A 252,372-nucleotide genomic window follows, 5' to 3' on the forward strand; every position below is an offset into this window, starting at 1 on the left:
CCTAAAATTGTGACATATGGTCTTTAAATGAGTTTTTGTGGCTTTTACTATGGCTGGGGTTACATTCCGTTTTGAAAGCTTTTCCCGTGGTTCCATCTGAATACAATCTTTGAATCTCATGGGAGAGGTAACACTGATACAGTGTGAAGCCAGAAAGACTAAGATTTCGATCTCAGCTCAACTGATGGGGGGACCACTTCCGCACCAATACCTTACCTCCCTGAGCCTCAGTTTCCTTGTATGGAAAATGGGAATCATAACACCTGCCCCTTGATGTGAAGATTAAACATGTGTGCCACGCCTGCCACAGAGGTGATCAGTAAACATTCGCTAAACCGATGAAAGGGAAAGAAAGTAAAGTACTATCAGGAAAACACCCTCATAATTGTGTCTGTCCCAAAGGGCAGTGAGAGTCCTCGGTAAAGGATGCACAACTCCTTTTAGAGTCAAATTACTCGGGCAAAGGTCAGCCCCTCCTTCAGTTGAAAAGCTGGGGGCAGGGCTTAACAAGGAAGTGATTCCCTTCCCTAAGCCTCCTTCCAGCCTTAGTCCCAACCTGAAGAGGCTACACCCGGGTGGAGTCTTACATCACAAGAGCCTTCCAAAATGAGAAGCCAAGAAGACTTGGCCAAAGTTTCCTCTTAAGTTTCGTGGAGAGAGACTCAGGTATAGAAATATCTTTCCTGCCGCCTGACCCGAAGCAGGAGAAACTGCTGACAGCTTGGAGACCAGGTAATACTAGGAGACACCAGTCTTCACGTTCAGCCTTCCCAGCAGGACACAGGGGACTTCAGTCCTGGTTTTGCTAATGAGGCAATCTAACGGGGGGTTAGTAAACCTAACGTTTACGGCATTTATTTAAAAGTTCTGATCATGTAAGTCTCAGGAAGCAAAACTAAGAATCTAAAACTGAAAGCTAACATCTACTTTATTAGGGGTTTCCAGAAAAGGGAGAAGTATTTAGGTTTCCCTTTCATTTCTCCTTTGCTCCAGAAGGTTTGGGAGGGTTAAGAATACATAACTGGCCGAATCATTGTTAACATTATGCATGTCTGTCTCATTGAGTATGTAGCAAGGTATGTGATAGTGTGACAGAAGCCCATTGAAATGCCAGCTACCTCCCCCAGAGCAGAAATGGGCTGAGGACAAGAGTCCCTGGCTTTGAGCCCTGAGTACCTGTGGGCACTTGATCTAGTCCCGGCAGACCCCCTAGAGACTTCCTTGAGTACAGGGCGCAGGTGAAATGGGGAATACCCGCCCCCCAGGAGGCTCCCTCCTGAGTTCCCTGCCTGCTCTGTTCTATAATCATCAGAGCCTGAGTCTTTGTGTTTCATTAATAAGACCTGAGGCTCTCTCTGTTTAGCTTCTATTGTAGGAATTTAACACGTTTTACCTCATTCCTCATTTTCACCCTTAGGATTAAAAACCACAGGGGAGGAGGGATGAAGACACCATAAGGTGAAGTTCAGGGAAGGAAGGGGAAGGGTGGACCGCCTCTGAAGGGCGTAAGGGGGCAGAGGGTGCAGAAGGAGAGGCCCAAGGCAACCGGACAAAACTCAGCTCAAAATCTGGCCTGGGAACATCCCTCTGGGATGAGTGTCCTCACCCATGTCTTACACTCAGGCCTTGTCTGTGTGTCCAGAGTGATGGAAGTCAGCTCTCTGGCAGAGCCTGTTGCTAAGGGGTCCTCCACGCCTCTCCCCCCTGGGACAGGCCGGAGCAGAGTTCCGTCCAGGGCAGAGTTCCGTCCAGCTTCCTGGGGCCCTGGTGGCCACAGCCTCTGTGCATGCATGAGGGCTGTTTGCTCCGTGACCTGCCACAGGAAGGGAAGGAAAATCTAACCTCGACCAATGAATCCAGAACTAGAAAAATCCCTAAAGTGTGTCCTGTGATCTTGGAAGTCAGATGCTGCTCTGCAGGCCAAGCAGTGCTGCTCTGCGGTGCTCCCAGGAGACTAGCCACCAGGGACTCCGAGGACTTTGGCCATTTAGGGGGCTGGGGGGAAGAAACCCTTCGAGAGGGAAGAGAGGCCAACAAAAGACACTGTGAAACCTTGCTTTCGGGGAGTAGGTCTGTGAGAGTTTGCTGTAGATACGCTAGAGGGTAAGTAAATACTGGATCCAAAGGGTAGGGCTGTGTGCACTGAGTCACTGAATTACAATGAGCCTCACAGGGCTTATTCCGGGGCTAATTTTCCACTCCAGGCTCTGAACCTACATTCTGGGGCCTCACCTAGGGCTTCATTTCCATCAACATAAGCATAAAACTTACCTGTACGTTTCCATTAACCCAGAAGTTGGGCTGCTTCTACTTTGAACCCGAACAGCTGAGAGCAGAAGGGCTGCAGTGGTAATAAAGTAACTCACTACTGCTTCAAAATAAGACTTCATTATCAATTTAACAGCTCTCCCGTCATTCCCAGTGAGGATGAGTAGGAAAAACACCCTACGCTTGTCAAGTGCCTTGAAAGTGTCTGAACTCATCCTTTGACGCAGCTGCAAGCGCTCGCCGGGGCTGGTCAAGGTCCCCTTGGTCCCGGGGAATGCCTGAGCACTGCCCTGCCCTCTGCTTCTCTCTCGCCCTTGGCCTTGCCTCCTGGTTGGGCCCTCAGCTCCTTTCTAGCCTGGAAGACGGCAAAAATCTCTTCTTTCACGAAATGGAAGCGCTGTGTGTTCCATCTTGACCTCTGCTTTCCCCCCTTTTCGGATGTTGCTCCTGAATCAGCAATTAGCAAACTCGTTTCTTTTTTCTCTGTTTTTTTGCTGTAAGCGGGCCTTTCACTGTTGCGGCCTCTCCCGGTGCGGAGCACAGGCTCCGGACGCGCAGGCTCAGCGGCCATGGCCCACGGGCCTAGCCGCTCCGCGGCATGTGGGATCTTCCCGGACCGGGGCACGAACCCGCGTCCCCCGCATCGGCAGGCGGACTCTCAACCACTGTGCCACCAAGGAAGTCCAGCAAACTCGTTTCTTAAAGAAGTCGGACCCTTCCTCCCTCTCCAAGAGCAGCGCCCCCGCCCCCCCCACACACACAATTTTAAAGTCTTCACACTGCATTAGAAAGGTTTGGTTGGTTGGGTTGCCTTAAACTGACACGGTTTCTTCGGAGCGTAGTCCTATGGCTGGGAGAGGGCTCCCCCGCTACCAATGCAACGGCTCCTCGAGGACCCGTGGGTACCTCCTGCCTACGGGGCGCCCTGAGCTGCCCAACTCAAGAGGATGCTCAGAATTAAAACCCACCTTAAACGCCCTCCTGGCGCTGCTCTCGGACTAGGTTCAGCCACTTCCGCGCCGCCTCGGCGACGCCCGAGTCCCGACCGCGTGTCCCGCTCTTTCTCTCGCGTGACTTAGGTCGCTCAGGCTCCACCCTCGGTCCTCTTTCCTCGCTTCCAAGAACCTGAGGTCTCAGTTTTTCTAAGCAGCACCTTTTATTCACCGAGTTGCCAGGTTTGCATAAAAATACAAGAGGCCCTGGCCCTGTTCGGTATGAATTTCAGATAAACAACAGATACTGTGTTTTAGTGTAAGCATGTCCCATACAATACTTGGGACACACTTACACTAAAAAATTATTTGTTATTTACCTGACATTCAAATTGACTAGCTCTCCCATATTTCATCTGGCAGCTCTATATCATGTTTCTTTCATTCATCAAATATTTCCCGAGAGCTTATCAGGTGTCAGGCATTATATGAGGTGCTGGGAAAGCCAGCCAAGTCCCAGGCTGCATATCTTACAAGTACGTATACTTTATGCACACACACCCATGCACACATACTCTCTCTCTGTCTCACCCTCTCTCTCTCTCTTTCTCTCTCTCTCTCTCTCTATATATATATCAAGTGTGAATGTTGTGCTAAACCAAATATTTGCATGTCATTAGTTTTCTTAATTGCTGCTTTTGATGAATTTTCTTTTATAAACATATTAAACCTTACAAGAAAGGCTACCTATTAAGATAGTTGTGTTTTTTTTGGGCTGTGCTGCAGGATAGCATGCGGGATCTTAGTTCCCCAACCAGGGATCAACCCGCGCCCCCTGCAGTGGAGGCGCGCAGTACCACTGGAATACCAGATTAAGTCCCCCATTTTTTTTTTTTTTTTTTTTTTTTTTTTTGCAGTACGCGGGCCTCTCACTGTTGTGGCCTCTCCAGTTGCGGAGCACAGGCTCCGGACGCGCAGGCCCAGTGGCCATGGCTCACAGGACCAGCCGCTCCGCGGCATGTGGGATCCTCCCGGACCAGGGCACTAACCCCTGTCCCCTGCATCGGCAGGCGGACTCTCAACCACTGCGCCACCAGGGAAGCCCAGAAGTCCCCTATTTTAATGAATAAAGACGCTAATATTTACTGAGCATTTAACATCTACCATGCACTACTTTAAGTGATTTACACGTGCTAATTTTTTTTGCCCACATACCTATGTGATGGGGGAGGGGTTGTTTTATGGGTTTTTAAAAAAATTTTTATTGAGGTATAGTTGATGTATAATATTACATAAGCTTCAGATGTATAACATAGTTATTCACAATTTTTAAAGGTTATACTCCAGTTATAGTTATTATAAAATACTGGCTATATTCCTTGTGCTGTACAATATATCCTTGTAGCTTATTTATTTTATACCTAATAGTTTGCACCTCTTAATCCCCTACCCCAATCTTGCCCCTTCCCCTTTTCCCCTCCCCACTGGTAGCCACTAGTTTCTTCTCTATATTTGTGAGTCTGTTCCTTTTTTGTTATATTCATTAGTTTGTTGCATTTTTAAGATTCCACATATAAGTGGTATCATACACTATTTGTCTTTCTCTGTCTGACTTATTTCACTTAGTATAATATCCTCCATGCTGTTGCAAATGGCCAAATTTCATCCTTTTTTATGACTGAGTAGTATTCCAGTGTGTGTGTGTGTGTGTGTGTGTGTGTGTGTGTGTGTGGTATGTGTAGTACACATACATTTACGTAGTACACATACATTTATCCATTCATCTGTTGATGGACAGTTTGCTTCCATATCTTGGCAATTGTAAATAATGCTGCTATGAACATTGTGGTGCATGTATCTTTTTGAATTAGTGTTTTCGGTTTTTTCAGATATATACCCAGCAAGGCAATTGCTGGGTCATATGGTAGATCTATTTTTAGTTTTTTGAGAAACCTCCATACTGTTTTCCACAGTGGCTGCACCAATTTACATTCACACCAACAGTGTATGAGAGTTCCCTTTTCTTTTCTCACCAACTTATGTTATTTGTAGACTTTTTGAAGATAGCCACTCTGACAGGTAAGAGGTCATATCTCATTGTGGTTTTGATTTGCATTTCTCTGATGATAACGATGTTGAGCATATTTTCCTGTGCCCGTTGGCCATCTGTATTTCTTCTTTGGAAAAATGTCTATTCAGGTCTTCTGTCCACTTTTTAATTGGGTTGTTTGTTTTTTTGATATTGAGTTGAAATGAGCTGTTAATTCTGTATGGGACTCTCTGCACTTCCTGGACTAGGATGTCTGTTTCCTTTCCCAGAGTAGGGAAGTTTTCAGCTATTATACCTTCAAATACTTTCTCAGCCCCTTTCTCTCTCTCTTCTCCATCTGGGACCCCTATAATGAAAATACTTGTGTGCTTGATGCTATCCCAGAGGTCTCCTGAACGGTCCTCATTTCTTTTCATTCTGTTTTCTTTTCTTCTGTTCAGCATCAGTGATTTCCACTACTCTGTCTTCCAGCTCGCTGATCCATTCCTCTGTATCATCTAGTCTACTGTTGGGTCCTTCTAGTGTATTTTTCATTTCAATTATTGTCTTCTTCATCTCTGTTTGGGTCTTTATATTTTCTCTTTGTTAAAAACTTCTAACTTTTCACTCTCCATTCATTCTTCTCCCAAGTTCTTTAATCATCTTTATGATCACTACCCTGAACTCTTTCTTGGGTAGATTGCCTGTCTCCACGTCACTTGGTTCTTCTGGGACCTTATCATTCCTTTGTTTGGAAAATGTTCCTCTGTTGCCTCAGTTTGCCTAACTTGCTGTTTTTATTTCTCTGTATCTGGTAGGTTGGTTACATTTCCTGGTCTTGGAGAAGTGGCCTTGTGAAGGAGACGTCCTCCACATCCCATCAGTGCACTCCCTTTTCATTACTAGAGCTATATGCTCCAGGGGTGCCCCCTGTGTGGGTTGCATGGGCCCTTCTGTTGTGTGGGATGACTACTGTGGGTGGTCTTGTAGGCTTGGTTGGCCCCTGGTCCAGTTGGATGCCAGGCCCTACCTTGTGTGGAGGCTGCCAGCTGCTGGTTGGCGGGGCCAGGTCACAATTGCCTTCCCATTGGTGGGTGAAACAATGTCCTGGGGCTAGTGCCGGCCTACTGGTAGGCAGAGTCAAGTCCTGGGGTCTGGTTGTAGGGCCCAGGGGTCCTAGACCTGGTGGATGGGCCCAGTTCCTGACACAGTTGGCTGCAGGGTCCGGGGTGTCCCAAAGCTTGCATTGGCCTGTTAGTGGGTAGGGCCAGGGCCCTGCTAGTTCCAGGGCTGGTGCTGGCCTGCTAGTGACACAGTTGGCTGCAGGGTCTGGGGTGTCCCAAAGCTTGCATTGGCCTGTTAGTGGGTAGGGCCAGGGCCCTGCTAGTTCCAGGGCTGGTGCTGGCCTGCTAGTGGGTGGGCTGTGTCCACAGGTTGCAAGGCTGTGGTTGTGTTGTGGCTGGTGTCTGCCCACTGGCGGGTGAGGCTGGTCCTGAGGTTAGAGCAGGCTCGCTGGAGGATAGGGTCAGGGCCCAGGGGGTTGTGGGGTCTCTGGCTGGAGAGCCCTGGGGGTCCTGGGTCTAGTGCCTGCGCACTGGTGTATGGGGCGGGGTCCTGGGCCCTCTGGTGGGCAGGGCTGTGTCCAGGGGCAGCTGTGGACTCAGGGGGTCTTAAGGCAGCCTGTCTGCCGATGGATGGCACTGTGTGTATGCCCACTTAGTTGCTCTGCCTGAGGTGTCCCAGCCCTGGCACCTACAGGGTGCTGGGCCGCTGCGAGGCTAATCCCCAAGGCTAATAAGCTAGAGGGAGGATCCCAGAATGGGGCGGGCCAGCACCAACATCCAGATGGTAGAAGGAACTCTAAGAACGGCTGCCACCAGTGTCCATGTCCCCAGGGTGAGCGGCAGACGCCTCCTGCCTCTCCAGGAGACTCTCCAAAGTCCGTAGGTACGTCTGACCCAGGCTCCTTTCCAATGACAGCTTCTGCTCTGGGTCCCAGAGCGTGTGAGGTTTTGTGCGTGCCCTTTAAGAGCAAAGTCTCTGTGTGCCCCAGCCGCCTGGCTCTCCCGAAAGTAAGCCCCTCTGGCCTTCAAAGCCAAACGCTCTGGGGACTCATCTTCTCAGCACAGCGCCCCCAGGCGGGAAGGCCCCAGACCTCTCACTCCTTTGGAGAGCCTCTGCAGCTGTAATTATTCTCCCATCTGTGGGCCACCCACCCAGGGCTACGGCACTTGACTCTATCGCAACTTTGCCCCTCCGGCTCGTTTTGCTGCGGTTCCTTCCTCGTTTTGCTGCAGTTCCTTCTTTCTGTCTTTAGTTGTTGAAGATCTTTCCTGGTAGGTTCATCTTGGCTGATCTCCTGCCAGGGTTGTTGTTTTGTTTTGTTTTGTTTTACCCCATTTTACAGATGAAAAAAATGAAGGCAGAAATAAATGAAGGTATGTAGCCTGTCACACAGCTAGTAAGCCGATGACCCAGGATGTGAACCAGGTTATCCGTCTCAAGTTAGACGATATGAATCACATCTTGTAAATGGAAAAACTACACCTCGTTGGAGGCTACATGACTTGCCTCAGCCCCCTCGCCAATAAGTATGAAAAGCAGCTCTTCAACCGCCTTTTCACCCCACATGCTACACTCTCCCCATTACACCACCCGAAAACCCCTTGCAACTTCTCTAGAACAGCGTGGCCGGCCGTAAGTGGGTTTCATAAATATTTTTTTAAATCAAATACTTGTTCAAACACTTAAATGCTATTCTAAATGCTTTACAAATATTAACTCATTTAATCTTTGTAACAGAAGGAAACGTACTATTCTCATCCCCATTTTATTATTTATTTTTTAAAGATTTTTTTTTAATGTAGACCATTTTCAAAGTCTTTATTGAATTTGCTACAATATTGCTTCTGTTGTTTCTATGTTTTGGTTTTTTTGCCCACGAGGCATGTGGGATCTTAGCTCCCTGACCAGGGATCAAACCTGTACCCCCTACATTGGAAGGCGAAATCTTAACCACTGGACTGCCAGGAAAGTCCCTTCGTCCCCATTTTAAACATGAGGAAACTGAAGCCTGGAGAGTATGTCACATAACTGCTAACGGCAGAGCCAGGATTGGAACCCAGACAGTCTGTCTCAGAATAGGAAAAAGTCCACAGTTCATTGCCAAGTGCCTTTCTGCCCCAGGCATTACTGTAGGAGCTGGGCACCCAGCAGAGAAAAAATAGCACATCAACACGCCTGTCCTCCCAGCACTTACATTCCCTTGTGGAAAAGAGAATGAAGTCTAGATAAATTGGAAGACCTGGGAAGGATCCTCATGGGTGTGACTGAAACTGGGCACCAAGAGGGGAAGAATGGTTGACCTGTGAGAATGGGGCGAGGAGGGGGGCGCAGGCAGAGCGAGGTGAGGGCGCAGATGCTGAAGTGATTCCAGACAGCAGAAAGTTCCCTGCAGTGCACAATGGGCACGTGAAATCGGGAGTAGGTGAGGGAAGGAAGATAGTCCAAGCCCCAGAATAGGACAGGCGTGTGACGAAAGGGAGGGAGGAGGACCCAGTGGCGGTGTCGCCCCTCAAGCACTGCTCAGGCTCAGTTGCCCGAGGCAGGCCTGGGGGGGCTTTGGAGTCGTGCAGATACATCTGTGTGTGCAGTAGGTGTCTCAGGTTTTGCAGCCCTGCCCTTGGCCACCCTGGCAGATCACTTCTGCCCCCTCCGTCTGTACCTGATGTTCTGGCACAGCCCCTGCATCTCCCGCCTGGCATCACTTCCATCAGAACTGCTTTCTCGAGGCTTGGCCACAGAGCACTTCCTGGATGAGCAGCTTCCTATCATCCAGTGTGAGGCTCTTCCAAAAAAAGATAGGAAACAACGATAGAAACAGGAAGCATCATCGGCAGGCCTGCAGGGGATATGTCTCAGCCCTCACACCTCCTTCAAATAGTAATAGAATCAGAGGGGAAAGTTAGAGAACATTTGCTGTGAAATCAGAGGACCAAAAGGATTGAGAGACTTGCCCAAGCACTTTGCAAGTTATAAACTGAGCCAACCCTGGACCATCGGCCTCCAGGCACACAGTCAAATTGATCTGAACCACGTCACAATGCCTCAAACCCCGTCTGCGGTCACTGTCCCAATTCTTTTATTTTTTTTTGAATTTTGCCTTTTTTTTTTTTTAACATTTAATTAATTATTTATTTTTGGCCGTGCTGGGTCTTCGTTTCTGTGCGTGGGCTTTCTCTAGTGTGGCGAGCGGGGGCCACTCCTCATCGCGGTGCGCGGGCCTCTCACTATCACGGCCTCTCTTGTTGCGGAGCACAGGCTCCAGACACACAGGCTCAGTAATTGTGGCTCACGGGCCTAGTTGCTCCGCGGCATGTGGGATCTTCCCAGACCAGGGCTCTAACCCGTGTCCCCTGCATTGGCAGGCAGATTCTCAACCACTGCGCCACCAGGGAAGCCCCCAATTCTTTATCAGTTGGTCATGGTGTGAGAGGGGACAGTGGAAAGAAAAGGAGAGACATGCCAGCCGATCCCATTAATATCACTACAGCTATTTATTATCACACCAGCTCACATGCCAAAAAACACTCTTAAAGTTGGACCATTAAGGGAAGGGTCCATGATTAAGAGCCACATCAAGGACAGAGTCAGAGGGCCTGGGATGACAGTTGTACTAAAAAAAAAAAAATAGCTACCGTTTTTGAGCCAGGTTCTGTGTTGAGGTTTCTCATGCATTACATTGTACCCTCACAATACCCCTGCAAGATGACTATTATTATTTTCAATTTACCTGAAGGAAGCTCAGGTTCAGAGAGGTGAAGTAACTTGCCCCAGGTCACACAGCTAGTCGGTGGTATGGCCAGAATTTGAACTCAGGACTGTTAGACTGAGAAGCCCAAGCTGGTTTCCAGCACACACACTGTGAAATTTTAATCCAATGACGGTTGGTAGATCTGGGCTCTCTGGCATCTGGGACAAAAAGGAAATCATAGTCCTTAAGATACAACCAAAGAAAGCAAAGTAGATCAGAAAGAAATGATTTCCTAGCAGACAACCATTTAAGGAATTATTTCATGAGAGCTTAAATTGAACACAATCAGTTAATTACATCTATCTGGTTATTCATATGGAAATAAAGATGAAACTTCCATCCCCATCATTTTAGTGCTTGTATTGATCTTTCTAAAACATGTCTGTGGTCACATCATTCTCCCGCTCCAGACTTTGAAAAGCTCTCCATTGCTTCCATCAGTGTGCTTCAAACTTGTAAAAAAAAAAAAAAAAAAAAAAGCAGGATTTTTTTCTTCAGATAAAATCTTACATGGAATGCTAAATACGGCAAGGAATAGAAGCAAACCTTTCCAAGCTAAATCAGCGAGTAAAGGAAGAATGGAGAGAGGCCAGGGAGGGCCAGGGACCCCAGACAGCTCCCTCCCCTGAGCTGGCCTCTCCCCTTGCCCAGCTACCCTCTCCCAAGAAGACTTTTTTTTTTTTTTTTGCGGTACGCGGGCCTCTCACTGTTGTGGCCTCTCACATTGCCGAGCACAGGCTCTGGACACGCAGGCTCACGGGCCCAGCCGCTCCGCGGCATGTGGGATCTTCCCGGACCAGGGCACGTACCCGTGTCCCCTGCGTCAGCAAGCGGACTTTCAACCACTGCGCCACCAGGGAAGCCCCCAAGAAGACTTTTAACCGGCCTCCACAGTCTAGGGCCCCTTCTGAAATGTACTGATCTACCGACATGAGAAAATGCAAAGCTTTCAGCCTGACCTTCCAAGGCCCTGATCGCCTGGCCCTGACTGCCACTTCCCCGTGGTCCTTCCACATCCCTATAGCCCCAGCTCTCCACAAAGCACAGGCTTATGCGCCACCAGATCTCTTTCCACTCTTCAAACACATCCTAAATTCACCCAGAGCCTGCCCTCTGCCCAGCCTGTTCTAAGGCCCAGTAGCCAGCCACCCATCCAAACACTTTCTTTCCTTCAAGGAGCCTGCACTCGCCCCCCGTTCACAGCTGTCTTTCCTCCCCACCTCCCGCGCTGGCTCCTGCATCTCTGTTCGAGCTCCTAGCTCGCCCTCTTTGTCTGGAGTTATCTATGTACAAGTCTCATCTCTGTAAGACTGAACTTTCAGAACAAACCTTGGCTTTTCCAACTCTGATGACCCCCTGCCCCCAGCACAAAGAGAATAGGTACTGAATAAATGCTTACTGAGTTTCACCCCATCTCTCCCGACCTACAAAGAGTAGGTGGCTCCCAGGTAGATGGACGCGTGTGGACTTTGTCGTTGCAGCCCTGCCATGTGCACCAGTAGCGCCTGCGACCTGGAGGAGATCCCCCTGGATGATGATGACCCAGACAGCATGGAATTCAAAATCCTGGAGTTCTATGTCAAACACCACGTCTTCAAGAACACCTCTGCTGTCTTCTCACGAAAGCTCCCGAGAACAAGAAGTTTGTCCCAGAAAGGACCAGAGAGTTGGCAGGCAAAGAAAGCATGGACACGGGGACCGTGGACTTGCAGAAATTCCCAATCCACGGAGAAGGCCATAAACGTTGGCAAGAAAAAGTCGTCTTGGAGAACACTCTTTGGAGTAGCAGAGAAGGAGGAGGACTCTCAGAGCTCACCTCTGGATATCCGTGTTGAGCTGCAAAGTCCGGTGGGACCTCAGAGTGGTCCTCACGGTCGGCAGTGGCCGAGGTCCCTCTCCAATGTGGAACAGCGCTTAGAGCGTGAAGGTAGGCTTTCGGGGATTCTTTCTCTCCCGCAGCCATGTGTTTCCCTTCTTTGTGCGCCTGGGGGTTCACCTCCTCCCAGCTGGTAATGGGGCCTTAGGCAAGGCACTCTTTGAACCTCAGCTTCATAACCTATTAATACTCAATTCTAATTTCCCTGCTTTTCTCAAGACTGAAAAGAAAGGAAGAGGATAGCCGTGAAGGGTGACGGGACTGGTTTTCTGGCTCCACCGTCTATAAACTTGCTGCCCAAATCCCTAATCCTCAGTGCCAGAGACCCATATAAGAGAAATAGCCCCAGCCGGGCTCAGGCTGCTCTTCCTCCTGAGGGAAGTCAACTCCCATCCCTGGGCCTCTGTGTTTCCATCTGTACAATGGCCTCTGAAGTGGATGGAAAGATCAGATAGCTGTACACAAAAATACTTTTCAAAGTACAAGCCACTCAAAAAACCACCAAGAAGAATTTTGACAAAATCTTCCTTCAGTGGTACAAAACACGTTGTATCGAACAAAACATTTTCATGAAAGGCTTTATCAGAATCGCCCTTCATCCACAAACCCTGGCATAACCATCTTCCTCCCCTCCAACAATACCTTGTGCCCAATGCCCAGATTTTAAAAGAAACCCCCCTCCTGCTGGGCTGATTGGCCCGTGTAACTTGTCAATAATTAGTCAACAGGTGGCAGCAATGTCTCAATTTTTAAACATTGTGATGGCTGGCTTACTTGGAGAATCACCCCCGCACAATGACAGCTTTAGATCATTCACTGTGATCAAGGAAACTTCCACTTCCTATCAGACTTATAGAATCTTAGGAGAGGGGAAGTTAGGGTCGCGATTACCTGGGGGAACTCCTCCTTCCCCCAGGGGTACAGCAGGCTTCTTCTACTGCGGGTGGTATCTGAGCTCTGGAGCAAACACAACAGTTTGGAGGGACCTCAATAGGCTTTTCTGCTTGTCCTGTTCTTTGGAGTTTGCCAGGAAACGGAAGATTTTACAGACTTTAACCTTCTGGCTTTCCTGAGAAAAATGACGTTCTGTATTTCAATATTACTGAAGTGTCATGTCACCTTTCTTATTTTCTAAAATTTCCATATCTCTGTGTAGATATATAGATATCCCTACAAATGTGGAAACGGTTACCTCCTAAAGAGGCGTAGCTTTAAGGATTTAAGCACAGTTGTTCCTCCCTTCTCACCTTCCTCTCTCCTTGCTTTCTTGTTTAGTTAATTATGTGGGTAGTTAGTTGGTTTTATGTTGGGTGTGACCCCAGAGGGACTCACGTTCTATTTCTATTCTGCCACATGTAAATCAGAGCTCAGCAGTTGGTGTCCTGTTTTGTTTTGTTTTTTTTAACATCTTTATGGGGGTATAATTGCTTTACAATGGTGTGTTAGTTTCTGCTTTATAACAAAGTGAATCAGTTAGACATATACATATGTTCCCATATGTCTTCCCTCTTGCGTCTCCCTCCCTCCCACCCTCCCTATCCCACCCCTCCAGGCGGTCACAAAGCACCGAGCCAATATCCCTGTGCCATGCGGCTGCTTCCCACTAGCTATCTACCTCACTACGTTTGTTAGTGTGTATATGTCCATGACTCTCTCTCACCCTGTCACAGCTCACCCTTCCCCCCCCCCCCGGGTTCTTTTAACTGAAGGTCGCAATTTAGCCTGTGCTGCCATTTCCAGGACTCAGACACCAGGTTGGAGTGAGAACGATGAGGTTATGTCCCAAGACCAAAGTCTCATAGTAAGAGACCTTGGAATGTAGAAAAATGAATGTCAATACCAATTTTAGTGACACCAACCCGAGTTTTTGTGTGAATCTTTTTTTCTCCACAGCTATGACTCGCTACAACTTCAATAACATAGAGATTATTTTTCTCTCCCATAGAAGAAAACCACAGTTTGGCAGCCCAGGCTTGATCTACCAGTTCCACAATCTTTAAGCATTCCTATTCTGCCATCCCTCAGCTAGTTGCTTCCAACCTCAGTCACCTTAAAACCCAAGGTGGCTGTTGGGATTCCAGCCATCATGTCTACATTCCAAGCAGGAAGAAAGAGGAAGCAAGGGAAGGACAAAAGGGTATCTCCTTCCTAGATAATGCAGCTCCCTTTCAGAGAGCTTTCTTAAAACTGTACCCAGCTTCTTACATCTCAGTGGCTACTCCTTACTGCAGACGAGGCTGGGAAATGTAGTGCTGTCAGCTTCCCCTGGCATCTCAGGGATCTGTTACTAAGGAAGAAAAAGAAAGTGGATACTGGGTAGGAAATAGCAGTCTCAACCATAAGGAATTCTCTCACAAACGCCCTGCCTCTTCTAAAACAAATGCCTCAAGCCAAATGCCTCCCCCATCCCGCTCTCCTGCTCTCCTTAATCCCACAGTGAGCCCCCAGAATAAACTCAGAAGGATGGGCAGCCTTTCTGTTCTCTCTCCACACCCACCCAATGTTCCCTTGCCTATCAGATGGGACCAACTCTGATGAGAAGGGAATTTTTTTTTCCAGTTTTTTAAATTAAGGTATTAGAATGGGAATCTTAACTAGAGCTAATTCATCTGAGTCAAAATGAGGTTGCTTATAGTTTTTCCTGCACGTATTTCACCTGCATCCCTCCAGTCCGCAGAGACAGATACACATACACAGGTTAGTCAGCTTGGGTACCTCCACGTCTGCTGGGGGCCTTGTGATTGCCCTGCCACGTGGCGGGGGCTGGGGGCTGGGGAGCGACAACCTTGGGGGCCCTCACCTGCCTCCTTTGAGGGCAAGGTGGGCGCAGTGTGACTTCCGTGGAAGAGAGCGTGTTAATCACCCTGCAGGCCGCACAAGGTTGCAGAGAGGAAAGCACGTGGAAGCTTTCCTCTCCCGTCTCCTGCGGACACAAGGGAAGGCTCCCACCGGTTTTGGGATCCAGCCTCTTGCCACCTCCTTCCGTGGGTGGCCAGCATTCACGAGCAAGCCGGTTGGACTGCAGTAAGGTGATTTAAAAGTGGAAAGTACTTGTGGTTGGGTTATTAAAATGGGAAGGAAAAGCGTTGATCCTTCTCCTTGACCTCTCCAATTTTTCTCTCTCTCTAACCCACTCCTGATCTGTTTCTGAACCCTATGGATGGAGCATCATGAAAAATGTAGCTTTTTAAGGAAGCCATTATGCCTTTTTTTAAAGGAAGGCATTGTGGACAAAGTGTCAGTTGCCATGGCCTTTCAGTGAATGCCCTGGGGGGGTGAAGGGAAAGCACCAGGGCGCCATGTGACAGGCGAGTCCAGGGAGAGAGGTTCAGGAACCACCTTGGCAGCTCCGTAGGAGGTCAAACCCTGCCTTGCATATGACACAATCCCTCCCCGGACCCAGGCCTTGCCTCTCTTATCTATCCTGATTGACAAGGTCCGGGTGTTCCCCTGGGCACACCAACCTTCTGGCCAAAACCCCACTCTGTCACTTTCGTCAAGTCTTATGAATTAAATACTGTTGTTCTTAAACATTGCATGATACGACCGCTCCGTGTCAAAGGCAGAACTTGTACGAGCTTCTGAAAGTTAAGAACTTAGTGATGGGTTAACAAAGTCAATTTTACTCCCAAGTAACTCAGCAGTACCGCCTGCCCTCCCAATCCGGCCCCATCCCCTACCAGGGGCAAAGTCGACCTGTCCTTCACAGGCTATGACATTCAGGGGGCCAGTGCCATTTAAACCTTCATGTCCCCAAATGCTTTACCCTCTAGTTGCCTGTGCAAATTCATGGCATAAGGCTTTTCCTGGATTATAAACTCTTGAAGGTCGTGGCTTAGACTTTATGCATCCTTGTTTACCTATCAGCACTTTTCGCATGTTTCCCACTATACGTGGAGGAGAGAGAAGACAAGTGACCATGCAAGCAAGGGCAGTTCAGTGTTCACTTGATAATGAGTCATGAATATGGCCTGAGAGCAGGGATATTTCTCTTTCCTCCGTGACAACCCCGAAAGGCTTGTCACACTGCTGAATGCCCTCCTATGTGCATAGGGGCCAGCTCTCCAAGATATAAAGGATGTCCAAAAAAAAAAGAATAAAAATAAAAGCATAATGAGCATTCCCTCAAGCAAAGAACTAAGCACTCCCTTTTGTGTTTCCTCCCTTGCAAAGGGGCAAGGGGACCCTAATTTTGCAAGGCTTCAGAAAGAGGGTGCAGAGGGGCAATTGTTTCGAGGTGGCAATCACTCCTCTGTGAACTCCTCCTCCGTCCCAGCCTCTGCCAGGCAACTGCCAGTGATTTCTGAAGAATGGACTCCCCTCCACGCACACTCCCGGCCGCTTCCTTTCGCTCCAGGCTGGTGTTTTCATTTCGGGCAACTGTGCATACCAATCAGCTAGACGAAGTTCTGGGAAGGGCCTGTCAGCACCATTTTGTCTTGTTTCAGCCGTGGACCCCAAGGTTGTTTCCATTGCCAACCGAGTCGCTGAAATCGTTTATTCCTGGCCGCCACCAGAAGCGCTCCACAGCCAGGGAGGAAGCTTCAAGTCCAGAACGATTGTGACACACCAGGGTCTCCAGCACCAGGGCTTCCAGCCTACAGCTGCAGGTGGGAAGAGTGTGTGCGGTGGGTTGCCTGTCTGCCATGCAGAGGTCTACAGCATTTATGTACTTACACAGCTCAGGGCTCTGCAACTTAGGAATCTCTGCTAAGCTGGCCTCAGGGCACGACAGCAACACGCTGGAGGCACTGACCTTCTTTAGCTTGAGAGACCAGCCCAAGCCAAGGCGAGTATGCCAGCAGCTGGAAGCAACAGGCCAAACTCACTGCTAAGTCCAAAGGAAAGTCTCCTACTGAGGGGCAGGAGGAAGCCTGCACTCAACCTTGTCCACAGGGGGAAATGCAAGTTAGATTTCATCACGTTAGCCATGGCCAGGGACCAGTGTACTCGAGCAAGTGCACAGGGTATAGTTGGAGCATCGCCCGGGGATTTATGATATTGCCTTGGGCTCCTGTGAAAAAGCAGGGGGTTGTCAGGTACCAGGTCTGGGGCAAAACGTGAAGCAGAACTGAGAAGTAGTGATCAGACTGGGTCAGTTGTCACCAAACTATACCAATAGGTAGGACTGTGGATCGCATCCGACTTGCAGGAATTCTAGAGTTGAGGGAAGCAGGACCAAGTGCCACAGGAAGAGAAGTTCAGTCTGGCCATTCCCTCATTAATGACTATCCTGCCCGTGGTTCTCGTTCCCAAACTCCAGTGATGATGAGGGTCCTAGCTGGCCCCTGAGTTTGCAGTACGCCAAAACAGAAGGCAAAAGATTGATCTGCAAAGGTGGTGGTGTCTCCCAAGCTCAGAAGCAAAGTGCTGAGTTTGTCCACCCTGTGCTGTGCTGCTGGGACCACAAACTACCTAAGGGGCTTAGAGAGTGAGGCGCTGGGAAAGGAGGACCCTTCTGACAGCAAAAAACAGTGTTCCAACTTTATTGCTATCTCATGTGTGCCTGGGCCTCGTAAAGCAATACCCCTAAACCAAGCAAAAGCTCAGGCTCTCATCCTTTGCGCGCATGAGAAATTCAGGCTGCTGTTCTAGCAACTTCCCTGGAGAGAGGCGGCAGCGTCAGATTAAAAACTACACGTGGGCGGTGGAAGCATGCAGTCCTTCTTTTCCCAGGTGACTTGGGTCTCAGACTTCCTACCACCTTGCCCTTCACGCGACCCTGTGGGATGTATTTCCTGGCCTCTCCTCCCCTCTCCCTCTGGGACAAACATGAGGACTCCATGACATCAGAGACTGCGCCATAAGGAAAAAGGGCCGTCTCTGTTTGGATTCCGCTCTATAGCAACGACCGTTTTCCTAATGTTGCATGTTAGCACATTTTGAGACGAGAAAAATCAGACTCCACCTTCCCTGTTCCAACACACACACCAACTGGGGCCACCTCTCTCTCTGTCTGCCATGTTAGCCTTTGGGGTGGGAGACCTTATTCATTTTATTTACTTATACTCCACCTTGTTGTAAAGACACAGCACACAAAGTACACATTTTAGTAAGATAAATCAAATTTGAAAGATACTGTAAAAAGAAAACAGTAGGAAAATAGGTGGGTTTAGGAATGAGTTTAATTCCCCAAATGCAGGAAGACTATACCCCCCCCCCCCCCCCCCCCGCCTTAGGAGGCCACAGTTCGGCTCTACAGTTCCTAGCAGCTAACACAAAGGGGTGAGATGATCCAGTAGGGGTTTATGGTGTCTATATGGAAAAAGCACCATATGCTCAGGACAAACCCAAAGACCGAGAGAAACTGCTCCTAAATATCTTTAGAGATAAGCTCATGTATCTTCAACAACATTTTTACAGTAAATAAAGTGATCAGTTTCACGGTGAGAACTGTGGGAGTGCTGGGGGAAGAAAGAGAGGAAAGGAGGGGACTGTGGGAAAGGGTGTCTGGAATGGTTTGGGCCTGATCAGAAGAGGCAAGGTAAGATTTACTTTGCTGAGAATTATGAAGGGCATGTCTTCCTCAATCCCTAACCAGGCTACAAGCATTGTCCCTGGAAACATTTAAGATTGTTTTTTCTTAAAAGAAATAACTAGAATTTTCCCCTGGCAGACGGAAAAGACCAGATAATAGCCAGAATCGTTGAGCTGCTGAAATATTCGGGGGATCAGTTGGAAAGAGAGGTAGGGAGCTTCTCGAACTAATGAGTTTTCTTTCTGCGTCCGCGCGCTGGTACCCAAGGATGGAACTGTACTGCTGCTTGTGCTCCTTTGCAAAGTTCTGGTTTCCACTTAGTCCTGAATTTTATTTCCCTTGGACTCAAAACTCTTCGTGCTGGCAGCATCTCAAAAATGAATCACTTTGGAAAACATAAGTAAACCTTCTGGAGCCTCCTTGGAATTTTTGGAAATGAAAAAAGTAACTTTGTTTTTGCAGGAAAAAGACACCAATAAATTAAAATTTGCTGAATAGAATTATGAATCTAGTTCCCCATGTAACTGATCCTCAGGGAAGTTTAGACTCTTGCATTTGCCCTGCAGCCTGGATATCTGTGTCCCACAGCTGCTCCAAGTCTGGAGTCTTGTCTGAAATCTCCCCCTAGAAAGGCCTGACTGTTCTCTCTCAGCAATTCGGCCAGGGGGCAGGTTAGTGTTAACTCGGAGAACTTGGAGTTTCCTGCCATTTAGAAGTTGAGACCAGTTCTTCCCATCAGGAACGTGTAGGAGTTACCTTCAGGTAAAGAGGTAGTGAGCAGGCCCCCCCTGTAGTCAGGGCTTCTCAAGGGATCTTGTCCGTGTCTGCCGCCCACTGACGGCTGCATGGTCGCCAGCATCTGTGCATCAGGGGCTGGCCTGTGGACCCATTCCTTCGTTTGGCCAGGATCCATGGGGAGGAGTCAGGTCTGTGGGGACTCTGCAGGAGGGGGAAACAGCACTCACTGGCTAGCCAGCCAGCCCAGTCTCAGCATGCTCTGTGGCTCCTCGACACCTTTGTCACAGGTGTGCCCAGAGGATGGTGACCAGGACAGGGAAGGGCAGGTGAGGTGGTGCAGAATGAGAAACACTGAGGAAACACGGAGGACCAAAGAAAAGAGAAGGGGGTCTGGGAGCTTCAGGGCCACAGTACGGGGTGGACAGGGGTGCAGAGGAAGCAGAAAACAGAAGAGGGCACATGGTTTTAAGGACACCCCTGTGTTTCTCCAGAACTAACATTGATAGGAGTTACAGGGCAATTGATTTCTCCCCACTTTAAGAATGAACTTTCTAGCACTCAGTGCTGTCCATCGAAGCCAAGGGCTGCCTTGTGAAGAAATGATCTTCCTGTCTCTAGAAGAATTCCAAGTAGATGCCACTAACCAGCCCACAGTTCAGTACTTGAACGAGGAAGGATCTGACAGGTGTGCTCAAGGATTCCTTACAGCTCGAAGTTGCTGTGGCTCTCCTTCCTGGCCTCCCCCTGGGGCCGGGACTTGGCAGTAGGTCTGGGAGGCCAGGGACGGGGGCGTGGTATGAAGGTTGACCCTTCTGGTTATGAAGAGAGATGCTTTCCTTTTCACCCCACAAATTACCACTTTAAAAACCTCACTTTGCCTGATGCACTCTCTTGATGATTTGGGGGCAATCATTTACGTTATTTATGTAGAAAACATGGTGGTGGTTCTCTTTATGTGGTTCTCCAGTAGAGGACTCTGGTGGGAACACACAGAAGCTCTACTCGTGCTCTGTGGGTGTTAAGTTCCCCACAGAATGGGACAGTGACGAGGAGGAGGGGACCTGCCATGTCTGCAGAGTGTCTGCAAAGCCACTCATCCCCGAGGGCACTTGTGGGCTCCTCCCACACCTCCCTGAGATGCCAGAAAGCCAGGTGCAACCCCAAGGGGCAGGGGGGCAGAGTGGGTACCTGTGGAAGGGGTTTCCTTCTGGCGTTTCATTCTTTTACTGTGCTGGCATGGTCCTGGATTCCAGCCACCTGCTGGAGGTTTCGAGTCTACCTTCTTCCACTGGGTCATGACTCAGAGGAGTCCATTCTTGGTGTCGAGGATGTTCCTGCTTCAGATTTATAATTCAAATAGGCCCCTGTGTCTCCTGGAAGTTGGGAGGAGGTGGGCTGGGCTCAGATAAAGGACACGGCTCCACTAAAAATCTTTATGTCGCATCTGACTCATCCCCAGAATACCCCTTTTAGAAACCATCTTGGTTGAAAACCTGCTCAGCTTATCATTCCTCAAGGACAGAACTAGTTGATTTTCAAATAAACATATAGTCCCTGATCATTGAGAAATTTCTGTTTTCACATGACAACCATCACTTTACAGACATTGCAAGGAAGGCCTTAGATGAGGATGATGTATGCTTGATGACACAAGCCCTGATTTTTCCCAAGCAGAGGCAGGGACTTCCCTGGTGGTCCAGTGGTTAGGACTCTACATTTCCACTGCAGGGGGCACGGGTTCGATCCCTGGTCGGGGAACCAAGATCCTGCATGCCTTGCGGCACGGCCAAAGAAAAGCATCTCGCATCTTGAAGCATCCTGGACAAATGCTAACACTGAGAGCACTTTCCACCATGTTGAGCACAACATGTTTTACTCAATTACCCTGTAGTACAGGTACTGTCATCCCAGTATAGAGATGACAAAACTGAAACCGAGAGGTTAAGTTCTCCAAGACTGCACAGCTAGTAAGAGGTGTAGCAGGAGGAGTTGAGCCCGAAGACAGTGATTTCCAGGCTTCAGATTCTGCCCATTACACAACCTCTAACAGAGCACTTTGCACTGGGTCACAACCGTCAGTAGACTGTGAGCCCTTTGAGTGAGGGGCTGAGTCTTAATGGTCCACAGTACCACCTGCTGGGTACTCAGCACTCAGGAAACATCTGCTGAATGTCGAATGAATGGGCTGTTCAGTTTGTATTTGTCCCCATGAAAGAAATTCACAGAGAAGGTCCATGCCCAATCCGGTCCTGCAGGACATGGCACCACGATTGAGACCAGAATTGAGGGTTTTCCATTGGGTGTTTCAGTTGCCCAGTGTCGAGTGGGAGAGTTTGCCTGCCCGGGCCAGGCTGCTGTACTGACTGCTTCTCCTCTTGCACACAGTTGAAGAGAGACAAGGCTTTGATGAACAGCTTCCAGGGCGGGCTGTCCTACTCTGTTTTCAAGACCATCACAAACCAGTTCCTAAGGGGTGTGGACACCAGGGGAGAATCAGAGGTCAAAGCTCAGGGCTTTAAGGCTGCTCTTGCAATAGACGTCACGGCCAAGCTCACAAGCATCGACAGCCATCCCATGAACAGGGTGCTGGGCTTTGGAACCAAGTACCTGAAGGAGAACTTCTCGCCCTGGGTCCAGCAGCACGGTGGCTGGGTAAGTGCATCCTATTTAAAAATAAATCTTCCCAGAACTCAGAGGAGATGGGATGGAAAGGGGTTTTTTGGGTTTGTTTTTTTTAAGTGAAGGGAACACATCTTTGAAGTGGTTCTCATGGGTTTTGGACACTTGAGTGGCAAGAGATTTATTCCATTGATGGGAACATATTTTTTAGTGATTATCTTATCAATAAATATTTACTGAGCTCCCAAAGGGTATGTGGGGTATGTGTGGGGGGGGAGAGGGACTGGTCGGATATAACAGGAAATGAAGAGATGTTGATATAAAATGTTTAGATAGACATAATTTCTGTTTTCACAAATTTTGCAGGCAGCGGAAGTCTAGCAGTGAGAAAAGGACAGGCACATAGTTCCTTATTCTCTCAGATGCTGATGGGGTGTGGGTGTAATTCTCACGCAGAGGTTCAGGACTTATGACATTTTGCCATTGTTGCTTGGACCCAGCCATTTTGACACGGACATTTTGATAACTGAAGCAGTTAAATTTTCATCTATTTTTAATTACCTGCTAAAAGGCAAAACAGACCTCTCTACCCTGATTCCTCACCTCAACCCCTCTCCCATCCTTTTCCCTTGAGATTTCCTTAAAACTGCCACGTTCAAATGGCCTCGTAACAGTAACCTTTTCAAAATGCTTTACCCCATCCAGAGCTCTAAATCTCAATACAGTTAAGTGCCCTACGTACGAACGAGTTCTGCTCTGAGAGTGTGTTCGTAAGTCCAACAAAGTTAGCCTAGGTACCCAGCTAACACAATCGGCTATATAGTACTGTACTGTAATAGGTTTATAATACTTTTCACACAAATAATACATGACACAAGAAATCAAGAAAGCATTTTGAATCTTACAGTACAGTACCTTGAAAAGTACAGTAACACAGTATAACAGCTGGCATACAGGGGCTGGCGTCCAGTGAACAGGCAAGAAGAGTTACTGACTGGAGGAGGGAGAGGAGGTGGAGCTGAAGGATCCTCAGCGATAGGAGACGGAGGGCAGCTGCACTTTCACTCATGCCCAACATTGACGGCACAGGTTCTGGTTCCTTGCTGGAACCAGATGCCCGTTTGCATCTTTGAAAGTTCGCAACCTGAAGGTTCGTGTGTAGGGGACTTACTGTAGGCCTAGGGCATTTTTGTCTGTTCAAGCCCTTCTTAGGAGGACATACATTATCATTAGTCCTCTTTCCACGAGAGTGGCCCAGGGGCCAGGAGGCTTGAGTCTGCTCTGGACATGGCCCTGGGGCCTCCAAACAGGCTTAGTGTCTTGGCTGCCAGACGGAAAGTACAGCTGATCATGCCTAAGGGGCTGAAGTGTCCGCCATGGTCTCCAGTGGCTACCCATTAAGCAACCCAGACTTCTGTTCTTTCCTATTTTCCACTTTTGCACCAGATATGATAGCCCTTAAGTGGCTAATCTGAACAAGGCTCTTAGGCATTCTAAATTCAAGCTGCCTTAACTCACGCTAAGAAGAGGACAGAATCCTCAACATCGCTTCAGCTTTAACTGCCCTTCCTTCCAGGACCCCCTCAAGTCCCTCTTCTGCCCCAGAGCCCTTCCGGACTACTCCGGCTCAAGACTCTTACCAGCCTCTGACCTTTTACAACACTTCACGTTTGCATTATGATTATATACAGGAAATTACCATCATTGTTGGTCTAGTTAATATATTTTTCCAGCGAGGTTATAAGTATCAATTGGGCTTACAGGCCCATTCTCAAAAGTCTATTTAGTTAATTAATGTAGCTGAAACGCCAAAAGTGTTCTATGAAAAACGGCGTTTCTACACCAAAAGCAGAAGCGACAAAAGAAAAAATAAATTGGACTACATTAAAATTAAAAATATTTCTGCTTCAAAGGATACCATCAAGAAAGTAAAGAGAAAACCCAGAGAATGGGAAAAAATATTTGCAAATTATATATCTGATAAGGGACTTGTATTCAAAATATGTAATAAATTCTTACAACTCAACAATAAAAGACAAAAAACCCCGCAATTTTTTTAAATGGGCAAAATCGATTTGAATAGACATTTCTTCAAAGAAGATATACAAATGGCCAATGAGCACATGAAAAGATCCTTGCTTGCCATCTTCATTTCTACATTAGGGAAACGCAAATCAAAACCACAATGAGATACCCACTAGCATGGCTAAAATAAAAAAGACAAGTGTCAGTGAGGATGTGGAGAAATCTGAATCCTTATACATTGCTGGTTGCACTCTAAAATGGTCAAGCCCCTTCGGAAAACAACTTGGCAGTTCCCCAAAAGGTCTATACCCAAGAAAACTGAAAACAAGTGTTCACATAAAAACTTGTACATGAATGTTCATAGCAGCATCATTAGTCATAATGGCCCAAAACTGGAAACAACGAAGAAGTTTATCCATGATGAATAATGAATGGAAAAACCAAATATGGAATATCCATACAGTAGAATAATATTTAGCCATAAAAAGGAATGAAGTATGGAAAGGTGGATGAACCTTGAAAACATCATGCACAGTGAAAGAAGTCAGACAGAAGGGCCATATATTGTATGATTCCATTTATATGAAATGTCCAGAATAGACAAATTCATAGAGACAGTGGTTTCCTAGGGCTTTGGGGAGAGAGAACGGGGTGTGACTGCTGACGGACACAGAGGTTCTTTTTGTGGTGATGAAAATGTTCTAAAATCAGATAGAAGTGATGGCTGCACAACTTCGTGAACATACTAAAAGCCACTGAATTATATACTTTAAGAGGTGAGTTTTAGGTATGTTCAAAAAAATCTGTTATGAAAAACAGTGGTTCTGGGCTTCCCTGGTGGCGCAGTGGTTGAGAGTCCGCCTGCCGATGCAGGGGACGCAGTTCGTGCCCCGGTCCGGGAGGATCCCACATGCCGCGAAGCGGCTGGGCCTGTGAGCCATGGCCACTGAGCCTGCGCGTCCGGAGCGTGCGCTCCGCAGCGGGAGAGGCCACAACAGTGAGAGGCCCGCGTACCGCAAAATACAAAACAAAACAATGGTTCTAATTCTAGTAAGCAAATAAAAAGAGGAAAGAAAAAAGAATATAAAAAGTTTTATTAGTTCTTAATTTGGTTGCTAGTGCTAGAGAGAAAAACAGTTCCAATCAGAGAAAACAGATGATTTTTAGGGGGTAGAAATAATAAAGGGAATTTTCAAAGGCTTTAGAATTTTGTGGCACTAGTTCTTTAGCACTTGTATTTTCAATTCAAAATGTATTAGTTTACTTTTCCAGGTCATCATAAATCTTAATCTTAAGTCTTGGCCACAGTTAGGTTTAATTTGGAGCACGTAGCTAGAAATTAGGAGAGGGAAGAAAAAGAATAAGAGGGAAAGGACTAATTTTTTCCAAAGTTGCAGAGACAGAGTTGCAAAAAATAAAGGATGCTGCTGAAAGAATATTTACGAGTTGATACGAACTATGAAAGTGTGGAGGCGGGTGGCTCAGTCTCCCTGAACAGGAAAGAGATGAATCTGGGTGGCAAGCCTTCCATTGCCCCAGGGATGTTAGTGGCTCTCTGGAGTGTCCTTGTAGTGTGGTGCGGAAGGAGAAAAACTATTCCTAGGCACACGTTTTCCAGGAGCTCAGGGTTCCTAATTATCTTAGTCATCCACATTTCACAGAAGTGCATCTTATCTTCCCAACGGAACTGCAAATCTGTGAGGGCAGAATTATGTATTTCATGCCCCTTTTTCTCTCTCATAGTTTCCATTACTTTTACATAAGTCATAGATGTTCAGCCAATACTTGTAGAATAATGAGTCGATCAAATGAATGAATAGCGACTCTATCCACAAAGCATGCCAAACAAGCCACCATTTGATTTTAATTTATTCCTTGGCCTTTTTGCTTCGCTTGAAGCACCATTCACATCGTTACCCTGTGGTCCTGGCAACCTCACCCCTTCTACAGCACTTTGGAAGAAGAGGTTTGCCACCTCCATAGTCATCAACCTTTCAGTATCTACTCTTTCGAATTTAACCATACAATCAAAGACTTTTCCCATCTAGCCAGTTAGCCCTGGGTGTGTAACATAAGTCCTTAGCTGATAAAGTTTTCCTTTCAGGCATACCAAGGATGCCAGTCACCTTTCCAAACCCTCCCCCAACCTTAACATGGTCTCCAAGCCTTGGGTCATGCCTGGGATAAGAAAGCATATGTTTTCACTTCAACAGTGAATCAAACTTGGAATTTTAAGAATCTATTTCTCTTTTTCCCCCCCTCTAGGAAAAAGTACTTGGGATATCACATGAAGAAGTAGACTGAAACATCAGAGGATTTGTAATCTGGAATACTCATGGTCCAACTCTGGTCTTGCATACATCCGTCTTAGCAGACTATGGGAGAAAACAAAAATGGACAAGGCAGATGGACCATCAAAATCTGCAAAACCATTATTCCTGCAAATCAAGAGGCATCAGGAGAGGCCTTGAAATCTCCGGCTCATAGAATCTAGTAGCATGGCCCTCGGCATCCATGTTTTCAGGTCTCCATTGAGTGTGTAAGGAAGTCTCGAAAGGCAAGTGGTAATTTTCCATTCAAATGCTTAGAACAGAAGCCATCACCCTGCCTCTGCCGGCCACTTTAGTGAAAGTGTGTGACAGATGTTTGTTGACCTCATGAAGGTGAAATGATAAACGGTGCATTTGCTTACTCTTTGGTTTCCAGTACTATTTATTTTTCAAACTTCACTGGAGATGGCCCGATAATGACATTGTTTCAAGCCTACCTTTAGGCCCATGTGGCTGTTTGTGTTGGTAGACAGAGCTCAGAGACTCCTGGGTTTACTGCTGTAGCCTGGGGAGAGAGACTGCCGTATCTGCTTTTTTTTTTTTTTTTTTGCGGTACGTGGGCCTCTCACTGTTGTGGCCTCTCCCGTTGCGGAGCACAGGCTCTGGATGCACAGGCTCAGCGGCCATGGCTCACGGGCCCAGCTGCTCCGAGGCATGTGGGATCCTCCCAGACTGGGGCACGAACCCGTGTCCCCTGCATCGGCAGGTGGACTCTCAACCACTGTGCCACCAGGGAAGCCCCGTATCTGCTTTTTGACTCACTTCTCTTGGAGAATTCTTTGGCAGTTTGAAAAACTTCCATTTGGCAGAAAACGACTATTCCTATCACCCTCAACTATCTCAGTGACCCCACCTCTACTTCTCGAGGTTTCTAGGCCTTTGTTATTTTTTGCGGTAATGATTAGTGGTTGGTAAAATAAATATGCAGAAAGATAACTGTCAAAAGGGTATGTTTATGGTTAAAATAGACAGTAAGTAAGAGTATACGATTTCTGTGAGGATCATATAAGTTAATTTATATCAAGCGCTTAGAACAGTGCTTGGTATTTAGTGCTGTATTCACTTATGTCCACTATTATGTGCTGCCCTCAGCTAAGCTGAAAACTTCCTTTGCTTTCAAAGCAGTCACTGATAGTTTTTCTGAAATTGATACTGTTCAGAATGAGGCTTTTTAGTAAGTGAAGTATGTTCCATAGTGGGTGTTTAAGACACAAAACAATTTTTAAAAATACTATCAAATTAGAGTCTTACAAATTTCTGGCTCCCTAGCGCCCAGCACGTAGCCTGATGTAAAGTAGGAGTTTAACAGACCTTTGATGAACAAATAAATGAATGAGTTTATCAGACATATTTTCAGCTTCAAGGGAAAGTTGGAGCTATCTATGATCACATGCTTCACTACTCTACTCTGGACTAAAATGAGCTATTCTCTTCTACCTTCTTCCCCCTACATTGAAACTCACAAATTTTAGGGCTAAAGGAGTTTCCTTTTACAGATGGAGACACTAGAGACCACCTCCTCTCCATTCCAAACTATTTGCAGTTCCCCAAATGTATTATGTAACCTTGTACCTCTGAGCCTCATAACATTTTCCCCGCTTGGACTATTCTTATCTGTCGGTCCTCTTTCCCCCGTTTTCCCTAATCCAACTAATTCTAGCCCATTTTTGCAAATCCATTCCTTCATTTTCTCCAGGAAGCATTTGCTAACCCTCCCTGGGCCACCATGAGACTATATTTGGATGCCTTTCCTCATAAGGATGTTCCATATCACCCTGTATAGAGACATTATACCTAATCCATTGTATCATAAAAATGAGTCTTTTGCACTGGATTATAAATTATTTTGTAAACAACTGTTATGTCTAATTTAACTTTGTATACCTAATGCCTGGCGTATTTTTAGTGCACATTTGCAGAATCACACCCTAGCCTCACTGCTATAACCTGTAAATCAGTAAGGTTGGAGCATGGCCCAAGGTATGTGTAGTTTTAACAAGCTCTCCAAGTGTTCCAATATCATCTGCAGCTTCTAGCCAAGATGAAGTACTAGTAACCGAATTTAATCTCCTGCTAAAAACAACTGAAAAACAGATGAAATATATATATAAAAAACCCAGTTATCAACACATTGTGCATCAGGTAATGAAGGACTTGGTCCCTGAGAGATGAGAAAAGAAGTGAGCCCAGTGATTGCCGTAGATTACTGCAGGCAGAGTTCCCAGGTCACGCTGCAAGGAAGGGAGCCCACACAGGGCTCAGCACTCTCCCTGAAGAGAGGAGATACAGCCTGGGAGTCCAGGAAGGCCAAGGCAGCTGAAGTTTATAGGGCAAATGGAGAGAAGATGGCACACCAAGCTCCAGAGATCTGCAGACAGCTCCCCTCAAGTTTTCAGACGAACGCTCATCAACGTGGGCCTATCAAGAAGTAACCCAAGGCTTGGGAAAGAAACGCCTGAAAACATGAAGTGGCATAGACTCTTCCAGGCTCATACAGGGCTGGGAGCAGTGCCTATTTCCACTGAGCAGAATGGAGAAACCTCAAAATCCACATGGCAATAGGCGGAAGAATTCTGCCTCCGTAGTGGGAAAAAATTAGCCCTAGACTAAACATACTTCTGGTTCTCTCCAACAAAAGCAAACAGCAAGTACCAAAAGGACTAAGCTGTTCTCAAGTAATTTAGCTGTGTTCCAGAACAAAGCTCAAGAATATTTAAAGGATCACAAGACTACCCAACACCCAACAGGTAACATTCACAGTCAGCATCCAATAAAAAAAAATTACAAGGCGTGTAAAGAAGCAGGAAAATTAGACCCATCATGAGAAAATTAAAAAAAAAACAAAAGAGATGATACAGCTGATATACTTATTCTACAATTAAGATGGAACCATCTTTATTGTATTGCATATGTTCAATGAGCCAGAGGAAAGACTGAACATGTGAAGTACACAGAACCTCGCATAGAAATTATAAATATGACTCAAATCAAACTCCTAGAGAAGAAATCTATAACTCTGAGATGAAAAATATACTGGATCGGATTAACAGCAGACTAGACATTGTAGAAGAACAGATAAGTAAACCTGAAGACATACCAATAGATTCAAACTAAAACACAGAGAAATAAGACTGGGGGAAAAAACCACAGAGCAACAGTGACTTGGGAAATGACTTCTACCAGCCTAATATATGTGTAATTGGAGTGAAAATTTTCCAAATTTGATGAAAACTATAAATCCACAGAACCAGGAAACTCAATGAATGCCAAACACGAAAACACGGAGAAAACTAAGGCACATGATAAACTGCTCAAGAGCAGTGATGACGAAAAAAATCTTAAAAGTAGCCAGAGGAAAAGGCTCATTACATACAGAGAAACAAAAAGAACAATGACAGCAAACTTGTCTTGGGAAACAACACAAGACAGAAGAAGAGTATTAACTCTAAAGTATGAAAAGAAAAAAACCCTGTCAGCACAGAATTCTATACTCAACAAAAAGATGATTTTAAAAAGGAAGGTGAAATAAAGGTTTTTTTGAGAAGTACAAAAAAAAAGAATTCCTCACTAGCAGAACTGAACTATAAAAAATGTTAAAGGAAGTCCTTTAGGCAGAAGGAAAACTCTATCAAATAGACATTTATATCTACAGAAAAGAGCACTGGAAATGATAAGTACAATAAAATACTCTTATTCTTATTTGAATCTCTTTTAAAGATAATGGACCATTCAAAGGAAAAATGATTGTAGGGTTTATAATATGTAGAATAAAATGTGTGACAATAAGTACAGGGCTGGGAAGAGAGAGATGGAAGTATAATTGTAAGATTCCATACTATATGTGAAGTGTATAATTTCACTTGAAAGTAGACTGTGGTAATTTTAAAATACACACTATACAACTAAAAAAAAATCACTAAAACATATACACACATATACACTTACACAAGACTCACAGCTAATAAGCTGACAAAGGTGATAATATGTAATCATAAAAAATAATCCAAAAATAAAGCAGAAAAGGAGGAAAAAGGGAACGAAGGACAAATAAGACAAAAAGAAAACAAATAGCAGGTGCTGGAATATTAAACCAAACCATATCAATAATCACAATAAATGAAAATGGCCTAAACATCCCAATAAAAGGCAGAGATTACTAGATTAGAAAAAAAATCCAGACCTAGCTATATGCAGCCTACATAAAACAGCTTTAAATACAAAGATATGATTATGTTAAAAGAAGGTAAAAAGAAATACCGTGATAACCCTAATCAAAAGAAAGATGGAATGACTATATTAGTATCAGTCAAAGTAGATTTCAGAGCAAAGAATGTTAATATTAGTGTTAATTAGTATTAATGCAATTTAATAATAATAAAGGGGTCAATTCATCAAGAGGACCTAACAATTGTAATGTTTATGTATCTTCTAGTGTGTGTGTTTTTTCCCCACACCACCAAGAATTCTCCAACACCACCTGGGTATCCTACAATTCAACTCAATTCTGACACTATCTACCCATGTCAGATCCCACAGGTTAAGGGCTCAGCTCCAGGAGACTGACTCCCCAACAACACATACTTCAGATGCCAATTGTAAGTCCAGACTGTCACCTGGGCTTCTGACCAACAGGCTATAATCAGAAGTTTCTATGACCCCCTCCTTGGGTTCAATTAATTTGCTAGAACAGCTCACAGAGCTCTGAGAAACATTCTGCTTACTAGATTACTAGTTTATTATAAAAGGATATAACACAGGATATAAGCCAGATGAAAAGATGCATAGGGCTAGGTACGGCTGCAGAGCTTCCATGCCCTCTCCAGGAGCACCACTCTCCCAGCACTTTCATATGTTCATCAACCAGAAGCTCTCTCAACCCCGTCCTTTTGGGTTTTTATGGAGGCTTCATTACAGAGTCACGATTGATTGAATCACTGGTCATTAGCAACTGATTCAACCTCCAGCCCCCTCCTCTTCCTGGAGGTCAAGGGTTGGAACTTTCAGTCCCACCCCTCTAAGCAGATAGATGGTTCCCCTGAAAACCAGCCCCCATCCAAGGTTACCTAGGGGCTTTCCAAAGTTAACCATATTATTAACAAAAAGATACCTTTATAGCTCTCACCACTAAGAAAATTCCAAAGATTTTAGAAGCTCTGTGCCAGGAACAGGGACAAAGATCAAATATATATTTATTATTATAAATCACAATATCACAGCTTCAAATACACAACAAATCACAGTATTAAACAACTTCAAAATACACAAAGCAAAAACTGATAGAATTCCAAGGAGCTATAGACAAATTCACAATTATAGTTGGGGATGTCAATCTCTCTCAGTAGTTAATAGAACAAGTAAACAGACAATCAGTAAGGATATGGTAGACTTCAATACTACCAACCCACTTGATCTAATAGACATCACAGGGCTTCCCTGGTGGCACAGTGGTTAAGAATCCGCCTGCCAATGAAAGGGACACAGGTTCGAGCCCTGGTCCGGGAAGATCCCACATGCCACGGAGCAACTAAGCCCATGCGCCACAACTACTGAGCCTGAGCTCTACAGCCTGTGAGCCACAACTACTGAAGCCCATGAGCCTAGAGCCCGTGCTCCTCAAGAAAAGAAGCCATTGCAATGAGAAGCCCTCGCACCACAACTAAGAGTAGCCCCTGATAGCTGCAACTAGAGAAAGCCTGAGCGCAGCAAGGAAGACCCAGTACAGCCATAAATAAATAAATAGATAGATAAATAGATAGATAAATAAATAGATAAATAAATAAAATTTAACTGACATCACAGCCATCACATCCAGCAACAGTAGAAAGCACATTCTTTTCAGCTGCACATGGAACATTTTCAAAGTAAAACTATATTCTGGGTCATAAAACAAATCTTAATACATTTAAAAGGATTCAGATCATACAAAATATGTTTGCTGATCACAATGAAATTAACTTATAAATCAGTAACAGAAAGATATCTAGAAAACCCCTCAGATGTTTGGAAACTAAATAAGTGATGTCTAAATCACCCATGGGTCAAAGAAGAAATCTAAACTTAAGAAAATAAAAGCACAACATACCAGAATTTATGAGAGCCACTAATGTACTACTTAGGGGGAAATTTATAGCACTAAACACCTACATTCAAAGGAATGGTCATTAACTGATGACTTCAGCCTGTACCTTAAATTACAAAAAGCAAATGCAGAGTAGGCATAAGTGGGGAGGGGAATCAAATAGAAAACAGAAAAATAGTGGAAAATTTATGAAACCAAAAAGTGGTTTGTTGAGCAGTACAATAAAACCTCTAATCTGACTGATCAGGAGAAGAGGCACAAATTACCAATATCAGGAACAAGAGAGGTGACATCAATATAGGTTCTACAAATATTAAAAGGAAAATAAGAATATGATACAAAACTTTATGCCAAGAATCTGACAACTTACATGAAATGGACAACTTTCTTGAAAGACAGAAACTACCAAAGTTCACTCAAGAAAAACAGAATGTAAAATTTTACATTGCCAAAATGGAAACCATGTTGGCAGTTCCTTAAAAAACTAAACAAACATCTATGAGATGACCCAACCATTTCAGTCTTAGGAATTTACTCAAAGCAAATGAATTTGGTCCAAAACTTGTACCAAATGAAGTAACTATTTGTGAAAGCTCTAAAGAGAAAACAACCCAAATGTTCATCAACAGATGAATGGATAAACAAATTGTGGTGTATCCATACAATGGAATACTATTCAATTAAAAACATAATGAACTATTGGTATATCCTGTAACATGGATGAGTCTCTAAGTGAAAGACGTTAGACCAAAGCCAGGGGGTGGGGAGCCCACCACATAGTGTATATAGGCTTATTCATAAAAAATTCTACAAAATGCAAACTAATCTATTGTGACAGAAAGCAGATCACTGGTTGCTTGGAAACAGGGAGGGATGGAAAAAGGAATTACAAAGAGACGTGAGTGTTTGGGGGTGATGGAACTATTCATTACCTTGTCACTGTATACTTTAAATACATGCAGTTTATTGTATGCCAATTATACCTCAATAAAGCTGTTATAATTTTTTTAAATGAAGGCAAAATGAAAACATTTTCAATCAAAAGTAGGATTTGTTATGAGCAGACAAACAGTATAAGATATACCAAAGGAAATTCTTCAGCTTGCAGGAAAATTACACCAAACAGAAACTCAGACATATACAAAGGAATAAAGAGCACCAGAAAACAATAAGTATGTGGGTAAGTTAAAATATTTTTCTCATCTTTAAATTTTTTAAAAAGGTAACTGTTTAAAGCAAACAAACAAAGAAACAAGACAAAAAAACCTCAATGTATCATGACATAACATTCAGAAGCAAAATACGTGATAATAAAAACACAAAGGACTGGAAGGGGAGAAGGAAATAGACTGTTGTAAGGTTCTTATATGCAAAGTGGTGTATAATTTCAAGCTAGACTTAAGGTAAAGAGGCATACTGTAAATCATACAGCAATGACCATATATGAGCAAAGCTAACAAGTCAATAGTGGAAATAAAATGGAATACTAAAAGGTACTCAAGAGGAGAGAATAAAGAACAGTTGCAACAAAAAGAAAATAGGAAGACGGTAGATGAACCAAATCACAGCAATGATTACATTTATGGAAATAACTAAACACTCCAAATCAAAGGCAAAAATAGAATCAATAAAAATGAAGACCCAACTGTACTGTTTTATGTCTAAACATGAAAGAGAAGTTAAAAGTAAAAGAACAGAAAAATATATGCAAAACTAATACGAAAGCTGGAATGGGTATATTATTATCAGTCAATGTAGACTTCAGATCAAGGAATATAAGGACAAAGAGGGACATTATGTAATAATAAAATTATTTTTAATTTTTAAATTAAGATTAAGAAGATATAATAATCCTAAATTATACAGAACTCATAATAAAGTAAAAACTGACAAAACAATTATAGTTGTAGATTTCAACACTCTTCTCTTGGTAACTGAAATAGATAGAAAATCAGTAAAGACACAGAAGACTTGAACAACAATATAAACCAAACTGACCTAATTGACCTTTATAGAAAACTGCATCCAACAACTGAAGACTACTACTTAAGCATCCATAAAACATTCAATATTATAGATAATCTGGCCTACTGACTATGTCTCAATAAATTTAGAAGGATTAAAATCATACAGAGTATCTATGACCATTATGGAATTAAATCTAAAAATAAAAAATCTGGAAAATCCCCAAATATTTACAAATTAAACACACTTTTACGTAATCCGTGGTTCAAAGAAGAAATCACAAGCAAAACTGGAAAATGTTTTGAAGTGAATGATAATGAATGTATCAAAATTTGTGGGGTGCAGTTAATGCATGCTTAGAGGGAAATATATAGCTTTAAATACTTGTATCAGAAAAGAAAGGTCTAAAATCAGTGATTTAGGTTTCCATCTTAAGCAGCTAGCAAGCTTCACCCAAGTAAGTAAAAGGAAGGAAATAATGAGTAAAAAACAGTAAAATAGAAAATGGACATACAATAGAGAAAAATAAATTAGAACAAGAGCTGATTTTTTGAAATCTTCACTTTGACCAAGATAGGATCCAAATATCAATGTCAGAAGTGAAAACAAACATTAAAAGGATAAGGGATGCACTTTATGCCTATAAATTGAAAACAATTAAAAAAGACAAATTCCTTTGAAAGACATAGTTTTATCACTGAACTATTGTTTACGCTATCATTACTTTCCTGTTTGACTGCTTTTCCTTTGTTTCTGCATTCCTTCACTTCCTTAATTAGTTAACTAGTTGAGTCTGCTCTTTGGAACTCAGGGAAGCCCTTGGTGACCACAGCCTTTTTCTACAAACAAGAAACAGGGAACACAGAGGGGTTTTTGTAAATACCTGGGAAGGCCCCGCAGGGTCCTGCTTGGTTTCAACCCTGCCTTTTCTTTGATACTCCTTAATCCTGAGGAGAACAGGGGCAGGACAAGAATGGGGATAAAGTTTTGGATAAAGAGGTTAATCATAAACTCAGCAGGGGAACTCGGTTTTAGGGGAACTTGGTTTTAATCCCCACTCTTGTTCTAACTTTCCCCAAAGCTTTGAGGGAATGGTGTGACGACTCCTCTGGCTACTTCCTGATGAAACAGGGTTTGGTCCTGCCTCAATGTGGGGAGTGGACAGCAAACTGGAAATATTCCCAAGTCCCAGGTTTTGGATTTAAATCTTGCATGATTAACGTCTTAGTCCCTTGGTCCACCATTTTGGTGCAACAGACACAAGTAGAAGTAGGAGGAGGAGTAACAATTCAAATTTTAATAAACCTTGGAAAATAGACTGCATTCCCTGAAGAATTCAGAATAACTCCAAAAACCAGTCTGGACCTGGCACTTCTGGGGAGACTTACAGCCAGGTAGCCAGTTGCCTAGTTTTATCTAAGTAAGTTTTAACTTCTGATTGGCATTTATACATCCACTTTTTCTGCTAAAATCCAATCTAAAGCAATTTTATTGTCCAGTACTATTCTGGCTAAAGAATCTAGTGCTTTCTGCTGGGAGGCTACAGCTTGAGCTGTCTCATTTGTTACTATTCCCAAAGTAAGAAAAATTTTATTATAAGAGGAGAACTTTTGAGACCATAAAGTTGCAAGTGGAAGCTTCCAGCAGACACTGTTTTGAGAATGGTTAGTGGCATCCCCAAGTCCGACACAGTTCAGAAAATTCAAGTTCTCATCAATACAGGAACCTGTCTGCAACCACAACCAAAAGGGCCACCCAGCTCTACCTTGGATGCCTGAACCACAACCACACCATTTTGACTTTCAAATGAATTCCCCTTCTCAATGGCCAAAGCAGATGTACAATGCATGCTTGACAGGCCATAAAACAGGCCACTCTGGTCAGCATAAAGTTCAAGTTGAATCATGCCAGAATGACTTTCCCATACCTCAATATGTGAAGATTTCTTCCATTGTTTCCCCTTTTGTTTGCAAGTCTTTTGATAGATCAAAACATTTGTCCCTTAGTGCCAGGGTGGTTGCTGCCTGCCCTGGGTTCATAATGTCCCTCAGGGCTAGGCCTCCTCTATAAATATATATACATACACACATACATACATACACACACACACACGCCTAGTTATTCATGTTGGGGGAAAATTAACCCCACATAGTGAAACAGCAAAACATGGAAAAACACTCTATAGGCTATACTTTTTTTCAATTATAATGAATTATAACACAAACACTGTACATGTGCTTTTAGCAGACTTGCAGTGAAACAAGTCTTGAGTAGTTATACTCTGTGACAACTTCACTAGATAATTTTTTTACCATTCTAAACATTGAGGGCAACAGTATGGTTAGAAGTAAAACAGTAACTTTCAATGTTGATAGAGAGACACACACCTGGTAAACAGTTCAATTAAATTAGTGGAATTGGTCTCACAGGCCTGGTCCAGATTGTTGGGTCAGCTGCCTACCATTGCCATTGTCTTCTTCTCATCCTGGTGTGGGTCTGGGTTTTGGGGTCAGCAGTCCTTTCTACAGGTGAGTCCAATGCAGAGGCCCTTCTTAAATGGGAAAAACATGAATTCAAGAGACATTCTCTTTAGTTTTGCTGTGCATGAGCTAGTTAAGAGTACCTGGTAATGAATGGTACCAGGTACTTTTATCTAGGAGACAGTCCTTTAAATGATGCCTTTTTCAGTATTTATAATCTCCTTGTTGCAGGTCATGGGGCATCTGATCTTCATTCAAAGATAGAATGTTGTGATAAGCTTCAGAAACAAAGTGTCCTTTAAATAATTCAGTCAAACTTTACAATTATGTAACATAACAACAAGAAACTATCTGGGAGGTGAGTCTTAGACAGTGAATACAGACCTCAATGAACAAAACCAGAATTTAATATCTACAGAAACATAATCTTTTTCTCACTAAAAAAAAAAAAATGTGTCTGCAAAATAAGTCTGGTTTCTATAAACTTGGTCTGATTATTTATATAGCTATAATTGATCACATTGGTTTTTTTTAATTGGCTGTGCTGGAACTATAAAAGGTCTCTCAAGGCCAGAAAACCTGTGCCAAGGGCTTGCCAGATTCCACCTATGATATCTATAGATTTGGGTGAATCCCTCTCTTCTTGAAGTTCCCAAAATATCTTGAGATTCCTGCATCAGTCAGGAGGTGGCCTTCCTTATTCATCTGATAAGGCTGCCTGGTAACTACAAGTTGCCAATTTCTGAAGGATTCAGGTAGAGAGAAAAGATAAAATCAGGTAGAAAAGAAAAGAAAAATGATAAATGTTTCCATCCTACTTACAAAGGTATAATTTACCAAGTTATTACAAGCCATAATTAGTTTGAGGGGAAAGGTTTCCTTATATCTGGAAAACACAGATTAAAAGCCAGTAATAGTTCAGACAAAACCCATAAAAATTATAACCACGTTCACCAGATCATTCAGTCCTATGTAACTAATCCTTGTGTTAACAGTTTTATGAAGCCATCACATTTTCCATTGGAATTCTTTAATTTCTTACCCAGTTCAGCAGTATGACCTGAACATTATCAAAAACCTGTACTTGTCAAAAAGTCCTCTCTATGGATCTTCTTGAAGATGAAGCATTTTTTTTTGGTAAAAGCATCAGAGTACAATGATAATTGTCTATAAATGACAAAAGACTTGAAAAGGCACAGTTAAACACATGATTACATTGCAATGGACAAAGAAATTCGGTTACTGCTGTGACAGACAACATTTTAAGATAACTAGAATTATGACTGACAACATTATACCAGAGCATACCAGATTTTTAAAAATTTCGTATAACTTCTAAAACCTTTATATTAAGGGCATTTACCCATACACTATAAACTAAGAAAATTTATTACCAACACTTGACAATGTTTCCCAAGTAATTTAACATACCAAATAATCCTCATTATTTTAATATTGCTCTCTGAGATGCCTTAGGGTTTCTCTGAAGCATTCCAAAATTACCTGGAGATCAAAAGTACTTTAATTAGAATTTGATATTAGAAAAGTTTGTCAAAAATATAAAAAAGTTTCAAAACACCTGGTCAAATAGGATCATAGGTCACTGTGAAACAATATTTACTTAACCAAAGTGACAATAAGAGATTTTAAGAGCAAATACAGATAGTATAAATTACTTAAAAAGTTAAGAAACTTTACAATCTATTATCAAAAGCTGATCAATATTCCAATAAAACTTTGTTCTCTTAACAGAAAGAGAAAACCCAATTCAAGTTTTACACCGCTTTACCTTCAATCTTAAACTTTACTCAGTTAAATTCATTCTAATCTTAGTCCTGACCACACAAAGAATTCCTTTTAAAGATTTTTTGTTTTCATAAATCTACAACTTTCTATATCAATATTAGTTTATCCCTTATTTTCTTTCCCATTGGGAAATAATCAGCTTCAGGACAAAATTACTTTCTTTTCCCTTAAAAAAAAGCATTTCAATTTCTCATACATTCTTTTACTGAAAACACACCTCCTACTTTCCTTGCACACTGAAATGTTTCCCTTATTATTTCAGTACCTTTATATACATATATATTACAAATTTTAACCATCAAAAACCTTAATCTCTAGGGAAAACCAAGAAGTAAGCAATTGTGAACATACCAGAATTTCCTGACTGGCCAACTTATGAATATATTCTATAACCTCTAGAAATATACATCTCCTCATATTATAATTTCTTTCCTCATTGTGGTACAAGACATGTGTCTAATAAACCCAAACATCTTTAGTTTTTCTCTCACAAGAAGACAAAAGTAGGTAAACTTAGACTTGTTTAACAATTAACGTTCCAGTATTTTATCTTATTTGAAATGACCTAGATATTCCATAAATTTCCATCATTTAACTTAATTTAGCAAAACTCTATAAAGAGTTTTAAGTTACCAACACCTGGAGAGATGATTTTTAAGTAGACATTCGCAAAACATAATTATTCCCAAAGAGTTGATCCAAAAACACTACTACCTCATTTACATTTAGTTTACTTAAAAAGTTTCATCATATCAAGTTATTTTCTTTCCTGACAAATTTTGTAACAGGAATAACAAAATCTTATTGACTCTCAGTAAACCTAGGTATAATAAAAGTATTCTACTTAATGCTGATGACTCAAAAGACTTGCCTATATTAAACCAATAAACTTTAACTTTAATACCAAAAATTAATTTAATACTAAATATTTCCCAGATCATGTGAACCTAAAATTCATCAGGTTAGTTTCTAAGTCTGAAAATTTATGTAAGTGCTTACTTTCCTTTAAGCCAATTAAATAGAGATCATTTACAAATTAATTTTGGTAATATCATCCAGAGGTAAAAACATATCATCTCTATAATGTACACAGACATCCATCCATCCATCCATATAAACACAGACCTCATTGTTTCCTCGAGTTAAAAATCCCTCTTTTTCCTTTTTTTTTTTCTTTAGTCTCAGGAATTGGAGACGGTCAGATAAAAGTTTGAGAGCCCAATTAGAACATTTATATCTCAAAGGCACAGGGAGAGAAATGCAAGTTCCTCCTAGAAAGACTGCTTCCTCTCACAGGATATGAAAAAAAAAAAAAAAATTAGAATGTCAAAAGAGCTCCATCCTCATCATTTTTCTCTGGAGTCTCAAGAACACCATGGCCACCGGAACTGAGGGTGGTCTAATTTTGTAGGATGCATCCTAAAGGGCTATTTTTAGGAAATGAACTTTTGTTTCTCATGTCCACCAGTCAAAACACTGCACCTTCTTTAACACAAATATACACTCACACACACCCCCTCAAAATATAAGCCAAACGAGTTCCAAAAGGCTCAAAGCCAAACCAATTCCAAAAGGCTTACTTTGATACAACAGTATAAAAAGGCTTTGCATAAGGAATTTCATACCATTTTCCTTTCCTTTTACAAAACAGTTCTACTTGAAAGATCATGTTATAAATTAGAGAGCCATTAGGGCCCATTGTTCTCCAGATCCTAAGAAGCAATGAGGCCAAGCAGTATTAAAATGAAACACTTTTTTCTTTCATGGATGCATAACTGAAGATCTCCCAGTTTTGCAAAACAGACCCTAAGGATCTACAAGATATAATAGAGTTCTGGTCACCCATCATAAATTACCCATGGCTGGTACTGTCAGACATTCCCCAGGCTGTGTGCCAAAACAAACAAACCAATGCAATGGGGTCCCTTGAGGTCACAGTTCCCTAACTTGAGAATGAGAAGCCTCCTCTTACTGTCCCAGATGGTGGTGTATGAGTCCTGGTCCGAACGGGAGATTCCCAGGTACAGCCCCAGGTGGTGCTAAATGGCCAGAGAGACTCCTCAGTCCAAAAGGGAAAATCCAATTAAAGCAGTGCTCTGCTCAGACACTGGAGTCAAATGACCAAGTCCCAAACCCAAATGGAAACTTCCAGTCAAGGTAACACAATAATGAAGAATACCCTGGTATCATCACACACAAGACTCCTCTACTTACCAGGTACCTCAACCTTCAAATGCCTTGTTTCCTTTACCACAAATATCAAAAGCGCTGTGCGTCAATGACACAGAGTCAGTGGCAAGCCTCAGGGCTGTCCTTGAGACAAATGTGCTTAGGCAGCTGCTGGACAGAATGAGAGCTGCCACAAGCCAGGGTTTGATGTGCCACAGGTGAGACACCCACATGGGATGATGAGTCCCTTTGTGGCCACCAAATCCAACTAGGATCTGCTGGTAAAGCCAATCTACTGACACGGGGTTGTGGTGAAGGAAAGTACAGCATTTATTTGAAGGGTATCGAGCAAGGAGAACAGGCAGTTCATGCTCAAAAGATCTAAACTCCCTGATGGCTTTCAGGGAAGGGTTACTAAAGGCAACATTTGGGATGAAAGATGCAAGGTGCATAATTTCTTCTAATTAGTTGATGGTGAGGTAAGAGTGGTGTTTCAGAAATCTTAATCATCAACCTTCTGATTCCAATCTTCTCAGGTCTACATACTTGTGGTCTGCATGTTGTCACCATCCTCCAGGCAGGGAAGGGTATCTTAGTTTTGCTGAACAACTCAAAGATATGTATCAGTTATCTGTATCCTTTGAGGAGGAAATAGGACTGTTTTTTATCACTGAACTACTGTTTAAACTATCATTACTTTTCTTGTTTGCTTTACCTTTGTTTCTGTATGCCCTCACTTCCCTAGTTAACTACTTGTGCCCACTTTTTGGAACTCAGGGAAGACATAGGAGACTAAAGCTTTTTGCTACAAACAAGAAACAGAGAACACGGAGGGGCCTTGGTACCTGGGAAGGCCCTGCAGGGCTCTGCTCAGTTTCAATCACACCTTTTCTTTGACACTCCTCAATCCTGAGGAGAACAGGGGCAAGACAAGAAAGGGAATAACATTTTAGATAGAGAGGTTAATCGAACTCAGCAGGCGAACTTGGTTTTATAATTACTGGACAAAACGCAAGCATCTCCAGGACCATACAATTAGGTAATCGCAGAGCGGAAGCTTTTGGTAGAATAATCAAATCAAAAAGCTCCCTTTGATTATCAAAAGATAATCACTTTTGTCTGCCATACAGCTTTTACGGTATGATAGGCCTTGTGTTGTCTCTCTTTTGAGAGCTATAAATTCCTTTGGAATGCAACGCAAGACCAGAGAAGGGGCCAGGAGGAAGGAGGCATTAAACAGGGATCTACACAGAACAGGATGCTACATAGCTGTTTGGCCTCCCTATAATACTATTCATTGCCTAGAATGCTTGATGTACAAGTAGCTCTCTGGAACAGGTGGTAGAACTGGCTGATTGAAGAGTCAAGGTTCAGAAAACCATTAGAGACGAATACCAACAAATACAGAGAATTAATGACTTCAAACATGTCTTGGCAATTAATTAAAATGGAACAGAGATTACAGTCTAAATCTCAATTCAGTGTCCTTTTCCCTGCACCCACTGCCAACTGTCTCTGATCAAAATTTTACACTAGAATTTTCATACTTCAATTGGGCACTTCCTGTCAAGGTTGGTCATTAATCAGTGATTATTTTGTGTAAAAAAAATGGGATACTTCCCACAGCACCTGGTGCACAGTAAATGCCGGTTAAATGTTAACAAACGTTACCCTTTATTTTTAGCCTCTTTATTGGGGAAGACTGGCTTTATATGGTAATTAAATCTGAATTTACAAATGCAAATCTCAGGCAGAAAAATTTCTGGGGTGGAAAGATGGACTGTGCAGACTGCACGATGGTACAAATGAATAGATCCAGAGGTCTGAAACCAGTACAGGGGAGGAAAGGTATCTTCTAAGTTCTCTACTGGGACCGCTGTAACAAAAGAGATTAAGAATAGAAAAGCATACAAATGTGTTTGTTTTACGTGACATGGAGCCCTCATAAGGAAATGAAGATCCAAAAGATGGTTAAACCTGTTCTTTCACTGGGTTTGATGAAGAGTGGAAAGTCATGGAAAGATACGATAGGGCAGAGTATGAGCTAAGCGTAGTAAACTGGGAGAACTCAGCAATGCCTGTTCAGATTCCTCAGTGTGTCTTTCTTCCGGATAAAGGGAGGGCACCTTTCACATGATGGTTTATACCTGCTTCACAGGCAGGTCAGAGAGTCCTTCCTGAACATCCCATTTCTCAAATTCCTTCAGCTTAAAATATTCAACATGCCAAGGTGCCATACTTTGGGGTAGTGTGTCCTGAACACTGAGAATACTAATTCATCCTTTGATTTAAATTTACAGAAATAATGCAATCACATACAAGGCAAAGAATTAAAATTAAAAAGATTGTGGGCTTCCCTGGTGGCGCAGTGGATGAGAGTCCGCCTGCCGATGCAGGGGACACGGCTTCGTGTCCCGGTCCGGGAGGATCCCATGTGCTGCAGACTGGCTGGGCCCGTGAGCCATGGCTGCTGGGCCGGCGCGTCTGGAGCCTGTGCTCCGCGGTGGGAGGGGCTGTAAGAGTGAAAGGCCCACGTACCGCAAAAAAAAAAAAAAAAAAAAAAAAAAAAAGATTGCAAAACCTTAGCTGAAAACCTATCTGGGGAAAGAACCCAAAACAACTCACTGTATTCCCTATTCATTTTTTAATGGAAGTATAGTTGATTTACAATATTATATTAGTTTCAGGTGTACAACATAGTGATGAAATATTTTTAAAATTATAACCCATTTAAAGTTATTATAGAATATTGGCTATATTCCCTGTGCTATACAATATATCCTTGCAGCTTATTTATTTTATACATAGTGATTTGTATCCCTTAATCCCCTCTCCCTACCTTGCCCCTCCCCCTTTCCCTCTCCCTACTGGTAACCACTAGTTTGTTCTCTATATCTGTTAAGTCTGTTTCTTTTTTTTGTTATATTCATTTGTTTCATATTTTAGATTCCCACATACAAGTTATAGGATACATTATTTGTCACTATCTAAGCATAATACCTTCCCTCCAGGTCCATCCATATTGTTGCAAATTTCACTGTTTTTCATGGCTGAGTAATATTCCCTTGTGTGTGTCTGTCTGTGTGTGTATACACACACTACATCTTCTTTATCCACTCACTTGTTGGAAACTTATGCTGCTTCCATATCTTGGCTACTGTAAATAATGCTGCTATGAACACTGGGCTGTGTCTTTTTGAATTCGTCTTTTCACTGTTTTCCTTATTCTACAGCACACCTTTAAAATCAGGCAAACCAACCATAGTTCTGCCTTTCCTTTCTTTGACTCAACTGGCAACAGCACAACTTAAATGATTCTTGTTTCCCCTCCAGAGAAAGAATGCAAGGGGTCAGCAAAGAAGCCAAGGTAAGCTTATTTTTTCAAAAGCATCTACTAAGGAAAGACTTTTACATTAAAACTAGGTTTCCACTAAAAGCAGAATTACCATATGATCCAGCAATCCCACTCCTGGGCATATATCCAGACAAAACTATAATTCAAAAAGATACATGCACTTCTATGTTCATAGTGGCACTATTCACAATAGCCAAGACATGGAAACAACCTAAATGTCCATCGACAGATGAATGGATAAAGAAGATGTGGTACATATATACAGTGGAATACTACTCAGCAATAAAAAAGAACAAAATAATGCCATTTGCAGCAACATGGATGCAACTAAAGATTATCATAGTAAGTAATGTAAGTCAGAGAGAGAAAGACGAATGCCATATGATATCACTTATATATGGAATCTAAAATATGACGCAAATGAACCTATCTGTGAAACAGAAACAGAATCATGGTCATAGAGAACAGACTGGTGGTTGCCAGGGGGAGGGGGTTGGGGGAAGGATCGAGTGGGAGGTTGGGGTGAGCAGATGTAGGCTTTTATATACAGAATGGATAAACAAGGTCCTGGGCTTCCCTGGTGGCGCAGTGGTTAAGAATCCGCCTGCCAACGTGGGGGACATGGGTTTGATCCCTGGTCTGGGAAGATCCCATGTGCCGCGGAGCAACTAAGCCCATGCGCCACAACTACTGAGCCTGCACTCTAGAGCCAGCAAGCCACAACTACTGAGCCTGCGCTCTAGAGCCAGTGACCCACAACTACTGAAGTCCACGTGCCTACAGCCCATGCTCCTCAGCAACAGAAGCCACCGCAATGAGAAGCCCGCGCACTGCCAACGAAGAGTAGCCCCCGCTCGCCGAAACTAGAGAAAGCCTGTGCAAAGCAACGAAGACCCAACACAGCCAAAAATAAAAAATAAATAAAATAAATGAAAACAAACAAACAGAAAAAACAACAAGGTCCTACTGTATAGCACATAGAACTATATTCAATATCCTATGATAAACCATAATGGAAAAGAATACTAAAAAAAAAGAATATAATCACTTTGCTGTACAGCAGACATTAACACAACACTGTAAATCAACCATACTTCAATTTTAAAATATACTGATTAAGGAAAAAAAAAAACCACTTGGTTTCCATTTAACCACCTGATGTTTGAACTCAACTACTGCCTAATAAAAAAGCAGCTTCCTCTCTTCCTATCAAACAGTAAACTCAGACTAAAGCAGGGATCCGGTAGTTTTGAGCTCTCAATGGTTTTTCCATCCACCCTTCTGAGTTCTTAGATGAGACTCTTACAGTAAAAGACAGATTTATAAGGGGGGGAAAAAAAAGACCAGAAGTTTATTAACATGTATACCTTAGGTATACATAGGAGATACCCAGAGAAAAATGAGTAACTCCTTAAGGTGGTTTAGAATTCAGGCTTAAATACCATTTTAACAGGGAAAGGGGAGAGAGGACGTAGGTCTCTTAAGGGATTATTAGGAAAGATGAATAGACCTTTAAGAAATACATAGGAGATATGATAGTTTGTGACAAAGTTTGTTTGGCCAACGTGTCCACTTCTAGTCTCCTATCCCATGACGTCAATCTTCCCTGGTTGATAAAACTCTCGGGGAAGGGATTTATGATTCATGACAATTGTGTTGCTTTCAGATGATCTGTCTTTAGGCAGATAAGGGGAATTCAGAGACAGCTTTTCTCTGCATATGCTGGTTTTTAAGTGCCTACAGATCAAAATAATCAAGATGCCAAAGCGGCATATTTTGCAGTGGTATATTCTGCTACCCTTCAATATCATATCATATTGGGCTCTGCACCAGGAAAAGCAAGTTCATTTTTAAAGATAATTTGGAGGAGGAGAAGGGGGTGGCTCAGAGGCCACATCAGGACTCCTTCTAGGAGTTTATAAAAACAAGAGCAGGGCTTCCTTGGTGGTGCAGTGGCTGAGAATCCGCCTGCCGATGCAGGGGACACGGGTTTGTGCCCCGGTCCGGGAAGATCCCACATGCTGCGGATTGGCTGGGCCCGTGAGCCATGGCCACTGAGCCTGCGCGTCCGGAGCCTGTGCTCCGCAACGGGAGAGGCCACAACAGTGAGAGGCCCGCGTACCGCAAAAACAACAACAACAAAAAAAGAGCAATCAGAAGCACAAATTGTGAAACTGAGCAGGACCTTGTGGGGCCCTCCTGAGCACAAAAGCCCTCCTATCTCCTGTTTCTTGTTTGTAGAAAAAGGCTTTAGTCTCCTAAGCCTTCCCAGAGTTCCTACTAATTAGGGAAGAGAGGGAATTCAGAAACAAAAGAAAAGCAGTTAAGCAAGAAAAGCAATGATAATAGTTCAGTGGTAAAACAGAATCCTAGTTCCTTCTCAAGGGATATACCTAACAACCTGATGCATACCTTTGAGCTGTTCTGTAGAAACTAAGATTCCCAGCCCCCCAACCCAAGTAGAGAATGGTGACTGCATGCTACCCACAAGCATGTAGAACCCAGACTGGCTAGAACCACAAGGTTAATGATAAAGACTCCTGAAACACCACTCTGTTACCTTACCACCAACCAATCAGAAGAAAGTCAAGCACCTTGCAGCTCTTACCCCAAATGCTGCCTTTAAAAAAACTTTCTCCTGAAAGCTATCAGGGAGTTTGGGTCTTTTGAGCACAACTGCCCATTCTTCTTGCTTGGCACCCTGCAAATAAATGCTGTACTTTCCTTCACCACAACCCGGTATCAGTAGATTGGCTTTGCTGTGCAGTGGGTAAGCAGACCCAACTTTTCCTTATTCTGTTCCCAATCACAGGTATTGTCAGCATTGCACTAAGCAACAGCCGTTCTCAAACCTCTCTTCCAAAGTTGTATTTTATTTGAAATGCAAACAATACAGGTGGGTTTCGTTGTGTCTGAAACACGACATTCATATATCATAGCAAAGCACAATCAACTGTTTTAATTTCTTGCTGAAGAAATGACACTTGTATTTTCCACTGTTTTATTATAAAAATCAACATTTCATTTGTTACAACTCAACTTATTGTAATAATCAAAAAGGGGATTTATACAAGGTATTTTTATACAGTTTAAAATTAAAGCACTTATTTTACAAAAAGGGGGAAGTGAATAGTGGACAAGGGCTGACCAAATGTTGGTCATTAAAATATAAATACATCCTTGCAAAGCACCATCGTACCAAAGTCCATGAACAAGAAACACCAGCTGACTTTAAGACAATGACGAAGATTAAAGCTTAAGAAAAAATTTAAAAACACAGAGGATAAAACATCTGAAAGCAGCACCAGATCCTTCACTTGCAAATAAGGCTAGTCCAGCTTAAGCATCTCAGTATCCTCTTTACTCTTATTATAATAAAATGTCCTCAACGAAGCCCAGATACTTAATTTCATGTAATGTTAGGTTTAATCAGACTTTCTTTGCTTTATTTTCTTTTTAATATTCAATATTTAGGCATTGATATTTAGAGAGACATATACATAGGGATCTATCTATATATATTTATCTATATCCCTGCCCTTATATTTGATTTAAAATTTTTTTTTAATAATTAAAAAAACTTCTTTCTTTTAAAAAAAGAATGGACAGTTAAGCAAAAGCACATTGTATAATTCTTTGGTGTTAACTACTGGGCAAACCCTAAGTAATGGGAAATCTAAAAGTTAGTTAGGGCTATATTCCACTTCTGAGTACAAGATATCATTTAGTTTATAATTCTACCTGTAAAGTCATGATGATTTTTTTCAGCAATAACTTAAGAATGGTTTAAGAATGCCTTATGAAAAAAAACACCAAAACCAAAAAACCAGTAAAGTTTACCTTGACTGAAGAAGGGTGAAGTCAGTAATTTCATTCTAAATCATCTAGATTAACCGAAGAATCTACCTCCCTCTCCACTCAGGTATAGGCTTAGTTTAACAAAAGGCAGAATCCAATCAAACAAATATCCTGAGTATATGGTTCACAATTTAAAAAATCTTTTAAAATTATAACAGTAAAATGCTATGCTTTAGGGTCCAAAGTCCTTTAAAAGTTTGAGAATTTGAAAAGCTAAATTTTGAGCCTATTGTGAAATGATGCAATCCCAGAAGTCAGAAACCAACCATATGCTACTAGTACTTTGTAAAATCATGTTATTTCTCTTGGTTCATTTTAGGTTTGGGATAAGGAAAAGGGTACCAAATAAAATTAAATTTCTTGAGTTTAAGAATTCTGAGCACATGTTTTAAACAATGCTTGATTATGAACTTCTTTAAGACTCAGTCCATGTCTACACTCAGTGTACAGTCTCATTTACTGATGCTCAAACATTTGTCAGCCATCTGATAATCACATACTCATACCCACACTCCAGACATACTATTCATGTCATTATTCAGAATGAAGTACTGCGCTTATTAAAAGTTTGACGTACTTGGGGGGCGTGAAAAGGCCAAGATTTTTGCTCCTGAATCTTGTTAGATGTGTAATGGCAATAACCAGCACGCTGCTTTTATGGCACGCAAATCAATGAAGTGGCCAGCTTCCCCCTGCAAGAGATACAGCAATTTTAAAAACTGCACTTTTGGGCTTCCCTGGTGGCGCAGGAGTTGAGAGTCCGCCTGCTGAAGTCGTGCCCCGGTCCGGGAGGATCCCACATGCCGCGGAGCGGCTAGGCCCGTGAGCCACGGCCGCTGAGCCTGCGCATCTGGAGCCTGTGCTCCGCAACGGGAGAGGCCACAACAGTGAGAGGCCCGCGTACCACAAAAACAAAAACTACACTTTTAAGAATCTAGTCGAGGCACAGGACTTGACAGAGAAACAATAGCAGCAGACCTCTCACAGAGCCAGGCTTGCTTAAGGCAAGCCTTTCTTTTGTACCAAAAGTAAACAGGCTCTGTACTATGATTACTGCTATCAGGTCACATAAATATACACAGTTCATTAACGGATTAAGTCACAGTTACTAACCCTACATGAAGTGTTCTTCATTAATGAGCTTTTACAGCAAAACAAAAAAATTTTCCCTCCAAACTAACTGCTACCTAATAAGGATGGTGGCGATTTTTATACCTTAACAATGTCTTAACATCAAATGAGTTGGTTGTATACAAATGATTGACTTTGGAGTATTTTTAAATGATGAAAACATACAATCCTCAATCATCTTAAAATTTTACTGCTCAAAAGCCCCCACCCCCAATTACTGGCCTATATTAGATGAAAATGTACTGTAAAGACTTCATTTCTAAATACATATCAACCCTTTAGAATAGTTGTTCTCAAACTTATTGAAGGGTCAGATAAGCTCTTGGTGGTATATCACAAAGTATTTTTATATTAAAATTAAAATAATGATAATTTTCTGCTAAACATATAATATCTCATGATATGCTAGTTAGAAAAGTTATAGCAAGTGTCAGAGGCATAACAAAATTTCCTGAAAGAAAAATTAATATTGAGAAATTCTATGCCTTAACTGTTTTTTGCATTGTGAATATGCCATTATCTGATATAAGCAACAAAATCCTTTGGGCCACTGTTCAGAAAACCAGGGTTCTGCAGAAGCCAAGTTCAAGATTATAAAAGCTCAGAATTATAAAAGACCACTTCAGTGAAGAATAGCTTACTACAGGGCACAGAAAGCATGCTATGCTGAAGTTCAATTCTCAGATAATTTTAATGACATCAGTAAGTGGGCGTACTTCACGTCATACAATCACAATGAATACTTTTGCATTTAAGGAATATAAAGAAATTTTATTCATTGCCCCCCAGCATGGATGATTCTAGCAATACTCCAAATTCAAAACACTTTTTCCCTTTTTCCCCTGATTTGTGCTCTCATATATTAATTTTTTATTTTCCAATTAAAGACCTTGTGTTTAATAATCAAGATAGTCTACTTTTAAGCTTAACTGTCCATATAATCTGAGGGTCAATAAATCTTTCCTGAATTTTGACAATCCTCTCGTTTGAAAGGTACTCCCCAAAATGTTAAGCATCCATCTCAAATACCAAGAAAGAGGATTCTGAGATTAAGCTGAACTGCCTTCAAATAATTTCAAACAAATTGGCACACAAATTAGTATTTTGCAAGAAGAGGCCATTGCCATCGCAGTACAAGCACTTGAACTGAGATATAACAAGGCAATATTCTTCTTAGTTCATTATAGTGCAAGTTTCCACATGGGAAGCCCACCAGATAAAGATGCACATTAAAAAATGTAAACATATAGAATTCTCAAATTCTAAGTGATACCCAGTTATTGCTAACCTTTCCATCTTCATTTGAGCATCAAGCGCCCTTGTGTGTCACAGAACGCAACTTCAATGTCCATTTTGTTAGAACTTGAGCACTCTGTTCCATCAACAGGAAGAGTTAACACTCGTCTGACTGAAATGCAAGATACTAATGGATTACCATTTATTTATACGCAAAATCAAGTGCACCTGATTCATATAAGGTACTCCCAATAACCTAAGCATTACTCTGAAACTGTTTTTTCTCTTTAAAAAGATTACTTAGGTATATTTTTAAATTGCTTAAACAGTTAGTTCACCTCTATCAAAATTCTGAATCCCTTCTTCCACTGTTTTCTCTTCAGTCCTGAAATCCAGAGAGGCCTCAACAGAATTAAAAAAAAAAAAAAAATCATTCGATAACAACTGACCAACATCTGTTAAGGTAAAAATACATTAGTTTAAAAACACATTCAACTTTAGCAGAGAAATTCTGGAAACATGTAAAAAGCAGGAAACCAACTTCTGGCAAGGTGGCAGAGCAGTGCTAGAATCATTCCACAGGTCAGCCCTGATAGCTGAAGATGAAGCAGCCCCAGTACCACACAGGTCAGGCAGATTACATAAGAGCCTTCCAATATTCCCCTCCACCCAAGTTCTGACAGCTGAGAAGTTAATAGTTTGCCTTCTCATGTAATCCATATTGTTAAATTTGTTAAATCGTCTTAATCCATCATGGAATAAGAGAGAAGACACATAAAAAATATATGAGGTGATTATAAGAATAATTCATGGATAATTTGAAAACAATCTAACATTCACATTAGGTAACAGAAAGATATTAAACTCATGTCACACGTTAGAAGAGGTATGTATGTAGAGATCATTCTGAGAAAAATTGGCCTAAAGAACATGAAAATGTCACCAACAGTTAATAAAGGGAAAACCCAACGATAACAAAAAAATTCTCTTTTTAAATAGACTGTCTCTAACCGGAACATATTTAAATGGTTTACTAGGAAAGATACATATAAAAATGATTTCATATTGTGATATTATATGCTGAAAGTACTGCAAGGATATATGATTAATTTACAACAAAAACTTAATGGTTAAATTTGTAACTCTTAAACATTTTCTATATGTGTTGTACAAAGACATTTTAATGAGCATTAAAACAATCTTGGAAGTAAAGAGGAGCAATAACATGTCTAACCTTTGATCATTATGCGAACACAGCAGTCCAAATGAAGAGCTAAGCTGACTGGGGTATGGAGCTAGTAGAAATATTAAAATGAAACCTTAATTAGAAAATTCCATTTTATCAATCCTCAGATAAAAAACTGTGAATAAATTATGGTATTTTGGCAAAATACCCTACAATACTGCTAGGGGAGGAAGCAAGGTGAAAACAGCCAGGGAAAAAAATTAATATATGACAGAGGGGTGAGTTTTAAGGTAGGGATAGAAGACTTGCACAACAAACGGCCCCATAGCATCTTACCAGACAGCTGATCTCTCCCACAACAGCAGCACCCCAAATGGATTTTTATAAATATCTATTTTCCTCGATAAAACTGTTGGATTCCTAGAGAAAACAAAGCCCTTTATCCAAAGTTAGTATTAATTCTTTTTTTTTCCTTTCATTTCTTAAATCTGCTGGCCTTCAAATGTTAGTTAACATGAAGGCCATTTGGCTACTTCCAAGTATCTATAGTTTGCTGCTCTGAGATGGACTTTAATTTTTTTTCTTCTTTTTTTTTTTTTGGTATCAATAAAGCCCAGACATTCCTGGTCAGTGATGCCTTTATTATTCCTGTTTCCTTTGTACTCAGTCACTTCACTGGGTTTAAGGCATGCTTTGTGTATTTAGTTTGCAAAAATAAAACTTTTAGTACAAATTTATTTTTTATACAAATTTTTATGGCACAAGCAGCAAATGTGCTGTTTTAAGAAAATATATAAATATCTTTTCCTTCTGTACAAATATCTCCAGTATGCCCTAACCCATTTATAATTTTTATCTGTACATGGTCTGCCTCACCCTTCTCGAAGAGCTCCCTCCCCCCCTCCAGATCTCAACCGATTTCGTGTTTACACTTTCGTGTGGGAGGCAGTCAGAGGAGGAGGGCCCCTCCTCAGGAGGAGTCTGTACAGGGAGAGGGCGGCGGTGGGTAGAGGTGATGAGAGTAGCTCCTCTCTGTGTATGGAGAAGGTGGGCAGCTTTCATAGTTCTCTTCTGCGGACAAGTACTGGCTTCGGGGCGTGGGAGGCGGAGGCACAGGCTCTGAGTCATAGTTCAAGTCACTAGTGTAGCCCTTGGCTGTGGCCACTGAGGTCATTATTCTCCGGCTGGGAGCGTAGTCACTGTCACAAACATCTGTGCTGCAGGGTGTGGTGGGCGGTGCAAAGTGCCGGTAACTGTGCGGCCTGTAGCTGGCATAGGGAGAAAATCAGGAGAGGCTGAGTCAGGCTTCTGGAGAGGTGGTTTTCTCTATCAGAATACAGAGGTATTAAACGCAAACCTCACCTGCAAGACGATAAGCTACTACAATTTAATGCTGAACCAACCAAGAGGCAGTTTTCCATGGCAGATTGGAGGAGGAAGATAGCATGTGTTTCATATTTGTAGATAAAATGTGATTAGAGGCAATTAAAATTGGATAGAATGGGAATGCAGAGGTGAACCCATTCTAGCCTCTGGGTGTGCGCTTGTATCTTTAAGTTACCCTGTATCATAGAATAAAAAAGAACTATTCAAAGTTGTATTTAATGGTCATCTTTGGAAAATCAGTTATACATTTTGGATTTAGTCTATAGAGTGGACCTCACCAACTTCTGCCTCTCCATGATCTGTGAGAAGAATGGGTCTTTATTATCTTACATTACTCAAACATGTTAGCATTCTCTCAATACTCCTTAAACGATCTATGATTTACCTGATGAATAATTTAATGATATCTGAAGACTTCACTCTCTCTTTGCAACTCAAATACTGTACAAGCCAGGCTGAATTTTGGTAGACAGCCTAAGGAGCTTATCTATCCCATTATTATTACTATCAGCAAAGGAAAATTGCTGTGGTTTGGGGGAAGGAGTGTTGATTCCCTGTATGTAGACAAGCATATTGTCATAAGAGTGGCTCTAACTGAACATCAAAATGATAAATTCTAGGTATCCATACAGGACCAGTGAATTTTCTAATACGTATTTCAGAGTCCTAATTTATTTTTTACACCTTTTAAGCTACCTTTTCAAGTAATCTATAGCTGTTAAGTCAAGTCTGTAGCGTGGCTAACTAAAGAAAAAGGCACTGGAAAGAGAGAAATATACTAGTGAAAATAAGAGCTGACAAATTGCTGGCTTTTCTATCATTTCTACTTCTATCTATGATTTCTTATACCATTCATAGTCTAAGTATAGTAAAGCTGATCTTATTTCATATTTATCTCAATCAAGATTTATTTATATGCTTTCCCATCAGACAAAATGACTGCAAGAGTAGGGCAAGAGCAAGTGTAAAACTGAAGGAACGATTTATAAAATACCTAGCGATACAGAGTGCCAGATAACACCTCAGGATAAAAGCCATGTGAGGCAAGCCCTCAGTGGTATGAAAAGAAATGGCTGCAAAAGACCACAAGTTACATGACCTGCCAAGCAGGTTCTCAAGCATTTTTACTACCAGTACTGACATGATGTCATAGTATTTTTTAGGTCTTATCTTTCTGTCCAATCAGGTGGCGAGCCTTGGAGAAATTTCTTGGCTCTACATTTAAAAGGCCCAAATTCCATTTTCATGGGAGAAAAAAAAAAAAAAGAGGAGAGAACGAAAGGAAACAGAATTAACAAAATTCTTTTAAGTTCCACAAACTTTAAGTTAGACAAAAATTTCAACAAATGATAAAAAGTTTCACTCTGAAGAAATAAATTGGGCTTGAGATGTGGGAAATGGTTAAATAAGAATTGTTTTTGATGCAATTATGTTTACTTGAACCAAACAGTGTTTTATTCAACTTAAGGAAATTAATTTTTTTAAAGTAAAATTTTAGGTCTTTCCTTTTGTTTTTTCAATTTTCAGGTTTCTGCCTTTCTATTTGGCTTTTTAGAACAAACCTGTGGTAGGGAAAGCAACATTTACAATAAAACATAAAAACAATCAGTTCAGAGCCAAGCCTATCTTATCCATAAACTGAATGAGAATTGTGAATGAGATACTATAAACAATTTCCACTTGCTTTCTACACATCTATGAAGTTATATATCAGGGCAATCTGACTGGAATGCTAGAAAACACCTGATCTCGAAGATAATAGGCACTTGAGGGATGCCAATAAACACTGGGCACTAAGTGAAGAGAGAGTATAAGTTTTTGACTTTCTGCTGGCCTCTCGAATAAGACGAAAGATGACACACGAGGACTTAACTTGCTCATCCCTATGCTCTACGGCCTCACGAATCAGCACAAAGGCATAATCCTCCCATTTCTGGCTTACAAATACATTTCAGCTATTTTAGTGAGTCATGATTTATTCCATGCAACTATATGAGAAACTTTTCATTCCAGATTGTAATAACATATGTAAGCAAGAGGTGAACTTAAGCTTCTCTCAACTCTTCTCAAATTCTGTTCCCTTAATACTCCTGCTGTTTTAGAGTTCTCGTAACGCTCCCAACCTTAGTTTTATCCCAATATTCCACTGAAGACTATCAATCAAACCTAACCTCAGCAGTAACCTTTTTGCAATCAAGTCACTTTGTGGGGTAACTTCCTTAGAATACTGCCAAAGCCTGGGGGCTCTACCTTAATACTTTAAAAGACAGCATTTTTGACTCTCTTTAAAAAATGTATAGTGCCCTGAAGACCCGAACAGACATTTTTCCAAAGAGGAAATGCAGATGGCCAACAGGCACATGAAAAGATGCTTGACACTGCTATCATCAGCAAAATGCAAATCAAAACCACAATGAGGTATCACTTCACACCTGTCAGAAGGGCTATCATCAGAAAGAACACTAATAACAAATGTTGGCAGGACGTAGAGAAAAGGGAACCCTTGTATACTGTTAGTGGGAATGCAAATTGATGCAGCCACTGCGGAAAACAGTATGGAGGTTTCTCAAAAAACTAAAATAGAACTATCATATGATCCAGCAATTCCACTCCTGGGTATGTATCTGAAAAAACCAAAAACACTAATTTGAAAAGATATGTGCACCCCAATGTTCCCAGCAGCATTATTACAATTGCCAAGATATGGAAGCAACCTAAGTGTCCATCAACACATGAATGGATAAAGATGTGGTACACACACACACACACACACACACACACACACACACACACACACAAAATGGAATACTATTCAGCCATAAAAAAGACATTTTGCCATTTGCAGTAACATGGATGGACTTGGAGGGTATTGAGTTAAGTGAAATAAGTCAGACAGAGAAAGACAAATACTGTACGATATCAATTATATGTGGAATTTAAAAAATACAACAAACTAGTGAATATAACAAAAAAGAAGCAGGCCCACAGATACAGAGGACAAACTAGTGGTTACTACTGGGGAGACAGAAGTGGGGAGGGGCAATTTAGGGGCAGGGGAATAAGAGGTATAATATTTTAGGTATAAAATAAGCTACAAGGATATATTGTACAATACAGGGAACAGCCAATATTTTATAATAACTATAAATGGAGTATAACCCCTAAAAATTGTGAGTCACTATACTGTACACCTGTAACTTATATAGTATTGTACATCAACTATACTTCAATTTTAAAACTATATAATGCCCCAAAAGAAAAGGATTTGTGGTAGGGGCAATATCAGCATTCCAAGATAAGATGCCTGTTCTCTCTTGGTGACCATCATCTATTCATTCAGGGCTACAGCAAACTCACAACTAGAATACTTGCTTCTAATAAATACTTCGATTTATGCTGGAGGAGGATGTGTATTACCTGTAGGACCTATGAGTGGAAGGACTGTTTGAAGAATAACCAAATTCCATAGTGTAATGTGATCGCTCTGTGGCCGGGGATGGCGGAGGGTTCAAAATCTAAAAGGAAAAATAATCAAATTATTGAAATAAGAATAGTCTATTCCAGACAAGAGACTATTAGCCTTTTTTCAACTTCTTTTTCTTCATCTCTGTTCCTATTACTTTCCATTACACTAGTAGCACAATCCTGTTTCAAAGAACTGACCTAAAATAGTACTTCAGGACTGTGGCTCTCCACCCCCCAAGACACAATTTCATTATGGCTGGATAGCACAAGGTGATGAGAAGGAAATCTGTAATCTACAAGTCACTGGTTTAAGTGCAGCACAACTGGGTTCTGAGTTTTTAAAATTATAAATGTTTAGAGAAAAATTACTGACTTAGGAGAAATACCAGGTGTGCTTCTCCTCTTGGGAGGTCATGGAATGAAGGTCCTTAGCCTCTCAGGAGGTACTATTCAATAGTTCTACTTTTACCCAGTATATGAAATTAATGTCAGTGTTTTCAAATATGCTGGTTGCTACACAGTAAACTTAAGGAAAGATTTCTAAGTGCTCACGTGGTGGTAAATCCTTTGAGCCTTATATACCTAAATTCTATACTAAAAAACTTTTTATATTACCATCACTGAGTACCCACATTTAAATAAGTTAAAAGTCTAAGATCCTGTTTATCTTAGTATTCAAAGTGAACAAAGGAAAACAGACTGCTTACTGCAGGGAAGTAAGTGCCTTTGGTGCTTGAAGAACTACTTGACGATGCTCCTGTGACATGAGCTCGGTCATAAGGGGGTCCGCTGCTTCCCCCCATGATACTGAGGGAGCTTATCATTGATTTACCTCGAGACATTCCTAAAATGAAAGAGGATAATACTGAAGTTGAACAAGATCTATAAAAATGCATGAAATAATTTTATTCAGTACTAAAATTACAGATACCAATAGTCAAATAGTTTGGCTTTAAAACAATTTACGCCCTCTTTTCCCAATAACAATTGAAAACACTTAATGGAAAAGAGAAACAAATGTTCCCTAGAAGTGGACACTTCCACTGAGAGCTGGCCTAGAACAAGGCCAAGAATAGCTCCCAGCCCTTCCTCTTCCCCAGAATGGAAGCAGAGCTCTTCAAACTGAGAGGTTTTCAACCTCTTAGAGGATCTGAGAAAGAAAGAACTGTGGAGAGTGGAGGCTGCAAAGCAGGGCAGACTAAGTAACAGATCTGCTCAAAAGAAAACTAAACCCATTTTTAAGGGCATAAATTCACTGTATGGAAGATTATTGCTTTATCTACTGGATGCAAATGTTGTTGGAATCACAACTACAATGCTAAAGAAAAAATTCCATTTTTTCAAAGTGACTTCCCAAATTCCACTAACAAAGTTGGGTATGGTAACAAGGAATCATTAACAGTTTTTAAAATCACATGTTTCCTTAGAGTTAACATCCAGAATAAGTTCTTATTTTCACAGGGCTCTTGGCCTGGTATTATCTTTCTCCATATTCATCACAAGAAAGGCTTCCTTTCACTGAGGGTACCAAAATGCATTGAAAAGAAAGCTGGGGCTTCCCTGGTGGTGCAGTGGTTGAGAATCTGCCTGCCAATGCAGAGGACACGGGTTCGAGCCCTGGTCCGGGAGGATCCCACATGCCGCGGAGCAGATAGGCCTGTGCGTCACAGGTACTGAGCCTGTGCTCTGAAGCCCGCGCGCCTAAAGCCCGTGCTCCACAGCGGGAGAGGCCACCGCAATGAGAAGCCCGCGCACAGGAACGAAGAGCGGCCCCCGCTCGCCACAACTAGAGAAAGCCCACTCGCAGCAACAAAGACCCAACGAAGCCAAAAATAAATAAATAAATTTATTTTAAAAAAAAGAAAAGAAAAGAAAGCTGTACGTCCCTAGAGCAATATGGTCTCTCTCAAGTATAGAACATCTGGTAACTTGGCTATGTTTGAACAAAACCTACTCCCACTGTCATCACCTAAGTTAGGAGAAAACGTAAGATGATATATACCTCCCTGCTATCACTCAGGTATTTCTAAATCTCTGTTTGCTGAAAAGGAATCTTTATCCATTTTTTGGCCTCCTTTAATTCCTGGGCTCAGTAGTACTGAGGTCTCTTGGTAGTGAACCTAAAGAATTGTGGTTCATGACTCTTTTCACCAAATGACCAGCTGATTCATTTTCAGTAGAGCACATCCGGAAACGCAGTATATGCAGTAAATGTATTACATATAAATGCTTGTATGTACATATATTTGCTTTATATCCTTTGGCAATTTCTACCAAACCATACCTAAGGACTTCTGTGTAAAGAGAAGGTGCTAAAAGTAAAAGAGAACATTTGTTCTTATAATTGTTTAAACCCAAAGCGGTCTACGTTGACACAGACTGTAGGCAGTATTCTGTTTCCATAATGGAAACGTGGCAATCTTGCCAGGACCCAAGACTTGATTCTCAATGGATCAGTCTCAGCTCACCTGGAAGGGATCCTGACAAAGAGCTTGGGTGTGGCACATAACCAAGGGGCACAGAAGCTGGTCCATGAACTACATAGTCATTAGTCATGGTTTCCCCATCGCCCTTCATACGTGGACACAACATCCTCTGGCAAATAAAGTATATGGTTCCAGACACAAAAATGGTAACAATTACTCCAATAACTGAACCAACTGTATTGGTGGCCTGTGGTGCTGGCTCCTCAGTTGGATCTAAAATGGGAATACAGTACAATTATATAATGGAAAAACAACTGTAGGTCCAAAATAGTAATTAAAAAGAGGCTTGCAAGCAGAATGTGAGGCTAATGAAGACAACTCATAAACACTTTTCTCTTTTATGAATACATATACATCATGCCCCATGGATATATACATAAATGTCACTGTTAGGAATCAAAACGAATTATCCTTAAGTGAAAACAGACATAGAATACATTGGGAAGTATAATTGTAAATCAATAACAAAAATGTTAATTATAGATTTAAACACCATTAAGAAGCTTAAAACCACATATATAGATAAAATCTATCCTAGTTCATTCTGTATATCATAAAAATCAATAAGGTTACTTTGGAATTTCAGAGAAAATTTTAGGGTCAGAAGGGATGGACCTGGAAAAGTCATCAAATGTTTTACCTGGAATGGTAAGGAAGCCAAAATCAGCTCTGAGCTTGATTTTAGGTCTGAAAAGTGACATTTAGGCCTGGTGAAGAGAAAGTAGAAGCTACAGATGAGCATTAGCTCTCAGGCCCAACATACTGCTGCCTTACGGGGGGGTCTAGTTGCCTGAGGGCAAGGAATATAAGGTCTCTGATACGTGAGTACCCGAGGACTCAGAAAGGAAAGCCAGAGCATGAGATGCCCATGGCATCTATATTCATGGAATCCCTGATCTATCTGATCTGAGAAGCAGAGGGCATCAATATTAGAGGTAGAGGGAAATAGCAAAAGGGCTCATCAGATTCAGAGCATTACTCTTCTATTCAGAAGGAAAATCCTTCCATTTTGAAGTCAGACTATATTTCGCAATTGCAGATCCTTTAAACACCTTCCTTCTGCTTCATCTTGCCTCAAAAGCACCCATCCACATAGCTAACTCACCCTATGATTAAATCCAAGAAATGAGAGAAAACATCACTACGTTACATAATATGTAGGGGCTGCCAGTCCCATATTATCACCTATGGACTCTGAGGCAGACTCCTTAGTCCTTGTGAGCAACAGCCCATCTTTCTCATTCTTTTTCAGCGCACTGGCATTCCTTTCTAATGCCAACCTTCAAGAAAGAACAGTTTACACTCACCATCTCCAATTCTTAGTCTCTGGGTCACATCTTAACTCACTGAAATTAGACTTCTGTCCTCACTACCACAATGAAACTCGTCTGAGAAGGTCAAAGTTCTCCTATTTGCCATAGTCAATAAACTCTTCTTCTCACTAACATTTCTACACATTCGATATTGCTGACTCCTGTTTTCTTCTCAAAAATTCCTGATCCTTCCAGGATACCGCGCTCTCAGTTTTACCATCTGATTATTTGTTCTGTTTCCTCTTGCTGGCTTCATTCTCTTCTGTCTGCCTCAAGTGCAGGTGCTTCCCCAGAGTTCTGTCTACCACCTGCTATTTCCCTCCGCTGCTTACTCTCCCTAGGAGATTTCGTCTACTGCCTCAGCTGTAATTAACGTTAATAAACTAAAAAGCCCATCTCTCTCTCTTGAGCTACAGACCCATATAGTTAACTTTCTGAATAGCTACAATAGGATACCCAACGGGCAACTTCAATGCAACATAATCCCAACTGAACTCATAGTCACCATCATTTGTCAATGTTTCCTAGACTCCAGGGTAAGGTAGATCATAAATAAATGATGGCACCTGTAGCAAATTAAAGGAATTTAAATTAAATTTAAAACAAAAATAAACTAATTAAAAATCTACATCAGCTAAACAGGACATCCACAGTCAAGATACAAAATGATACTTGGGTTCTTAGTCTCTGACATATATTCTGGTTTATGACTCCAGTTACTCAATGAGGTAACCCGTTGAGTCAACCTAGACTTATCAACTCTAAGTGGTTACCAAACCCTTTTTATTCTATTTCTGGAATAACTTTGAAATCTATCCCCTCCCTCCTTTCCACCACCACCGCTCCCCTTGATTTAGACCTCCACCGTCTTCTGCTGGAACTACAATAGCCTCCAAAGCATTTTAAAATTATAGGCTGCAAGTCATTAGATGGTAAAAACTTAGTGGGTTGAAAGCAGCATTTTGAAACAGAAAACTTCAGAATGCATTCCACACAATATAGGTAAATACTGTTGTATGACACTTTCATTTGTGTGTACTCACATCTTTGTATTCCTCTTGATGTGGTCAAAAAATTTTCAAATCTAAAACCAATCTAAAAAATTTCCCTGCCATAATCTTATCACCTCCAATGCATCTGCTTTACAGCTTTCACAATTATGTAGCCATGCCAGTCCTTCACTTAAGTTTTTCAATGGCGTTCCGTTATTCTGGAATACTGTCTAGACTCTTTAGAGGAAAAGCAAAATCCTTCGTGATCTCAACTTTACATATGCTACCTCCAGCTGACACCCCTCAAGACAGGAGACTGTACTTTGGCAGTCCAATTTACATGTAACTTCTCAAAGGTGCTTGTTTCACTCTGGTTTTGAGCAGGACAGGACAGTCCCTCTGCCTGGAATGCAATCTCTCCACTTATCCGCATAAGTAACGCTATTCACTGACCAACACCCACCAACCTTATGCACCATTTTTCTAAGACGTTTTCCCTGAAACCCATCTTCATTCCTAAAGATCTGACTACTCTCTTCTTTGTGCTAATCCTTGTATAGATCTCTATTACAGCACATTTAATATCATTTATCACACTCCTTTATCAAGTACCTACTATGATCCAAGCTGTATGTTTTATATACATTAAATCATTTAATTTTCTCACAACAGCCATGCTAAACATTATCTTCATTTTAAAGATGGAGGGCTTCCCTGGTGGCGCAGTGGTTGAGAGTCCGCCTGCCGATGCAGGGGACACGGGTTCATGCCCTGGTCTGGGAGGATCCCACGTGCCGCGAAGCGGCTGGGCCCATGAGCCATGGCTGCTGAGCCTGCGCGTCCGGAGCCTGTGCTCCGCAACGGGAGAGGCCACAACAGTGAGAGGCCCGTGTACCGCAAAAAAAAAATAAATAAATAAAATAAAGATGGAAAAACTGAGGCCTAACAAGAGCAAATAACTGCTGGTAAGCGGTGAAGTTAGAATTCAAACCCATCTCTGCCTGGCTTTAAAATCCCTCTTCTTACTACTACCTCCAACCACAGAGGACTTTGAGAACCCTGGTACAGGTACCATGCATCCCGCATCCCCAGCACACAGTAGGTATTCAGCACATGTTTGCTGAATAAATGGATAGTTCCCAAAAATTTTAGTGAGTCTCCCATTTGAATTTTGTAAAAATACCAGCTTAAAGTCTTTGTTAAGATTAAAGAGCTTTAAAATGAGTTCTGTCTAAACTCCACAAACAGGGTAGGTAGACCTGGCTTGTGTTGAATTCCATTCAGAACTGTTTGTCAATTTGGGATATATTTTATGTTAGGACATTAGTCAATAGTTATGAACCCTGAAGAAACACAGGTTATTTAGCCTAAGGTCTCTAGACCTAGGGGTATAAGGTGGCTCACGTATCCTCAGGCTGCATTTTAAGGAAGCTCTTAAAGTCACTGGTAGAAAATTACCCAGAAAAAAAATGGGAGATTTTAAACATGGACCAATGTTCAGAAACTCTTAAGTTTAGACCACTGATTGATTTCTACATATCTAAACTGAGAATTTCCTAACTTTAGTTTTGGCAAAACAATATTCTTTTCTGATGCTTTACTAAATGTTTCTGTGAAGATTTTTGTACATAAGAAAACTACTGTCTTTAAGAAATTATTAAATACAAAATGTAAGAAATCCCTGGTACAAACAACTAACTTAATAACTTGTTTCTTAATAAGGAAATACTGGTTGTAAGTGAACCTCACACATAAGGAAAAGGCAAAGTACTATAAAACTTCTCCCTTAAGAGCAATAAACAAGGTTTTAGTCATACTTACAACAATCCAGTTCATCTGATTTGTCGCTGCAATCTAAATTATGATCACATTTCTTGTGTTTTCCAATGCACTGACCGTTGGCGCAGCGGAATTGATCAATTAAACAAAGCACTGAGGAAAAAAATGCAAATAGTTTTCTTATTTTTGCTACCATGTAAAGGTAAACTCTGGCAAAAGTCAAAAAGTGCTTTCTGGGGCTTCCCTGGTGGCGCAGTGGTTGAGAGCCCACCTGCCGATGCAGGGGACACGGGTTCGTGCCCCGGTCCGGGAAGATCCCACATGCCGCGGAGCGGCTGGGCCCGTGAGCCACGGCCGCTGGGCCTGCGCGTCCGGAGCCTGTGCTCCGCAACGGGAGAGGCCGCAACAGTGAGAGGCCGCGTACCGCAAAAAAAAAAAAAAAAAAGTGCTTTCTGGGCGCAAATGAAAAACAAATTAGACTTTTAGAGAAAACTTACAAATTATTCTCTAGGGATTTCAACTGGTTGAAAGAAAAGAGAAGACAAAGGAATCCAGCACAAAATTTCCTATTTTGTCCTTTATGCTAAATTTCATCTTTCACTAATAATTCTGTCAAGAATTAAAGAATTCTACATGCATTTCTGTACACTAAAAATTTACAGAGAATTTGTTTTTGTTGTGGTTGTTTTTTACTGTGTTAAAGGTTAGCAGATAAAAGAAGAAAATATGAAATTATTTTACGTTGTAATAAATAAATCCACTAACTGAGAGCTCATTGGAAATAAGGACTAGTTTTACATACTGAAGGTCTAATGTTTCGGCCTCATTTCTCAACTTGCAAAGCTTATTAACGTGTATAAACCTTATCATGTTAAGTGAATTAAAACAATTTAGAACATGCTACTATGCTTAGAAATAATAAAGTCAAATACACTTGAAAAACCCCAAATCTACCACTGAATGAGCCAAAGCAATACTCTGAATTTCAAACAACTTAATTGAAAAAGGACTCCATAACCAGGCCTAGGAATTTCGGATACCTTCACAGTTCTTCTCATCTGACTTATCCTGGCAGTTGGCATCTCCATTGCATCTCAGGGCACCATCAATACACTGCCCACTGGCACACTGGAACTGGGACTCTGAGCACACAGGACAATTGAGCTCATCACTGTGATCTTCACATTCAGTAAACCCATCGCACCTCCAAGCCACAGGGATACAGTCAATTTCTCCCGTGAAACAAGTAAACTGCTGAGGAGAACATGTCGGGGGTTCTTCAAATGAACAAAAGGGAGGGGAGTGACAAAAACATAATCACAGTCACACAGAGGTACAGACATTTACACCTGAGTGAAGCCCATTTAATAATTAGCATGTACAAAACACTTTATAATAGATAAAATTTGTAAAGTGTCTCACTGAATCAGAGAAATATAATCTTTACAGTACTTCATTTAGATTCACTAACTTGCAAAACTATAAGGCAGAAGTTTTCTCATATACTATAATTCAAGTAGGATTACTGTATTTGCAACCCGTTATAATCTCACACATAACCTGGGAATCATCACTATAATCATCGACCTCCAAATATTTTAAAGTTACCTTAGAATTCATAACTTTTCTAGCCCTGAGGTTCTCAAATAATGGTCCACAACCCCCTGGGGGTTCCTAACCTGCGACCTCTTTCAGGGAATTGACAGAAACTATTTTATAATAATATTAACATGTCACTTGCATTGGTGCCACAAAAGGAACGGTGGGTAAAACTCCTGGCACCTTAGCAGATTCGAGGCAATGGCACCAAACTGTACTAGTCGTCACTGCATTCTACACAGTCACATACACACGGGGTGGGGGGCAATGGGGAAGCCAGTTTCATTTAAGAATGTTCTTGATGAATCAGTAAAAATATTAATTACATTAAAATCAATTCTTTGAGTACATGTCTCCTCAATACTGTCTGACAAAATAGGAAGCATGTATAAAGCTCGTGTTGCATACCTCAGCATGATGGTTTCTTAAGGGAAAGCATTCTGAGCTATAAACGCAACCTAAAATGGGACACCCTTCTGATGTGAAAGAACAACTGACAGATAAACTATCAATGTTTGCACTTGGGTATTTGGCAGGAAGTTTTAAAAAAAATGAACCAGTGAGTCAATTATTTCAAGAGCAAATCATTATAACACTGTATTTCTGTGGCAAATTATAACACTGGAACTTTCAATCAGAAATTATAATTTTGGAAGACCTATATCCAAAACTAAACTTGACAGACTCCTAGTACTTAAATATTTTTATGATGAGATTGGTGGTAATGTTATTTTTTTCGATACTGTATAATGAAACGCATCAAAATCTGAAGATCTGGGAATTTCTGAGTGCAATTCTAGTATTTCCAAATGACCAAGGTGTAAGGTTACAAAACAGTGCATGGGTAAAATATCCATTCTGAGCACAAGATAAACTAACAGATTTCAACATGAGACTAGGAAAAGTGAGCTGATATGGTTTCAAATTCCACATCACAACTCAACCTATAGAAAATGACCCCTTGTCAAGATTTGGTGTAGAATTCAACATAAATATACATAATTATTTGAAAAGGCTATATTATAGTCCTCCATTTTCCTCATATCTGTATGAGGCCAAATTTCTTCATGTACTTCAACAAAACTACGTACTACAACAGACTGAATGCAGAAGTAGACATCAGAATCTAGCCCAACATTAGAGATTTACAAAAAAGTAAAAATAATGCCATATTTCTCACTAAAATTATTTTGCTTTAGAAAATGCAGTTAATTTTCTTAACAGTTTTAATTTGAGAACATGTAAAGGTTTATTATTGTTATTTTTTAAAGTCCTTGGTTTCAAATCCTACTACGGTAAATAGATAAATATAACCTATGCAAACAAAAGCTCTCCTCAGCAGTTCTTTAAAATGTAAAAATATGCTGACACCAGTTTGAGAACTGTCATTCAATCCGAATTTCTTTGTTTTGCAAATGAAGAAACTGAGGTTCAGAGAGGCTAAGTGATCACCAAGGTCAAAGAGCTTCCTATGAACAAGAGTGATTAAAAAAAAAGAGGACTAAAAGGGCAGTCTCCTTACTTTTAGCCCATTACCTTTACTACGGTATCACAGGCCCACTGACTCCTTTTAAAAACTTGTCTGTTAGTGAATCCTCTAGAGAACAGAACTTTATTATATGACTATGGATCAGAAAACCTTTTATCCTTAAAATAGAGAATATTAGATAGAGAATAGAGATTACAAGTGAACATTTTACATGGAGAATTTGAGGGACTTTCTAGAGGAAATCTGATCCTATTATGTATAGAGCATTGTAACAGGTCATATGGAGAATAAAAACAGATAAAATATGGTCCATGTCCTTAAAGAGCTTTTAATTTGGTTGGGGCTAGGAACACACTAATGAATATAAAACAAATGATTATGTAACTCTGAGCTGCATGCTGCTAACAAGTGCTACAATTCAGAAAAAGGGACAACAGTAACAGCTAGTGAAGGTTTCAAAGATCATGAGGAAGACTCATCAGCTGATTGAGATTGAGGATGTGCAGGTAAGAAGAAAAATACATCCCTGAAATACCACAAGAAAACCCACAGAAGCAAAACAAAACAGAACATGCCACAGTGATGTCGAACTCCAAACAGCCACACAAAAATAAAGTGAGCAGATTGGGCAGAAATACAAATGAGATGGGTTGGTAAAATAGGCTGAAATGAAAACACATCTCGAAGGTCAAGCAGAGGAATTAAGATTCTGTATTTCATTTACCTCCATTGTAAAATCAATGTTAAGTCACAAGAAAAATCTTGTATAAAAACATTCACTGCAGTTTCACTCTTAATAACAAAAACTGAAAACAATTAAAATGTCCCTCAACACAAGAATAATAAAACTGTGGCTTACTTATACAATGAAACATACTAGCAACAAACATACTAGCAACAAAAAGATAAAAATGACTGATGCTCTCCACTGTAAGGATGAATCTCAAAAATATTATATTAAGCAAGAGAATGCAGACATACAGTACATACGTCATGATTCCTTATATAAAGTTCAAGAACAGGCAAAGCTAAACTATGAGGATGAGAATAAAAAAAATCGTTACTTCTGGAAGAGAACTGGCTGCTAGGACACAGGGAACTTTTCTTAATGAAAACACCGTATGTCTAGATTTGGGTGTTGGTAACACCACTGTACACATTTGTTAAAAACAATGCATTTAATAAAAATATGCATTTAATATATACATTAAAAGCAATCACTAAATGTGAAGGAAAAAAACACTGGTCTTTTACAGGACATTTTCTAAATGAAAGGTGGTAACTTTGATTCAGTTTTACCTACGTTATCATTACATAAAGGCATATTTTTCTAGGATTTGCCTTATTAGAGCAATAATCTGGCACCCTGACATGGAAACAGTTTTTTTTTTTTTTTTAATTGTGGTAAAATATATGTAACAAGTTTACCACTTTAGCCATTTTAAAACATACAGTTCAGTGGCATTAAATAAATTCACATTGTTGTATAATGCCTGCTATTTTGGGGAGAGATACTTCAAGTACCAGAGCTTAACTTTTACTATGCACATATCTGATCTCCCTGACTAAACTGTATGCTCTGTGTCAAAGATCTGCAAATCTTCTGCAGTCCAAACAGAGTGCCTCATAGCTGCTACTCAATACATGTTATTTATTTTTTTAAAAAAACTTAAAGGAAAGTTAGAAGAATAAAATAGTCTTATAATACCATCTTATCAATAATTTTTATATTTTGAGTGTACCACCTTATCAATAATTTTTATATTTTGAGTGTAAGCCCTTTCAATCTTTGTTCACAGAAATACGTTTTTTACATAATTCTCATCACAGTAGAAAACGCAATTTTAATATTTTTTTTCCACTTGCACCAAATTTTGGCTACATTTTTACATCAGCTTATGCTCATAATGTTTAATAGCTATATAAACTCAGTTATTTTACTAGCTTTCCTATCATTAGAAATTATTTTTAAATTTATGTCACTGCAGAGAATAGACTTTTTCCTTCAGCTGAATTAACTTAGCATTATCCCCGAGAGGAGAATTTCTGAATTAAGGGAAAAAATATTATAATGGCATTTGAAGCTACCATACTTTGCTTTAACAAAGGAATATACCAATCTGTTATGGTCCCATGAGTGACTGAACCAATTTCACTACAACATTATTACTACTCAGTGATATCTTCAAAAAAAAAAAAATTTTTTTTTTTTTTTGGCTCCGTAAGTAAGAGAAACAACAGGGAACTGCTGATAGAACTGAACAAAAGAGTATTCTTTTCACTGGATACACTCCCAGCAATGACATATAAACTGATAGAATCTAGGATTCAGTGGATGAAGACTATAGGAGGTAGAATTAATTCACCTTGTTACCCTTTGGGGTGGGAAAAGCTACTTTTTTATTAGGAAGTAGATTCATTCACAGTTATGAGTTTCCCCTTTTGCCTTAGTCCCAGGGTTAGGTTACACCTATCACTTGTCATGATGAATTCACTCTTAGAAGAATCCAAAAGCCTAGTACAGTGCAGAAAATGAAATATAAGTGAGCAATCAAGTTAGGAGAAAGCAATTTCACTGTCAAATCAAAGAATGCTAGACTAAGTTTTGGAACATGACTGGCATTTAGACTTTCAGAAAAAAAAAAATAACATATTTACCTCCACATAGTAGCTCATCTTGAAGCAGAACCAAGTGCATGGGGCAGGAGCACCTTGTAGTACCATCTCCCTTTACAAGACAAATATGTGAACAGCCACCATTATCCTGAGTACAAGGGTGCTGTCCTGCAAAGAGAAGAGAGAAGAGAAGAGAAGAAGAGCACAGAAGAGAAGAGGAGAGAAGAGAAAAAAGAAAGGAAAGAAAAAGAAAGAACGGAAAAAGAAAAGGAAGGGAGGGAGGAAGAAGGAAGAGCCCAGACAAAATCAATTATTTTTGAGTTACCAACAAAACCAAATGTAAAATCCCTTTGAATTTTATTTCCACACAGTATAATTTCTCACCCCATCCCTAAACAATCTACAAGAAAAGGAGGACAACAATTTAAAACACAAAATACTTATATCTAACCACTGTCTTTACATACTTATACATAAAATATTTTACAGTATTTAAAGTAAGGTAACGGTACAGCTCATGTTAGTTTTTGTGAATAAGAAAAAGTGATTATTCGAACTAAAAAAAATGCTAGGGAGAACGCTGAAACTTGGATATTATTCTCTTTAAAATATAAAAACTCTTCTAAAGATTTTTAACTCCGAAATTCTACCTTTCTGAGAGGTAAGATGATTTCACTCAAAAAGTATACTCCAATGAGGAACCTGCTGAAAATTAGAGTTGTTAGAAGAAAAAACAAGTTCACATGAATCTAACCACCCAGAGACAATCAAAATTATTTGCTTGGTCAACTGCAAAAGAACTTGCAATGTTACAAATGTTTAATTTCCTCATATTTGGGTTAAATTAAATAAATACACTATCAGGCACATTTCAAAGTCTGTCTCATAAGTTGTATTTAATGAAATCATTGTTTTGACTTTTCTACTTAGCTCGTGTCAAAAGCAACTTGACAGCTGTCATCCCAGTAGCCACCCGTTTATTATGACTCTTTTCTCAGTAACACATCAGTCCTGCTTCAGTGTGTGTTGATGAGGTTGAGGGAGTCAACTCTGTACAAATGAGCAGATGTGTGATACTACACGTATGTGTAGTATCACACAAAGCAGACACCCCAGTCCTTGTATTAGGATGTACAACCTATAGAGCACTTTCTCAACCTTTTAATTCATGACACTTTTCATAAACAGCAATCCAATTTTCTTTAATGTTATTAGAAATTTGAAAAAAAAGTTTTTCTAAATATAAAACCATATTTAAGTGTTGAATTTTAAAGATATTCCCCCTGAAATTCTGAAAACCTTCGTTGAGATTCTTCTGCAATAAAATGTTCATATCAACTGAATAAATAACTTAGCCATTACATCATCTCTACCTTATTTCTGTTAAATATTCAGCATGAATTATATGTTATAACATAGAATGACAACAATTCTAACTTTCTAAATCTCAGATACCTCCTAACTTAACTTCTAAGTTCATGAACAGTGACAACACAATGAAGACTTGAACAAGCTACGGTGCTCTCACTCCTCTTCCCTCCTTTCATACTCCAATTCATTTCTGAAGCATTGTGCCAACAAGTTAAGGAGTTTCAATACTTCTCTCAGTCCTCCATTTAACATGTGCATTCCTGATATATTGTATAAGACCTACAGTAGTGATTGCTAGGAAGGCACATTTGATGACAGACACATATTAACAAGAGTTAACACTATTACATAAACACACGTTAACTAGGCCAAGATGACTAGTCATTTTCAAAAGTTTTCAGTAAGATAAAAAAAATAATTTATGGCCACTTTTCTAAGCTAGAATTGAAAAACTTATCCACGTGGGGAAAAAACAAGCTCTTATTAAACACAGTCTTCTCTAAGTTTACACACTAATTTTTAGTTTGTTTTGCTTTTGCTTAAGAATAGGTTTATTTCCATGATAACTATAGTCATCATTATATAAATGTAACTTTTGCTTTTGTTGAAACCATGGGTATGTACATGGAACAAAAGAAATATATGCTGTATACCAATATTCTTAAAAGGGCTGAAGGAGAGAGAAAAAACATGACAGAGTCCTTGCTATACCTGGGGAAATTTTTGAAAATGAGCAATACCATTCCTTTCCCCCACTCCTGTTTCATGAGGAAAAAGTATTTCACATGAAAAAGCTCCCAGGTGAATATAGGCTTTGAAAACATGAAGAGTTTAAAAAAAAAAAAAAAAAAAGGCAAAACTAAAAGTGTATGAAAATCTTAAAGAAATAAGAAGACACAAAACAACATCTTAGTTTTATATCATTTCTTACAACATGAATCGCGATTAGCAGTACACCACCAACACTTACTATATTCCTGAAGATTCAGCTCCTTTACTGCATGAATGTCACTAAGCTGGGCAATTCGAGCCTGGACTTTGGTTCTACCCTCTCGACCTGTCATGTCAATTTTTTCAATCATCTGCTGCTGCTTATCAATCCAATACAGCCAGTTTTCAAACACAGTTAGTCCCACAGGCTGCAGAATGTTGGAGTCCTCTAATACTATCCGGTTGGCACCTTGGAAAGGAGAACATTCAACAGAAATGATGCATGTGGGTCAAGTCATACATTCAACAGCTATTTACTGAAAACCAGTTAGATTTTTAAAGTACTGAAAAGGAAAATATGATAAGCTCTCTACCAGAAAACTTAAAAATCATTCTGAGAAGAAAAGATATATACATCCCAGGAAACAGGTAACAGACTAGACATCCAAGTGCAATCAAGAGCACATAAGTGTCCAGTACGTAGTAGATACTAAGTTCAGAGAAATGTAGAAAAGCACTTGAGTCGCTTTCAAAAATTTTTTAAAGCACAGTCCAGGGCTTCCCTGGTGGCGCAGTGGTTGAGAGTCCGCCTGCCGGTGCAGGGGACACGGGTTTGTGACCCGGTCCGGGAGGATCCCGCGTGCCGCGGAGCGGCTGGGCCCGTGAGCCATGGCCGCTGAGCCTGCGCGTCCGGAGCCTCTGCTCCGCCACGGGAGAGGCCACAGCGGTGAGAGGCCCGCGTACCGCAAAAAGAAAAAAAAAGCAAAGCACAGTCTACCTTTCAAATTAAGTCTTATGAAACTCTCTAACATGTATAACACACAAAAACAGTACTTCTCTGGATGAAGCAGTGGTGGTGGGCCGAGAGCTCTGTGTTCTCGGCTTCCCCCACCTGCCGAGCACAGCCAAGGCGTCTGTGAAGACCACCACCCTCACCCACCGGGCCACTCAGAACACAGGAAAAAGGACTCAAAGGTTACCTGGTTCAAGCTTCACCTCAAAATAAGATTTCTACAACACCCCAGACACAGAGCCATCCAGACTCTGAAGAGGCAGCCTATTCTACTGCTGAACTAGGAGAAAGGTCTTTCACATAGTGTGCTGAAACCTGTGCCCCCTGCCCACCCCCATAGCTTCTCCTTCATTCAAAAAGAATAAAATACATCAATTCCTTCTCTCTTCCTCCTAGTCATCCTTCAAATATCTATAGAACTTTTCCCTGGTCCTTAAGTGTTTGATCAAAGAAAGACATTAGCTTAATACTTTGGAAATATCAGGGAAAGTTCCAGGAAAGAGGCAAACATAAAGCTAAGCTTTAATAAATGGAGAAAAGTGGGGAGGTATTACGGATGAGAAGGCACCGCCTAAGTGAACGTTCAGATTCATGGTGGGTTAAACACAAGTCTACTTAAGCTCCCTCCTAAACATCTACTAAAACGATGGTAAAAAATGAAGGCATAAACCCATAAGGACAAATGGGACAGAAGAGTAGAAAAGCGATATAAAATTTACAAGTTGGAGAACAGACAGACAACAGATCAAGAATTTTAGCCTCCTATGAACCTCCTTTCAATAAGCTAATAGAGGATGTGATCTATCACGTAAAAGGAATTAACGAAAGAAACGGAATCTGGGAAACAGCAGGTTCAGAACCAAGGAGACTGGCAAGTACATTCCCAGGATAACGGTGAAAGAAAGTTGCCCTAGAAAGCAAGCAAATCCAGACTGGAGCAAGATGACAAAGAAATGCAGGAGGTACGTCTTCAGTTAAAAAGAAAAAAAGATGGAGTGCTTGATGCATCTGCACATACTGAAACAATATTTACATTAGATAAGATTCATTTCAGAGAGAACTAAAGCTACAGAAGGAAATGCAGCTCACAGTAATATTTTCATAGCCATAAATAACAAACAATTATGAACTTAAAAATTATGATATAACTAAGCTGGGAGGATGGGAGGAGAGTTCATATAGGTATGTTAGGGATATATGGCTTAAGACAGCAAAATCATTATCTTCCATTAAAAGAAGTCCAATTGTGGTATCTAAAAATTAAAAATCATGAAGCAGCAGTTTTAAACAAGTTATTTTAAACTATCGGAGATGCCTCTGAGAGTAGGAACTGAGAGGAGGAAGTAGAGCAGTAGACTTGGTTTTTGTAGGCCAATTAGAACCATTTGATTTCTATACCTACATGTATTACTTTGATGAAAATTAAAATTAAATTTAAACTGTAACACTAAGAGTGATTAAAAAAAGATTAGTTGGTGGTAGTGGAAGGATGGCCTCAATTGGACAACTGGGGAAAATAAGAGGTCAACAGTGTTGCTGGAGGATCCCAGATCTACTGATTGACTCTGACGGCGGTTATAAAACTCTGGAATCAGCAATGAAAAGACATTTATTCAACAATCTACGCATATACTAAACACAGTGCAGTATAAAAGCTCTGTAGGAGGCTAAAAATACTAAGCAGAAAGATATCCCATGAAAAAAGTATATGATTATCTGTGAACATATAAGGAAGGGGGGAAAAAAACCTACCAACATTATACTAATCTTATTCAGAAAACGTAAAAAAAGGAAACATTTCTTTTTATGAGGCCAATGTAACCTTGATGGCAAGACGCCAACAAGTACATTGTAACAAAGGAAAATTATGGGGTAATCTTTCTAATGAACACAGATGTAAACATCTTAAACAAAACATTAGCAAATCAAATTCAGCAATATATAAAAGGGATAATGTATCATATCAAGTTTGATTTATTCTAGCAAACTAAGAACAGAAGAGAATTTCCTTAATCTGCTTTTTAAAAGTTATCTACAGAAAAACCTTAGCAAACATAAAACCTAATCAAGAAGTATTGAATGCTTCCCCCAAATCATGAAAAACAAAAACAAAATGAAACAAAAAAATCTAAGGATTCTATTATTTTATTCAATATTGTACTGGGGGGTCCCAGTCAGTGTAATAAGGCAACAGAGAAAAAGGACTGGAAAAGAAAAAATAAAACTCTCCCCATCTGTAGACAAATGATTCTGTAACACAGAAAATTCTAATTTAGCAAGGTCCCTGGGAACAAGCACAATGTACCAGACTGGGGAAGAAGGGAAAAACTGTATTTCTATATTCCAGCCACAACCAGAAAATGAAATATTAAATATTTAGACTACTCTTTATTACCAGCATTCAAAAGCATTAAATACCAAGGAATAATTCCAATGAAACACAGGCAAGACCTCTACACAGAAAACTACAAAACACTGAGGGAAATTAAAGTTCTAAATAAATAAGGGATATACCATGTTCATGGTTTAGAATCTAGACTAATATTATAAAGATAACAATTCTCCCTAAATTGATCTATAAATTCAAAGCAAACCAGAAAGAATTCTAGTAGGTTTTTGCTTTTTGGTGGAAGAGGCTGATCCTAAAATGTATTTGGAAATGCAAAGTGTCAACACTAGCCACGGTAATCTTAAAGAAATACTAAGAAGAAATACTAAAGATGTACACTGCGAGATAAACTTGTTATAAAGTTTTATTAATTAAAACAATACTATGTAAGACAAAGTGACCAAGGGACGATTAGAGTCCAGACACAAAGTTACACTAATATAATCATTTCATTTATAACAAAGGTGACAGGAGAGCACAGCAGGGAAAGGATGGTCTTCTCAAAAGAAACAGTGTTGAATCAAACAGTAACGTGGAAAATAAAATAGAACTTAACCCCTGTCTCACACCATACACAAAAATAAATTCCAAATGGATTAGAGATCTAAAATAAGAAAAGTTAAACAAAAACATTTTAGGAAAAAACACAAGAAAGTATCTCTGTGACTATGCAGAAGTCAAAGATTTCTTAAATATAACATAAAAGGCACTAATCATAAAGGGAAAAATTAATAAACTTTACTACAATAAAAATAACTTTTTTCATCTAAAGACACCACTGGGAGAGTGAAAAGGTAAATCACAAACTGAAAGATTTATGTAATACGTATCTTTCTCTATAGAGGAAGTATGAAGGCATACCAAAAATTATTAAAGAAGACTTATAAATGGAAGGATACCCCACAGTCATGAATGAAAAGACTGAATTCCTTAAACATAACAATTCTCCACCAATATGTATGTAATTTGATAATGGATTAACATCCTGAATAAAGAATTTCTAGAAATCAGCAATAGGAAAATGGGCAGAAACTACGAATTGCAATTCACATATGAAATATGAATGACCAATAAATTAACCTCAAATTCAAATAGAGAAATGCATACTTTATTAACAATGAGATATACCTCTAAAACTATTGGATTGGTAAAAACTCAGAAGTCTAAAAGTACCAAGTACTGGAGGAGAAGCTCATATACTTCTATATATGCAAAACTGTGGGTATTCTAAACTGATATAATCACTTTGGAGAGCAATCTGAATAGATATAGTCAAGTTGAATATATACATACCACATTAGACAGCAATCCCACTACTAAGTTTAGGCCACAGAGAAATATTCAAATATGTACATAAGAATAAACACTGCAGCACTGCTTTTAATGGCAAAAAATTGGAAATAGCAGTTTTGATAGCAGAATAGAGAAACTGTAGAATGATCATCAATGAAATACTATTTAGCACTGAAAATAACTGACATAGATTTGTGGATCAACAGGGATCACCTCAAAACCATGATATATCTGAAAAAAGCAAGTGACAAAAGAATACATGAGACTACTTATACTAATTTTAAAAAGTGAAAAGAAGTTTAAATGTGTGCATGTACATGGTAAAAAATACAGAGAGAGAGCGAGAGAGAACGAGCAAGAGAGAGAAAGCAAAACATGCATGGCAAAGAAACACATCAAAAGTTACCTCTGAGGAAAGAGGGAGGAAAACAGAACAGGGGAGGGATACACAAGGGCTTCAAATTCTCCCTAATGTTTTTTTTTTTTTTTCACGAGAGAGGAGGAAGGAAGGTTCAAAAGAAAATATGGCCAAACACTAAGATTTTTTTTAACATCTTTATTGGAGTATAATTGCTTTACAATGGTGTCTTAGTTTCTGCTTTATAACAAAGTGAATCAGTTATACATATACATATGTCCCCATATCTCCTCCCTATTGCGTCTCCCTCCCTCCCACCCTCCCTATCTCAGCCCTCTAGGTGGTCACAAAGCACTGAGCTGATCTCCCTGAGCTATGCAGCTGCTTCCCACTAGCTATCTATTTTACGTTTGGTAGTGCATATATGTCCATGCCACTCTCTCACTTTGTCCCAGCTTACCCTTCCCCCTCCCCATGTCCTCAAGTCCATTCTCTAGTAGGTCAGCATCTTTATTCCTGTCCTGCCCCTAGGTTCTTCTGACCATTTTTTTTTTAGATTCCATATATATGTGTTAGCATACGGTATTTGTTTTTCTCTTTCTGACTTACTTCACTCTCTATGACAGTCTCTAGGTCCATCCACCTCACTACAAATAACTCAGTTTCGTTTCTTTTTATGGCTGAGTAATATTCCATGGTATATATGTGCCACATCTTCTTTATCCATTCATCTGTCGATGCACACTTAGGTTGCTTCCATGGCCTGGCTGTTGTAAACAGACCTGCAATGAACGCTGCGGCACATGACTCTTTTTGAATTATGGTTTTCTCAGGGTATGTGCCCAGTAGTGGGATTGCAGGGTCATATGGTAGTTCTATTTTTAGTTTCTTAAGGAACCTCCATACTGTTCTCCATAGTGGCTGTATCAATTTACATTCCCATCAACAGTGCAAGAGGGTTCCCTTTTCTCCACACCCTCTCCAGCATTATTGTTTGTAGATTTTTTGATGATGGCCATTCTGACTGGTGTGAGATGATATCTCATTTTGATTTTCATTTCTCTAATGATTAATGATGTTGAGCATTCTTTCATGTGTTTGTTGGCCATCTGTATATCTTCTTTGGAGAAATGTCTATTTAGGTCTTCTGTCCATTTTTGGATTGGGTTGTTTGTTCTTTTGTGATATTGAGCTGCATGAGGTGCTTGTATGTTTTGGAGATTAATCCTTTGTCAGCTGCTTGGCTTGCACATATTTTCTCCCATGCTGAGGGCTGTCTTTTTGTCTTGTTTATGGTTTCCTTTGCTGTGCAAAAGCTGTTAAGTTTCATTAGGTCCCATTTGTTTATTTTTGTTTTTATTTCCATTTGTCTACGAAGTGGGTCAAAACAGATCTTGCTGTGATTTATGTCATAGAGTGTTCTGCCTGTGTTTTCCTCTAAGAGTTTGATCGTGTCTGGTATACATATAGGTCTTTAATCCAGTTTGAGTTTATTTTTGTGTATGGTGTTAGGGAGTGTTCTAATTTCATTCTTTTACATGTAGCTGGTCCAGTTTTCCCAGCAGCACTTACCGAAGAGACTGTCTTTTTCTCCACTGTATATTCTTGCCTCCTTTATCAAACATAAGGTGACGATATGTGTGTGGGTTTATCAGTGAAATTGGCCTGTAGATTTCTTTGTGACATCTTTGTCTGGTTTTCGTATCAGGGTGATGGTCGCCTCGTAGAATGAGTTTCTGAGTGTTCCTCCCTCTGCTATATTTTAGAAGAGTTTGAGAAGGACAGGTGTTAGCTCTTCTCTAATGTTTGATAGAATTCACCTGTGAAGCCATCTGGTCCTGGGCTTTTGTTTGTTGGAAGATTTTTTAATCACAGTTTCAATTTCAGTGCTTGTGATTGGTCTGTTCATATTTTCTATTTCTTCCAGGTTCAGGCTCAGAAGGTTGTGCATTTCTAAGAATTTATCCATTTCTTCCAGGTTGTCCATTTTATTGGCATAGAGTTACTTTGTAGTAATCTCTCATGATCCTTTGTATTTCTGCAGTATCAGTTGTTACTTCTCCTTTTTCATTTCTAATTCTATTGATTTGAGCCTTCTCCCTTTTTTTCTTGGTAAGTCTGGCTAATGGTTTGTCAATTTTGTTTATCTTCTCAAAGAACCAGCTTTTAGTTTTATTGATCTTTGCTATCGTTTTCTTCATTTCTTTTCCATTTATTTCTGATCTGATCTTTATGATTTCTTTCCTTCTGCTAACTTTGGGGTTTTTTGTTCTTTCTCTAATTGCTTTAGGTGTAAGGTTACGTTGTTTATTTGAGATGTTTCTTGTTTCTTAAGGTAGGATTGTATTGCCATAAACTTCCCTCTTAGAACTGCTTTTGCCGCATCCCATAGGTTTTGGGTCATTGTGTTTTCATTGTCATTTGTTTCTAGGTATATTTTGATTTCCTCTTTGATTTCTTCAGTGATCTCTTGGTTATTAAGTAGTGTGTTGTTTAGCCTCCAGGTGTTTGTATTTCTTACAGATTTTTTCCTATAATTGATATCTAGCCTGAAAGCATTGTGGTTGGAAAAGATACTTGATACGATTTCAATTTTCTTAAATTTACCAAGGCTTGATTTGTGACCCAAGACATGATCTATCCTGGACAATGTTCCATGAGCACTTGAGAAGAATGTGTATTCTGTTGTTTTTGTATGGAATGTCCTATAAATATCAATAAAGTCTATCTTGTTTAATGTATCATTTAAAGCTTGTGTTTCCTTATTTATTTTCATTTTGGATGATCTGTCCATTGGTGAAAGTGGGGTGTTAAAGTCCCCTACTATGACTGTGTTATTGTCGAGTTCCCCTTTTATGGCTGTTAGTATTTGTTCTTATGTATTGAGGTGCTCCTATGTTGGGTACATAAATATTTACAATTGTTATATCTTGTTTTTGGATTGATCCCTTGATCATTATGTAGTGTCCTTCTTTGTCTCTTGTAATAGTCTTTGTTTTAAAGTCCATTTTGTCTGATATGAGAATTGCTACTCCAGCTTTCTTTTGATTTCCATTTGCATGGAATATCTTTTTCCATCCCCTCACTTTCAGTCTGTATTTGCCCCTCAGTCTCAAGTGGGTCTCTTGTAGACAGCATATATACGGGTCTTGTTTTTGTATCCATTCTGCCAGTCTGTGTCTTCTGGTTGGAGCATTTAATTCATTTACATTTAAGGTAATTATCTATATGTATGTTCCTCTTACCATTTTCTTAATTGTTTTGGGTTTATTATTGTAGGTCTTTTCCTTCTCTTGTGTTTCCTGCCTAGAGAAGTTCCTTTAGCATTTGTTGTAAAGCTCGTACGGTGGTGCTGAACTCTCAGCTTTTGCTTGTCTGTAAAGGTTTTAGTTTCTCCGTCAAATCTGAATGAGATCCTTGCTGGGTAGAGTCATCTTGGTTTTAGGTTTTTCCCTTTCATCACTTTAAATATGTCCTGCCACTCCCTTCTGGCTTGCAGAGTTTCTGCTGAAAGATCAGCTGTTAACTTTATGGGGATTCCCTTATGTGTTATTTGTTGAAACACTAAGATTTGACAAAGATGGATGGCAGAAATTCTACACTTTCTGTATGCTGGAACCATTTCATAATTAAGGGTGGAAAAACAAACAATAAAACATGAATAGACAAAAAAAGAAGCATTAATAACGATAGTCTTTTGTTTACAAGCAGCTCATGCAGCTCAGTATCAAAACAACAAACAACCCAATCCAAAACTGGGCAGAAGACCTAAATAGACATTTCCCTAAAGAAGATATACAAATTGCCAACAAACACATGAAAGAATGCTCAACATCACTAATCATTAGGGAAATGCAAATCAAAACTACAATGAGATATCATCTCACACCAGTCAGAATGGCCATCATCAAAAAATCTAGAAACAATACATGCTGCAGAGGGTGTGGAGAAAAGGGAACCCTCCTGCACTGCTGGTGGGAATGTAAATTGATACAGCCCACTATGGAGAACAGTATGGAGGTTCCTTAAGAAACTAAAAATAGAATTACCATATGACCCAGCAATCCCACTACTGGGCATATACCCTGAAAAGACTATAAATCAAAAAGAGTCATGTACCACAATGTTCATTGCATCTCTATTTACAATAGCCAGGACATGGAATCAACCTAAGTGTCCATAGACAGATGAATGGATAAAGAAGATGTGGCACATATATACAATGGAATATTACTCAGCCATAAGAAGAAACGAAATTGAGTTATTTGTAGTGAGGTGGATGGACCTAAAGTCTGTCATACAGAGTGAAGTAAATCAGAAAGAGAAAAACAAATACCATATGCTAACACATATACATGGAATCTAAGGGGAAAAAATGGTCATGAAGAATCTAGGGGCAAGACTGGAATAAAGACACAGACCTACTAGAGAATGGACTTGAGGATATGGGGAGGGGGAAGGGTAAGCTGTGACAAAGTGAGAGAGTGGCATGGACTAATACATACTACCAAGCGTAAAATAGATAGCTAGTGGGAAGCAGCTGCATAGCACAGGGAGATCAGTTCAGTGCTTTGTGACCACCTAGAGGGGTGGGATAGGGAGGGTGGGAGTGAGACACAAGAGGGAGGAGATATGGGGATATATGTATATGTATAGCTGATTCACTTTGTTATAAAGCAGAAACTAAGACACCATTGTAAAGCAATTATACTCCAATAAAGATGTTTTAAAAATAAATAATGATAGTGTTTTGGATTTTCTTTTTTTATTTGCTAAACTGTCTTTAATAAACATGTGCTGCTTTTATAACAAAAAATAAACATCATAAACGAAGAGAAAAAGAGAAAAGGAAAGAAGGGGGAAAACCCACATTAAATACTAGAAAAAGTTGTAACACTGTTATAATAAATAACTATCATACACACGAGAGGGGATATAAGAGATACATGTGATCAGGTAAGGGAAAGAACATACTATGCAAGGTGGGTGCATACACACGCAAAGTGAGTGCATGACTGTTTGGAATCAAAGAAGGCATAATGGAAGGGAGGCATTTGAACCTGAAAAGACAGAATTGCTTAAAATTTTAAACAAGTTACACATATATGCAAAAATATAAAACTTATATGATACAGAAATAAATACTCTTAACATATTAGTATGCTAACCTTACATACCTTTCTCAAGGTTTATGTGTTTGCATATTTCTCAAGGAATATACAAAAATACATACCTATATTTTTGTTAATAGTATACATATTGTCTGTGTGTGTGTGTGTCTGTGTGTGTGTGTGTGTGTGTGTGTGGTACACACATTTTTGGAGGCAATTTGCCAGTATATATAGTATATAGTTTGTGTGTGTATGTGTATTTATATGTGTGTGGGTGTAAAATAGAGTTTTAAATTTCAAATAAAACTAAATCTTAATAAACATTACTATACAACTTAATTTTAAAAATCATCCTTCTATGTCAGTACACACAGATCTACTGAATGACTGTAATAATTACTGAATGATTGTAATATTTCATACCCCTGATATACTAGAATGTATTTCTCTGTGATAGACTATTACAAATAATGCTCAGCAAACACCGTTGTACAACAGGGTCAGTGTTTCTGTAAGACAGCTATACGAAAGAGAAATTTACCAGCAAATGGCCCTCCAAAAAGGTTCTACCAATTTCCACTTCTACAAAAGTGTACGAGAGCATGCCATTTTCTACCATCTGGCCAATGTTGGGAATAATCAACACCATATTTTATGACTCTGATAGATATAAATAGTGTATTATTTTAATTTCATTTTCCTGATTGCTAGTGAGACCACACAGAGTATTTGGACTTCAGAAATTGGGGGTAGGGGAATAAACATGATTGTAAAGAGAGGACCACAGAGAAATGAGAAAGTAAAAAGTATATTTGAAGACAAATTATTTCATTAAAACACACCAGGAATCTTAAGATCATTTGAGCTTGAGGATGAGTTTGTGAAAGGAAAATACCAACTTAAGCATGCAACCAGACTTTTTTTCTTCAGGTTCTAAGAGTACCCTGAAGGGTTTTTTTAGTATAGTTAGTGACATGATTAGAAACCATGCTTCAGAAAATTAATTTAGGAACAGTGTGTAAACTTTCAGGGGGGAAAAAATCAGCAGGCAGGAGACTAATCATAGGCTAGAATTCAGGCCAGAGATAAGACAAAGTAGAGCAGAAGAATTAGAAAAGGAGAAGAGATGCATTAGAAACATATTATTTACGGAGCCCAAATCAAGAAAATTCGCAAGTTATTACATAAAAATGGAGTAATCATGTTGATGGTTAAAGAAAAAGTGCTTCCCAACCAACTTGATGCTGACTATTCTTAGTGAATAAAACTGTAAAGAAATGTGTACAAAAATAATACAATAGAAGGAAAATACAAATGCTACTGGTGAATCATCTCAATAACTCAAATCAAAATAAGGAAACACATTTCTTGGGTACCTGAGAGATCACTGCTTTCAATTCGCCGGAGATCTGAATCAGCCCAAAAGAGTTTGCCCAATCTGCTATCAAGAGCTAAAGCAATTGGTTTACTTAAGCCACTGAAAAAGAGGACCTCCCGTTCTGTTCCATCTAAAGCAGCTCGTTCAATTTTGGGAGACCTTTCCTGAAGATTGGTAAAATACATATACCTGAAGAGAAAGGAGGAAACTATAAGTTTACCAAAGTAAGAAATCACACAAAATGAGAATACTGCTGTTGATTAAGACAAAAGGAAGTAAAATAATATTTTTAAATCTTATTTTAAACGTTTTAAAACATATGTTTTGAAGGTCACGGGATATATTAATTTCAATAATAGTAACAAAGGGTGCACAGAAGTTCTTAGGGAGTTAACTTTAAGGAATTAATAAAACAAACTGTTAGATACTGGCAGCCTTATGCTTTTGGAATAATACAATATAATAAATAAAATAGCAGTAATCAGAGAGATCTGGACACAAAATTTTAACTTTCTTCTCTATTAGTCTATTTCATAACTGAAAGTAAGTCATATATGAATCATTTCTTATATTTAACTTCTATAGTTCATCTCTTTCCTGTAACTCCTTTGAAGTAAGCTACTTTCCCTGCTGAATTCCTTATCATTCATTCAGATTCAAGTAAGTATAATTTATTAAATGCAAAGCTCTATATTAAATGAAAGAAGGCATATTAGTTCTTATCATAAAAGAACCTAAAATCTAGTAGAAAACATAAGACTGAAAAACAAGTATAAGGTAAAGTGGAAAGGACTAAGTATAACTAGAGAGGTACAGACATAGAGCGGTGGGTAGTTGAGAGAGGAGAATGTCACATCTGGCTGGGGGTGGGGCAGATCAAGGGAAACTTCACGGAGGATGTTACAGTTCAAACAGTCCTGGAGGTATGGGTAGAAATTAGAATTAAAGCAGTAGTGACTAAGGAAGGAAATTCTAGACAGTAAAATCAGAGAAAGCAAGAATATACATGGGCTGAAAAGGAAGGCTGATGAGGGTTTCAGATGCCACCTTAGTAACATACCCTTTTTCTGGGTTTACCACAATGGCTCGAGGTCTGTCTTGCTCGCCTTTTAACACCACTCCAATCGATCTCCCATCTAATCTTGTTACATTAATGACATTGGTGGCCTCGCAAGTCCAATAGATGTAGCGGCTATAAATATCAATGCTGAGGTCATAGGGCTGTATTTCTAGGTTCTGATTCGGAACTGAGCTCACAACCACTGTAAAGCCCTAAGGGAAGAAAAAGAAACACACACAGAAAATTGGATTCCAAGCCAGACAGCTCCGAGGAGACCACTCACAATACTTATACTTACGTGGTCACACACCTGAGAAGGAACTCTCAAGTCTCAAGCGACATTTCTTAGTGAACATTTCAAATGTTCCCTTTGGTTATTACAACATAAAGCAGTAGAGCGAGCTGAGGCCATACTGGTTGCTCTAAGAAGCTGATAGTGCACTGATCAGAAATGAGAGTGAGAAGGTGGCAGCTGTCCCTGTAAACCAGAGACAACTGCGGCTAGAACCACACTCTAGAAATACCTCTAAAGCAGTGGTGCTCAACCAGTGGCGATTCTGCATTTGCAAACGCCTCCACCAGGGGCACTGGCCAATGTCTGGAGACTTTTTTTTTTTTTTTTTTTTTTGCGGTACGCAGGCCTCCCACTGCTGTGGCCTCTCCCGCTGGAGAGCACAGGCTCAGCGGCCATGGCTCACGGGCCCAGCCGCTCCATGCGGGATCCTCCCCGGACCGGGGCAGGAACCACGCCCCCTGCATCGTCAGGCGGACCCTCAACCACTGCGCCACCAGGGAGGCCCTAGAGCCATTTTTGATTGTCACGCCTATGAGACTGTAACTGGCTTCTAGTGGGGAGAGGCCAGGGATGCTGCTAAATATCCTATGACGTACACGTCAGACCTCCACACAGAGAATTATCCAGCCAAAAATGTCAACAGTGCGGAAGCTGAGAAACTGCTCTAGAGACAATAGCAATTAGTCAGGGCTACAAACCACATCTATCAGTCATGTCCTTCTCTAATCCTCAAATCTACCCCCCCCCCAAATTTTCTTTTAAACAAAGCCAAGCAAAAAGAGAGGCTTTGTTCATCTGTTTTATCTGAATAAATTATATTTTATTTACTCGGCATCTCTGAGGTAACACTCCTTAATAAGGCTATCTCATTTATTTGCTATGTCCGCAGCTGTATAACAACAGCTGTAATTTCTATCAACTAGTTATCAGCCTATTGGTCCTGGCCTACACCGTGTAAAGTGCATCTGTAGTACACCGCTACTACTATACCCCTCAATGATCCTCGGCGGCCCTAAATACACTATCTCCTTGCTCTTGTCAGACAAGACATGAAAAATAAGTAATCTAATCTCCCTAAATTTTAATGCATTAAAAATGCAACTTAACATTACTGTTAAAAGGAAAATGACAAATAATTATTTATAGTAATCCCGGTCTAATACTGCTTGGACACAGAAAGAAAGCAAAGAATTATGGACAGTGGTATGTAAATCATGACTAGAATGTAAGCACAGATAAGACATGTTGATAATATTTTCATTCCTATCCCATAGTCACCAAATAATAGTTACCAAAACAAAAACAAAAAAAGATTAGACTAATGATAACATATCCTAGATGTAATTTTACTGAGACTGTGTTTTATGTTTCCCATCCTCTGAACCTTTTAAATAATAGTTAACTAGTAATACAACTATTATTTATTGAGGGCCCACTGTGTGGTAATGGGCTTTTACATTCCTTTCAGCTAAAAAGTTCGTAAGAATCCTAGTGAGTGACAGAGCTGAGATCAGAACCAAGTGTGTATTTGATTTCAAAGTTTCCAACACTCCATGTAAATGGAATTAAAAAAAAAACTATATAAATGATACAGGTGGCACTGACAGTCATACTAATATATGAGCATAAGTTATTTTAATACAACACAATCTTCATTCTAATAGAATTATCAAACAATTGTTTACTCAAATATCATTAGGAGGGAAAAAAGCTGCTAGGTTCAGAATTTCAGTTTTACACACACACACACACACACACACACACACACACACACACACACACGGAGTCAAGACTTCAGTAAAATAGGACGGTTGGCTGGTCCAATTACTAGGCAGAAGAACTGGATTTTGAATGCAGCCCTGAATTACCTGGCTGCCATCTTCTTGTGCTTTTCGGATCATGTTTTGTCGTGAGTCAATCCAATAGAGTTGCTTGTCCAGTGGGTCATAGTCAATGGCCCGGACATTCCGAAGGCTGTGGATAGGAAGGATGATGTCAGGGCTCTGCTGTTCATCAATCACCATGCGGTTGATGGCACTCTTTTGACTGAAGAGCAGGAAAGTAGTTGGAGCTTAAAGAAAGAAAAAAGTAAATAGGAAACGTAGTTACCCTAAGTCTTGTATCACTCAAAGATTTGATCAGCCTGTTGTCTGTATCTCATACAAAACAGACATGTATGTTGAAAAGGTAAGGTTGAGATAAAACCCTTTGGAATGCCTCCAGAAACTCTCCTAGAGGTAACACTGATCGGCACTCTGGTTACCAAACCAGTTATGAATTTACCCCATGATAACAGCCAACTAGCCACTTTTTCTCTGTCTTGTCCACAGCGGTATCATAGGACACTTGATTTTAATGAAGCATTTAATAGAGATAGACAAAATTCTCCTGTCTGCCAAGTAAATAATCCTAACTCCTCCATAACCAATTCTTGTAGATGGAAGGAAGCCTGGGTCTCCACAGGTCAAAGAAGAAACTTCAAGATTGGTTTTAGTCTCACTTCTCACACTATTTAGTCACTTGATCTTAACTAAGGCCCTAAACCTCTCTGAGTCAAAATCTACTCAACTCTAAAATAAGGTCATAGCTATGTTGTCCTGCTCATTGACTTGCTATAAAAATTTTACAACATATGTGTAAATACTTTAAAAACTGTAAGGCATTATGGCAATTATACCTCAACAAAAAATTGTAAGGCATTATGTAAATGTCAAGTAAAAATAACTACTGTTTATTATTACCAGTAGTAGCAGTAATAAACTTGGTATTAGTAGGATTCAAACCAACCCTCACTGGTTGCAGATATACGCTTAATACTTTGCATAGTGGGTTGCAAGGAGAGGGAGCCAGTAAAAAAAAAAAAAAAAAAAAAAAAGCACACTTAAGTTGATGCCCTAAATTTATGAAATGGGAAAATGCAACGGAGACAACACTTCCCTTTCCCAGGGACTAGGCCTCTGCATCTCTAACCTAGAAAAGGATAGCATCTGGCAGTGCTACCAAAAACTTCAAAGTCTAATAGCATTTTTTAAATCTTCATTTAAAATATATGTAAAAATTCTGTAATTACACATTGCTCAGTCACCACCTAAATCCAGGAGAATTTTGTCCTTCTCAGGGATATGAACATAAATGGCCAAGACAGAACTCCCTGCTTTATTTCCCCTTAAACCCCATTCTTCACAGCTCCATTATTTGTGGTTCCCTGGTTGACTTTACGTTTACACCCAAATGTATACTGGCTTAAATCCCGAAGAAATTCACTGGTTCTCACAAAGAAACTTGGTATTCACAACACTGAAATTCGGCTTTGAGTTCCTCACTGGCTAAAAGTCCATACCTAGCTTGGAAGATTTAGAAAGTATTCCAATGATCCCACTGGAACTCTCCATTACCTGGAGTCCATAACATATTGATTTAACAATTTTCAGCAATTTTAGTAGAACCCATGCCTTAAGCAGTAAGAATACAGGTCACAACAGAGTAGTTAACAAGTTTCCCATCTTTTTTTTTTTTTAAAGAATTATTTTTTTGGCAGTACTACATTCTTGTAAATCAAGACAATAGGAAAAAAAAGTTCTGAATTCTAAATTTCCAACAAAATAAGCACCGCTTATACTAAGACATACAATGAAACTTAGAAGAAAGACCCCACAGTTTTAGGTGTCAACTTTTCCTGCCTGGGAAATAATCAAATATATATTTGGCTCCAAGTATGTTTCACTGGGTACTTTTTTTTTTTTTGAGTCAAGTTTTAACCTTTAATAAGATTCCACAATTAGGTGTTCTAGAAATGTAGATTAAGACAAAGCCAAATATGGCTCCAAAGAAATGCTTGTTTCAAAGTCTATGGATGACATTAATAATTACAGCTGGCTAAATATTTCTAAGAGGAAGCTAATGTTTTGACTTATTTACAAAAGTGACAAAGAATATGCAAGTTTGTAAACCTCAATCCATCCTAATTTATGTAACCTCTAGCCACCACTCCCTCATCTCCTGCAGAATGCTTTCAAAACTGTGCTATGAGGCTGTCTCTGTTTTGCATTCCCACAACGAAGACAGCCAGCCACACGCAGAAGCTGGAGGAGGATGTAGGAGGAAGCTCTTCAGCTCTCCTTTGAAGACACAAGTGTTCACCCAAAGCTGAAAGAAAGGTATTACTCTGGTGTAAGAACAGCATAAATGACAAGGGCAAGCCCACCATGTCTGACTGTGCCATCTGTGCATTGTGCCAAAGGCGCCAGGTAGGGACTGAAGTCCAGTCCACACTTCATTAGCCAAGTCAAGCACCTATGCAGCTGCATCTGCCCAGAGGAAACATCTTTTCCCAATTTGCACAAAGGTTCCATAGAGGCCAACCACTTCAGTACTGAACAAAGGATTACACAATTTGGCCTCCTCTCTGACTTAATTTCTATTCACTGTGTTCCAGAGACACTGGCCTCCTAGGTGTTCCTCTAATATGCCGAACATGCTTCCCCCTAGGGCCCCTGCATTTGCTATTCCCTTTTGCTTGACAGGTCTTCTCCCAGATATCCAGCATAGCTCATTTTCTCACCTCCCTCAGTTCCGGACATAGTGTCACTTTTACAGTCAGGACTTCTCTCATGACCCTATTTAACACTGTGATCCTCTTACCCACCCTTTCTTGCTCTTAATTTTCTCCATAACACTCATCTCCATCTAACTCCTGACAGAGTTTACTTATTTAGTTCATTATCTGTCCCACTGAAATGTAAGCTCCATGAGGGCAGGGATTAATGTCTATTTTATTCAGTGCTACATTCTTCACTGGCTCAAATGATGCCCAGTGTGGATTAGGTGTTCAGTAAATATTCACTGAAAGAATAAATGAGTAAACAAATGAAGAAACAAGCATGAGATGATGATAACTAAGGACAGCCCTGTAGCCATGATTTTGAAAGTAAGGAAATAAAATTATTTCAGAAAACTGGGAAAGAAAAGAAACAAGCATTTATTTAGGAACTCCAAGATGTCACACATCATACCAGATGTCATCCAATCCCCCAAATTACTCCATTTTATAGGTGAGCAAACTCAGAACAGTTAAGTAATTTCTAAAGGAAGGCTCAGAAAGGTTAAGTAATTTTTCCCAGGTCACAAAGCTGCTGCTGAATGGAAGAGCACATGTTTTTCCAAATCCTGTCCTGCTTCTTCATTCTTCTATTTAACAATGATTTCTTGAATGACTACTATTTACCGAACACTTTTTTAGGCACCTAAGATACATCAGTGGAAAAACAGGAAAAAAATGCTGCTTCATGGAGTTTATATCCCAGTAAACAGATAACAAGTAATAAGCATAATAAAGAGGTTATAGTATATAAATAATAGAGTGTATAAATTATACAGTATATCAGAGAGTGATTAAGTGTCACAGGAAAAAGAAAAATGGCAGGTAAGGGGCACTGGCAATGTTAGATAGGGTGGAAGGATGACTTGCAATTTTAAATCGGGCAGATCAGGTCTCACTGTGGAGGTCACAATTAAGCAATGACTTGGAGGTGAAGTATATCCATGCAAATATCTGCAGGAAGAACATTCCAAGTAGAGGAAATAAGCAGTATAACAGTCCTGAAGTAGGAGTAACTGGCATATTTGAAAACAGCAATGAGGCTGGTGTGGCTGCCATGGAGAGAGCAAGGGAGAGAATGGTAAAAGCTGAGGTTAGAGAAGCAAAGCGGGGGGGGGGGTGCGAAATGTGGGGTACAGATCATGCAGGAACTTGTAGGCCATTATAAGAACTAGGTTTTCACTCTGTGTGAAATGGGAGGTTTTGAGCAGAGTAACAACATGATCTGATTTAGCTTTTGAAACACAGGTCTAGGAGTAAATTACACAATGTTAGAAAACTTTTTGAGGGCAAGTACTTTGTGTTAAACTTCTCTTGTAATCTGCTTTGGAATCTAATACATCTGTGCACAAATATTAAATAGTACTCATTATAAAAAGAACACGCAACAGGAAGCCTCCTGAAACACTGCCAATCATCTCAGAAAGAGCCAAAGACAGACATTAGGGACACTCAGCACTGATTTCTCAAGACCTTCACTCACCAACTAGCACACACTGGTAAAATCAGACCAAACAATAATGACCTCAAAAGGTCTTTCCCTATTCTTCTGTCTCCAACACTTATTACCCCCATTTTCTCCTTCCAAAGTTAAACTTCTTAAAAAAGATGTCTACATAACACATACACTACCAGCCCTTCCTTTTCTCCATTCACTTGTTGATCTATTCCCATCTTTCACCATTACCTCCCTGAAATTACTTTTTTCAGCGTTACTAATAACCACCTCATCCAAATATCCAATGGATACTATTTTAGGCCTCACCTTACTCAACCTGTCAACAGCATTAACACAGTTCTATTTTCAAACAATCTTCTCTCTTGTCTTCTGTGTCACTATCTTCTCCTGGTTCTCCTCTGGCCCTTCTCGCTGCTGCTTTTCTGTGTCCACTGCGAGCTTTCTCTCCTCAACCAGAGTTCCTGAGGTTACCAGACCCCTTCTTTTCGCCACACTAGAGTTTGCAAACTATGGCCCACAAGGTAAATCTGGCCTGCTGCCTGTTTTTATAATAAAGTTTATCAGAATTGAGCCACATTTTAAAAATGTAACATCTATGGCTGCTATCACACTGAAATGTTCAGAGCTGAATAGATGTGAGAGAGACTATAGGATTCACAAAGCCTAAATATTTACTCTCTGGCTCTTTAAAGAAAAAGTTTGCTGACCCCAGGTCTATACCTTCTCCCTAAGTACCTATTTTAAATACATGCTGGCATTTCTAAAATTAATACCTCTAACATCTCCCTGAGCTATGGATTCTTCTATACAATTTCTTTCTTTCTTTCTTTTCCTTCCTTCCTTTCTTTCCTTTCCTTTCCTTTCTTTCTTCCTCCCTCCCTCCCTCCCTCCTTTCTTTCTTTCTTTCTTCCTATCTTCCTATCTATCAATCTAACTACGGCTGCATTGGGTCTCTGTTGATCGACTGATCTATCTATGGCTGCGTTGGGTATCTGTTGATCGATCTATCTATCTATCTATCTATCTATCTATCTATCTATCTAAGGCTGCGTTGGGTCTCCGTTGCTGCACACAGGCTTTCTCTAGTTGCAGTGAGTGAGGGCTACTGTTCATTGCAGTGCGCAGGCTTCTCATTGCGGTGGCCTATCTTGTTGCAGAGCACGGGCTTTAGGCACGCGGGCTCTAGAGCACAGGCTCAGTAGTTGTGGCACACGGGCTCTAGAGCGCAGGCTCAGTAGTTGTGGCTCACGGGCTTAGTTGCTCCGTGGCATGTGGGATCTTCCCGGACCAGGGCTCGAACCCATGTCCCCTGCGTTGGCAGGCGGATTCTTAACCACTGCACCACCAGGGAAGTCCCTACATTTACCTATTTAATAGTTCTATTTCCCATAGGAAAATCAATACAAACCTAAAATTATTTTTAAATTCTTTTTGAAAACGAATCCTCCCCATTTACTATCTACTTAACTGCTCACACCAAAAATCTACAAGTCATCCTTGCTTCCTCCCTCTTATTCTTCCTCATATACAACTCATTAACAAGTTCTGTTCATTCTAGTTTCAAAATATACCTTGAACCCATCAACGTCTCTCCATCACAACGGCCACCAGCCCCGTCTAAGTCGACCTGCATTATCACAAGAGTCTGACTGCCCTGCAACCACTTAATTTTCCTCCTCAAATCCATTCTCCACAGCAATCAAATCATGTAATTATATCTTATTCAATTTTCATAGCAACCCTACAAGTTAATTACTATTATTATTCCCATTGTACAAATGAGAAAAAATAAGGCTTAAAAAATGTATGTGACTTGCTTTGGTAAAACACAAAACTTACATGTGACAGAGATGCCAAATCATTAAACTATAAACTGATGTTCTTTCCTTTTCAGAACTGAAGTCTTGTGTCAGAACAGACTAGATCCTTTCCTATGTGACCTCCTATACTTTCAGGCACAGAATAAGGTAATTTCAATAGTTCACTATATCCAATATCCTACAGCAATTTTGTTACCTTCTAACTTAGTGAACCATACCCTACTTCTCTCCCACGAATCTACTTTTTCTGATCTATTTATCATATCTACCAATTTGTTCTTGTCTATCCACCAAGACATGGGCATTCACGCACACCTGAATCATAAATCAGGACTCCCCAAGCCAACAATCTTTTGTGGCACACTGTGTTTTGGTGTTCTCAGCACTGTATGTGTGTGTGTCTCTGTGTGCATGTGAATCTGAGAAGAGCTGGTAACATCAGCTAGAAGTAAGTGGCGACCACTCACTATGTTCAGAGCATGTGCTCTCCAGTTTTCCTTCCCCATCTATTTACTGTTTCATACTGAGCTAAATTTACTCATTGCATTTTCTGCCTGGCCTCTTACACACTTAAATTCTTCATCTTTAGCCTATTCTATGAACTTCAAAGGACAAGGAGATCGCATTTTGTAGATTCTCTTTGTTGTACTGTTTGTACTGTTCTTCCCTTCCTTTATCATGAATAAATATGTATAGCACACATATGTGCTGTCTGCTGTCTCTCAAAGAAGCTATGCACATTTTTCAATACATATTTAATCCCCAAGGATAAAAGACTTACCTTTTCTATAGTATCAATTCTTCCATAACATCAACTAGTTAGCACCAAACAAATAAAAGTAACAAAAACTTGCATTTTTCCACATTTAGTCCTTCCCTTTTATTAAACAAATGATCAACTCTGGACCTCTACAACTTTTTATTCTAGAAAGAACATGAACTACAGTGTTTTCTCCTCTAATTCTAGATTGCTTTGGGGGGGGGGGAAATGCAGCTTACCACGACAAGTCCTGTTGTCAGCATTAAGAGAGTAGTGGGCAGGGCATCCACAAACAAAACCTCCAACTGGCACCGCCAAGCAGAGGTGGGAGCAGTGCCCATTGCTGGAAGCACACTCATTCCACCCTGCCTGCCGAGAGGAGTGAAACACGAGGATGTCCATCACATAATCCAAATGGCCCTGGATGATGGTGCGGTTTTGGCCACTGGTTTTGTTGGCACGCTCGATGCTGCGTCGGCTCCAGTCCGTCCAGTAGATGTAATCTTGGTACTGAGTTAAGCCAAACGGATGAGGCAAGTCATCTGCTATAACCTCACGGTTGAGTCCTGTTTTCAGAAAGGCAGTAGAAAGGGGAGAAGCAGAGAGATGAAATATGTGAGAATGTAAGTCTTGTTGGCAAAAATAAAATAAAATGTTAACATATAAAACATTACTTTTGTAAGCAATTTAAAACAGAAGAATTCCCTTAAAAGCAATTCTTAAACCAGACTGGTCCTCTGAAATCAACCCACCTGCAGTCTGACCCCATGCCTCAAACTAATATTCTTGCTACAAATCACTGAGTTTTTTTAAACTCCTGTAAATGGTCTATTTTGATTGTGGTCTTATTTTCCCTCCATAAAGGTCTACAGTTCAACTATTTTTCCTTCCAAAAAAGGATGAAAATGCATATATTGTATTTTACCGGTACAAAAAGTCACTTCAGGAATGCCCAGGGTGTTATAAATTCCATTATAAGCCCAACAGTAATGAAATGTCCACATATTAAAGAGATATGAATCCAAGTACCTAGCCCACTATTAATAAATAGGATACAGTGTGAGACAGAGGAAAAACCTAGACATTCATATGAAGTTTTATTAATAGTATCTAACCTACGGTAAACAGCAGCCACTGACTTGTGCACAGAAAGGATTATATACTATCTGTCTGAACAAAAGGGAGTACAGCTTACCAAGCATATTTGAAGATTCTATTAAGTTGGTGTCCAGGTCTGTCCAATAAAGCCTCCTTTTAGCATAATCAATAGTTAGGCCATTTGCTCGCCCCACATTTGGAACTAATGTAGTACGTTCACTTCCATCCATGGCAGCTCTGTCTATCTTAGGCTTTCCACCCCATTCAGTCCAATACATAAATCTAAATTCAAAACAGTGGATACTTAACATTTCATTTTTGACTATTTGGGAGAAAGGATCATATTCATGCACAGTAACTAAATGAATTTAAAGAAAATATACATTAAGTCAAGGAAATTGGTAAAGCAAAATCATAGCTATAATTTTTTTCAAGAATACTGGCAGCCTCAACTAAATATTTTTTCTCATATCCTAAAAAGGAAGTGAGTCAGCTTTCCTTAGTCTTTCCAATGAATTTGTTCCATCCAAAACCTAGGAACTGGAAACAAACCAATGATTTCCTTATTGCAGCATTGCATTTATAAAACTAATATTCAAGAAGTTAGCAAAGAATTAAAGCTCTGGTCTCAGAACCTGATTCACTTCAGAACAAAATATATGTATTTCTGAATACAAGTAATTCGAATTTTTAAACTTCTTTTCAATTTGTGTCATCAACTCTCCCCCAAACTAAGTTGCAGCAGTATATCAAGGGTAAAAATTAATAGCCTTTAACTGAAATTTAAAAGCAAAGTTTGAAAATGTATTTGGTCACATGGTCGAAGGCAACATACCGCGACGTGTAAGAGCAACGAACCACCCCTTAATGTGTCAGCTGGTCAGTGAACACTATTACTACAACCCCTGTGAAATTTTAGAACACTCTTTTGCTTTTGTTGTACTCTTTTGAGTTCTTCACCTTAACCTTAGAGCAGCTCAACAGTATAGGTTTTTTACACATGAGGAGGCCAAGGCACTAAAAGTGTGACTGATTTGTCTGATGTCTTCAAGCCAGTCACATGGCAGCGCTAGAACTAGAAGCTAACCCTTAGCCAAATGCCCTTCCAGCTGAACTAGTAGTGCTAGTTTGAAGACACTCTGAATACTGGGAGTAGGAATGTTCTCCACGTGCCAGGTCTCATCAAATACCCATGGCAGACATTCACTCATCAGCCTGTTAGCTGATGGTTGATTTGGTAGCAATGTATGAACATGGTTTTCTGAAAACTGAAGTTGTCTCGGTCTTTGTTTGCATTTGTACTTGTCAGCTGACAGGCACGTGCACACCCCGAGAGCCCAAGAGAAAACAACTGTGGGAGAAATTTCACAGTTGCCAGCAGCCACATAAACTAGAGTACTTCGTCCCAACTACTAAATATCTGTCTGGTAACTAATGTTTAGAATAAAAATCACCATAACCCAATCACAACATGTCAGCACAGAGGGGGTGCTTTCAGTATGACCTTCTTAACTACATGGCTAACAAGCTAACCATGGAACTGACTGATTCAGGGAAACTATGTTTCATTACGGCTACAGTAAATATGTTTGTATGTTCACACTGTTAACTTCTGCTTTTTAAAATGGAGTTATTCTTCACATTTCAGATTTCTTAGATGCCGGCTTTTTAAAACTTGCTAAATCATGTAAGAAGGATCATCTACCATTGAAAAACATGTCACGTTGTAAAAAAAATAGTTTATCAGAAAGTTCACTGTTTAATATCAAAGTTTCCCCAAGTTTATAACAATAATCAAACTAATTGTCCATTTTTGAATTAACAAACATTCTAGAATGGAGCTTGTAAAATGCAGTTATTTCCTAGCACACATTATTTCAGTGGGTTCACTTTCATAGGTTTGGAATCTGGTGTAACTTGGGAGAGAGTGCAAGCAAATACAGACTTGATGACACCTTTAAAAAGGCTGTCTACTTAGTATATAAGTATGATCATTAATATTTAATTATTAATCCATTTCACGGTTTTTTTTTTCGCGGTACGCGGGCCTCTCACTGTTGTGGCCTCTCCCGTTGCGGAGCACAGGCTCCGGACGCGCAGGCTCAGCGGCCATGGCTCACGGGCCCAGCTGCTCCGCGGCATGTGGGATCTTCCCGGACCGGGGCACGAACCCGCGCCCCCTGCATCGGCAGGCGGACTCCCAACCACTGCGCCACCAGGGAAGCCCTCACTAATCTTTTTCACCCAATGTTAATGATGACAAAAGTCAAATTTAGCTAATAATTATTAATTCTAAATCAGTGAAATCTCAACTAATGGTTTTAAGATAAAGCCTGTCTATGGTTGACTTGTCAAATTCCTAATAAGCATTATTTAAGACATCAAGAATATAATCCATAACTTGGCCATGAACAATGCAGTTGCAAAGAATGCATACAAAAAGCTGTTTACCCTTCAGCGGGGTCCAATGCAAGAGCTCTGGGACTATCTAGGTCTTTCCACACCAAAACTTGTCGGTGCTGCCCGTCCAACTTTGATACCTCAATTCGATTTGTTCCTGTGTCTGCCCAGTACAAGTTCTTCCCAAGCCAGTCTACTGCCATGCCTTCTGGATAATCTAAGCCAAATTCTACCACATGTTCCAGTGCACTGCCATTCATAAAGGCTCTGCTGATGGTCTGCAAAAATAAGATTAACAAAAAAGTCACAGGACTTAAGTACAAAACACCATCCAGAAGGAATGTATGGTTTGTTTTTCGTTGGGTGGGAGGATCCAGAAGAGCCAGAGGCGTAGTTTCTCAATACAATTCACATATTTTATGAGCAAAGAAAAAAAATGATGTCAGTCTCTAATAAATGCAACTGTGACCTCAAGTTTTATTGCCAATTCAGGGAGAAAGTTTTGAAATTTTTAAGGACCAGAAATTTATTCTAGTAGAACAGTGGAATGACTATTCTTGTAAAATTTATTAGTAATCAAGTGAAAGAGACGTGACCAGAATGTTGCAGACTTTTAACTGGTAGTCAGCTTCCTGAGGGTACCTGAGAGTAGGCCATGTCACCGTGTCAACTGAAGATCTCAACAACCTTATATTGATACCTTATAGAGGTGCATGTGACTATTATCATACCATTACCACTGTAGCTTTGAATCCCCTAAAAATTAAAACCGTCATAATTCAAGCTATTAATAATAGCTGCTACTTCATGGCAAGTACTATCCTAGGTACTTTGTGTACATATATTTTCTGATTTAATCCTTACAACAGCCCTGCAAGATAGACATTATCGCTATTTTCAAGATGAGGAAACTTACAAGCCCACACAATAAAAGCCAAGATAAAGCATTTATTCACTCATTTAACAGATTTTACTGAACACCATTAGAATCTAACTCTGGCTCTAACATTCCATGATTTTTGCACATGAGACAAAATTTTACACAAGTTATCTAAAACAAGTCCAAAACAATCTGGAAGAAGGAAAGCTTATTCTCCAGATTTTCCGGTTAAGAGCTCCTCCTTATGGACTCAATGTGCTTTTCAATATTTATTCTAGGGGGGAAAAAAAAGGTATGCTATAACTCATAATTGCCATTTTCTATCTCAGTCAGGTGTCCCCAAATTTTTTTTAATACATTTAGAGTCAAGTCTCTATAAGCCATTTATATGAAGCATGCAATTGCTTACTCTCTAACTGAAGAAAACGTCACTCATTAAATTCAAACAGAACAAAGCAGAGGAAGATTATGTCTTGCAGATTTAGAACACTCAAGCAGAGTATCTTGCACTAAAACATACGTAATAAAAAATACTGAATGGGCCTTTCCCTCGACTTCCTTTAAAAAATTAAGTGTTTTTGTAGAACTCTGCCTATTAAGTAATGAGGAAAGTTGATAAGAGCACGAAGAGTCAGAAATCCTAGAGGCTCTCCCTTTTAGCCCCCAGTTTTAATATTCCAGTTCTTTTGCTAACCTTGAGTGATATGTCAGTCCAGTAAATTCGGTTGTCTGTCACATCAAAATCCAAAGCAGAAGCTTCTTTGACACCAGTGAGTGGGATGGCCACGTTATTATTGTTAGTTTCCAAAGAAATTCTCCTGATATCTGCTCTCCGTGAAAACAAAAGGAAAGCCTCTGGGACAATGCAGGTCTTCATGTCACTGATGAGTTCAAAGCCAATGGGGCAGGCACAGCGAAGGCCCTGAGGTCTATAGAGGCAGAGATGGCTACATCCCCCATTCTCCTCAGCGCAGGGGTTGGAACCTAAAATTATAAAAGGGCACAGAAGGACACACGCATTGATACAATCAACACATTTTCAATTTAAAATGACTAAGCATTTGTTTCACAAAGACCAAGGATGATATTTGCTCCCAAATCTAGAGTTTCAGTTGTAATCTCATAGACATGCACTGTGAGGGTTAATAGGGAATAAAAGGCCAGTTGTGCAGGCCTATAGTCCCAGCTACTCGGAAGCAAGATGGCTTGAGCCCAAGAGTTTTGATCGGTAATGCTCTATGCTGATTGGGTATCCGATTAAGTTGGCATCAGTATGGTGACCTCCCAGGAGTGGGGACTACCAGGTTGCCTAAGGAGTGCTGAACTGGCCCAGGTTGAAAACGGAGCAGGTCAAAACTCTTGTGCTGATCAACTGGGAATAGAGGTATGACAAAAATACTTTCCTTTGTACCCACAGTAAACTTTAACTAAACTGCATTATTCATACAGTAGAAATTCTTTTCATGAAGGGGTGTGTGTGTGTTAAGTTTAGCCCTTCGATTCAAACTATGTAGGCAGAGTACTAAGCCAACATTTAAAAGGTTATTCCTGCCAATCAATCTGATAACTTAAAGTTCTCATTTGTTTCCGGATAAACAACTTTAAAGAAAGTTCTTGATTCCAAAATTATTCATGGACCATCTACATGGTGCCCAGCACTAGGTCATCCCCAAATATCACTGAACTTGGTGATATGCTGAAAATATGTTTGGAGGTTTCAGGAACCAAAAGAAGAAAGTGATTTGGAGTATTTTCCCTGGGACATTTATTTAATTTCTCTGGTTCTTACATTTAGGGTTTGACAGTAGGGAGGTGGAAGGAAATGGAATGATAGTCCCTGAGAAAGAAGATAATTGTCTAAAAGCTGTTCACTGTCTTCCTTAGCCACTAGACACCATGGGATATGATGTAAAAGGTATCAGACTTTGAGAAAAACGTACTTGTACCACAAAGAATTTATGTATATCCCCTCAAAACATCAACAATTCACACTGCTGACTTTACAAGCTGCTGACTGTCTCTATCTTTTCTCATTCCTCGTTCAATCTCTAAGAGAACTGTGGAATTACTTACCAACGATTCGATGAACATTTGTGGCCTTCAGGCCCATGAGGTCAGGGAGCTGGTCTATGATGATTTCCCGCTCTGCACTTCGTTTGTGTACTCTTTCGATGCTCCGCCTCTGCCAGTCGGTCCAGTAAACATAGTCACCCAACAAAGTAAACCCAAATATGTGGGGAATTTTGTCTTCCACTAGCACTCGTCTCCCAGTCCCATCGGTATTCATAACCTTCAAGTTTAAGTTTAAAGAGAAGGAAGAGGAAAAGATGTGTACTTATTCTTCAAACGTATATAAAAATGACAAAACCAACTATGCCTACATCAAAATCCAAGTGTCATCTTAGCTACTCCTGTTACAATGCTTTCACAAAGTGACAACATGTTGGTTTAATGAGAAGGATTTCGAAGACTCAGTGTGGGCTCGTATTTTACCTCTACTTCCCCAGTCTTTTATTACCCTTCCTTCTAAAAATCCCGGCAACATTAGATTTAGTAGGCACCTCCTCTACTAAATGACTGTGTAAAAATTAAAAGTACAATATTATCGCCTTAAGTTTGCTTGTACATCTGTTTTCAAATTATAGTGTACCTTTGCACATATTATTTTATTACGTATTGTGTTTTATAACATATTTTATCATGAGAGTTTTGCCTGTTTGACATCTAAGGAAACTAAGATTCAAATAAGGTTGCACAGCTTGTATACAGAGTTGATGTCTTTTTTAGAACTCCTTCTATTTAGTATATTTTTTATTTCATTGTTTTTGTTTTAAAAAAAAAACACTCTAGATACTCTCTCTGCAACTAAGTTTCAAGTAACTAGGACGTATCAGCTCTTTCCAACTACCCTACAGCACAGCGGTCCCCAACCTTTCTGGCACCAGGGACCAGTTTCGTGGAAGACAATTTTTCCACGGACTGGGTGGAGGAGGATGGTTTCAGCATGATTCAAGCACATTACATTTATTGTGCTCTTTATTTCTATTACTATTATATTGTAATATAATATGAAATATATAATGAAATAATTATACGGCTCACCATAATGCAGAATCAGTGGGAGCCCTGAGCTTGTTTTCACTTGCCACTCACTGACAGGGTTTTGATATGAGTCTGCAAGCAACTGATTTATTATGGTCTCTGTGCAGTCAAACCTCTCTGCTAATGATAATCTGTATTTGCGACCTAGAGCCCTCACATGTGCAGTTCACAGTAGGGTTCGCGCTCCTATGAGAATCTAATGCCGCCGCTGATCTGACAGGAGGCGGAGCTGAGGCAGTAATGCGACCAATGGGGAGCAGCTGTAAATACAGATGGAGCTTCGCTCGGCTCACCTCCTACTGTGCAACCCGGTTCCTAACAGACCACGGACCACTCTTGGTCCGTGGCCCGGGGTTGGGGACTCCTGCTATAGCAACATTATTAAATTCATTCTGACATTTTCATTGTAAACATCAGCAATTTCCCTAGGCGTCTTATCTGTCTCTGACGTTGCAGAAACATGTACTAATCTTCTGCTCTAAAAGACAGAGGAAGTATTCTAAAGCACCAACTTCCAAGCCCTCATCTGAGAACATTTCTATCATTTAAAGTGGCCTGTGTACCAGGCAAATCAGCCTTCAGAAATGTTATTGTTACTAATAACATGTCCATGCAAACACCCACCTAAAAAGAAGTATCAGGCATAATCTTATACAAGTATTAATTTTTTATTCATAAATTATATTCCATGTAAGTCAATACTGTGATGCCTAGATGGAATGACAAGCAAATATCTTTATCTCTCCTCTCTAAAAATTTTAAAACACTTGCTGACCTTCCCCAAACATCCAAACCTTGGAAACAAAATACTTAAAAATTGAGCAAAATTGTGCCATATTCTTGTATCTTCACTTGCAAATATCAATAAATATTTGATTTATATCTGATGGAAGAGAGATTATATTAGTTGGATGTTTATCTGTTCATATTAGATACAAGAGGACTTCTATTAAGCCAACTGAATAAATCTATATTTAAATATAATGTTTTTTAAAAGTCAAAAACATAGTTAAAAAGAATTAAATACTACTCCAACTCCTAACATTACACACTTTTTAAAGTTAATAATTTCTGCTCGAGACATGAGTTTAGATTTTTTACATTCACATTTTCTTGCAAGAGACCATTCCTGGATATATTTTATGATGTCTACGGTTTATCTTAAAATTACTTTGGTGTTTAACAGTAAAATGACTAAGCAGAGAAAAAGGGTTGATAATCTGTTTTCATATATAACTAGGATATAATCTCTAGAATAGCAGGAACCTAATTCATCTATTTATGTCTTTCACAGCTACTATTAAAGAGCCTGGCAGAGAACTCAATAAATATTTGTTAAATAATTTTTAAAAGGAGGGACTTCCCTGGTGGCGCAGTGGCTAAGAATCCGCCTGCCAATGCAGGGGATATGGGTTCGAGCCCTGGTCCGGGAAGATCCCACATGCCGCGGAGCAACTAAGCCTGTGCGCCACAACTACTGAGCCTGCGCTCTAGAGACCGCAAGCCACAACTACTGAGCCCGTGTGCCTAGAGCCCGTGCTCTGCAAGAAGAGAAGCCACCGCAATGAGAAGCTCATGCACCGCAACGCAGCGTAGCCCCTGCTCGCCACAACTAGAGAAAGCCCGCGCGCAGCAACGAAGACCCAACGCAGCCAAAAATAAATAAATAAATAAATTTATTAAAAAAAAAAAAAACTTTAAAAGGAGACAGGTTTCCTAAGACCTACGACAGTCAAGAAACCTTAGTAAAAATGGAAATTAAAATTTATATAACAGTTCTTATCCTCAGATCCTAGCTTAGCCATGTGAATGAATGAAAGGTATTCTTGCCCAAATTTTAAATCCATGTGAAAATGCATACTACTGCCTACTTTTAGAGAATGGATACTTTCCTGATCCCTCCTAAAAGCAGAGCTCCAAGAAAGAATTTCTGGCCCCATTTTATTACTGCCTGGAAACTCTGATCAGGGTGAAAATTTTTCCTTTATTAGACATAATTTAGAATAGTCATTATTTTTAGGTGGGAGAAGCTTATTTTAAAACTCTGTCCTTTTGCCTCCACCCTAATATGGAGATTCTCTCTTGACTCTGGTATCTTCCTCTACCCTCCCTGCAAGAATTTCCTCCCAATACTATGTCCTTCCTTCCCAGGATCTCCAATTTCTCCCTCTCCATAAGGTCCTTCTTTTCTGCCTTTAACACAGTTTCTACCATTTTAGAGAGACACTGTTTAAAAGCTGAATGATTCTGTTTTTGCTGCCATGTTCTCTGAATGATCTGTAGCTGCTGCCTCCACCTCTTACCATTCATTCCCTTACCTCCCTACAACTGGCTGACAATCCGAGACTCGGCTCAAATGACTACTGAAAACGATCAGTGACTACTTTTCTGTTCTTCTCTGCTCTTGTGCTCTTCTGCACAATCTGCTTTCTATCTCTTCATCTCCCTGGTTCCTCTTTCCTTTTTTAAACCTGGCTGGATGTGTTCCAAGATTTCCTGAGTTGTTCTGTCTATAAAACACCTTTCAACAGGCCCATCAAGTCTTAAGGCTTTAATATTACCTTATGCAGAAAAATTACAAATATGTAAAGTTCTAGTCTAAAGTCTCATCAGTTTCTACTGCAATATTTCCCACTGCATCTACCAGAAAATGTACTGCTACCTCATCTAAAATGTCATATACTGAACGGGAAACCTATCTTCTCCATTAGGGGGAGGAGTTCATCATCCTATCAGAGAGCATCTAACACAGAGTGCTAAACATTCTGTATTACAGAACTCTAAAATAATACTTTCTTACAAGTGTATGGTATAGTAAAACGTGTCCGCTTTTACCTTATTCCTTGTTTCAGTATTATCTTAAATCAATTATTATCTTACATTTAATAAATTAATACCAATTTTGCTGATTACTATGCTCCAATATTGGCCTTTCTATTAAAATTTATTTGCTGATCTAAAAGCATACACTAGTTACCTAATACTGAACTTCTTTTTAAAAATAAAATCTAAATTTCTACTTCAAAAATATTACAGGATCAACCAACTCTCCTCTTTCAGTTATGTGTCCTGCAACATTCCTGTTTGTTCATTTTGAGAAATTAACAACTTAAACAAAGATAGCTGATTAGCTATGAATTTAGATAATGGGCAAAGAATGAAACTGAAAACCACAGTGAGAAAAATAACAAAAAGATAATTCCAAAAGATTCTTCTGGTTTACACAACTCTGCATTTTCTTATTTAGCATTTATTCTTCATTCTTCTGCTCTCTAAAAATCTCTTATGATTAGCAAACAATACTCTGGCAGAATTAGACAGATTTGGATTTTAAATATAAGATCACTCACTAGATACCGTTAAGGAAATTTCTCACATGTAAAATAGGCAGAGAGCACTTACATTACTGAATTATTTAAGAAAGAAAAGAATGTTTACTTATATAGCACAGTATCAGTTTAATAGATGCTCAGTAAACGCTGGTTCTTGCCCTTTATTGTTTTAGTAAAATGCTTTAGTCCCTAAAAGTAAACAGCTATACTTAGATGGCTATATTTAATTAATTTAGTAAAATATAGTGCTTCAAAATAAAAATTAATACATAAATATAAAAGGATATGTGGAAGTAAAAGACCAAACAACCACACAGTTTTAAGCTGAATAAAAACAGCACAGATTTTTCTGTATCCTGGCAACTAGTGGAAAACTGGAGGGCTGCAGCCTTATTCCCATTTCCAACCCCCATTTTTATTGTTTGCTTATGCTACTTAGATGCACAGTAACTAAAACAGTAAACAAAATGGAGAAGTTTGACAATTTGATTGGAATATACTTTCTGCTGCTCTACCAGACCCTCGACTCCACTCCCCACCCCAAATCAAACAACATTAATAAACATATCTACTAAATGCAAATCACATGAAAAGCATGATGAATGCTAATAGAAGTTTACAACAGGGCCTCTTCTAGCTAAGGGATTACAACCTGGTTGAGGAAATAAACTATATTTACATTAAAACCATAAACATACACCCTTCTCTGGCGTACAGTTAATCAGGAAAAACTTTAGGAAGGAGCAGGAGTTCAAATCCACCTTCAAGAATTAGAAGAATTTGGACAAAGAAAAAGAGAAAATGATTTTTCAAAATAAAAGAAGTAACACACGTTAAGACACAGTCATGGATGTCTTGTTTGACTGACTTTGAAAGAGATGCTTTGAGGTAGAAAGAATACAAAAGGGACTCAGAGAGACAGCACCCTATAAGAGGTATGAAATTCCAGGTAAGAAAAACTATAGAAAACAAGAAACTTCTGAAAGCACTTTAAGGAGAGTGACATAACAAAGCTGTATTTCAGGAAGACCTCATTTCCCTCTATTAATGCATCCAGATTGTGCTTAAGATAAATATCTTAAATATAGAATTACGGTTAATAAAATATTTTCAATTTCTATGGGATGATAATAGAGGTCCAAAAATCCCCTTTCTGAAAGTCTCTGGGGCTAGCTCTATTTTAGAATTTGGACTTCTCTGAAATACTGAAAGGCTAACACAATGCACATGGCGTATCACCTCTACCTGGGTCCAGGGCAGCACTTCATTGCCAAGCATGATAATATTTTTCCAGCAAGACATATACATATTCTCACAAAGGGGGATAAATAGGAACTACAATTAGTCTTACACTGCTTCAAGTCAGACTCCTTTTTTTTTCTTAAGTGTTTTTGATGTGGACCATTTTTAAAGTCTTTATTGAATTTGTTACAATATTGCTTCCATTTTGTGTTTTGGTTTTCTTGGGCTCCCCCACCAGGGATGGAACCCGCATCCACTGCCTGGATTGCCAGGGAAGTCCCTCAAGCCAGACTCTCTACCAACTGAATTAATAAAAATAACTTTCGGTTTGAAGAGCTTTTTGGATTTCAGAATTGCACATAAAGGATTGTAGGTTAGGAATGCTTTGGTGATCTTCACTCTGGTCCCCTGACAAAACTGGGGCTTGGATCAGTGTTAATGCTGCTCTAAGTGCAAGCAAGGGTCTCAGGAAGAAGAAAAACAAGCAAAGGACATGTTAAAAAGATAAGGTAATTTTTAGCAACATCTGGCAAATCAACAACAAATGATAATGAAGGTCTTAAAAAGATCTTTAGAATAGCACAGAGTCCAAGAACTCAAATATTAGTTCCCTAAAAGCCACAGCTAAGGATTTTGTAGCTTTGCACACTAGAGTATTAGTTCCTTCCAGCTAGCTATTCCTTGTTCTCTCACTTTAAAGGCAAAAACTAAAAGTGTTTTTTTGTGGGTTTTTTTTTTGGGGGGGGGGGTAGTAGAGTAAATAAAGTGCACACTAAAGCTAGATATATCACATCTATTTCAAATTAAACAATGTAATTAAGATATGCTAAGATACTTTAAATGTAAGTTTGTAACCACACTGCTTCCCTTAATTCCCTAGCTTCCCATTCTTGACTGTTGTAGTAGCTTTTTACAACAGGGTTGGGTCTAGAACAGTGCTGTCCAAAAGAAATACAAGTTACAAATGTGAGTCATGTGTGTAATTCAAAATTTTCTAGGAGCTAGATTTTTTTTAAGTTTTTTAAAAAACAGGTAAGGGTAATTTTAATAATATATTTAATCTATTCATATATATCCAAAATATTTTATTTCAACATGTAACCACTCTTTAAAAATTTATTAGCGAGATTTTATGTTTTTTCTTACTAGGTCTTCTTAGTATGCATTTCACACTTCAGGCATCTCAGTTCAGAGTAGCCACATTATAGGTGCTCCGTAGCCATATGTGGTTACTGGCTACCCTAGTGGACTGCGCAGTATTAGAAGTTCATGGTGGTGACTATACAGCCCACAACAAAATTAATTTACTCCTGTTTTAGATTAGACCCCTGTCCCCCCTCAAACCTGCCACCTTCAGGGTTGCCCTAGACTCATCAGGCTCCGTAAAGCCACAAACAAATGCCTTCCATTTCGTCCTTCCTCCCTCCCCAGCTATGCTATACTTAATTCTAATATGGGTTAAAATTACTTCAAAAATGATTTCTCATGAAAAGAATAAAACTCTACTTTTTTCATCTTTTATCACATTTGTAAGTTTACATTTCAAAGTCCTAGCTGAGATTTGCAAGAGTAAGGACAAAGGCCTGATTCTTTCATTTCTTTTAGGTTATATCAAAATAAAAGTATTAAAATCACATTTATATTAATAAGAGAATCCCTATCTGCCATCTCCTTGGCTTTCCCCTTAAGAGCATTCTAGATTGACAGATAATGGTTGAAGCCAGGTAGTTCCTGAGTATCTTTACTCTGCTTTACTACATGTCTGAAATTTTCCATAATTAAAAAAAAAAAAAATGAAGAGAGGAAAGATAAGGGAAAAAGTCCAAGGGCATCCGAAGAATAATAATAGTTGTTAGTAATAAATGCTGTTATCATTTTTGTTGTTCACATGATGTAGGAGGCAATTTATGAGAATCCTCTGAAGAAATTAAGGGATCAAAAACTTAAACAAAATCTGATTGTGAGACTTTACTTCTAAAGAACTACATATTTCCCTTTATACCGAGTCTGATTACTTTCTGAAATGTGTTTCCTTCCATTACTTTTGCAGAGTTGACACTTCTTAGAAAATTGGCTTCTGCCCTAAATGCTTCTCTTGTATCAGCCACACAATCTCTCTCTACTACTGGGCAGAAGCAACATAGAGAAACAAGAACATGTTGCTTTGTCTCAAAGAAAATTACTGTTACATTTCTCATACCCAAGGAGTAACAGTTTTGGACAGGTTACTAGGTTTATAAATACAGTTTTAAGCCCCTTTATGTTTAAAATAACAACCCAAATCCTGGTAAAAGCTTGCTTGTACATTCTGAACCCAGGACAAATGCACCATTTTAGGCCAATCCAAAAGATAACCCTTATGCTTTAAAAGCTGAGCCAACACTAATTAAATCTTCTTGAGGGTGTGTTTCACCATATTACCTCGGAGTGGTTTAATTAAACTGAAATTAGGCTTCTGTCACTTCTAAAATCTACCTCCAAATCTGAACCAGAGTCTCCAGTGGTTTCAGCTGCTTCAACCACACTGTGGTATGGATTTAACATTCTGAGGCATTTCCAAATATTGCAAACCACACTGAGCATACGGGCTACAACAGGAAACAGATGTGGGTTAACCAGAACATTATCTTCACAGAGAGGAGGTAATGGCAAACCTTCTGCAGACATCACATCCGGTTTTTTTGAGTAGTTTCATCAGCCCATTAAATGCCAAGACAGGATTACCCATGAAATCCTGGAATGCAGCCAGTCTACTACCAAAGTTGCTGTTATGCAAATTCACTTGACTGGACATGTTCAAGAAATAGATGACAACAGGACAACCAGGCACCCCTCATAAAATGAACTGGGAATGCTATCAAGTTCCAAAAAAGAAATGCAAATGAACCATTCCTCTTATACTGTTCCAGCCAATATCCAAAACAAGTAGTAAATTAAAAGTTTATATATATATATATATATATATATACACACACACACATATATGAGAGACAAATAGGTATCGTTGGGGGCTGATTCATCTAATTCATAGGTTATAAAGTATAATTTCATAGAAATGGCACTTTTGAAAACTATATCGATGGAAATAACATTTCAGTCATGCAGAATCTCACTGGGGTGAGAAGGAAAGAGAAATGCTTTGCATCCAGTAGGGGAAGCAAAGGGACGCCATGCACCTGTTTAAGAGAGCAGTAACGGCAAATTCAGTGCTGCATTTAAAGCCTTTAAACTACTTCAAGACATATTATGTCTGAGTAAATACAAGTGATTTTTAATATGGAAAGAAAAAGTATCAAACTTGCACTAGGTAGTTTCATAATATTTTTTCAAGGAGTTGTGCTTAGAATATTAAACATTTGCAGTTCCTATGCTCTTTTACAGATAGAGTTACGAATTGCTATCGTGACCAAAGCATTCTAAAACATGAATTACTCAAAACTATAAAATTGAGAACAGATTTTCAGCTGAAGGTATCACCATGATGAAAACCAACACCACCTTAGTCAATACTCAAATGCTTCATGAGATTCTTGTGAGAACCCCACTGTCCTGGAGCCTTTAATAAACCCTAAGGGAAACACATTAGCATATTAACAAGGGAAAAATGCTCCCTTTCCTCTCATTCTTTTCAAGCACAACTAACATATATTTTGAGTCTTAGTAGGAAAAAAAAAAAATCAACTCTAACATCTTAGTATTAAGACAAATTACTCAAGTACCAATGAGCACGCCTTATGCCCAGATACTGGTTTTTAAATACTATTCTTCATTAAAAAGAACCATGGCTCCTTGGCATGGGAAATAAGAGAAAGCTGGAATATGCTGTTGTTCCAAAAAGTATTTTAAAAATGACAGGGGCTCCTTACAAAATTAAAATTAAATTACCATTTGATTCAGCAATCCTACTTCTGGTACACACCCAAAAGAACTGAAAACAGGATCCCAAAGAGATATCTGCACACTCATGTTCACTGCAGCAGTGTTCACAATAGCCAAGAGGCAGAACCAACTTAAATGTCCATCAACAGATGAATCGATAGAGAAAATACGGTATATACTACAATGGAATATTATTCAGCCTTAAAAAAGACGGGAAACCTGTCACAGACCACAACTCGGATGAACCCTGAGGACATATGCTAAATGAAATAAAGCCAGTCACAAGAACATAATACTGCATGGTTCCACTTATAAGAGGTATCTAAAGTAATCAAACTCTTAGAAACAGAAAGTGAAATGGCAGTTGCCAGGGGCTGGTGGAGAAGCAGTTGTTCAAAAGGAATGGAGATTAAATTTTGCAAGATGAAAAAGTTCTACAGATCTTGCAGAACAATGTGCATATAATTAGCACCACTGTACACTTAAAAATGGTTAAGATGGTAGGTTTTATGTTACGTGTTTTTCACCACAGTTAAAAAAAAAAGATGGAGGCATGTCAAAAGGACACAGAATCACCTTGAAGGTGATCCTAATGCCAATTCTGGAACAATTTTTGCAACGATATAATGATGATAATGAAATATACCCTGTAGAATAAACTGAACATCCACTGGCTCATATATACACATATATATGTGCATACATATATATATGAATAATTGAATAAATAGGAAAGGGGACACCTCTTTCTTATGGGAGAATTCCAATTAATATAACAGGAATAATGGAAATGGTATCAGTGTTAATTTCCTGGTGTTGATCACTATTCTATGAGTATGTAAAATGAACCTGGGTGAAAGTTTTATTACTCTTGCAAATTTTTTGTTGAAGTCTGAAATTATCTCAAAATGAACAGTCTAAAAAAGAGGCAGCAGAACTCAACACAATAAGTACTGTATTAGGAATCAGGAAACTTGAATTCCATTGTTTTCTTCATAAACAGCAAGTTCTATGACCTTTGACAAATTAAAGAAGCTAACTAATCAAAAAGCAACAAACACTGCTGAATTCTGGGAAGAGAAACCTGGGATAGAAAGAACAAATGTTTGTGTAAGTATATGACACTATCTAGAAATCATCTGATAATGTCTAAACCGTCTGAACATGGCTTTTTTCCCAAAGACAACAACACTTTGAAAACCCATGAAACTCTGTTTGCTTACTATCTATAGACTAATGAAATCTATTGTCGCAGAGAAGGGTTTGGGATTTTTTTCCCCGTATTTTAAGAATAACACTGTAACTAAAACACAATAGTAGTGTTATAAATCTCAACCAGACATAAAGACCAAGTCATAAATCAATCTAAAATCAAAAATAAATGAACATTTAACGTTTTAAATGTCTAAAGCTAAGTGAAAGAAGCCATACTTACAAGGTAACATACTGTATGATTCCATTTATGCAAATCTAGGTGCAGAGGTTGCCGGAGAGTGGGTGTGGGGAGTTGAAAATAAAGGGGCAGCACAAGGCAGTTTTTGTGATTGATGGAAATGTTCTGTATCTTAATTGTGGTGGTGGCTACATGACTCTATGCACTTATTAAAATTTATGGAACTGTAAAAAAATCAATCAACAAAAACAAAAAACTGAACAGGGTCTATTTATTAATAGCATAAAGCCTCTAATTTCAGTCCTACTTACAAGCTCTACAAGCCTGGCAGATCTCAGAAGCTCAAAATTATAAATGAAATAACAAAATACTAATCTGTTGAAAATCTCAGCACTATAAAAGGGATTCTAACTCCTTCCCTCAGATTATTATTTCAGATCAAATCTACCAAAAAAACAAATCATAGTACAATGAAGACTTTAGGAAATCTATTAAGAGTTCAACAAAAAAATTACAGGGCCTGCATTATAACATTCTCAACATTTTAAAATTGTAAGCTACACTTAAAGTGGAAAAAAAATTGAAGGAGAATCCTTTGCTCGTTATGGATAACTTCAGCAATGACTATTACATAGAATCCTTAAATAGCTGGTGATAAATTAAGTTGAAACAAGAAGTTAAAATACTTGTTATTGTTAACATTGCTCTATGTTTTGCAAATTCCCTCCCAAGAAGCCCGAAAACTGTGGTCCTTGCCATTATATTACTTTTTACCCTTTCCAAACCTTCTAAAAACAGTAAAAATAAAATCTCTATGACCCCTTTAAAAGTATAATAGTTTCCCAGCTACAGGGAAATAACCTCCTGAAAAATAATGTTTTACATGAACTCCATTAACATTTACATGTTTGGCAAGCTTCAAACAACGGCTTTAAACATTTATTTAAACCCACCATGCATATTAATAATGGAGTAGCCTGCATACAGGTCAACGCAAAATCTAAATGAATAGCTTACTGGAAGTCACTAAAACTGAGTTACTAAAGATACTGAACCCCCAACAGGCAAGTTTTCTTTAGGTGATAGGAATTAAAGGCACAGTAAATAAGGAAAAATTTAAAGAAAAAAAGAAAACAGTCATGTCATCTTCAATATAGATTCCCTTTTAGCAACTCTCCCAAGCAAAGTGTTTAATTTGTTCTTAACCTATGACATGCAGTTAATATAAAAAACATCAGAAAATGTTATAACTGGAAAGAACCTAAAGATCACCTGGTTCAAATGACCTCACTGGCCAAAATACAAAGACCGGAGATTATGTGAATTATCTAAAGTCACCGAGTTAAATGGCAAAATCAAACAAGAACTAGATCAGGGTCCAATATTATAAAATGTTTCAACAAAACATCTAGAGATTACCTCGATAAAAACTAAACATTAGGGCTTCCCTGCTGGCACAGTGGTTGAGAGTCCGCCTGCCGATGCAGGGGACACGGGTTCGTGCCCTGGTATGGGAAGATCCCACATGCCGCGGAGCGGCTAGGCCCATGAGCCATGGCCACTGAGCCTGCGTGTTCGGAGCCTGTGCTCCGCAACAGGAGAGGCCACAACAGTGAGAGGCCCGCGTACCGCAAAAAAGAACAAAAACAAAAACAACAACAAAAAAAACCCACACTGTTATAAACTGTAAAGAGGATGACCTCTCTTCTCAAGAAAGTAGGACACTGAAATCAGGACTCTTACTTCAGGGGTACAAAAACCAAAGGAATAAAGAAGGTACTTCTAAAATAATGACTGTAACTAAAAACAGCTCCCCACATATTAAATGGTTTTATACTAAAACATGAGGCGAAAAAGTATAATAGCAGAACAGTTAAAAAATAATCCAAGTGCAAGTTCAAACTTGGTCACTAAAGTGCTTTCTAGGTACCAAATGAACAGATTATCCTAATTTACATAGATAAAATTATACTAACTCCAATGTGAGGCAACTGCATCTTGTTTGGTGAGGCCCCAGGGTTTGTTGTGCCAGTTCAGGAAAATATGATCACACCTATCATCAAGCAAGTTTTTCTCACTATAAATATGTGCAATAATTTTTCTAGAGCCAGACAAAGTAGAGGAGATAATGAGATGACAGAGCATACAACTGGACGATATACTACTCTGCTGCTATAGATGATAACAAGTTAAATAATGTTGTTAGAATTGTACATCAACAGGTAACCTTCAAATAGGAGTTCAAAGATAGATATAATCATAAGATACACCCCAATCAGAAACAAGATGATAGCCCATGCTTACAACTCAGTGAATACAGTCTCCAAATCCAGGTATTCTGTTGAGCTGAGGAATCTAATAATGGAATTTATCAAAATCATTCTTCCATTATTATATGTCAAGAAGATGTGGGGAAAAATATATATTCATATATATACATACGTATAGTGTGGTAAAGTAGTAGGAATGGGCAAAGATTCAGGTATTTAAGTTATCCTGAACATTTCTCTAAAACTAAAAGTAAAACCAATTTTAAGAAACACATAAACTGGCAAAGATTCAAAAGAAAGAACTTGTTGGTACTTGTCATACACTCAGGAGAGCTTTATCTCAACAACAGATGATTATATTATTATAATTTCTTAAGGAGGAATTAATCTTAGAAAAAACAATAAGAAAAACCATCATAAATGGGTCCTTGTGTGTTTTAACAGACTTTCACAATACACAGGCTAAAGACGCCAAAGAAATTACTTTAAAAAAAATCTGGGGCTTCCCTGGTGGTGCAGTGGTTGAGAGTCCGCCTGCCGATGCAGGGGACACGGGTTCGTGCCCCGGTCTGGGAAGATCCCACATGCCGCGGAGCGGCTGGGCCCGTGAGCCATGGCTACTGAGCCTGCGCGTCCGGAGCCTGTGCTCCACGATGGGAGAGGCCACAGCAGTGAGAGGCCCGCGTACCGCAAAAAAAAAAAAAAAAAAAAAAAAAATCTGAATACTTGGGAAACAAATTTCTTTATAAGAGTACTGATTAAACAGAGGAAGTTGTCATGAGAGGAAAATACAGCCCTACATAATAATCTCTGTTTCTGTTTCCCAACAAAATTGTGCCAGGTATAATTAGATTTGGACAAAACTACCTATGGACACTGTTCTCTAAAATAGGGAAATTTACAATAAAAGAGATATGAAATAATTCTACATGTCCTTGAAGTAAACAAGAAAAATCTCTCTCTTCACCTACAACCACTAGGTGTTGCTGCATTTGTCAGCATAAGCTCAGAAATGAAAAGGGGAAAAAAATGAATAAAAAGTATATAATGAGAAAGTAAACTGTGAGAAAATTTCAGCTATGACAATATTATTATTTTCAATAAAACCAGCGACTGAAAACGCATTAACTGAAAATGTTTTAAACTTATAAATTATCTATGATATGTCTTCACTACTGGTAAGCAGTACTGCAGGCCCTCAGTACAACCAATGTTTCTGGCAGTTGTAACGGACCGAGAAAAATGAGAATAGTGTTAAGACACAATGTGCTTCTGCCTACTGCAGGGTCTTATAAAGCTGAAATAAAGGCTTGTTTGATGTTCCCCAACCAGAAAAAAGAAAATGATCCTTTCTGCTAATGCTTTAGTATTTATTATCAGGAAGCCCCACTTGGGTGGGGAGTAGAGGGGACCCCGGTGCAGACAAGTAAACTAGAAGCTTGTATGTAAAAGGTGATGAAATGATTTCAGCATAATGAAGAAACGTAAACAAGTACCAGGAAGTACCTTTTAAATAACACCTACAGTTAAGTGGTCACTATCAGTTGAAAAGTAGGGAAATCAGACATATCCTCACAAACATATTCTTATATTAAAGCACCAGCCAATAGGATGACTGTCTTTTTTTTAAAAAATGTGACATCATCAGCAATTCCCTATGTACCATCCCTCTCTGCGGAATTGGTTATAGAACTCAGGTAAACCTATTTATTCTTTCTTGCAACTCTGTACAACAGAAGCCGAGTCTGAAACCCAGAGCTCCCCATTAATTTTCTCTGGTTTCCCCAATCCTCAGACCCAGCTCCCCAATATCCAGCATCTGGTTACATCACCACTTACAAAAAAAATGAGTGAGAACCTGATCTAAGGAATCTCCACTGAGGGAGCAGAGAGCATAAGCGAATGAACATTTTAAGCTCTTCCCATAAGATCCACTCAAAACACAAGAGTTTACTATGCCTTACACTGCTACATAATTTATCAAATACCTATCTTTTCTTCCCAAAAGTACTGGAAACATATATCCCAAGTAAACTCTAAGTGTTCCAGAAGTGAATAAGACCGCTACAACCATAATTTAATATTTTCTTATAGTCCCAGGAAAAAGTACCTTTCATTCTTGGGCATGACAAAAGCAGGGAAGCTTTCTTAAGAGAAGGGGAGGAGCAAGGAGCATGTGACCTAGACTAGGGTCAGATCAGCACCTAGGATCAGCTGATACATAACAAGAGGCTAGCAAGTAATCCTAGAAAAAGAAGCATTTTTAAAATTCTGTGTCTTCCCAAAAGTTTTAGTCAACCTACTACTGAGTAAAGCAAAATGAAAAAGCTGGTGGTTACAGTTGCTCCTATAATCACTACTAGTCTCAGAGAGGGAAACGAACAGTTTTTCTCCCTCAGTTATGCAATATGAAGAGCTGTGCTCTTTCCTTAGTTTGCCATATACCAGCAATTTTACATATCATTGTAAATTTGAGGGTAACAGATAACAATATCTGCTCTCTTTATTTCCCAGATGTGTCTGTAAAAAGAATTTTTTTTTACATTGTAATTGTAATTAAAATTACAAAAGCACTGAATGTTCAATTAGGGAAACTTCATCAGAACCTCTGGGGAAAGAATGAGGGGAGGTCATTGTGTGTATAATTTGGTGGAAGGAGATATATCACTAACCTCAAATAATCTGTCAAAAGGGGGACAAACAACAAATAGCAGCTGTGTTCCAGTAAACCTGGAAGAAGAGAAATAGATCTGAAAGGTAAGTTTAAGGATGCTGGTACAAGTCAGGAGGAAGGAAATAAGAAGTGAGGAAGCAAATGACACCACTTACATACATATACACAGCTCAAAAGGCCAGAACTAATACTCATTTTAAGACCTACTGCACTTCCTGCAAACTAAGAAAATAAATCCTGTAAAATGAATATTAGATATTGTTATATAATGTGTGTTCATTCTTATTCTTAAACACTGTCATTCAGAACCTCCATAAATTCCCATTTCTTTACCTGAATCCCTCCTGAACTATTTGTGATTTTGAATGAATTTCTATATCTAAAGTGCTAAAAGTGATCTGCAGTAGGGAAAATAAGACTTGAAAAATTCCTAGAAAGAAACAAATGTTTTATTTACAATCTAGTCAGTCAGTCATAGTAAGCTAAGAAAGATCAAATACAGAATTTTTAAAATCCCTATAGAATAATAAATCACGTGTTCTTCCGTGATGTAAATTATGTGCTCTTTCCTTATGTGCAGACATTCCTCTGGGACACATGGACTTAAACTATTTTTCTAAGAGTAGTATACCTATACACTCATGTATAGTCCACAGCTGATCAACAATACACATTTGTGAACTGGATGGGACTGTTGTGAGATTTGTACTCAAGCCTACCCAAGTGAAGCTAATAGCCTGTCTGAAAAGTGAACTCATAACCTTTGTCTCATTAGCACTGCACTCCAGCTGCTAGATTCAAACCTAACTTGGATTTAAAGGGGGTGGGGGCAGTGAAACACTAACAACAGGGAGAAAATTTATATAGTCAAGTCTATGCATAATTTTCTATTAATGGAAACCAGCTGCAAGAGTTGAAGATGGTTTTCAGTATTTAAGCCTGGTGGAATACTAATGGCTTTTTTCTATTCCAAGATTCCATTCTTAAAGGAAGGCCCTTTAACTCATTATTCCCTCAGAGTCCCTGACATTCCTAAGAATCACCTTTCTAAAGTAACTGCTCCAGAGCCCAAATTATCTATCTATTGCGAGATGTGTGCTGTGCCTTTGAAGAGCCATTCAAAGCTATTCCTTATATGAGAAGTCATGTGTTTTCCAAAGAAATATTGTGATCAAAACTCCGCTTTAAGTATGTGATTCACAAGACCTCTAGCAATTCAAAGCTGTAAAGTGAGACGTCACAATCAATTATCACGGATATATGCTCTTCACAAAACAATGTGATAAAATAGTCACATATTCACATATGGTGGTTGTTTCCACCGTAATTCTATTCTGATTGCCCTTAGTTCTATCATTTGGAAAATATTTCCCCCAAGCTTTGGCTAATTAATTTTTCTCCCACACAGCTCATAAATCAATTTAAAAACCATTTGCATGTAACCATCTTAATAGTTAATATATGCCACCACCTGCCCCAACACCATCACCAACAGAAAGTATATATGCATGTATGGGCTTTGTTTTCCTGACGACGACTATCAGCTCTTTCAGTCTAGAGCTTATGTAATATTTGGTTTGTGCAAACTGCCCCTAGGAAATTCAGGCAGTGGCTTTACCCATAATGAGAAAAATCATTCACATAAGCTTTTAAGACTAGAGATACGTGAATACCCATTTCTCATGCCAGTGTAACTCAGAAATTTTATGGTTAGATGGAAGAAAATACACAATCCCCAGAATCCTCAAGGTTGAATAAAATACCTCTGGCACCCCAGTGAAGATGCAAGAATATCTGCATCAAATTACCATTAATTCAAAAACGATTACAAAACTGGTTTCAAAATGAAAAAGCAAGAAACAAACCTCAATTTTGTCTGTTTTGGCATCTCCCCAGTATATTTTGCCTTCATCATAATCCAAGGCTAAACCATTTGGCCAACCAAGAGAAGTGTTAACCAACACTACTCGATCAGAACCATCCAGAGCTGCTCGCTCAATTTTCGGGATTTCTCCCCAGTCAGTCCAATACATGTACCTATAGAAGTACACAGAATATGAGCTAAAAACAGATAATAAACTGTAACTTTCAGATATCCTAAAGGTGAGATCCACCCCTCCTTTACACTGATCATCTGTTAACACCACAGAAGGAAAAAAACATAAGACAAACATACGAAGAGTAAGTTTAAGACATTTGTAACAGCAGTGTGTAAGCTTGTAGAAAATTTTCAGAATGAAACAGTGTTTTCTAGAACTGATAATGCCTCCCAATAATGATACTCTATTTTCAGCTGTGTTTTTCAAAATATTTTGTGCTCCTTCCCAGGAACAGTCCTCTCTTTCTTGCTGGCTTGTCATCTCTGACACAAAAAGGTTAAACCACTAGTAATATTCAGATGGCAAACTGATTTCCCCAAATAACTAACTCCTCCTGTAGCACTACGTGATTCTTGAGGCTCCTGAGAATTTAAGGGGCTCGAAGGCATTGGTATGCACTGAGGTGTAATAATTTGTCATTATGTTCACCCTCAGGATGAATCTCATAGTAACAAACAACACTGGTGAGTATGTAGAAAGCTGTGTTTCCCTGGACCATCGTCAGGGTATTATAGCCAAAAAAAAAAAAAAAGACTAGGCATAAAGCTACATGGCCTGACCAAGTTTTGGAAATCAAATCATTTATACGCTTGGGGACATACAAAAAGTAAGATATATTCTTTACCAAGTCGTTCTGGAAGTACTGAAAATGAGATGAAATTAAATTTTCTAGGGGGGAAGAGAAAGAGCTCTGAAAACAACTTCTTTCCACAATTTTCATGGTCATGATGCAACCTCGGCAAAATCTACAGCCAACACCCGAAGTCAGCAAGCATGGACTTAATTTAGAAAGAAAAAATATTCAAAACATTCAAGGAAATAAACTAGCAATCCTTTAACTTGAGATTTTATTCCAATCACTATATTCTAAAAATGGACAGTTGTTAAAGAGCTATTTATTGGAAACCAGCATATACTTCACATTGTTTTTCTCAATGTTTCTAGGAACCTGTAAAAAACCAGAAACACCTGGCAAAATTTTCTATCAGCAGAGCCTCTTACCCAACCATGGGATCTAAAACAATAGCCCGGGGTTCCTCTAAGTCCTCTGAAATCAAGATCTTCCTCATGGTCCCGTTGAGCCTTGTCACTTCTATCCGATCAGTGCCAGTGTCTGTCCAATAGAGATTTCGGGCAACCCAATCAACAGCAATACCATCAGGATGGGCGATCTGAGCAGTGACCACAAACTGACTGCCAGATCCGTCTAAGAATGAGCGGCGTATGGCCCTCACTTCATCATCAGTCCAGTAGATATAGCCTTCCACGGGATCATAATCTATGGCAATGGCATGACGGATGTCTTCCAACTGTAGAACAATGTCTGTGAAATCTGGTGTATCCAAAGAAATTCGTCTCAAATCTGTCCTTCGGGCTAAAAGCAGTAATTCAGTGGCACCTAGAACAACAAAGTGAAAAAAATGAAGAAAAGACTTGAAACCCACAGGCAAAATTTAGTTACTCTAAATAAAGAATGCAGAACTTCTTCAGTAATTGAAAAGTAATGAGTATAAAAGGATACTAAGGGGCTTCCCTGGTGGCGCAGTGGTTGAGAGTCCGCCTGCCGATGCAGGGGACACGGGTTCCTGCCCCGGTCCGGGAAGATCCCACATGCCGCGGAGCGGCTGGGCCCGTGAGCCATGGCCGCTGAGCCTGCGCGTCCGGAGCCTGTGCTCCGCAACGGGAGAGGCCACAACAGTGAGAGGCCCGCGTACCGCAAAAAAAAAAAAAAAAAAAAAAGGATACTAGGGTCTATTTAGGGTGGAAATGGAAAGTAATGCAGTAAAACAGGAGTGGCTTGACTATGAGGTCAAGCTCTATAATGGCTGAATTCTCCAAATCAAGTTTTGATTCTCTCTCTGGCTTCACCCATTATATAGCCCCTGGAATCAATAACATTTATTTAAAGGTATAATGAATAGCAACTAAGTAATGACTAAGAAGCTAAGTAGCTGAATATCAGAGGAAGGAAGTATAGGTCCTTTGTTCAAGAAGGATGTTTAAAAAGGTCTTTACCTTTTTAATCTAGGACAAGGATCTTTTGTGATTAACGAGAATGTTCTAAAATTGGATGTACTGTGATGGTTGTAACTCTGTAAATTTACTAAAAATCACCGAATTGTACATTTGAAATGGTTGAATTTTATAGGTAAACTACGTCTCGGTAAAGCTGTTGTAACAAAAAGAACTACAGGGCAATGCCTGACACAATTAAGGACAAAGGAACCTATGGAGGAGGAAACAGCAGCAGAAGAGAGAGGGAATCAGATAAATACGACACACTGGGTAAGGGTTAGAGTTGTTCATCTGACAGAACTGGATTCAGGCAGTTACACAACCTCGGGCAAAACACCTAATCTCTCTAAGCCTGGTTTCTATAGGGTTGCTGTGAGACTTTAAGGAGATAAATGTAAAACTCAGAAATGTACCAAACATGTAAGTATTCAATAAATACTAGCTAATATATTATTATTATTACCATTAGAAAGTAAACTTTCAAATTTTTATTTCATTGAGTTTTAAATCAGATTTATTTATGAAATGCTTTTAACCCAAAAGAGTATTCAATAAAAACACTGTTGTGAATGAGAATATTAATCTTTTTGTTCGCTTTGATTTTAAATATTCAAGTCAACCACTAGCAAAAAAACATTTAACTTTACATAAAAGCTAATAAAAGATAGTAAACAGGGCTTCCCTGGTGGCACAGTGGTTGAGGGTCTGCCTGCCGATGCAGGGGACATGGGTTCGTGCCCCAGTTCGGGAAGATGCCACATGCCGCGGAGTGGCTGTGCCCGTGAGCCATGGCCGCTGAGCCTGCGCTCCGCAACGGGAGAGGCCACAACAGTGAGAGGCCCGTGTACCGCAAAAAAAACCAAAAAAACAAAAAACCATAGTAAGCAGGTTGACATCTCAAAGAGCGAAAAAAGATTCCCAACCAAAGAAATGAGTCCGAAAGAAAATACTGATATTAAACTTCAAGCATTAATGTGGAATCATAGTAGAAAACACTGAGAAGAGGAGTGAAGAAGCTCTCAGCATCAGCTTTTTGACTCATGGATTAATTATAAATGAACTCTGTCTTGGAGAGAATACAGCCCTAAATGCCACAGCAGGCACCAACTAGGAGTAACTTTATCCAATTCACTGCCTCTGCTAACTACCAAAAGAAGCCAGCCCTAAACTCTGCAAACAAAGAAGTCATAGAGAGTGAAGCTGTCAATTTGGCAAGGTGATCAAAACACAAGAGTTAACTTAAGGCTACTACATGCCAAATGTATATCTGAAATTCAAAACAGGAGTTAAACTCGTACATCTGCACTGCTATAGGGTGTAAACAGACCACTACCGCTAAAATAAATCCTCTGTTTTAAAGTCAGGCTACATTTTTAAACAAAAAGGCAACATTACAAAAACCTTTTGTTTTAAACTGAAACCAAATTATTGTCTGCCATGAAAACCGTCTGACAAGAGTCAGCCAGCTTCACCTTTGACTAGGAGGATAATTTATCAATGCCAAGTCATGACAAATATCCTGTACACCAACTCAATTCCATCTCTCTGACTCCCTGACCCCCTTGCCAGGAACTCTAACCCACTCCTAAATAAAGGCTTCTACTTCTCAGAGTTAGATAAAGAAGCCACTGCTAAATATAACAATTTTCTTACCAGGTCTTGCTGGTGGCTAGAGAACCAGATGGTGATCCATAGGGGTAAGAATGAAGAATAACATTCTCATTAAGAAGAAAAAGAGAAGAACTGGTGTTCTCCCAAACCAGAAGTCCCTTGAAATGTCCTAAATCAGAATACTTCTCCAATATGCCCTCTCTCTATAGGGAATTGAGAGTAAGGAGAAGAGGCAGTGTGGTGGTTAAGTATAGAAAAAGTTGCTTTAAACAGTACAGTAAGGAATTCTTTTCTTCTTCTGAAGGCAATTCTCTGTTGTTAAAAGGCAATTAAAAACATCATTCAATCATTTTTTAGAAAATGTTTATCCCATGATAGTCTTTATAGTTAAAAGTTTAATAAACATCTTTTCCTTGCACTGAAGTTCTTTATTTACAAATGCTACCTACTGTTAAAAATGTATTCTTTATGAGAATACTCATTTCCACAAGAATCAATTGTGATCAATGACTATGAGATTTTTTAAATTTCATTTTATTTTTTTATTTATTTATGGCTGTGTTGGGTCTTCGTTGCTGTGCACGGGCTTTCTCTAGTTGCAGTGAGCAGGGGCTACTCTTCGTTGCAGTGCGCGGGCTTCTCATTGCAGTGGCTTCTCTTGTTTCAGAGCACGGGTTCTAGGCGCACGGGCTTCAGTAGTTGTGGCTCGTGGGCTTCAGTAGTTGTGGCTCATGGGCTCTAGAGCACAGGCTCAGTAGTGGTTGCGCACGGCCTTAGTTGCTCCGCATCATGTGGGATCTTCCCGGGCCAGGGCTCAAACCTGTGTCCCCTGCACTGGCAGGCAGATTCTTAACCACTGCACCACCAGGGAAGCCCTGACTATGAGATTTGACAGAGAAAAGAAATGGCACCTAATTTTTTTTTCCAAAATAGCATGTTAAAAATTCAGTTAAATACTGAAGTAATTTATAATATTCGAGAGTTGCCATAAAACACAAAACACTCCTAGTATATAACCAATTGTGAAGACTGAGAGATTAAGTGACTAGTCTCCCAAAGCACTGTAGAGCTTATTACAGAGAAATAAAATAAATCATAAAGAATCCCAATTGCTATCTAAAATTCTTCCTTCTTGGAGACCAACTTCTTACCATCTTTGCAGGTTTTTCCATTCTCCAGGAGTTTAACCCCAGTTGGGCAAGCACACTGATAAAAAGGCTTGACTGGAGACATCAAACACAAGTGGGAACAACCACCATTATCAATTCCACATGGATTTGTAGCTGTCAAATATAAATCACAGTAATTAATACCAATGATTATGGATGACCTCCCCCACTCTAGATACACAAAGGTTAACAACCATAACATGAGCAACTCTGATAAACCAAATTATTACCAAATGTCATCCAGGTGCTTGACTACCAGACCATCTGCAAGGAAGGGAATTAATCAGTGAGAATTTACTTAGCATTTTGTATCCAAAGAGGAATATACAAGAAATAAAGCAGGATGTCCCTGCCCTAAAGAGCTTGCAATCTGGCCAGTATGACAAAATTAATGAACAATAATACTGGAAAACAATACAAAACAATGAAACTGCTATCTTGCACATTTAGACTGTAAAGTCAGTATAGAGTCAAATGGGAAGTAAATCACTAAGGAAAGATACAGGACATGACTGAAGTCTTGAAAGGTAGGAAGAACACACAGGGGGACATTCAAGTGTGGTAAAACCACATGAATGAAGGCTTGGAGGCTGTACACTGGGTGAGATAATAAAGTGAACAGTGTAACGGAAGATTAAGGTTTGACTAATAGGAACTAAAGCTGAATGAGCACAGGGAGGGGAAAGTCTGTGGTGGAGGCACTGAGAGACAAGAAAAGCCACACTTTGGAAAGATTTACATGGAAAAGATAAACAAAATGGACTTAAAAGGGAAAACTGAGAAGCAGAGATTAATTAGAAAATGTGAAGAAACTATATATAGAAAGGGATGGATTTAAATAATACTCACAGAAAAAAAATCAACAAAAGATGGAGATCAACAAAATATGAAAGATAAAAGAAAGCAATATCACACATAACTGCAAATTCGCAAACTAGTAAAACATAAAGGATCAACAGTGTCATTAAAAAAACAAGAACAAAGAAATTCTTTCCTGAGGGCCAACACTGAAATAAAAAATTCACGCAAGTGACTAAACATTTTCTTTTCTACAAAAGAGTAACACAAACATTTTAAAACATTTTTATGGACTCATGATCACCAGATTCCAATATGACACATTCAGTATTTGACTATCTCCCCCTAAATGGAAGGAACTAATACAAAGCAATGCATAATCCAAACCCCCTGCATTTTTGGCTACAGAATACAATCTGAAATACACTCAGACACATGCCAGACATTTATTTACACACCAGTGCCAAACACTTAACATTCTCATATTCTTTAAACCTAATTCTAGTCCTCTCTTAACAAGAAATTGTTGTCAGCAGTCACAGCCCAAGTCATTATAAAGGATGGCCAGAAACAGAAACAAAACTAAGAAAAAAAGGTGGGGGGATGTGCACAGAAAAGGTATAAGCAAGTATTTTATTTAAGTAACCTGAGGTACTTAAATTAACCAGTTAGATTAATAGAGGTTTCCATTCAAGAAAAGTGCTCATTTTTAAACATACAATGAACAAAATCACTCATTAGAGAGAAATAATATGAATAAGAAATGCATTTGTGCACAATCTTAACATATGAGCTATCTCAATTTCTTATTTTATTTCTCTCTTCTTTACCTTCATACCCCCAGACTCAAACAAAGGGCTGAGGTGGTCTGTAGTGACAGATATCAAGTTACAAATGGTTTACGCTGTTGTCTACCCTGAATTATATTTTGACATTTTCCCTGTTTTTTATTTCTTCCCACTACCTTTGGATATATCCTCCCTCCACTTGCCCCTCACTAAAGCCAGGCATCAGAGTGCTACAAAGCTATTCCAACCTGCAATTTAAAAATCAAGATCACTTACCATTTGGCTGCCTCTGCTGGCTGAAGGCATGTATATCCATGGGAGAAAAGATGTTAGAATGGATTTCACGCAGACCCTCGCCAGTGTACTTGTTGCAAGCCAAAATGGAGTGTGTATTCCAGTCAGTCCAGTACAATGTGTCCTCAAATAACGTCAAGGCAAAAGGATGTGGAAGGGAACCTTTAACCACCGCCTGCCTATTAAACACAAAGAGAAAAACTCAAACGTTTCTAAATTTTCTTCTTTAATCAAAACGTCACCTCTCCCATTAAAATGGTCTTGCCGTCCACACTAACACATACAAATTCTGGATAACACATATGTTAAGGTCAAATACACCTATGAAAAATAAGACAAGGAGTAAATTCAAACGTATTTGAAATCATGGTGCCCGAAATCCTCAACCAAGCACGTCAGAATGGTTCCTAACTTGGCGGCAGGCTCCGGGTGCACTACAAGCTAGCAGACAAAGTGAAGGCCCAAGTATCAGCACTGCTGTCAGCTCCCATCTCCGCACTCACACCTTCCATCCTTCCACATAATTCATGCCATTGGAAAGAGAAAGGCTGGCAAAAAGAAAAATCCCAGGGTTTAGAGTTGGCCGTGGGAAGTAGTTTTAAATCAGCAATAGGTTTTTCCCTTCTTGATGTGGAAGAACAAAGAATCTGAGCCTATTTCTTCCATCACTTCTTATGGCTTTGGTAACTGAAAAGTAAAAACATACACATGAGGCTAAAAAGTCATTCTGGTAGAGCTCTCTCTCTGCAGACTCCAGTCTCGCTCCAGCAAATGATCACCTCAGTTGGCTTTCTGCTATATGGTTACTTAATCTCCACAAGCCAGGTAGCAAAAAGGAAGCCCAACCACCGCAGAATGTGTTCAAGAGACAAAGCAGATCCCCAAATTTCACAAGCAATCCTAACTATATGGAAGGAGAGGTAGAGAGCCTGATTAGTACTGAAGGCACAGAACTTTGCAGAATGTCATGGAGAGTTACGTAATTAGTAAATAATATAATTCTTGAATAATGAACAAACTGTGTTTGAGCCACAATAGCAGTCAAGAAAATAAATGCTTTGATATTTTCATAATATCAAATCTAATATTTTCATAAATCGCTCAGCTAGGAGAGAAAGAGGAAAATGTAAGCAACTAAAAAGAAATAAAGGATAACACATCGACAGAAAATCCAATTTTTAGGTCCCTGAGGTTATCTGATATCTAACACCTAACAGATCACAGGTATACTAAATTAAATTTAAGAGCAGTAAGATAATTTTCATCTAAGCAGAATTAGCATCTGTTATTGTACATGGAATGGTCTTAGCCTAAGATGTTTTAAATCTGAGCCAGATTTTTAAATAACTGTATACAAGATGAGCAGGACTAGTTTATCAAACTTTCTATTTTAAAACCTCACGCCTAGGCCAGCCTACATCACCACAACTTTCTCCTCTCTTTTTTAATTCTCGCTTCCCTAGCAGATTACTTTCCCTCTCATTTCCCAATTAGAACGGTCACGATGACTACTTCTGAAGTGGTTTCTTCCACTTTTTGAATGAACAGCTTTATTAAGTTTACTAAAATGACTATGCTATTACAGGAGTGATACCATAGTTTAAGTTCAAATTTAAATAGGCCTGCATATTTCACACTGACGTTTTCCAAAATTCATTATAGTAAGACATAGAGTTCTGAGAAGCTACCAAGAAAGTCAAGTAACATGACTGAGAAATAATAGTAAAGATGAAATTACTTAGGTTTTCATTAATCATCTTAAAGAATCACAAATTATATTACCAGATCTTTGAAAAACTCTAGGGAGAAAAAAGTCTTCTAAGTCCTTTGTATATTATTAAATAAAAAGTTAAAATTCACTCTAATGAATTTAACACAGCAGAATAAACAGATAGGAAAAACAGAACCCCTCCCTAAAAGATTTACTCATTTTACATATTGACTGAAAGCATTTATATACTGAAAAGAAATGAGACAGAGGCGAGTTCAAATGTCCCCCTGTACTTACACTACTTATTTCCACAAGCTTTGTTTTCCTCATCTGTTATTGGAAGATAATAACCTAACCACACTGAGTTACTGTGAAGACTAAATGATAACATATGCAAAAGCATTTAAGCGTTATGATTGGTACTTAATAAACATTTCATAAATGACTCCTCAATTTTAGGATGTATGTTTTCAATATTTTAATATTTCTGACATAGGGATAATATTTTACAGCTGAAGTGAACATTTCATGTGCTGGTTTGTAAGTCAAAATAAAAAGCTCTTAAAATCAATAGCTTATCAGAATCAAGTAAATACTAGACTCTGGCTTATTTATATTAACAGGATCTCACACAACACAATATGACAATATGTACAAAATTAGGTGGACTTATTAGACACTCAGTGAACGCCTGATAAAATTAAATATCTTAAATGAAATATGTAATTAACAGAACTGTACAAAAAGCAGAGCTAAGAAGGCTATCACCCATTCTTGTCATATTCTTTGGTGACTTACCGATTTGTCCAGCCAATGGTGACTTGCTCTGAAACTGCAGACAAGTGAACACAGTCTTCACCTTTCTTCCCTCTGGTTGGGATTACCCCCCCGGAAACTCGAGTTACTTCAAGGAGGAGTTGATCACGGATACTGAGAACAAATGTGGCTGGCAAGGTCAAAGCCCAGTCCTTCAGTAGTATGCCACAACCAAAACAGGACTTGAAAAATTGATCTCTTCTACAGAGACCAAAGGAGAGAAACCGAGACCCCTACTGATGCTTTGCTTTAGTGCTGGCAACCTCTGAGCATCATCTCCTCCCTCTGTCTGTCATTTCCTGAGGGCTCACTCTCACCAGTACCACCAAGTACAGGAGTGCACTCACCACCTCTCTCAGATTCCACGCCTGGCAGGTGCCTCTTTCAAATTCTGCACCAACCAGACTTATCCTTTATAAAACACCTGTACACTTGTATTCACTTTCTGTTTCTGAACCTCTTCCCAGAAAGTCGTCCTCTGCCCCCAACTGAGAACTCCCCACCTGTGTGGGTAATAAATCTACTTAGTCACACCAAAGCACTACTGTCATGAATTCTGACATCTGAACCTAACCTTGGAAGAGAGCTTCTCCACATCACAGTGAGGTTTTAATAACACCTAAAAAGATGACAACAGTGGTAGTGGTACAGTGTTTGAAAAATCTCTACAAGTCTTCCACATGAAAACAGAACTAGGTAGCAAAACCAAAAAACCCTTGGACAACATTTACAACAAATCTAGATGAAACAAAGCTAGATGAGAAGGTACTACCACAAAACCCAAGACACAAAAAGGAAAACTACCAACAGCCATGAGATCTCATTGGCATCAGCACTTCTGCAGGAGGAATAGGAAGGAAAAAATAGGGCATTCAGCAGATCCAGGAACAGGAGAACACACAAAATAGACAGCAATGGAAAGACAGGGAAACCAAACTGCCGAGGACTGGTTCTGTCCACTCAGAGAATGCAAAGAGTGGATGGTTGGTACTGAAGGGACTGGTGCACTTTAACCTCCAGTGAACTCTCCAACTGACCCAACAGAGCTCCCTTACAGACAAAGGCCCATACTGACCATACATTACTGGGAGCACAATGAAAGTGAGGATTATAGTACAAGAGAGGTAATGGAAAACTAAGGTACAGAAAAAAGTGGAAGAAGGAAACAGAGCCAGGAAATCTCAGAAAGCAAGCTGCCAATTTTTTAAACACACACATGCTCGAGTAACTTCTGTGAAGTTACAAAAGTTATGATAAAAAACTCTGCCTTCTTCAACAAGTTCCAGAAAAACAATTTCAGGTGAAAATTTAAAAGTAAATTAAGATCAAGTCCATTAAAAAAGTTAATATTAAAAACAAAAAAAAAGAATAAAGAAAATAACATCCCTAAAGATAATAAAATATGCGAGAAAAGTATGGCCCTAAAACAAATAGTTTACAGCCTATTGCAAAATAACCTGAAATGCTTTAAAATCATATATTAGCTGTAAAAGAATAACACAAATTACAATTTAAAACCTCAAAACTGAGGCGACAGAACTAACGAAAGAATTAGAAGTGTAAGAATAAGTCACTTAAGAAATGAATTATCAACTAGAAATAATACAAACACAGGAGTGAATAAACATAACAGATAAGGAAACAGAAACAGCCAGTGAAAAGAAGGAATTTTTTTTCTTTTTTCATGATTTTTTCCCGTTTTATTAAGAAATAATTGACATATATCACAGTACAATGTACAGAATGATGGTGTGAGTTAGACATATTGTGAAAAGATTACCACATAAATTCAGCTAACATCCATCATCTCATACAGATATAACAGAAAGAAAAGAAAAGACAATTTCTCCATGGGATGAGAACTCTTAGGATTAACTCTCCTATAACTTTTCTATGTATCATCCAGCAGCGTTAACTACAGTCATCATGTTGTACATTACATCCCTAAGGAGGAATTTCTGAAGATCAAAAAGAAACAGAAAAATAGATTTTTTAAAAATAAAGATTTGAAGCAGGAAGGACAGGGAAGAGAACAGAACTAATCTGGAGCAAAGAAATGACATCAAATAGTAACTCAAACCCTCAGGAAGAATTACAGGGTACCTGAAATGGCATATATGTAGGTTAATACAAAAGACCCTATGAATAATGTTTTCTCTTTTTCTCCTTTAACCTTTTAAAAACACCTAAGATTGTATAACGTGATAATTATAACATTCCATTGGTTATAATAGAAATGTAATATAAATGACACTAATAGTACAAAGGAGCGGAGAGGGAATGGAGATACACTAGACTAAGATTTCTATAATTTACAGGAATTAACTTAGTATTTTACCATAATACAGATTTTGACAAAAGGAATATTGCAATCCCTAGAATAATCACTAAGAATATTTTATTCTCCAAAACACTGTTTAAAAACATAAAAGGAATTAAAACGATACACTAAAAAATATCTACTTAATACAAAAGAAGGCAGAAGAACCAAAGGAACAAAAAAAGACAGACATGAAAAATAAAATAAAAATGTCAGATGTAAACTCAACCATATTATTAACAACATTAAATGTAAATAGATTAAGCACCCCAATTAAAAGACAAAAGGTTGAACACCTTAAATATATAGTTTTTCTTTGTAAAAAGAAACCATATATATATGGCAAAGGTTGTTAGACCGGGTAAAACAAAACAAGACTCAACTGTAGGCTGTCTACAAGAGACACCTTTTATATCCAAAGATCCAAATTCGTTGAAACTGAAAGGTTACAGCCAACAGTAACCATAAGAGAGATGCAGTGGTTCTATCAGACAAAATATATTTTAACACAAAAAAGTATTACTAAAGATAAAGCAGCACATTTTATAACGACAAAAAGTCAAATCATGAGGAAGATGTAACAGTTATAAACATACACAAATAAAAACAGAGCCCCAAACAAATGAAGCAAAACCTGACAGAACTGAAGGAAGAAACAGACAATTCAACAATAACAGTCTGAGATCTCAAAATCCTATTCTCATTAAAAGGTAGGACAACTAAACAGGAAATCATAAAGGATATGGAAATTTGAACATTAGGACAAGTATCAATTAATTTTAAAGACTGAAGTCATACAAGGTGTATTCTCTGAGCACACTGAATATCAAGAACAGAAAAATTCGGGAAATCCACAGTGAGAATTTTCTCATAGTTAAATTTTTCTAAATCCTCCCTCAATGTCTTCTAAGTAAGCAATGGGTCAAAGAAGAAATCCCACTAAATTAAAAAAATATATTTTGAGCTAAAAGAAAATGAAAATACAACATATAAAAATGTGTGAGATGTCACCAGCCAGAGCAGTGCTTAGGGTAAATTCTATAAATTTATCCCTAAATGCCTGCATTAGAAAAGAAGATAGGGACTTCCCTGGTGGTCCAGTGGTTAAGAATCTGTCTTGCAATGCAGGGACGCCGGTTCTATCCCTGGTCAGGGAACTAAGATCCCACATGCAGCGGGGAAACTAAGCCCGTGTACCACAACTAGAGTGAAGCCCACCGCAACGAAGTGAAGAGTCCACACACCACAATGAAAGACCTGCGTGCCGCAACTAAGACCTGACACAGCAAATAAATAAATAAATATTAAAGAAAAACAGAAGAAAAAGACAGACTTCAAATCTATAATCTAAGCTTCAACCTTAAGAAACGGGGGTGGGGGGGGTGCAAACTAAATCCAAAGCAAGAAAATTTTAAAATATTAGGGTGGAAATCAAATGAAATATAAAACAGAAAAAAACAATACAGAAAAAAATAAATAAAACCAAATGTGGGTTCTATTAAAAGATCGACAAAGTTGACAAGCCTTGCACTAGACTGAAAAAAAAAAGAAATTGGGAAATTTGTGAATAAAATTATGAATAAAAGAGGGACATCAATACTGACCTTAGAAATTAAAAGGATTATAAAGATACCATGATTATGCCAACAAAATGGAAAACTTAGATGAAATGGAAACATTCCTAGAAACAAATTACCAAAACTCACTCAAGGAGAAATTAAATGTAAAGACCTAGAACAATTAAAGAAATTGACTTAGGGCTTCCCTGGTGGCGCAGTGGTTGGGGGTCCACCTGCCGATGCAGGGGACACGGGTTCCTGCCCCGGTCCGGGAAGATCCCACATGCCGCGGAGCGGCTGGGCCCGTGAGCCATGGCCACTGAGCCTGTGCATCCAGAGCCTGTGCTCCGCAACGGGAGAGGCCGCAACAGTGAGAGGCCCGCGTACCACAAAAAAAAAAAAAAAAAAAAAAATTTGCAGAAGAAATAATATCAATCCATCACATACTCTTCCAGAAAACAGAGGAAGAGGGAACACTTCCCAACTCATTCTATGAGGCTCGTATTACACTGATACGAACCAGCCAGACAACACAAGGAAAATAAACTACAGACCAATTTCTCATGAATAAACACATAAAAATCCTCAACAGAATATTAGCAAACTGAATCTAGAGACATCTAAAAAGGATTCTACGGCTTCCCTGGTGGCACAGTGGTTAAGAATCCACCTGCCAATGCAGGGGACACAGGTTCAAGCCCCAGTCCAGGAAGATCCCACATGCTGTGGAGCAACTAAGCCTGTGAGCCACAACTACTGAGCCTGCGCTCTAGAGCCCGCAAGCCACAACTACTGAGCCCACATGCCACAACTACTGAAGCCCGCAGGCCTAGAGCCCATGCTCCGCAACAAGAGAAGCCACCGCAATGAGAAGCCTGCGCACGGCAGTGAAGAGCAGCCTCCGCTCGCCACAACTGGAGAAAGCCCACGTGCAGCAACAAAGACCCAATGCAGCCAAAAATAAATTTTTTAAATATTATTTTTAAAAAAAGAAATAAATAAAAAGGATTCTAAAACATGACCAAGTGAGATTTATTCCAAGAATGCAAGATTGGTTAAACAACTGAAAACCAATTAATGAAGTTCACCATGTGTATAAAAAACAAAACCCCATGATCATCTCAACAGATGCAGAAAAAGTACTGGACAAAATCCAATACGCAATCATGGTAAAAACTGAAGATACTAGGAATAGATGAGAACTTCCTAAACCTGATTAAAAGGTCTCTACAGAAAACCTATAGCTAAGATCCTGCTCAATGGCAAAAAAAGAAAAAAAAAATTTTAATGATTTCCCCCCACAGATCACAAACAAGGCAAGGATGTCTTCTATTCAGCCTAAGACCTAGTGAGTACTACCAAGTAAGAATAAAAGGCATCCAGATGGGAAAGGAAGAAGTAAAACTGTCATTATTCACAGATGACACAATTCTGTATGCAGAGAATACAAAAGAATTTAAAAGAAAAAAGCCTCACAGATGTAATTAATTCAACAAGGTTGCAGGATACAAGATCAATATACAGAAATAAATTGATTTCTATAGACTACCAATGAAAAATACAAAAAGTGATACAGTTAACTAATATTTAACAAGGGAACCAAGAATATCCAATGGATAAAAGACAATTTCTTTAATAAATGGTGCTGAGAAAACAGAAAAATTGAAATTAAATAATTCATTCACAACACCATAAAAAACCCCAAATACTTGGAAATAAATTAATAAAAAAGTGTAAGACATCATACACAAAATGGATCATAGATCTCAATCTTAGGAATTAAAACAATAAAACTCTTAGAAGAAAACACAAGTGTCAATCTTTGTGACTTTGGGTTAGGCAAAGATTTCTTACTACATCAAAAACACCTTTAACAAAAGAAAAAACTAATAGTTTGAACTTTATTTCTAAATAATATATCCAATGAAGAACTTGTATCTAGAATACATAAAATTCTTACAGTTCAATAATAAAATAACCCAATTTAAAAATGGGCAATTAACTTGAATAGTGCCTTAAACATCTGAGCCTCATGTGAAGGAAGACTGAGCTACACTGTATTCAAGAGGATTACAGGCAGGACAGACTGAAGTAAAGTTAATAATGTATCTGGAGTAGAGGCAAAGGAGAAGCATGAAGGGACCTAAACCATGTCGGCAAAATCTGGTATTTACTTTTTCCAAAGTAATTATTTTCTCCTGATAGTATAAAGAATACACATATGTTGACTATAAAAAATGTGGAAATAGAAAGTATATCTTTCTAGTCCTTTATTATGTGCATATGTACAATATGTACATGTATATACACAAATACAAGCAATTTCCAATGATCAAGGAATGGAAAACCTGGTTTCTTTTATAAATAGTTAAGGTACAGCATGAAACCAACTAAGACATAACAGGAAACCAACTAACCAATGGAATTTAGAATTAAGAATTTGGTAAAAATTCATTAGTTCTAAATAGTAGCCCCCAACAGGACGAAGGAAAACAGCTGAGCCAAACCAAGAAACAATTGAGGCGCCTGCACCAAACCAGGAATAAAGAGCATTTACCACCAATAATTACTGAGCTTCTTCACTGGGTATATATGCAGCAGGTCCCAAGGTCCTTGTTGCATCTTAATAACTGTTAATAGGCCCTGAGAAAAAATGGTTAATTTATGTATTTTGAAAGACTCCAACTCATCCTCTCATCTTGTTTAAACAATATCTGACTGTTTTTTTTTTTTTTTTTTTTGCGGTACGTGGGCCTCTCACTGTTGTGGCCTCTCCCGTTGCGCAGCACAGGCTCCGGGCGTGCAGGCTCAGCGGCCATGGCTCACGGGCCCAGCCGCTCCACTGCATGTGGGATCTTCCCGGACCGGGGCAGGAACCCGTGTCCCCTGCATCGGCAGGCGGACTCTCAACCACTGCACCACCAGGGAAGCCCCTGATTCTATTTTTTTTACAAAAGTGGATTTTTGTAAATGCACAGCATTTACTGCATCATAATGACCCATCTTCATTTCACAATGTAAAGATTTTCAACATATTATTAAATATTGCTTTCACGTTAATTTTAAAGGCTATATAACATTGCACTGAATGGCTGTGCTATAATTTAAAAACCCATATTGCCAACATTCAACATTATATATTAAATAAGGTGTCTTTAAACATAAACATATATTTTAGAAATTATGTAATGATCAGTTGACGAAAATTTTTTGACAACAGTCTAGCAGGAAACTAATTCTGTATTTCTCCTTAGAGCAACGGTTCAGGGCTCACTGTATTTCCATGTTCACAACAACTTTATAAAATTAACTACCATGAATCATGAGAATCCACTATAATTAATACTATGGAAAATATTCACTCTCACTAGTAAAGAAAAAACGCAAATACAAATAAAATATATTTTTAAATTTCAAAAAGGATGAAATTATCTTTTCTTAGCTAAACTTAACGTAAAAAAAAATGGTAGATTAGATATGCAGAAATATACTCTGTGTGACAGTGGAAATTAGTAAAATCATTCCATTATAAAAAAAAAAAAAAGACGGCCTTAAAACTCTGCACCTTGACATACAAATCCTACTTCTTGTAATGAATTCTAAAGATGTAATAAAAGATGCAGATTCATTTAGGTTCCTCTTTATTCCATCAGTATTTATACAAGTAAAAAAATTACAACTTAAATATTTCACAATAAGGAAGTGTATAAAAAATATTGTTTAACATTCAGATTATTTCTTCCATTTATATTTAATAGCATAACTGTTTGACCTTACTCTTTTCTTATAACTTCCATTTTTTACTTTTCCTTATACTCCACCTCTCCATTTTTTCATGGACTTTTCCTACTACACTGGATTTATATGCTTTTTAAAATGCCTCTAGGGATCTGGAGGCTATACAAACTGTTTTATTCAATTTTATTATCTTTATGTTTTAAAATCATATGTGATCCTACTTTAGACAATAAACTTCAAGAGTAAGACAGTATTTACTGACACTCCCATGTGTAAGGTAAGAAGTTAACATGCTCTTCTTCCTCATCAAACCATCCCACTACCATCTCTCTCTCTTTTTTTTAATACATTTATTTACTTATTTTTGGCGCATTCGGTCTTCGTTGCTGCGCGCAGGCTTTCTCTAGTTGCAGCGAGCAGGGCTACTCTTCATTGCAGTGCGCGGGCTTCTCACTGCAGTGGCTCCCCTTGTTGCAGAGCATGGGCTCTAGGCACACGGGCTTCAGTAGTTGTGGCTCTTGGGCTCTAGAGCGCAGGCTCAGTAGTTGTGGCACACAGGCTTAGTGGCTCCGTGGCATGTGTGATCTTCCCAGATCAGGGTTTGAACCCATGCCCCCTGCATTGGCAGGCGGATTCTTAACCACTGCGCCACCAGGGAAGTCCCTACCATGTCTCATTTTTTAATTGATGAAACCTGGAATTTTAGATCTCTATTACATGCTTTCATTTTATCATTTTTATTTGAGAGAACAAAATATCTCACGGTTACATTAAGTTTTAAAAGTACATTAACAGTAATTACTAGATTTAACTCCATGTTTAACTGGTTTCATTCTTCACAAATATTTAATTATCCGATATCCTCACTCTTGAGCTCTACATTGTACTTCATCTCTATCAGTCTTTTGAGTGTAGCAAGTAACTTTTTCAGAAAGAGTGATATAAATGGCATATTTTGACTCCTTGCATATCTAATAATAATGTCTTCCTGTTGCAGTAACAGAACTCCTAGATCAACCTCCATGTCTCAGATCTTTTTATTCCATTGTTTTCATCCCTGCTTCTACAATTTGTGGGAGAATGTCTCAAGGTTACCTTCCATTTCACTTATTTTTTTTTCAGTCATTTATTTGGTTGATGCTGCTCAAACTTTTTTTTTTTTTGCTTAAACTTTTAAATTGAACAATCATGCTCTTTATTATCATTCTGTCTTCACCAGTCTTGAATGCATTCTTTCATACTATTTACTCTGTTTTCATACACGCTGTGTCTTCTTGAACTTCTATAATTTTTTCTCCTACATTTTACAGGAAATTACAGGAAGACATTGTTCTGATTCTTTAACATGGATCGTTCATTTGAACTGTAGTATCTTCTCATGTGCCCTGTTGTTTTTTTCTAACAGGGAGGGAGGGCTTTCAGAGGGAAGACTGTACATTACTGGAAGTTGATATTAATTCTGTTGCAGCCTGAAAATTCTTGGTCCAAGCTTTCAGATCAAGAAGGGAGAAGGCAAATAAATTTCTGATTTATCACAACTTCATTTTAATTTGGAAATCTGTGCAGAGGACAGGGCGGTGGGATCTGAAGCTAGCAATAACAGCAGCATATTCCTGTTTCTTTTGCATGTTTCTGGTAGCACCAAGAAGTCTGCTGATACCATGACCCTGCTTATTCTCTGGCACCACTGTATTCATTCAGAGCCAGCTTTAACGACACCTCTGATGTCTGCGTAAGACGCTCAATCATGTCAAGTATGGTTGTCATAAGGTACGTGTCCTTTAGTGCCTGGTATATTTCCCAGAGGTGCTAACAGAATCCAGATGAGGCCTACCTTCCACCTTACCCTACCTCCCTCTCATCACCCTCACCTTCAGCCCTCCTTCTCTAGAGTTGTGGTTATTATTGTTTATGTGGGTAAATCTCTTCAATTTGCTTCTTTGGGAAGCAGATTCTTCACAAACTCTGTAGGTGGCCAACCATGCTGATTTGCCTGGGTCTGAGGGGGTTCCTGGAACCAGGCAAACAAGGATGGCTAATCATGCAACAGCTCAGTCAGACTGGGACATCCTTCAGTCTTGAAGAAATTCTTCAAGGTTTCTGGTATGTGGTTATCATCTTTGCCTAAGTCTCTAGCACGATGTAAAATTCCCCTATGTTTATAGCCCATGGCTTTAATAACCATTAACTTGATAATGGCTATAAATCTAAATCCCCCTCTGAGACCGCTCTGCTGAGCTGCGGGCTCATGTATCCAAAGCTCCCCGGACTTTATCACCATAGTTTTCCGTAAGCAACTCAAATGCAAACGCAAACATGTCCAAAGCTGAATTCAATCTCATTCTCTTTCTACATCAAAAAAAGAAAGAAAGGGCTTCCCTGGTGGCGCAGTGGTTGAGAGTCCGCCTGCCGATGCAGGGGACATGGGTTCGTGCCCCGGTCCGGGAAGATCCCACAGGCCGCGGAGCGGCTGGGCCCGTGAGCCATGGCCGCTGAGCCTGCGCGTCCGGAGCCTGTGCTCCGCAACGGGAGAGGCCACAACAGTGAGAGGCCCGCGTACCGCAAAAAAAAAAAAAAAAAAAGAAGAAGAAAGAAAGAAGTAAAGAAAGGAAAAAGAATATATCCTCCTTTCCTGAATTTTCTATCTCACCATCAAACCAGCCATTAAAAGCAGAAACCTAGGAGTCATCATAGACACCATCAGGGAGTCGCAAGTGGTTTGTTAGGATTGGGGCATAGTAGGCAAGGGAGAAAGCGGTGAGAATACTTGTCTAAAACAAGGTAAATGAATTAGATCATGTAAGTTATAGTGAAGAGTCTGTACGTTACTGGAGAACAATGACGATTAATTGGAAGACTTATGGGCGAAATAATTAGTCTTCAAACCATTTTCTACACAACTACCAAAGGTATTTCAAAGACAAATTCATCCGCGGCAATTTGCTACTTGAAAATTTCCAATGACTCTCAATAACTTCAGGCTAAAATTCAAATGCTGCATCTTAGACCCAGCGGGATCTGGCTCCTAGCCATCTCTGTACACTTGCCTCCAACCATTCTTCACATTTCCAGTTGCTGCTGAACAGGAACATTGACAAACCAAAGCTTTCTTTAATAACCTTAATAATAACTTTAATAAGCTTAACTTGAAAACCTGACTCTACTAATTAGGAATTAAAATGTTTTCACAGAAAGGGCTTTTATATTCCTCCCAGTTTTTAAAGTTTATTATTTTACTTCCGTGTCTGTCAAAGCAGTTAAAAGAGCATATTTACATCCTTGATACTTATGTTAAAGTCAACTAACCATATATACACTAGTACACTAGTTTCTGAACCCTATTTTGTTCCACTGATACCTATCTATGCTCAGATTTAGTACCTCATTGTTTTAACTACTCTGGCTTTATGGGAAGCCTTGAAATCAAGTGCAAAGTCATCATACCCAAAGTCCACAGTTTACCCTTAAAGATCACTCTTGGTGGTGTACATTCTATGGGTCTGGAGTAATGTACGTATCATTATAGTTTCATACAAAGTATTTTCACCGTTTTAAATGTAAATCCTCTGTGCCTATTCATCCCTCCACTCACACTGTCTTTTCAGTCTCTTTTTAAAATGAAATATAAATACAGTTGATTTACAGTGCTGTGTTAGTTTCAGGTGTACAGCAAAGTGATTCAGTTTTATATATATCTTAAGATTCTTTCCTATCATAGGTTATTACAAAATATTGGGTATAGTTCCCTGTGCTATACAGTAGGTCGTTGTTGGTTATCTATTATATATATATAATATGTATGTTTTAATCCCAAACTCCTAATTTATCCTTACTCCCGCCCTTTGCCTTTAGTAACCGTAAGTTTCTTTTCTAAGTCTGGTTTTTTCTTTGTTTTTTTTTTGGTATTTTGCAGTACGCGGGCCTCTCACCACCGTGGCCTCTCCCGTTGCGGAGCACAGGCTCTGGATGCGCAGGCTCAGTGGCCATGGCTCACGGGCCCAGCCGCTCCGCGGCATGTGGGATCCTCCCGGACCAGGGGACGAACCTGTATCCCCTGCATCTGCAGGCGGACTCTCAACCACTGCGCCACCAGGGAAGCCCTCTAAGTCTGTTTTAATCTACAGGTTCCCTCATCATTCTTTGCAGTTTATCTGCTCAAGGACCTGGGGTGTGTGACCTGTATGTCTGCATCTGCTGACGCATACTCATGGTGCAGTTCAATATGTTTCTCTGTCCTTTATTTCTCCCACAAATTTCCTGCAAATTCCAAGTTTCATCAGATTCCTGATGAACTGACCCTTTTGGCAAAATGAAAGAGGATGATCTTTTCTTCCTTCAGATGGCAGTGTCTGTTGTTTTCCTTGTGATGTCAGCAGCCATTGATGTTCAATGCCTAGATCTAATACTTCACTGGAAGTTATAAAATGCTGATGTTCTAATTATATTATTTCTATCATTTATTAGCTGGAATAGCTTTCTCATATCTACTACTTTGTAGCTACTGGTAGATTCATATACAAAAGGGAAGATAAATTGCTTGATTCTCTTTATTACCAACATTCAAAGTTATGAACTGGGGACTAGGAACCAAGATGGCGGAGTAGAAGGACGTGCTCTCACTCCCTCTTGCGAGAACACCAGAATCACAACTAGTTGCTGGACAATCATCGACAGGAAGACACTGGAACTCACCAAAAAAGATACCCCACATCCAAAGACAAAGGAGAAGCCACAATGAGACGGTAGGAGGGGCACAATCATAGTAAAATCAAATCCCGTAACTGCTGGGTGGATGACTCAGACTGGAGAACACCTATACCACAGAAGTCCACCCACTGGAGTGAAGGTTCTGAGCCCCACGTCAGGCTTCCCAACCTGGGGGTCCGGCAACGGGAGGAGGAATTCCTAGAGAATCAGACTTTGAAGGCTAGCGGGATTTGAAAAGGACTGGGGGAAAGAGAGACTCCACTCTTGGAGGGCACACACAAAGTAGCGTGTGCTTCGGGACCCAGAGGAAGGAGAAGTGACCCCAGGGGAGACTGAACCAGACCTACCTGCTAGTGTTGGAGGGTCTCCTGAAGAGGCGGGGGGGGGGGGGGGGGGGTGTGGTGGTGGTGGTTGTGTCTCACCGTGGGGACAAGGACACTGGCAGCAGACGTTCTGGGAAGTACTCCTTGGCCTGAGCCCTCCCAGAGGCTGCCATTAGCCCCACCAAAAGCCCAGGTAGGCTCCAGTGTTGGGTTGCCTCGGGCTAAACAACCAACAGGGAGAGAACCCTGCCCCACCCTCAGCAGTCAAGCAGATTAAACTTTTACTGAGCTCTGCCCACCAGAGCAACAGTCAGCTCACCCACCACCAGTCCCTCCCATCAGAAAACTTGCACAAGCCTCTTAGATAGCCTTATACAACAGAGGGTAGACAGCAGAAGCAGGAAGAACTACAGTCCTGCAGCTGTGGAACAAAAACCACATTCACAGAAAGATAGACAAGATGAAAAGGCAGAGGGTTATGTACCAGATGAAGGAACAAGATAAAACCCCAGAAAAACAAGAGAATGAAGTGGAGATAGGTAACTTTCCAAAAAAAGAATTCAGAATAATGATAGTAAAGATGATCCAGGACCTTGGAAAAAGAATGGAGGCAAAGATTGAGAAGATGCAAGAAATGTTTAACAAAGGCCTAGAAGAATTAAAGAACAAACAAACAGAGATGAACAATACAATAACTGAAATGAAAACTACACTAGAAGGAATCAATAGTAGAATAACTGAGGCAGAAGAACAGAAAAGTGACCTGGAAGAAACAATGGTGTAATTCACAGCTGCGGAACAGAATAAAGAAAAAAAATGAAAAGAAATGAAGACAGCCTAAGAGACCTCTGGGACAACATTAAACACAACAACATTCGTATCACAGGGGTCCCAGAAGGAGAAGAGAGAGAGGAAGGACCCGAGAAAATATTTGAAGAGATTATAGTCGAAAACTTCCCTAGGATGGGAAAGGAAATAGCCACCCAAGTCCAGGAAGGGCAGAGAGTCCCATACAGGATAAACCCAAGGAGAAAGACGCCGAGACACACAGTAATCAAACTGGCAAAAATTAGAGACAAAGAAAAATTATTGAAAGCAGCAAGGGAAAAACGACAAATGACATACAAGGGAACTGCCATAAGGTTAACAGCTCATTTCTCGCAGAAACTCTACAAGCCAGAAGGGAGTGGCATGATATACTTAAAGTGATGAAAGGGAAGAACCTACAACCAAGATTACTCTACCTGGCAAGGATCTCATTCAGATTCGATGGAGAAATCAAAAGCTTTACAAACAAGCAAAAGCTAAGAAAATTCAACACAATCGAACCAGCTCTACAACAAATGCTAAAGGAACTTCTGTAAGTGGGAAACACAAGAGACGAAAAGGACCTACAAAAACAAACCCAAAACAATTAAGAAAATGGCCGCATAAACATACATATCGATAATTACCTTAAACGTGAATGAATTAAATGCTCCAACCAAAAGACACAGGCTCGCTGAATGGATACAAAAACAAGACCCATATATATGCTGTCTACAAGAGACCCACTTCAGACCTAGGGACACATACAGACTGAAAGTGAGGGGATGGAAAAAGATATTCCATGCAAATGGAAATCAAAAGAAAGCTGGAGTAGCAATGCTCATATCAGATAAAATAGACTTTAAAATAAAGAATGTTACAAGAGATAAGGAAGGACACTACATAATGATCAAGGGATCAATCCAAGAAGAAGATATAACAATTGTCAATATGTATGCACCCAACATAGGAGCACCTCAATACAGAAAGCAAGTGCTAACAGCTCTAAAAGAGGAAATCGACAGTAACACAATAATAGTGGGGGACTTTAACACCTCACTTACACCAATGGATAGATCATCCAAAATGAAAATAAATAAACAGAAGCTTTAAATGACACAATAGACCAGGTAGATTTAACTGATATTCATAGGACATTCCATCCCAAAACAGCAGATTACACTTTCTTCTCAAGTGTGCATGGAACATTCTCCAGGATAGATCACATCTTGGGTCACAAATCAAGCCTCAGTAAATTTAAAAAAATTGAAATCATATCAAGCATCTTTTCTGACCACAACGCTACGAGATTAGAAATGAATTACAGGGAAAAAAACGTAAAAAACACAAACACATGGAGGCTAAACAGTAAGTTACTAAATAACCAAGAGATCACTGAAGAAATCAAAGCAGGAATCAAAAAATACCTGGAGACAAATTACAACAAAAACACGACAATCCAAAACCTATGGGATGCAGCAAAAGCAGTTCTAAGAGGGAAGTTTATAGCTATACAAGCCTACCTCAAGAAACAAGAAAAATCTCAAACAATCTAACCTTACACCTAAAGGAACTAGAGAAAGAAGAACAAACAAAACCCAAAGTTAGCAGAAGGAAAGAAATCATAAAGATCAGAGCAGAAATAAATGAAATAGAAACAAAGAAAACAGTAGCAAAGATCAATAAAACTAAAATCTGCTTCTTTGAGAAGATAAACAAAATTGATAAACCATTAGCCAGACTCATCAAGAAAGAAAGGGAGAGGACTCAAATCAATAAAATTAGAAATGAAAAAGGAGAAGTTACAACAGACACCACAGAAATTCAAAACATCCTAAGAGACTACTACAAGCAACTCTATGGCAATAAAACGGACAACCTGGAAGAAATGGAAAATTCTTAGAAAGGTATAACCTTCCAAGGCTGAACCAGGAAGAAATGGAAAATATGAAAAGAACAATCACAACTAATGAAATTGAAACTGTGATTAAATATCTTCCAACAAACCAAAGTCCAGGACCAGATGGCTTCACAGGTGAATTCTATCAAACATTTAGAGAAGAGCTAACACCCATTCTTCTCAAACTCTTCCACAAAATTGCAGAGAAAGGAACACTCCTGAACTCATTCTATAAGGCCACCATCACGCTGATACCAAAACCAGACAAAGATACTACAAAAAAAGAAAATTACAGACCAATATCACTGATGAATATAGATGCAAAAATCCTCAACAAAATACTAGCAAACAGAATCCAACAACACATTAAAAGGATCATGCACCATGATCAAGTGGGATTTATCCCAGGGATGCAAGGATTCTTCAATATACGCAAATCAATCAATGTGATACACCATATTACATTGAAGAATAAAAACCATATGATCATCTCAATAGATGCAGAAAAAGCTTTTGACAAATTTCAACACATATTTATGTTAAAAACTCTCCAGAAAGTGGGCATAGAGGGAACCTACCTCAACATAATGAAGGCCATATACGACAAACCCACAGCAAACATCATTCTCAATGGTGAAAAACTGAAAGCATTTCCTCTAAGATCAGGAACAAGGCAAGGATGCCCATTCTCACCACTATTATTCAACATAGTTTTGGAAGTCCTAGCCATGACAATCAGAGAAGAAAAAGAAATAAAAGGAATACAAATTGGAAAAGAAGAAGTAAAACTGTCACTGTTTGCAGATGACATGATACTATACACAGAGAATCCTAAAGATGCCACCAGAAAACTACTAGAGCTAATCAATCAATTTGGTAAAGTTGAAGGATACACAATTAATGCACAGAAATCTCCTGCATTCCTATACACTAATGATGAAAAATCTGAAAGAGAAATTTAGGAAACACTCCCATTTACCACTGCAACAAAAAGAATAAAATACCTAGGAATAAACCTACCTAGGGAGACAAAAGCCCTGTATGCAGAAAACTATAAAACAGTGATGAAAGAAATTAAAGTTGATACCAACAGATGGAGAGATATACCATGTTCTTGGATTGGAAGAATCAATATTGTGAAAATGACTATACTACTCAAAGCAATCTACAGATTCAATACAATCCCTATCAAATTACCAATGGCATTTTTTATGGAACTAGAAAAAAAATCTTAAAATTTGTATGGAGACACAAAAGACCCCGAATAGCCAAAGCAGTCTTGAGGGAAAAAAACAGAGCTGGAGGAAATCAGACTCCCTGACTTCAGACTATACTACAAAGCTACAGCAATCAAGACAATATGGTACTGGCACAAAAACAGAAACATAGATCAATGGAACAAGATAGAAAGCCCAGAGATAAACCCACGCACCTGTGGTCAACTGATCTATGACAAAGGAGGCAAGCATATACAATGGAGAAAAGACATCCTCTTCAATAAGTGGTGCTGGGAAAACTGGACAGCTACATGTAAAAGAATGAAATTAGGATGCTCCCTTACACCATACACAAAAATAAACTCAAAATGGATTAGAGACCTAAATGTAAGACTGGACACTATAAAACTCTTAGAGGAAAACATAGGAAGAACACTCTGACATAAATCACAGTAAGATCTTTTTTGATCCATCTCCTAGAGTAATGGAAATAAAAGCAAAAATAAACAAATGGGACCTAATGAAACTTAAAAGCTTTTGCACAGCAAAGGAAAGCATAAACAAGACGAAAAGACAACCCTCAGAATGGGAGAAAATATTTGCAAACGAATCAACAAAGAATTAATCTCCAAAATATATAAACAGCTCATGCAGCTCAATATTAAAGAAACGAACAACCCAATCCAAAAATGGGCAGAAGACCTAAGCAGACCTTTCTCCAAAGAAGACATACAGATGGCCAAGAGGCACATGAAAAGCTGCTCAACATCACTATAATTATTAGAGAAATGCAAATCAAAACTACAATGAGGTATCATCTCACACCAGTTAGAATGGGCATCATCAGAAAATCTACAAACAACAAATGCTGGAGAGGGTGTGGAGAAAAGGGAACCCTCTTGCACTGTTGGTAGAAATGTAAATTGATACAGCCACTATGGAAAACAGTATGGAGGTTCCTTAAAAAACTAAAAACAGAATTACCATATGATCCAGCAATCCCACTACTGGGCATATATCCAGAGAAAACCATAATTCAAAAAGACACATGCACCCCAATGTTCACTGCAGCACTATTTACAATAGCCAGGTCATGGAAGCAACCTAAATGCCCATCAACAGACAAATGGATAAAGAAGATATGGTACATATATACAATGGAATATTACTCATCCATAAAAAGGAACGAAATTGGGTCATTTGTTGAGACGTGGATGGATCTAGAGACTGTCATACAGACTGAAGTCAGAAAGAGAAAAACAAATATGATATATTAACGCATGTATGTGGAACCTAGAAAAATGGTACAGATGAGCCGGTCTGCAGCGCAGAAGTTGAGACACAGATGTAGAGAACAAAGGTATGGATGCCAAGGGGGGAAAGCTGCAGGGGGGTGGGGATGGTGGTGTGATTAATTGAGCGATTGGGATTGACATGTGTACACTGATGTGTATAAAATTGATGACTAATAAGAACCTGCTGTACAAAAAAATAAATTAAATTAAATTTTAAAATTAAAAAAAAACTAATACTAAACTATCTTTGGGTTATTTGTATGGAAATATGTTAATATAAATGTTTCAGACATTACATGAAATTTCTAATAATCTTATATGTTCTGGTATAATGTTATAAGTCATAATTCTAGTTATTATTTTTTGCATGTAATACCGCTTTCACTCTATTTTTAAACTTTTATTTTATTTCATTATTTATTTATTCTTTTTTGGCCGCTCTGCAAGGCATGTGGAATCTTAGTTCCCCGACCAGGGATTGAATCCATGCCCTCTGCAGTGGAAGCACAGCATCTTAACCACTGGACCGCCAGGGAAGTCCCTTCACTCTATTTCTTAGAGTGGTGCTCTACCTACATTACCTAGACCTTATATACCATACTCTCAATCTTAATCCTCGTTTAGTCTTAATACAAGTTAATTATATGTTTGATGCTCTTCACCAAGCCTTATTTTGTTATATCGCTCATCATTTTGATTATCTAAAGCTCAGCCACTAGTCCATTTTCAGAATGACTCAGGGAAACAGTATTTCTTGATTTCTTGCATGTTAATAAAATTTGTCTATGGCTTTGTATAAGGAAAATCACTTTTGCTGGGGAAAAAAATCACTGGCTCACATCTTCTTACTTTCAATATCTTAAAAATACTATTCCATTTAATCCTGACAGGGAGTGTTGCTGTGAGAAAGCCTAATGTGAATCTAATTTTCTTTCCTTTTAAAAAGTCATTTATTTTATTCTTAAAGGAATATTTTCCTTTTTCTATAGAGTGATTTTACTTACATCTTGTATAAGCTTTAGCTTATATTACCAGGTACATATGGTTCTCTATCTGTTATTTCAAATTTTCTTTTAAAAACCTTTTCCTTAATTATAGTTCCTCATATTTGTCCTATTCCTTTACAAAAGTTATCTTCCTAAGAGTCTTTTATCTATGTGTTTTTTCTTCTTTGCCTATCTTTAATATTTGTTACTTTCTCTCAAATCCTGTTCATTTTTTACATTTCTTTTTAGTCCTTAAACTTTTCCCCCTTTTCAACTTCTGTTTAAAGATCTTTTCTGTTTACTCACTCTTGTGTCCCTTCTAGTTTAGCTAGCTTTTCTGAAATCATTTTTTTCTTTTATTTATAATTCTTTCCTCAGTTCTGGCATCTCATCTCTGAACTTTCTAATTTTAATTTATGTTGGTCTTTGACATGTGATACTGGTGTCTCAATTAGTGATAGTGCATTTTAAAATGGAGGTTTAATGTGTTCTATGATCATATCTTTCTGGGGAGATTTTTATGTAAGACATTATTCTGTTCCTCACTTTTTTTGTTGTTCAGCTTTTTCCAGGTATAATTAACAAACAAATTTGAAAGATACATAAAGTGTACATAGTAATGATATGATACACATATAAATTGTGAAAGAATACCCCTCCCCTCATCTAGTTATTTATCACATCTCACACATTTGGGGGGGGGTTGTTTTACTTTTTAGGGTTTCATGTTTTGGGGGGGTTTTTTGGTTAGAACATTTAAGTTCTACTCTCTTAACAAATTTCAATTACACAGTACAGTGTTATCAACGACTGTCACAATATTATACAGCTGACCCCTGAATAACACAGGGATTAAAGTAAACCCCTGCATCTGTGTATAACTTTACAGCTGGAACTCCCATATCTGAGGTTCCACCAAGCATAAATCATATAGTACTGTAGTACATATTTATTTTTAAAAACCTGCACATAAATGGACCCACATAGTTCAAACTCATGTGGTTCAAGAGTCAACTGTAGGGCTTCCCTGGTAGCACAGTGGTTGAGAGTCCGCCTGCCGATGCAGGGGACACGGGTTTGTGCCCCAGTCCGGGAAGATCCCACATGCCGTGGAGCGGCTAGGCCCATGAGCCACAGCCGCTGAGCCTGTGCATCCAGAGCCTGTGCTCCGCAATGGGAGAGGCCACAACAGTGAGAGGTCCGTGTAATGCAAAAAAAAAAAAAAAAAAGATAGGGATCTAGTTTCATCCTTTTGCATGTGGATATCCAGTTTTCCCAAACCATTTATTGAAAACACTATCCTTTCCCCACCGGATATTCTGGTTCCTCTCTCATAAATTGATTGACCAATTATGCATGGGTTTGTTTCTGGGCTCTCTATTCTGTTCCACTGATCTATGTGTCTGTTTTTATGCCAATACCATACCGTTTGGATTACTACATCTTTGTAATACAGTTTGAAGTTAGAAAGTGTGATGCCTCCAGCTTTATTCTTTCTCAAGATTCCGTTGGCTATTTGTGGTCTTTTGTAATTCCACAGAAAGTTTAGAATTGTTTGTTCTACTTCTGTGAAAAATGTCACTGGAACTTGGAAAGGGATTGCACTGCATCTGTAGATGGCTTTGGGTAGTACAGACGTTTTAACAAATTAATTTTTCTAATCTGTGAGCATAAAATATCTTTCAATTTATTTGTATCTTCTTCAATTTCTTTCATCAGTGTCATAGTTTTCAGTGTACAGGTCTTTTACCTCCTTGGTTAAACTTAATATTAGGTATTTTATTCTTTTTGATGATATAGTAAATAAGGTATTCTTAATTTTGCTGACAGTTTATTATTAGCATACAGGAACATAGCTGATTTTGGTATACTGATTTTGTATCCTGCAATGTTACTGAATTTGTTTTTAGTTCTAACAGTTTTGTGGTGGTTTCTAGAATTTTCTATATATAACATCAGATCATCTGCAAATACAGCTTTATTTCTTCCTTTTTATTGAGATGCCTTTCTTCTTTTCCTTGCCTAACTGCTCTGGCTAGGACCTCCAGTACTATGCTGAATAAAAGTGGCAAGAGTGGACATCCTTGTCTTGTTTTGACCTTAGAGGAAAAACTTCCAGCTTTCCTCTTTTGAATATGATATTAGCTGTGGGTCTGTCATATATAGCTTTCACTGTGTTGAGGTATGTTCCCTCTATACCTACTTCGTTGAGAGTTAATCATGAACGGATGCTGAATTTTGTCACATGCTTTTTCTGCACCTATTGAGATGATCACATGATCATCACATCTCTTTTATCCTTCATTTTGTTAATGTGCTGAATCACATTGATTAATTTACATATATTGAACCATCCTTGTATCCCTGGAATAAACTCCACTTGATCATGGTATATGATCCTTTTAATGTGCTGCTGAATTCAGTTTGCTGGTATTTTGTTGAGGATCTTTGCATCTATACTCATTAGGAATATTGCCTGTAATTTTCTTTTCTTGTAGGCTTCTTGTTTGGTTTTGATATCAAGGTAATGCTAGCCACTTAAAATGAGTTTGTAAGAGTTCCCTCCTCTTCTATTTTTCGGGAGACTTTGAGAAGGACTGGTACTAATTCTTTTTCAAATGTCTGGTAGAATTCACCAGTGAAGGCTTCTGGTTCTCAACTTTTATTTTTTGGCAAGTTGTTTGTTTTTTTTCTTGCGGTACGTAGGCCTCTCACTGTGTGGCCTCTCCCTTTGTGGAGCACAGGCTCCAGACACGCAGGCTCAACGGCCATGGCTCATGGGCCCAGCTGCTCTGCAGCATGTGGGATCTTCCCGGACCGGGGCACGAACCCATGTCCCCTGCATCCGCAGGCGGACTCCCAACCACTGCGCCACCAGGGAAGCCCGATATTTACTCTTTTAGTAACTTTCAAATATGTAAAACAGTATTATTAACTATAGTCACAATGCTGTGTATTACATCCCCAGGACTTACTTATTTTATAACTGGAAGTTTGTATTTTTTGACTCCCTTCAACCATTTCACTAACCCCCATACCCTGTCTATGGCAACCACCAATCTGTTCTCTGTATCTATGAGCTTGGTTTTTTGTTCGTTTGTTGTTTAGATTCAACATGTAAGTGAGATCATATGGTATTTCTTTCTCTGTCTGACTTATTTCACTTAGCATGATGCCCTCAAGATACATTCATGTTGTCACAAATAGCAATACTTCATTCTTTTTTATGGCTGAATAATATTCCATTGTACATATATACTACATCTTCTTTATCCATCCAACACATCAATGGACAATGGGTTGTTTCCTTATCTTGGTGACTGTAAAAAACATTGCAATGAACATAGGGGTGTATGTATCTTTTCAAGTTAAGTGTTTTTGTTTTCTTCATATACCCAGAAGTGGAATGGCTGGATCATATGGTAGTTCTATTTTTCTTTCTTTGAGGAACTTCTACACTGTTTTCCCCAGTGGCTGCACCAATTTACATTCCCATCAACAGTGCACAAGGGTTCCCTTTTCTCCGCATCCTCACCAACACTTGTTATTTCTTGTCTTTTTGAAAAAAGCCACTCTAACAGGTATGACGTGATAATTTTCCAGTTTTCTTCTTGTAACTGATTTCTAGTTTCATACCACTGTGGTCAGAAAAGATACCTGTTATGATTTCAACCTTCTTAAATTTATTAAGACTTGTTTTGTGGCCTAACATATAATCTATTCTCCAGAGTGTTCCACGTGTGCTCTAGAAGAATGTGTATTCTGGTGCTGTTAGATGGAATGTTTCTAAACATCTCTTAAGTCCACCTAGTCTAATATGTACTTTAAGTCCAATATTTGCTTATTGATTTTTGCCTGGGTGATCTATCCACTACTGAAAGTGAGGTACTGAAGTCCCTACTATTGTTGTATTACTGTCTATTACTCTCTCCAGGCCTGTTAATATTTGCATCATATATGGAGGTGCTCCTATGCTGGGTGTATTAACAAAATTATATCTTCTTGGACTGACTCCATTATCATTAAATAATGACCTTTTTTGTCTCTTGTTACAGTCTGCAGCTTAGAATCTATTTTATTTCATATAAGTATAGCTTCCTTGCTTTCTTTCAGTTTCCATTCATATGGAATACATTTTTCCATCCCTTTACTTTCAAAGTGTGTGTTTCCTTATGGCTGAAGTGAGTCTCTTGCAGGCAACATACAGTGAGTCTTGTGTTTTATCCATTCAGCTACTCTACATGTTTTCATTGCAGAATATAGTCCATTTCCATATAAAATAATTATTGATAGGTATAGGCTTCCTATTGCCATTCTGTTGCTGTCTGGCTGTTGTGTATTTCAATTGTTCCCTTCTTCTCTTCCTCTCTTTATGATTTGATGATTTTTCTATTAATCTTTTGCATATCTATGACAGGTTTTTGTTTTCGATTCCCATTAGGCTTACATAAGATGTCGAGCCCAGCAGAGCTCAGCACAGAGGGAGCAGTCAGAATTGCTCATCTCCCAGTCTTTCCCTAAAAGAGGTCTATTTTCATACTTTAAAAGCTTCTGTCTAATGCTCAGGCTCCTAACTTGGCAGACATCCAGGGGCTAACTGCAATCCTCCTAGGAGACCAGGGAAGCCAGCAGATACCGCCTCTGCCTTCTCCCACTAGCCCACTCCAAATCTCCAGTATTTCCACACAGAATCAGCTTGTACACATATCTGGTACCCCAGATTTCATGGATGCCACTCAAAGAATGGGCCCCTGGCTCACCTGGCTTTGAAAGTCAACAGGGCTTGCCCTGACAAATCCCACAGGACTGTGGCAAACAACGAAGCAGTTTTTAATGGGTACAGGAGGAACCTCTTTCACAGCTATAAGCTGGGTCCAGAGCAGAAGGAGCAGGCAAAAAAAGCCTGTCTCCAAGATTCTCCATAGAAGGGCTCAAACTACATGTATATTCCCCGCTGCCTGGGGGTCTGACTTCCAAACAGCCTTCACCTAGGTACCAACTGCAATCCTCCTCTATGGAACACTTGACAAATCCTGGCACACACTCAACTACTGGGAGCAAGAAGAACAAAGAAGCCAGCTTGGACAATCACAAAGGTTTGAGAGACAACCAAGAGCTCAGGCCAAGCTGAATGCTAAGGTTCATATCCTACACAAGACTCCTCCTCTGTCAGGACTGGGAGAGGTGGCTGTTTTATCTAATGCACAGAAACCAACACAGAGAGTCAAGGAAAATGAAGAATCAAGGGAATATGTTTCAAACAAACAAACCAAAAAAACCCCTACAGAAACAGACTTCATGATGAAACAAAGATACATAATTTCCGTGATTAAGAGTTCAAAACAACCATCATAAATATGCTCACTGACGTCAGGAGAACAATGCATGAACAAAGTGAGAATTTCAACAACAACAACAAAAATTAAAAGAGAACGAAGTGCCAAACAGAAATCAGAGAGCCGAAGAATGCAGTAACTGAAATAAAGAATTCAATAGAGGGGTACAAGGGTACACTAGATCAAGCGGAAGAAAGGGTCAGCAGACTCAAAGACAGGGCAGTAGAATTCATCCAGCCAGAGAAGCAAAAAGAAAAAACAATAAAAGAAAGTGAAAATAGCTTAAGGGACTTATGGGACACCATCACGTGGACTACTATTTGCATGACAGTGGTCCCCTAAGGAGAGGATAGAGAGAAAGGGGAAGAAAGCTTATCCCAAAATAATGGCTGAAAACTTCCCCAACCTGGGGAAATAAACAGACATCCAGATCCAGGAAGCCCAGAAACTTCCAAAAAAGATGAATCCAAAAGGACCCACACCAAGACACTTTATAAATAAAATGTCAGAAGTTAAAGACAAAGAGAGAATCTTGAAAGTAGCAAGAGAAAAAACAAGCTGTCTTACACAAGGGAACCCCCATAAGACTATCAGTAGGTTTTTCAGCAGAAACCTTGCAGGCCGGAAGGGAGTGACATGATACAGTCAAAGTGCTGAAAGAAAAAACTCCCAACCAAGAATACTGTACCCAGCAAAGCTGTCCTTCAGAATGAAAAGAGAGATAAAGAGTTTTCCATACAAGCAAAAGCTGAAGGAGTTCATCACCACTGTATCGGCCTTAAAAGAAATGTTAAAGGTACTTCTTCAAGATGAAACAAGAGTACTAATTAGTAACAGGAAAACATATGAAAGTATAAATCTCACTGGTAAAGATAAATATAGGGTTAATTCAGAATATTCTAATGCTGTAATGGTGGTGAGCAAATCACTGAAAACCGAAAGTAGTAAAAACTAACTATAATAATGTGTTAATGGATACACAAGGTATAAAGATATGCATTGTGACATCACAAACACTAAATGTGGGAGAAACAATGTAGAGTTTAAGTACACGGTTTGTTTGTTTGTTTTCTGGTTTTTCTTTTTAGCCACACCACGCAGCATGAAGGATCTTAGTTCCCCAACCAGGGATTGAACCCGAGCCCCCTGCAGTGGAAGCGTGGAGTCTTAACCACTGGACGGCAAGGGAAGTCCCTAAGTACGCATTTAAAGTTTAGCTGTTATTAGCTTAAAATACTGTTATAAATATAAGATATTCTTCATAGTAACCTTAAATGGGATTTTATACCTTGATATTTTTATGTTTCTATTTATGTGAAATTAGTTTTCCTGAACTTTTAGAACATAGTGGTGTTCAGCGTAGTTTTTCTAACTTTACAGAATTCACTCTTCTGTTTTCACATGTTAAAAAATATGGTAGCTCCCTTTCTGAGATATCCCAGCTCTTCCTCTGCCCATCCTTATCTGAACCTTCTCTTTCCTTCTCCTTTCATTCCTTAATTTTCCCTACTGTGCTGAATTTTGATGCTATTCTATTCAACTTTGTCTCTACTCTGTAGTACCCTGTCCTGGTAGAGAACTCTAGCAGGTCTGTTTTGAGAATTCTCTGGAGCCAGACTGCTCTGTCCTCTTCTGTCTTTACCACGGACACACTGCACTTGCCTCATATTGGAGTGGGCAACCCCCCACTCTCATTTCAGCTACTGCTCTTAATATAGCCCACTACACTGTCTAGTAAATAGCTGGGGCTATTTTGGAGGTCCCCTGCTTTTAAGTTCAGTGAAATACTTCACTCACTCCCTCAGCTTACTCTTGCACAGACAGTAATACTATGGAGGTCTTGTGGCTGTTAGTGGTCTGCCCTTACCTGCTTTCATTTCTGGATGCCTGAGGTTAACTTCACGGTAAGTATTCAGATTTGCTATCTTGTTCCATTGGTTTTTTGGGGGGTATTCTGAGAGAGTCAAAAACCTACAGAGTGGCCATATTCACTTCCTAGTATCCCTCTCAAAGACAAATTTGAAGTTCAAACACAGCAATTATGTTGTTATATTCATCATATACTTATCACTTTTTTTGACACTTATTTCTAATTATTTTTTAAACCATCCTGTTGTGAGTCATTTCATTCTTTTTTGCAACAAGGCAAAAAATTCTCTCACTCCATGATTTTAAAAAGTTCACTTTAATATATTCTTTAAATCTTTCCTGGTTTTCAACACTTATAAATGATTCCTGACTCACAATTCAGATAAGTTACAAATGTGTACACTTTTAAAAATTCCTTCAACTACCTAAAGCTCCCTGCTTCTACTAAGGTTTTAGAATGAGACCACTAGAAACCTAAATAATCTTCCAAACACAAGAATATATAAAGTATTTTTAAAAATCTGAACAGGACTTCCCTGGTGGCACAGTGGTTAAGAATCCGCCTGCCAATGCTAGGGACACGGGTTTGAGCCCTGGTCCAGGAAGATCCCACATGCCATGGAGCAACTAAGCCTGTGTGCCACAACTACTGAGCCCACATGCCATGACTACTGAAGCCCACATGCCTAGACCCCATGCTCTGCAACAAGAGAAGCCACCACAATGATAAGCCTGCTCACCACAACTAGAGAAAGACCACACACAGCAACAAAGAGCCAACGCAGCCTAAATAAATAAATATTTTTAAAAAATCTGAACATACACAACATTGTAAATCAACTATACTTCAATAAAAAAAATTTTTTTTAATCTGAACATGATCTGAATAGAAATTCCATGTTTATGTATTATAACTTTGTCTTCTGTGAATACTGAGGTATAGCATACATGCAGTAGGTTTTCTCCTAGTCTAGGGGTCAGCAAACTAGAGTCCAATGGCTCAAAAAAAGTTTTACTGGAACACAATCATGCCCATTCCCTTAGCTATTATATATAGCTTCTTTCACACCACAACAGCAGAGGTAAATAGCTGCAACAGAGACATGGCCCACAAAGCCTAAAATATTTACGATCTGGCCCTTCGCAGAAAAAGTTGGCCAACCCTGTCCTGGTCTACAGATTTATCAAATGAGCTTCCACAAACAGCACCTGGGAGGTGGGTAAGTCTGAACAGGATGACTCTTTGTCACATTAGGTGCCCAGCACATTACAGGATGTTTAGCATCTCTGGCCCCCCAGGAACTAAAATGCTAGTAGTACTCCCAATCCCAGTGTTAACCAAAATTCTCCACACATTTCCAAACACTCTGGAAGAGAATGGAAGCACTATCCCTGGTTGAGAACTACTGCAGAACTAAATTAGCTCAGAGTAAAGAAGGAGAAAATACAACCCATAAATTCTAAGTGCCACCAAGATAGATGAGAAATGTCATTACCTTTTTAAAAAGCAAACTAAAAATCTATTCTTCTTCCCCTTTGACAGTTAAGCCAAAAATATGCTAACTTCTTAATAAAATTAAGCTTTATAATTTGATTACTACATCAAGATATCACAGGGTTGACTTAAAGTTTAAAAATAAATTTATAAGGTAATCTTACCGATTTGTTCCATCCAGATTTGATCTGTGGATGAAATTAAGTTTTGCATCTGCCCAATAAAGCTTCCGTTCCTTATAATCCAAAGTCAGTCCATTTGGCCAGTAAATTTCAGTGTTTATTATAATGAAGCGACTTGAACCATCCATTCCAGCACGTTCTATCTTTGGTACTTCTCCCCAGTCTGTCCAGTACATGAACCTAAAAATCATGAAAAATAAACCCATGACATAAGCAGGTTAACCACCAAGTATCTTATAATTATCACTATTGGATAAAGAAAGCTCTCTCAGGAACACTAAAACTGAAACTCCTAGAAACCGTTATCGAAATTTTAAGCATCTATCTTTTTGCCACCATGATGGTAATAACTGATTCAAGACAAGCATCATCAGGACGCAAAAACCATCTGATCAGTTTCTTTGGCAAAAAGGATACCTTACACTGTCTCAATGTATCTCCCCACAAATTATTTATTAATGACAAAGGGGAAAATGGTAACTTTAGAGAAAATAAACTTGGTGGACACCACCTTATCCACATCATCTAAATTAACATCATCAACACTGGCATCATATATGTGATATGCTGGGAAGAACATTCCATCTTCTTTTATATATAAATTTATTTATTTTATTTTATTTTTGGCTGTGTTGGGTCTTCATTGCTGCACGCGGGCTCTTCTCTGGTTGTGGTGAGCAGGGGCTACTCTGTTGTGGTGCGTGGGCTTCTCATTGTGGTGGGTTCTCTTGTTGGGAGCGCAGGCTCTAGGTGCGCGGGCTTCAGTAGTTGTGGCACACGGGCTCAGTAGTCGTGGCTCGCGGGCTCTAGAGTGCAGGCTCAGTAGTTGTGGCGCACGGGCTTAGATGCTGTGCAGAATGTGGGATCTTCCCGGACCAGGGCTCGAACCCATGTCTCTCGCATTGGCAGGCGGATTTTTAACCACTGCGCCACCAGGGAAGCCCCCATACCATCTCTTTTATGTATATTCTCTTACATATTATTTCTGTCCCAAAATGCATAACCTGAATAAAATTATTAAGGAAAGAGAGAGTACCAAATTAAAAAACATTCTACAAAACAACTGCCTTTGAAAATATCAATGTCATAAAAGTCAAAGAAAGGCAGATGAACTAAGCTAGGTAGGAGGAAAATAAAGAGACACAGTAAGGGACTTCCCTGGTGGTCCAGTGGTAAAGAATTCACCTTCCATGCAGGTGACGCGGGTTCGATCCCTGGTTGGGGAACTAAGATCCCACATGCCGCGGGGAAACTAAGCCCACGTGCCACAAACTACAAAGCCCACGTACCACTAGAGAAGAGAAAACCCCCAAGCCGCAACTAGAGAGAAGCTCCAACAGACCACGCAGTAACGAAAAAGATCCCGCATGCCTCCACAAAAAAATCCCGCGTGCTGCAACTAAGACCCAAAGCAGCCAAAAGAAAGAAAAATAAATAAACAAAGAGAGACACAGTAACTATATAAAGTGTATGATCCTGTACTGATCAGTTGGGGAATATGCTACAAAGACATTATTGGGAAACCTGGCAAAATTTGACAGCATGTCAAATTCTGTAATAGAAATGTACTGTTAATTTCCTAAATATGATCATTGTACTTTGGTTCCAATATTTCAAATAAATCATGACCAAAAACTTCCCTAATTTGATTTTTAAAATACTAGCCCATACATCCATGAGGTTTAATAAACTCCAAGTATGATAAACACAGAGATATACAACTATACACATCAGTTAAACTGCTGAAAGACAAAGGAATCGAGAGCACTAAGAAAATCAACTCATCACTTGCAAAGAAACCACAATATAACTAAGAGCTGATTTCTTATCAGAACAATGGAGGGCAGAAAGCAGTAGGATGACACACTAAAAGAAATTAAAATGTCAACCAAGAATCCTACATACAGCAAAACTATCTTTCCAAAATGAAGGTGAAATAAAGACATTCCCAGATAAACAAAGTGAGAGAATTTGTGGCATGCAGATCTGCCTTACAAGAGATACCAAAGATATTCTTCAGGCAAAAAAGAAGTGACCTAGATGTTAACTCAAATCCACATGAAGAAGCAAACAGTACTCATACAGATAATTATGTAGGTAATTATAAAAGACAGTACAAATATATTTTTCCCTTTTCTTCTCTTAATGGATTAAAAAGACAACTGCACAAAAAAGTAAGTATAAACTTGTTTTATTGGGCTTGTAACATATAAACGTGTTATATATATATGGAAATAGTAGCATTAGGAAGGGAAAAGGGAAGCAAAATTGAGGCAAGTTACAGCCATTCTTTAGGCCTAGCCTAAATTCCTAGTTTCATCACCTCGTGTTCCCTACCTTGAATCCTACAGTTAGAGCCCCAAGTTGACAGATTGTTTCCTTCCCCTAACAGCCAACCATGAGTGACTTGGTATGGTACTCTGTTCATAAAGGCTGTGAAGCCTAGTCAAAGCTGTGGGGGGAAACTCAGTGATTTTTAGTCAATGACTTCTACTAAGAACCCAGGGGAATGAGCTAATGCAGGCCTGCCTTTGTTGACCCTACTCTAAACACAGCGACTACATGCTCTTCCCAAAAGACACCCTGAGTTTTTTGTCCCTATGTTTTCGCACATACTATTTTACTCCACCCTAATTTAAAAAGCTAATAACCACCATCAATAATTAACTCACAAAACTGCAGCTATTACACATTAACTTCTACTGAGATAGCTATAAATAATCATAAAATTAAACAAAATATATGAGGCAGCTGTTCTAGGAACTGAAAATAAGGTGGCACGAGACCACAAACCATGAGACAAAGGAAACTCACCAGGTGAGCTCCAAAAATCACCCTGACTCAACCTAGTGACAACTCCCCAACCAAAGTGTGGAAAGCTGAAACTGAAATTAGGAACAGTGGTCTCAACAAGCTTAAAGAGGCAGAGAGAATTTGGGGAAAAGAAAAGACTGGAATCTGCAGGGCCCCAAAGAGGAGAAAGTTACATTGGTGTGGGTGGGGGGGGACTCATGGGGGATCCCCATGAGTCCTTGGACCAAGAACCAGGCTGTGCACGCTCAGGATCCTCAAGGATTATCAGGTTGAGAACAGAACTAAAATGCCAGAAGTCAAGCAATGCGGGTGGTCTTACATGATCTGCCAAGACAGAGTAAAGAGCATCAACACCACACTGGACATTCAGCTGAGACACCTCAAAGGGCTGAATCCAGACCACACCCTAGGGCAGTGGTTCTCAAAGTGTGATCCAAAGATCCCTGGACAGACTTCCCTGGTGGCTCAGTGGTTAAGAATCTGCCTGCCAATGCAGGGGACACGGGTTCGAGCCCTGGTCCAGGAAGATCCCACATGCCGTGGAGCGACTAAGCCCATGCACCACAACTACTGAGCCCGCATGCCACAACTACTGAAGCCCATGCGTCTAGAGCCCATGCTCCGCAACAAGAAAAGCCACTGCAATGAGAAGCCCGCACACCGCAACGAAGAGTAGCCCCCGCTCGCCACAACTAGAGAAAGCCCGCGCGCAGCAACGAAGACCCAACGCAACCATAAATAAATAAATAAAGTTATTTAAAAAAAAAAAAAAGATCCCTGGAGATCTTCGGAATCCTTTCAGGAGGTCTACAGGGTCAAAACTGTTTTCATAATATTGCTAAGTTTTATGTATTTATTTAGCCTTGTTCACTTTCATCCTGGAGGTTTTTCATGGATACATATAAGGTGTGGTGATGACTTCACCCTGATGGCTCATGGAATGTATACCTATTATATTTTCCATAAGCTTCTAAGGTAGGTTTTGGAAATAACTATATACATGTTCCGAGATTAACTCAGTTCCCAGCACTTTTGCACTCTTACTAGCTACCTTTGATTATACCTGCTATAATCTCTGTACCTCATTATCATCTAAAAACTTGTTACTTTTGAAGTCTTGAAATTTTACTGTGCCCAGAGCAAAAACACATCAAGGAGCAAATACACTGCTTTGTTTTACAATATTTCTTAACTTTAAGTTTTTATTTTAAACTGTTTTTATTTTGAAATTTACTAGTATTCTATTTTAAAATAAAAGAAAATTTACTTATATTTGTCTTGTATTTAAGAATGGACCACTGGCTTAAAAAGGAGAGATGAGAAAACTCACTTCTTCATCCCACAGCTATACTGCCTACATTTAAAGATGTTAAAAAAGATGATACTGATCTATCAGAGAGAGTTCTCTGACTCTAAGAAGGGATGAAATCTACTCCAAGACCCTGAGCAAAACTGTAAATGAAAAAGTATTACAAAAGCAATCTTTCCATTGGCTTATACACGCTATCTTTTTGTGAATAGTATTATGGTTCCAGTTAAGCTGAGGCATTGAGACAATCATTCAGAGTTTAAAGAAAAATGAATTGCAGAGTTTAAATGTAAATATGACCTCATTAAAAGCCAAACAATGTTTATTACAGCTTTCCAGCTGGAGAAACTCACAAAAACAGAGACTCATAAAGCTTTCTCCAGTCAACATTACTGAATTCCTCCCAGAGGAAAAACCAATAAAAGAAATCATAGTGCCGCCAATTTCCAAAGCTACAGTAACAGAAAATTAAAATTTAGCTGCAAACATGAAGATGGAAGTTAATGTCATCTAAGAAACTGTGCTTTTGCCTTATATATGACTAAATTTAAGGATATGGCCGGACTTACTGTTTTGTTTGTTCATCACGTGTCAGTACCAACTAATCATCAAAGATCTTCTATGTGAATGTTTACAACAATAAATGTAAGTGGTGCTGAAATATTCAAAGTGTTGAATAACTTTTTTGAATTGCACAGATTACCCTGAACTACCTACCTGTGCTGATATTTGCACTGATAGTCCAAAAGCAATGGTGGGTAAGACTGCAGGGAGTGGCAACCAACTGTACTAACAGTCACTATATTTATTCTTCACCACATACAAAAGAAAAGTCAGTCTCAATGAACAATGACATTGGTAAGGCAGAAAATTATTAATTTCATTAGAGCTTGACCTCTGATTACACATTTAATATTCTGTGTGACAAAATAGGACCTACAGAGAAAGTACTTTTGCTGCATATGAATGTAGAATGGTTGTCTTGAGAAAAAGCACTTGGCCAACTGAGCTAGCTGCTTTTTTCATGGAACACCATGTTTACTTTAAAAAAAAAAAAAAGAATGACAAACTATGGTTAATAAAACTGAGGTATCAGGCAGATACTTTCTTGGAAATACGTGAAATGACCTTGTCACTTCAATTTGTTGCCAATAACAAAATCTGAGCTTTCCGTGTTCAATCTGTTGTAGTACATTATATATATCTGACAAAGGACTCATATCTGTAATGTATGAAGAACTCCTAAAACTCAATAAGACAACCCAATTAAAAACTGGGCAAAAGATCTGAACAGACACATCAACAAAAGACATACAAAGGCAAATAAGCATACAAAAAGACAGTCAACATAATTATTCATCACGGAAATGAAAATTAAAACTATAGTGAGATATCACTACAGATCTAGTAAGATGGCTAAACTTTAAAAAATGGACAGTACAAAGTACTAGCAAAGATGCAGCGCAACTGAAACTCTTGTACACTGCTAGTGTTAATGCAAAATGGCACATCTACTTTGGAGAACCGTTTGGCAGTTTCTTACGTTAAACATTCCCATAAGATCTAGTAACCCCACTCTCGGGTATTTACTCAAGAGAAATTAAATACGTATTCACACAAAAACCTGTATGAAAATGTCTATAGCAGATGTATTCATAGTCACCAAAAACTACTGAATATTCTTCAAATGGGGAATGGATAAACTATGGTACATTCGAACAACAGAATACTCTCAGGATTAATAAAAAGAACCACTGTAATAAAAATAAAAGTGCAAAAAAAAAAAGGAAAACTATTTTAGCTGTTAGAAGTCAGAATAATGGTTACTTCTGGGGGAAGGAGTAGAGAATGAGGGGATTTCTAGAATGCTGGTATTGTACTCTTTTCTTATCTATATGCTGTTCACATCGGTGTGTTCACATTTATAAACTTAATTTGCTTTATATATATGATTTGCACATTTTCTCTATCTGTGTTATAATTTAATAAATGTTTATATTTTTAGGAAAAAAAGAACCACTGAAATACACAATAAACACATATAAACTTCACATGCTTTACGGCAAGAGAAAGAAGCTGGATTCAAACACTACACGACATGATTCCATTTATGTTACATTCTGGAAAAAACAAAACTGTACAGAGTCCGAAAACACATCAGTGGTTACCTAGAGCTGCAGGTGGAGGGAAAGGTTGATAACAAAAAGCCAAGAATATATTTTGGGGGGTCGTGGAATTGTTCTATATTTTAATTATGGTAGTGATTATCCAAATGTAAGCATTTGTCTAAATTCAGAACTGCCACCCAAAAAAGTGTAAATTTACTGTGTGCAAATTTTACTTTAACTTTTTTAATGGGTAGAAGGCATCATTTAATACTTCACAAAAGATACATAAATGGCCAACTGGCACATAAAAAGATGCTCAATCTCATCAATCATCAGGGAAATGAAAATTAAATCAGTAATAAGATATCACTTCACACCCACTAGAATGGCTAACATTAAAAAGGCCAACAATACCAAGTGTTGGTAAGGATACAGCAACTGGAACTCTCATACACTGCTCGTATAATCACTTCGGAAAATAGTTTGGCAGCTTCTTACAAAATTAAATGTACACTTAACCCTACGAACCAGTAATTCTAGTTCTAGGTATTTACTCAAGAGAAATAAAAACATACCCACACAATGATCTATACATGTAAGTTCACAGAAGTTTTATTCATAATAACCAAAAACTGGAAATAAATCAAATGCCCGTCAATAGGATGATTAACAAACTCTGGTATATTCATAAAATGGAATACTACTCAACAATGTAAAATAACTACTCACATATTCAACAAGGATGTATTTTTTTAAATAATGGTAAACAAAATAACCCAGACTCAAAAGAGTACCTACAGAATGACTCCATTATATGAAGTTTTAGATTCAGCAAAACTAATCTATAGTGACAGACATCAGATCAGTAGTTATCGTGGTGAAAGTAGGACCTGACTTGAAAGGGACTAAGGCAGCTTTCTGGAGTGATGTGATAAAATGGGGGTTTTCTGTAGATAATGGTTGATACACACATTTATCAAAACTCATCAAGCTATAAATGCTAAAATATACATTTTTTGCATATAAATTATATCTCAAGAAAGTTGCTTATAACACAAATAAGAATCAAGAGACTTTTTTTTTTTTTTTTTCATTACGCGGGCCTCTCACCACTGCAGCCTCTCCCGTTGCAGAGCACAGGCTCCGGACGCACAGGCTCAGGGGCCATGGCTCACAGGCCCAGCTGCTCCGCAGCATGCGGGATCCTCCCCAACCGGGGCACGAACCTGTGTCCCCTGCATCAGCAGGCGTACTCTCAACCACTGTGCCACCAGGGAAGCCCCCAAGAGACTATTTTTAAAGTTAATGCAAAGGTAGCTTCTTTTCTGTAGAAGCCTTTCCTAGCTTGCCTAGACAAAGTAGAGTTACTCCCTCCTATGAGCTCCTATAGCTTGTTTCACTGTGCTCTAATACTTATCACAGTTTGTAGACAAATTATGAAGAACTCATATGGGCTAACCATAAGCAATTTGCACACTATCAAATGGATATAACAAATAAGTGCCGTTGTCCTTCCTGTATAATATAATTTACATAGGTCTCACGATTGCCAATAAGCTTGTCTAAAGAAGCACTAAACTTACAAGAACTCAGTGTCTAGTTTACGGTGTAATAAAAAGTTGTCACAAATGAATTAGTCAGCTCAACAAGAATTTTAGTAATAAATAAAATTATATGCATGCCACTGCTCAAAGCTAATAAATAACTCTTCCAGTACTCAACCCTAAGAAATATATCATGTCATGTTACTTCACAGATCACACTCAGGTAAAGGCTTCAACTACAACAAATGAAACTGAGAAATCTGTCAGGTGAGAATCTGATAAAAATTTACAATTTTTAATTGAAGCTTGCTGGTATTTTCATTTGTTCAAATATTTAAAATTTAAAGTAATAAATTTCATCTATAAATACTGAACATTTGCATTTGTTATTTAATTAAACTTTAAGCTAAAAACTCATTACATACTTAATACAGAAAGGGAAAGAGGAACAGGCAGCAGAAAAACACAAATATTTTATAAGTTACCAAGATACTATTTAATTTTTTTAATGTACTGACCACCTATTAGGAGCTCAGCATCATGCTTGACATGGTAATACAAAAATAAGCAAGGCAAAACTACTGTCCTTAGGAAACTTGCAATCCAAGCAAGGAATGATTAACTATTATCAAGAGAGGTATGAACAGGCTGCTGTAAGAGTACTGGGAATTGATACCCAATCGAGCCAGTGAATGTAAGAGTTCTCAACAAAAGCTCACCAGAGGAAGTAATACTTTTATTTAGGCAGTTGCCAAAATGGGAAACAGTGTTCCAGGAAGAAGACACAGCTTATGCAAAGGACACAAAAAGTCATGACATATTTGAGAAATAGCAAGATCAGCAGAGCTGCAGGATACTGTGTATTGTGGAGGACACAAGGCAACAAAAGAAGTCCCACAGATGGGATCTATTTTGCTGTGCTAAGAAGCTTGGACTGCATAGCCTATAAGGGATGAGAAGTTACTTAAGACTACTAAGCAGAAAAGTAAAGTGCTTATTATCCTTTTACAAATTACAAAAGATTATCCTTTTACAAATCACTGTTGATAATACTGAGGGACTGACTAGAGGGGGAAGAAATTAGAGAAAGAGAAGTAAGGAACAAAACTTCTCAGATATTCCAAATGAGAACTGATGAAGATAAAAGTTGAGGGATGGATCAACGAGGGAGAAGAAAGATAAAGGACAGACTAGGATGGCTCCCAAGATTTGGCAAATGTGAGTAAGTCCATATTGGTGTCATTCAACAAAATATGGAATAGAGACAGAGTTTAGGGGGCAACATGCTGAGTTCAGAAAAAGATGAAACGAGCACACTGACATCATTGTTCTTCCTTCTATATCCAAAGAACCAGCCAAAAGAGTAACAAAAAAAAAAATAGTGTAAAAATTAAGGAAGAGTTGGACAGAAGATAAAGTAAAAAGGATGTTACCAGTCAATGCAGTTGGACTACAGTAACAAGGCAAAAGAAACTAAAATTAAGAGTTGCATATAAAACCAAGCCAACCCCAAAGTGTAAGCAAGAGTCATGCCACATTCTAAGAACATGATGTGACAGATGTTAAGGTAAAATCTAACTATAAAGAGCCATGGGTCCTCAAAAACATTTTCTTGCCATAAAATTTGTTTTGAGAAAGTTTCTAAAATCACTGGGACTAAAGCCAGTGAAAAAAATTCTGACTTAATGAAAGTGAAAAGGGTCATGCAGAATTCATACACCCTTCGCCTTCCTCATCCCCGAACCAGTTGTTTTACTTTGATTAGTAGGTTAGGCTTTTAAGTGAAGAAAAGGTTGGAGAATTCAATAATATCTATTTCCTGATAGAACTATCATAACGTCCTACGGAAAAACCCGAACGAACTTTTTGGCCAACCCAATACAAAGAGAGAAAAAAAACTGTGAAGAAATCTGCTATACTTCCCGTGTTTTCCCTCTCCTTGGTTATTTGTGTTAGTATCATATTTTAACTATATGTGGTGATTACTGGAAGATAATGAAAGCATTTGTTTTGGATGATTTGTTTTTACAGAGAATATACAGTAACCAAATCAAAAGAAAAGATTCTATTATTGAGGAACAGGAAAGACCATGGGTTCTATTAAATACAACCTTGCTCTGACAATATGCATCATAATGGAATTCTGCATGTGCATGTATAAACTGATTATCCTGGAGAAAAATGATCCTTAGGCACCCAGTCTAGCTGACAAATTTAAGAGTTAGTGGACACAATACTAAGAATATATTTCATTCAGAAACAACATTGATATAACACTACTGGAAGGTATAGCTTATAAGCCTGAAATAAACAGCACGCTAAATCAATTTAATTCCCTACTCTTACCGAAGAAAATGTTAACTACAACAATTTTGACAAATTGCTGTTATCCACATTCCTCTTTCTGAAGAAAACAAGGTGATGCATTTTGAGCTCCTTTAAGTATAATAAAAATGATATATTAACTGTCTGGAATGCCACCCTCCTCCTTCTAGACACTCATACACACCCTGATTCTTCAGGACAGTTCAAATGTCACCACACCTTGGTGAAAGCGTTTCATGACTCCCTCAAGCACACTCTCCTCTGTGCTCCTCCAGTGCTCTGTACATCTCAAACACATATGATAACCAGGACTGTTTACACGTTTCCCACGCCTCTAGATTCCAGGCCCTTGTTTTATTCATAGTTGTATCCCCTATCCTAAAACCATCTAATATAATGGCAAGCATATTTATAGTCAGTACTCCAAAGTTTAATAATGGTCTGCATTCACCTGCTCCTGGACCAGAATCTTGTATGTGGGTCTTATTACAGAGACCACATCCTTGAAAAATACAGGTAGAATTTTATTTTAATGTGTATACCCTTATTCCTATACTATGCTCCAGTTACAAGCTATTTGTTATTCCTTGAATGTGCAATGAATGGCAGGACAGAGTTTGGCATACAGTGTCCCTACTGACTAAGAACTATTATCCATTTCCATACCTTGTTCCTCTGGCCAACAACTGCTCAGCTAGAAAGCACCAACCTGAAATAGCCGCCCGAGTAAAACTGATAACTCTCTCCACTGTACAGATTCCCATAGCAATACCTATAAAGCTTTATTATACAACATTATTTCCCTAAATTTAAAACTGGCTTATACCTAATAAATATATAATTAGTCTCTCTTCTATGCACATTTTGCTATTAGGTCACCTCAGATACTAGAATATCCCATTGCTCAAACCTAAAAACTACACATAGAGCTTCACTGACTTTTTTTTTTAATGGCCTGGTGAAGAGAATAAAGGTAAAATTATTTCAGTCGTGCCCTATGAGGACTTCAATTACATGTCTGATGTATTACAGGAATCCCAAAATTAGTTTTTGAGGAGAATCTTGCCCTTGCCCTTGAGTACTCAGTTCACATCTCCAGCTCACCTTACCTGCTTCTACTGAACTGCACTGTGCCCTGACACTGCAGCACAAAGACCAAATAAACGTGTCACTGATGATACTACAAGGGTGTTGTTCTCTACTTTATACAGCAGCTTCTTTAGGAGGACTAATGGGGGTAGAAACTGGTTTCACTAACAGGAGTAAAGATGATTTCTCAGCGAATGGCATTACTCTTATAATCAGTATTTTCTTCTTTAGATTGGCTTAGATAATTCCTAAGGCCCATTCCAGTTATAAAATTTATATTTCTATTAACTATCTTCTTTTATATCTATCATCACACTCCATTCATTCTTTCAACATGAGAAAGGAAAAAAAATACAGTATTCAAAGTACAGCAAAAATATGGACTAATCCTATGACCATTCACTTACAAAATGTTCTGTCATGGATAGTTGGCATTTTAGGGGGCTATCCAGCATCTAGACTACCTTACTATGGTTGAAGAATCCTCTACCTTATGAGACAGAACCACTACCTGAAACTAAAGAAACTGAAAACACCAGCTACTTTCTTTCCAAACCTTCCTTGCAATTGCGACAAGAGCATAAGATCTGGGTTTTACCAGTCAGACACACCAAGGAAAGGAGGAGGTAGAGGCAGGAGAGGAGGAAGCAACAACTGCAGCAGCAAGGACCACAGCAATCCATTCTGGTGAGGCTGCGGGTAACAGCAAAGGCTAATTAAACCCAGTTTAAGTTCATTCATCCTTCTTTAAGCCAGTTTTACAAGGGAGCACTGGCAGCAGTTTACGGACTACCTGTTGCCTCACGTCAGTGAGAGAGTACAAACAGTGGTAAGCATGCCACCTAACAGTGGTGCCTTCACCGGACCAGGTCTGTGCTATGATTTGCAGCAGAGTCCCTGGATGTAGATTCCAAGCTTGGTAATTCTACCATTTATGAAGTTCTATGAGTAAGCCAACATCCTCTTTAAAAATATTTTTTCTGTTTAAAGTAGAAGGGTTTCTATTCCTTAAAACTATGAACACTAACACATTTTTAGATCCAAATGCCATCACTTAAAAGTTTAGACAAAGTCACTTCAACTCTTGTCCCAACAAAGCCTCATATCTTAGACCTCCCCCCACCTCCGCTATCTTAGAAATGGCATGTTTCAAAAATCTCACAACTCTTCCCTCAATCTACTGTGACTCCTCTCATTAAGGGCCAATGTCACCATTCATGAGAATGACTGGCAGAAAACTCAGGCAAATCACATCCTGAACCTTCCACCTGTACACTTACCTAAAACAGTATCTTGATGAAAACTGATATAAAGGGAACAATTTGTGACAGATGGAAAAGCCAACTTAACATCAAAATATGACACTTACGTCACCATAAACAATGAAACAATGAGGCATAAAAGAAAATTCAACTGAACTGTCTGCTTTATCTACACATTTACAACTTCAAAACCCAATAATCACCAATACATAATGACCACGAGATAACCAGTACTTGAATATTCAGAAACCAGAACTGTATGCATAATTTACAGTTATGGTATGGCCTGAATGTTCCCCTGCCCCCCAAGATCATATGTTGAAATCCTAACTCCCAAGGTGATGGTATTAGGAGGTATGGCCTCTGGGGTGATTAGGTCATGAGGTTGGAGCCCTCGTGAATGGAATTAATGCCCTTATTTAAAAGGCCCAAGAAAGCTCCCTTGCCCCCTCTACCATGTGCAGTTACAGTGAAAAAACAGCCGACTAGAAGGAGGCCCGCCCCTGACACCAAACCTGCCAGTGCCTTGATCCTGGACATCATAACCTTCAGAACTGTGAGAAATAAATTTCTGTTGTTTATAAGCCACCAGTTATGGTATACTGTTACAGAAGCCCAAACGGACTAATACAAGTTACCTTAAGTGCAATGTTTCTTAGATTATGCACACGCTTCCCCACACAAACACACTAATAAAAACAACAACAACATTAATACCACCACCATCAACAACAGCAGCAGCATCAACAGCATGAAACACCTAAAGCATACATTTTTTTAACCCTGGCAGCATTTGAGAATGACCTGAAAAACTCATTAAAAATATCAGTAACTTGGGTTCCTCCATCAGAGATTCTGATTAAATTGGTCTGGATTGGGGCCCAGGCATCAATATTGTCTAAAAGCTCCCAAAGGAATATTAGTGCACTCAGGGTTTAGAAAGAGTAAAGAGGAGTCTGACTTTCTCAAGCACCTGTTTATCCATAGCACGCTGTTCCTGTACAGGTGTTGTTAATGTGTTTAAATCATTAACCAGCTGACCCTAAATATTAGCTAATAATTAGCCTCAGTTGGCACTCAGGCCTTAAGCTGTGGAAGACCACAAAAGGAAACAAAGTGCCAAACGAATTCCTTCCCACACACAACACTTCCGTATTTCTTTCAAAAGTTTTATAATTTAAGAAATGGTATTTTGAAAGTTCACAATTACTGTTTAAAATTCTACTAAGAATAAATATACAAACATCTGTGAGGATAAAATGAATTTTCAAATTTCTTCTAAAACTTTTCAAGCTTTTGACAAACAATTCTTTATATACATATGGTGGCAACTCTTCATTGGAGGTTTTGTTAATTCATTCAATATATTACACACAACGGGGTTTCATTTTACTTATAAGATATAAACATATAGAATATTATAATAAATGTCCTTAAAAAACTTTTGTCTTCAGTTTAGAAGATGCTGCCAAAATGGTAAAAGATGGATTATGTTAGGCTAGCAAGAAATTTTCATCAAAATGTGTAATATAAATAGTATAGTCATCGTGACATTGTGTTATTTTGACACTGGTTGACTTGCATCTACCCTTAGCTATGCTAAATAAACCTGAAAAGATCACAAAACTAATGTTTTTTCTAAATAATTAAGGATTTTTTACTTTTTCCTTCATGCAGGTTCAGTCCAGTAAGAGATCAATATTTAAAAAGCTGTCATCCACTCTTGCCACTTTTATTCAACATACTTTTGGAAGTCCTAGCCATGGCAATCCGAAAAAAAAAAAAAAAGAAATAAAAGGAATTCAAATTGGAAAAGAAGTAAAACTGTCACTGTTTGCAGGTGACATGATGAAACTGTCACTGTTTGCAGATGACATGATACTTACTATACATAGAAAATCCTAAAGATGCTACCAGAAAACTACCAGAGCTCATCAATGAATTTAGTAAAGTTGCAGGATACAAAATCAATACACAGAAATCTTATTCCTGTACACTAACAACGAAAGATCAGAAATTAAAGAAACGATCCCATCTACCATCATATCAAAAAGAATAAAATACCTAGGAATAAACCTACCTAAGGAGACAAAAACATGCGTACTCTGAAAATTGTTAAGACGTTAATGAAAGAAACTGAAGATAACACAGACAGATGGAAAGATATACCATGTTCTTGGACTGGAAAAATCAATATTGTGAAAATGAGTATACTACCCAAGGCAATCTACAGATCAAATGCAATCCCTATCAAATTACCAATGGCATTTTTCACAGAACTAAAACAAAAAAATCTTAAAATTTGTATGGAGACACAAAAGACTCCAAATAGCCAAAATAATCCTGAGAAACAAAAACAGACCTGGAGGAATCAGGCTTGCTGGCTTCATACTGTACTACACGGCTACAGTCATCAAAACAGTATGGTACTGGCACAAAAACAGAAATATAGATCAATGGAACAGGATAGAAAGCCCAGAAATAAACCCTCGCACCTATGGTCAATTAATCTATGACAAAGGAGGCAAGATGATACAACTGAAGAAAGACAGTCTTTTCAACAAATGGTGCTGGGAAAACCAGACAGCTGCATGTAAAAAAAAAAAAAAAAAAGATTAGAACATCATTTAACACCATACACGAAAATAAACTCAAAATGGATTAAAGACTTAAATGTAAGACTGGACACTATAAAACTCTTAGAGGAAAACATAGGCAGAACACTCAGACATAAATCACAGCAGTATCGTTTTTGGGCCGTCTCCTAGAGTAATGGAAATAAAAACAAAAATAACAAATGGACCTAATTAAATTCAAAAGCTTCTGCACAGCAAAGGAAACCACAGACAAAACAAAAAATACAACCCACAGAGTAGGAGAAAATATTTGCAAACAGTGCAACTGACCATGGATTAGTCTCCCAAATTTATAGACAGCTCATGCAGCTCTATATCAAAAAAAAAGAAAAAAGAAAAAAACTCAATCAAAAAAAATGGGCAGAAGACCTAAACAAACACTTCTCTAAAGAAGACATACAGATGGCCAAGAGGCACATGAAAAGCTGCTCAACACTGGTAATTATCAGAGAAATGCAAATCAAAACTACAATGAGGGCTTCCCTGGTGGCACAGTGGTTGAGCGTCCGCGTGCTGATGCAGGGGACGTGGGTTCGTGCCCCGGTCCGGGAAGATCCCACATGCCATGGAGTGGCTAGGCCCATGAGCCATGGCCGCTGAGCCTGCACGTCCAGAGCCTGTGCTCCGCAACGGGAGAGGCCACAACAGTGAGAGGCCCGCGTACCGCAAAAAAAAAAAAAAAAAAAAAAACTACAATGAGATATCACCTCACACCAGTCAGAATAGCCATCATCAAAAAATCTACAATCATTGCTAGAAAGGGTGTGAAGAAAAAGGAACTCTCCTACACTGTTGGTGGGATGTAAACTGGTACAGCCACTGTGGAGAACATTATGGAGGTTCCTTAAAAATCTAAAAATAGAGATACCATATGATCCAGCAATCCCATTCCTGGGCATATATCCAGAGGAAAACATGGTTCAAAAGGATGCATACACCCCAGTGTTCACTGTAGCACTGTTTACAATAGCCAAGACATGGAAGCAACCTAAATGTCTATCAACAGATAAATGGATAAAGATTTGGTACATATATACAATGGAATATTACTCAGCCATTAAAAAGAATGAAGTAATGTCATTTGCAGCAACATGGGTGGACCTGGAGATTATCATACGAAGTGAAGTAAGTCACATACAGAAAAACAAGTACCTTATGATATTGCTTATATGTGAAATCTAAAAATAAAAAATGATACAAATGAACTTATTTACAAAACAAACGGACTCACAGACTTAGAGAACAGTTACCAGCAGGGAGGGATAGATTGGGAGTTTGGGACTGACATGTACACACTGCTATGTTTAAAATAGATAACCAACAAGACTTACTGTATAGCACAGAGAACTCTGTTCAATATTCTGTAATAACCTAAATGGGAAAAGAATTTGAAAAAGAACAGATACATGTACACAAATAACTGAATCACTCTGCTGTATACCTGAAACTAACACAACATTGTTAATCAACTAGGCTCCAATATAAAATAAAGATTTTAAAAAATAAATAAGTAAGAAAAAGCTATCATGCCTTAAACAAAACTGCATTACTCAAAAAACAATTGGTAACTCTGAATTTTCCCCTGGGAAAACTGGTACACTTCTAAGAGTTTAAACACTCCTGAAAATAAAAGCCATCACTCATTACCGTCTTTTTCAAATCCATATAAATCAGCAGAAAAAAGCTGGTAATCTTACTCAGATACCCACAGTAGGCAGACATGCCCCAAAGTCAACCCTTTTTTTATGTATGTGTGGGGGCATCATTAAGATTCTTTGACAAAATTAGCAACTCAGTTTCTGCCCAAGACACCAAGAGTCAGAGTGAAATAGCATCTAGAGGATGAACAGTCTTCTGATACTGGTGCTAAATTTAGAGTTAACTGGGTACTACCTAGCACTAAAAGTTACCTCCAATTTCACCTTGAGGTCAAACAGGTCAAAAGAATAAACGTCAAGATAACCACCAAAAACAAAACAGAAATAGTTATTTAAAACTTAAAAATAAAAAGGCACCATAGGGCTTCCCACGTCCGCCTGCCATTGCAGGGGACACGGGTTCGTGCCCCGGTCCGGGAGGATCCCACATGCCGCGGAGCGGCTGTGCCTGTGAGCCATGGCCGCTGTGCCTGTGCGTCCAGAGCCTGTGCCCCGAAACGGGAGAGACCACAACAGTGAGAGGCCCACGAACCGCAAAAAAAAAAAAAAAAAAAAAAAGGCACCATAAACATCTACTTTAAATGTATTCTCCAGTTAGAAAAGGAGCTAAGTAAAAGGATTATTATTTTAAGTAGGCCTGTTTCACAAGGATTTAGTTGCAAAAGAATTTAAAGTGATGGGTGAAAAATTAATTTGTTAATAAACTCTAAACAAATACTACTTAAAAAGGTGAACAGTATGTTTGAGTAGGCAATTCATTAATCTACCACAGGTGGAAAGCAGGTAAAAGAAAAAAGGACAAAATCACCTGAAAGCTACAGAATAAATTTTCTTAAATTGAAATAACTCAGAAAGGGAAAATGGCACTAGACTAGGAATTAATCTCTAACCCAACTCTCAAATTTCATCAAATTAAAACTCTAGTATATATTTTATTTTATTATTTTATTTTTTTTTTGCAGTACGTGGGCCTCTCACTGTTGTGGCCTCTCCCATTGTGGAGCACAGGCTCCAGACACACAGGCCCAGTGGCCATGGCTCACAGGCCCAGCTGCTCTGCAGCATGTGGGATCTTCCCGGACTGGGGCACAAAGCCGTGTCCCCTGCATCAGCAGGTGGACTCTCAACCACTGTGCCACCAGAGAAGCCCTCTAGTATATATTTTAAAAATTCTTCATTAGGGGAGCTACTTAGAGTCTCACCCTACTTCACATCCCCCAAAACAATTGAAGAATTAAATATGAAGTATGGTACAAGAGAGGAGGCAACCAGTACAGGGAGCAAACCACACTGGTAATGTTCTACTGCATAGCTTATATAGTAGGCACAGTGTTCATTATGTTATTCTTTTTATCTTCTTGTAGGTATGAAATATAAGTATGTGAGTGGTTTAAAATGCACAGCAAACTAAACCATAAAGAAAAAAAGAAGAGAGAAAAGCAAGCTGGACATACTTAACTCTCCTTAGTACTGGAAAGAGTGGAATATAAGAATCATACAAGAAAGAAATAGCAAATTAAATACTGGGGTGGGGTGGGCAGGAACACTTATAAAGTCTGTCTCTGGCAATACAGCAGACTGTAAGTCCAGAGAAGGCTTTCTATTATAAAACACCTAAAAATGATAAACTCCAAAAATAATTTTTTAAGTACATGTCTGCAACCATAGAAAATTAAGGAAACATTTTGAGCACAGCAAAAAGAAAGGAAAAATCCAGAGAAGTAATCTAGCAGTGAAAGAGAGACAGTCTCTGTAATCTACACAAGGTAGCACCCACAGAGGGATTATACACAGTACCAGAAACCCCAACTTGAACATTCTCAGTGGGTTAGCTAAAAGGAACACACGCACGCGCGCACACTCACACACACACACACACACACACACACAGAAAGAGAGAAAGAAGGAAATGGTAGGAATACCTGACTGTATGAAGAGATAATTAATGAACATGAAAATAATTCTGGATAATCTCTTTAGTGCTAAATACAAAGGGAAAAAATGGATTCATGAAAGACAGGTTATCATAAAAAAACATGGAAGAGTGAGGAAAACAGATTTCTACTTAGAGTTCTAAAAGAAAACAGTGGGGCAAATGCAATATTTGAAGAGAATTTTCCACAACTGATGAAAGACATCAGCCCACAGAATCCAGAAACCCAACAAATCCCAAATGGCATAATAAAAAAACAAAAATCTACACATACTATACTGAAACTGTGGTCAGGAATGATAATAAGAATAATAGATTATTTCAACAAAGAATGCCAATGGACAGTAGAATGATACCATGAACATGATAAAATCTATTGACCTAGAATGAAGGCATATCAGACAAACAAAGCCTGAGAGAGTCAGCTACCAACACACCTTCACTAATGTAAATTCTAAAGATTCCAAAAAATTAACTCACCTGGAAGGTCTAATATGCAAGATAGCATGATAAATCTAAATTTTAAAAATTTCTAATGAGTTACAAACAATGAAGTAGAACTTAAGTTCACGATAATGGTATTTATATAAGCCAGGAAAGTAATAAACAGAGGTCAAGTGTACTAAGAATTTCATAAGTATACATGTTAAAAAATTCCTAGGGTATCTTCAAAAAGAACAGAATGTGTACAATTCACACACTAGTAGAGGGGAAAAACTCAAGGACAAAATATAGTCAACATGAAAAAAGCCAAGAGAGAACAGAAAAAGAAACAGAAATGGGAAGGACAAACAGAAAGCCCAAAATAAGATGTCAGAAATGAATTGAAATATATGAGTAATTACAATAAGCACAAATGGACTAAAAGCTTCAGTAGAAGACAAACTGTAATGGTGGACTTAAAAATCAAACCACAAGCTACTTAAAAAAGAAATACCTAGAAAACAAACGTACAGAAAATTTAAAAACAGAAAACTATTTATCAGGCAAAAACTAACTGAAAGAAAGTGCACGTAGTTAGTAATAACAAACAAAACAGACTTTTAAGTCAAAGTGCATTAGTAATAAATTCAGTCCCTAAATAATAGTATGAGGTACATCAGGAAGATAATTCTCTACCTACGTACACTTCAAAACAGTCTCAAAGCACATTTTTAAAAAGCAAAATGGGCATATCTATAGAAAGAAACTGTCAAGATTTTTAACACACTTCTCCCAGCAATAGATAAATCAAAGAGACTCAAAAATCAGCTAGGAATTAGAAGATTTCAACAGAACAAACATGCTTGATTTAATCCCAGCAAGATTTGATTAGAATCTGACAAGCTGACATTAATATTCATTTGAAAAATCAAAGACTAGAGCTGCCAAAACAATTTTGAAAATGGAAAACAACCTTGGAGAACTCATACTAATTGCTTTCAAGACTTACTATCTTTACTACAGTAATCAAGACAGCATGTTATTGACAAAACAATGGACACAAAGATCAAATGAACAGAGTCCAGAAATAGACCCACATATTTGGTTTTCAATAGATACAAACACAAGTCAATGGAGGGCAGTCTGTTCAACAAATGATGCTGGAACAATTGGATATTCACATGCCAAAAGATGTACTTCAATCACATCACATACAAAAATTAACTGAAGATTGAGGAGGAGCTTCAAGATGGCGGAAGAGTAAGACGTGGAGATCACCATCCTCTCCACAAATACATGAGACATACATCTACACGTGGAACAGCTCCTACAGAACACCTACTGAACGCTGGCAGAAAACCTCAAAACTCCCAAAAGGCAAGAAACTCCCCACGTACCTGGGTAGGGCAAAAGAAAAAAGGAAAAACAGAGACAAAAGAATAGGGACGGGACCTGCACCAGTGGGAGGGAGCTGTAAAAGAGGAAAGGTTTCCACACACTAGGAAGCCCCTTCACGGGCGGAGACCTCAGGTGGCGGAGGGAGGAAGCTTCGGAGCCGCGGAGGAGAGCACAGCAACAGGGGTGCAGAGGGCAAAGCGGAGAGGTTCCCGCACAGAGGATCAGGGCCGACCAGCACTCACCAGCCGGAGAGGCTTGTCTGCTCACCCACTGGGGCGGGCGAGGGCTGAGAGCTGAGGCTCGGGCTTCCATCGGATTCCAGGAAGAGGACTGGGGTTGGCTGCATAAACACAGCCTGAAGGGGGCTAGAGCGCCACAGCAAGCAGGGAGGGAGTCCAGGAAAAAGTCTGGAGCTGCCTAAGAGGCAAGAGACTTTTTCTTGCCTCTTTATTTCCTGGTGTGCAAGGAGAGGGGATTAAGAGAGCTGCTTAAAGGAGCTCCAGAGACCCGCGTGAGCCACGGCGATCAGCGCGGACCCCAGAGACGGGCATGAGATGCTAAGACTCTTGCTGCCGCCACCAAGAACCCTGTGTGCGAGCACAGGTCACTATCCACAGCCCCCTTCCGGGAGCCTGTGCAGCCCGCCACTGCCAGGGTCCCGGGATCCAGGGACAACTTCCCCGGAAGAACACACAGCGCACCACAGGCTGCTGCAACGTCATGCCGGCCTCTGCCGCCGCAGGCTCACCCCACATTCCGTACCCCTCCCTCCCCCTCCCCGGCCTGAGTGAGCCAGAGCCCCCAATCAGCGGCTCCTTTAACCCCATCCTGTCTCAGCAAAGAACAGACGCCCTCAGGCGACCACACGCAGAGGCGGGGCCAAATCCAAACGTGAATCCCAGGAGCTGTGCAGAACAAAGAAGAGAAAGGGAAATCTCTCCCACCAGCCTCAGGAGCAAAGGATTAAATCTCCACAGTCAACTTGATGTACCTGCATCTGTGGAATACCTGAATAGACAACGAAACATCCCAAATTGAGGAGGTGGACTTTGGGAGCAACAATATATATTTTTTTCCCTTTTTCTCTTTCTGTGTGTATGTACGTGTATGCTTCTGTGTGTGATTTTTGTCTGTATAGCTTTGCTTTTACCATTTGTCCTAGGGTTCTGTCTGTCCGTTTTATTGTTTGTTTTTTAGTATAGTTTTCAGCACTCATCATTGGTGGATTTCTTTTTTGGTTTGGTTGTTCTTTCTTTTTTATCAGTTAAAAAATTTTTTTTTAATATTTTTGGTTTTTATTGTAATAACTATTTTTACTTTATCTTTTTCTTTCTTTTTTCCTCCCTTTTATTCTGAGCCATGTGGATGACAGGCTTTTGGTTCTCCAGCCAGGCATCAGGGCTGTGCCTCTGAGATGGGAGAGCAAAGTTCAGGACATTGGTCCACCAGAGACCTCCCAGCTCCACGTAATATCAAACAGCGAAAATCTCCCAGAGATCTCCATCCCAATGCCAAGACCCAGCTCCACTCATCGATCAGCAAGCTACAGTGCGGGAAACCCTATGCCAAACAACTAGCAAGACAGGAACACAACACCACCCATTAGCAGAGAGGCTATTAGCAGAGAGGCTGCCTAAAATCATGAAAAGGTCACACCCCAAAACACACCACCAGATGTGGACCTGCCCACCAGAAAGACAAGATCCAGCCTCATCCACCAGAACACAGGCACTAGTCCCCTCTAGAAGGAAGCCTACACAACCCACTGATCCAACCTTAGCCACTGGGGGCAGACACCAAAAACAACGGAAACTACAAACCTGCAGCCTGTGAAAAGGAGACCCCAAACACAGTAAGTTAAGCAAAATGAGAAGACAGAGAAACACACAGCAGATGAAGGAGCAAGGTAAAAACCCACCAGACTAAACAAATAAAGAGGAAATAGGCAGTCTACTGGAAAAAGAATTCAGAGCACTGACAGTAAAGACGATCCAAAATCTTGGAAACAGAATGGAGAAAATATAAGAAACGTTTAACAAGGACCTAGAAGAACTAAAAGGCAAACAAACAATCATGAACAACACAATAAATGAAATTAAAAATTCTCTAGAAGGGATCAACAGCAGAATAACTGAGGCAGAAGAATGGATAAGATGACCTGGAACATAAAATACTGGAAATAACTACTGCAGAACAGAATAAAGAAAAAAGAATAAAAAGAATTGAGGACAGTCTCAAGAGACCTCTGGGACAATATTAAATGCACCAACATTTGAATTATAGGGGTGGCAGAAAAAGAGAAAAAGAAACTGAGAAAATATTTGAAGAGATTATAGTTGAAAACTTCCCTAATATGGGAAAGGAATTAGTTAATCAAGTCCAGGAAGCACAGAGTCCCATACAGGATAAGTCGAAGGAGAAACACGCCAAGACACATATTAATCAAACTATCAAAAATTAAATACAAAGAAAAAATATTAAAAGCAGCAAGGGAAAAACAAAAAATAACACACAAGGGAATCCCCATAAGGTTAACAGGTGATCTTTCAGCAGAAACTCTGCAAGACAGAAGGGAGTGGCAGGACGTATTTAAAGTGATGAAAAGGAAAAACCTACAACCAAGATATTACTCTACACAGCAAGGATCTCATTCAGATTTGACGGAAAATTAAAAGCTTTACAGACAAGCAAAATCTGAGAGAATTCACCACCACCAAACCAGCTTTACAACAAATGCTAAAGGAACTTCTCTAGGCATGAAACACAAGAGAAGGAAAAGACCTACAATAATAAACCCAAAACAATTAAGAAAATGGTAATAGGAACATACATATCGATAATTACCTTAAAAGTAAATGGATTAAATGCTCCAACCAAAAGACACAGACTGGCAGAATGGACACAGAAACAAGACCCGTATATATGCTGTCTACAAGAGACCCACTTCAGACCTAGGGACACATACAGACTGAAAGTGAGGGGATGGAAAAGGATATTCCACGCAAATGGAAATCAAAAGAAAGCTGGAGTAGCAATTCTCATATCAGACAAAACAGACTTTAAAACAAAGACTATTACAAGAGACAAAGAAGGACACTACATAATGATCAAGGGATCAATCCAAGAAGAAGATATAACAATTGTAAATATGTATGCACCCAACATAGGAGTACCTCAATACATAAGGCAAATGCTAACAGCCATAAAAGGGGAAATTGACACTAACACAATCACAGTAGGGGACTTCAACACCCCACTTTCACCAATGGACAGATCATCCAAAATGAAAATAAATAAGAAAACACAAGCTTTAAATGATACATTAAACAAGATGAAAATCGATATTTATAGGACATTCCATCCAAAAACAACAGAATTCACTTTCTTCTCGAGTGCTCATGGAACATTCTCCAGGACAGATCATATCTTCGGTCACAAATCAAGCCTTGGTAAATTTAAGAAAATTGAAATCATATCAAGTATCTTTTCTGACCACAACGCTATGAGATTAGATATCAATACAGGAAAAAATCTGTAAAAAATACAAACACACGTAGGATAAACAATGCACAACTCAATAATCAAGAGTTCACTGAAGAAATCAAAGAGGAAATCAAAATATACCCAGAAACAAATGACAATGAAAACACGACGACCCAAAACCTATGGGATGCAGTGAAAGCAGTTCTAAGGGGGATGTTCAGAGCAATACAATCCTACCTTAAGAAACAAGGAACAACAACAAAAAAAAGGAAACAAGGAACATCTCAAATAAACAACCTAACCTTACACCTAAAGCAATTAGAGAAAGAACAAAAAAAAAACCCAAAGTTAGCAGAAGGAAAGAAATCATAAAGATCAGATCAGAAATAAATGAAGGAAATGATAGCAAAGATCAATAAAACTAAAAGCTGCTTCTCTGAGAAGATAAACCAAATTGATAAACCATTAGCCAGACTCATCAGGAAAAAACGGGAGAAGACTCAAATCAATAGAATTAGAAATGAAAAAGGAGAAGTAACAACTGACACTGCAGAAATACAAAGGATCATGAGAGATTACTACAAGCAACTCTATGCCAATAAAAGGGACAGCCTAGAAGAAATGGACAAAGTCTTAGAAACGCACAACCTTCCGAGACTGAACCAGGAAGAAACAGAAAATATGAACAGACCAATCACAAGCACTGAAATTGAAACTGTGATTAAAAATCTTCCAACAAACAAAAGCCCAGGACCAGATGGCTTCACAGGCGAATTCTATCTTAGAGAAGAGCTAACACCTATCCTTCTCAAACTCTTCCAAAATATAGCAGAGGGAGGAACACTCCCAAACTCATTCTACGAGGTCACCATCACCCTGATACCAAAACCAGAAAAAGATGTCACAAAGAAAGAAAACTACAGGCCAATAACACTGATGAGCATAGATGCAGAACTCCTCAACAAAATCCTAGCAAAGAGAATCCAAAGCTCACTGAAAGGCTCAAACACCATGATCAAAAGAGGTTTATCCCAGGAATACAAGAATTCTTCAGTATATGCAAATCGACCAATGTGATACACCATATTAACAAAATGAAGGAGAAAAACGATATGATCATCTCAATAGATGCAGAGAAAGCTTTTGACAAAATTCAACACCCATTTATGATAAAAACCCTCCAGAAAGTAGGCACAGAAGGAACTTACCTCAGCATAATAAAGGCCATATATGACGAACCCACAGCCAACATCTTCCTCAATGGGGAAAAACTGAAATCATTTCCACTAAGATCAGGAACAAGACAAGGTTGCCCACTCTCACCACTTATTCAACAGTTTTTGGAAGTTTTAGCCACAGCAATCAGAGAAGAAAAAGAAATAAAAGGAATCCAAATCAGAAAAGAAGAAGTAAAGCTGTCACTGTTTGCAGATGGCATGATACTACACACAGAGAATCCTAAAGATGCTACCAGAAAACTACTAGTGCTAATCAATGAATTTGGTAAAGTAGCAGGATACAAAATTAATGCACAGAAATCTCTGGCATTCCTATATACTAATGATGAAAAATCTGAAAGTGAAATTAAGAAAACACTCCCATTTACCACTGCAACAAAAAGAATAAAATACCTAGGAATGAACCTACCTAAGGAGACAAGAGACGTGTATGCAGAAAATTATAAGACACTGATGAAAGAAATTAAAGACGATACAAATAGATGGAGAGATATACCATGTTCTTGGATTGGAAGAATCAACATTGTGAAGATGACTCTACTACCTAAAGCAATCTACAGATTCAGTGCAATCCCCATCAAACTACCACTGGCATTTTTCACAGAACTAGAACAAAAAAGTTCACAATTTGTATGGAAACACAAAAGACCCCAAAGAGCCAAAGCAATCTTGAGAAAGAAAAACGGAGCTGGAGGAATTAGACTCCCTGACTTCAGGGAGTCCCAGTACTACAAAGCTATAGTAATCAAGACAATATGGTACTGGCACAAAAACAGAAAGATAGATCAATAGCACAGGATAGAAAGCCCAGAGATAAACCCACGCACATATGGTCACCTTATCTTGATAAAGGAGGCAAGAATATACAGTGGAGAGAAGACAGCCTCTTCAATAAGTGGTGCTGGGAAAACGGGACAGCTACACATAAAAGAATGGAATTAGAACACTCCCTAACACCATACACAAAATACACTCAAAATGGATTAAAGATCTAAATGTAAGTCCAGACACTATCAAACTCTTAGAGGAAAACATAGGCAGAACACTCTATGACAAAAATCACAGCAAGATACTTTTTGACCCACCTCCTAGAAAAATGGAAATAAAAATAAACAAATGGGACCTAATGAAACTTCAAAGCTTTTGCACAGCAAAGGAAACCATAAACAAGACAACCCTCAGAATGGGAGAAAATATTTACAAATGAAGCAACTGACAAAGGATTAATCTCCAAAATTTACAAGCAGGTCATGCAGCTCAATATCAAAAAACAAACAACCCAATCCAAAAATGGGCAGAAGACCTAAACAGACATTTCTCCAAAGAAGATATACAGACTGCCAACAAACACATGAAAGAATGCTCAACATCTTTAATCATTAGAGAAATCAAAACTGCAATGCGATATCATGTCACACCGGTCAGAATGGCCATCACCAAAAAATCTACAAACAATAAATGCTGGAGAGGGTGTGGAGAAAAGGAAGCCCTCAGACACTGTTGCTGGGAATGTAAATTGATACAGCCACTATGGAGAACAGTATGGAGGTTCCTTAAGAAACTAAAAATAGAACTACCATACGACCCTGCAATCCCACTACTGGGCATATACCCTGAGAAAACCATAATTCAAAAAGAGTCATATACCACAATGTTCATTGCCACTCTATTTACAACAGCCAGGACATGGAAGCAACCTAAGTGTCCATCGACAGATGAATGGATAAAGAAGATGTGGCACATATATACAATGGAATATTACTTAGCCATAAAAAGAAAGGAAATTTGAGTTATTTGTAGTGAGGTGGATGGACCTAGAGTCTGTCATACAGAGTGAAGTAAGTCAGAAAGAGAAAAACAAATACCGTATGCTAACACAATATATATGGAACCTGGTGGGGGGGGGGGGGGCGCGGGGGGAAAGGTCCTGAAGAACCTAGGGGCAAGACGGGAATAAAGACGCAGACCTACTAGAGAATAGACTTGAGGACACAGGGAGGGGAAGGGTAAGCTGGGACAAAGTGAGAGAGTGGTAGTGTATATATGGACATATATATACTACCAAATGTAAAATAGCTAGCTAGTGGGAAGCAGTTGCAAAGCACAGGGAGATCAGCTCAGTGCTCTGTGATCAGCTAGAAGGGTGGGATGGGGGCGTGGGAGGGAAAGAGACGCAAGAGGGAAGAGGTATGGGGATATAGGTATATGTATAACTGATTCATTTTGTTATAAGCAGAAACTAACACACCATTGTAAAGCAGTTATAATTCAATAAAAATGTTTAAAAAAAATTAACTCAAAATGGGTCAAAGAGTTAAATGTAAAACCTAAAATTTCTAGAAGGAAACACAGGAGAAAAATCGTTGTGACCCTAGATTAGGCAAAGATTTCCAAGATTTGATACTAAAAGCCCAAAGTACAATCCCTAAAAGAAAAAAACTGATAATCAAAACATAAAATGTCTGCTCTTTGAAAGACGCTGTTAAGAGTGTAAAAAGACAAGCCACAGCCTAGGAGAAAAGATTTATCAAACACATACCTGATAAAGGACTTGTATCCAGACTGTATGTCAACAACTTTTAAAACTCAACAATAATTAAGAAAAACAATATAAAACTCGGCAAAACATCTAACAGATATTTCACCCAAGAAGATACACAAATACATCAGACATATATAAAGATGCTCACCATCATCAGCCATTAGAGAAATACAAATTAAAACCACAATGAGATCACAACATACGTATAAGAATGACCTGACGGAAACTGACATTATCAAATGCCAGTGACGATGCAGAACAACTGGAACTCTCATACACTGTTAGTGGGAATAAAATACTATATAACCACTTCAGGAAATTTTCAGTTTCATATAAAGTTAATTATAGTTACCACAGAACCCAACAAGCTATCTTCTGGGTATTGCCCAAGAGTAGGAGGAGAAATGAAAACTTATGTTCACAAAAAAACCTGTCCACGAATGTTTACAGTAGCTTTATTTGTAATGGCCAGAAGTGGAAACAACTGATTAATGGACAAACTGTAATACATCAATACAATGGGATACTACTCAGCTACAACAACAACAACAAAAACTACTGATACACACAACAACATAGATGAATCTCAAATGTATTACGCTGAGCCAAAGAAGCCAGTCTCAAAAAGCTATGTAATGTATGATTCCATTTATATGACATTCTGGAAAAGAAGACAGGAACAGAGAACAAATCAGTAATTGTCAGGATCCAAGGGTTAGGCAAGAAGGTAAGTACAACAGAGCACAAGGAAATTGGGGGTGAGGGGGAGGTGATGATAGAACAGTTCTATATCTTGATTGTGGTGGTGATGCTGACAGAGGCTCTCTAACTAAACTCCAGCCATGCCCCTGAGTCCCCTCCTCAACTATGCTTCAACCATGGCCTATAAAGACTTGAACAGAACACTAACATAGTTTCACAGCTGCATCCCTAGGATAACTCCAGCCCCTCTTAAAATACCTGCCAAAAAAACCTCAAAGCTGCCAAAAGAATTTACTGTGTGTTCCAGCCAACACCTGAACATAGGGCTTCTGTCTGGCAGGACGTGTGGGATGGTAAGAGCTTTGGATAAGCAGCAATTTACCAATCCAGATAGTTTCACGTGGACCAATAACAAAAAGCTCCCCTTCCAGCCTCCTGTTATTTATCACTTCTCTGAGTCCACTGAACCCCCTCTCACCCCTTCTCAATGCCTTCATTCTCCCTTTAAAACGCCAGGGTCACTGCTGTACAAAGGAAAGCCGAGCTCCATTCACGCTGGAGTCTTTTCCGTATTGCAGTAATATGTTACTGATTAAAATCTATCCTTACCATTTTAACTAGGGTCCAGCTTTGTTCACCTTTAACAGTACACAACTATATTCATTTGTCAAAATTCATAATACCATACAATAAAAAGGATGAATTTTACTGTATGTAAAATTATACCCCTATTAAAATAAGAAAAACAAACTTTTGTAAACCACAACAAAAAACTTCTGAACCATCAGCAATAATTCACCTCATTAACAGGGCAAAGAAAAATCACATGATCATCTGAAATGCTGAAAAGTCATGACAAACACCAATTCTAGAATTTTTGTTTCTATCAAACTAAACACATATGCCCTTTCTCTAAAACAGGAATAGGCAAACTATGGCCAGGGGTTCAAATCTGATCATGTCTTGTTTTTGTATGGGCCCATGAGCTAAGAATGGTTTTTACGTTTTTAAAGGGTTGTAAAAAAAAAAAAGAAAAGAAAAGAAAAAAGAGAAAGATGCAACAGAGACCGTATGTGGCCAACAAAGACTAAAATGTTTACTAACTGGGCCTTTGCAGAAAACATTTGCCCACTCATTGCTCTAACACCTTGCAAATGTGGTCCATGAACCAACAGCCTCAGAGAAATCTCAGGCTCCACACTACAACTACTAAATCAGAATCCACGTTGTAATAAGAGAATAAAACTCAAGTATTAACTTTCCTTATAAATGTCTTTGTAACATCAGAAAATACACACTCAATACAGAGTAATCGTAGCATACACAACTCTAGAAAACACCAAGCAGTATTTCTAGGATAAATCTATAAAGCATTTGGCAAAATGTTCCTAGGTCAATTTGGAAAAACCAGCAGTTAAATCTCAATCATATTGTGACTCTATTTTCTGAACCCGAAATTATAGCTGACACAGTCCAACACCAAGATAAAATACTTTAAATCATTCTCCCCAGGAAAGTAGTAAGTCTTCATGCCACTAGCTAAGCATAAAAATTATAAAGACACTCCAAGGTTTTAAAGACATATTTCCCCAATTATTTCATTCAAATCCTTCCTTTCATCAAAAGAAAAAACAGAATCTGAATTTTCCCAAATCTTTATAGGCACGTTATAGCCATTTATCTCAGCCTCCCAGAACGACTTGGAAATGGCCATTCTACAAAGTCTTTTCACAAACTGCTTAAATGAAAATTAGGTACAAGTATTACCTCCAAACACCGTTGCTGCGTTTCCCCCTGGGAATGAGAGAGAGAGAGAGAGAGAGAGAGAGAGAGAGAGAGAGAGAGAGAGAGAGAGGGAGGGAGAAGGAAGGAGCATACCACATATACTGAACAATAATTTAAACAAAATTACAAATACTGCAAAATACAATCATGATTCTATGATCAAGGGATTTGTATTTGAGTCAATACAAATCTCCCTCCTAACAGAAGGCATTCAACAATATGACTGGCAATACTTAGGTCTGGATTTAGGACTCTGTCCCATTCTGTAAGATCTGACAAATCCTGCAATACTTCTTAAGGCAAATGCTTATTAACTATAATATACTTTTCAACTACTCCCACCTTCATTATAAAACATTATTAAGGGACTTCCCTGGTGGTGCAGTGGTTAAGAATCCACCTGCCAATGCAGGGGGCACGGGTTCGAGCCCTGGTCCAGGAAGATTCCACATGCCACAGAGCAACTAAGCCCGTGCGCCGCAACTACTTAGCCTGCGTGCCTAGAGCCCACGAGCCACAACTACTAAAGCCTGTGCACCTAGAGCCCGTGCTCTGAAACAAGAGAAGCCACCGCACAGCAATGAAGAGTACCCCCTGCTCGCTGCAACTAAAGAAAGCCCACGCACAGCAACGATGACCCAACAAGCCCAAAATAAATAAATAAATAATAAAAATAAATTAATTATAAAAAAATTTTTTTATTTAAAAATACGATTAATTCCAAGGCTGAAATTTCTATTTTTGATTGCTTTGAGGTTAATGAACTAAACTCATTTAAGATGTATACTTATATCGATAGTAAGTTAAATATGAGCTTATACTAATATCTCCAATTCTAATGCACTACCACATGGATCACTGTAGCCTCCTTCCCTTGCTTGTCTGTAACCTCCCACTCCAACAGTAAGAAACCTGGTTCCCACCACCTACCATCTATCTTACTTGTTGAATTCTAGTATAGAATCAGAATTGTTAACCATTCCTCTATGGGAAGCAACATTATCAACCTGAGTACACTACTTATGTGCAGTTCCTTTTGCCTTTAGTCTTACAGGTTCCATGCATTTCCAAAGTTATTTAGGACAGTAAGTACCTTTTCTCCCCCATTATATTCAGTGAGATTTTTTTCATACATTTCTAATAGAGTTAGATTTGTTTGGCTCAGTCTGCATTTCATCCTGGGATCCTCTAACCAACTACATGTTTTTTTTTTTAATTTGCACACATTAAGGTTCACTTTCTGCTTGCAGAGGTCTATGGGTTTTGACAAATTTACAGTGTGCTCTTTTATGATGCTTCTCATCTTCTATATACATATAACAGCTTACAAACAATTTTACTCCTCATTCTTCAGGCAAACATACACATTTCCAAAGTCCTCTTTAATTCTACTAAACAGAGTACACAGTCTACATGTTTGTAGGCGTATCTCCATGAACATAACACTATTTTCAATCTCTGAGGCGACATTTGAGAAAATTTACTTTCAGATTGCTAACAGTTGTTTGCTCATGGTTAGGCTTCAAAGGAAAATGTTACAGAGTTATAAGAAAACAGATTTCATATCTTATTTTACAACCAAGTTCTGAGAGTTTCACTTAAACCTCTATCATTAATAAAGTTAGTGAAAATTTAAAAAGACAGTTATGAATTCATTTTACTGCTTTCATTTCCACTTCAGTCTTCTTATATATAAACTGAGATGATGTGGATTCACTTACTTAGTTCAGTCTCACTGTAAGGATTCTTAAACAAAGTCAGTCTAAACAGTATCTGTTTACTGTAGATAAACAGTTTATGGTAATAAATAAAAGTATTATTAGACCCAATACCAATGGCTTAGGGAACTAGACTAAGGACATAAATAAGATATAAGAGCATACAGGTTCTATTCCCTGGATGCCTGCCCCAATCCAAAGCAAAACCTGAATATGTCTAGAACTCATCTATCGAAATTAAGATTCCAGATTATATTATGTAAGATTCTTCTAATAAATATTGCATTACTTAAGCTTCATGTATTTAGATTTTTAATGCAAAAAAAGCAAAAGCCCTGATTTCCAGTTTCTAGTCCAGCATGTAAGAAGCTTAGAAACCATCACTCCATCCTAACAAGCAGAAACCTGAACTGAAAAATATCAACAATTCTTCTTAGATCCATCAGAGAGTTGGGTCACAGAGCAAACTGCTGATCCAAACACTGGAGAGACAGACAGGCAGATACAGAGAATCATAATTTACCAGAGCAGTAAACTATGTGGGAACCAGTAGCAGGGTAGTAAAATCTAAACTGTAACTGATGAATTGCTAGAGACTTAGTGTAAATAAATCTGAAAGTTAAAAACTCCAGAGAGAACCAGTCATGAGGTGGCCCTCACACTTGCCTGAATTCTCCCTCCAGTAACTCTACCAGGTCCTCACTGTGAAGATCAAAGAAAAATCCCCTCATGCTTCCAGCAATGGGAAGGAAAAAGTAATAATTTTTTAACTATAGAATAGTTTGAACTAACAGAATACTCTGAATAAAATCAGAGTATTCTATTCTTCTTAACAAGGCCTGCCCTGCCCTCAAGAGAAACTATTTTACCCTAACCTATTGGGCTTTTATCAGACCTGAGGGAGGGAAATACCCAACTCCAGTCCCCTCTAGCTATCCTGCCCCACCTAAGGGGATGAAAAAAACAGACACATTTGTGAAGCTCCCAGCCCAGGAACTAGAAGACTCACTAAAAGACTGAGACCTACTCATAGAACTACAGAACATATCCCCTCTTCCAGCACATTACTAAAGGCCTATTTACTGCAGTCCCTTTTGCCCACTACATAATGTTCAGCTTTCAACAAAAAAATTACTAAAGGAAAAAAAGTTAGGCTTTTACTAACAAGGCTTACTAAAAGGAAAAAAAGGAAAAAAAGTTTGAAGATACAGAGCAAGCATCAGAACCAGACTCAGATATGGCCAGAATGTTGGAATTATGAGATCAGGAACTTAAAACAACCATGATTAATATGCTAAGGACTCAAATGGAAAAAACAGGCAACATGCAAGAATACACGGATAATATAACCAGAAAGATTCTAAGAAAGAAACAAAAAGAAGTGCTGGAAATCAAAAACACTATAACAGAAATGAATGCCTTTAATGGACTCATTAGGAGACTGGACACAGCTGAGGAAAGAATCTCTGCATTTATAAAATGTCCACAGAAATTTCCAAACTAAACAGCAAAGAGAAAAAAGATTGGGGGGGGGAAGAGCACAATATCAAAGAACTGTGGGACAACTACAAAAGGTATATCATATGCATCATGGGAATCCCAGAAGGCAAAGAAAAAGAGAAAGAACTATTTGAAGCATATTCTAATCTGAAGAATATTCTAATAACTTAGAATTTTCCCAAATTAGTTTCAGATACCAAACCACAAATCTAAGCAGCTCAGAGAACAGCAAGCAGGAAAGGTGAAATACTTAAAAGAGTTGAAAGGGAAAAACCTGCCAATCTAGAATTCTGTAACCTGCAAAATTATCCTTCAAAAGTGAAGGGGAAATAAAGACTTTCTCAGAAAAACAAAAATTGAGGGGATTTATTGCCTATAGACCTGCTCTGCAAGAAACGAAGTTTTTCAGAGAGAAGGAAAATGATACGGGTAAGAAACTCAGATCTACATTTAAAAAAAAAAAAAAGTATTAGAGAAGGAATGAACAAATGTCAAACAAAAAACTTTTCTCTTTTTCTTATTCTTTTTTAAAATTTTATTTATTTTTGGCTGCGCTGGGTCTTCATTGCTGCGTGCCGGCTTTCTCTAGCTGTGGTGAGCAGGGGCTACTCTTCGTTGCACTGCGGGGCTTCTCACTGCAGTGGCTTCTCTTGTTGAGGAGCACGGGCTCTAGGGCACGCAGGCTTCAGCAGTTGTGGCACATGGGCTCCCCAAAGGCAGCTAAATTACATGCCCAAAGGAAGGAATAAGAAAGAGAGACTGAAAGAGATTACAGTAAATGTTATTCCTAAAATGTCTCCAGTCAATGCAATGACCGTTCAGCAGAATGAGGCTCCCTGCTTGGGTCTTCTCCACAACGGTCACACTATAGTCTTTCCTATGTTTCAGGCTCAGAACCTGCTTTATGAGACTTTGTCCTTTTCTAGAGAGTGCGGAAAAAAATGGCAATGGGCCCTAGAGAGCCAGGAGAGAAGCATTCATAGCACTCGGGGATGAAGCACTGAAGCTGATTCAAACGGAACGGAAGCTACTGAACCCCGCTCAGGACCCTTGTACAGATATGTGTGTGATGTTGGACAACTATGGCAGCTGATCTCATCACTGGGAATTCCACTTCTGCAAACCCAAAATCATCATTCAACATGAGGGGAGGAGAAAAACCATGGAGAGAGGAGAAAAAGAACATCCACTGGTATTTGTCCTCCAAAATCAAAGTATCCTCCATATCCAAAGTAGATACAGAGGATTTACTCTGTATTTTGAGTTTGATTACGTAAGAGCTTTATTTGGGTCAGGTGAGGGGACAAAGTTGAATTACAACATTTTAACACTGTCAAATGAATATCAATTCACATCCCTTAGTAAAAGTGCAGTGCAAGACAAGACTAGCATGCTCTGCCCTCATATGTAATCCAGACATGGCACAAATACACAATATCTCTATAAATACAAGAGACTCTACTACTCTAGGTACTGGAAGAAAGTTAAGGTTCAGTCTATGCATCAGAAAGAGAAAAATTCTAAGTTTACAAAAGAGATTTTAAAATTCCCAGTTAACTTTTTTAACTTTATAATTTTTCCCATTAATCTATTATAGTACATAATTTAAAGCAAAACTGAATCCTTTAGAAGTTTGTCATTTTTCAAGATGATTCTATGACTTCAAAACTTCCAGAAACTTTACACAGCTGGGGAAGAGCTGCCAACAAGAAGCATCATGGGGCAATGAATGTCAATAAGTCATCAAGAGTTATATCTGCATTGGGGAGGTGAGGGAAGGTCATTTCCAGCCCTAAAATATATAGCATACATACAGACTCTGGCTCTCACTGTTAAGTTGCATAAGAGAATATGAAAAAATCAGGATGATATGGTAAAGGGCACCTGCTAAAAGCCTGAATGACAAACTAAGGTGTTATATTTAACAAACAACAATATTTAAGGGCTACTCCTTTTAAGACAGTTACTCCTTAAAGGGGCGGGGGGATAGGCACCAGCCAATAAGAGAAAGATGTAAACATTTTATTTAAAGATCAACTAGTAGGATGGAGAACATCAAGACTACCAACAGAATAGAGACTTCAGAATGCAGAGAAAAAAGAGGAAAAAAAAATTCTCCAGATTATCTGCTAGGATATCACATAAACATTTTCTATTATTAAAATGAAGAAAAGAGTATTTGACACTGAGGCCTGAAAACCTCCCCCCCTTAACCCAGCTGCCTAAAAATTAAGACTATGAGGTGAACTCCTTGACTACATCATTTTATTCTGGACTCTTTCCAAAAATAAAAAATAACTGGGGTACACATATTAAGGCGTCAGTTTGGTTTGGCTTGGTTGTTTTGTTTTTGTTTGGGCAGTTAACCTAGCTTAGTAACCTATGGTTACCTAAAAGCACTTAACAATAAAGTTGCTAAATTCAACTAGTTGTGTAATATATTCTACAAACACTTTTTATCAGCATATTTAAAAGCCAAAAAGATACCTAAAGTATCCTTTAGGAAATGCAAGAGTGTTTGATAAATACCTCCTATGGCTTCTCAAAAGCCAAGTTACAGGCTCACATAAGAGAAATCTCTCTTCAGCAACAATTATTGCTAACTCTCCAATTATGTAGTCTGTTTGGCCTCTAATTTATTTCGGCTCTGGGTTCTATCTGGGCTTTGAATTAAGAGAATATAAACATATCTACTTGATACTGAAGAATTAAATACATGTGGTTACAGCTCCGCTTTGCCAGAGTGTGCACATCTGCTATTCATCAAAAATTATGAAAACCATTGCCAGGCTGCTATATGCTGTTCACTAGTTTCCACACAAATGTAATTTTATTGCTGTATCTGGCATGATATCCATTTGCAACGCTTTCTGGAAAATAATTTTTAAATGGAGTAAAGGGTAGAAGATAGGCTTCATTTTAATTAGGAAGTAATTAAAGTAAGCAAAGAAAACAGTGAGTTTTCAAGACATCAAAATTTCTTATGCCAATAAAGTAAAAATATCTCAACTGTCAATCAGACTAGATATCAGCCATTTTACACAAATTTATTACAATCCCAAGCATATAATTTCTATGATTAGGTAAGGAAAAAATAATATATTTTCCAAAATATTTACAGACTCCTAATCTAGTATGTATACTTAATTTGAATCCAGCTTCCCCTAACAAAAATACTCAGAAATGGTCAGTTTCAATAAAGTTAAACAAAAGGGATACATTTTCACCCTTTACAAGATGTATTACATTCAAAGGTGACTAATTAAGACAACATTTAGAATTGAGTCATAAATCTAACTGAACCAGATCTATACCAGGTCATAAACCACTTCATGATCCTTGAAGTTATTTATATAATCCTACCTGTAATTAAAAGAAGTCATTAGTACACATATTAGTAAGTATGAATAATGCCCAACTATCATGCACATATATCCACAATAAGAAAAGGTAATATTTAAAAACATAAAAGTTAGAATTTCTATTTCTGGTAATTTGATAATAGCATAACCAGAAAACCCTCCTGTTACAAAACACCTAGAACACCTAGAACCACTGGTAAGTCTTTTTACTTGATTTATACATTGCTATGGTCCTCAAAATTCCTGTACTGAAATCCTCAAAAATGATAGTATTAGAATGTGAGGCCTCTGGGAGGTGCTTAGGCATAAGGGCAGAGCTGTCATGAATGGAATTAGTGCCTTATACAAGAGGCTCCAGAAAGACCCCTAGGCCCTTCCACCACATAAGGACACAGAAAGAAGGTGCATGAACCAGGAAGAGGGCCCCCACCAGAAGTGGACCAAGCTGGTGCCTTGATCTTGGACCTCCCAGCCTCCGGAACTGTACACCAGGGGTCCCCAACCCCTGGGCCACAGACCACTACCGGTCCACAGCCTTTTAGGAACCCGGCCACACAGCAGGAGGCGAGCGGCGGGGGAGTGAGCGAAGCTGCATCTGCTGCTCCCCATCACCCGCATTACCGCCTGAGCCATCCCCTCACCCCCCGTGGAAAAACTGTCTTCCAAGAAACCGGTCCCTGGTGCCAAAAAGGTTGGGGACCGCTGCTGACAAGCAATAAAATTTCTATCATTATAAACTACTCAGTCTGTGGCGTATTGTAATAGCAGCCCAAACAGACTGATACACATATATACACAAAATAAAAATACATAAACACTCCTTTAAATGTACAACTAAGGTATGAAAGTAGGGGAAATCTCTTAGAGAGCCAAAAATTAATAGGGAAATAAAAAGCAGCACACGCTTGATGCTACAGCCACCCTGCAGGTTATTCTCGTCTCAGAAACTGAGGAACTTCTATTTCAGTGGCAAAGCAGGGAAAAAGACAAGGCCCTGACACACAAGAAGCACTGGGTTAGAAGATTTTTGCACAAAGCACAGACCCTTGGGGAACAAGGAAGTAAAAAAATCTGCCATTGGTAGAAGGAGGCAAAGAAATTTTCTGTCTTGGCCTAGGCTCTGAAAATGTGGGAAAAATCACCGAAGACTTTGTAATCACAAGATGCCCTCACATAGGTTTAGAGTTTGAATTTATTCTATCTACGTTGTACAGGAACTCCAAATTCCAAAAATTAAATAGAAAAAATGTTCTCTGCTTGAACACGGTGATAACATAGGTATATACACATGTCAAAACTGCACTGAAAATCTGTTCATTTTAGTACATGTAAGCTATACTTCAGTTTAAAAATAAAGCAGTCCCTGGAAACACCTCTAGGGTGCTTGGCAAAAACAAACCTCTCTGGAGTAATACACGCGCCCCCCGCTGCTCCGCCAAGAAGCCGCTCAGAATTCTCACAGACAACCCCTATGAAGATCAGCTCACAATTCAGAACTCTAAAACACCTAAGGAAACGGTTCACCTTAAGAATCAGCAAATATAGCAAAGAACAGAAGTGGATTTCTAAGAACTTCAGACAAGTGAACAATATGATAGACATTTATAAGTAATTTAATGATTAAAACACATAAAAAATAAACTAAAATACATGGGACAAGACATCATAAAACAGTAACAGACATCCCTAACACAACAATACAAGAACTGATACTCAGTGGATGTTAAAACAATCAACAGATGAGGAACTGGATATTGGCATGGTACAAAAGGATCATCTCACAGATTGCATGAAGGATATAAGAGGAAAAGCTCAATATTATAATACGAATATTAACTTTCATCATCTGATTCTACTGAATATTAGCATCACTATAAGTAGGACAAAACATTTCTGATGTGATGAATACAAAGTACTCAATACTACCCATGAAGCATTTATGCCAAAACACTGAATTCGTTGCAAACAAAGCCTCCTATCATAAATTTTAATTTTACAAGAAATGTAAAGGAGGGCTTTCCTGGTGGCGCAGTGCTTAAGATTCTGCCTACCAACACAGGGGACACGGGTTCAAGCCCTGGTCCGGGAAGATTCCACATGCCGTGGAGCAACTAAGCCCGTGCGCCACAACTACTGAGCCTGCGCTCTAGAGCCCGTGAGCCACAACTACTGAGCCCGCACACCTAGAGCCCATGCTCCGCAACATGAGAAGCCACTGCAATGAGAAGCCCGTGCACCGCAACGAAAAGTAGCCCCTGCTCGCCACAACTAGAGAAAGCCCACGCACAGCAACAAAGACCCAACTCAGACAAAAATAAACAGATAGATAGATAGACAGAAAGAAATGTAAAGGAATAAAAATAAGTCAAACATCCAAATAACTCTTAAAAAACCCAAAATCTATGGGCTTCCCTGGTGGCACAGTAGTTGAGAGTCTGCCTGCCGATGCAGGGGACGCGGGTTCGTGCCCCAGTCCAGAAGGATCCCACGTGCCGCGGAGCGGCCGGGCCCGTGAGCCATGGCCACTGGGCCTGCGCATCCAGAGCCTGTGCTCCACAACGGGAGAGGCCGCGACAGTGAGAGGCCTGCGTACCGCAAAAAAACCAAACCAAAACAAAACAAAATCTGGAACATTCTACAAGACGACTGTAGAATCATTTCAATAAGTCAAGAGACTGAGAGGAATAAAAAGATGGGGGGGACTGTTCTAGAGAAACTTAAAGAGACATAATCAAATACAACTTATGAACCTTGTTTTAAATCCTAATTCAAACTATAAAACAGCATTTCTGAGGCTATGAAAGATATCAGAATATGGAATAAGTAAACTATAATATTAAAGACTTGTGCATTTGGGGTGTGTGGAAGACAATGGTACTGCGGTTATGGAGAAAAATGTCTATTTTTCAGAGATGCAACATAAAGTGAGATGTCACTGTGTGATTTGCTTTAGAACACCTCAGCTAACAAAACAGCCTAAATTTCTGAACACAGGAGAGTAGCTGAATAAGCTATGCTGTATTTGCACAATGGAATACTAGGCAGTATCAAAAAAAAAGAATGAGGAAGAGCTCTATGAAATGATACGAAGTGACATTCAGGATATACTATTAAGTTAAAAAAGAAAGTGCAAAAAAAGTCTTTAGTATTTCTTTAATGTAAGAACAAAAGGGAATATAATAATAAAATTTATATGTATCAGCTCATTTGCGCAAAAAAGAATTCCAAGAAGATAAAACCAGAAATAAATGATAATAAGATATCCTAGAGGACAAATGGGAACAAGTTGGAAAGAAAGTGAAAATGGGACCATGGTAGAAGGACAGGGAGGACGGACACTACTCTGAGTAAAGCTTTTCGTGTTATTTCTAACTCTTAGAAACATGGTAATTATTTCACATAACCCCAAAATAAATTGATAATTAAAATCAACCAGGATATTGGCGGGGGGGATTCAAAGTGGAACACAAACAGTAATAAATATATTACAAATGCCACACTGCATTGGGTGGGAAAGAAAAGAAAGTACCTAAATAAATTTGGAAAACAGTATTTTGACTCTACTGACAGTATTTTCATAGTAGTGTATTCTAGATAATAAATTTGTTTCTCACAAGAGTAGAGGTTAGCAATTCTGAAATTCTTGTATACTAGGATTGAGCAAATAAGAAAATACATTGTGGATAATGAGAACCAGGTTTCTCACTATCAAAGACTGGAAAAATAACCTACCAAACAAATGGTGTGGGGGAAGAAGACTATAACACAATTCTGTAAGCAGTGGATTGGAATTGGAGCTATCAACACGAACCCTTTTTTTAAATATATAGATACAGATAGAAACACACAGAACTAGGTGTATGTATATACATACATGTATTTCTTAACTCTGTCCACTGAGAGGACTTAAAAGCAATGAAAATCCAGTATGAACACACCGAGCTTCCAGATCGTAATTTCTCAGTACCATTTTCCAATCAAAGGAGAACAGAGCCCCTTGGAGAAACGGTTGATTCTAAGGGTGAAGCAGAAGGACAAGTTGAATCTGGAACATCTTGTGCTATGCAGATAGTAAAAAAAAAAAAAAAGGGTTTAAAAAATAATGAGGGCCTGTCAAAAGGACACAGGAGCAAACTTGAAGGAACGCCCAATGGCAAAACCTGGGACAACCCTAAGCAAGAAATAAATGACACTAATGGATTATAACCTATAGAATAAATAAATGCCCAAGTCCATACTAGTATAAATAATTGGATAAATGAATAAATAGTAAAGACAGGAAAGCTCTTCCTTAAGATGGAATTCTAACTGAGAATGCATGTAACAGGAACAATGGGACTAGAAATATCACCATTTGGCAAACACCACAGTAATAATTGTTGCAGGCAAAAACCATCAAAAAATGCTGAAAAGTACGATAAACAGGATAACTGCAGAGCTTCAAATATTTATTACAAGGGGGGAGAAGTAAATACAAAAAAATAAATAAATAAATAAACCTAACAGACAACACCATAAGCAAGTGATCAAATGTTACATCGCCAGTATCTACATCATGCATCTGCTGATATGAAGCCCAGAGAAGAGCACAACACGACCTCTGCCATGCCAAAAATGTATAACCAATCACAAGAAAACATCAAACAAATCCTAAATGAGGGACATTCTACAAAATGGCCAGTAATCTTCAAAATGTCACGGTTACAAAGACAAAGACTGGTTAAATGTCCAGATTAGAAAAGGCTAAGGAAATAACAACTAAATGCGACATGGGATCCTAGTCCACAAAAAGGATTCTAGGGGGAAAACTGGAGAAATTCAAATATGGTCTACAGTACTGTATCAACATTAATTTCCTGATCTAAGGTATAACTATTCTATGATTACATAAAATATAATATTAGGGGAAGCTAGGTAAAGGTTATACAAGAACTATACACTATTTTTGTAACTTTTTTATAAGTCTAATATTACTGATAACACTATTTTCTCTACTTTCATGTAGGCTGACATTTTCTCATAATAAGTCTTTTAAATGAGGGGCACAAAGAACTTCTAGAAAAGCAAAATACAACTGCTGATATTAAAAAATCAACTGACTCAAACTGTAAAATTAGGCACAGCTGAAGAAAGAATTAATTATCTGGAAGGCATGTACAAAAACTAACCAGAAAGTGGCCTCAAGAGATAGACAGAAGATATGAAAGCAAGATTAAGAGGCAAGGAGCAGAAAATTACATGGTCCACATACATCAAACAGGAGATCCAGAGGCAACTAAAGAGAATGAAGGGTAAGTAAGAAAATAATGGATAATAATTTTCTAGAATAAATAATAATGATTACATTCTAGAAACAAGAGTTCTAAGCAGGATAAATAAAAACATAGCCACATCTAGACACAAAGTGAACAAAGCTGCAAAATATCAAAAATTAAGGGATGGGGCTTCCTTGGTGGCACAGTGGTTAAGAATCCGCCTGCCAATGCAGGGGACGGACACAGGTTTGAGACCTGGTCCGGGAAGATCCCACATGCCGCAGAGCAACTAAGCCCGTGCACCACAACTACTGAGCTTGCACTCTAGAGCCCGTGAGCCACAACTACTGAGCGCGCATGCTACAGCTACTGAAGCCTGTGCGCCTAGAGCCTGTGCTCTGCAACAAGGGAAGTCACCGCAATGAGAAGCCCGCGCACCACAACAAAGAGTAGCCCCCACTCGCCGCAACTAGAGAAAGCCCACGCACAGCAAGGAAGACCCAATGCAGCCAAACATAAAATAAATAAAAAATTAATTAATTAATTTTTTAAAAATTGGGCTTTCCTGGTGGTGCAGTGGTTGGGAATCCGCCTGCCAGTGCAGGGGACATGGGTTCGGGCCCTGGTCCGGGAGGATCCCGCATGCCGCGGAGCGGCTGGGCCCATGCGCCACGATTGCTGGGCCTGCACTCTAGAGCCCGTGAGCCACGAGTGCTGAGGCCCGCCCGCCTGGAGTCCGTGCTCCCCAACAGGAGGAGCCACCGCAATGAGCCCGCTCACCTCAATGAAAGAAGGCCCACGTGTAGCAGCGAAGACCCAAACGCAGCCAAAAATAAATTAATTAAAAAAAAAAAATTAAGAGATGTTTAGGGACTCCCCTGGTGGTCCAGCGGTAAAGAATCCACCTTCCAATAAAGGGGACATGGGTTCGATTCCTGGTCAGGGAACTAATATCCCACATGCTGCGGGGCAACTAAGCCTGTGCGCCACAACTACACAGCCCACACGCCCTGGAGCCCACGTGCCACAACTTGAGAGAGAAAACCCACACGCCACAACTAGAGAGGAGCCTGGGCGCCGCAACTAGAAAGAAGTCCAAGCAGACTGTGCGCCATAACGAAAAGGATCCGGCTTGCCTCAACAAAGATCCCATGCGCCACAGCTAAGACCCGACACAGCCAAAAAAAATAAATAAATAAGGCAAATAAATATAATATTTTTTTAATTAAGGGATGTTTAAGGGCTGCTTTTAAGCAACCAGAAAAAAAATAATAAATTACTTGCCAAGCAGCAATTATTAGAAACAGCAGACTTCTCACAGCAACAATTAAAGTCATAATACCCTCGAAGTACTGAGTGCAAGTAACTATCACAAAGAATTCTATATCAAATAATTATCATTCCAAGAATGAGGACAAAATAAATACATTTTCGACAAAGATCAAGAGTTTACCATCAACAGACCTCTGCTGAAAGGAATATTAAAGAACATACTGCAAGCAGAAGGAAGCTGAACACAAATGGATTAAGTGGGATGCAAAAAAATATAGTAAAATAAGAAATTAGTACAGTGAGTAAATCTAAAAACAGAGAATTTATAAAAATCCTCCTTTAAATAAAGCTACCATGTTGCATTTTTAAAGTAATTAAATGTGCAAAAAAACATGGCTTCAGCAAGATACCTTTCGTGATGAAAAAAGCACTGAACGTGGAACTGGAAAATCTCAAACAAGAATCTGACTTTCTCTTATTGTAGCCAAAGGCCTAAGTTTCTTCAGCCAAAAAGTGAAGGCATTTAGCTAGAAGTTCCTTAAAATTCCCTACCAGTCCCAGGATTTAATGGGCAGGAAACAGGCTTCCCTAATTGACCAGGACACTTTTAAAAATGTAAGTTACTGAGAGTTCAGAGAAAGATATTTCATACTCAGAACCAGTGCTTCAGGATATGGAGCTTCATGGATAACTGGCTATCTGCTTCTGTGCAAAAACTATGGAAATGGATATGATCTTAGGAAAAGAATATAGAAAATGATGCATTTTAAGCTTAAAGAGTTAATAAAGAAAGGAAAAGGGTGGTCCAAGTGGTAGGAAAACCAACAGTATAAAAATGAGGAAGCCTTAAGAGAAAATTTCTAAAAGGAATATGGTATCAATATCAAATGCTGCAAAAAAATAAAATACTCAAGACAATCATTTTATTCCTACTTCACAAATTAGCTATCACAGACTCCTCCTTCCAAAATCTTAAAGGTTCAATGACAGAAATACCAGGAGCAATCAAACTAATTTGCTATAATTTCTAAAGAGCCAATCATACTGGAATACAGCAAGGGTATGTAAGATCTCCAAAATGCAGAGAACTCAGTTAAAGGTATCCTATTCTTTACTCACATAAAATTTCATTGTTCTCCTTGTTAAGGATAAATTAAAAGGTCAATGCTGCAAGCAAGGATAGCTTTTAGCAAAGAAAGCTATTAAGAGACTGGGCTAGGTCATACTGCAAATACTCCCTTTCAACATTCCTGCAATAAAAGTGGGCCTTGGAGATACAGAACATAAAAATATCAGACCACATAATCAAAACTCAATTTGAGATGTGATGTATATCACTAGATATAAAGAATTAAAAATTGGATGAGGGTTAAGATGTTTGTAAGAGGAAAGACCAACACTAACATTTAAGAATACATATAAATATACACACATTTATTTATTCTTTTTTTTAATTGTTGAATTTTATTTTTTTATTTTTATTTTATCTTATTGGTCATCAGTTTTATACACATCAGTGTATACATGTCAATCCCAATCACCCAATTCATCACATTTATTTATTCTTAAAAAAAAAAAAAGTTTTCATTTCCAAGGGCCTTGATTCCTATCCCAGAGGCTAGTAAAGCTAAACCTATTAACCAGATTTCCTGGATTAGTGGCTTTTCTTACACACTCTCTCACTTTTTAGGTAATCTCAAAAACACCTATCTCCAAACATATCTGAATACATATAGTCTGCCTAAAAGTAATGGGCCACATTTTCCATTCTTCACACAAAAAGAATCCTTCAACATTTTCAAATATTTTTCAGTTTACATCAAGTGGAACTAGAAAAGAGGTTTAAACTAGAGGTGAAACAACCCTAAAAAAGTGTGATGACATATGCAATAAGGGCAGTAGAAACAAAATTTTAAGAAGAATCTGTTCGGCAGAAACACAATTCTAAGTGTAACATACCTAAATTAGACTTGAATATGTAATTGTAAAATACGATTTTTAAAATTAGAGTACTTTCTTAGGGCTTCCCTGGTGGCACAGTGGTTCAGAATCTGCCTGCCAATGCAGGGGACACAGGTTTGAACCCTGGTCTGGGAAGGTCCCACATGCCACGGAGCAACTAAGCCACTGCGCCACAACTACTGAGTCTGCGTGCCACAACTACTGAAGCCCGCGCGCCTAGAGCCCGTGCTCCGCAACAAGAAAAGCCACCGCAATGAGAAGGCTGCGCACCAGAGCGAAGAGTAGTCCCCACTCGCCGCAACTAGAAGAAAGCCTGCGCACAGCAACACAGCCAAAAATAAAAATAAATTAAAAATTAGAGTACTTTCTTTAAATGTCTGACTTTTAAAACTTAAATAATGTCAAAATTGAAAGGAACTCATCATTCTACAGATGAGGAAATTGAGGTCCAAGAAAATGAAGTAACTTGCTTGGTAAATAACAGAGCAAGATGTGACATGAAACATGCTCCAGTGAGTGTATTTTTATAAAATATGATCTTGAAAACTTCAAATGAAAAGACTAAAAATCTTAATTATGTTTTAAGTTAACAACTGCAATCAAAGCCATAGTGATTTAGAATTCACAGGACCATACTAAAATTTACATTTGCTTAGAAAACAAATGTCCCTAACAAGGATAATTAATAGAATTATAAAAGAAAATATAAAGTCCAGCCACTCAAAAATATTTACTGAATACTTACTATGTGGCAGGAACTATTTTAGTCACCTGGGATATACCAGTATATTAAATACTTTTAAACATACTCAAGTCATGACACTTATACGTACATAACTGATAAGGAAATTATAAATCATTCTTTTTCCACTGAACTAGTTCGGCAAGCATTTTTAAAGCAGAACTTTTAGTGTTGTTAATATTATTCTTAACAATGATAAAAATGTACTTTTTAAAATACGTATCACTCAAAGCTATTCAGTATGAATTCACTTCAGACTGAATCACTAAAATTTAACTTTTTAAAATATCCAAAATGATGTGGAATAGGAACAGATCCTTAACAACCAAAAAACCCTTAGAACTGCTTTATTTGTACCTGAAACAGCAGGTCCTCAGCATCACTAAGATTAGTACAGTCACTGTGGATCAGATTAAGGAGCTCCCCCATTAGGAGCAGCCACATAGGAACCACCTCTCACTATAAAGGAAGGATACTATTTTCTATAACTATGGTTGTTCATTTCTGGAACAATTTCCATACACATGTTTTCCTGCTCCTTATTCAGAATTCTACACTGCCAGTCACTCAAGAGAAAAAAAATCTCAGACTAACAGAGGCCAAATTTAGGGAGGGAAATAAAAATCTTCCTTCAGTCTAGGCTAAATGGACTGACTGCACAAAGAACTCCATACATCCAAAAGCACACAGATTTCTGCACCAGTTCCCAGGGTTCAAACAATACCAGTCATTCAATAGCTTTCCTTTTACATAAGCTGCTGTGAGAGAGCTCAGTCAGCTCTTCTGAACCTCATAACCCAGGATCCCGGAACTCTGATAAAGCCACCTTTTTCCTCAGCTCTGTTTTCATGTACTTTCTCTGGAAAGCAAACTTCATTTTTCCCCTAAAAAATAAATCTGAAAATCATCTCTTCTGTTTGATAAGTGATATACTCAATCCAAAATTACTACTCCATTAAAACTAAAAGCATTAACATAAAACCTAAGGTCAATACCGAAAAACTGTTTGATAAAATATATTTTTAAATGCATGAGTTTAAAATATAATTTTAAATACGCTTCATCATGCTAATTACCAAATGATGCCATTTGTCTGCATTCTGTTTGCTTCCAGTTGCACAATTTAAAAATTAGCCATCTGCCACAAAATAACTTTCAAAAAAGTAAAAGAAATTTTAAAAGAACTGTTAAAGGGGGGGAAAGTGAATTTACACACACAAACACACTCAACACTAACTACAGACATCAAAAATAATAGAAGACATTTCTTTGAGTGTTTGACCACACCCCCATTTAGGCCTCAGGAAAAATATACATATTCTTCACTGAACATCCCTTAGAAGCTTAAATAACAGTACTTTCTACCTTCAAAGCACATTATTATTGATTCTTCCAGTATCCTTTACCAGCTGAGTCTTTGGCAAATTCAAACTTTAAATATTAGTAAATATTCAAGCCACGGAAACGCTAATGTAAATACTTCTTAATCACATGGCAAACTTACTTCCTAAGACACTTATCAGACCTGCCACCCAGAAGTAAAACTCAGTTTTAGGGGACAAAATGAGAATGATTCATTTACTTATTAAATTATCAGCTCCTGAATAGTCAATAGTTGCCTATAAATTCATCTCCCTTGACTATGTACAATCACGTAATCATTATCCCTTATAGAAATAAGATGCTACTCCAGAATTGTGATAATCTAGCTATTTTATCCACCCATCCTCCTTAAGAGTTCTGTGGCCCTTGTAATTCCTTTAACACTCTTTCCCTCTCCACATACATACTACATAACGCAAATAAACATGCTTTGAAAAAGGAAAAGTTCTCGCTCCTAAGTTTTCTCTCCTTAAATAAAATAGTAAATCCTTAAAGATATTCCCCCTCTCCCCCAGAACACAAAAAGCAGAGCTCTGAACATACTAACCATTTAACAGATATCTGGGGAAATTTCCATCATCACCCTTAGAGTTATAAGATTGAATCTGTCAAAAATGGAAAAAAAAAAAAAAGAACTTTTCATCAACGCATTACTCCCTAATAACCACTGAAAGCACCAAAACCCTGTGTGTTCTGTGAAGCAGTAACCTCAGAAACATTTCAACACTCCCTGAGACTTAACGAACTTGGCTGGCAAAACAGATTCCATTTCTCAAAAATACCTTGCAAGTTCTCAAGAAGCAAATTCTTCAATCAATACAGTTTACCGCACATTCAACATCTGTGACCTCCTTGGGACACACAAACCTTTTTCCTACCACTAGAGTCAGTACAATATTTTCTGATGCTCTATTAAAAGACCATCTGACTTTAGCAGATACCTCTTAATGCCCCTCTAAAAAGACATTTTTTACATATTATATAAAGTATACATAATATGTGTTTTCTAGAACCTCTCACCCTAAAATTTCACTCACCATTGCCCATGTTATCTTTTATAGTCAGAAAAGGCTTTTCATTTTCCTATAACATTGTATCTTCTTTAACTTTTGTCACCAAAAAGGGTCTGATATCAAGAGAAAGGAGCATATATAAACCTTTCATTTTTCCCATATTTTAATTTATTACATAATATTAATCCACTGCCTTCTATAAATGAGTTTTAAAGCATTCCAATATACTTGAAAGTCAAAGAAAATGAAGTACTAAAAGAGTTATTCACAGGTTATTTATCTTTAGATTTTAAACAATTATTAGTAACTCATTTCAGGTTCATGTTTAGTTATCTATACCTAGCCATGACAGACTCTGGCATGACACTGTATTCAACAGATAAATAGCAAGGAATTGTATATGGCAGGACTGAAACACAGTAACAGAGAAGCACCTGAGGATACAGTTCACATTTTATAGTAAGATCTGCCCATAGCTTTAAGTTTCTCTTCTATTAGAAAATAAACTTGTGCACTTCCCTGGTGGTCCAGTGGTTAAGACTCCGCGCTTGCACTGCAGGGGGCGCGGGTTTGATCCCTGGTTGGGGAAGTTCCACATGCCGCACCCGGTACAGCCAAAAAAAAAAAAAAGTAATAGGATACCATGGTATCCCTATACATTGTGTTGCCCAAATTAGAGACAGCTTTCTGAAAAATCAGTGGTTCTGTAGAGAATATCTGCACTAAATATATATATATAATAAAAACACAAATATTTAGGAAGAAAATAAACTCTTATGGCAAATACATGTCTAGCTAACTAAAAGTGAGTTATTTAATAACCTAATTTTTATTTTTCATTCAACACTGACATATTAAAAAAATCAGTTTAACATAAAAAACACTAGGCATTACCAAACAATTGTGTATATAATAAAAGGTACAAGACTCAGAAGATTTTTTATATAATCTTGAGCTATCAAATACTACTCATTTATCATTCCTTCTTCTCCGCCTTCTGATTATCCTCCCATAATTATAAAAAATAAATGCAGAAGAAAAACCAAGAACTATAAACATGGCTATCCCATAAGTGATACTAGAAACGCAAAACTATTTACAGACACACCTTACTTTCAGAACATGACCTAACTTCCCACATTCAAATCTACTTGACAAAGAAGCCCAAAGAATCTAAAACTGGGGTCTGATGTTTCTTTTCTCTTGGAGGTAAGGGGTGTCTATGCTAATGGAGAGAAAACAGCCAGGAGAAGGAGATACAATAACCTTTGTACATGATGCAAAACTTACCCACTTGAAGGATCTAAGGCAATAGCTCTAGGTTGATCCAACTCTTGCCAAAATAAAACTTTTCGTAAAGATCCATCTAAATTAGAAACTTCAATACGATTAGTTTCAGAATCTGTCCAGTACAATTTTTCTCCAAGCCAATCACATGCCAGCCCATCAGGGGACAATAATCCAGAAACAACAACATTCTGTACACTCTCAGTTTTGTTGAACTCTGTTCGTTTAATGGCTTCTTCGCTGACATCACTCCAGTATATCAAGCCATGACCAAACACAAAGTCCACCGCAGCTGCATCCTCCAAGCCTCCAACTACAATCGTAGCATTCTCTTTGCCATTTGCAGCATCAACCAATCGCAAGTCCCGTCTGTTTGCATAAAGCAACAAAGGGGCCGCTAGAACAAAAAAAGAAAAATATGTAAGTCAAAACAAAGGAAATGTCTTGGTTCCTATAAATTGAGTTTCAAATCAGTGTTAGTGAGCAAATACTATCAAAAATAAAGAGTAAATCAATGTATAGAAAACTGGCAAAATCTTTTCACAAAGCATTATTTTTGCACCATTTTAAATACAAAAGAGTTGCAAGAGGGGAAATTAATTGTACCAGGACAGTCTTTTCTTGTTAAAATATCTGTCAGATAAAATTTTTAAAAGCCTGGTCATTCCAAGAACTGGCAAGGATATGGAGCCAGTGGACCACTCATACTCTCCTGGGGGCCTGTGAAATGGTGCAGCATCTTTGGAAAGCAGTTTGGCAGTTTCTTAAAAGACTAGATATTTACTTCAGAGAAATAAAAGTATATGTCAATACAAAGACCTGTGCACGATGCTCACAGCAGCTTTTTTGTAATAACCCAAACTGGAACCAACCCAAATGTCATCAACAGACTAATGGATGAACAAACAGTGATATATCCATACAATAAAAAGTAATGGGGACCAAGACTGAACCAGGAAGAAATAGAAAACATGAACAGACCAACACACGTAATGAAATTGAAACTGTGATTAAAAATCTTCCAACAAACAAAGGTCCAGGACCAGATGGTTTCACAGGTGAATTCTATCAAACATTTAGAGAAGAGCTAACACCCATCCTTCTCAAACTCTTCCAAAAAACTGCAGAGAAAGGAACACTCCCGAACTCATTCTATGAGGCCACCATCACCCTGATACCAAAACCAGACAAAGATACTACAAAAAAAGAAAATTACAGACCAATATCACTGATGAATATAGATGCAAAAGTCCTCAACAAAATACTAGCAAACAGAATCCAACAACACATTAAAAGGATCATACACCATGATCAAGTGGGATTTATCCCAGGGATGCAAGGATTCTTCAATATACGCAAATCAATCAATGTGATACACCATATTAACAAACTGACGAATAAAAATCATATGCTCATCTCAATAGATGCAGAAAAAGCTTTTGACAAAATTCAACACCCATTTATGATAAAAACTCTCCAGAAAGTGGGCATAGAGGGAACCTACCTCAACATAATAAAGGCCATATACGACAAACCTACAGCAAACATCATTCTCAATAGTGAAAAACTTAAAGCGTTTCCTCTAAGATCAGGAACAAGACAAGGATAGCCACTCTCACCACTATTATTCAACATAGTTTTGGAAGTCCTAGCCATGACAATCAGAGAAGAAAAAGAAATAAAAGGAATACAAATTGGAAAAGAAGAAGTAAAACTGTCACTGTTTGCAGATGACATGATACTATACACAGAGAATCCTAAAGATGCCACCAGAAAACTACTAGAGCTAACCAATCAATTTGGTAAAGTTGCAGGATACAAAATTAACGCACAGAAATCTCCTGCATTCCTATACACTAATGATGAAAAATCTGAAAGAGAAATTTAGGAAACACTCCCATTTACCACTGCAACAAAAAGAATAAAATACCTAGGAATAAACCTACCTAGGGAGACAAAAGACCTGTATGCAGAAAACTATAAGACACTGATGAAAGAAATTAAAGTTGATACCAACAGATGGAGAGATATACCATGTTCTTGGATTGGAAGAATCAATATTGTGAAAATGACTATACTACCCAAAGCAATCTACAGATTCAATGCAATCCCTATCAAATTACCAATGGCATTTTTTATGGAACTAGAAAAAAAAATCTTAAAATTTGTATGGAGACACAAAAGCAGAATAGCCAAAGTGGTCTTGAGGGAAAAAAACAGAACTGGAGGAATCAGACTCCCTGACTTTGGACTATACTACAAAGCTACAGTAATCAAGACAATATGGTACTGGCACAAAAACTGAAACATAGATCAATGGAACAAGATAGAAAGCCCAGAGATAAACCCACGCACCTATGGTCAACTAATTTATGACAAAGGAGGCAAGCATATACAATGGAGCAAAGACAGCCTCTTCAATAAGTGGTGCTGGGAAAACTGGACAGCTACATGTAAAAGAATGAAATTAGGATGCTCCCTTACACCATACACAAAAATAAACGCAAAATGGATTAGAGACCTAAATGTAAGTCCAGACACTATAAAACTCTTAGAGGAAAACACAGGAAGAACACTCTTTGACATAAGTCACAGCAAGATCTTTTTTGATCCACCTCCTAGAGTAATGGAAATAAAAACAAAAATAAACAAATGGGACCTAATGAAACTTAAAAGCTTTTGCACAGCAAAGGAAACCATAAACAAGACAAAAAAAAAAACCCCTCAGAATGAGAGAAAACATTTGCAAACGAATCAGCGGACAAAGGATTAATCTCCAAAATATATAAACAGCTCATGCAGCTCAATATTAGGAAACAAACAACCCAATCCAAAAATGGGCAGAAGACCTAAATAGACATTTCTCCAAAGAAGACATACAGATGGCCAAGAGGCACATGAAAAGATGCTCAACATCACTAATTATTAGAGAAATGCAAATCAAAACTACAATGAGGTATCACCTCACACCAGTTAGAATGGCCATCATCGGAAAATCTACAAACAACAAATGCTGGAGAGGGTGTGGAGAAAAGGGAACCCTCTTGCACTGTTGGTGGGAATGTGTATTGATACAGCCACTTTGGAGAACAGTATGGAGGTTCCTTAAAAAACTAAAAATAGAATTACCATATGACCCAGCAATCCCGCTACTGGGCATATATCCAGAGAAAACCATAATTCAAAAAGACACATGCTCCCCAATGTTCACTGCAGCACTATTTACAATAGTCATATCCTGGAAACAACCTAAATGCCCACTGACAGACGAATGGAGAAAGAAGATGTGGTACATATATACAATGGAATATTACTCAGCCATAAAAAGGAACGAAATCGGACCATTTGTAGAGATGTGGATGGATCTAGAGACTGTCATACAGAGTGAAGTAAGTCAGAAAGAGAAAAACAAATATCATATATTAACGCATATATGTGGATCCTAGATAAATGGTACAGATGAACCGGTTTGCAGGACAGAAACTGAAACACAGATGTAGAGAACAAACGTATGGACACTAAAGGGGGAAAGCGGCAGGAGGTGGTGGTGGTGGTATGATTAATTGGGAGACTGGGATTGACATGTATACACTGATGTGTGTAAAATGCGTAACTAATAAAAATCTGTATAAAAAAATAATTTTTAGAAAAAAGTAATGGGGACTTCCCTGGTGGTGCAGTGGTTAAGAATCTGCCTGCCAATGCAGGGGACACAGCTTTGAGCCCTGATCCGGGGAAATCCCACATGCCGCGGAGCAACTAAGCCTGTGCACCACAACCACTGAGCCTGTGCTCTAGAGCCCACAAGCCACACCTACTGAGCCCGCATGCCACAACTACTGAAGCCCACGCGCCTAGAGCTTGTGCTCCACAACAAGAGAAGCCACCGCAATGAGAAGCCTGCGCACCACAACGAAGAGTAGCCCCTGCTCGCCGCAACTAGAGAAAGCCCGCACGCAGCAACGAAGACCCAACGCAGCCAAATTAAAGAAAAAAAAAAAAAGTAATGAACTATTGGGAATTCCCTGGCAGTGCAGTGGTTAAGACTCCGCGCTTCCACTATAGGGGGCACGGATTCAATCCCCAGTCAGGAAACGTGCCACACGGCATGCCAAAAAAAAAAAGTAATGAACTATTTGTTTATGTAATTTGGGTGAATCTCAAAATAATTATGTAGAATAAAATAAGTCAGAAAAAGACTGTATATATTGCATACTCCATTTATATAAAATTTTAGAAAATTCAGATTAACCTATTGTAACAAAAAGCAGATCGGTGGTTGTCTGGAGGTGGGGAGAGAGGGTGGAAAAGAAGAGAAGGAGGGATGATAAAGGGGCATGAGGAAACTTTTGTAGGTGATGGCTATATCATACTGACTGTGATGATGGTTCCAGAAGTGCATAGATATGTCAAAACTTATTAAATTTTAAACTTTACATATGTGTAATTTCTTGAATTATCAATTATACCTTAATAAAACAGTCTGGCAGATATAGTTCTTAATACAACTATTTTTATTCTGTTTTATATCATTATTAGAATGATCTTTGAATAAGACCTAATACCAAAACTAAATATAAAACCTATCCGAAAGAGATATTTAACTCTGAGAAAGCTGAAGCTGTTAGGACTGAAGTAGTATAAATGCTTTTTTTTTTTTTACCCAAAATATGCGTTTTGGTTTTTTTTAAAGCATTTATTGCAAGCTTCTCACATCTACTTTCCTGGTATCAACAGTAATTAAAGATCTAGAGCACCACTATCCAACAGAAATTTCTATGATGATAGAAGTGTTCTCTCCACTGTGCAGTACAACAGCCACTGGCCACATGGGGCTATGGAGCACTTAAAAGATGGCTAGTATGACTAAGAAAATAAATTTTTAATTTTATTTAATCTTAATTCATTTAAATTTAAGTAGACAAGTGGTCGTATGGATAGCACAGATCTAGAGGCTGAGATGAAGAACACAGACGAGGCAGCAAAAATAAGACCAGAGTTACAATGCAATAATCTACATGATCTTCTCTCACAATTACTTACTAAAGGTCTAAGACAGTCATCCAAAGCCAAGACCAAGTGCCCCTGAAAACTAACCACTCCCTCTTTAAGAAAGTAATTAAAAAAAAATTAAGGTGCTCAAAAACAGTAAAGAAAAAAGTGATGTTTAAGCCAGTTTATGGGTTGTGTCTGCCAAATGGAGTTATGAAGTCCACTATTTTCATCAGTAAGCACAACATGAACTCTTCTAACTAAGCTTAAGTCCAACTTTCTTAGTCAAAAACAGATGGGCAGACAGCTTTTTTAAAAAGTGACTAAGAGCCCTTTCTGCTTATTCTGCGTACCTACAGCTGCTATTGGCAAATTTCCCTCACAGATTCACTTTTAGCTCGTTTCAGGCCTTCATACATCACGCTGATTTATCAGTCCCCATAGTGTTCACTGCACTATCTTATACTGAGCCCCTCATAGTATGCGCCAATTATAAAAATCAGAAGGTCAATATTAGTTAAGGGTACAATGTTAAGTGCTGCACAAGGCTAAGAAATAGCCCAGAGCATTTACAATTTAAAATCCAAGAGTGATGATAATCTGATACTTATTGGGCACCCTTCTTTATGGCACTTTCCTGGAAAACTACACCACATCTGTATATGGCATTAAGTACCAGCTAAATGTCTTTTATGGCTTTCAAGTCAAACATTAACATTTCTACTAAATATGTGGTCTACAAAATCCAAAGAACTTTTCTGGTCATTTAAGGCCTCACAAGCCTTAAGAGTACAAAAAAAAGGGGGGGGGTGTGAACAAGTTAATTTAAGTTAGCAGTAGTGGTTATAATTGAGGATTTCTAAAGGACTATACATAAACCTATACACACTATTAAAAAGAAATCCCAGGGCTTCCCTGGTGGCGCAGTGGTTGAGAGTCCGCCTGCCGATGCAGGGGACACGGGTTCGTGCCCCGGTCCGGGAAGATCCCACATGCCGTGGAGCTGCTGGGCCCATGAGCCATGGCCGCTGAGCCTGCGCGTCAGGAGCCTGTGCTCCGCAATGGGAGAGGCCACAGCAGTGAGAGGCCCACGAACCACAAAAAAAAAAAAAAAGAAAAGAAATCCCAGATTTCATCCTGTCCAACTACCCTTCTGATACTTCAATACTTTCTACAATATTGTCACCAATATCTACTTAGCAATATATTAAATGGGACATCTGAAAGGTATAATTTGATTTGTAATACTGTTTTAATCTACTAAAGAAATACACTGGATCCACACACACTTGCCCCTAGTTGTAGCGTATGTGCCATGCACTCAGTATCTTCCACTCCAAAGCACTTACCTTCAGACTTCCTAATACCCAGATAACCCAAATAACCACCATCATATCTCTTTAGTGAACCTTCACAGGTGCTTAGAAATCCTTATTTTCCTTTATTAACTTCCTACCAATCTTTCCCTAGTGCCTTTCTGAACTTTTTCTGCTTTCCTGAAGACAAATTCCATGCTTTGAATCCTTCATCCCAGATCATCTCACAAAGTAATCTCAGTGAAGCAGGAAGCAAGGTAAATGTCATACATCCCCAACATCTTAATTTAAACTTCTCAAAAATCTCTTTATATCCCACCCATCCTCCTCTATTTTGTCCTCAGTCTCAAATGACAAGTTGCCCTGCCTCCTTTCTTAGTCTATACCTATGTTTGCTAAGTGGGAGGGAAGATCTGAAACTAAAAGGCAGATGAAGCATGATCAGAGGAATAATAGTATAGTATGCAGAACATTCTACATAGGTGGGGATATGGTCAACATTTTTGAATGCTGCAGAGAAGAATAAGGACTGAGAAAAGGCCAGTTGGATTTGGTTATAAAGACTTGGAGAAAGCAGTTTCAGTTGTGTGATAGGTGGGAAGTTAGACTAAAGGAGTTAATAACTAATGGGTGGTTATATGAAGTGCATACCAATACTGTAAGGTTTTGTGATTAATATAATTATTCTCTTGGTGGCAGCAAGGTTAGCTTTATTAAAACAAAGCTTTTTGAGAGCAGAGACCTGGCAGGAGCCATTGGAGATTCAAGAAACAGGATAGTGAGATGGCCAACAAGAAGTTATATGTGTAGAACTGAAGCTTAGGCTGGAGATGATGACTTGAAAATTACCTGAATAGAGTTGCTGGTTAACCAGGTGAACTTGGATAATCTTCTCTTCTACACTCTCTTGCTTAGGGAACAACACAGAGTGTAGATGAGAAAATTATCTAAGTTGGCCGTCTCTTCCCGCCATAAAATTAAATTCATCACCTTTCCCCCAAAGAAAACTCTCAAGAGTCAATGGTACCACAATTTTCCTAATCCTACTGGTGTGCCATGGAGCCATCCTTGACACCCACCTTTTTCCCGCCGTCTGCCAATCACTCACTGTCTTGTTGATTCTCCTTTAGCATGTCCTTAAATCTGCCTCTTCTTTTCCATTTTTTAGAACCACTATCCTACTCTAGACCTTCATAACCTCAGGTCTAAACTACCTCAATAGTAAATGATCTCAACACTCTCCCTTCCCTTTTCTACTTCTAATACTTCTACTTTATCCAACTCAAAAAGGTTTCTGATTTCCTGTGCCTAAAATTAAAAAGCCTCAATACCTCAGGCCTCCACCAGGTGCTTTCTACCTATGACTCTAACTTACCTTTTATAGTCTCTGCATCATACAAACTAGTTTTTAACACATCAACTGTGAGCACATCATACTCCACCACCACAGTGTATTCATTTTCCTGCACGCTCCATATTTCTCTAACCTTATCCAGCAAGCAAATCCTTCAAGGCCAGATTCAAACCTTATCTATTCCAAGAATCTTTCCAACTGCCTCAGCTTTTCTTCTTTGCACCCTTACAGTCTTCACCACCTATTTGGTATTAGCATTTTTTTAGGTATATTTCCTTCTTCAACTAGGACCTCTGCCACTTGGGAACAGGAGCCATACCTTTCAAATAATTTCGGGGAAATCCCTAACAGTTCACTGTAGACGGTCACATAGAAAACATTTACTAATATTTAAAAGGAATTTTTTAGAACCTGATCTAAAAGCATACTTGTCATAAACCCTAAAGGATTTTACATTAAGTACTGGCCAAATGCACACAAATGCCCAACTTACACACTGACTTGGCCTGACCAGATTAGTCAGGCTTCTCTGCCCTGAACTCCGGCTAGCCCTAACCTTAAGCAAGCCAATCCAGAACATCCTCTCTCAAGGACTCATCTGAAGTACCAGCTGACCATACACACAAAAACCTCCTGTTAAAACTGCCCTGGTCATGTCATCTGCTAACCTCTACCCACTTGTCCCACTTTCCCACAAATATCCTGCTGGCACTATTCATTTCTACATATAAGAGTAAAGTCCTTTTGGGTTTGATTCTGAGATACCTGCATACCTTGTGGTCATTCTCCTTACTGCAAAAGTCTTTGTGAATAAAGACTCGCCTTACCAAGCAGGAATTTATTTGTATTTGACATCTGTATAGTGAGTGACATGACTTGGATGGGTATTGACCTCACCTATGGACCCATGCCATCGCCACCTCAATAATGACACTTTGTGAGTCATTTAAACTCCTCTCCTGCTCAGAGACTCAAGGATCTTTCCTTGAGTTCAACTCTTTAACCAGTGCTGCAGACATTTTGTCTGTTGCAACATGGCAAGAAGTTACCTTGATATTTTCCAGCAAAGAATTTTTTTCTTTGACTCTCTGAGTAGACAATCACACCCTAACTCTTGAGGGGGAATATTCCCAGCTCTTCTGTGAGGCCTCTTCTAACTTCCCTAACTCCTATAATGGAGATTACACAAGGGAATTTCCTTGGCTCTTCACAAGGGAATAGCCCTTCCCAGCTCCTTTAAATTCTTATGTCTTCATCATCAAAAAATCTACAAACAATAAATGCTGGAGACGGTGTGGAGAAAAGGGAACCCTCTTGCACTGTTGGTGGGAACGTAAATTGATACAGCCACTATGGAGAACAGTATGGAGGGTCCTTAAAAAACTAAAAATAGAACTACCATACGACCCAGCAATCCCACTACTGGGCATATACCCTGAGAAAACCATAATTCAAAAAGAGTCATGTACCACTATGTTCATTGCAGTTTACAATAGCCAGGGCATGGAAGCAACCTAAGTGTCCATTGACAGATGAATGGATAAAGAAGATGTGGCACATATATACCATGGAATATTACTCAGTCATAAAAAGAAACAAAATTGAGTTATTTGTAGTGAGGTGGATGGACCTAGAGTCTGTCATACAGAGTGAAGTAAGTCAGAAAGAGAAAAACAAATACCGTATGCTAACATATATATATGGAATCTAAGAAAAAAAAAGGGTAATGAAGAACCTAGGGGCAAGATGGGAATAAAGACACTGACCTACTAGAGAATGGACTTGAGGACACGGGGAGGGGGAAGGGTAAGCTGGGACAAAGTGAGAGAGTGGCACGAACATATATACACTACCAAACGTAAAATAGGTAGCTAGTGGGAAGCAACCGCATAGCACAGGGAGATCAGCTGGGTGCTTTTGACCACCTAGAGGGGTGGGATAGGGAGGGTGGGAGGGAGACGCAAGAGGGAGGGAATATGAGGATATATGTATAGCTGATATTATACTCTAATAAAGATGTAAAAAAAAAAGAAAAAAAAATTCTTATGCCTTAATTATCTAATCCAACCGGTAACTGTCACTCTATTGAGCGCCCTCCGTCTTCTCCCACTGACCACACGCTTCACCATTACAGCCCTAATTCAGTCCAGTATCTTAAAAAATGGCAAAATTTTACTAAAGACAATTTAGAACTTCAATGTCCTCCTTGGGAAACGGGATCTCCCTAAAACCTCTCCTTTCCCATCACCATCTCTCTTCCTTGCTCCATTTTACCAACCTCAACCTTCCCTTAAATCCTTTATCTATCTTCCTTTAATACCCCAATCTCCTCCACCCCTCTATCCACCCTGTCAGACCTTTCCCTTCTTACTCAAACCCCTCAATTCCCTGTAGTCACTAGCACATTTTCCCCCCCCAGGGATTCATGAGGGGCTCAGGGACCTAAAGTTAAAAATACAAATTGGGGGCTTCCCTGGTGGCGCAGTGGTTGAGAGTCCGCCTGCCAATGCAGGGGACGCGGGTTCGTGCCCTGGTCCGGGAAGATCCCACATGCCGCGGAGCGGCTGGGCCCGTGAGCCATGGCCGCTGAGCCTGTGCGTCCGGAGCCTGTGCTCCGCAAAGGGAGAGGCCACAGCAGTGAGAGGCCCGCGTACCGCAAAAAAAAAAAAAAAAAAAAAAAAACAAACAAAAAAACTGATTGTGGTGATGGTGGCACAACTCTGTGAATAGACTAAAAACTACTGAACTGTACACGTGACATGGGTGAATTGTATGGTGTGTGAATATCTCAATAAAGCTGTTAAAATAACAACAAAAAGTGCTCACATAAAAAGTATTTCTAAGATTTCCAGAAGTTAAGGAAATTAAAATTCTTAGAAACTAACCCAAATGTTTTAAAATTCCAAGTTAACATACATTTAGGCAAATCTTTGGTATATGAGACCAGTTTAATATTGTTGGTTTAATAAAAACACCTATGTCTTCTGAGTTATGGGCATTAAGTATAACACAAGAATAGGTTTTTATTCTACTTGAATATGTTCTTCCTAAATTTTTACAGGTTTATTGACAGAATAAACTAGCATTATATCTACATTTGTACTTAGTCAAGTTGAATCATTATTCTGACAAATTGTACTTCAAAAGTAATTATATCTTGTAATAAGCCAACTTGTAGTTTCCAAAATCTTTTAGTAACTTAAAACCTTAGACTTATGCTAAGTTAGTCCATGGATATTCATTAAATACCTAGGTCATTTCTAAGTAAGACAGAACACTGAAGCATAAGCATTTCAAGTTTATACAAGTTTTTGCCTCTTATTTTCATGGTACCAAGAAGCCACACATATTTGAGTCTATCAATGAACATATTCATTTTTGTCACATTGAAAAGTTGTACTATCTGGAAGTGCATGGCTATAAGTTGTAAGATGTATATTCATAAACTCTGCCAGTCTACTACAAAACGTTGGTGTATGACAGACAGTTCACAACTATCCACCTCATAGTTTTCTCTGTAAAATAGTAGTTACTGTAATTATAAGTTATAACCTTGTATGTAAATGAGACTCTAATAGAAATAATGACAGAAAAGAACAACTCTATATGCAGAATGTGTTTTTAAGGAAAAAAAAAAAAGGTCCTAAAGTAAAATGACTAAGTGCTCCAGAATGAGAAAGAGGAACAGGCAGAACAAAACCTGAATGGACAGAGAAAGTTATAACAAGTTGATGATAAAAAGAATTTTATTTGTCACGGTCAAAGCCAGCTAAGACTTGACAGGTTTATTTGTAAGATTTTCAGAAAGTGCTTCAGTATCAAACATTATACTTATAAAATTAAAATTTGGTTTTCTACTAAAATGACAAAATTTTCTTGGGTTCTGATCCGCTGTTAATAAAGAGGTTATAAAAGGTTTTTCTTTGCTTTCTGAGTAATCAATCTCCTCAGAAGCCAAAAATTCGGTGTCTTTTCGGAATTTCCTGCACTTGGTGTTAATTTTATCGTGTGTTATCATTTTAAAAAGTCGTCTCACTTTTGAAAGAGCTAAAGTTCTTTCCTATGTTCACTTTTAAAAAAATATTTTTTCGACACTGGTTAAATAGGTTGCCAGGTGTTTTTTCTCACTGATCCATGATCCCATTTAATCGAATGTTCAAACCTCCTGACAACTTTTGACATTCTGCCTTTTCAAATTCAAATACTAAATGATGTCTTTTGCACCTACAACTGTCTTTAAAATTTCCCAAAGGGCCCCTGGAAGTTCACAAAGGATTAATTCTTTCACCCTGTAAGAAGAGAGATACTAAAAATAATTGGCTTATTTGATCAACGCTATGATTTGCATGGGAAGCACTGCCCAATCAGAAGAGAGGCTTACCCTCCCTAGATTAAATCAGTATGGGTAAAATGTTAATATGATTATTTCAAAAACTGGATGAAGTTCCTAGAAATTTATCACCAGCCTCAGTGTTCACAATGTGTTTCCATTTCCTGAGTCCCAGTGGTGCTTTGTCTGATATTAGACAACAGTACAGAGTCATCAATTACAATTTTGATTTTTCTCTTTTATGATTTTTTTTAATGTTACCTTGGTCACAATTTCATTTCTCTAATTTGAATACAGTATATTATTGGTAGGCCAGTGAGTGGTTCTCCACCAGTGATTCACTTAACTTACTTATGGAATTTTATTTTACAGATGTTTAGGACTTATTCCAGACTTAACTAAAAATTTTTACTTGATAATCTTGATATATTCTTGATATGCTCTAACTATACGCTTCATGACACATTATATCTCAGGATTACACTATATCTTTAAGTCTTTTTCTGTACAACAGTTATATTCATTTATACTCATAAATCAGATGTAATAACTACTCTTTTTAAAAATAAGGTTAATCATTATGCTTATAGATATCTTGCCTAAAACTTTTCTGGACTGATTTTATTTTGGTTTGCATGCCATAAAAACAATCAAACTTATTCATCAACTGCATTATTATTATTTTTTTTTTAGATTTTTAAATTTTATTTATTTATTTTTGGCTGCGTTGGGTCTTCGCTGCTGTGCACGAGCTTTCTCTAGTTGCGGCAAGCGGGGTCTGCTCTTCGTTGTGGTTCGCGGGCTTCTCATCACGGTGGCTTTCCTTGTTGCAGAGCACGGGTTCTAGGCGCATGGGCTTCAGTAGTTGTGGCTCACAGGCTCAGTGGTTGTGGCTCACAGGCTCTAGAGCGCAGGCTCAGCAGTCGTGGCACACGGGCTTTGTTGCCCCATGGCATGTGGGATCTTCCCGGTACAGGGCTCGAACCCGTGTCCCCTGCATTGGCAGGCAGATTCTTAACCACTGTGCCACCAGGGAAGCCCAACTGCATTATTTTTTATAACAAACTCTCATCAGATCTTTCACTTTTGAAACTACCCGTATAAGTCATCACCACCATTTTAAGTCTTTCGTCATCTACAGAGTGTTTTTTGTTTTACCTCGATGCTTCCCTGAAAGTGCCTGCAAGTGAGCTACAGGCCAAGTGCTTGTCTTCAACAAAAAAAGGATTGTTGAAAGAGGACTATACCGGTAACTCCTGGGCACAAGCTTCTGATGGCATCACTTAAATAACTTTGAGACTATACCAGTGGACTGAGTCAGGATTCCCAAAAAACTAGTGAAGCGGATGGATTCATGAGACTGTTAACCCAAGATCTAGCAGAACAAGAATTAATCACACAGGACTGAATAAACTGATGAAGGATGATTATGGGTTTTAAAATACTGCTGATGCTTTAATGTCCTATTTTCTGGATATAAGGAATTCGTTTCTCTTTTCTCTTAAGCTATCTATAATTCATTGACAATTTCAGCAGGCTATGCTTTTGTAAACAGAAATAAAAACATTTATCTTTTTCTTCCTAATTCATCCATAATTCAAAAACAAAACTCTTATTTAAATGAGTATTCTTATTTTCATGGCAACATAGTTATTTGTATAGGTTCAATAAAAGTCTGTCCTCCCGGTTGGAAACATTATAATGCAACCAAGGCTTTGACTGGATGTCATATTTGAAAGTCATGTTCACTTAATCTAATACCACCAGTTACTTTTAAGGAGCTGTGATTGATTTTATGGAACAATGCTTACAGTTCCCTTGGGAAAACTAGACTGGTACCTGGCTTACAGTTCCCAGACTTACAGGTAAAGTAAGCAAGGTCAATTCCAGGCAGGCCCAGGAACCCTAGGATATTTGGGGGACCTTAGGAATTTATCCAAATCTACAGGTACTGCAAGTGAAACCCAATGGTGAGTACTTGACTTGGCTTCCTGGCCTCAAGAGGTTTCTAAAAGTTCAATCCAAGATTCCTTATAAAAAGTCCCACTGAAGCAGACCTAAAATGCCTACACCTACATAAATAATCAGACCAATCTAATGAGACCAACTTCACAATGACTTTAGCCTACTTTGTTGTGGACTGAATGTCTGTGTCCCCCATAATTCATACGTTGAAACCCTACACTCCCCCTCATGTGAATGTATTAGGAGGTGGGGTCTTTGGGAGGTAATTAGGATTAGATGAGGTCATAAGGGTAGAGTCCTCATGAATAGGATCAGTACCCTTATAAAAGTCCAGAGAGAGCTTGCTTCCTCTCTCTTCTCTCTGCCCTGTGAGGATACAAAGAGAGGTCAGCAGTCTGCAAACTGGCAGAGGGTCCTCAACAGAATCTGACCATACTGGCACCCTGCTGTTGGGTCACCAGCCTCCAGAACTGCGAGAAATAAATTTCTGTTGTTTATAAGCCATCTAGTCTATAATATTTTTGTTGTAGCAGCCTGAGCTGACTAAAACATATCCCTAAGACTGACAAATTTTCTTTTAAACAACAGCAGGACTGACCAAGTGCTCACAACTACCCTTGCTTATCCACTGACTTGGCTTGACCAAACTTTAGTCGGGCTTTTCTCCTTTCCCACAAGCCCCTAAAGTATGGCTTGCCCTAAATTTAAGCAAGCAGATGCTCTTAGGCTCCCTTAACAGCTCATTCCAAGCCATCAACTGACTGCAGTAAATAAAAAAAACTCCAGTTAAACTATCTTGATCATGCAATCTGCTCACCCTCACCCACTCGGCCCTGCCAGCCCTGCTCACCCTTCTCCATAAAAGAAGAGTCTTTTTGTGTTTTATTTTGAGATGCCTGCAGATCCTACAGAAGAGCATTCTCCCTTTTGCAATAATCCTTTTGAGTAAAGTCTCTCCTTACCTAAATCTGGACTAGTTTTTATTTTATAGTAATATGACAAACCACCTACGTGCAAACTCCAAAATTACAATGTTATTTATTTTCCCTTATCCAAAGTGATTGGTATCATTTTCAAAACCATATTAAGGTCCAGATGAAATCAGATGCATACAGAAAGCACCGCATGTAAAATTACTGTCCAGAGCACAAGCAATCTGGCCTTAGGTCAGTCATGCGTCTTTCTCGTGTCAATTAATAATTTACATTTTCACTTTTTTTTTTTTTTTTGCCTAAAAATATGATTTCACTTCACATCCCCAAGTTCCTGGCCCTTCCAAGCAAGGTATCACAGAAACAAAAATTAGCAAGTTACATTATAGCTAATAGGATCACAGCATTGAAGTACCTGTAATGTTCACCATATTGAGCCCAGGTACATTTTAGTATTTTCCAGTCTCACATCTGCATGACTTTTTTGTGAGGACAGTCACTGCCACAAATAACACAAACAGCTTGAGAAACAAAAGCATGTGCTAATAATATCAAATAACAGTTTTCCTTGTATTTATGATGAATTATATTTTAAATGAATAATCTCAAAGGCAAATATCCTATGCTTTAGGTTGCCTAGTCCATGTATCTGACTGAATTTCAAAGTTATTCACATGGAGCAGAGTTCTATTCATTAAGAGGAGGTCCTTTTACAGAAGATATGTAAAAGACTCTCATACAAAGACTGAAATATACAATGCAGGCACTCGGTATAGCATTTACCCATCCTACAGGGAGAAGCCCATCAACTGATTTTAATTATTATAAACAAATACAATAAAATTCTCAATTAGACAATATTTTGATAAAATTATTTTGCCCATAAGTATGGGCAACTTTTAAATAAGTAAATAAGTATTATAATCAATCGAACTATTTATTCTCTAGCTTATTTATAATAATCACCTACCAGTGTTCAAGTTGCAATCCTTTAGAAGGTAAAATAAATTTAGTAGATAGTGGCCATCTTGTTTATATAAAACAAAATAGAAAATATCAAAAGTAAAAGTATTTCATGGAGTTTGTTCCAGTTGCAAAAGAATCAAGTTCAAAAACCACTGGTTTAAAACTACTGTCTAAAACAATGCCCAGAATATATATGTTTTACTCGTCTTTCCTGTGCATTAACATTTCTTTTAAATTAGCGATCTTGACAATAGTGACCATTTACTCAAAGTCCACACAGACTGTGCACTGTGCTATCCCTTTGCAAACACTTCATCAGTTCTCACAGAAATCTTGCAAGGTATAATACCCGTCTAATAGTAGAAGAAATAGTAGAAGAAACTAAAGCTAAGTAACTTGTCCAAGGCTATATAAAGTGGTGGAAGACGAACCTGATTTGTCAACAAAGCCCATACCTTTCTGCTACAGTGCCCCTCTTTATCATCTTCTCTGAATATCAACTTGCAATAAAATGTCCATGATGAAAATGAATTTTCTCAGAGTATTTACCCATGGCCTAAGCAGAACTATAACCTGTATTACTTGTTTTTCCAATATATTCAATTTATAAATTCACATAAAATATTTTCCATTTATATACTCCTTCACAGAATCTTCTTTGATATTCAAAAAAGACAAACCTTTCTGATAGTCAAAGCGTATATAACTTATACAGAAAAGCATTTCAGTTCAGCAAATGGAAAAACCTCCAATTAAAGAAAAGAAAAATTCTCTGAAAAACTTAACCATGGGAAATCACTGTTAGGCCTGATGATAACAAGGAGCTGAAACCCTGAAGTTTCATAACCAGTCAAATTATTTCCTAGTCAGATGAGCAAATCTAAAGCCAAGTAAGTAAGAAGGGATTAAAGTATCAGATTCAACTATATGAAATTATCATCAAATATCAATTCACATGACTCAACCTAACGCTTAAAGGGTTACCTGGTCCAGGTTCTCTCTACGTGTGTTGCTTGGAACAAAGGTTCAGCACAATGTTAAAAGGATTTACAGAAAAATTCATTGTCTACTTTGGGAAACAGTGGATTAAACAAAGTTAAAACTGGTCTCTACCTCAAAACCTCTCAAAGCCCTTAGTGTGTTAATATGAAGTGAGAACCTCCAAAAGGAAGATTCATTATCCTAACGAAGGTGTACAGAGATTAGGTAACTTATCCAAGGTCACACAGCTAGCAAATGACAAACTTAGAATAAGAATCGAATTCTCCTGATTCCCACACCAAAATTCATTCTATCTTCCCAAGACTTCGTTACACCTGATACTAAACAATTTCCCAAGGACCACTCCTATAAAAATGTAAGATGGGAAACACTAGTGGCTTGTGCTGACAGTATTTACCAACACCCACCAAAACAAATAACAACAAAAGGTAAGTAACAAAACATTCTTATAAAACAACAAAGCCTTCTCAAAATAAGCTAGACATAGTATTTACGGATTATACACACTATGGTATTCCAAAACTTATATTCTTATAAAAAATATTTCCTCTAAGAAATCAGAGCTATAATCTTTTCTAACCAGCACCTGGTTGGAAGTAAGGATGGCAACCTAGGTCGTGAGGTCCATGAGAGCAGGGCCCGTGGCGATTTTGCTCACCAATATACCATCAGAGCCTGATATATAGTAGGTATACCATACTTAAATGCTGAAAGAATGGACAATAAATCCCCGCTCTAACATTAATTAGCTGTAGGATCTTGATCATGCTATCTCTCTGAATCTGCGTTTCCCCACTTGCAAATGAAATGGTTAGACCAGAAGGATCAAGATCTCTTCTATCTTTAAGAATCTGTGAATCTCATACGAATTAAATCTCAAATCCCCAGCATTTGAGGATACGTCCACAATCAAAAATTATAACAAAAAATAACATTTGCAAATCACCTGATATTCAGTACTTCATTTAATATACCCAACAAATTTGCAAATTAGCTTGGTATTACTACCCACATTTTACAAGTAAAGAAACTGGGGCCCAGTGAAACTCACTGACTAGACTAGAATCATAAAGTTATTAAGTAGTGAAGCACGGACTTTAAACCCAAGATTTTGGTGTCGAAATTCCCAAATCTTTCCATTACACCTTGTCCTCTGATGATAGGGACAGGGATGCAGCCCAGATAACGACAGCATTTTTCCCTGCCTTTCAGCTACTGATTTAACAGGGCCAGAGGACAAAAGGTCTCCCAAACTCTCCCATCATCCCATCTTCCCAAAGTTAAAAGTTCCAACTCTTCTGTGAAGAAAAATTATCTTAATGCAACAAATTAATCACATTTCTCCCTGGAGTCCAAGGTTATCTAATATTGCCATTTTAACAGAAGATGACATTATCACGGAATGAAAAGAATCTAAATTATGAATAAAAATCTTTCACACTGAAAGACAGTTTTAGTTCAAATATATACTCACAGTTAAGTACACTGAATTCAAAGACCACCTCATACTACATTTAAAATTAAAGCTTCACTTTTGGAAACTTTGCTTGCTAGTGGAAATGAGGCAATTTAAACTATTAACTCTTTTAGGTCTTCTTACACAATATCATACTTCACAATATTAATTCAAGTACAACTTCTCTTAATTCCAATAATGAATAGGCTCAAACGTGGTGTTAAACAAGTGGCATTTACATCATAACCTTCCCTTCCAAGAAACACAATTGGGCAACCAGAAACATCCCGGTTTATGGATTTCAACTTCTCAAAGACTTTAACCCATCAGCTGACTCTCCTATTTGTTAACTTTATTAATCTCCTGTCTTAAAATATATACATATTTTATGGCAAATATAATTGTTTTGCACAGCTACAGCAAAATCCCCTTTCGACAGGGAATATACTATAACAAAGTAAACATATACTTATTAAACCTCTCAAGTACATAACACTGCATTAAATTCTCTGCCATGAAAATGAAATGGGCACTAGCTTTCTGAAGTTTACACGTGGAAATAGTTTAGGATATGCTTACAGTGAGTCGTAATTAAGTAAAAGATACAACAGGCAGACGTAATAATCCTGAAGCGTAACTAAAGAAAAAAAATTCCTCCTCCAAAACAATGCCAATCACTCTCATCTAAAATAAATATATACTCAAAAATGGCATATCTGGCTCATTTATAGCACAAGACTATTAGTTTCTATCGTGTTCTGGAAACCTCAGTAAGTTTGCACACTTAACAAAAGTTTAGCCTGTTAAATTAATAGCTAAAAATCTCCTTAGACCCAAGAGGTGACGTACCTGAAAAAAAACTGACCGTGAACACAAGCGAGAGTTTTAACAAAACCAAAGCTACAAGTCATCGCATCAATCGGCACTTAAATTCCTCTGCTGGTAAATGCCCCATAGCATCAGAGTCATCACCACTTCCCCACTGGTAAGTTTGAGAAGAGCTGTTGAAATCTTGCGGGCCAGTGAAAAACCTCAGTGAACTGTCACAAAATAAAAGTCACAGCGTATGTGACAGCTTTGCAGGCCAATTCAAAAATAAAAACAAAAACCCACAGGACCATCGAATTTACGCGATTCTCGGGGCAAATTATCTAGAATACCCTATGTTATTTACCAAAGTGCCAAGCAGTCCCCAGGAGAGCGCAGCAGATGATAACTTAGGTCCCAGGACAGGCTCCTCTCCACCAAGGATGACTCTCCTACTTGGTGCCAACTGTGCACTTGCATGCTCCGAAAATAGGGGCAAGTCCTGAATGCCAGGAGTTGCAAGGGCAACGTTTCTATTTTATTATGGCCTGAAGCCCGGGCGATTCCCAAGGCTGAACCTCTCGACCTTTAACCTCGGAGTCACTTTCCAACTGTGCTCTCACCCACGATCATTATATCCCCAACGGAAACCAGTTATTAGTTGCAACAAGGCCTGGAAAAATAGTAAGGGAGCTCTCAAAGTTCCCAGGACCGACATGGAAAAGGCGGGGGCTTCGAGGGTGAAAGCCCAACGTGGAAGCATCTTGGGCTCCACCGTTCCGAAAGCCAAAATCCAGACAAAGCCCCTCGTCCCCGGTGACTCCAGGCAGAAAGAGACACACCGACCCTCAGTCACTCGGACAGAATGGGGCTCCGGGGGGTCGGGGTGTCACCCGGTCAGGGAGGCCGGACGGAGGCTCCGCTCGGCCCTGACGAGGTGGGCAAAGCGAGGCGGGGGCTGCAGCGTGGCCGGGCGGAGCACGCAGCCCCTTCTCCCGGGCCCCTCTCTCCCTCCTTCCCCACGACCAGGCCTCTCCCGGCTCCTCTTTCCCTGCTTCGCCTCCCTCCCTCCCCTCCCCCCCCGACACCGCAGAACGAGGCCCCCTCCCCCCCAAAGCCCACCAACTTCCCCATTCCCCCGCTTCTCCCCACCTCTCAGGAGCACGCAGAAACTGCAGGCCAGGAGGCTCCTCAGGACGGCCCCCATCTTCCCTTCTCGCGTTCGCTTCTCTCACCGGCGAGGGGCGGCCCGAAGAGGGGGAGGCGAGGAGCCGGGGTGGCCGCCGCAGCGGCAGGTCTGCACGCTCATGCTTCCCAGCTTTCCCGAGAGAGAAGAAAGAAAGGGGCCCGTCAAGGCTCCGCGCGCGCCGCCGCCGCCGCTGCCGCCCTCTCTATCGCGCCGCTCCGCCCGGGGCTCGCGCAACGCCAGCGTCTGCTTCCATGCCGCCGCCTCCTCCCCCGGCGCCCCGCTTCCCCCACGCAGCTCCTCATTCAGCCTCTTCCTCTCACGCAGCGGCGCAGGGATATACCTCCCGCCGCCTGCACGAGTCGCCGCCGAGGTCTCCCTGCGCGCAGGCGAGCCCCCTCCCTCGGCGCCGCCTCCCGGGCACTCCAGAAAAGGAGAGGGGGCCGTGCGCACGGCCTCGGCTGGGAGACCCCAGGAGACCTGCGGGGCGAGCAGAGGCGGGCGAGAGGGGAAAGGCCGCCCGGCGGCGCATTCCAATGGGATTCTTTCCCGGGCCGGCCCCTTCGGCCCTCCCCGCGGAGGGCGTGAAGCGACGTCGAACAATATCGGAGACGGCGTGGTCGGGACTACTTTCTGCGGCTCGGCCCGGCCGCCGCCTGCGCGGGTCTTTGTGCGGCCGCTGCCGGCCGAGCCAGGTGGGGCTCCCGGGCCTTGCCGGCCGCCACCTGGGCCGGGGCGGCGGGGGGCGGCGGGGGGCGGCGGGGGGCGGCGGGGGGCGGCGGGGGGCGGCGGGGGGCGGCGGGGGGCGGCGGGGGGCGGCGGGCCGGGGCCGGCGAAGCCGCAGGTCCACGCTCGGGGAGCCTCGCGGGTCCCAACGCGGGTGATGAGCTTAGTCCCAAGGTTGGAAATTGGTTTAAGCATCTATTTTTTTTAAGGCAAATAAAAATTAATGCTGCGTCCACCGACTTTCAACGTAGATATGGTTTGAACACCAGAAGGATGTTCAAACGCCAACACAAAACGGAGATTTTTTAATTTTTTCTCCTGGTTTCCCAGAACTACAGATTGCCCCCTCAATTAAGTCCAACAAGGACTAAAGATTTCTAAACTGGCAGATAAAATTCCAAGATAAATGCGTCAGCACCTAAGACAGAGCAAAGGGACAATCGGTCAGAACTGTCTTCGGGATTTTACAAACGCGTTTAATGATGAATGTTGGGCATGTTTTGACTATCCGTCTTCAGCTTGAGGAAAGGATTCATCAGAATCTCAGACTCTGATTTTGTTCAGCCTCTGCTGGCTGCTCTCCGTGCACTGGGCATTCAGGAGTAACAACCCACACGCCCCTGGAATCACATGGCAGCTTCAGTGCGGGGTGAAGCGGGAGGTGGGGAGGGAGGAGGGCAAGCCACCAAGAGTTACCGTAAAGGAGCCATTAGGTGCAATCTGCCCAGCTGTCACATGCCCTTACCTGGGGTCAGATGGGTGCGGAGCTGGAGCTACTCCCGCATTGGTACTGGTATCTTAGTAATATTGGAGTTCACCAAGTGCTGAGCACACATGATCAGATTTGACACTCACAGCTACCCTGGGGTAAGGCAGGTTGTGTCACTTAGTATCCTTAGTGCAGAGAGGAAAATGAGAAGCTGAGGAGTTCAATGACTTACCCAAGGCCACCCAGGTAGAGCATAGCAGGTCGGAAACCAACCCAGGTCTTCCGACTGCAGAGGCTCTGCTCCTTCCGAGAAATGCACACGGAACCAAGGCGATAGGTGTCTGTAAGCAGAAGGGCAGAAAGAGCTAAATCACTTTCTCCTAAACTCACCTGTGAAAGTCTGACCATCACTGATTTAAATTACCTTCTTCCAAGAAACATGTCAGGACTCTGCAAGTTTTGTATTCTGTCCTCCTCAAAACAGGTAACTGAGAACCAGGTTTTCAGCAGTAGCCTAGAGAATATTACCTCGAAGCTGTGAGGCTGTGGAGACAACACGATGTAATGGGAAGGCATGAGCTTTGGAATAAGACCGGTAGGCTCCAAAACCCTGCCAGTTACTAGATGTGTAACTTTGGGCGTGATATTTAAGTGCACTGCACCTCAGTTTTCTCATCTGTAAAATGGGGATAATACCTCCTTCAGGTTTGTGGTAGGAATTAAATTTTAAAATATATACAAACTTCTCACTATATAATAGGTGCTCAATAAATAACCATTTCCTTTCCCAACTGCTGCAAGGTGAATGGTGTCATAGTAACTTGGAATCCTTCGAAGAGAATGGAAAAGAGGGGAAAAAATTCATGCTCAAAATGTTTATTCCAGGATTATTTCTAGTTGGAGGTAGATAACTGTGAAGCCAATAAAAATTAATCTTCAGGACTCCCCCCACCCCGACTTTCACAGGCCCCTTACAAAGCCTGGGGAGGGGCCCTAACAATGTGTTCACATGGTTCTATTTGCAAAAATAAGATAATTTTGTATCCTTTTTCTGAAACCATGACTCAAAATTATGTAAATTTCAAGTTCCACAAAACCTGGATCTGTTTCTATTTATAATAGAAAACTGGGTATAACCTAAGCCGCTTTTAGGCTATCAACCGAAGCAGGGAAATGAGATATGCAATCCTGGAAAAATGATAATTTGGAGGACTATGAAACAGTGTCGGAAATGCTTACAGTTCATTAAGCTTAAAAACATATAAAAGTGCATGTACATTTTAATTACAGCTATGTAAAATATAAATATATATATACATGTATAAACAAACACACACACACACACATATATATATATATATATATATATATATATATATATATATATATCTCGCATATTTGAGAAAAGACCGAAAGTAAATACACTAAAACAGGGATTAGGATGGTGAAATAATATGAGAATATGAGATTTACTTCAGTTTTCTGTCCTTAAATTTCCTTTAATGTATTATATATTTTTTGCAATTTCTTTAAAGGTACTTATGTGAAAATCTATAGCTTAAGCTTAAGCTCAGCCAGGAGGCTGTTCTTACTACTTAATAATTTGTTTCACGTGCATTCAAGCGCCTGTTAAAAATACTCAGTGCCAGTCCCAGTGTAAAGTGCTGAGTACGCAAAGATGAGATTAATCATATAATCCCTCCCCTCTAGAAGCTTACAACCTGGTTTGGAAACTCTAATTAATAAAACAAATAAAATGTTAAAATTGCTGTAGTGCATGTTTGTGCCATATCAACAAGGAATTCAAGTACAGAAGCACTTAAGTCTGCCTGAACAATTTAAAGAAGGGAAAATAACCCTACAGCTGAGTCTTGAAATTTAAGTCGGAGTTTGTCAGGCCAACACGAGTGACAAGGAATTCCAGGCAGAAGGGGAGCAGGTGCAAAGGCACTGAATTATTAGAGAGAGAGCTTGGCATGTTGGGGATTTGAAAGTAGATCCATATATCTGAAGCATAGGGCGCTTTCAGAGAATATTGGGAAATGAAGCAAGACCGTTAAGTAGGTATTGGATAATAAAGAGCTTTTTAAGTCATGCTAAGAAGTTTAGATTTTCACCTCTTGACAATGGACGTTGAAGGATTTTTCTCATGGAGAGAACTGATTTGCATGTTAAATAATTTCTCTGGCAACAGTGTGAATAAGAGAATGGAGGCAAAGCAAAAAGTAGGAACACCAGTGAGGAAGTTATTTTTAGTCTATGAAAGAGATGGTCAGGACAGCAGCACTGGGGATTGAAAAAAGATGGTGGATTTCAGGAATATGAGATAGAAACAGCAGGATGTGGTAACCTAACAGATGTGAATTTGGAGAGAGAGACAGAAGTAGTCTATCATGAATTTCCAGGTTTCTAAAATATGCACCCCAGTGAATGGGAGTCTCATTTACTAAGAAAAAAATGCATAAAGAGCATTCCAAGAGGGACAGATGATAAGTTCAACAATGGGTCTTTTGTATTGGCGGGGTCTGTAAAACACCAAGCTGCTGCTATCCAGGAGACCGTTTTGTTTGATTGTTTTTTGTTTTTTTAATTTCTATTGGAGTATAGTTGATTTACAATATTGTGTTAGTTTCTGCTGTACAGCAAAGTGAATCAGTTATACATATACATATATCCACTCTTTTTTAGATTCTTTTCCCATATAGGCCATTACAGAGTACTGTAGAGTTCCCTGTGCTATAGAGTAGGTCCTTATTAGTTATCTAGTTTATATATAGGAGTGTGTATATGTCAATCCCAATCTCCCAATTTATCCCTCCCCCCCTTTCCCCTTGGTAACCGTAAGTTTGTTTTCTATATCTGTGACTCTATTTCTGTTTCGTAGATAAGTTCATTTGTACCCTTTCTTTAGATTCCACATATAAGCAATGTCATATGATATGTCTTTCTCTGACTTACTTCACTCAGTATGACAATTACTAGGTCCATCCATGTTGCTGCAAATGGCATTATTTTGTTCTTTTTGACGGCTGAGTAATATTCCACTGTATATATGTGCCACATCTTCTTTATCCATTCATCTGTCAATGGACACTTAGGCTGCTTCCGTGTCTTGTCTTGGCAATTGTAAATAATGCTGCTGAGAACATTGGGGTGCACGTATCTTTTCGAGTTAGTATTTCCATTTTTTTGGCATGTGTATCCAGGAGCGGAATTGCTGGGTCATATAGTAGCTCTATTTTTAGTTTTATAAGGAACCTCCATACTGTTCTCCATAGCGGCTGCACCAATTTACATTCCCACCAACAGTGTAGGAGGGTTCCCTTTTCTCCACACCCTCCAGGAGACCATTTTGACATAGAAGTTTGGACTCAGGAGAGGAATGGAAAACACAGTCATCAGTGATGATTGTGGAGCTTCTCCACCACACAATCCAGGGGACACACTGTAGAATATCAAATAGTGATTGAACAGTTATCAGCACAATTTTCTGGATGACGATAGTAAGGCATCTTCAGGAAGGGAAATCCTTTTTTCAATTCAGGGGAAGTCACCTTGGGGTCACCTCACTGGCAGGCTGAGGGTAGAGATGATAGTTGAAACCATAAACCTGCCTAAGGAGAGAAGAAAACATTTAGTGTGACTAGAAAAGTGAGCCATGGCAGAACCATGTGGTATACAAGAATCTAGGAATAAACAGAAGAGAGGCTAGGGAAAGAGACAAAGAGAGGTGAGTGGAAAACTGGCTGAGAGTGCTGCCAGGAGAGAAGGTGCGTCAATGATGGCAAACACAGGGACTTCCCTGGTGGTCCAGTGGTTAAGACTTCACCTTCCAATGCAGGGGGTGCGGGTTCTATCCCCGATCTGAGAGCTAAGATCCCACATGCCTCTCAGCCAGAAAAACAGAACATAGAACAGAAGCAATATTGTAACAAATTCAGTAAAGACTTTTAAAATGGTCCACATCAAAAATAATAATAATAATAGCAAAATGCAGTCGGCCTTCTGTATCCGCGGTTCCACATCCACAGATTCAACCAACCCCGTATCGGATGGAGGATGCAGAACCTGCGGTCATGAAGGGCTGACAGTACTACACCACTTTATATAAGGGACTTAAGCATCCCCATATTTTGGCAACCGAGGGATCCTAGAATCCACCCTTGAGGGCCGACTATACAGTGTACTGTGAAGTCTGCTAAGAGAAGCACCGAAAAGAGGCCATCGTGACATGTAACTTCCCAAAAGGTCATTGATGGGAACATACATTATGCCAACATTTTAGGAAAGCAATCTGGGAGTAAAATACACACACCTTTTAAACTAGAGTCCCACTTCTTGGAATTTATCGGCACAAAGAAAAGTTTATAGAGATACGCATATATAGATATTTACTATAACATTGTATGTAATAGAAAACAAACAAAACAAAACAACAAGCCTATAAAAAATGGCGGTTTTATGTGATTCAACCTAGGCCAAAGAACCCAAATGCACTTCAGTAGGGAATAGTTGAATCAACAACAGTGTATCCTTATTGTGGAATACTATACAGCTGTCAGAAAGAATTCTATAGGTTTATATCTATTGGTTTGAAAGTGCAGCTGTGATATATGGTTAATTGAAGAGCAGGTTAGAGAATAGAATGCTCAATGTGATGGAATTTTTGTTTAGAAGAAAAGAAGGAATGAAGGGAGGGTGAAAGAGAGAGAAGAGAGAGACAGAAATCGTATGTAGTTGCATATGTGTTTGTTTTAGATTTAGATGGACAAAGCAAAAAGTATGGATGGTAAACATGAAATTGTTAAGAGTGAACATTCAGGGACTTCCCTGGTGATCCAGTAGTTAAGACTCTGCGCTCCCAATGCAAGGGGGCCCAGGTTCGATCCCTGGTCAGGGAACTAGATCCCGCATGCCGGAGCTAAGACTCAGTGCAGCCAAATAAATAACTAAATGTGTGTTTTTTTTTTAAAAAAGAGTGGACATTCAGAGGTGTGTACTTAGCAGAGGTAATGGGAACTTAATTCTACTTTTGACACTTTACTATTTGAGATGCTTGAGGATCCTTACTTTTTTAATTCAAATGCCTGTTTTTTAAAAAAATCACTAATAAACTTAAAGTGAACAAAATAGTCATTGATGACTTTAGCCAAGGCAATTTCAGTGAGTTATGAGAGCCAAAGCAAGAGTGAAGTGAATTGAGAAATGAATAGGAAACAGGGAGGGAGGCCAGTGGTTTTCCCAGAATTTTGTTGTTAAAGGCAAGAGAGCAATTGGGTGGCTAGAAAGGAATTTGGAGATGGAGGAATTTAGGGGTTGACATGGTTAGGGTTGATTGGTTACTTTGTTTTTCAGTTTGAGAGGAACACAGTCACATTTATAACCTGAAGTGGGTGATCCAATAAAGAAGGAGGAAAAAGGAGTGAATTGGAGGCTTCCCAGAAGATCTGGAACCTGGCAGGGTGCATGAGTCTTGGATGGGAGGGGGAGGGAGAGGGAGACGGGAAGGGAGAGGAGGGGGGGGGCTGCCATTTCTGGGCGAGAGGAGAATGAGTGTGCCTCTCTAGGGCTGCTGAAGTTCCAGCTCCCTTTCTCCCACTCCCATTTTCTACAGACTTCTTCCAGAGGCCCTAGGAGGGACCCTGGCAATGATTTAACGTGGTCATGTGTTTTTACAAAATTTGCAAAAGTAAGGTAATTTTTTGTATTCATTTTTTTTTAAAGTTCCCCCTTCTCGAATTGAATCTGCTCAGGCACCACGAAACCAAATCTTCCCCTGGTAGCTGTTAATAGGTTTGGGGGAGAGGGGATAGGGGAGGCCAAAACGGAAAGAAATGTATGTTTGTTTGCCTTTATTTTATTAATAAACAAAAATCAAAGTTAGTCTGTTCAGAGTGAAGTAAGAAAGAATACAGTGGGGGCTTCAGGAAAGTGATGAAAATTTGGAAAAGCTGCTGAAGGAATGGACGAGGGAGCTGACAAAGAATTCCCCAACATCAGAGAGGGTCCTGCTGCAACTGGTTACCATAAATTTGGTGGGTACCATGAACGGTGGCCTTCTTGGCTCTATTTTCCCATCACAGAATGGAAATAATATTTGTTCCCAGCTACAGCATGAGAGTATTGCAGGGGATGCATAAGAAGAATTCATTATAATTTGAAAAGAATTATACTTTGTTTCTAGTAATAGTTTTTCTTATTTCAACATCAGCTATATAAACCCCCAGTAAAACTAATAAAATTAAAACAGGAACAATAAATACTTAGCCCCTGCAGGAGGAGAGGACATCGGCAGTAGAGGGTACCCTGCCATAGGGAACCAGAGCCAGAGCAGAGAGGAGGGTGTCCATGCCAGGGAGGGGATGATGGTGGAGTTAGAATATTGGTTACATACAGAGGAATTGATCAAGTAAGTAAACACATTAAGGATAGTGGACGCTGGGTTTCTAACTGTTGGAGGAGGAGTTACAAATACAAGGGAGCTGTACTGGTGCCCAAGTCAATGAAAATGGTGGACTAGTTCTGTTAGGGTCCTGTCTCTTCCCAGACACACTGAAAAAACCTGGCAGAAACTGTCAGAATCAACTTTATCAGAACTCTAGAAGAGTCTAGTCTAGGGTTTACAGCAACCAAGCAAATGCTTCATCAGGTGGAGGGCCACTGAAACATGGTGGAGGAGGTTTGTCACGTTTGACCTTACCCTTGCCCAGCCTTGCCTCCCTGGGGCAGGAGCATTCTAGAAAACAGCAGCCAGTGATCCCAGAGTGGGTTCCTTGATCTGGAGAGAGCAGAGGGGACCTTGTTCCCAGGGAATTGTGTTTGTATGTTTTGGCCTGTTTGGGGGCTCCCTGAAGGACTGAAGCAAGGGGTTTGCCTTTGTATCACCCAACTCAGGACCCTCTAAGAGTGCAGAAGTGGCTGTCTGGAGGAGATTCTTCAAAAATGTGGAAAGGCAGTTGGGACAAACCACAGACATGTAGAAACCTGGGAGGAAAAGCTGAGGATTGATACACTTAGGAAATAAGGTTTGGAAAAGCTCCTGTGCATTCAGGGGAATCGAGAAAGCTATGCACATGCTCAGGGCAGGACACATCCTCAGAAAAGACCTGAAAAGACCATACGCTTTCACCTCTGGCTGATCTCCAGCCTTAGCACAAGCAGGAGTGAAGGCTAAAGCCAAGTGATAAACGGCCTAAGCACTGAAGCATCGGCGGCAACACACAGAGAGACTACAGAGAGTTCAGAGACTACACAAGACAAAGAATATGATCTTGGGCTTCCCTGGTGGCGCAGTAGTTGAGAGTCCGCCTGCCAATGCAGGGGACCAGGTTCGTGCCCCGGTCCGGGAAGATCCCACATGCCGCGGAGCAACTAGGCCCGTGAGCCATGGTCGCTGAGCCTGCGCGTCCAGAGCCTGTGCTCCACAACGGGAGAGGCCACAACAGTGAGAGGCCCGCGTACCGCAAAAAAAGAAAAAAAAAAAATATATGATCTTTAACAAAAGTAGTTTAGGAAAGTCACTAAACAAACAACTACAGCCCACAGCAACCAACAACAAATAATCCTGGGAAAGAGGAGAATTTGATTTCCAAAGTTACCTCATATTTTATTTTATTTTTTATTTATTTAATTTATTATTTTTTTTATGTGGTACGTGGGCCTCTCACTGTTGTGGCCTCTCCCATTGTGGAGCACAGGCTCCGGACGCGCAGGCTCAGCGGCCACGGCTCACAGGCCCAGCCGCTCCGCGGCATATGGGATCTTCCCGGACCGGGGCACGAACCCGTGTCCCCAGCATCGGCAGGCGGACTCTCAACCACTGCGCCACCAGGGAAGCCCATTACCTCGTATTTTAAATGTCCGGTTTTCAACAAAAAAATCATGAGGCATATAAAGAAACCAGAAAGCATGGCCTATTTACAGGGGAAATAAAGAAATTAACAGAAACTATCTTTGAGGAAGCATAGGCATTGGACTTACTGGACAAAGACATATATTCAAGAGCTAAAGGAAACCATGGACAAAAGGTTAAAGGAAGCCAGGAGAACAATGACTCAACCAATACAGCATGTCAATAAAGAGAGAAAAATTATTTAAAAAGGAACCAAATAAAAATTCTCGAGCTAAAACTACAACAACTGAAATGAAAATTTCACTAGGAGAATTCAGCAGCAGATATGAGCAGGCAGAAGAATCACTGAATTTGAAGATAGGTCAATCGAAATTATCAAGTCCGAGGAGCAGAAAGAAAACAACATGAAGAAAAATGAACAGAGACTATGAGACCTGTGGGACACCATTAAGTGTACCAACGTACACATAATGTGAGTCCCATGGGGAGAGGAGAGAGTGAGGAAGAGGCAAAATATTTAAAGAAATAATAATCCAAAGCTTCTTGTGTTTGTTAAAATACATAAATCTACACATCCAAGAAGCTTAACAATTACAAAGAGTTACAAACACAGAAATAGAGAAAACTAGAATGGACCCTCTGATGCTGTATTAGTATTGAAGATATTGTTATGAACTCATGGTTCTCAATATATGTGGATAGATATAGAAATAAACATGGCTGTAAGTGCGTGTGTGCGTGTGTGTGTATTCCCTAGCTCTGTCCAACAAGCAGATGTATTAGTTCATGTCTACTGAGAAGCAGTCACCAAGACAGGATTAGATGTGTAAGAGATTTATAGGGGAGATGGGAGAGACACAACTCAATGTCATGTGTGATTCTGAACCATATCTTGTTGCTAGAAAACATTTTATTGAGACAACTGGCAAAACTTGAGTGGAACCTGAGGATTAGACAGTCATGTATCAACGTTAATTTTCTGATTTTAATGGTTGCATCGTGATTAAGTAGGAAAGAAGTCTTAGTCATAGGAAATAACACTAAAAAGTATTTGGGGATGATGGGGCATCAGATCCATACTTTCTCTCAAACGGTTAAGGACAAAACGTTCTTTGCACTGTACTGAACTTTTTGTACAAAAAACTTTTTGAATGTTTCAAAATAAAAAAGAAAGAAAAGTACGTATGCTATTTGAAAGATAAATGTGTTATAAATATAAGGTTTTATTATTTAAATCCAAAGAGCTCTTTAACATTTTTTAACGTGATGAGTAACTACCTTCTTACTTTTCTCCTCATCCAAGATTACTGCAATTCATTTACAAGACTGAATAGAATCTCAACATTTAAATACCTAATCGCTTTCTTTCATCTTTGGCACAGATGAACTGGATTTCCCCACATGTATGAGTCACCTGATAACAAATTTCCCAGCTTAAATAGGTTTAAAATTGCACAATTAGTAAAGCTGCATTATGAATTGTGTCTCAGATTCAAGGATTTATAGTAACAATATGTCTTTAGCATTCAAGTTCTTTCTCAACATACACATTTTTCTTTCACGCTGTAAAAAGTTCTTCTGTTGCTGAAAAGTCTTTTTCTCCACCTATTACGGAATGAAGCCCCTCTCCCTCTTCTGGCTCCCAGAAAATCAGACAGCTTGATGTGCTTTTCGCTTTAATCTGAATTGTAAAACACTGCATTCTTTCAGTTTTCCCACAAAATGAAGAGAAAGAAATATGCGCTTGCTATCTGGGGGGTATATGTCTAGGTAAATAAAACATGGTCCCAACCTCTTCCCAGCCTCCGTGCCACTTCTGAGAGTGAGAATGGGGAGGAATTCTGCCATCAGGGAAGAAGAAATTCTCCTTCACCATTGTTAGAATCTATCCAATTTGGAGGCATAGGAGCCAGAGTTTTCCGTTGGAGATAAAGAGAAAAACAATCAGTCCTACCCAAATTTGCTGTATCTGAAACTGTTTAAGCAGATTCCTGAATTAGTGATCCTCAATAGTGGGGAAAGGGGGTAGATTCTGCCCCCCCCCCAAAGTTTTAGCACTGCCTAGTGACATTGTAGGTTGTCAAAACTAGGGGTGGGAGGTGCTACTGGCATTTCGTGGGTGGAGGCCAGGGATGTTGCTAAACGTCCTACAATCACAGGACAGTCTCCACAACAAAGGATTTTTAGTGCCCGGATTGAGAAACCCTGCCCAAGATGAATACAGAAAAGACGAGGGAGGCAAAAAATACCAAGAAACACAAACACTGAACACAATTAAAAACTAATATTCAAACTATGAATTGCACACAGATTTATAATGACACGGATTTTTTAGGGATTAAGTTCCTATTTTGTGACCTTTCAGGATATTGCTGAGAGGCAGTTAAAGCCCTTTTGAGTTTCCCCATGACTATCTTTTTATCAATTCACTTGCCAAGGATTTCTTGAGCACCTAGAGTGTGTCAGATGCTGAGAACACAAAGATGGATGACTCTCTCTCTTCCCTGGAGGAGCTAAGAGATTTTAGTGGTTGAAATATCTTTAAGTAAAAAAATTATAATACAAATGGCAAGAGCGAAAATAGCAAGTAACAGATTTATCGAGTACCTTCTCTAAGCCAAGCACATCTGCTTATCTTGAGTAATTCTCGTACCAGCTCTCTCCAGTGAGTATTATTCCCATTTCACAAAGACGAAAGCATGAAATTAATAACAAGACCTAACAAGTATGTGTCAGGCGCTATTCTTGGTGTCTTTTACATATGAGCTCACATTATCCCCATGACTGCCCTATGATATGGGTACTGATATCATCATCCCCATTTTACATATGTGGATACTGAGAGACTGAGAGTTTGGTCCGAGGTCCTGCCACCAGGTCATCTGGCTCCAGAATCTATGCTCTTTACAACCCACTCGAGTGCATCTCTTGTGCCTTAGCCCAAAGAAGCAGGTGGCTGATCTGGATGTAAAAGCCAGAGTCCTGCAAACCCAATGCTCTCAGCTGCCACCCAGCATTACACACCCTCCCCTGTACCAGGAGATCACCCAAGGTCATACAGCCTCACTGATTGACTTTGCCTGGGGAAACCAAGGTAGCATCTGAGCCCATATTGGAAGTCAAGGAGGAAAGTCAGGGAAAGGGATGGCACAAGCGAGATCAGGACAGATGCCGCCATGGTTAGCAGGTGGCAGTGGTTGAAATGTAGTACACGGGGGAAGGACTAAAGAGAACCCGGAGAGGTGAGTGGGGTCAGATCAAGAAGTGTGAGCTTCATCCCATTGTCACAATTTTTAAAGGTTATACTCCATTTATAGTTATTTTAAAATACTGGCTACATTCCCAATGTTGTACAATATATCCTTGTAGCTTATTTTATACCAAATAGTTTGTACGTCTTAATCCCCTACCCCTATATTGCCCCTCCCACCTTCCCCCTCCCCACTGGTAACCAGTAGTTTGTTCTCTCTAACTGTGAGTCTCCTTCTTTTTTGTTATATTCACTAGTTTGTTGTATTTTTTAGATTTCACATGTAAGTGTATCCTACAGTATTTGTCCTTCTCTGTCTGACTTATTTCACTTAGCATAATAGCCTCCAAGTCCATCCATGTTGCTGCAAATGGCAAAATTTCATGCTTTTTTATGGCTGAGTAATATTTCATTGTGTATATATTTACCACATCTTCTTTATCCATTCATCTGTTGGTGGACACTTAGGATGCTTCCATGTCTTGGCTATTGTAAATAGTGTTGCTATGAACATTGGGGTCCATGTATCTTTTAGAATTCCACTCTTGCTTTTTTTTGGGGGGGGGGGTATGTGGGCCTCTCACTGCCGTGGCCTCTCCCGTTGTGGAGCACAGGCTCCGGACGCCCAGGCCCAGCGGCCATGGCTCACGGGCCCAGCTGCTCCGCGGCATGTGGGATCCCCCCAGACCGGGCATAAACCCGTGGCCCGTGTCCCCTGCATCGGCAGGCGGACTCCCAACCACTGTGCCACCAGGGAAGCCCCCACTCTTGCTTTTTTAATCTCACTGAACTGGGCTTGAATGTTTATGGTTGGAGGAAGAACAGGAAGAATCTAGACTGCCTCTCCCTTAGCAATTCTCCCCAGCAACTCTCAACTGCCCTCAAACCAGGCGACACACAGGAGCTGTTGATGGTGACTCAGTGCTGGTGAACAGCAGGAAGCAACGTGATGCAATTACAACCAAAATCACACTCTCAGAGTTGATGTGGTTGGGTACATTTGGGGTGTGATAATAGTCCTATTAGTAATACTCATATAGTGCTTTATAGCTTACCAAGCTTTTCCACACACACTCTCTTGTTTGATCATCAAAAGAAACCAAGGAGGTAAGTACTATCCCATTTCACAGATGTGGAAGCTGAAGCTCACAGAACACATCTGAGTAAGTGGAAACAAGGAATATGTTCACTCCAGAATTCAAGTCTTAGGCTCCCTCCTTGCCTTCCTGCCTTTCCTTCCTCCCTCTTTAACAATGTTTTTTGTATGTGTGTTGATTTTCCCACTTGTGTGGGACAGCAAAAGCGCGGATACTTGACATTGCCTTCCCTTCCCTGTGGACGGTTAGCCCACTTGGGCCCCTTGCTTGCTCTTGCAGCCCTGTAAGGTGTTCCCAAATATATCCTGTTGCCTTCAGTGCCTCTTCCATCCTGCTGATCAAGTGTGTACTCCTTTCCATGGCACATATGACCTTCTGTATTCTGGCTTCCATCCTGGTTTGCCTAGAAGTGAGGGACGGGGGACTTTCAGTGCTAAAACTGGGATGGTTCTGGGGAAAGCCAGACGGTTGGTCACCCTCTATCTTCCTCTCCAGCTCTCTGACCTGCTGCTCTCCACTCTGGCTTCAGGGAATCTCTGTGTCCGGCCTCTGCTCCCCTGTTTTTACACCCTATCTTTGACTATGCTATTCCTTTTGTCACAACACATACGTCTACCTTTTTTTCTTAGCTACTTCCTACTTTTCCTTCAAGACTATATTCTGAAGTGTAGGTACCGATTTCTCCAGGAGACCTTCCTTGACTTAAATGTCCTGCCTTTGTGCTTCCACATCACCCCACACAGACCTTTATCATAGCGTTTAAATTTACTGTATTTAAATCATCTGTTTCTTTGGTCATCTCTTCCAGAATCTTTTCTACTCCTTTGTAAAGGATCTTTTTATCCCTATCCCTGGTAGAGTTCCGAGCATATAGTAGGCAGGTGATAAATGTCCGTGAGCAGATCAGATGATACTAGAACTCTGTAAGAATTTTTCTCAATTCCCTTCTACATACTTCTTGCCAAAGAGAAGAGGCAGGGCAGCAAGGTAGACAGCTCAAGAAGTGGGCAGAGGTTAGGCTACAGAAGCCTTGGCCTTCCATGCTCAGGGGTACAGACTTCAATGGTTTAGCAATAGAGAGTCATTAACGGAACTGAAACAAACGTTAACATGATCAGTGGGCTTTTTCCTGTGAACTCAAGAAGAGGCTGAGCAGGAATAAAGGAAATGTGGGTCACCAGCCCAGCCAGAACAGAAACTACACGGAAGACCTCCTGGTCTACCCAGAGTTCTACACACCCTCCTCAGGGCCAGTAGCACCTCAGAGTGTGTCTGCCTGAACCCACAGATACACCTGGCTGGAGTGAGCAGGGAAGAACAAAGAGGGAAACATTTCCTGACCGGAAAATCTCAAATAGTTTTGCTGCACAGGCATGCATACAGGCAGGTACTGTATAAACAATTCCCTGGCATGGCGGTTCTCAAACTTGCATCAGAATCACCCGCGGAAGAGCTTGTTAACACACAGATGGCTGAGGCCCATCCCCAGAGATTCTGATTCAGTGGGTCTGAAGTGTGGCCAGAGAATTTGCACTTCTAAGTCCCCAGGAGGTGCTGTCAACCTGGGGACAACACCATGAAGTCCACCATCCTAGCACCCACACCACATCTCTCTCCTCGACAGAAGATCTTGCCTGTCCTTTCACCGAGGCCAGCAAGGTCCCCTGTGACCCAAGACTTACCTCTGTCTTTGCTAACAACCTCTCTCATTCTTCTTTCACAGACTCATTCTCCTCTCGACATCCTCAGATCTGTGCTATGGGGGTTGAGGGAGCAGGTTAAAGACAAGAACCCTTTCCCCTGATAGAGTTACTTCTTAACCATCACTCTATTCCTCTTTCTTTTCCTTGCAAACTTTTCTTTTTTCTTTTTCTTTTTTTTGGCCATGCTGTGCAAGTTGCAGGATCTCAGTTCCCTGAGCAGGGACTGAACCTGGGCCACAGCAGTGAAAGCCCGGAATCCTAACCACTTGGCCACCAGGGAACTCCCTCTTGCAAACTTTTTAAATTGTTTACATTGACTATTTTTATTCCCTCACCCTTCATTCTCTCTTTAATGTCCTGTAATCTTTCTCCTACCCCCATCCACCACTTTACTGTTCATCAAGATTGTAACTTTATGATCACCAGATTCAGTTGTCGTTTGTCAAACTTGTTATGTGACATAGACTTTATATTATTGACCACTTCTCAGTATTTATAAGAAAAAGTTCTATGTTTAGAACTTTTCCCATAGGCCTCCCATCCCTTCATTAACTCATTTGGCTTCTCCCTACTAATGCTACTTGCTTCCATGTAATATGATTGGTTTGTACTTACCGGACAGAGATTACTGCGTCTTGATGATAGAACCTCAATTTGGTTCAAGTGTCCAGGTCAGCTAGGCTGATCCTACTTCTGGGGGGGATAAACCATGATTGATTTAAGCCACCTTATTAATCCCTATGCCCACTACCAGTGATTAGCTCTGTTCTGGCCAATGAAACAAAGGAGAAGTGTGGTGGGGGGCTCCTAAGAAATATTTTTCTTCTTTAGAAAAAAAGAAGCACGAGGAGAGTTTACTTTTCCTGCTTTGAATATAGTTTGATGAGGATGTGATGGAGCTGCAGCAACCATTATATTACAATGAAAGGTTACATCCGAGGACAAAAGCCAACACATGGAAGATGTCAAAGCAGAAAGCTGGAAAGCACGTGGGTTAGCAACAACATCATTTTGCAAGTGAATTAACAAACTCCAGAATGGTCTATCTCCAGACGTCTGTTATGTGAAATTATAAACCCCTGTTTGGGGCTTCCCTGGTGGCGCAGTGGTCGGGAGTCCGCCTGCCGATGCAGGGGGCGTGGATTCGTGCCCCGGTCCGGGAGGATCCCGCGTGCCGCGGAGTGGCTGGGCCCGTGAGCCATGGCCGCTGAGCCTGCGCGTCCGGAGCCTGTGCTCCGCAACGGGAGAGGCCACGGCAGGGAGAGCCCCGCGTACCGCCAAAAAAATAATAATAATAAATAAATAAACGCCTGTTTGGTCTGAGCTAGTGCTTTTCAAACTTTAATGTGCACATGAGTCACCTGGGGGCCTTGTTAAAATGCAGGCTCTGATTTAGCAGGACGGGGCTGGAGCCTGGCTTCTGCAGTTCTATCAAATGCCCAAGTGTTGCTCCAAGGACCACATTTTGAGGAGCAAGGATCTAAGCTGTTACTTGCAGCGTAATGCATCCTGACCTCCAGGAAACCTAAGTATTTGCTTACAAATGCAATTGAAGTGTTCATCACAGATTCATTTAAGGAAAAAAAAAAAAAAGCTTAAAGCCCTAAGTCAAAGGAAAGGAAGAGAAAAAAGTATTTTGAAAGGCATAAGATCTAGCATATTTTGGGCCCTGGGTATATGTTAGCTAGAAATGGGTGGTTGTTATCATTGTATCTGGGGCGGCTGTGAATGAGGTTAAGGACTAATTTTTTTTTCTTTGCTTAGGTAGACTTCTGAGAAACATTTCTCTTCCTGTTTTCACATACAGAAACCTAATCTCTCCTAGCTTTTTTTTTCCCATTGGAGTTAAAAATAGCATGGATCTATTTATTTGTGCCTATTTCCCTTAGGATGTCTGCAGATGTTAAGAGATACTTCAAAGCTGATAAAGGAACCTCAGATTTTCACCCAGAAGTGGGTGGAGAATGCAGGCCCTTGATCCCTATTAATTTACTTGGATATCACCGTCATTTTCACTGCTAAGAAATTTTTCTTTTATGAAAATATGAATATTTTAATTTTAATGGAAGTTTTATATCTACGGTAAACTTATAGGCATTAATTCATTCACTACCAAAATGCATATTTCCCAGAACCAAGACACACAGGCCATTTAACGGGATACATTTAACATAAGAATAAATTAGACAAGCAGGAAAAATGAAAATTATATCTATCTAGAACTTCAGAAAGGATTTCAAGTCACCAGATTGCATGTTATTACCAATTCTTGATTAGCGATATTAGTGCAGTTAATTCATTTATTGGTTCATTAAAATCCTAACTGAGCACCTCTCTGTACACAGCACTTAGGTAATATGGGTGAATACAAAAAACAGAGCTCAAAGTCAGTTACATTTAAGAGAAATAGAGCGTAGTTGAAAACATGCGTAGGAAAAGCTAATTAACAGTTCATAATGGAAAACAACCACACAAGAAATTTTGAGAAGCAGAGCGCCAACTGAGTGATAAGGACAGTAAGTGCTAGGAATTCGTAGGCACTAGCTCTCTCACGATTTCATGAAGTAGGTAAGATTCCGTCATAGGAAATAGAAGCAAGAAGAGTATTCTATTCAAGGAAGACCCAAGAGCAAAAGCAGTTTCAGGAACTAATGAATGGGCCAATCTGACTGGAGAGATTTTCAGATGGTGAAAAGTAAGGAAGTCACATTTTAGCAGAGTTAGAAAATATCTAAGATTTCATCAACCAGTTCCCTGGAAGAAATTGAGATTGGAAGGTTAGTCTGATGGATCCGCATCTAGTAAAGGTGAAAATGCACATCTCATAGGTACTGGTCAGCATCTTGGCAAGAAAAATGTGCTCTCAGCCTGGGTCACTGAGGAAAGTTTAAGAAAAGGACTATTTACAAAAACATGGGTAGGGTTAATTGAAACTTTAAAAAGCAACAAGGGTAGCAATAGTGGGGAGTTTGGGGAACTTCATTGCAACCCTTAGGCCTCAAGAGGTAAAGAGAGGAGTGCCACCAGATCCCAGAACCCAAGGGGCAGCAGCCTTAGGGAGCCTTAGGGAGAGAAATGCAGCCAATCCACAGAGACCCAGCAGGATGGGAGCCAGGAGGATAAATGCCCAGATCTCACTCTCCTCCTCAACCCCCTGCTTTCCTGATGGTACCTCCCACTGGCCAACTATCCAACAGGAAGCCAGTAGGGAAAGGGAATTCATTGATGTAGTCCACAGAGGTCAGCTTTCTGTGGAGGAGAGAACGGAACTGAGGGGCAAATGGAAAACACCCCTCATACCACATGACCAGCATTGCTACTTCCAGGTTTACACCCTACAGAAGCTCTTCCAACGTGTGTACAAAAGGACATGCGTGGATACTGTCGTGCAGAATTGTTCACAGTAGATGGGGGGGGAACCTGATAAAGGGCTAAATAAATTGAGGTATTTTCATTTGTTAGAATACAGAGCATCCGTTAAAATGAATGAACTGTGTATCTATATAAGTGTGTGTATCTATATAAGTGTGTGTGTGTATTGTAGAGAAATGCATAACAGTATAAAAACGTTTAAAAGAAACAGAAAAGACAATTGTTGTATGTTATCTATGCCTACATATATGTAATAGAAGTATAAAAACCTGAGTAGAAGAATATGTGAAGTCAGAGAGAACAGAGTTATGATAGTAGTTTCCTTTGGTAAAGGAGGAAAAGGGAATGATTGGGGGAAGATGGAATAAAGGACCTTCAACTATATTCTTTATTTTAGAAAGATCCGAAGCAAATATGGCAAATATGATAACTTCTAGACAGGAGGGGGGGAAAGGCAAAGAAATGAGACAGAGAATGACGGCAGATAATACTTAATATGTAGGTAGAATGATTACAAAATGCTCCTCTTGGGAGGTGACACTAGAGAGGAGTCTGAAATGAAGGGAAAGTAAAGCAGATAAATACCCAGGGCACGCATACCGCAGGCTGGGGGCACAGCAAGCGCTAACACTGAGGGGGCAGCAGGTGTGGCTTGCTCAAGCTCAAGGCCAGCGTCGACGCAGGACAGTAAGTAAAGGGGAGGGTGGTAGGAAAGAGCTCAGAGGGCTAGGCAGGGGCCAGGTCCCCCCGGAGCACTGTGGGCCATCGTAATGACAGTGTAAGAAGAATGGGGAATGGGGAGAAGGAAAAAAAGGTTAGTATCTAAGAAAGGAGAGAAGAGGGTCAGGTAAGTAGCCAGCCCCCTCCTCAGGGGAATAAAATTGGGGTCATGCTCTAGAGAGCAGCTACAGTGTTTGATGTCAAGGAGGAAGCAGGTATTAGTCATGATATCTGTATCTACATCTATAGATATATTTATATAATAAAATAATAATATATAATATATTTATACAGGTATAGACATACATATATAAATATATAGAGATTTTTTTAATGTATTAAGATGAAATTCACATAACACATAATTAGTTATTTTAGGTGAACAATTCAGTGGCATTTAGGACACTCACACGTCGTGCAGTCACAACCTCTATCTAGTTCCAAAACATCTCCATGACTCCAGGATAAAACTCTGCATTCATTAAGCCATTTCTCCCCATCTCCTCTTCTCCCTCAGCCTCTGGCCGCCACCCATCTGCAGGCTGTCCCTACGGATTTACCTGTTCTGGACTTTTCATAGAAGTGGAACCATAAAATATGACCTTTCGTGTCTGGCTTCTTTCACTTAGCAGAACGTCGCGCACGTATTTGCAATCACGATTTAACATGTTTTACACTGTAGGAAAATACACATGACATAAAATTTACCATCCTGACTATTTTTAGGTGTATGATTCAGTGGCATTGAGTACATTTACATTATCTCACAACACTCATCACCATCTGGGAACTTTGTTCCCATTGAACGGTGACTCCCAATTCCTCCTTCTTCCAGCCCCTCACAACCTCCATTCCACTTTCTGTTACTGTGAAGTTGACTACTGTGGATCTCACAGAAATGGAAGCATACAGTTTGCCTTTTTGTCACTGGCTTATTTCACTCCGCATAACATCCTCAAGGCTCATTCACGTTGTAGCGTGTGTCAGATTTTCCTTCTTTTTCTAAGGCTGAATAATATTCTATTTCAAATGGATATACCACATTTCGTTTATCCACTCATCTGTTGATGGGCCCTTGGGTTGTTTCTACCTTTTGGTTACCGTGAGTAACGCTGCTATGAGCATCGGTGTACAAATATCTGTTCGAGCTCCTGCTTTCAATTATTTGCTGTATTGTATTACAGTTCTCCAGAGAAACAATAGGAGATAGATAGATCCGTGGAGGGAGGGAGAGAGAGAGGGAGAGACTATTACAGGGAATTGGCTCATGCAATTGTGGAAGCTGAGAAGGCCTATGATCTGCCGTCCGCCAGCTGAAGACCCAAGAAAGCTGGCAGCTCAGTTCTAGTCCAAGTCGGAAGGCCTGAGAACGGAGCGCCAGAGCGTAAGCCCCATCCTATGGGCAAAAGACAGATACCCCTGCTCAGTAGCCAGACAGAGACAGAGAATTCTCTGTTCCTCCACCTTTTGTTCTGTTCAGGCCCTCAGCAGATTGGATGGTACCATCCACACTGGGAAGGATAATCTGCTTTATTCAGTTCACCTGCTCAAATGCTACTCTCTTCCAGAAACACCCTCACTGAGGCACCCAGCAATAATGTTTAACCAGACACCTGGGCATCCTGTGACCCAGTCAAGTTGACACGTAAAATTAACCATCACAGGTATATACTCAGAAGTAGAATTGTTGCATCTTATCGTAATTCTATTTTTAATTTTTTGAGGGACCATCACACTGTTTTCTAGAAAGGTTATACCATATTACATTCCCACCATCAGTGTGAAGTCATGATATTTTAATGTTCCCCAACTCAGTATGTGTGGGGAGGACTGGAAGACTGCATTTGTCTGGAGTAGACAATCACCTGCATATTGCCTGATGGGTCTCTCATTGTCTCTACAGGACAAGACCAGGAAGACAGGCGTAAGCCAGGTGCTCATTGTGACAGGAAAATACACAGGTTGGTAGTGCTAGAAGAGGTTTGGAATCGGGAACCAATGGGTCAGTTGAGGGCTTGGTGCCTCTATGGAAAAGAGATGAAAGCAAGAGACGTTATGTAACAGAGAAGAAGAAACATGACTCCATATTGGATCTATTCTTTTAGCTCTAACCTTTTGCCCTGTTGCATGTGCTTAGTCATGCTGGCTCTGCACCTTTTATAAAAGAATGTTGGCTATAACCTGAAATATACATGATAGCCCAGTCTCAAGGCTCTGACCTTTAAAGGTGTAACACTTTCCCTTTCATATAGAGATAAAAAGTTGCAGAACAGAAAATAACAATTGTCTTGTTGCAGGTTTATAGAAACATTGTGTCCAGACCTAAGTGGACAGCTGCAAGAACAAAGGATTCCTGCACCAAGAACTCTGAAACAACCAGCCACAACCCCTCCCCTTTTAGTATAAAAGAAGCCTGAATTCTAACTTGGGTAAGATGATTCTTTGGGACTGTAGTCCACCATCTTCTCGGTCTGCTGGCTTTGCAAATAAAGTTGCTACTCCTTGCCCCAATAACTCATCTCTTGACCTATTGGCCTGTCATGTGGCCAGCAGGTCACATGTCGTGTTACAAATTGACTTGGTAACAATTAGAAGATGGCTAGAATAAAAAAGTCAGGTAATAACAAGTGTTGGCAAAGATATGGAGAAATCAGAGCCCTCATACCCTGCTGGTGGGAATGTATGATGGTGCATCTTCTTTGGAAAACAGTCTGGCAGTCCTGAAATGTTTAAATGTAGAGTCACCATATGACCCAGCAATTCCACTCCCAAGTATAAACCCAAGGGAAATGAAAATATATGTCCAATTAAAAACTAGCACACAAATGTTTATAGTAACATTATTCATAATAGACAGAAAGTGGAAACAACCCAAATGTCCACCAACTGGCCAATGGATAAATAAAATGTGGTCTGTCCATAAGTGAAATATTATTCAACCATAAAAAGGAATGAATACTGATACATGTTACATCATGGATGAATCTTGAAACCATTATGCGAAGTGAAAGAAGCCAGTCACAAAAGACTGTATTTCACAGGATTCCATTCATATGAAATGTCCAGAAAAGGGAGATCTATAGAGATTGAAAGTAAATTAGTGGTTACTTAAGGCTGAAGGTGATGGGGGTATATGGAGGTGATAGCCAAAGGATATGGGATTTCATCCGGAGATGATGAAAATGTTTTAAAACTGACTGTGGTAGGGACTTCCTTGGTGGTCCAGTGGTTAAGAATCCGCCTTCCAATGCAGGGGACGCGTGTTCGATCCCTGGTCGGGGAGCTAAGATCCCACATGCTGTAACTAAGCCCACAGGCTCTAGAGCCCGCGCACCGCAACAAAGATTCCATGTGCCGCAACTAAGACCTGATGCAGCCAGATAAATAAATAAATAAATAAAACTGACTGTGGTGATGGTTGCACAGATCTGTGAATATATGAAAAACCATAGAATTACCCACTTTAAATGGGTGAATTGTATGTCTTGTGAAATATATGTCAAAGTTGTTTTAAAAAAAGAGGGATGTTAGAGAACAGAGCTTTGACTTCATGAGTGACAATTTTCGGGGGCTAGAGAGAAAAAGGAGGAAGGGAATGCCTACTACCAATCCATCATGATAGGGAGAATGTGATAGAAATAGGGCAGTGTGGAAATGGAGAGAAATAAAAATGCAGTTTGGAGGAAGAGATCTAATAAGGTTAAGGAAAAATATCAGGACACTCTTAAGTTATTTTTAGGTTGATTTGAATTTTCCTAGCTTCTTTCCCAGAAGCTCCTAGAAAATGTCTTTTTCATATATTTTTATATCTCATGGGCCTATATCAAGTCATGGCCCTGGACCAAACACAAATCAATCTAGGTGTGACAGAGGGACTTCCCTGACAGTCCAGTGGTTAAGACTCTGCGTTGCCACTCGCATGCCGAGTGGCACGGCCCAAAAAAAAAAAAAAAAAAAAAAAAAGTCTGGATGTGACAGAGATGATAGTTAGCCCTCTGTCCACACTTCCCTTTTTCGTCTTAGCAGAACCACCACTTGCCCCAGTTTTAGCTGAGAACATGGCCACTTCCCAGTTTCTCTTTCCCCTTGACGTGACCATATGATGGAGTTCAGGTCAATGAGGTGGGAGGGAAAGTGATGTGTACAAGTTTTAGATCACCTCCTCAAGGACAAAAAAAACTGCTGGCAGTGAACTCTCTCTTTGCTCTTCCTGCAGACTGGAATGTGGATGTCGGCTTCCCCTGCAGCATGTGGTTTTATAGAGAAAAGGGAACATGAAAAATCAAGTTGCTTTTCCAAAGAAGAACAGGGGATATACATTCAGCAACCAAAAGTAGAAACTGTCCGCTACACCCTAGGTCAGGGTTTCTCAGCTTTGGCACTGTTGTCATTTTGGGCTGGATGATTTTTTTTTCTTGGGGGTACCACACTGCTTGTAGGATCTTAGCTCTCTGACCAGGGATTGAACCCAGGCCCTTGGCAGTGAAAGCTCAGTGTCCTAACCACTGGACCATCAGGGAATTCTCGGGATAATTCTTTACTGGGGTTGCAGGGGGCTGTCCTCTACATTGTAAGATGTTAGCAGCACCCTTGACCTCTACCCACCACCATATACCCCTGGTCGTGAAATAAAACATGTCTCCAGACACTGACAACTGTCCCCTGCAGAGGGGGCAAAAATCTCCCCTGGCTGAGAATCACAGCTCTGGAGTCTTGAAGCTGACTTTTCTGCCTCTCACCCCTAGTCTTTTTCTTACACGCCTGGCAGATTTTCTTTTGTAACAAAAACGTGCCGTGCTTGGAAATAATGACTTTATTTTGTGCATTCATAGGGTAAAATCTAAACTCTCAAGGCTTACAAAAACCCTTCCCAAAAACTACCTTGCTAGTCTCATGTACAATTTTATTCCTACATACCCATTGCTCTAGTGACAATGAATTTCTCACTATTCTCAAAGTTGCCCTGCTTTTTTTTTTTTTTACTCCTATGCCTTTGTACATAGTATTCTTTCTGCCTGGAGTACCATACTCCACTTTTCTCTTAGGGAAACTCCCCTATGCTCTTCAAGACCCAACTTGAACATAACTTCCCGTGGTTTTTTTTTTTTTTTAAGAAAGGCCTTAAACTTTCTGAGAAAACTGTCTCTCTGTACAGTTTTGTTCATCCCTGTAGGGTTACCTGTGGCACAATTTGTTGTAATTGCTTGCACATTAATTGCGTTTGAATCACCACAACCCCTGACACAGAGACGTTGCTCAATCACTGCTTGATAAATGGATGAATGAAGTGAGGAAAACTGCCACAGAAGTCCCTTCAGATTTCACCAATACAAACTGCAGCGTGGCCAGAGAACCCAGACTGGGTTTATGACAGGTGTCCCTGTCGCTGAAGTAGAAACCAGGTGGAAGGCGAGCCTCAGGACGTGGAATTAAATATTCTCTACCCTGTGTCACGGTAGCCCATGGATCAGTGAGCATGAAGTGTGTAAGCAGTAATTTCTAGCTGCTGCTGCCAGGGAGATATTGAAAGATGTACCACAGAAAGTATCATGTTATAGTTTGTTACACAGGAACCTCTGTGAGGGTAAACTGGGCATGGTCCCCTCTGGTGATTTTTTTAAAACTAAAAATATTAGGGCTTCCCTGGTGGCGCAGTGGTTGAGAATCTGCCTGCCGATGCAGGGGACACGGGTTCGAGCCCCGGTCCGGGAAGATCCCGCATGCCGCGGAGCAACTAGGCCCGTGAGCCACAACTACTGAGCCTGCGCGTCTGGAGCCTGTGCTCTGCAACGGGAGAGGCCGCGATAGTGAGAGGCCCGCGCACCGCGATGAAGAGTGGCCCCCGCTTGCCACAACTAGAGAAAGTCCTCGCACAGAAATGAAGACCCAACACAGCCATAAATAAATTACTTAATTAAAAAAACCCTAAACTAAAAATATTAATTCTGTATAACTTGAAAGCACAATTCTGCACTTTGTAATATGGATAAACCAGATGGAAATTCATGAGGGAGAAGATGGAGAAAGGGCAGGCAGAAGGAGAGTCCCTTGAGTTGGTGAGAGATGGGAGATCTCAGGGTCCCCACTGTCATGGCTTGCTTGCCCTGGTCTAGTGGATCTCCACCTGCCTTCTGCACACTATGACCGCCTGGGAAACTTAAAAAATAATGATGCCCCTGCCCCAGTCGAATCAGAATCTCAGGACATGTTCGGTACAGCCACTGCTTAAACATCCAGTCATACATCTGGAGCCTGAAAAGGCTTCTGTTTCATAAGCAGAGCACGCTAGAGTTCCACCACGGCTACATGGAGCCCAGGAGGCATTGACTTCCCTTGCCCCCAACCCTCCGATCCCCCATGCCCACCAGAAAAAATAGGATAGTGTTACCAGAAGAAGCAGGAGGGATGCTGGGCAGGGGGGAAAACATGAAAAATAATTACTATAGTTTTTATAATTGTGCTAGGGCTTAAATTTCATACACTGGTCCCACACAGCAATTACTAGCTGCCTAAGTCCTATTTTAGTTCTGGATTTGGATGGAGTTGAGCTTGAAGCTATAAGTAAACAAGGCTGGGAATGCAGGATCCAATATAGGTAACAGCAAAAGGTGTGGGCATATTTTCTTAACTTTGAGTGAAGGGCATAGAAGACGGGAGGGGAAGCTCCCTTTTTTTTTCTTTGTTAAGGTTCTATCTTATAATGTTGGAAATTTGGAGGTAAACATTTATAACCCCAAAAAAAGTTTCAAATGGGTTACATAAGGTATAGTCAATTGGATTAAGGTATGATTCATAATCTATATGTGTAATTCTGTTTCTTAATCAAAAATTGCATAATGTTTGTCAACTTTACAACTTAAGGCTTAAGAGAAGAAAGTGAACACTGCTGTGGCTCCCTCCTATTCCAGAGACACGCTAATAAAGGCAGTAAAGCTTCATTTTACAGGCTGTATATACAGGTGTGGTGCAGATAAGGCATTGATGCTCCAGGTGAGAAGATCAACTAATCAGCGTGTCACTATGAATCCCCCTTGACTTAGGCTCCTGCAGGTCTGGAGATCACCCGGGTGGTCTTTAATGAAGAGTGTCTAGGCTTGGTCCATTAGGCCAAGTGTCACCTGAGGATCCCTGATTCTTACCCACATATGCCCAAACCCCATTTTATGAGAGTCAAGAAAGCAAGAACAATAATAAATATAAATGGTAAAGTGACTTAGATTTAGTTGTACTATGTAGGCTCTGTGCTGAACATTTCACCTATCATATTTCATCTAAACCCCACCATAACTCTGTGAAGTAGAAATTAGCACCATGTCACCTGGCTGAACTGGGTATGTCTGAGCTAGGTCTTTCAGGTGTGTCTCTGAAACTGAGGTTTTCCCACTTTTATCCACAGCCCCTCGAACTGGGGAACTGCACCTCTGGCTCCTTAAAGCCTCCGATCACCCACAAGTTCCAGCCCCTGGGATTGAAGCCTGAGGCCCTGCTGCCGTATCTCCCTGTTGCCAATGTCCTCTTTGGCCTTCTTCCAACCACCTGCCATGGCCTGCCCCACCGCAGCTCGGGCTGACTCTCAGATTCTACAGGGACTTGGCTTATAAAAGTGAGAGTCCATCTGTCTTTTCCCCTTAGGCTTATCTTTTCGACTTGGCATTTTCTCCAAAGCCTATGACCTTAGCCGTGCACCTATACTGAGGTCAGTGGCCTCTGCCTGTTCCCACTGGTATGCCTGATTTCTGGTTTATCCCGTGGTAGATTACAAAAGAGGTGTTTTATGAAAGAGATGACTTTTTTAGACTCCAGGCACATGATTGGGTATTTAAGCAGCGGTTATACATGTTTTCATGCTTATAAGTGCTGTAGCAAATGCTTCTTCTCCAAAAAATGTAAATTGTGGAGCCCTGTCCTTTGAGAGGGTTAGAGGCTTCTGTAGGAAAAACATAAATGTGGTGTGATAAGTGTTTTAAAAAATAACTTTTGTGTTTTTCTAATTACAAACATAATATTTTAGTTTTTTATAGAAATTTTTAAAATACCGATAAATATAATGAAACAAAATCACCCAAAGTCCAATGACCCAAAGATGGATAATCACCGTGAACAGTTTGGTGTATTTGGTAAGTTTTCTTTAAGCTTTTCACACATATAAACCCACATATATACAAAATCAGGATTATACCTAATACAGTTTCATATTTCATTTAATATTATCCTGCTAGCATTTACACGTGTCATTAAAATGATTTTTCCTAGATTTATTGAGGGATATAACAAATAAAATTATAATATATTTAAAATATATTATATTTTATATATATAAATAGGACTATATAAATAAATAGTCCTATATATATATATATAGGACTTCCCTGGTGGTGCAGTGGTTAAGAATCTGCCTGCCAATGCAGGGGACATGAATTTGAGCCCTGGTCCGGGAAGATCCCACATGCCGTGGAGCAACTAAGCCCATGCGTCACAACAACTGAGCCTGCACTCTAGAGCCCGAGAGCCACAACTACTGAGCCCGTGTGCCACAACTACTGAAGCCGATGCACCTAGAGCCTGTGCTCTGCAACAAAAGAAGCCACCACAGTGAGAAGCCTGAGTACCACAATGAAGAGTAGCCCCCACTCGCCATAACTAGAGAAAGCCCGCATGCAGCAATGAAGGCCCAATGCAGCCAAAAAAATAATAAATTAATTAAAAAAATAAAATGTGCAATGTGGGCTTCCCTGGTGGGCAGTGGTTGAGAGTCTGCCTGCCGATGCAGGGGACATGGGTTTGTGCCTCGGTCCGGGAAGACCCCACGTGCCACGGAGCGGCTGGGCCCGTGAGCCATGGCCGCTGAGCCTGCGCATCCGGAGCCTGTGCTCCGCAATGGGAGAGGCCACAACAGTGAGAGGCCCGCGTACCGCAAAAAAAAAAAAAAAAAAGTGCCATGTGATGATTTCATATAGATATGCATTGTGAAATTATTACTACAATAATCAAGTTCGTTTACACATCCATCACTTCACAGTTACCTTTTTGTATGTGTGTGAGAATGCTTAAGATCTACTGTCTTAGCAAATTTCAAGAGTACAAATATTATTAATTATAGTCACTGTGCTGTGCATTAGATCTTCAGAATGTATCCATCTTACAACTGAAATTGGTACCCCGCTCCTTCTTTTTTGGCCACATGACACGGCTTGAGGAATCTTAGTTCCTGGACCAGGGATTGAACCCATGTCCCCTGCAGTGGAAGCACAGAGTACTAACCACTGCATTGCCAGGGAATTCCCTCAAATTTGTACCCTTTGACCAACATCTCCCTGTTGTCCCAATTCCCCCAACTCCTGGCAACTAGCATTCTACCCTGTTTCTATGAGTTCAACCCTTTTTCTTAAGGTTCCATATATAAATGATACCATACAGTATTTGTCTTTCTCTATCTGGCTTATTTCACTAAGCCTAATATCCTCCAGTTTCATCCA

At 39.4% G+C, this 252,372-nt stretch overlaps 2 protein-coding genes across 6 annotated transcripts; one reads left to right on the forward strand and one right to left on the reverse strand.

Moving 5' to 3' along the window:
* The first annotated feature begins 622 nt into the window (after positions 1 to 622).
* BCL2L14 (BCL2 like 14) lies at positions 623 to 26,692 on the forward strand. The gene is made up of 7 exons (XM_060026106.1): positions 623 to 732; positions 11,524 to 11,969; positions 16,367 to 16,541; positions 17,182 to 17,285; positions 18,535 to 18,605; positions 21,520 to 21,786; positions 26,044 to 26,692. Exons 2-7 carry the CDS (start codon positions 11,531 to 11,533, stop codon positions 26,080 to 26,082), a joined length of 1,095 nt encoding a protein of 364 aa, XP_059882089.1. The 5' UTR covers positions 623 to 732; positions 11,524 to 11,530; the 3' UTR covers positions 26,083 to 26,692.
* Positions 26,693 to 46,764: 20,072 nt separating this feature from the next.
* LRP6 (LDL receptor related protein 6) lies at positions 46,765 to 225,191 on the reverse strand. Of its 5 annotated transcripts, none has more exons than XM_069541178.1 (24): positions 225,135 to 225,191; positions 223,434 to 223,599; positions 203,165 to 203,558; positions 153,401 to 153,598; positions 123,140 to 123,336; positions 121,260 to 121,391; positions 117,484 to 117,880; positions 116,248 to 116,419; positions 98,564 to 98,780; positions 97,185 to 97,474; positions 95,662 to 95,888; positions 93,308 to 93,492; positions 92,352 to 92,678; positions 85,345 to 85,547; positions 83,182 to 83,393; positions 82,120 to 82,310; positions 70,840 to 71,049; positions 68,541 to 68,666; positions 63,835 to 64,071; positions 62,837 to 62,947; positions 58,693 to 58,923; positions 56,932 to 57,068; positions 56,177 to 56,274; positions 46,765 to 52,641 (listed from the first exon to the last, which is right to left on the reverse strand). In XM_069541178.1, the coding sequence occupies exons 2-24, from the start codon at positions 223,486 to 223,488 to the stop codon at positions 52,344 to 52,346; spliced, it is 4,845 nt and encodes a 1,614-aa protein (XP_069397279.1). In that variant the 5' UTR covers positions 223,489 to 223,599; positions 225,135 to 225,191; the 3' UTR covers positions 46,765 to 52,343. The 5 variants fall into 5 exon arrangements, with proteins under 5 accessions (XP_069397279.1, XP_069397278.1, XP_069397280.1 ...); XM_069541177.1 differs by lacking the exon at positions 225,135 to 225,191 and adding an exon at positions 223,811 to 223,918; XM_069541179.1 differs by lacking the exon at positions 203,165 to 203,558.
* Positions 225,192 to 252,372: the final 27,181 nt, after the last annotated feature.

This window comes from Delphinus delphis, chromosome 11, assembly GCF_949987515.2.
Source record: "Delphinus delphis chromosome 11, mDelDel1.2, whole genome shotgun sequence".
In the NCBI taxonomy this organism is placed as follows: domain Eukaryota; kingdom Metazoa; phylum Chordata; class Mammalia; order Artiodactyla; family Delphinidae; genus Delphinus; species Delphinus delphis.

Excerpts from the sequence above, each read along its gene's own strand:
- BCL2L14 (XM_060026106.1), top strand. The coding sequence starts at position 11,531 with ATGTGCACCAGTAGCGCCTGCGACCTGGAGGAGATCCCCCTGGATGAT. Across the intron at positions 11,970-16,366 it reads ACAGCGCTTAGAGCGTGAAG|CCGTGGACCCCAAGGTTGTT; the intron begins GTAGGCTTTCGG and ends GTCTTGTTTCAG. Across the intron at positions 21,787-26,043 it reads TCCAGCAGCACGGTGGCTGG|GAAAAAGTACTTGGGATATC; the intron begins GTAAGTGCATCC and ends CCCCCCCTCTAG.
- LRP6 (XM_069541178.1), bottom strand. The coding sequence starts at position 223,488 with ATGGGGGCCGTCCTGAGGAGCCTCCTGGCCTGCAGTTTCTGCGTGCTC. Across the intron at positions 153,599-203,164 it reads GCCTTAGATCCTTCAAGTGG|GTTCATGTACTGGACAGACT; the intron begins GTAAGTTTTGCA and ends CATGATTTTTAG. Across the intron at positions 116,420-117,483 it reads GTTTTAGATCCCATGGTTGG|GTACATGTATTGGACTGACT; the intron begins GTAAGAGGCTCT and ends GTACTTCTATAG.